This window comes from Oryctolagus cuniculus, chromosome 21, assembly GCF_964237555.1.
Source record: "Oryctolagus cuniculus chromosome 21, mOryCun1.1, whole genome shotgun sequence".
Lineage (NCBI taxonomy): Eukaryota > Metazoa > Chordata > Mammalia > Lagomorpha > Leporidae > Oryctolagus > Oryctolagus cuniculus.
In genome coordinates, this window is record NC_091452.1 from 26,380,663 (window position 1) to 26,669,020 (window position 288,358).

General features: G+C 41.7%; 1 protein-coding gene and 3 pseudogenes across 3 annotated transcripts; 1 reads left to right on the forward strand and 3 right to left on the reverse strand.

Moving 5' to 3' along the window:
• The first annotated feature begins 11,781 nt into the window (after window positions 1–11,781).
• LOC100350369 (zinc finger protein 300-like) lies at window positions 11,782–134,676 on the forward strand. Of its 3 annotated transcripts, XM_070065871.1 has the most exons (5): window positions 11,782–12,025; window positions 66,295–66,357; window positions 115,540–115,694; window positions 118,005–119,081; window positions 133,692–134,676. In XM_070065871.1, exons 4-5 carry the CDS (start codon window positions 118,076–118,078, stop codon window positions 133,724–133,726), a joined length of 1,041 nt encoding a protein of 346 aa, XP_069921972.1. In that variant the 5' UTR covers window positions 11,782–12,025; window positions 66,295–66,357; window positions 115,540–115,694; window positions 118,005–118,075; the 3' UTR covers window positions 133,727–134,676. The 3 variants fall into 3 exon arrangements, 2 of the variants coding, with proteins under 2 accessions (XP_069921972.1, XP_069921971.1); XM_070065870.1 differs by lacking the exon at window positions 133,692–134,676 and having other exon boundaries at window positions 118,005–126,398; XR_011385166.1 differs by lacking the exons at window positions 115,540–115,694; window positions 118,005–119,081; window positions 133,692–134,676 and adding an exon at window positions 72,423–81,427.
• On the reverse strand, window positions 45,126–67,198 carry LOC127488344 (embryonic polyadenylate-binding protein 2-like; annotated as a pseudogene).
• A 25,256-nt stretch (window positions 134,677–159,932) lies between the features above and the next one.
• LOC138847473 (RNA-binding protein MEX3D pseudogene) lies at window positions 159,933–161,576 on the reverse strand (annotated as a pseudogene).
• A 71,249-nt stretch (window positions 161,577–232,825) lies between these two features.
• Window positions 232,826–237,363, reverse strand: LOC127488356 (zinc finger protein 84-like; annotated as a pseudogene).
• Window positions 237,364–288,358: the final 50,995 nt, after the last annotated feature.

Genomic DNA, 288,358 nt, shown 5'->3' on the forward strand with positions numbered 1-288,358 from the left:
TAAGCCTTTTTATTCTAAAGTTTAAAATATGTTATCTCAAAAACTAAAAAAACGGGGGGAAGGAAGGAGGTGGAAGGAAGGGTGAGAGGGAGGAAGGGAGGGAGAAAGGAAGAGAATATCTTTTTGTTGTTAGAATTGTGTATATGAATCATTGAATGTGTTAAAAAACTAAGTAAAAATTAAAATTAAACCATTAAAAAGAAGATGAAACAGGGGATGATGTTGTGGCACTGCAGGTTAAGCCATGGCCTGTGACACCAGCATCCCATATGAGCACCAGTTCAAGTCCCAACTGCTCTACTTTCCATCCAGCTCCATGCTATTTTGCCTTGGAAAGCAGCAACATATTGTCCAAGTGCCTGGGCTCCTGCCACCCACGTGGGAGAGCTTGTTGGATGTCAGGCTCTGGCTTCAGCCTGACTAGGGGGGGCATCTAGGGAATGAACCAGAAGATGGAAGATTTCTCTCTTTCTCTCTCTTTTAACTCTGCCTTTCATATAAATAAATGTTTTTAAAAAGAAAAGTATACATTTGAAGGAATTGCATGCAAATTTTATAATGAACTTGTAAAATTCAATAAAAGAAGGAAATTCCCCAATTTAAATACTGATAGAATACAGACACCTTAAACATATATATGTTTATATGTATACACGTATTAAAATAAGCACATAAAGCATTCTGAACATTAAGAGAATTATTAGGGGAGGAGGCAAGATGGTGGAATAGGAAGGGAGCACACTGATAGTCCGGGGAGAGACAGTTTAATAAAAGTGGAGATACTGCAGGTTCAAGGAAGAGTAGGGGAGGAAACAGCAGAAGAAACTCTTCTGGAACGCATGATCCACAGTGGACCTGCATGGAGAGCGTGGGAACCCACAGTTCAGGACACCAGTGGCAGACTCAACACACCAGTGCTGGAACACGAGGTGAGCCGAACCTCAATAGCCCGAGACACCAGCAGGCAAGTGGAGAGAGGAGACTAGAGGGAACGACCCCTGGGGGGGAGGGAAAGTTCACCAGGCTAACTGGAAGAGAGAGAGAGAGAAAAAAAAGGTGACTGGTACGGACACGGGTTTCTCTCTCTCCGCTCACCTCTCAAGGGCGAGCAAGACAAAGAGCAGGCGCCATCTTGGACATACGTCATAAGCAGAGCGACCTCAGGTCTGCACCGGCCCTGAGCCTAGCAGAAAAACCTGACTCTGGGCGGGGCGAATTAACAGGAGATTAGGACATAGTAAATTTGTGGTGTACTGAACTGAGACTGTGAAAACAGAGACGGTGGGGGAGAGAACTCACAGAATTCACGTGAGTACTCTCCAGAGACGCTACAATTCCGTAACTTTGGCAACCCAGTGGGAGACTGAAGGAGAATCTGAGCCCACCCTGAGGGCAGAACAGATTCCCTGTGTGGTCCTTGGGAAAGAGCTTCTGATCTCTGGCTCCTGTGGGTATATCATTTGCGTGCTAACTACCTCCAACTTCGTTCAGCTGTGCAGAATTACTTCCCTTTTGAATCAAAAAAAGAAAGAAAGAGAGAGAGAGAGATCTATCACACCTAACCTGGGAGTGTCACCTTTGGCACACCAAACAGAGCTCTCAGGCCACACCCATCTCAAGCCTCTAAGGCTCCATCAAAAACAGACAGTCCACTTAATCTAGAGTCATAGTATAACAAGAGAAAGCACCACAGTGAAAAAACCAAATATCTCCAATATGCCAAATAACAAACGCAAAAACCGAGATAATAGAAACAAGGAAATCACCATGACGCCCCCAAATGAAAAAGACACCCCAATTCAAGATTATGAAGATGATGAGTTAGAAGAAATGCAAGAAGCAGATCTCAAAAAATTGATAAGAACATTAAGAAGTTCTCAAAAACAAATTCTTGAACTACAGAAATCCTTAATGGACAAGGTAGAAAATCTCTCTCTCGTGAAAATGAAATATTAAGGAGGAATCAAAATGAAACGAAACAACTAGTACAACAGGAAACTGTGATAGTGATGAGAAATCATAATGAAGTGAAGAATTTAATAGATCAAATGAAAAACACAATAGAGAGACTTAAAAACAGAATGGGTGAAGCAGAAGAGAGAATATTGGACTTAGAAGACAGAGAACAGGAAAACATACAGTCAGACCAAAGAAAAGAAGAGGAAATTAGAAATCTAAAACATATTGTCAGGAATCTTCAGGATACTATTAAAAAAACCAACATTCGAGTTCTAGGAGTTCCTGAAGGCATGGAGAGGGAGAAAGGATTAGAAGGCCTTTTTAGTGAGATATTAGCAGAAAATTTCCCAGGTTTGGAGAAGGACAGAGAAATCCTAGTACAGGAAGCTCACAGAACCCCTAATAAACACGACCAAAAGAGATCCTCACCACGACACGTGGTAATTAAACTCTCCACAGTGAAACATAAAGAAAAGATCCTAAAATGGGCAAGAGAGAAACATCAAATTACTCTCAGAGGATCTCCAATCAGACTCACAGCTGACTTCTCATCAGAAACCCTACAAGCTAGGAGGGAATGGCGAGATATAGCCCAGGTACTAAGAGAGAACAACTGCCAGCCCAGAATATTATATCCTGCAAAGCTATCATTTGTGAATGAAGGTGAAATAAAGACTTTTCATAGCAAACAGAAATTGAAAGAATTTGTTGTCACTCATACAGCCCAGCAAAAGATGCTTAAAGATGTGTTACACACAGAAACACAGAAACACGGTCATCAATATGAAAGAAGGTAAAGGAAGGAAACCTCACAGCAAAAGATCACAGGGAATTCAAAGCATATATTAGAACTTATCTTTGGCAAATGGCAGGGAAAAGTTACCACTTATCATTAGTCACATTGAACGTTAATGGCCTGAGCTGTCCAGTTAAAAGACACACATTGGCTGATTGGGTTAAGGAACAAAACCCATCTATTTGCTGCTTACAAGAAACACATCTTTCCAACAAAGATCCATACAGACTGAAAGTGAAAGGCTGGAAAAAGATATACCATGCCAACAGAAATGAAAAAAGAGCGGGCATAGCCATCTTAATATCGGACAACATAAACTTTACCACAAAAACTGTTAAGAGTGACAAAGAGGGACACTATATAATGATTAAGGGATCAATACAACAAGAAGATATAACAATTATCAATGTATATGCACCTAACTACAGGGCACCGGTTTATCTAAAAGATTTGTTAACAGACTTAAAGGGAGACTTAGACCCCAATACAATAGTACTGGGGGACTTCAATACTCCACTCTCAGAAACAGACAGATCAACAGGACAGAAGATCAACAAGGATACAGTAGATTTAAATGACACTATAGCCCAAATGGATCTAACACATATTTAGAGAACTTTCAATCCTACAGTAAAGATTTTACATTCTTCTCAGCAGCACATGGAACCTTCTCTAGGATTGACCACATACTAGGCCATAAAGCAAGTCTCAGCAAATTCAAAAGAATTAGAATCATACCATGCAGCTTCTCAGACCATAAAGGAATGAAGTTGGAAATTAGCAACTCAGGAATCCCTAGAGCATACGCAAACACATGGAGATTGAACAACATGCTCCTGAATAAACAATGGGTCATTCAAGAAATCAAAAGAGAAATCAAAAACTTTCTGGAAGTAAATGAGGATAACAGCACAACATACCAAAACTTATGGGACGCAGCAAAAGCAGTGTTAAGAGGGAAGTTTATATCAATAGGTGCCTACATCAAGAAATTGGAAAGGCACCAAATAGATGAGCTTTCAATTCACCTCAAGGATCTAGAAAACCTACAGCAAACCAGACCCAAATCTAGTAGGAGAAGAGAAATAATTAAAATCAGAGAAGAAATCAACAGGATTGAATCAAAAAAAAATACAAAAAATCAGCCAAATGAGGAGCTGGTTTTTTGAAAAAATAAACAAAATTGACACCCCATTGGCCCAACTAACTAAAAAAAGAAAAGACCCAAATAACAAAATCAGAGATTAAAAGGAAACGTACCAACAGACACCACAGAAATAAAAAGAATCATCAGAAATTACTACAAGGACTTGTATGCCAGCAAACAGGGAAACCTATCAGAAATGGATAGATTCCTGGACACATGCAACCTACCTAAATTGAACCAGGAAGACATTGAAAACCTAAACAGACCCATAACTGAGACAGAAATTGAAACAGTAATAAAGGCCCTCCCAACAAAGAAAAGCCCAGGGCCAGATGGATTCACTGCTGAATTCTACCAGACATTTAAAGAAGAACTGACTCCAATTCTTCTCAAACTATTCAGAACAATCGAAGAAGAGGGAATCCTCCCAAATTCTTTTCTATGAAGCCAGGCAAGAAAAAGAAATTAAAGAGATACAAATTGGGAAGGAAGAACTCAAACTATCCCTCTTTGCAGATGATATGATTCTTTATTTAGGGGACCCAAAGAACTCTGCTAAGAGACTATTGGAACTCATAGAAGAGTTTGGCAAAGTGGCAGGATATAAAATCAATGCACCAAAATCAACAGCCTTTGTATACACAGACAATGCCATGGCTGAGGAAGAACTTCTAAGATCAATCCCATTCACAATAGCTACAAAAACAATCAAATACCTTGGAATAAACTTAACCAAGGATGTTAAAGATGTCTATGATGAAAATTACAAAACCTTAAAGAAAGAAATAGAAGAGGATACCAAGAAATGGAAAAATCTTCCATGCTCATGGATTGGAAGAATCAATATCATCAAAATGTCCATTCTCCCAAAAGCAATTTATAGATTCAATGCAATACCAATCAAGATACCAAAGACCTTCTTCTCAGATCTGGAAAAAATGGTGCTGAAATTTATATGGAGGCACAAGAGACCTCGAATAGCTAAAGCAATCTTGTACAACAAAAACAAAGCCGGAGGCATCATAATACCAGATTTCAGGACATACTACAGGGCAGTTGTAATCAAAACAGCATAGTACTGGTACAGAAACAGATGGATAGACCAATGGAACAGAATTGAAACACCAGAAATCAACCCAAACATCTACAGCCAACTTATATTTGATCAAGGATCTAAAACCAATTCCTGGAGCAAGGACAGTCTATTCAATAAATGGTGCTGGGAAAACTGGATTTCCACGTGCAGAAGCCTGAAGCAAGACCCCTACCTTACGCCTTACACAAAAATCCACTCAACGTGGATTAAAGTCCTAAGTCTACGACCTGACACCATCAAGTTATTAGAGAACATTGGAGAAACCCTTCAAGATATTGGCACAGGCAAAGAGTTTCTGGAAAAGACCCGGGAGGCACAGGCAGTCAAAGCCAAAATCAACTATTGGGATTGCATCAAATTGAGAAGTTTCTGTACTGCAAAAGAAACAGTCAGGAGAGTGAAGAGACAACCGACAGAATGGGAAAAAATATTTGCAAACTATGCAACAGATAAAGGGTTAATAGCCAGAATCTACAAAGAGATCAAGAAACTCCACAAAAACAAAACCAACAACCCACTTAAGAGATGGGACAAGGACCTCAATAGACATTTTTCAAAAGAGGAAATCCAAATGGCCAACAGGCACTTGAAAAAATGTTCAAGGTCACTAGCAATCAGGGAAATGCAAATCAAAACCACAATGAGGTTTCACCTCACCCCGGTTAGAATGGCTCACATGCAGAAATCTACCAACAACAGATGCTGGCGAGGATGTGGGGAAAAAGGGACACTAACCCACTGTTGGTGGGAATACAAACTGGTCAAGCCACTATGGAAGTCACTCTGGAGATTCCTCAGAAACCTGAATATAACCCTACCATTCGACCCAGCCATCCCACTCCTTGGAATTTACCCGAAGGAATTTAAATTGGCAAACAAAAAAGCGGTCTGCACCCTAATGTTTATTGCAGCACAATTCACAATAGCCAAGACCTGGAACCAACCTAAATGCCCATCAACGGTAGACTGGATAAAGAAATTATGGGATATGTACTCTTTAGAATACTATACCGCTGTAAGAAACAATGAAATCCAGTCATTTGCAACAAAATGGAGGAATCTGGAATACATCATGCTGAGTGAAATAAGCCAGTCCCAAAGGGACAAATACCATATGTTCTCCCTGATCGGTGACAACTGACTGAACACCAAAAAGGAAACCTGTTGAAGTGAAATGGACACTATGGGAAACGGTGACTTGATCAGCATAGCCCTGACTGTTAATGAACAACTTAATACATTATCCCTCTTAGTAGTTTTTTTTGTCTGTTCTACTTAATATGACTGGTTTAATTCTGTAATTAATACACAGTTATTCTTAAGTGTTGAAATTTAACTGAAATGTGATCCCTGTTAAACTTAAGAGTGGGGATAAGAGAGGGAAGAGATGTACAATTTGGGACATGCTCAAGCTGACTTGCCCCAAATGGTAGAGTTAGAAACATACCAGGGGACTCCAATTTAATCCCATCAAGGTGGCATGTACCAATGCCATCTCACTAGTCCAAGTGATCAATTTCAGTTCACAATTGATCATAATGAAAGGACTAAGAGTCAAAGGGAGCACATAAACAAGTCTAGTACCTGCTAACACTAACCGATAGAATAAATAAAGGGGAGAGTGATCCAACATGGGAAGTGAGATATTCAGCAGACTCATAGAATGGTGGATGTGAGTGAGATCCCAGTGGAAAGAACAGGTCTTCAAAGAAGGAGGTACCTTTCGCTGAAGGGAGGAGAGAACCTCCACTTTGACTATGACCTTGTCTAAACAAGATAAGAGTCGGAGAACTCAAGGGGCTTCCATAGCCTTGGAAACTCATGACTGGTGCATAGGGAGATTACTGATGCCATAAACAGGAGTGTCAATTTGTAAAGTCAACAACAGGAGTCACTGTGCACTTACTCCTCATGTAGGATCTCTGTCCTTAATGTGCTGTACATTGAGGCTTAATGCTATAACGAGTACTCAAACAGTTTATTTCACTTTGTGTTTCTATGGGGGTGCAAACCATTGAAATCTTTACTTAATGCATACTAAACTGATCTTCTGTTAAAAAAAAAAAAAGAAAAAATTAGCAATTCCCAACTTGACTCTTGCTGGGATTAAACATGACAATAGGTCTGATCTGATTTCATCATCATTTAAAAATCATCTATTATTTTTCACTTTATGTTTCTGTGTGGGAGCAACCTGTTGAAATCTTTACTTAATGTATGCTAAACTGATCTTCTGTATATAAAGAGAATTGAAAATGAATCCTCATGTGAATGGACGGGGAGAGGGAATGTGAAAGGGGAGGGTTGTGGGTGGGAGGGACGTTATGGGGGGGGAGCCATTGTAATCCATAAGTCGTACTTTGGAAATTTATATTCATTAAATAAAAGTTAAAAAAAGAGAATTATTAGGAAGTTAAATGCATTGTACATTAAGGACAAGCATATTTGAACAGCAATAAGATGGACACATCATGTATTAGGATGGTTTTATTTAAAAAGTCAACACAACAACAATATTTTTGCAAGAATACAGAATAGCAGTATATCTCATTCATTACTGGTGAGAATATATAGTGGGACAGCCATTTTATCAGACATCTTGATGTGATATTAGAAATCCAACCATAGTATCACCATATCATACAGCATACAGGTTCCAATATACTTAAAATGAGTAGATAAAAACCGATGTGAGGGGCCAGTGTTGCAACACAGTAGGTTAAAGCCCTGGCCTGAAGTACCAGCATCCCATATGGATGCCAGTTCTAGTCCCAGCTGCTCCTCTTTGATCCAGCTCTCTGCTATGGCCTGGGAAAGCAGTAGAAGGTGGCCCAAGTCCTTGGGCCTCTGCACCCATGTGGAAGACCCAGAAAAATTTTCTGGCTCCTGACTTTGGATCAGCTCAGCTCCACTCTTTGCAGCCATCTGGGGAGTGAGCCAGTGGGTGGAATACCTCTTTTCTTTACCTCTACCTCTCTCTGTAACTGTCTTTCAAATAAATAAAATAAATCTTTAAAAACAATAAAAACTGATGTGAAATATATATAGCAACTTTTTTCACAATGGCTAAAACTCATTTAGAATCAATTTCTTCTTCAGTAGTTAACCAGAAACCAAATATTCAAAGTGGGTAGAGACCCTGGGAGAAAAACAGGAGATACAGACACATGGGATGCTTAAGTTATGGGTATTGGGCATGGGGACATAGAGGAAAAACCTGGCTGCAGTCAGAGGCATTCTAGAAACCTAAGTATGACAGGGATTCAAGCAAAGAGCAGAGAGGTACATAAAGGTTACAATGAGCTGGAAGCACAGGCAGTGAAGTTACTCCAGGGTAGTAGAAAGATTGCTCTGGAGAAGGAAAGCAAACAATTGCGGGAAGATCTTGGCATCATGTAAGAGGGGCTGGAGGACATGATGATTTACATGGTACAGGGAGACACTCAAGGAAATATGTGCTGGAGATGCAGGGAATGGAGACTCATGCAGGTGGCATATGCTGCAGGCACGAGAACTAGGGAATGTTGAAAGCTGACATCAAAGTCAGAGATTTTATAAATGACAACACACCAAGGGTGAATAGGGGTCACAGTTAAATGAGAGATAGACACTGGAGAACATACATGGGTTTCAGACATAGGAATGGAGACACATGGAGCCCAATATGGCTGCAGGCAGAATGGGGATGGCGATACTGGGGCAGATAGGACCCGCACATACAGGGTTTGGAAATGTGAGAAAATTAAGGGGTTGCAGAAAAATCAGTGCTGAGAGAAAATCTGCATCCTTAAGTGAATGTATTAGGACACACAAATCATCCCAGCTTCCTTCTTAAGAATTAAAAAAGAAAAATATTTGAAGAATATTTAAATAAAGTCAGGAAAAAGGTAATAGCAAACATCAATAAAATGCTGGTTTCACAAAAATACTACAGAAACATATAAGCAAGGAAAAACATTTTTAAAATATTAAGAAATTAATAAGCCAACAACCAATTTTAAGAGGTTAAAACATGGAGGCTGGTGCTGTGGCACAGTGAGTTAAAGCCATGGCCTGTAGCACCAGCATCCCATATGGGCGCTGGTTCAAGTCCCAGCTGCTCTGCTTCTGATCCAGCACTCTGCTATGTCCTGGGAAAGAGGCCAAGTGCTTGGGCCCCTTCTCCAAAATGGGAGACCCAGAAAACACTCCTGGCCCCTTGCTTTGGATCAGCTCAGCTCTGGCCATTGCAGTCATTTGGGGAGTGAATCAGTGGATGGAAGACCTCTCTCATTCTCTGGCTCTACCTCTCTCTGTAACTCTGTCTTTCAAATAAGTAAAATAAATCTTTAAAAACAAAGAAAAAAAATTAAAACAATGCTGTTCTTTACAGAGCTTATAGAAATCACCAAGATATTAAGATTTTGTTAAATTCTTATGAGTAAAAATTTGACTCCAAAGAGACAGAATGGGAGAATATATTTCCAAACTATGTAACTCATAAAGAAACTCAACAACAACAACAAAGCAAACAATCCAGTTAAGAAATGGTTCAAAGGACTTGAACAGATATTTTTTTCAAATAGCCAACAGGCACATGAAAAAATTATTAAGATCACTAGCCATCAGGGAACTGAAAATAAAAACCACAATGAGGTTTTACCTCACCCCAGTTCAAACAGCTTCATATAGTAACCAAAGAAACAATAAATTCTGGTAGGGATGTGGGGGAAAATACACTCTTCTTGGAATGTAAATTAAGACAGCTGTTGTGGAAAACAGTATGGAGATTCCTCATAAATCTGAAAATAGATCTACTATATGACCCTGCCATCCTATTCCTGGGAATTTACCCAAATGAAATAAAATCAGCATGTGAAAGTTATCTGTACCTCCATGTTTATTGCAGCTCAATTTGCAATAACTAAGATATGGAATCAGCCTAGTTGTACACCAACTATTGACTGGATAAAGAAAATGTGTTATATATACACTATGAACTACTACTCAGCTATAAAAAATAATGAAATTCTGCCCTTTGCAATAAAATGATGCAACTGAAAGTCATTATACTTAATGAAATAAGCCAGTCCCTAAAATACAAATATCTTATGTTTTCCCTTATTTGTGATAATTAAGAGAACAAAAAATGTAATATATGAATGAAATTGATGTTTTGATATCTGATTATTGTCTACAACCCTTATCTCTACTGTTGAGGAATTGGCTTTTTTTTCTTACTATTTGTTGAATTCTTTACTTAGTGTTAGGGTAAGTTTATGAATATAAAATAAACTGAAAATGTGTCACTGTAAAAATTAAATGAAAGAATATGACAGGAAGCAGGAGGGAGGATGGCAGCATGAATGGGAGGGAGGGTAGGGTAGGAATTAGCACTATGCTCCTAAATCTATACATATGAAATATATGAAATTTATTCACCTTATATAAGTAGAAAATTATTTAAAAATTGACTTCAGAGTTCAAAATCTGCTATATTTTTAAATCCAATTTCCAAAAGCACAAATATAAGATGAAATAGGAAAATTCCTATATAATTTAAAAAGTTGAACCAATATTTGAAAATCCATACCAGCCAATCAAAAACAAAAATGTTCCACAAGCAAAAATCTGGGTCCAGACTTATGGAACATTATACACTTCTAAGAGAAAAAACACTGAATTTTCCTGACTTGTTCCAAGTGTGGACATACACAAAATGTTTTTCAATCTGTTTTGGGAAGCAATGTGCAAATGAGACCAGGATATGCAATGAAAATGAAATAAAAAAGCATGTCTTTCCTAAACTGGGGTACATATATTCTAAGCAAAATATGATTATATGAATTCAATCACATAGGAAGGCATACCAGATAAATAACAAGTGAGCTACACTAAAAAGTGAAGATTTTTAGCATTCTCAAACAAACCCTATATATCATCCAGATAGGTGAAAAATATGAGGAAATTACATGACCATTTAGATTAAATATTAAAAAACATTTAATAAAATTCAATATCCAACCAGAAAATAAATCAACTTATCGCAGATTAGGAAAACACAGTGACTTCCTTTATGTGATCAAGATAGTATAAAATGGACCACAGTGCACTACTTAATACAGGGCAGTGAAAGCCTTCTTCCTGGAAACAGACCCGGACATGACTAGCTTCTCTCCCCATCCCTCTTCAACACTATACTGGAGGAGTGGTCAGGGAAATCAACAAAAAAGAAACATAAAGTTTAAATATCAACTTTTAAGCAATAAAACTCAATATATGTGGATGACACCATTATATGGAGAGATAATCCCATCTAACCCCAAGCCAAATACAACCAGTAAAGCTACCATAGCAAGAAACAAACAGACAATATTAAAGGACAAAAGGCAAACTAGCACACACATATCTACAAGAGAAATTTAAATTATGTAATATGTTTAAACATTATTCAAACACATATTAAACACACAGGCACACACACAAATGACACAACAGAGAAATAACACCAGAACATGGAGAGAAGCAAAGACCCAGAAGTCAATAAAATACCAGTAGGTCAGGAAATTGTATCTCACCTGAATGGGGTTTTATATCACAAGAGCTGTGCAGGAACATGGAGGTGATGGCGTCCACCTCTGGGGAGCCCAGCAGCAGAGGAGGCGGCTTCAGACCCAAGGTGCAGCTCCTCACTCCCCTCACCTGGCAACAGTTCCCCACGCCCACTATGCCAGGGAGCATACTGATTGGCTACGGCTTTATGACCTCATCCATGCCCACTCCCCCCCTTTGCAAACTGTCCAACCAGGCACACCTCAGGGGAGGGGAACCCATATAACCTCGCGAGATCGTCACATCACAGTCCCTTCCAGGCTGCACTGGGCAAAGCGTCCGTGTGGTGGCGCATCTTTCTCCCCCTGCAAAGAGGAAGCCAGACACTTGAGAATCAGGAAAGCCGGAGTGCTTAGGGCCAGGTGTCTGAGAAGGGGGAGGTGGAACGGCTGGATCCTGATGGAACTGATCATCGAGTGACTCAGACTTCCCCATGGTGAGTTCTTGAGTCTGCGGACTCCAGAGGTGAGGGCTGGGCTGGCCCTGGAATATGGGTGACATGCCTTGTCCATGCACACAGCGACTTGGGCTCAGCACCAGAGCCTTCCCTTCAGAGTGGCTGCACTCCCAACTCTTCTCAGGTTGTGCAGTGAGGACAGGAGGGTGGTCAGGGAGAATCTGGACTTGGAGTACAGGATTCATGCATGAAGGAGCTGTGATCTGTTGGATGGCGCCTGTCTCTCCTTTCTCCCAAGCAGCATACTATACCACAAACTCTGTAAATCAGAGAACCAGCTTGGACTCAGCTTTTGGGTGCAGGGATTGGGAAGGGCATCTGATGATGAACTTGTTGGCTGAGTTCTGAGGCAGCTGCTATATGTATCCAATTTCGTTTCCTTCTGTGATTTTTACTCTTCACCCTCACATAGTCTCAATGTTTGTCATGATCAATATTTTTTATTGTGCTGTGATGCCAAAAATTGGAAAAAAATTTATGAGGCCACTTTTCCCAACGACCATCAGGATGACAGCTGTTGTCTAAAGAAGAGTAAATATTTTGAGTAATAAATATGACTGCAGACCATAAGTGATTGTGTAGTGTATCACTCAGAGACTACTCAAAAGAGCTTCTTAATGGATTTGCCCATTTCACATGTAATGATTATTGCTCAAGGATGCTTCTCGGTATTGGCTATATTGAGGAAGTTCATTCTGCCCTTGGTAATCCTAATAGTTCAAATAAGAATGCAGAGAGAATGCAGTAGAGCTAAAGCTGATTTATATGGAGGACCAGTCAGTTATGGTAGTGACAAGAGGGACTTAATGGGCATTTTCATGTGTCCCTTTCCCATTTATTTGTTTACTTGAAAATCAACTGCAGGCAGAGAAAGGAAGAGAGAGGAAGGGGAGGGGAGAGAGAGAGAGAGAGCTCCCATTCAATGTTTCACTCCCCAGATGGCCTCAGTGGCCATTGTTATGCCAAGCTAAAGCCAAGAAACAGGAGCCAGGAGGTTCTTCCAGGTCTCTCACATGGGCGGCAGGGCCCAAGCACTTGAGCCATCTTCCACTACTTATCCCTTGCCATTAACAGGGAAATGGATCAAAGAGTTACATAGAAATAAAAAGAGGGAGAGAGAACTACACCATTTTTGAGATATATTTACACAATGCCCTTCTTTGTCTTGATTTAACAAAGTGACTGAGAAGTGTTGCCTTTGGTTGAGTGTGTGACATACTCACACATGACATACTCATACATTTTTTTTGACAGGCAGAGTTAGACAGTGAGAGAGACAGAGAGAAAGGTCTTCCTTCCATTGGTTCACCCCCCAAATGGCTGCTACAGCCAGCGTGCTGCACCAATCTGAAGCCAGAAGCCAGGTGCTTCCTCTTGGTCTCCCATGCAGGTGCAGGGCCCAAGCAGTTGGGACATCCTCCTAATATATTTCTTTAACAGCGTAAGTCTAGGCCTTTTACTGAGGTGAGGCCAGCTCCAGTCTTCAGGGCTTGTTTTGCCTTTCTTACTCATTAGCTCAATATGGAAAGAGTTCCTGTATTGTATTGTGTTCTGTTTTCCATTATGTACTCCAGTTAAAATAAACACTCATATTCTTTAGAAAATTATGTAACATTTTATTAAAAATTACCTTTATAATTCACATGAAGCCAAAACATTGGTGTAAATTTCCAGAATGCAAATCCAGCAAAAAAAGAAACATGATCATGATTGCAGTCAGGTCTTTGTGGTTTAGGAGATACGTTCTTGATACTAATTTATCAGCATTCCCTCATATTCCAAAATTGTAGACTGAAGTTGTATTGGACTGAGCACAAATAATGCAAGCATTAATCCTATATATATATATATATATAAATCTTGTACAGATTTTAAGGATAGTGTTTCTTCTCCCCCATTCCCACCCTCCCACCCGCACTCCCATCCCACCTTCCACTCCCTCTCCCATTCCATTTTCCATTAAGATTCATTTTAATTGAGTTTATATACAGAAGATCAACTCTTTACTAAGGAGAGATTTCAACTATTTGCACCCGCACAAACTTAAAAAGTATAAAACAGAGTTTTAAGACAAGTTTCACCATTAATTCTCATAGAACAACTCATTAAGGTCAGAGGTCCTGCATGGGGAGCAAGTGCACAGTGACACCTACTGCTGATTTAACAACTGACACTCTTGTTTATGCTGTCAGTGATTGCATGAGGCTCTTAATATGAGCTTCCAAGGCTATGGAAGATGTTCACAAACTACATCGGTTTTTAGACAGGACCATATTTAAAGTGGAAGTTCTCTCCTCTCTTCAGAGAAAAGTACATCCTTCTTTGATGACCCCATCTTTCCACCAGGGTCTCATCCACAGAGATCCTTCATGCAGAACCATTTTTGCCACTATGTCTTGGCTTTCCATGCCTGAAATGCTCTTATGGTGTTTTCAGTCAGGACTTAGGGGCTAATTTTGAGGTCAGATTGCTGTTTAGGGTGTTTGTCATTCTATGAGTCTACTGTGTGGACTGCTTCCCATGTCAGAACTTTCTCTTCTTTGTAATTCTATCTATTGTTATTACCAGGCACTTGGTCTTATTTATGTGATTCCTTTGACTGATGGTCCTATGTATATGATCAATTCCATACTTAATATGATCACTTTATCACATAAGATGGGATTAGTGCCACCCAGTTAAATGGAATTTGGAGTCCCATGGCAAGTTTTTAGCTTCACCCTTAGGGGTAGGTCTGTGGGAATGTGTGCTGTTCTGTACAGCTCCTCCCTCTCTCATTCCCACTCTTATTTTTAACCTGGACCTATTTTCAATTGACTTAATACATCTATGATTAATTCTATGTTAAGTAAGGAGTTCAGCCAATGATATTAATAGAAAAGAAAAAAAGAATATAAAATAGATAAAATGAAATAATAAAATGTTCCTTAACAGTCAAGACAAGAGCTATTCAAGTAATTGCTTCTCATAGTGTCTGTTTCAGTTCTACAGTTTTCCCTTTGGGTGCTCTTTTGTCACAAATCAGGGAGAATATATGGTATTTGTGCCTTTGAGACTGACTTATTTCACTAAGTATGAAATTTTCCAGATTCATCCATTTAGCTATAAATGTCCAGAATTTGTTATTTTTTAACTGCTGTGTCGCATTCTATAGAGTACATATTCCATAGTTTCTTTATCCAGTCTTCCATTGATGGGCATTTAGGTTGACTCCATGTCTTGGCTATTGTGAATTGAGCTGCAATAAACATACAGGTGCAGATGTCCCTTTTGTTTGCTGATATCATTTCCTTTGGGTAAATACCAAGGAGTGGGATGACTGGGTCATGTGGTAGGGCTATCTTCAGATTTCTGAGGTATCTCCATACAGTCTTCCATAGCGGCTTTACCCATTTATATTCCCACCAACAGTGGATTAGGGTACATTTTTTCCCCACATCCTCACCAGCATTTGTTGTTTGTTGATTTCTGTAGGAAAGCCATTCTAACTGGAATGAGGTGAAACCTCATTGTGGTTTTGATTTGCTTCTCCCTGAATGCTTGTGATCCTGAGCATTTTTTCATGTGCCTTTAGGCCATTTGGATTTCCTTTTTTGAGAAATGTCTATTTAAGTCCTTTGCCCATTTTTTGACTGGTTGTTTGCTTTGCTATTTTTGATGTTTTTGATTGCTTTGTATATTCTGATTATTAACTCTTTATCAGTTGCATGTTTTGCAAATAATTTCTCACATTCTGTTGGTTGCCTCCTTACTTTTCTGTTTCTTTTGCTGTACAAATGCTTCTCAATTTGATATAATCCTACTTGTTAATCTTGGTTTTTATTGCCTGTGTGTCTTTGTGCCTAGGCTGATGTCTTGCAGGGTTTCCCCAATGCTCTCTAATAATTCAATGATATTGGTTGTAGATTTAGGTCTTTATTCTATTTTGAATGGATTTTTGTGTAAGGTGTAAGGTAGGGGGTCTTGCTTCATATTTCTGCATGTAGAAATCCAGTTTTCCCAGCACCATTTGTTGAAGAGACTCTCCTTGCTCCAGGGAATTGTTTTAGTTCCTTGATCAAATATAAGTTGATTGTAGATGGTTGGATTGATTTCTGGTGTTTCTATTCTGTTCCATTGGCCTATCCATCTGTTTTTGTACCAATATTAGGCTGGTTTGATTATAACTGCCTTGCATGTCTTAAAATCTGGTATTGTTATGCCTCTGACATTATTTTTGTCATATGAGATTGCTTTAGCTATCCTAGGCCTCGTATGTTTCCAAATAAATTTCACATCATTTTTTCTAGATCTGAGAAGAATGTGTTTGATATTTTGATTGGTATTTCATTGAATTTGTAAATTATTTTCATAAGAACCAACATTTTGATGATGTTGATTCTTCTGATTCATGAACATAGAAGTATTTTCCATTTTTTAATGTCTTCTTCTATTTCTTCCATTAGAGTTTTGTAATTCTCATTGAAGAGGTCTTTGACCTCCTTGGTTAAATTTATTCCAAGTTATTTAATTTTTTGTAGCTATTGTGAATGGGATTGACCTTAGAAGTTCTTTCTCAGCCATGGCATTGTCTGTGTATAAAAAGGCAGTTGTTTTTTTTGTGTGTTGATTTTATATCACACTATTTTACCAAACTCTCATGAGTTACAGTAGTGTAATGCTTTCTTAGTAGTTTCCCCAGACCTTTTATTTTTTGCAAACATCTTGGGCCCTGAAAACCTTGTGTGTTATAGACTCTCAAGTTAGAAGTTCTGTTATCTTTGGGCTGTTTGTGAAATTTCAATTTTCTCATAATGAGACTCCCTTTACCAGGGCCGTAACAACAGATGAGGAACAGAATGTAAGAGCTAAGACAAGTGAATTTTGAACATAGGACACTCTTTTTTGTGAATACTTTGTTAATATTTTTAGATTCTTGGACTTTGATTAATGACTGAATAACTTCCTGCAAGGCACATTGCAGGGAAAATTGGATCTCCCAAAGGAAGAGATGGCACCACATTGCTGATTACAGTCTTCACCTGAGAGAGCCATTTGTCGTGGAAAGGAGTAATGAACAATTCTGATAATGGCAGACTAAATGCTCTCTAGAAAACAATCAGATATTTTCTAATTGGACTCAGATTCCTGTCCCATGGCTTGGACTGAGGAGATTGGAGAGAGAAACACACTTCATATGCAACACCAAGCACTGGGCTCTCACTCCTTTGCTAAAGAAGCTGTGATTCCCAAGCTTCCTACAAATACAGACACCATTTTTCTTCTTCCCCTCTCTCTCACTTCCCTCCTTTCTCATTCTAGCAAACCCAGATGATATTTTTATTGGAAACATCTATCTTTAAACTTTTCATGATAAAAAAATCAATGAATTGACTGCAAACTCATCCAATCAAATCTTTATTCATGTTTATCTTGGATTAATGTGTAACTATGGTTACAACAACAATACTGAATTATAAGTCTACCATGTTTCATGGATCTGGCCTTTTATGAAAAGCTATTTATAGATTTCTAAGCCGTATGGTCAAAACATTAGCTGCCTTCTCACTCCAAGGAAAATGAGTACATGTAGCCTAAGTTGTTTCTTGGCTTTTTGTTCTTTTGTCTGAGCATCCTTTTGGTGTATTGGAACCTCAACTACTTGTCAAGACATGTTCTTTTAATCACTAGACAAAAGAACAAGGATGAAAAACATTTTCTCATGTAGTGACATTTAGAGATCACATTCCAGATGATAACGTATAAGAGTGCTGTGACTTACAGGCTTGTGACAGAAAAGTCAAGTTTATAAAGGAATGTTTAGTTTATAAAGGAATGCATGAGGCAAAAGTTAAATGCAGCTCTGAAACACAAGGAAACAAGGCTGCTACACAGAGAGGTTTAAGGAATTGCCCAAGGTCAGACAGCTGATAAGTGGTCAAGGAGGAATTTAAGCTCTACTCCTTGTGACCATGATAATCTAGTTGCTTAACCACAAGGATAGTAATTGCAAAGATTCACTGAGTACATGATATGAGCCAGTCTACAGTGACTTGGAAACCACATCCTTTACTTCACACTGAAATTACCAGACTCTATGTGTCTATGCAGTGTGTTAGCTCAAAAACAGTGTAAATGCACCTTTGATGGGACTAAAAGACAGGATGAGATTTTGACAGAAGTAAGATGGGGGTTGGCATCTGGGTGGTGGGGAGAAGACCTGCCCTGTAGAAATTTCAATGAGAACACCTGCTCTGTGTGGCTACTGCCTCTGTTCCACATCATAGCGATCATCCTCTGCAGGGGCAGTAGAAGCCAGATCCTTCCTTCCCCTTTTCAATAACAGATTCCTTGATTTCTCAGTCGAGCACACCTGTTGTCACAGTGTCTGAGTCCCAGGAAATGTTCTTTTAAAGTACTTATTTATTTGAGAGGCAGAGAAAGGGAGAGAAGTAGACATAGAGAAATCTCTCATCTGTTGATTCACTCTTCAAATGTCCACAGTGGTCAGGACTGGGCTGGGTCTAAGTCAGGAGCCAGGGACCCAATCTCCCAGGAGGTCTCCCAGGAGGGTGGCAGGAACCCAATTACTTGGTTCATCCCTGCTGCCTTCCTGTGTAAACATTAGGCAGAAGTTGAAATTGGGAGTTGAAGCCAAGAGTCAAAGCTGAGCACTCTGATATGGGACAAGACATCTTAACTGCTAGGCCAAATGCTGAACTCAAGGAAGTGTTCTTAAAGAGTAGCAACATACACTTCTTTCTTTTTTTAAAGATTTATTTATTTAATTTGAAAGATAAACACACAGAGAGAAGGAGAGGCAGAGAAAGAGAGAAAGAGAAGTCTTCCATTTTCTGGTTCACTCCCCAATTGGCCGCACCAAAGCCAGGAGCCAAGAGCTTCTTCTGGGCCCAAGGACTTGGGCAATCTTCTACTGCTTTCCCAGGCCATGGTAGAGAGCTGGATTGGAAGTGGAGCTTCCAGGTCTTGAACCAGCACCCATATAAGATGCCAGCACTGCAGGCAGTGGCTTTACCCTCTACACCACAGCGCCGGCCCAGGAACATGCACTTATTATTTGCTGTTGTCCTCCTGGGTGGGATGGAAAGTGGGCGACTGGAGCTGTGGGGCCCAGTTTGTACCATGAGGGAACCTTTGTTTGAAAATGACTTATTATTTATTTGAAAGGCAGCATTTCAAAGAGAGAAGGACAGTAATACAGAGAGAGAGGAAGAGCATCTGCTGGTTCACTGCTCAAATAGCTACAACTGCCAGGCCTGACCAGGCTAAAGCCGTGAGCTAGGAGCTTCATCTGGGTTCCCAAGCACTTGGGCCATCCTCCACTGCATTCCCAGTTGTATTAGCAGGGAGCTAGCTCAGAACTAGAGCAGCCAGTAATGGAACTGGCACCATTATGGGATGCCAAAGTCTTAGAATGTGGTTTAACCCACTACACTACAATGTCAGCCCCTAAGTTACACTTTTAAAAATTTATTTTTGCTTGCTATTCATAGCTGAAATAAACTCAAATAAACACTATGTTGACCAGAACCTTCTAAGGCAAGCACTGTGATTAGCTCCATGGGCAGGTGAAAAAATGAGGCCCCAAGAACCTGAATATCTTTCTCAGGACCACACAGCCAAGTGGTAAAGGTGTGTTTCTTCTGCCCCTTTTTATGCACTATACTACATTCACCAAATATAAGACTAATCAAATAGAAGAAATCCCAGTGGTCTTGTGTCCTTAGGTAGAACACCTACCTAATGCTGCCTTTCAAATAAATAATAAGTCATTTTTGTAGTAACACAAAATTGTGAATACAACTCTAGTGGCTTATTAGCTGTCCATGGGTAGTTTAGTTCAAAATCCTTCCACAAACACCATGCAGATAATACATGGTATTTTGCTAAAGATGGTTTTGACTTCAAGTCGCTAAAAGCCCAACTCAAACTGGGTTGAAGAATGAGAAAATTCAGACACAGAGTGGACCTGGGGTTGATGAATTCCATAGCTGAGTGATGTTATTGAGAACATGGGTTCTTTTCACCTCTGCCCTGTGACACACAGCATAGCATTATCTGAAAGTTGGTTCTTTTTGTGGCAACAGGAAGGATGGCTTGGAGCAAGCAATTGATATTATCTACTCTTCTATTTATAGCAAGCAAAAAGAGAAATGGGTTTTCTTCTCTTTCTTTAAAACTAAGGTGGGGGTGGGTGTTTGGAACAGTGCTTAAGATACCTCAGGACACTTGCAACCCAAACTAAAGTGCCTGGGTTCAACCACTCAGCACTTCCAATTCCAACTTCCTGCTAGTGTGTCCTGCCAGTGTGCATCCTGGGAGGCAAAAGGTGATGTCTCATGTAGTTGGATCCCTGCCACCCATGAGGGAAACTAGACTGAGCTGTCCACTTCCAACCTCATCCTGTCCCAGGCATAATCATGGAAGTGGATGGAAGATCCCTGTCTTTCAAGTAAATAAATAAATATTTAAGTACATGAATAAATCAATTGATAAAACAAAGGTAAAAGGTGTCATGGTGCAGTGAGTGGGTTAAGCTGTCACTTGGGATGGCCACAACCCATATTAAAGTACCTGCAATCAATTCTCACTTCTGCTTCTGACTGAGCTTCCTCTTAATGCCCCAGGGAGGCAATAGGTGATGGCCCAAGTATGTGGGTTCCTGCCACTCATGTGGGAGACCAGCATGGAGTTCCTACCCTCAACCTGGCCCATCCCTGGCTTTGCAGACATTTGGGGAATGAACCAGTAAATATAAGATCTGTGTTCTCTGTCACTCTGCCTTTCAAATAAACAAATCTTAAAAAAAATCTAGGAAGAATTTTCCCACCAACTATCTCTTGTCCAATAGCAATGGTTGGAAGTATATTTTGAAGTAAGACATTAACAGACAAATGCTCATCATGGCCAAAGAAGTGGACACATTGCAAGGCTGCTTGTGGCAGACAGATCTATAATGTTTTAAGAGGAATGCTCCCTCTGGACTAAATACTCAGTGATCTTCTTTTCACCCTTCCTTCCCTGCCCTCGCAGTGGCCTTCAGTAATGGCTAAATGTCCCTGCCCCAGGATACTGCTTTCAAAACTGTCTATGGCCACAGAGAAGAGGTGGCCTGAGGAGTGGTCACTGAGAACAGAGGAAAGCCTGGGAACCTCAGGGACTCCTTTTCCTGGCCTGGAGTCCCTGCTCCTATGTCACAGGTCTGCAGCAGAGCATGCCTGTCACCTCCCTCAGCCTGTGACACCTCTATTAACATTGCCCATGACTACATTAGACTTGGGAATCACAATGGACTGTCCACTATCTCAAGTCAAACTTCTAGATTTGCCACTAAGTCAAATCCTCAGTGTGTCCCTCCCAAGCAGTGAGGTTGGGAATCAAGTTCTCAGCTGGTCAGAGGCTTCTGACCTGACCAGCATTTGGTGGAGTGTGGCCTGTCCCCACCTGTGAGTGGGACCTATTCCCTCAGCTGCAGATGTACAGAGGCTGCTGTGTTTAGCTCCTGGTCCAATCTTTGGTGTCTGGAAGGATTCACCAATTAAGCATCTGCAGTGTGTGTGGGAGGTGGGGGGGAGGGAGAGTGGTTAGGCTGTTGCTGTCCCCATTAAAATGTAGTAGTAGAAATACTGTCCCCAGGCACTACTGGATGAGCTCTGCACTCGCTCTGCCCTCTTCTCCAAGGAATCATCCAGGAGGTACCACTTCTCCTTGGGCCCCTCTGACTTTTTCTTTTTTAAAAGATTTTATTCATTTATTTGAGAGGTAGAGTCACAGAGAGAGTGAGAGACAAGGAAGGAGATCCTCCATCCACTGGTTTACTCCCTAAATGCCTACAATGGTAAGAGCTGTGCCCATCCGAAGCCAGGAGCCAGGAGCTTCATCCAGGCCTCCCACATGGGTGCACTTGGGCCATATTCCATTGTTTTCCCAGGCCATAGCAGAGATGCATAGAAAGAAGAGCAGCTGGGACTTGGACCAGCACCCATATGGAATGCTGGTGCCACAGGTGGAGACTTAGCCTACTAAACCACAGTGCCAGTCCCCTAAATTTTTCTTTATCGGGGATGAGGGTATGGGTAGCATAATGCTTCAGGCTCCATCTGTGTGCTAAGGGGAAGTAACCATGGGGGGCAAAAGGGGCTGTACCATAGAATCTCAAGGTTCTGTGCCTGTTCCTATCTCTGTGCTTCTTCTCAGGTAGTTTTCTTCTCTTTCTGGTTGTGAAACGTGTCTGTCACCTAAAGACTGTGAGTCCTGCACCAGCTGCACAAACACTTTTGTCAGGGCTGACTGGTTCAGGTGTTTTGCATTCTTCTTCTGCAGTCTCCATGCTGCCTCAGGCAGTGCTGGCCTATGGTCATTCAAACTTATTACAACTGGGGTCTCACCCACAGTATTTAGATAAATACATGTCTAAAGCCATTTAAAATAATTTCTGTGTTTAGAAATGAAGACGTTGCCATTACTTATTTGACTACATGCCTGTTAAATGACTAGCTCTGGAGCTGGTGCTGTGCCATAGTGGGTTAAAACCCCAGCCTGCAGTGCTGGCATCCCATATGGGTGCCAATTCCAGTCATGGCTGCTCTTCTTCTGATCCAGCTCTCTGCTATGGCCTGGGAAAGCTGTAGAAGATGGCCCAATTCCTTGGGCCCCTGCACCTGTGTGAGAGACCTGGAAGAAGCTACTGGCTCCTGACTTCAGATGAGCTCAGCTTTGGCTGTTGCAGTCATTTCAGGAGTAGACCAGCAGAATGGAAGACCAACCTCTCTCTCTCTCCCTCTCTGTAACTGTCTTCCAAATAAGTGAAATGAATACCTAAAAAATTACTAACTCCACCTTGACTTAAGTACTGATCTTCCAGTTGGAAGTTAATGCATAACTTTCAAATTAATACAAAAATTTTCAAAAATAACACTTTCTCTTCAATGCTAAAACACTGGTGCCTGGCTTCTGCATAAAAATCTCTTGAGTGACTTGCCCAATTCTCTAATAATTTACCAAGGCATCCCTGATACCAGCACTTCTGGCACCTGCATTAGCATTTCTGTTTAGCAAGTAACTATGCACTTAGATTGCAACAGGTCTTTTAAATGTTCAAGAATTTTACACCATTTATTAAGTGTAATAGTTTATTATAAAAATTCTTATTAGTACAGAATATTTAGAAAGATTTTATTTAATAAATATAAATTTCATAGGTGCAAATTTTGTGTTTTTTTTTTATTTGACAGATAGAGCCAGACAGTGAGAGATAGAGAGAAAGGTCTTCCTTCCATTGGTTCACCCCCCGATGGCCACTATGGCCAGAGCTATGCCCATCCAAACCCAGGAGCCAGGTGCCTCCTCCTGGTCTATCATGTGGGGGCAGGGGCCCAAGCACTTGGGCCATCCTCCACTGCCTTCCTGGCCCACAGCAGACAGCTGGACTGGAAGAGGAGCAACTGGGACTAGAACCCAATGCCCATATGGGATGCCTGCACCGCAAGCAGAGGATTAACCAAATGAGCCATGGCACCGGCCCCATCATAGGTACAAATTTTGTAATATAGCAGTTCTTCCCCCCATACCTGCCCTTCCAATCCCAAGCCGTTCTAACTCCTACTCCTTCTCCCATTCCATTCTTCATTAAGATTTATTTTTAATTATCTTTATATACAGAAAATAAACTCTATACTAAGTAAAGATTTCTTTTTTTCTTTTTTTTAACTTTTATTTAATGAATATAAATTTCCAAAGTACAGCTTATGGATTACAATGGCTTCCCCCCCATAACTTCCCTCCCACCCGCAACCCTCCCCTTTCCCACTCCCTCTCCCCTTCCATTCACATCTAGATTCATTTTCGATTCTCTTTATATACAGAAGATCAGTTTAGCATACATTAAGTAAAGATTTCAACAGTTTGATCCCACACAGAAACATAAAGTGAAAAATACTGTTTGAGTACTAGTTATAGCATTAAATCTCAATGTACAGCACACTAAGGACAAAGATCCTCCATGAGGAGTAAGTGCACAGTGACTCCTGTTGTTGACTTAACAAATTGCCACTCTTGTTTATGGCATCAGTAATCACCCTAGGCTCTTGTCATGAGCTGCCAAGGCTATGGAAGTAAAGTACTATATACTAAGTAAAGATTTCAACAGTTTGCATATACACAGACACACAAAGTATAAAGTACTGTTTGAAGACAAGTTTTACCGTTAATTGCAGTAGAATAAGCGTGTGATATTGGCATTCCATATCAGAATACAGTTGGAGTCCCAGTTGCTCCACTTCTAATCCAGCTTGCTGATAGTGTACCTGAGAAGGTTTCAACTGCTAGAGCCACTACCACTCATGTGGGAGACTCAGATGGGATTCTGATCCCCAGCTTCATCCTACCTCAGACCTGGCTACTCTGGTCATTTTGGAAGTGAAACAGTAAATGGAATATCTGTATCCTCTCCCTCCAAACCCCCAATATAATTGCTGTTCAAACAAATAAATAGATTTTTTTAAAATTTTTGAATTCCATGTATCATTTTTACATAATATGCATTTTCCATGAAGTTGTTGAGGAATGTTTACGTATATGGATTTCAAAATTTGTTGCACAAAATAAAGATATTTTAATTCAATTTTCCACTAGTTTTTTTGAAAACCTCTCATATTTTCTGTTATTTCTACTTTTCTATAAATAATATATGTATTTGCATTTTTGCAAAACATTGATTGTATTTCCTTCCTCATTTTGTCCCTACTGATATCACTCTAATTTTTATTTCTTATCTGTGCAATTGTATTCTGTCTTGCAATTTCTTCTCATCTCATTCTGTCCTATTTGAAGTGATCAGATCAAACTTCTTTGAGAGCAGTTTTTAACTTGTTACTCTCTTGTACAAAAATGGTTAAAAAAACAAAAGAAATATTCATATTTCATTAAGAATAAAGTACATAATATTTAGTCAGATGATTATTTATACCATAAATCCAATGGCCTGTTAACTTTTTTTTTTTGAAAAAAAGACATCTATTTGAAAAGTGGAGTGACAGGGAGGGAGATAAAGGGAGGGAGGAAAGGAGGGAAGGAGGGAAGGAAGTGGAGGGGGACAGGGAGAGGGAAGGAAAGGGAGAGAGAGAAAAAGAGAGAGTGCGCATGCAACCTGGGGTGGGGAGAGGTTCATCTGACGATTCACTCACCAAATGCCCACAACAGGTGGGTTGGGTAAGGATGAAGCAAGGAACCAGGAATTCCACCCAAATCTCCCACATGGGTGTTAGAGACCTAAGTACTTGGGCCAACATTTGGTGCCACCCATGCACATTAAAAGGAAGCTGGGTCAGAAGCAGAAGCAGGGTTCAGTCCCAGGCATTCTGATATGAGTTGTAGGCATCCCAAGTGGTAGCTTAACCCACTGCACCATAATGTCATCACTAGTATTTTATTTGACATTTCTTTGATATTTGATATTTCTCTAGCATTTTGAATTATTTTACCTAGTTGGTACTGTGATACTGCAGATTAATATGTTGCCAGTGATGCTGCCATCCCATATGAGCACCATCTTGAGTCTCGAGTGCTACATTTCCCATTCAGCTCCTTGCTAATACATATGGAAAGAAACAGAAGCTGATCCAAGTTATTGAGTCCCTGCCATCCACATGGAAAACCTAGATGGAGTTCCAGCTCCTGGGTTTGGCCTGACCCAGCCCCAGATCATGTGGCCATTTGGGGAGTAAGCCAGCAGATGGGAGATGATTGATCTCTCTCACTCTGCTTTTCAAATAAGTAAGTAAATTTTTTAAAAATAAATTTATTTTCAATTGTTTTCTCTTTAGCTTCTAGAATAGCATTTTCCTTGGTGCTACTGTTATCTGTTGACTTGTCTTTCTCGGTCTCTTAATAGAGCACAGCACACCTCCTAAATGTTGACACCCTGTCACAGATGTTTGGCCACTTCTGTTCTCTAAATTACAGACTCTTGAGCAACCTAAATAACTCTCATGCATAAACTCGCCTATACATACCTGAGGACTCCAAAATCTTGGATTTCAAGTCTGAATTAACTTTCATTTTCAAATGACTGATGAAAAAACATGTCTGAAAGACAGCATTTAACCTTTTGGTTAAGATGCTGGTTACACACACTGGAGTTTCTGGGTGTGATTCCTAGTTCTGGCCTCTGGGAGGCAGCAGTGTGATGGCTCAAATAATTGGGTTCTCTACTCCTGGGCCATCCCTGCACATTGTGGACATTTGAGCAGTGAACCAGAGGGTGAATACCCCTTCTCGGTCTGTCTTTTTTCCTCTCAAATTAAAACACAAAACAAAACAAAAAATCTATCTCTATGTCTTCCAATAAAATGACTGACTTAATGGCTAAAGAGCAGTTTCACTCTTAAATTCAGCAAAAATAATTCTTGGCTGTAAATAATATTTGAATAATGTATAATTATAAATCAAACTTACATGAAAGATATGGAAGAGAGAGCTGTGGCAATAATTTTTACATTTGGCTTTGATACTTTTTTTCATGTAACCTTAAAAAATCCATGTGAATTCATTGTGCCTAAGTTTGATGTCCTTAAAATTATAGGCTCATCTAGTTGAGGCAGGTAGTATAAAGGGAGGTGGCCAGAATCTGACAGCTCATCTTGCTTCTGCCCCAAAACATCTATGAGACACTGGCAAGTCATTTTACCTCTCTAGTTCTTTCTCCCTTGTAACATAAGAAGACCGTCTTTCTATTTAAAGGATTTATTCTACACATTCCTATCTTAAGGTAAGGTTTACATGACTGTGAAACATTCTGTGACTGTCAGATCTTCTTCAATTCTACTGCATTGTTAGCAGTGTAATAATCAAGCTGGCACTGAAGATGAAGTGCTAAACAACATAGGACTATCAGCATAGGTACTACTACAACATAAGGCTTCTGATTCTATTAGGAGCTACAAAGATAGAATCATTTGAGTTCATGGAAATGTTTAAATTTAAAAATAGAATCACTATATTATTTTTCAGAATCAGTATAGTTACTAAAATTTTTATTTATAATAATTGAATATTAGTAGTGTAATTTCTGATAGTATATTCCGAGTATTATATATTGCAATATTGTACAATAGTATATATTGTAGTTCTACAATACTTATAGACTAACTAAAAGTATAGGTAGCAATATTTATTGCTTTTCTTTATTTCATTGAGTTTGATCATAGCATATGTCAATAAATCTTCCTATTTTAAATTAATGACTAAAGAGATTATCCACTGTTCAGCCTCCTGGCTTTGGCCTGTCCCACTCTGCAATACTGTGGATATTTGAGGAGTGAACCAGAGGATGAAAGATCTCTTCCTTTTCATTCCCCCTTTTGCTATAACTCTGCCTTCAAGTAAATATCTAAATTTATAAAACAAAGAGCTTATCCACTGCAAATTAAACACCATCAGAAGGAAAAATTCAAATTGGAAAGTATAACAATTTGGTAAAAGATGAAGTTATTTGTTATACAGTAAAGAGACTATTATGTGATCCAGAATTCTTCAAAATTGTGTGGAGGAAAAGGAGCACTGATCACTGACTCTCACGCTTGGAGGTATACTTGATTTCTCTATCTGTATTTTCTGGTTTTTTTATGCACCAGTATAATTGTCAATCCAAGTCCCTGCCACACACAAAGGAGATCTGGAAAAAGCTCCTGGCTTCAGTCTGGTTCATCCCTGACTGTTGTGGCCATTTAAAGAGTGACCCAAAGGATGGAATATCCTTCCCTCTTTCTGTAACTCTGTTTTTCAAATGAATCTTTATTTTTCAAATAAATCTTTAAAAAAATGCTGAAAGGTAGAGAAATAGGGCAAACAGCTAGAGACAAGGACCCGAGGAATGAGATGGTGGAAATTTCTCTAGCTTGTCCTTTTGCCTAATATATGTCAGATTTTGAGTCCAACAATTGGTATCTCAGAAATGCCAGGAAGAAGGCAAAAAAAGGCACAACAAAAGCTCTATCTCTTAAGCCAAATGATTAGGAAAGAGGCAGCCTCACAAGACAGAGCTATTTAAATAACTGCCCACCTCTACTGAGGCCAGCAAAGGCTGAAAGCAGAGTGTAAACTGCAACTCTGGGCAAGCTGTCAGCCAGGACCATCCATGGAAACCAGCAGAGAGCTGCATCTGCACACCTGTCCAAAAGTAAAAGAATTGTCTCTCCCTGTTGGGTGTCAACATAAGCCAGCAGGGATCCTGGATTTATTTCCCATCTGAGAATAAGGCAGGACCTCTTCTATTCATTGGAAGAGCATAGCCCAAACCATCTATAACAGGTTTGGCTAAATAGGATGTAGGTTCTCATCATAATCACTCGGACTCAGAAAATCACCTGTCATACCAAGAACCAGGCAAATGTCTACTTCAATGAACTCAATCCGTAGATAGCAACAATGAGAAAGCAGAGATGTTAGAATTATCTGACAGGGTTCAGTGAGACAGTTATAAATTTGACTGCCTATATTTGCAAAAGACATGGCTGTCTAAATAAAACAAAACAAATTGAAGAATCTACAAAAATAAAATCTTGAAACCAATAAGTCCAATGAGGGGTCTTAGAATACAAAATAAACATGCAAACTTAGTAGTGTTTGTATAAAGTAGCAATGAATTACGGGCAACAAAATGAAAACTCTAATAGCAAGTATAAACACTCAAATGAAGAAAAGGGGCCAGCATTGTGGCATAGCAGGTTAAGTTGCTGTGTGTGATGCTGACGTCCCATACGGGTACCGATTTGGGTCCCGGCTGCTCCACTTCCAATCAAGCTCCCTGCTTATTGTGCCTTGGGAAGCAGCAGAAGATGGCCCAAGTCCTTGGTTCCCTGCACCCACATGGGAGACCCAAATGAAGCTCTTGTCTCCTGGCTTCCTTCGACCTGGCCCAGCCTTGGCTGATGTGGCCATTTGGGGAGTGAACCAGTGCATGGAAGAACTTTCTGTTTGTGTGTGTGTGTGTGTGTGTGTGTGTGATGTGTGTGATGCCTTTTAAATAAATAAATCTTAAAAGAAAAAAATACCATAGCCTGCAAATCTAACAAAAAATGTGCAGAACATGTAAACTGAAAGCTACAAAACACTGATTAAAGAAAAAAAATTCAGGTAATATTGTGATAAAATAAACAAATAAACTGGACATTGAACAATCTTATTCACAGAGGAAATATCTCTAAAACTAAGTACATAAAATGATGTTTTGAGATATATTATTTCAATAAAAATGTTATAATTGAGGTATGAACAAAATACTGCAAGAGATAAGAAATTATTCACATGCCTAGAATTCATCTGTGAAATTTTGAAGAAGCCAGACTTTATCAAAGAGCTGAATAATGCTAAGATCATCTCAACCAAAGGAGCAAAGGGCATTTTAGGCACAAGAACAATGCATGCAAAGGGCTAAATGAGTGTCACCAACCAAGAAGCTGACACTGACATAAAACAGTGAGATCTCTCCCTTGGTGGTGGGCAAGGTGCTTCAAGGCAGAGCTTGAAAGATAATTCTTGCTGATGTGAACTCTGGGAGACAGCAGGTGATGACTCAAATATGTGGATCCTCACCATCCCTGTGGGAGATCCAGATTGAGTTTCCAACTCCTGGTTTTGGCCTGTTCCAGCCCAGGCCTTGGTGGGCAACTGGGGAATGAACTATTGGATGGGAAGAGCTTTCTTTATCTACCTCCATCTCTCTCTCTCTTTTAATATCTAAAATAAATAAATACAAATGTAAATAATAATCATAAGGATGAAGGTTATCTTGATCATCAGCCTAGTGTATCATCATAACATTGGCACAATAGTTGGATAAGCCTGTTATTCCTGATCATTTCAGAAATACTTCAAGATATTTTTATTTTTTAGCTCATTAAACTTGATGATTTCTTTATTTATTGGAGGATTAAGCTTGTTATTATGAAGTAAATTGAAAGTATGTCATCACAAAACTTAAAAGAAAAATAATTAAGGGGGGGAAGAAGGAAGGGAGAATGAAAAGTATTATGTTAAGGTTGTATATTTGAAATACACCAAATACTTTTATATATATATATAAATTCTAAAAAGTAAATAAACCAATGACTCCAAATTTTAAAATATCACATATTATATTTTGATTAAAAGATTATTTTATAGACAAAATTATTTTGGAACCAAGAGAAAATTATGATCCAGCTAAAATAACTTTTACATTTATCCTATTCAAAGAGGATTTGTTATTAAAAGGCAGAGTCTTTAGTTCAGTTATTCAGTCACTACAAATTCATGGAGCATATAGAATGTGCCTTTCCAAGCATTCAAGTCTCCCCTTTGTCTCACCACTTAGGTTTTCTCTTCTTTTCTCACAAGCATTTGTCATAATCCAGAACTACCTTGTTGCTTTATTGGTAACTTGTTCATTACCTTTGACTCCATTGGACTGTAAGTTCCACAGGAGCAGGAATGTCTTTTATTCCCCTGGGTGTCACTAGGGCCTTGTTTGAGTAGGCATTCAACAAGTATATTTTGAATGTGAGCTTGGGCCAGAGATGTTGTGCCTTAAGAAGTTGAGCTGGGTCTTGAAGAATGTATCAGATATGGGAAGATTAAGGGAAGAGGGAGCAATCCAGACAGAAGGTCATCATGAGTAAAATCATGATGGTTTTGTTTATTCTAATTGGGAAGGCAGCAAATGGGTTGAAGCCATGATTTTATGTTAGATGTTTTTGGAGAAAAAATAAAGTTGTCAGAGTAGGGACAGATTCCAAGGAACTTCCAAAGCCAGGCAGGATTTTGGAGCTGGAAGTGTTTTAGGGATCCAATCAATTCCCTTAGAGATGAAGTAATTGAAGTCCTAAGGGGTGATAGTCACTAGGTTAACAAGAAAGTTAATGCTGTAGGATCAGAATCTTATTCATTAACTTCTAATCCAGTGCTCTTTCCATGGTAATTTGGAACTATTAGAATACAGAACAATATATGATAAAATGGGTGTTTATGATAAGAAATCTGGCCCCATATGTAAGGTGAATTGGTAAAAGGAAACTCTAATTCCAGAGAACACGCAAAAGACTTTGAACTAATATTGGCATGACACATATGAAGCCTTGATGATGGTAGGGAATATGTACAGGGGAAAGAACAGACACTCATTGTAGGGTAAACAAGAAGAACAAAATCAAGTGCTATTCCTGCAATGGGACTGCCTATGAGAAAATAGGTCTTGCCCTGAGAATATCTTTGTTCAATCCCACCTAGAATATTTACATGATGTGTTTTCAGTTACATTTTGAGAATATATTTTGATTGACTTATTTATTTGAGATGTACAGAAGGGAGAGAGAGAGGTCTTCCATCTGCTGATTCGCTTCCAAATGACCATAATGGCTGGGATTGGGCCAAGTCAAAACCAGGAGCCAGGAGCTTCTTCCAGGTCTTCCATGTGGCTTCAGGGGCCTAAGCACTTGAGCCATCCTCTGCTGCTTTCCCAGGCACATTAGCAGGAAGCTGAATTGGAAGTAGAGCAGCTGGGACATGAACTTGTGCCCATATGGGATGCCAGCACTGCAGGTGGTGACTTAAACTGCTACACTACAGTGCTGACCCCTTGCGGGGTTTAAGAGTTTTTTGGGCGCTGTTGCTATGGCATGGCATGGCATATAAAGCCACCACCTGCATTGCCGGCATCCCACATGGGCCCTGGTTTGAGTCCCAGCAGTTCCACTTCCAATACATCTCTCTGCTATGGCTTGGGAAATCAGTAGAAGATGGCCCAAGTCCTTGGGCCCCTGGAACCATGTTGGAGAGCTGGAAGAAATTCCAGGCTCCTGGTTTGAGCCCAGCTCCAGCCATTGCAGCCATTTGGGAAGTGAACCAGCAGATGGAAGCTCGCTCATTCTCTCTCTCTCTCTCTCTCTCTCTCTCTCTCTCTCTCTCTCCATTTCAAATAATTCTGCCTTTCTAATAAATACATTTTAAAAAAAAAGAGTTTGCATCATTCAGCCAATCAATGAATCAATTAGATCATCAATGAGCAATGGGTCCTGAGTATCTTCCAAGATTGGAACTTGACTAATTACTTTAATTATAGAGTATAATAAGTCAGAATGATACAGTTATTGATCATTTACTTGAGAAAGAAAACTTATATACCCTTGAGGATAGTTCATGGAGGTGAATCGATCTGAGCCTTGACAAATGAGTAAAATTCAAGGGAAGAGAATATTTTGTTAAAAAAAAAAACTTCTTTAAAAATATACTTGAAAGGCAGAGAGAGGCAGAGGGAAATTGGATCAATAATAGGAGATAGTTTATCTTGGGTCTCATAAAAAAGCCAGTATCAAATATTGCTGATAGGAGTAGCAAGGCAGAAAACAAACCAAGCTATTAGAAAGACATTGTAGTTTTAGGCAGAAGAGTTTACCATGATTTGAGAGCCAAAAGAGTTCAAGTTTTCTGAGCATAAATGTAAAATGAGAAAAACACTGTTCAAGTAAATTTTCAAGAGCAGGTCAGAAGCAAGACACAGGTACTGAGGCTTCTGATAACTAAGTGAAGGGTGACAACAACATTACCAAGGAAGCATGTGGCTGCAGTAAGAGAAGGGCAGGTGCCTGGGATATTCTGAAGGTAGATCTGATAAAGTCTGTCAAGTTGTGGAGGATGACTTTACCCTTGACGATCTTATCAAAATCTGTTTCCAAAAAATAAGATTCGAGTCTCCATCCTTTCTCTCCCTTTCCTCCCCTATTGACAACCATGTCTTCTACTCTTTTTCAGACCACTGGCCCAGAAAAGCCCATCACAGATATTTGCCGAAATATGGTTCCATAGAACAGATTTCATAGAGACATTCCATCAAAAATGTCTGCCCATAAGAACTTTATAGTACAATGAAGGATGCCATCCTGCTTTTCCCTTTTTTTATTTAGAGGTTTCTCACCCAGAATGCTCACCTTTGTATCTTTGCTAAATGCATCATTCTTTTAAAAAATACCTTGAAATACACTACTTCCCCTTGTTTCTTGATTCATTCCATCTAAAGGTATTTGCACTTATTTATTAGTGACAACCCACCTTACATCTTAATTTTGGTATCAGCTTCTTAGTTGGTACCTCCTGCAAAACACGAAATGTGCCTTGAGGGTCTTAATGTTTATTCCTTGGTAGTTTAGACCAGTGTTCAGCACAGAGTAGGTGATGTGTAACTCACTAGTTACACTGAATTGTTGAGTGGCACAGTTTGGATTCAGGCACATGGAATTTTTTTCTTCTGAGCTGTCATCTCTTAACTCATCTCCCTGCCTCTAATCCTTCCTTCATGATACTGTATGAATTATTGTTGCAAATTTTCATTGAGATCCTATATTTTCCAAATATTGAATGGTCTGGTCATGATGGATTATGAGCCAAAAATCAGACCATTGCTTAATGCCATTTCCTCAGATTAGAGTGCATTTCTTCTTCCAGGCAATTTCTCTTTTTACCTATAAGCCCAAGAAGATCTTTCGAGTTGTTATCATCACCTTGAGTGACTCCAAACTTCACCTTAGCTAAGACATTAAAAATCAGATAAAATTCATGTGGTGAGGCTAGAACTGTGGTGCAGTGGGTTAATCTTCTGCCTGTGGCACCAGCATCCCATATGGGTGCCAGTTCTAGTCCCAGCTGCTTCTCTTCTGATCCAGCTCTCTGCTATGGCCTGGGAGAGCAGTGGAGGATGGCCCAAGTGCTTGGACTCCTGCAAGACCCGGAAGACAATCTTGGCTTCTGGCTTCAGATTGGCTAATCTCTGGCCATTGTGGCCATTTGGAGAGTGAAGCAGTGGATGGAGGACATTTGTCTCTGTCTCTCCCTCTCACTGTCTGTAACTCTACCTCTCAAATAAATGGATAAAATCTTTGAAAAAGAAAGGAAAAATATTTGTGGTTACCATGTAGTAAATTATTTTCTGATGCTGTCAAAAAGCATCTAAGCCAGAATCGAGGAATCTCCGTACATGTCAAAACTTATGGATTCAATGGTGGGGACACTCTAATATCAGGTTAACTCCTTTAGCTGTGATTTTGGGCTGACACAAGAAAACAAAGTTAGAAATATTATGACACCTGGCACAGGTAGGCACCTCCCTGTCTCCACACTGTCCAAATATATAATATGTACTTCCATCTATGATAGCTGGCATGTTCCAGAAATTCACTATTATTTCTCTTCTCTCCAACTCAGTGATATAAACTTGAACCATAAATGGTCAAATATTGTGGTTGAATAACAACACCTCTACAAAAGACACGCTCCAGTGAAAATTTTGCTGATTATTTCAAGTGAGGTCATGACAGATAACATACAATTTCCTATTTGTTTTTTCAGAGTTGCTGTAAATTATTCTATTTTGAAACATCTGTTTCGGAGTGACAAAACATTACCAAAATGAAGGAACTGTGCTTCTTTTGAGCTCTGAGAAACTGGAACATTAAGTGGTGTTTACTTGCACGGTTATGTGATTTCTCATGTTGAATCTATTTCAACTTGTTTCATACTAGAGAACACTGGGAAATATTACCTGAGAAAATGTTCTTTTAGCATCTCTGAAAAGTCAAAAGTCTTGTTTTTGTTGGTATCATCTGACTTCTCCTTCCATTAAAGCCCAGAAATCATAGAGAATGTGACTAGTAGGGGGAGTTTATTTCCTACCAAGGGATGATATCTTGCAGAGATTCTCAGACATTTGAGTCCATGGGGCTTCTAAAATCTTGTCCTTATTTCCCTGTGCATTAGTAGATAATTTTTGCATCACCAAAGTCTATCTGCAAGATCATTGAACACTCATACATTCAACAATGATTTACACCGCTTCCAGTGCAGCAGGTACCATGCTCAGTGTTGTGATGCAGCAGTGGGTAGAAAAAAAGCACAAGGTTCTGTCATGACAGCCACAATGTAGTGGGGACAGACATCAAATTATCAAATAATCATGAAAATTAATGAGAATATGTGACTGTAGAGAACATGGTGCTATGAGAACATCTGAAAGGGGGTCTATCCTCAATAAGATCAAGGATGCTTTCCCCAAGGAAGTGGCCACTACAGTGATTTGTGAGTGGTGGGAGAGAACTAAAACTGCACTGCATGCAGGGGATCCAGCAGATCAAGGGCCCTGAAGGTCAGTAGGCATGAGGTGGATTGCACAAAAAACTGGGAAGAAATGACAGGAAGGGCAGGAGGGGTCTGGCCATGCAGCTGTTGGCTTTATTAAGAGCATTGCCCTCTGCAGCAGGTTAAGCCACTGTCTGTGACTCTGGCATCCCACACAGGGCTGGTTCGAGTTCTTGCTGCTCCACATATGATCCAGTTCTCTGCTCATGCACTGGGAAGACAGCAAAAGTTGGCCCAAACGTAAGGACCCCTGACACCCATGCTGTTGTGGTCATTGAGGAGTGAACTAATGAATGGAAGACTTCTCCATCCTTTTCTCTATAACTCTGCCTTTCAATTAAATAAAATAAATAATTTAAAGAAGGATACTGCCTTTATCCTGATAGTCTGGGAAACTTATCAAGGGTTTACAAGCAACCAGAGACAAGATCAGGTTTGTGTCTTGAAAGGATTTCTAGAGATAAACAGCAGGCAATACAAGAAGTGGGGGTGGGGCATGAGCAGAGGGAAGTAATTTGAGACTATTGTAGTTGTTCAGCATCAAATGAGGCATCTTTGATGATAGTGGTGATGGAAAGTAAGCTGGGGGAGGGGAAATTTGAGGTAAATAGGACTCATCCAAGGGGGCAAATCAGATATATGGCACGATCCCTGGATTCTTCTGTGGGCTAAAATCTTCATAAGTGAAGGGTTTAGACATACTTATCCTTGAATGAGTTGTTTCACTGATCCTTCAGAATTCCTTTATTTAACTGTTATTCATGGAGCACCTATTACAAATTATTTTGCCCACAGGTGGTATCGGATTAGCCAGAGCATCTTTTGAATTTTGTACCTCTTGGTGCCAGAAAGTCTGGGTAAGGTAAAAATCATTTTGATCAAAATGAAAATGGAATTTAATTACCAAAGTTCATGTTTCACTTGGCAAATCAAATAAATGCACTCTTTAATTCTTTATAATTTGTAGAATTCCTAACTACCTCACACAAGGCAAGAAGGTGTAAAATGAGTCAGGGAAGATGCTAGAGACTCCCAAGGCCACAAAAGCATGGGAAGTCATTCTTGGGGGTCAGATCTTCCAAGTCTGAGACAAGGACTACAGAAGCTTGTAAGGCAGCCCTCTGAAGGAGAGGGTTTTCTGTTTTAAACAGTTACTCTGTAATGAAGAGATTCAGACCTTCCTCTTCCCACTAGGAAAAAGCACTTCCGTTGCTTTCCTCATTATCTAGAGTAACAGTGAAGTGAAGACATAGTCCAAAAAGCAGACGGTACAGCCGGTGCCGTGGCTCAATAGGCTAATCCTCCGCCTTGTGGCACCGGCACACCGGGTTCTAGTCCCGGTCAGAGCACCGGATTCTGTTCCGGTTGCCCCTCTTCCAGGCCAGTCTCTGCTGTGGCCAGGGAGTGCAGTGGAGGATGGCCCAAGTGCTTGGGCCCTGCACCCCATGGGAGACCAGGAGAAGCACCTGGCTCCTGGCTTCGGATCAGCGCAGGGCGCCGGCTGCGGTGGCCATTGGAGGGTGAACCAACGGCAAAGGAAGACCTTTCTCTCTGTCTCTCTCACTGTCCACTCTGCCTGTCAAAAAAAATAAATAAATAAAAATAAAAAAGCAGATGGTGGGGCCCGGCACTATGAGTTAATCCATCCAGCCATATTGGCAATGGTTTGAGTCCAGGCTGTTCCACTTTCAATCCAGTTCCCTGCTAATGCACCCGGGAAAGCAGTGGAGGATGGCCCAACTCCTTGGACCCTTACACCCTTGTCGAAGACCCTGAAGAAGCTTCTGACTCCAGCCTTGCCCAGACCCTGGTGGTTGTGCTCATTTAGGGGAGTGAGCCAGAGGATGAAAGACTTCTCTTTTTCTGCCTCTCCCTCTCTGTAACTCCGACTTTCAAATAAACCTAAGAAAAAAATTAAAAATTAAAAAAGTCACAGATGCTATTTCTGTTCTACAAAATGTGTCAGTTTCTTTGTAAGGTTAATTGCAATTTGGAGACATTTTGCACTTGATGGAAATCATTGGGGCATGCATAGGAGTGATGACTGGCCCGCAGCCTCCCATCCTCTGACCCACAGTGCTCCTTTGAGGAAGACACCGCAGAACAATGATTGGTTCCACAGTCATGACTGTGTGAGAACGGCTTTATCATGAAAAAGTGAGAAAGGACTCAAAACAAGGTTTTCAGCCAGAAAAAGCACTTTCCCTGATATGGGCAGGCAGAAAGGGTTAAATCAATCAGATTCATGAGCTAGGAAACCACGCCCCCACCCCTTAAGTAGCCCACCTGTCTTCTCCCACCTGCCAATCAGATTACCAACCAAGCCCAATTTGGGGCGTGCTCTCCCAAGCCTCCAGAAACCTCTTTTGGCTGCCCCTCATTGCCCACACTATGTGGTTTTGGGGTCATTCCTGCCTGCACGGTTTTTCCTCTCCATGTGGCTCTGGCCTGTAATGGCCTGCACATGGCCCTTGTTCACCCCACGCCTCTTGGTGTGGGCAGCCTTCTGGCTGCCTCTGGAGCCTGCTGGCTTGCCTTGCCGCTGTTCTGCCCACATGCTCTCTCTCCCTTGCAGCCTCTGGTCTACTCCCTGGAAAAGCCTGGTATTCAACAGCTGGTTTCAATTTCTGACTCCCTTTCTCATAATAAAACCCTCACCTTCCTGTGTATTTCACACTCTAAATGCTAAACAGTACCATGTTGTCTGTTTCATTTACAGAAACTCAATACTTAGAATTCTTATGTAAATAGACAAGAACCCTCAAGATATCAATCTTAATAATTTTAAAATAAAGGTAAATGATTCCCCCCTCACCCCCCACACCAGCAGCAGCACATGATGATCAAGGGCACAGTGCAGCCAGAGTCACTTGGGACACCATGGTTCTCAGCTGCCCTCTGAGATGCACACAGAAGGCCACTCCACAAGGTCCCAGCATGCCTTGACCCACCTCCTACCAAGCTCTCCCCGACTGTCAACACTCACAAGGCGAGCACAGCCCTTGAAGATATAATTTCCCGGAGTAAATTAGCATTGTGCACTTGATTTTTCTGCAGAAACTCAGGCTAAAGTGTTCCCCAAAGTGCCACGTGTGCAGCAAGCCAGCAGGAGAGAGTGGAGCCACACTCACAAGGATGGCTTTTTCTTCTCTCGCTTTTCCATGCTCTTGGTGCCACTGCCTATGCTCTCATCCATACCTCCACAGTTGGGTTAAACCTCCATAAAAACAATTCTCGGCACTCACTCGTCCTGTCCTGGCACACAGAGATTAGTGGCCTGCAGCTTGCCACAGCTTTTATAGCGAGCTGGGGTGGGGGGGTCTCTGGGAGCTGCAGACATCTGAGACTATAGCTTAGAGCACTGTCTGGCAAAATACTGTGAGCCACAGGGGCTCTCAGGGCAACGGACTTTTCCAGACCACAGTCCTGTGGAGCAGTCTGGCTTGGGCCCTCCTTTCCTCCAGCCTGCCAAACGCCTGCCCGCAAGCTGAGTGGGATTCCAGAAAGAACAGGCTGTGCCTCTGCTTCCCTCACTGGTGGGGGGGGGGGTGGATGAACCAGGAACTCTGCAACACCAGGCCAGGCAGTCTTTGGGGAGGGAGCAGGAGAAAGTGACTTTGTCTGAAGGCGACACCTGAACTGGGCCTGCTTTTTTGGGTCGGCTCTGGAGCCCAGCATCTGGTGGCCAGGGAGGGAGAGCAAGGCACAGTGAGCTTGGCACTGGTATGCACCAGGGTATTTGGGTTCCAGCAATGCAAGGAGTCTGGCTTAGAATTTACCAGAACCTTGAATTAGCAAAAACAATGCATATAGGGGTGTGGTGGGGGTGAGAGCAGCTTGCTTGAATGAGCTGCATCTGTGAACTCTTCAGAAACCACCCCTCCCTACTCCTGCAGACTTACAATGATTGGTAAGGACAGAGTTCCTCAACCATGAAGTGAGTAAATTTTGGATACTATGTGCAGAATTTGACAGTGCATCTTCCAGTGGTTCTGTCTCAGGCCTGTAAGTGGACAGTTAGGTTAACAGCAAAGCACTGATTACTGTAGACAGTCTCCTTTCTTTGCATTAGACCTATCAGAAGAAAACATGAAAATTGGATCCAGTCAGCATGTTCTTAGGGTGAGCTAGCAGTACTGGGAACTCCAGGTTTGACTTGGAAAGCAAAATCTGCATTGATACTAGGGAGAACAGTTAGGTGCAAAGGAAATTTACTCAGACATCAGGAAGACACTTAAAAAAAGTTTTGTGGGGCTGGCACTGTGGCGTAGAAAAGATTCTGTCTACAGTGTCAGCAGCCCATATGGGAACCGGTTTCAGTCCAGGTTGCTCCACTTACAATCCAGCTCCCTACCAAACTAATGAACCTGGGAAATCAGCCCAAGGTGGCCCAAGCACTTTGGTCCCTGCACCCACATGGGAGACCCAGAGGAAACTCCTGTCTTTGGCTTGGGCTTGGTCCAGACCTGGCTGTTCTGGCCATCTGGGGAGTGAACCAGCAATGGAACACTTCTCTGTCTCTCCTTCTCTCTCTCTCTAACTCTGCCTTTCAAAAAAAAAAAGCTTTGTGTATTTATTTTCAGTTATTTGAAATGCAGAGAGAGGTCTTACATTCATTATTCATTCTCCAAATGCCTGCAGCAACCAGGGCTGTGTCAGGCTGAAGCCAAGAACTCAATCTAGGTTTTCCATGTAGGTTGCAGGGACTCAAATACTTGAACCATCACCTGCTACCTCCCAGGGTTCTATTAACAGGAAGCTAGAATCAGAAGCATAACTGAGACTTGAACTCAAGCATTCTGAATGGGATGTGGAAGGCTTAATCATTGTGCCAAACAAGTACTCCAGTAACACATTTTAAAACATGTTTGCAAACTGTTAGGCTATAATTTTTAAACATGTTCTTCATCTCAAAATAGTCTTTGCATGGTATTCTTATATCTAATTTTACTTTCATGTGATTCAGTACTTATTTTAACTGTATGTATCACATATTTTATTTATTTTATTTTCTATTTTATTTATTTTTTAATTTTTTTGACAGGCAGCATTAGACAGTGAGAGAGAGATAGAGAGAAAGATCTTCCTTTTTCCATTGGTTCACCTCCTAAGTGGCCACTACGGCCAGTGCATTATGGCCAGTGCGCTGCACCAAACCAAAGCCAGGATCCAGATGCCTCCTCCTAGTCTCCCATGTGGGTGCAGGGCCCAAGCACCTGGGCCATCCTCTACTTCCTTCCTGGGCCACAGCAGAGAGCTGGACTGGAAGAGAAGCAAGCAGGACAGAATCCGGCACCCTGACTGGGACTAGAACCAGGGGTGCTGGTGCTGCAGGCAGAGGATTAGCCTAGTAAGCCACAGCGCTGGCCTAAAAGTATGTATTATATAGACACATGCTTCATCTCATCAATACAAACCTCAATAAATTTTTGACTGAGAACCTTGGCTATTAGAATTCACTCATAGGCTGAAATTCACTCATAGGCTGGGAATTCTGACACAGAGACCATAAGGAGAAAAATCTAGATGTGTGTTTGCCTGAGACCTAATTAGAGTTTGGACATGATCAATAGCATCTAACTGTTGGAACAGTCTCTTCATATCTCTTTCTCATCTGTAATGAGAAAACCAAGTTCTTTTTGCCAGTTTCACATGTTCAAGTAAGTTCAAGTCGTAGAAGCTAAGTTTTTACATGTTATGCAAGTCTTACACAAAAGGCCTTTTATAAATTCTAAAGTAGCATACTAAAGTTGATTTTGCATTTGCATGTGTGTGTAAAAAGCACAATGGGAAAGGCATAGCTATTCAAGAGAGGGAAGTTATGAGAATTATCTCAGGTTATAAAAGTGTAAGTACCTTAAATATCAAGATACTTGATACAGATTTGTAGAGTATGAAGCTCGTGATATTTAATAAATGCACTCTGGATGATAAGCAAATAAAAGGAAAGCAAATAGTCCAGCATTTAAACTCTTCAGAGAGCTCCATGCCAGGGAAATACATTGATCTTCACAGGTTAGCAAAAGTCAATCTGCGTATGTACATGCAAGAAACTGGTTTAAATGAGGGGTACCATAGAGTTTTATTTTAAATAAATAAAGGTATTTAATAGAGTTAATTGCTTTTATTTATGAACTCTTTTAGACTGATAGCTGATGCTGAATGGCAATTTTTTTCTGAAGATTATGTGGTTGAGAAATCTATCCTTCAGTTTATATTTTTGTGTCAATAAATACTGTTAAGACAATAACTGCTACAGTCAGAAACCTTATCCTCAAAAACTTGCCATGTCTATATCTCTTTAAAGACAAACTGAGGTATTTACAGTGAAACTTTTTATTTGATGACTTCTCTTTGGGCTTTTTGCTGCCCCGGCTTTTGGCTAAATAGGATGGCTTCATACTAATGTGGAGGAAGAAGAAACAAGGCAGTGGGTTGTTAAAGGTGGGCAGTGAAGCCACTGAGATAGGTAGATAAATTCACTTTGCATTTTCCACTTTGCATCTACCTCACCCTCTGCTGTAGAGATATCTGATACATGCATTGGTGGTGGAGGTTCTCAGAGTTGTTCTTGAAAATTTTCATAATTTCTTAAAAGTATAAATTATATAAAAAGGCAAATAAAAACTTACAAGCTTCTGATAATATCAAGGAGAGATTATAGATAATAAAAAGTATACCCCACCAAACTTCCTCTGCTCTATTAATTAATAGAAGTTAAAAATATTTATATATAATAATGCTCATGATTATACTTCAGAAATTTAGGAAACAACATATATGCCTCAAGAAACACCACAAAGTATCATTCTCTGCATTGCTATGTACTTTTCTTTTTCAGTCAGTAAAATATCTTGGGTCCTAAATGTATAAGTGCTGTAAGTCTCTTGCTTACCTTATAAAAGTTTAAGTGGTTAATTTTTTTTCTTTTTTAAAAATTTTGAAGAATTTTATTTATTTGAAAGCCTGAATGATAGGTGTGGGTGGAGAGATAGAGATAGATAAATAGGAGACAGATAGATAGAAATCTTCTATCTGCAAGTTCACTCCCCAGGTGGCTACAATGGCGAGAGCTAGGCCAGACTAAAGCCAGGAGCCAGGCACTTAATTGGGTCTGTCATGTGAGTGGCAGTGTCCCAAACACTTAGGTCATCTTCTGCTGCTTTACCCAAGCCATTATCAGGGAGCTGGATCAGAAGTGGAGCAGCTGGGATGCAAACTGGTGCCCATATGGGTTGCCAGCATTGTAGCTGGCAGCCTAACCTGCTATACCACAACACTGGATACCAGTGGTTAGTTTTTTAAAAGGAAAAAGAAAAGTAAAACCTAGAAAATTAAATGCATGTGGCAAAGGATGCAATGAGTAATTGGAAAAATTGAAAACTTTAGTACCTCTTTGTTGGTCATATGAAAGAAGTGTAATATCTGTCTTTATTATTACTTTTAGTCCATTTAATTTTTTACTTAATTAGGAGGCAGAGAGAGAGAGAGGGAGAGAGAGAGGGAGGGAGAGAGAGAGAATGAGAATGCGCTTGATTTGCTGGTTTACTCCCCAAATGCCAACAGTTGGGACTGGGTCAGGCTGAAGCCAGGAGTGGAAGCTCAGTCTAAATATCCCATGTGGTTTTCAGGAACCCAACTACATGAGCCATCACTATTGCTTTCCAGGATTGATATTAGCAGGAAGCTGGAGTCAGGAACCAGAGCTAAGCATTGAATGCAACTACTCTGATGTAGGACTTGGGCAACTTACCTGCAGGGTAAATGACTGTCCCTAATTTAACTTTTTGTTGGAGAAATCTTCATTAATAGAATGAGCCTATGACCCCACAAGATTCTTTACCTACTCATAACAGGATCTGAAGTATAAAAATCATGATTAATTTCTTAGAATGTAATTTGCATACCTAGAAGCTAAGAGAGAAAATTAGCTTTTTTGTCAGGAATGAATCAGAGTTAAAAATTAACCGTTGATTTATGTTATAGAGAAGTTAATGATTTTACCAATCCTTGTGTTAGAATTTCCACTTCATGTACTTCAAAGTTATACCTGAGATTTATCTGTGGTATGGAATATGTTATATCAAAACCAACATGACCTCCTTAAATTTAATAGGTACATCTTTTTAAAAAGATTTTTATTTATTTATTTGACATAGTTACAGACAGAGAGAGAGACAGAGAGAAAGGTCTTCCTTCCATTGGTTCACTCTCCAAATAGCCGCAATGGCTGGAGCTGTGCCGATCCGAAGCCAGGAGCCAGGTGCTTCCTCCTGGTCTCCCATGAGGATGTAGGGGCCCAAGCACTTGGGCCATCCTCCACTGCTTTCCCAGGCCACAGTAGAGAGCTGGACTGGAAGAGGAGCAACCAGGACCAGAATCAGCGCCCATATGGGATGCCAGCACTGCAGGCGAAGGACCAAGCCAGTGCACAATGGTGCCAGCCCCTTTAATAGGTACATTTTTAATAAGACATCTGGGGTTGGTAGTTTGGTACAGTGGTTAAGATGTCACTTGGGATTTCTTCATTCCATGTTGGAGTGCCTGGGTTCAAGTCCTGACTCTGCTGCTTCTGATTCCAGATTATGTTAATGTGCACCCTAGAGGCAGCAGGTGATGGCTCAAGTGTATGAGTTCCTGCCACCCATGTGGTGTGGCAAAGTGGGCAAACTAGGTGACCCCTATACTTACCTATTGAAGACATATTATTATCTCCATTTTGCAAGTAAGGAATGGAGGTGGCTCACAGATAGGTGAAAGGATAAAGTTACAATGCATGACTGGCAGAAATTCCAGCTCATTTGCCCCCATCTAACTCCCTGCCTGGTTTCCCCACAATGTTTTGTGTTTTTTGTTTGTCTGTTTGTTTGTTTGTTTGTTTTTGACAGGCAGAGTGGACAGTGAGAGAGAGAGACAGGGAGAAAGGTCTTCCTTTGCCGTTGATTCACCCTCCAATGGCCGCCATGGCCGGCGCGCTGCAGCCAGCGCACTGTGGTGATCTGAAGGCAGGAGCCAGGTGCTTCTCCCGGTCTCCCATGGGGTGCAGGGCCCAAGGACTTGGGCCATCCTCTACTGCACTCCCAGGCCACAGCAGAGACTGGCCTGGAAGAGGGGCAACCAGGATAGAATCCGGCGCCCCGACCGGGACTAGAACCCGGTGCCAGCGCCGCAGGTGGAGGATTAGCCTATTGAACCACAGTGCTGGCCCCCATAGTGTTTTGATCAGTAAAATGAAATTTAGAAAAAAAAATGAAAATCAAACAATATTTGACCAAATTTATATAACAATTTATTTTTATTTATTTTTAAGATATATTTATCTATTTGTTTGAAAAACAGAGTTACAGAGAGAGGGAGAAAGGGGGGAAAGAGAGAGAGGGAGAATATTCCATCCTTTGGTTCACTCACCAAATGGCTGGAAAAAGAGGGAAAGAATTGAGGTTGTAACTCCAAAGGAGGTGTGATGAAGAAAACATCTTTTTCTCTTCCCTCCCTTCTTCCCTCCCTTCTACTTCCCTCCCTTTTTTCCTTCTTTCCTTCCTTCCTTTCTGTATAAATACTTAATTGAAAGCCAAATTTTTTTCAGAAGTAGTTGGGAATGTGATTCGAAACCCAAGTGAGAAGCCTATAGGAGCAGGAACATATCATCTGTTGAAAGAGGAGGAAGAAAGATAGAATTTATATATGGGAAAGGTGTCTTGGATGATAGGAATATGAGAGAGTTCTCATCTCATTCATTATACTTGCTCAATGAAGTATGATCCAGGTCATCAGTGGACAGTAAGGGAAAGCCAGGGGTGTTACAAATCGAGGAGGAAAGGGGTGTGAAAAAGTAACATGGATAGTGGGGAAACCAATAGCCCAGAGCTGCCATCAAGCGGTCTCCCAAGAACAGCCTCACTCTCAAAATCAGTTTCCTTCAGTATGGTTCAAACCACAATGCCGCTCTCCACCAGCCCTGGCTCTGCCCGCAGGGTCTGAAGCAGGGCCTGCCATGGAGGCTGCATGGGAGAAGGGTGTAGCCCTGGAGCTGGGGTACAGCTGGATGTCCCTACGGTCAGTGGAGCTGATCCCAGGGAAGTTGGTCCTTTTGGGAAGCACCTGATGATCCAGCCTCAGAAGACCCTTTCATCTAGCTCCATGGCAACCTAGGCCCAGCTCTTAGTGGCAAACTCTATGTAGGCATAGCCTTGGGGCATCTGGAGAAGTCACACAGGATGGTCACGCAGTAGATCTCCCCACAGTGGTTGAAGTAGGCCCCCTAACTCCTCGGCCGTGCCACCGTAGTCCACGTTGCCTACATAGATGGACCTGTGGTCAGCCTCTACCTTCTCCTTGGAGGCACCGGGGAAGGGGCAGCCTGAGGTCTTGGGGCCTGGTGGCTACCCGGCCAGCACAGCCCCAGGGGCCCTCCTCCTCCTGGCCTTGCCCTGTGCTCTGGGCAGCTCTGGGGCACCCTCCTCCCACTCCATGGCCCACAGCTTCAGCTTGATGGCCTCCAGCTCCTGGTCAGGTACTGGGCACTAAGCCAGGTGCTCTGGCTCCAACAGAGAACACAGGAAGCCTGCATCTTCCCCAGTGTTGTCCACCGCATCCCCTTCCTTCCCTCCCCCTACCACTGACCTGGCCCCACTGGAGTCTTCTCAGTGCTGCCCCAGGCCCCCCAGCCCTGAGCCTTGGGGTCTGAGGAGACCATCTGGAGCCAGGCCTCGGTGGGTGGGGGAAGACCGTACAGCTCAGGAAAGGCCACATGGGCACACAGAGGGCATGGGCAAGGTGCAGCCCGGTTTATTCTCCTCCATGACTCAGGATTGTTCTTTAAACATCACAAGGTGAGACTAGTAAATAGAGTTTGCATATATAAATACACAATAGGAGACTTTCTCACCTTAACATGTGATCCAGAAACAAGAATTGTAAAAAACTGGTGATGAACATTTTATATTTTCTCTATAAGCTGCAAGATAAACAATCCATTCCACATGGCCCTTTTTTCTTTTTTCCTGCAGTTGGTAAATTCATTATTGTTTTTAATTGTGTTGGGCTATGATTTATTGTGGAATACTTCAGATGTAGAAACATTTATAAAGAAGAGCAAGGATACACACATCACTACCACTAAGATCCGGAACTAGAATCTTACACAAAGGGTTGCTGCTCTGTAGGCTCCTCTGACCCTATTTTACCTCCTTTCCCCAAGAAGTAACTATGCCCCCTGATTATGCCATTTAGCAGGTACCCATTTCATGTAGCATCTGCAAAAACCCCAGTCTATACTTGAGTATGTAGAGAATGTTGACAATGAGTATGAAAAATCAAGTGATGTGAAACTTATTTTGTTCCTGTAGCCCTCCTGGAAGGAGGGTTTCAGGGAGCCTCCCAAGCTGCCCAGGCTGCATGTGGGTGCAATGACCCAAGCACTTGGGCTATCTTCTACTGCTTTCCTGGGTGCATCAGAGAGTTGGATTGGAAGTGGAGTGCTCACATGTGATGATGGTACTGCAGCCAGTTGCTTTACCTACTATGTCACAGCACTAGCCCCAGGGAAAGAGAATGCTTGACATCCTTCCTTTCTGCCAAGTTTCAAGAACGGTGTAAATATTCATAGGGTTAAAAAAAAATATATTCATAGGGTTGTTCTCCAGGATAAATGGGCCTTGGTCAGTTTAGGTCTCTTCCTGACCTTTGCTAATTCTCCACCCAGAGGTGATCAAGTCCTGATTCTTTTGGATGTTCTTTGCAGCTTATTGTCAGTTTCTGCTTTTTTTGAATTGTGCAATTTGTTAGCCTATTGATACTATACTAACGCTTCTTGCCTCAGACTTTTGCACATGCAGCATGCTGCTGTTTGAGCCTGTGGTTCACCAAATTCCCTCACTGCTCTTGTTGTTTGTGGTATTTGGCTTGTTTTAAGTTTATTTTTGATGTTAATGACAGTGTTATTCTTTTTTATTATTTAATTCCCCAAGAGCTAATGCATGGTAAATTTTTGTACATAATGAGAAAATTTTGTTGTTTTGTACATTGTGAACAAGTTCAAATTTAGTAGAAAGTGTTGATAGATTAATATATAACTTTTCATGTGTGTATTCATTTGTTTTACAATTTTCCAAAACTTAGGGTGACCTTAATTATTGATTTTCCCATCTTCTATTAACTGTCCTTCCTTTATAATTATACTACATAGTAATAACTTGCTTATTATGTTTACTGTTGTGTTTATACACTTAACAATGGTGTATCAATATTTTCCCTTGCAATTCTGTAAGTTTTTGCCTTAGTTTGATGCTCTGTTACATGTATAGATATGAAGCACTTTAATGTCTTTTTAGACAATTGCCTGCTGTATCTTTATGTAACCTTTGCAAATTTTTTCTGACCTAAGTCCTGATTTGTCTGAATATAGATATTCCAGGTTTGTTTGGACTGGTGTTACAGTGGTCTATATTTCTGTATGCATTTAAATTTATATCTTTATGCTTATATCTTTTTTTAAAGATTTATTTACATGAATGAGAGAGAGAGAGAGAGAGAGAGAGAGAGAGAGATTCATCTTCCATATGCTTGTTCACTCCCTAGATGGCTGCAATGCCTGGGAATGGGTCAGGCCTAAGGAGCTCCTTTGAGGTCTCCTATGTGAGCGGCATGGCCTAAACACTTGCACCACCTCCCCTACTTTTTTAGGCTGTTATCAGAGAGTTGGATTGGAAGTGCAGTAGCTGGGACAGGAACTGGCACCCATATCAGATCCTGGTGTTGCAGGTGGTGGCTTTACCCCCTATCCCACCATGCCAGCCCTTATGCTTACCTTTTAAAATACATATTTTAATATATCTGAGTTGACAAACATTAGTTTACCATATAAAATGAAGTTTGGAAATATTTATACACTGTAAAACAGATAAGTCAAGCTAATTATAATATGTAGTTTATCACATATCTGTTTTTGAAGGTTTAATGTTTATTTGAAAGGCAAAGTTACAGAAAGAGGATGAAAGAGAAGGCAGAGAGAGAGAGAGAGAGAGAGAGAGAGAGAGAGAGAATCTTTCTTCTGTTGGTTCACTCCACAAAGGCCAGGGCTGGGATAGGCCAAAGCTAGGAGACTGGAACTCCACCTGGGTCTTCCACATGAGTATCAGGGATTCAGAGACTTGGATCATCTTCCCTGCTTTCCTAGGTGAATTAGCAAAAAACTAGATCAGAAGTAGAGCAACAGGGACCTGAACCAGTCATCATGGAATGTCAGTATGGCAGGTGGTGGCTTAACCCATTGTGCCACAATGCCAGCCTCCACATACCTATATTTCTTGTGGTGAAAATACTTAAATTCTAATCTCTTAGTTAATTTCCATAGTAGAGTACATTGTTATTATTTTCACTGTATTGTACATCAGACCTCTGGAACTCATTCCTCTTATGCAAATAAAATTTATTCTCCTTTGACCAACATGGTCTCAAATTCTCTCTATATTTAATTTTTGGTAGACAACACAAAATTATATACTTTTAATTTTCCTGTTACTCTTTTCTTAAAGATTTATTTATTTATTTGAAAGGTGGAGTTTACAGAAGGAGGCAGAGACAGAGAGAAAGAGGTCTTCATCTGCTGGTTCACTCCTCAAATGGCCATAATGGCCAGGGCTGGGCCAGGATGAAACCAGGAGCCAGGAGCTTCTTTTTGTTCTCCCATTGTGAGTACAGGGACCCAAGTACTGGTCCATCTTTTGCTTTCCCAGGAACATTAATAGGGAGCTGGATTGGAAGTGGAGCAGCTGAGACTCAAACCACTGCCCAAATGGGATGTCCGGGTTGCAGGCATCAGCTTTAACTGCTGTGCCACAGAACTGGCCCCTGTTATTCTATTTTTTATATATTAAGATAATATACATGTAAGGATATTGATGTAGTTGGATTAATATTTACCATGATTGTTTTCTGTTCTAGTTCTTATTTTCCTAAAGTCTTATTTTTTGTTTATATGAAAGACAGAGAAAGATCTTCCATCTGCTAGTTCAGCCCCATATTCCTCCAACAGTCATGGCTGGGCCAGGGAAGTGGGGAGCCAGGAACTCCATCTGGGTTTCCTACCTGTGTGGAAGAACCCAAGTATTTGAGCCATCACCTGCTGCTTTCTAGGGTGTGCATTAACAGGAAGTTGAATTAGAAACCATGTAACCAGACTCAATCCAGGAACTTCAATATGGGATGTGATTATCACATTGCTAGGACACAGCAACAGCCCCAATCTTTGGGTTTTAGATACACTTAGTTTTAGAACCCTAAATGATCATTTCACTCTAAGCCTTGGGAATTATTTTATACTATATGACACTGAATTAAATAAATGAATCATGCATCTTAGTAGAACTTTACTATGTAGAAGTAATACAGGCCAGCGCCGCTGGCTCACTAGGCTAATCCTCCGCCTTGCGGCGCCAGCACACCGGGTTCTAGTCCCGGTCGGGGCACCAGATTCTGTCCCGGTTGCCTCTCTTCCAGGCCAGCTCTCTGCTGTGGCCAGGGAGTGCAGTGGAGGATGTCCCAAGTCCTTGGGCCCTGCACCCCATGGGAGACCAGGATAAGTACCTGGCTCCTGCCATCGGATCAGCGCGGTATGCCGGCCGCAGTGCTCTGGCTGCGGCGGCCATTGGATGGTGAACCAACAGCAAAGGAAGACCTTTCTCTCTGTCTCTCTCTCTCTCACTGTCCACTCTGCCTGTCAAAAAAAAAAAAAGAAAAGTAATACAGTTAACCCTTTCTCTCTGTCTCCCTCTCTGACTAACTCTGCCTGTCTAATAAAAAAGGGGGGAGCGCCAGTGCCATGGCTCACTTGGTTAATCCTCTGCCTGTGGCACCAGCATCCCATCTGGGCACTGGTTCTAGTCTCAGTTGCTCCTCTTCCAGTCCAGCTCTCTGCTGTGGCCCAGGAAGGCAGTGGGGGATGGCCCGAGTGCTTGGGCCCCTGCACCCGCATGGGACCAGGAGGTGGTGCCTGGCTCCTGGCTTCAGATCGGTGCAGAGTGCCAGCCATAGTGGCCATTTGGGGGGATGAACCAATGGAAGGAAGACCTTTCTCTATATCTCCCTCTCTCACTGTCTAACTCTGCCTGTCTAATAAAAAAAAAGTTATGCAGTTAACATATAATTAATTACATTACTAATTATAGATTGATAATTGTAAATTTTTTAAAAGTTCTATGGCTATATATGGAGATAAATAAGTCAAATCTTAGTATATTTGTGGGCATCTAGCCAATAGTTAAGAAGCCAGTTAGAATGGCTACCTCCTGAATAAGAAAACCTAGACTTATTCTTGAAAGGGGCTCTTGATTGCGAATTCTTGTTATTGTGCTCTTTGGGAGGGAGAAGGTGATTGATGAAGTGGTTGATTCCATGCTGCGTATATGGAAGACCAAGACTGGTCTACTGGCTCTTAGGTGTATCATGGGACAGTATGGCCGATGAAGTCATTTTGAGAAAGAATTGTTAGATGGGACATCTTTCTGCCTCTACCTCACCAATCTAAAACAATCTTTTAAAAAAGGGAAGATAAGAAAATAAGTATATTTTATGTCTTAACATCAATAAAAATTGTTTGAAAATGTAAGCAGCAATGGACAGTTCCTCAGAATTCCCAGGAGATTATCTTGCTCTTCTCCAAATCCTAATGCAGATATCATGTCTATAAAATGTAGTTAATCGTTCATGACAAAATGTATACTGTTAATGTTAAATAATACACATTCATGTACTAAATACATGCAATTCATGAATATTCAACAACTAAAAGCAATAGCAAGAAAGAATTCCAGATGCTTGAAGCAGTTAAAGAATAAATTGCAGATGGATAGACCAATGGAACAGAATAGAAACACCAGAAATCAATCCAAACATCTACAGCCAACTTATATTTGATCAAGGATCCAAAACCAGTCCCTGGAGTAAGGACAGTCTATTCAATAAATGGTGCTGGGAAAATTGGATTTCCACGTGCAGAATCATGAAGCAAGACCCCTACCTTTCACCTTACACAAAAATTCACTCAACATGGATTAAAGACTTAAATCTACAACCCGACACCATCAAATTATTAGAGAGCATTGGAGAAACCCTGCAAGATATAGGAACTGGTAAAGACTTCTTGGAAAATACCCCAGAAGCACAGGCAGTCAAAGCCAAAATTAACATTTGGGATTGCATCAAATTGAGAAGTTTCTGTACTGCAAAAGAAACAGGAGAGTGAAGAGGCAACCAACAGAATGGGAAAAAATATTTGCAAACTATGCAACAGGTAAAGGGTTGATAAGCAGAATCTACAAAGAAATCAAGAAACTCCCCAACATCAAAACAAACAACCCACTTAAGAGATGGGCCAAGGATCTCAACAGACATTTTTCTTTTTTTTTAACTTTTATTTAATGAATATAAATTTCCAAAGTACGGCTTATGGATTACAATGGCTTCCCCCCCATAATGTCCCTCCCACCCACAACCCTCCCCTTTCCCATTCCCTCTCCCCTTCCATTCACATCAACATTCATTTTCAATTCTCTTTATATACAGAAGATCAGTTTAGCATACATTAAGTAAAGATTTCAACAGTTTGCTCCCACACAGAAACATAAAGTGAAAAATAATAGATGATTTTTTAAATGATGATGAAATCAGATCAGACCTATTGTCATGTTTAATCCCAGTGAGAGTCAAGTTGGGAATTGATAATTTCGTCTTTTTTTTTTTACAGAAGATCAGTTTAGGATACATTAAGTAAAGATTTCAACAGTTTGCACCCCCATAGAAACACAAAGTGAAATATACTGTTTGAGTACTCGTTATAGCATTAAATCTCAATGTACAGCACATTAAGGACAGAGATCCTACATGAGGAGTAAGTGCACAGTGACTCCTGTTGTTGACTTAACAAATTGACACTCTTGTTTATGGCATCAGTAATCACCCTAGGCTCTTGTCATGAGTTGCCAAGGCTATGGAAGCCCCTTGAGTTCTCCGACTCTTATCTTGTTTAGACAAGGTCATAGTCAAAGTGGAGGTTCTCTCCTCCCTTCAGAGAAAGGTACCTTCTTCTTTGAAGACCCGTTCTTTCCACTGGGATCTCACTCACAGAGATCTTTCATTTAGGTTTTTTTTTTTTTTTTGGCCAGAGTGTCTTGGCTTTCCATGCCTGAAATACTCTCATGTGCTTTTCAGCCAGATCCGAATGGCTTTAGGCCTGATTCTGAGGCCAGAGTGCTGTTTAGGACATCTGCCATTCTAGGAGTCTGCTGAGTATCTCGCTTCCCATGTTGGATCACTCTCCCCTTTATTTATTCTATCGGTTAGTGTTAGCAGGTACTAGACTTGTTTATGTGCTCCCTTTGACTCTTAGTCCTTTCATTATGATCAATTGTGAACTGAAATTGATCACTTGGAATAGTGAGATGGCATTGGTACATGCCACCTTGATGGGATTGAATTGGAGTCCCCTGGTATGTTTCTAATTCTACCGTTTGGGACAAGTCAGCTTGAGCATGTCCCAAATTGTACATCTCTTCCCTCTCTTATTCCCACTCTTATGTTTAACAGGGATCACATTTCAGTTTAATTTCAACACTTAAGAATAACTGTGTATTAATTACAGAATTAAACCAGAACAGACATTTTTCAAAAGAGGAAATCCAAATGGCCAACAGACACATGAAAAAATGTTCAAGATCACTAGCAATCAGGGAAATGCAAATCAAAATCACAATGAAGTTTCACCTCACCCCGGTTAGAATGGCTCACATTCAGAAATCTACCAACAATAGATGCTGGCGAGGATGTGGGGAAAAGGGACACTAACCCACTGTTGGTGGGAATGCAATCTGGTCAAGCCACTATGGAAGTCAGTCTGGAGATTCCTCAGAAACCTGAAAATAACCCTACCATTCAACCCAGCCATCCCACTCCTTGGAATTTACGCAAAGGAAATTAAATTGACAAACAAAAAAGCTGTCTGCACATTAATGTTTATTGCAGATCAATTCACAATAGCTAAGACCAGGATCAACCCAAATGCCCATCAACAGTAGACTGGATAAAGAAATTATGGGACATAATTTTGACAGCAGTCAAAAACAATGAAATCTGGTCATTTGCAACAAGATGGAGGAATTTGGAAAACATCATGCTGAGTGAACTAAGCCAGTCCCAGTCTAATTTCCTCTTCTTTTCTTTGGTTTGATTGTATATTTTCCTGTACTCTGTCTTCTGATATTCTCTCTTCTGCTTCACCCATTCTGTTTTTAAGGCTTTCTAATGTGTTTGTCATTTGATCTATTGAATTCTTCACTTCATTATGATTTCTCGTCACTATCACAGTTTCCTGTTGTACTAGTTGTTTCATTTCATTTTGATTCCTCCTTAATATTTCATTTTCATGAGAGAGATTTTCTATCTTGTCCATTAAGGATTTCTGTAGTTCGAGAATTTGTTTCTGAGAACTTCTTAATGTTCTTATCAATTTTTTGAGACCCGCTTCTTGCATTTCTTCTATCTCATCATCTTCATAATCTTGAATTGGGGTGTCTATTTCATTTGGGGGCATCATAGCATCTTCCTTGTTCTTGTTACCTCGGCTTTTGCATTTGTTTGTCATATTGGAGATATTCTTTGTTTTTTTCTTGTTATACTGTGACTCTAGATTAAGAGGACTGTCTGCTTTTGATGGATCCTTAGAGGCTGTGATGGGTGTGGCCAGAGAGCTCTGGTTACAGGGTTAGGGGTGTGCCAAAGGTGATTCACCCTGATTGTTCTCTTGCTCTCTCTCTCTCTCTCTCTTTTTTTTGACTCAGTTGGGAAGTAATTCCACATAGCTGAGTGGAATTGAGAGTAGTTGATGTATGAAATTTGGTCCCGGGCGGAGCCAAGATGGCGGAATAGTGAGGGCGCGCACCGATAGTCCGGGAAAATTTAGTTTAATAAAAGGGGAGTTACGGTAGCTGCAGAAAATAGAACCAAAAAAAAATTGCAGGGGAAACCCTTCTAGATGGAGCAGCCGTGAATCGGAGGACCTACTGGGAGAACAAGGTCGCCCACCGCACGGAAGCCAAGTCGCGGGACCGAGCCGCAGAAGCCCCAGGGTCTGCACGCCAGTGCTCCAAGGGGATTGCATGCCACACAGACAACAGCGGGGAGACTTGGGACGCTCAGGGCTCCGAGTCCACACATCGGCGCTGGAAGGGGAGGTGAGCTCAATAACCCGAGACATTGGTGGGGAAACGGGGGTCAGAATCTAGAGGGGGGCCGGAAAGTGCAGCAAACTCACTACCGGAAAGAAGGAAAAAAAAAAAAGCTTCGGGGTTTCTCTTCCCCCTAACCTTGCAAAGGTTACAAGGCTGCAAGGCTTGAAGAATTCCCAAGAGACAAAAAGCAGGCCTCCTCTCTGGATTTACATATCAATGGGGGAGAGCTAAGGAACTGAGTCACTACAATTCAGTAGCCTAGGCAACCCAGTGGGAGTCCAGAGGAGAAACGGAGCCTACACAGACTCTTTGGGTAGAAGCCAGAGACTGGAAGCTAAATACCATCAATTCTGCACAGCCGTGCCTTGCGGTATTACTTACCCACTGAATAAGTAAAATAAATAAATAAATAAATAAATACATAAATAAAAAGAGAGAGATTTACCACGCATAACCTGAGGGTGTCACCTTTGCAGGAAACTCATGACTGGAGCATAGGGAGATTACTGATGCCATTGACAGGAAGAGTCAAAATGAAACTCAGAAACTAGTAGAACAGGAAAGTGTGATAGTGAAGAGAAATCAAAATGAAATGAAGAGCTCAATAGATCAAATGACAAACACATTAGAAAGCCTTAAAAACAGAATGGGTGAAGCAGAAGAGAGAATATCGGACTTAGAAGATAGAGCACAGGAAAACATACAGTCAAACCAAAGAAAAGAAGAGGAAATTAGAAACCTAAAAAATATTGTTGGGAATCTACAGGATACTATTAAAAAACCCAACATTCAGGTTCTAGGAGTTCCTGAAGACATGGAGAGGGAGAAAGGATTAGAAGGCCTTTTTAGTGAGATATTAGCAGAAAATTTCCCAGGTTTGGAGAAGGACAGAGACATCCTAGTACAGGAAGCTCACAGAACCCCTAATAAACATGACCAAAAGAGATCCTCACCGCGACACATGGTAATTAAACTCACCACAGTGAAACATAAAGAAAAGATCCTAAAATGTGCAAGAGAGAAACGCCAGATTACTCTCAGAGGATCTCCAATCAGACTCACAGCTGACTTCTCATCACAAACACTACAAGCTAGGAGGGAATGGCGAGATATAGCCCAGGTACTAAGAGAGAAAAACTGCCAGCCCAGAATATTATATCCTGCAAAGCTCTCATTTGTGAATGAAGGTGAAATAAAGACCTTTCACAGCAAAGAGAAATTGAAAGAATTTGTTGCCACTCGTCCAGCCCTGCAAAAGATGCTTAAAGATGTGTTACACACAGAAACACAGAAACAGGGTCATCAATATGAAAGAAGGTAAATTAAGGAAATCTCACACCAAAAGATCACAGGAAGTTCAAAACATATATCAGAAAATATCTTTGGCAAATGGCAGGGCAAAGCTACTACTTATCAATAGTCACATTGAACATTAATGTCCTGAACTCTCCAGTTAAAAGACACCAATTGGCTGATTGGCTTAAGGAACAAAACCCAACTATTTGCTACCTACAAGAAACACATCTTTCCAATAAAGATCCATACAGACTAAAAGTGAAAGGCTGGAAAAAGATATACCATGCCAACAGAAATGAAAAAAGAGCGGGCGTAGCCATCTTAATACTGGACAACATAAACTTTACCACAAAAACTGTTAGGAGACACAAAGAGGGGCACTATATAATGATTCAGGGATCAATTCAACAGGAAGATATAGCGATTATCAATGTATATGCACCTAATTACAGGGCACCGGTTTATTTAAAAGATTTGTTAAGGGACTTAAAGGGAGACTTAGACCCCAATACAATAGTACTGGGGGAATTCAATACTCCACTCTCAGAAATAGACAGATCAACAGTACAGAAGATCAACAAGGAGACAGTAGATTTAAACGACACTATAGCCCAAATGGATCTAACAGATATATACAGAACTTTTCATCCTACACAGAAAGCATTCACATTCTTCTGAGCAGTACATGGAACCTTCTCTAGGATTGACCACATACTAGGCCATAAAGCAAGTCTTAGCAAATTCAAAAGAATTAGAATCATACCATGCAGCTTCTCAGACCATAAAGGAATGAAGTTGGAAATTAGCAACTCAGGAATCCCTAGAGCATATGCAACCACATGGAGATTGAACAACATGCTCCTGAATGAACAATGGGTCATAGAAGAAATTGAAAGAGAAATCAAAAATTTTCTGGAAGTAAATGAGGATAACAGGACAACATACCAAAACTCCACAAAAAAAAAAAAAAAACCACTTAAGAGATGGGCCAAGGACCTCAAGAGACATTTTTCAAAAGAGGAAATCCAAATGGCCAACAGACACATGAAAAAATGTTCAAGATCACTAGCAATTAGAGAAATGCAAATCAAAACCACAATGAGGTTTCACCTCACCCCGGTTAGAATGGCTCACATTCAGAAATCTACCAACAATAGATGCTGGCGAGGATGTGGGGAAAAAGGGACACTAACCCACTAACCCACCAACAGTGGGTTGGTGGGAATCCAAACTGGTTATGCCACTATGGAAGTCAGTCTGGAGATTCCTCAGAAACCTGAATATAACCCTACCATTCAACCCAGCCATCCCACTCCTTGGAATTTACCCAAAGGAAATGAAATTGGCAAACAAACAAGCTGTCTGCACCTTAATGTTTATTGCAGATCAATTCACAATAGCTAAGACCTGGAACCAACCCAAATGCCCATCAACAGTAGACTGGATAAAGAAATTATGGGACATGTACTCTATAGAATACTACACAGCAGTCAAAAACAATGAAATCCGGTCATTTGCAACAAGATGGAGGAATTGGGAAAACATCATGCTGAGAGAATTAAGCCAGTCCCAAAGGGACAAGTATCATATGTTCTCCCTGATCGACAACAGCTAACTGAGCACCAAAGGGGAAACCTGTTGAAGTGAAATGGACACTATGAGAAACAGTGACTTGATCAGCTCTTGTCCTGACTGTTGATGTACAATGTAATACTTTATCCATTTTAGTATTTTTTTTCTTGTTCTAGTACTATTGGTTGAACTCTGTAATTAACACACAATTATTCTTACGTGTTTAAATTTTAACTGAAAAGTGATCCCTGTTAGGAATCTGGAAAGCATTATGCTGAGTGAAATAAGCCAGTCCCAAAGGGACAAATACCATATGTTCTCCCTGATCAGTGACAACTGACTCAACACCAAAAAGGAAACCTCCTGAAGTGAAATGGACACTCTGAGAAATGGTGACTTGATCAGCCCTTGCCCTGACTGTTGATGAGCAACTTAATACGTTATCCCTCTTAGTATTTTTTTTGTTTATTTGTTCTACTTAATACTTTTGGTTGAATACTGTAATCAATACTCAGTTATTCTCAAGTGTTGAAACTTAACTGAAAAGTGATCGTTGTTAAATATAAGAGTGGGAATAAGAGAGGGAAGAGATGTGCAATTCGGGACATGCTCAAGCTGACTTACCTCAAGCAGTAGAGTTAGAAACATACCAGGGCATTCCAATTCAATCCCATCAAGGTGGCATGTACCAATGCCATCTCACTAGTCCCGGTGATCAATTTCTGTTCACAATTTATCATAATGATAGGACTAAGAGCCAAAGGGAGCACATAAACAAGACTAGTGTCTGCAAATACTAGCTGATAGAATAAAAAAGGGAGAGAACAATCCAACATGAGAAGTGAGATACACAGCAGACCCATAGAATGGAAGATGTCCTAAACAGCACTCTGGCCTCAGAATCAGCCCTTAAGGCACGCGGATCTGGCTGAAAAGCCCATGAGAGTATTACAGGCATGGAAAGCCAAAACACTCTGGCAAAAAAAAAAAACCCTACATGAAAGATCTCTGCGAGTGAGATCCCAGTGAAAAGAACAGGTCATCAAAGAAGGAGGTACCTTTTTCTGAAGGGAGAACTTCCACTTTGACTATGACCTTGTCTAAATATGATCAGAGTCAGTGAACTCAAAAGGCTTCCATAGCCTTGGCAACTCATGACAAGAGCCTAGGGTGATTACTGATGCCATAAACAAGACTGTCAATTTGTTAAGTCAACAACAGGAGTCATTGTGCACTTACTCCTCATGTAGGATCTCTGTCCTTAATGTGCTGTACATTGTGATTTAATGCTGTAACTAGTACTCAAACAGTATTTTTCACTTTGTGTTTCTATGTGGGTGCAAACTGTTGAAATCTTTACTTAATATTTTCTAAAATGATCTTCTGTATATAAAGAGAATTGAAAATGAATCTTGATGTGAATGGAAGGGGGGAGGGAGAGGGAAAGGGGAGGGTTTCAGGTGGGAGGGAAGTTATGGGAGGGGGAAGCCATTGTATTCCATAAGCTGTACTTTGGAAATTAATATTCATTAAATAAAAGTTAAAAAATAAGTGAATGAGGATATCAGGACTGAGCAAACAAAATCCTTGACCTTCGAGAGCTTACTATCTATGATTGTGGAAATTTTCTAGATCAAATCTGGATTGGTCTCTGAGAGTTGAAGAAGAATAATGAGGCTAAATGCGGTGGTGAGAAGTGGAACAAAGCTTTATTAAATAATAATAAAGCTCCCATCAATGGCAGAAGCTGGTGGAAAAGGACCAAGCTGAGGTAGACACAGTCCAGTGGTATTTATGATTCTCATATTGATTGGTTTCTAAAAGAAGATGGGACTGAAGCTGACTGGAACCTGCTATGATGGCTGTTGTTGTTGGGCGGAGGAGCTATGGTCAGGGTTGCAGAAGGAACTTTCCTAATTTATTCAACAGAACATTGGTGGTTAAACCAGTTGAGCTGGACTGGGCCCCTCAAGGTCAAGCACAATATCTTGCTTTTACAGCCTGTGTGTGAACATGTAGGCAAGAAGTAGGGAGATAGTAGGGGTCTGATCTGGTCTTAAGATGGAATTTTGTCTCTTGTTCCTGAGGTGTTGGGGTCCTTCTCACTAGTAGATGACACGAGGAAAAAGTTATAAGTCTATTTGATGGCTGCCACAATTAGGTGAATAAACAAGATTTATTTTCTAAGACAAGTTTGACAATTAAAAGGGGCATACTAATAATTACAAAGGGATGAAATGTGTGAACAAGAACCATCAGAAACAATGCAAGTTGAATGGTTACTCTAGATATGTCATTTATTAAACAAGAATTTATTGAACAGTCTTTTTTGTGGTGTGTTACAAGAACTACCAGCCACTTGATTTCCCTAGAAATTGAAGTAAGAGATACTAAGCAGCAGAATTTAGGATCTGGATATGAAGTGGAACATCTGGGACACGAACCAGCACCCACATAAGATGCTGGCATCTCAGGCACTACCTGCTATGCTACAATGCTAATCTTCTCTGTGTGTTCACATTCTAATTTCTGAATAAAATTTACTGTATTTCAGCAATAAGAATTCTTCTCTTTATGCATGACAATGATCTGGAATAAAAAATACATATATGCACTACCCCACAGAACTAACACCAAATTCACAGTGGCCAACTGCTAATCTTGTTTGTGTTTCCTGTGGAGGGGCAAAGAGGTCATACTATCTGCTATCTCCTTGTTCAGTTTCTATGCTGGCAAACCTCTTTTCATTTTCTCTCTTAGTCCCACATAAGAAGTCAACTTCCTTAACCAATTCATTCATCTGTCTAGCAAAATCATTGCCACACTTCCCTTGCCAGAACCTTGCTCAGATCATGCATCCAGGGTAAACACACTGGCCAGCAACAGAAGCTGCACAAAGTGTTCATGCCATGAGTCATATCCTGCATGTATTAACCAGAGGCCAGACTGAGGGAGCTGCTTGCCATCACCCACCCCAGAGTGTTGCCCCTAACTCAAGTTTATCTAAGTTCAGAGGAACATAAGAGGAAAGGCATGGGGCCAGGAGACCATCCCTCCTTTCCAAGGCAGTCCACAACCCCATCAGCTGTAGAAAAGGATGTCTCCATGGTGACATTCCAACCTCAGGGCCAGTGCATCAGAGTTCTTTCAGGTGCAGGCCTTGAAAGTCCTCAGTCTCAAGTTCTCTTAGTGATGGTGCGACAGGGCTAGTTCTGTTCACTCTCCACCACCCATTCCTGGACATCTTAACACCTTCAGTTAGCGTCATGTGCTCAAAAACATGACTAAATTTGCACACTCTGACCTCAATTAATGTGGTGGACAGGCAAGTGATGTAGCCACCTTCTGAACCTGCCATTTACCCCATTGACCAACAGGTCTTAGTGGCCCAGGCCTTCTCCCCAAATACTCTCTAAAGTATCTCAAGATCATTCCTCCCTTTGGCTGGCCTTATGAGTTTGTAGTTTTCCAGTTGTACCTCCTCACAAGGCAGGGGGCGCTTTTGAGCTGTGAAACAGAAGTTCTTATGTTGTTAAAGGAAGACATTTTAAGGCTTACCATGAACCAAGTCTTCCACCTCCATTTTCTCACCTTCCAGTATACCTACAAGTATTAGGCTCATAAAATGATGTGTTCTATTTAGATAATATCTCATTATTCTGTTTACTCAACAGGTAGTTATCATCTGCTTTCTAATGTAAGCCCATGGGAGATCTGATCACAGGAGAGGTTTAGGCTAAGTAGAAAATGCTTAGATTTCCCAAGGATTAGGGAACTTCAGAGTTAAAAAGATTCTGACCTCAATAATGGGAGTTTCCACAATGCCTCCAGTCAGCGAAGAACTCTGGCTACAACCAGAGATGCATCTCTCCCTCTTATTAGGACTCTCTGCAAAGGCATCAGGTTATACTGGGAGACCTTGGCCTTGGCCAAGCTAGTGATGGCCCTGGTAGCTTCTCAATCAGTCAGGACTCATCTTCTTGGCTCAGGTTCAGTTATCAAGCCTTCTGTCTAGCCTCTGCATTTCACTCAACACAGTGATGTTGGTGTATTACAGCATAGCAGGTTAAGCTAACTCCTGCAATGCCAGCATGTCATAAGTGCACAGGTGCATGTCCTTGCTGCTACTTCTCATCCAGTTCTGTGCTAATTCATTTAGGAAGACAGGCAGTGGATAATGGCCCAAGTGCTTGGGCTCCTGAAGTCCATGTGGGAGACCTGAAAGGAATTTCAGGCTCCTGACCTTGGCCTGGCCCCACCTCTTGCAGTTATGGACATTTGGGAAATGTAACTCTGCCTTTCAAATAAATAAAATAAATATTTTGAAAAAGGACAATCATATCAGTTCTCGGCTCTACCAGCTCTGAGACTTGACCTTAACCCAGTGGTTCCAACCTGACCTCGGCATGGCTAGAAATCACCGTATCAGGAAATGGTGCCTTAATCCCACCTACAAATGAAGCAGGTGATTCTACAGAGCACCTTCAGCATTTCTCACGTTGTTCTGTAATTGTCTAAAACTTTTCATCTCTCCCCCAAGACTGGAGGCACCTTTAGGGTAGGCATTATTGCCATATGATTCATGTAGCATCAATTATACACAGCACCAAGCATAAATCAGGCATGTGTCCTTCTCTATATTCCTCCTTGTCAACTCTGTCACTCCTGAAGTGCAAGAGGCTCTTGCTCTTCTCCTCCACTAGTCCCCATGGGCAGCTGCTACCGTGAGAACCCTATGCACTGCACATCCTACCCCCTCTGCACATCCGCACCCTCCATCCCAGAAGAGAATAAGATGGCCAGTGATCCCGGAATTGTCAAAACTGCAAAGGCCTCTCCCCTTACCATCACTGGCCTTCTGCTTTCTTTCCCCAAATCTGCCTCTTCTCCCTCCATCAACTGAGGCCCTACGGGAAAAGATAATTGGTAAGTCCAGGATTAGGAATGACTTCCTCTAACTCCCTGGACTCCCTCTGCCCCACACTACATGTCACACCACCCATGTGAGTGAAGAAGACCCAGGTAGTCCATCAAAAAGAGAGGCCTGGTGCCGTTCAGCTTGATGCCAAGTGGAGGGGGGAGCCTGGTCCATTCTGGCTGGTTTATGAGACCCTAACATGGCCACCTCAATGGCACATGATGAGCCATTGGATGATAAGCCCATGGAAGGTTCCAGTACTCAACTGAAATATCTGCAGGAAGAACCCATGGAGGGCTTCTAAATCATTCTGATTGATGAGTTTGTCCCCTGCAACTTGGAGATCACCACCTTCTGACCCCCCACTTCCTTCGGGAAGGCTGCCACTTCAAGGCACATATTACATTTCCTAATAACTACCCATATTTATAACTTACCTTCAGATTCTTAACCAACATATGGCACCCCAACATTTCTGAGAATGGTTAGAGATGCATTGCAACTCTTCATCCACCTATTGATGACACACAGAGTAAAGAACTGTTCTCTGAAAGGTGGATGCTATTCCAAATGTGAGGACTACACTGTTAAATGCAATCATATTGCATAATTGGCCCAATACCTTCTCCCCAGCCAATATAGTTGCTTTGGTTGTGTTCAGGAAATGGAAGGATATTAAAGAAAACAGATAAAGAGGATACTGGGTCCAGCACTGTGGTGTAATGGATTAAAACAGCCTGCAATGCCGGCACCCCATATGGGCAACAGTTTGAGTCCCAGCTGCCCCTCTTCCAATCCAGCTCTGCTGTTGCCTGAGAAAGCAGTAGAAGATGGCCCAAGTCCTTGGGCCCCTGTAACCATGTGGGAGAAACAAAAGAAGTTCCTGGCTCCTGGTTTTGGATCGGCTCAGCTCTGGTCATTTTGGTCATTTGGGGAGTGAACCAGCAGATGGAAGACCTTTACTCACTCTGGCTCTACCTCTCTCTCTAACTCTATCTTTCAAATAAATAAAAATAAATCTTTTTTAAAAAAAGAAAATACTGAAGTCACTAGGAAGCAGAATTGCTTCTTGGCTTTTTGGCTAAGATCAAGTTTAGTGTCGTTAGGAAGCAGGTTTCAGCTACTAAGGCTAAGACAGAAAAGGATGATGTGAAGGTCCCCACAAACCTGGCAGAATACTGCACGTAATTTAAAGGGCCATTCAATGACAATAGTTCAGATTTGCTTTATGCCGACTTATAAAATGATGGCATGGGTGATTATGAGGAGGAAGATGCTAACTGTTCTTTCAATTCTGGGAATGAGGAGCCCCAGTGAACTCGCTCAGCTTCTCATACTTCCCTGCCTCTTCAGGCCGAAGGGAAGGAAGCAAGTGGGGACTTAGCAGTGACCCATCAGCAAAACACTTTCACTGCAGGTGAGAAAAGCAAAAAACAAGCACAGCTCCTGCCTACTCCCCTTGTGGATCTCAGTTTTCTTTTTATGGACTTTCAGGGGAGAGCAAATACCACTCCATGAAAGAAGTTTTGCATTCTTCACTCTTCCATCACTTCATTCATTCTTTTTATCTTAAATGGCAGCAACCAATTCCTACCTGATGTCTTCCCTACAGAATGTTCTCAGCAATACATATTCATGTTCCTGAATAGTTATTCTTTCTGGATGTTTAATGTGTTTGAAGCTGAGAACTCATAAATGCTGTGTGTACTGAGTAGCAAAGGAAAATGGAAGTGAAAACACACAAAAAATTTAAAAAGCAAATTTTCCAAGGGGTACTTCATTTACATTAGTGTTTATTCATCCATTCTGCCCCATGGTGGTGAATTTTGCTTCTTTCAGCTCACCAGGCTGGAATATAGTGTGCACTGAGGACTTTATGCTTAGGTTAAGCCTTATGAAATATGGTCCTTTAGCCTCTATGAAAGCATCCTAACAAATGAGTCAGCTGCTTTGAAGAGAGGATCAGATTTTGTTTTATGAAATAAATTGGGACATAAAGCATGAAATAAATATTTATACATTAAAACAGGCATGCCAAAAATATTTGTGAGCAAGTGAGGGAATGAAGAGCAGTGAGGACAGATGGCACTTCCCTTAGTGCCAGGGGAGTGGAAATGTGTCTCCCTAGTTTCCCATTCTTGCAGTTGGGACAAGATCATCTTCCTCTGATTGTCACCTAGACATTACCTACACTTGCTCAATCAGCCAACAAAGATGCAGAGTACCACCGGTAAGAGATTCAGCAGTAAATATGACAATGCAACCTCTATCCTTAAAGAGTTTCTATACTGAACATGTGGTGGAAAAGGAAGAATAGGAAAATAAATAAGCAAGAATAAATAAAATAATAAATATAAGAGGCTATAAGATACCCTTTTCTGTCTCTGACTTTGTTATATCCCTAGTTCTGGAAAAAGAATAGTGTACAGTCAGGGCCAACACTGTGGTGCCATGGGTTAAAGCCCTGGCCTGAAGTGCCAGCATCCCATATGGGTGCTGGTTCTAGTCCCGGCTACTCCACTTCTGAATCAGCTCTCTGCTATGTCCTGGGAAAGTAATAGAAGACGGCCCAAGTCCTTGGGCACCTGCACCCATGTGGGAGACCAGAAGGAAACTCCTGTCTCCTGGCTTTGGATTAGCACAGCTCCGACCATTGCAGCCAATTGGCAAATGAACCAGTGGATGGAAGAGCTCTCTTGCTCTCTCTCTCTCTCTCTCTCTCTCTCTCTCCTCTCTCTGTGTAACTCTGACTTTAAAATAAATACATAAATAAATCTTTAAAAAAAAGAAAGAATAGGGTACAGTCAACCTTATCTGTTAAGAATAAAAAAACACACCTTCTATCTATATAAGAGGGCTTCTTTATGCCCCACCTTAAGCCTTTCATGGTCACCTTGACTTCTCCCAGAATGTGATTTTTTTCTTCTTCTTTTTTTATTTTAGTGCTGTAGAAATCAATTTTAAGAATTCCAAAACCTCATCAATCTATAACCTGTTTTGGACAAAGATAAGGCAAAATGCACTCAAATAATGGGACAGTATAAAAGTTCAGTATATACTTGTTGCTCTGCACTACAGTTTAACGTAACACTTGGCTCTCTTAAGTTTTTGCTCTGCTTCACTAGAAAACAGAACCTAAGGTGAAGCTTATTTGTTTAAACTTAATTGGAAAATACAAGCCTAGGACACCAAGAAGTAAAAGGAGAGGGGCAGGCACTGTGGCATAGTGGGTAAAGCTGTCTGAAGTGCTGGAATCCCATATGGGTGCCAGTTCAAGTCCCAGCTGTTCCACTTCTGATCCAGCTCTCTGCTATGGCCTTGGAAAAGCAGTAGAAAATGGTCCAAGTCTTTGGGCTCCTGCACACACATGGGAGACCCAGAGGAACCTCCTGGCTTCTGGCTTCAGATCAGTGCAACCCGGGCTGTTGTGGTCGATAGGGAGTGAACCAATGGATGGAAGATGTCTTTTTCTCTCTCTGCCTCTCCTCTCTCTCTCTGTAACTCTGACTTTCAAATAAATAAATAGATCTTTAAAAAAAGAAAGAAAGAAAGAAAGAAAGAAAGAAAGAAAGAAAGAAAGAAAGAGAGAGAGAGAGAGAGAGACTGGCGCCGCAGCTCAATAGGCTAATCCTCCACCTGTGGCGCCAGCACACCGGGTTCTAGTCCCAGTCGGGGCGCCAGATTCTGTCCCGGTTGTCCCTCTTCCAGTCCAGCTCTCTGCTGTGGCCCGGAAGTGCAGTGGAGGATGGCTCAAGTCCTTGGGCCCTGCACCTGCATGGGAGACCAGGAGAAGCACCTGGCTCCTGGCCTCGGAGCAGCGCGGTGTGCAGGTCACAGCGTGCCAGCCACAGTGGCCATTGTGGGGTGAACCAACAGCAAAGGAAAACCTTTCTCTCTGTCTCTCTCTCTCTCTCTCTCTCACTGTCCACTCTGCCTGTCAAAAAAAAGAAAAGAAAAGAAAAGAAAAGAAAAGAAAAGAAAAGAAAAGAAAGGAGAATGAGGAAAATAAAATAAAAGGGACTATTTACCAAATTTCTCAGAGCTTGAAATAAATGCTAACTAGTTTTTCTGTCTCACAGGATATACTTCTGGGTAGGATAGACTGTATGTGACAATTTCATCTCAGATGGAGGAACGGAAAGGTAATGTTAATCCATCACTCTGGTGACCATGCAGATTCCACATGATACATCATTTTGGTTCATCTAAGACTTGAAATAGTGAGCATAGTCAAAGCCCCTTGTTTGGTTGATCTAGATCTGCTGCAGTACCAACACTGGTATCAAAACCTGACTATCCAGGGGAGGTAGAGATAAGATGTGTTGGTAAAAGAGGTGACAGAAGTGGCAGATGGTCCAATAAGCAATTGGCCAAAGGCTGGGGTCAAAGATTAAGATGAGGAAGTGAATTTAAGGAGTCAAATAAACTGAGACAAGTAAACAGATCCAAGACCAACCTAAACAGTATCCTAGTTTCTGGGTTAAGTGATTGAACTTAAAGCAACACTGAGAACAGGAACCAAAGATAGGACAAAAAAAATTCTCCCACTACATTCACAAAACTTCAGTAATAAAGCAAGGTAGCCATCAAACCTAGATTTTATCCAGCAACTGAAAACTAAAACCACAGGACACAAGGACAGTACATGGCAGTCCCAAAACTTGAAACATTTGAGAGAATGAAAACAGTATCAAAGACCATCTTCTGTGGAAATTTCAAGTCTTTATTACTTTCATATTCTCCAAGAGCTACACAGGAGCAAAATGTAGATACAAGGACTGTGAGCTCAGAAAGCCTGCTCTGATTTGAGTTCTCTTCTGTCTTCTTAGGTGAGACACTCTGCAACATTCCTATTCTCCATTTCTAGTATCTACTTGCAATAAGGACTAAATTCATGAGCGCATAACACTGTACCTCCAAGTTGTGACTGTTATTGAAGTTATTCTCACCATTCTGTAACTCTCCAACTCCTCTTTGCACCATGATGATCACCAGCCCATCTTCTCACTGCTGTCCCTACTCTTGCAGGCTGTCATTGAAATGGTAGTGTGGGCTGGGTTTCTTCTCCCTGCTCTCTCCAGGTATATTCCCCACAAGCCTGAGGCATCCATCTCACTGGGGCTCTGAAGCTGAACTAAGAGATGGATGTAGGGAGCTGTGACCATAGTGGTAATGTGCCCCCTTTTCCCCATGACACTCACTTAGGCAAAGTTAATTTTCTTAGATTTTAATAGATAATTGTTGAAATTTTCAATTATGAATACCAACTGAAGCAGCACATTGGTATTCTTTATAGGCCTGCAAGTGCTTGTAAAGTTGCCATGCTCAGGAATGAATGGCCTCTATGGGAGGTCAGTCATGGCTACAGGAAGTCCCCAGGGACACACATACTGAAGTTTTATTTATTGATTTATTTATTTTAAAATGACCTTTTTCTTCTCAGCTATTTAAGCCTTTGGTAAATCAGACATCAAATGAAGCTACCTCCCCAGTGAAGCTCTCTGTGTCAGTTGCTCCATACTTTGTCCACCACCAGTCCCCTCTCCAGTCCTCACCTCACCTTTGATCCTCAGACCTTATTCACACAACCTAGCCCACTGACTCAGAATTATAATGCACATGCCCCACAGTTGTGGATCACAAACTCATGAAGCCCACAGTCCAGGGTCTGCTTAAGCTTTCCAGAGTCTAGCCAGAGACAAAGCTTCACTTAAAAAGTTGGGACCCCAAGATGTTCGAGATGTGCTGCTCACAGGGAAAAGAAAACAATGTTAGAGAGTGAAAATGTTACTTTCTAGAATGCAATCATTCTTGTCAGAATGTATAGAGCTCAACAGAAGCAAGTGGTAGGGAAGCTCTTCTCCCAACCCAAGAATCACCATGTTTCATCCTCAAATACCTCCTGCTACTTCCTTTATGCCCTCTCTTCTCAAACCTATCTTTTAAACAATATTTTATTTATTTATTTGAGATTTAGAGTTACAGAGAAAGACAGATAGAAAGTGCTTCCATCCACTGGTTCACTCCTCAAATGGCCTCAATAGCCAGAGCTGGAACCAAGAACTAGAAGCTTCTTCTGGGTATCACACTCAGGCACAGGGGCCCAAGCACTTGGGCTATCTTCCATTGCTTTCCCTGGCCATAGCGCACAGCTGGAGCAGAAGAGGAGCAGCCAGGACACAAACTAGCACTGCAGGCAGAGGCTTAACCTACTACACCATAGTGCCATCCCCTCAACCCTATCTTGAGAACACTCTACTCTTTGTCCTCAATCTGTTTCACTAATCACCAGGCTAGTTTCCTGCCTCCCGTGACCCAGTGGCCACCAAACCTGGCCCCCTTTGGGAAGAAACCAGCACAAAACCACCAGGAAGCCTTCTTTGGTGCTGCACCCTGGGGGCAGAGGAGGAGCAATCCTGGGCCATGGGCTGGGTCACAAAAGACTTTCTCCTGGCCCTGGCCCCCTAGAAGATCTGCCCCAGGAACTGAGCCCCTCCCATCACCCATACAGTAGCTTTCAAACATGTACTGGTTCACTCCCCAGGGAAAAGGCAGCACACCCATCATTTAACATACCCCAAATGCCTTCTCATCACTAATCCCCAAAACCCAGCAAACAAAGCCACCTGTCAAAATACACTCCAGCCCCAGCAAACATCAGCCACTAAGGAGATTACTGCCAAGGTCAAGGGAGTAGGGAGGGCAGAGCTGAGATATTGCTGGGCTCTCCTGGGGCAGGGGATTCACTTTGTTCAGGTGCCACAACCATCCATTCACTGGTACGAGCTGCAGGCAAGTAAACTGCCCATGAGCCAGAACACTTTCTTATGTGTCCTTCATGTTAGCAATTCCAGATGCTGTTTTCTCACATCTGTGTCACATCCCTTTTTCACTTACTTAGCCACAGACCCTCAGGGAGGCATGTACATGACCAGGAAAGTATCCCCCCCCCCACCCCACCCCAGCACAGCACCTTACAGAGAAACCTTGCACAGGAGCCCCAGCTGCATGGAGTCAAAGGCTCTTGGAACACAGAAAGATGCCTGACCTCTTCACAAAAGGCCCAACTGCTGTGCACCACCCCCTTCCCTCTCCCCCACCCCACACATGCCAGACCCTCACTGCATTTATTTGACCAGACTCAGGAAAAGCCTGACACAGCACAGCCTTTCCCTAAAAGCCTCAGTTTCCTGACAACTTAACAGCACCCAGAAAACACCCATTTTCATGGTTCTCAGAACCCACTGCAGAAGTAATTTTCTGGCAGAAATAATGATCAAACAGGACTGCAGGAAAGAGAATTCGGCATCCTGCTTCCTCACTGAACCCTGCTGACTCAGAGATGGATCCCTAGCCCTGGCCCTTCCCAGCCACTCCTTCCATCTGATCTACTCCACTCAGGTCTGTGCAGGTCCCAAAGCCCATCTGTCTCTGCAGTATCCAGCCCACAGGTATTCCAATCCCAGCCTCTAGAGACCAACCATGAAGTAGGGCAGTTTGACATGGGCAAGACAGCCAGCCCTGCACATAGACACAAACCAGAAGGCGGCCTGAGGAAGATAGGACCACAGGTCTCTCTGCTTGGTGAAGGTTCCAAGCAGAGCCCAAGGACTTGGTTCCCAAAGATGAGTGGGAAAAAAAGGGAGAAAAGGGAGAAGCAGGGCCAGTATGATCCAGCCTATAGGCAATCACTGACAGCTTTGAGAGGGACAAGCCAGTTACACCAAGAGACAGGAGTCCCAGGTTCCTCTACAGGCTGCCTGCTCACATACCCAACCTTCCCCTGGCTGACCTTGGGAAGTTATTCAAGCTCCACTCTGCCTAAGAAATGAAAATCCAGCCCACAGTGGACACTCAAGGCCAGGAATAGCATATCAGATAGCATGGTCTGCATAACACACTTAGAGAACCTCCATCTAGGGGCACACATCCTCCCTGACACATATGCGGCTTGACATTCACAGCTGCTCTGCTTAGTGTCCCCACCCCTCACATGCACCTACCTACCCCCAAATCACATCCTTGAACTCAAAATATCCCAGAACCTGTCATGTATAAATTTATCCCAAATATGGCAAACAGGGTGGGTGTTTGGCACAGTGGCTTCAGCTGCATCCCACAGCAGGGTGCCTGGTTTGAATCCCAGGCAGCAGAGGATGGCTCAAGAACTTAAGACACTGTCACTAGGGAGGTCTCCACAGGGGACCTGGATGGAGTGATGGACTCCTGGCTTCAGTTTGGCTCAGCTCTGGCTGTGATATGTATTTGGGGAGTGAACCAGCAGATGGAAGATCTCCAACTATGCCTCTGCCTTTCACATAATACATAATTTTCAAAAATTCAAAATATGGAAAAGCTACATGTATAAAGATGACAAAGCATGGGATAGCATTGTTACAAAGGTTATGCAACCACCTGCCATGCAGGTATCCCATACAAGCAAGCATGAGTGCTGGTTCAAGTCCCAGCTACTACACTTCTGATCCAGTTCTCTGCTAATGCACCTGGGAAAACAGCAGATGATGGCTAAAGTACTTGGGTCCCTGTCACCCACAGGTGAAGCCTGGATGAAGTTTTAAGCTCCTGGCTTCATCCTGTCCCAGGCCTGGTTGTTGAAGCCATTTTGAGAGTGAACCAGCAGATGGAAGCTCTCTCCCTGTCTCTTCACCTCTCTCTGTTAACACTGCCTTTCAAATAAATAAATAAATAGTGTCTGATGCTGTGGCATAGCCGGTATATCAGCAGCCTGCAGTCCCAGCATCCCATTTGGCCACTGGTTCAAGTCCTGGCTGCTCCATTTCTGATTTAGAACTCTGCTATGGCCTGGGAAAGCAGTAGAAGATGGTCCAAGTGCTTGGGTCCCTGCCCCGACATGGGAAACCCAGAAAAAGCTCCTAGCTCCTGGCTTCAGATTGGCTCAGCTCCCACCATTGCAGCCATTTGGGGAGTGAACCAGCAGACCACCTCTGCCTCTCCATAACTCTGCTTTTTAAATAAACAAATCTTTTAAAAATAGATAAATAAGCCAGCGCTGTGGCTCAATAGGCTAATCCTCTGCCTTGCGGCGCCGGCACACCGGGTTCTAGTCCCGGTCAGGGCACCGGATTCTGTCCGAGTTGCCCCTCTTCCAGGCCAGCTCTCTGCTGTGGCCCGGGAGTTCAGTGGAAGATGGCCCAAGTCCTTGGGCCCTGCACCCGCATGGGAAACCAGGAGAAGCACCTGGCTCCTGCCTTCGGATCAGGGCGGCCGCGGCAGCCATTGGAGGGTGAACCAACGGCAAAAAGGAAGACCTTTCTCTCTGTCTCTCTCTCACTGTCCACTCTGCCTATCCAAAATAAATAAATTAAATAAATAAATAAATAAAGTATGCCAAGGCCCCAGGCCTAACAGGCATTTGATACAAACTGCTATTTGACTAGTGAATGAACATCAAAGAATCATTATATTTGTAATGAGTGGGTAGAAACTTTGTATCTGACAACAGTGACTAAATACATAACAATGTAAGCAGGAAGGAGGCACCTGCAGTACCAGCACTGTTAGAGGGGAGGGAGAAGACAAAAACTCCCACTGCCCACTACAGCCCCCACTTTGGGGTAGACAGTTGAGCTCAGGCTGGAGTCTGACCAACTCCAGAAGGGGGCTCTATGTCTAACCTCAAAACCAAGCCCAGACTTTACTCCCAGGGCCCCTGGGAGCCACTGTGGGGTGCCTGTCACATCTGTTTGGGAAGCTCACTTAACCAGAAGATTGGCAAAAATCAAAGGTTAATATTCAGTGTCAATGAGGGTGTAGAAACCAGTGACTCTCATTCATGCCAAGTGAGAGCACAACAGGTGTACTTCTCAGAGGACAATTACTCAGCAGTAACCCTAGTAGCAATTCCACTCCCAGGAATCCACCTCACAGTGGTAAACAAGGCACCCAAGGGTGTATGATGTCCACACTTCCAGCCCCAGCACTTGTAACACACTGCTCAGGAGCAACCTGGGCATTAGCCGGGTGGTGGACAACCACAGCGTGAGGTACCTGAAAAGTAAAGAAACCACACAGTAATCAAAAAGAATGGGGGGGGGGGCGGGTGAGCATTTGGCATAGCGGTTAAGACACCAGCTGAGATACCAGCATCTATATCAGGGAGCTTGGGTTTGATGTCTGTTTCCAACTCCTGACTCCAACTCCTGACTCCAGTTTCCTGCTCATGCAGACCTTAGAAGGCAGCAGATGAGGCTCCAGCTCCTGGCTTCAATCTGGCTCAGCCCAGCTACTGCAGGCACTTGGAGACTGAAGCAGCACATTGAAGACAGTCCTCTGTATCCCTCCTTCCTTCACATAAAAACAAAACAAATATGATGCCCATTTATTTTACTTCATTATTTAAGCCACATATATTTATATTTTAAGGTTTCAGACAGAAAACTTGAAAAGTCATCCAGGGTTTAAAATTCAGCCTGCTGCACCCAAAGGCAGTAACAGCAGAAACACCACAAGGAAAAGCTACCCAGACAGAGTCTACACTAGTGCCAAGAATGGATTCAAACCACTCTGGGATGGTAGGGCTATCTACGGAGGCATGTCTACTTGCAGGTGACCTCCAGCAAGTGGCAGACCCTGCCCAGAAGGCAGGACTTGGCAGAGCTCCTAGACTTCAGTGTGCAGAAAACAGCCCAGGGCCTGGGTCAGGAGGACACAGCAAGCTTACCGCCCCTGTCGCTCCCCCTCTTCAAGGAGGAACGACACAGGACCCTGCGCTGTTCTTCTGTCTGCTCGGCCCTCCCCGGGTTTGCTGCTGGTTCTTCCCGGGTTGGCTACTATCCCTTCCACCTCCGTGGAAGGGCGGTTCCCCCTGGCCACATTCCCCACTTCCGCAGGGGAGTGGCACACCGCCGGCCGGCTCTCTCGGGGGCTGCACAGATGTTCCCCTTAGATGTTCCTGGTGCATGCCGTCTCTCTCCTCCTTTATAGTCCTCCTCTGCCAATCCCAACTCGGCTGCCCACACGCCGAGTACGCTGCTCTCCTCCAATCAGGAGCAGGATCAGCTCCTACAGTTTATTGGTTGAACTGGAGGCAGCTGGGTAGAAGCTGTTTACTCCTCTCCCAGCGCCATATTGTGGGAGAGCAGATGCATAGAATAAGTCTTAATTCCAGTAACTCAGTCCAGTCCGGGCTGCTCCCCACAGCCCCTTCTCAGTCTGAAGCTGCCCAACAGCTAGGGCAGCCTCCAGAGAAAGCAGGCATGGAGTACCTACATAGAACCACCCTGATATACACCCTTTTCTCTGCAGAGGGTCCCTCAGAAGAACGCACGCAGGCACCAATCTTGGCACCCCTGAAGGGCAAGCCACCACTGCAATGGTTGACATGGAGAGTACAGTGGTGTGGGTCCTCCATGCTCAGCCACTAACAGCTGGGAGGGCTCCTGAACAAGAAAACCCCTCCAAGGGCAAGGGTGTGGTGAAACTGGGACCCCAAGACCGGGAGCCTCCCTGCCATGGCACTTACCAGTCTATTCAGGGACCAGGCAGCAGGGCAGTGATTCCTGGCAGTGTTTCTGGCCTTTACTGACTGTGTGGCCTTGCACAAGTTACTTGCATTCTCATCTTCTCATCTACAAAACGTGGCTAACAGTGCCTTCCTGAGGGAGGTGATGCAAGCAGTAAGGGAAACAGCGAGAACACTTAGGAGGCCTGGCACAGGGCAAGTGCTCGAACATTGGTAGTGGGGACCACAGCCCATTACATTGGAAGCTCTTTGCATGCACCTGCAGATCAACATCCTCCTCCGTGCCCCGGAGCTAAGCCTTACAGATCACTGGCAATGAGCTATTGATTGGGTGCAACCAACAGGAGGCACTTGCAGAAGATGGAAGTTTGGAGAAGAATAAAGTCTGAAGATCCATTGCCAGGCTCCCTTCCTGCAGGGCCTCAGGTACTAGTTCCCTCCACCTGTGGCCACAGCTCCTATCAGAGAGCCCCCTGTCCCTGTTCCATCTCCCTCTCAGTTTCTATAACTGCCCTCCCTCTCTCCCAAGGCCACACTCCTAGTTGGATACCACACACCCCGTCCACATTTTTACAAATGCTTGAACTCTGTTGGATGATCACATGAAAGTATAACCCTGATTCCTGCGAAGGCTCTGAGCACCAATACCACAGCAATCAGTCATGGCTGTCTCCATCATCACCACCACCCCAGGGTTCCCTGGGGGAGACAGAGTTATGGAAAAGCCTTTGGCACTGCTCTTTCTCCAACATCATTCTAGTGCGTTGGCCAGTCTGCAGAAGGGGCATCAGACCAGCCAGGGGTTAGAGCAGAAGGAAAGGCAACTTCCCCAGCAGGAGCCAAGGCCGGCTCACCCTCACAGACACACACAGCCACACCTTCTCACAGGGAGGGGACCGTCCAGGGGAACAGTCCCTGGTTCCATCCCCAGGATGCTGGTAAAGACCACGGCCCTGTGCTCTGGCAGCAGGTCTGTGTTTGCAAAACAGCTCTCCTCCCCTCCTCCTTCCTGCAACAGTCTCTTAGGGGCAGCCCAGCTTTCCAGGGTTGCTTCTATTTTAAACCACCCTGACAGATGGGCCAACACTAGCACAGCATTTTGTGAGACTCAGGAGAATGCAGCCGACTGGGGGCAGCCCATCTGCCCACCAGCCCACCTGCCCACCCACCCATGGAGGGGAGAAAGCCCAGCCTGTGGCCAACACCCCATAGTCTGAGTCCTGCCTGACCTCTGGCACTTCACATTCATATAGCCATACTGCCTGGCTTGACTCAGCCTCAGGGTTGGAATTGATCCAAGTTCTTATCCTACATCACTTTCTAGGTGTGTGACCTTGGGCAAGTCAGAGCCTCTCCACCTGTCATTTTTCTACAGCTCCAATATGGGGAATGCATACCCTGCCTGGCATCATGGTGAGGACTGAGGATGCTGGTACCACAGTCCATGATTTTATTAGCTATGCCAAGCACTGGCCCCCTAAATAAAATTTTAAGATATAAACAACACACATATATCTAAGATTTAATAGTATTTAGACAGTACCTTGAATTTAAACATAATAAAAAATGACCACATATAATAAACCAAGGATGAGATTTTGAGTCTCATTCCTTTTTGAAATAATTTTAATCCTACATGGTTATGTATAGTGTGGGTTATCATTTCAGCCAGTCTTCCTTTCTCTCACCATTTTTCCCCAGCTGAGAAATCTCAAAGTTTAGAAATTGAGCCAAAAGACATACGAATTGTTTCTTAAATCACTATTAGATTTTGCTTAGCCTCTCTTCTATCCTTTCTAACCTTATTCCAGTGGACAAACTATGAAAAACCATTTTCACTTCATTTTTCTCTTTGTAAACTTGTGATAATAGTGCCTCAGAATTAATCTAAGGGTTGAATGAGATGGTATTTAGCATTTACTCACTTAATCTGGCTTCTAGAAGATACTGAGTAATGTTCTCTATTCAGTTCCCCTGAAGATGGTGTAAAATAATTTGAAAAAAAAAATCCAGGAACAAAAGTATGATTTTTCCAGAAGAAGGCATAGTTTATGAAGAGACCAGGATTTGGCTGTCATTTAGCAGCAGTGGTGTCACTCTTAAAGACTTTGGTTCAAATCAGGAAAAAGAGCACCAACCAATCCAATCAGATTTTTGTCGATGAAGGGGAGGGAAGGATGGGTGTAAGAACAACAAAATCCTTTCTAGTTTCCATTCTGTCTCCACCTGCTGGAGGATTTGAAACTCTTAGGGAAGGCCCACAGGTCAGGTCTCTAGGAAATGCTCACAGACTCCATTTCCCAGAGTTATTAGGTGCCCTAACACATTCCAAGCTCAGAGAGAGAAAGAGAATATGTGTGTGTGTATGTCTATGTGTGTGAATGTGGGAGGACATATGTGCTTACTTGTGGCTCTGAGTTCCCGGGACAGTGGAAGTTCAATAACTGATGGCAGCCAGCCTTCAGAGGCAGCGCTGCTCCTAATTCCAAATTTGCAAGCCCACACCCTGGCTGGCCCCACCGCTTCCATGTCCTCTGCTACTGCCTCTGTAGCTTCTGCCAGCTCCAGGCACCAGGGGCTTTTCATCACCTACCTTGCTCCCAGCCTGTCCTGAAGAGAGCAGCCGGCTCCCTGGGTATTTCCACCACAAGTAAGAATACCAGGAAAGAACGCGGTTTGCAGGTGATTGGGAGACAAGACGTGTGGGTGCGAGGGAGAGAGGTACACCTTGTGCGCTAAGACGCTCAAGCTTCCCTTAATGTGTTTTATTTGTGGAGGCTCAAGGTGAAGTAGGTTGAACTCTGTAATTAATACATAATTATTCTTAAGTGTTGAAACTTAACTGAGGCTTCCGGTTGAAGATGGAGGAATAGGGAGGGAGCACACCAATGGTCCGGGAAGGGAGGGTTCAAAGAGGGGTGAGAATTTGTAGTTTCAGGGAAAGGAAAGCTCTTCCGAAACTGGGGAGACAGGGTGGACTTGCGAGGAGGACATAGATGCCTGAAACGCAGGACACCAGCAGGAGTGTGTACACACCAGCGCTGGAAGCCAAGGTGAGACAGGGCGCTCACCCAGCACCAATGCAACAGCAGCCACCGCCCCTCCCCCAACCCACCCTGGGACGGACACTGAGACACACACGACTGATTGGGGGTAGGAAATAGAAAACGGAACAGAGTGAGTAGCGCTTGTGGAAAGAGTGTGCGATTCAGGGGGACGAATTGAGGGACTAAACAAGCTAGGAACCCTTGCTGCCTCTACCCTCCGCCAAATCAGAGCTGCAGTGGGCGGGAAGCAGCCATCTTGTTTGTTTACATTCGGGCTTAAAGGAGAACTGCCTCTGCCTCCGAATTAACCTTCGGAGGCGGAGCCCAAAGGTGGAGTGGAGCGACACGACACTCCTCGCGCAGGGGTGGGCAGCGAGGGAGGGCTGCCAAAAAATGGAATGCCAAAAAAAAAAAACAAAACAAAAACCCACAATAAGAATATGGAAGAACATATAAACTTGCCAATGGAGCAGGCTAAACCAACCGTAACAGAGGCTGAAGAAGAATTTGAAACCATGCCAGAAAAAGAATTCCGAAAATTAATAATCAGATTACTTAGAAATAATGAGAAACAGTGTCAAGAGCTGAACAAAAAACAAGCCCAAGGATTAGAGATCCTAAAGAGAAGCCAGAATGAAATACTGGAAATGAAAAACTCATTTAGGCCGGCGCCGCGGCTCACTAGGCTAATCCTCCGCCTTGCGGCGCCGGCACACCAAGTTCTAGTCCCAGTCGGGGCACCGGATTCTGTCCCAGTTGCCCCTCTTCCAGGCCAGCTCTCTGCTGTGGCCAGGGAGTGCAGTGGAGGATGGCCCAAGTGCTTGGGCCCTGCACCCCATGGGAGACCAGGAGAAGCACCTGGCTCCTGGCTTTGGATCAGTGTGGTGCGCCGGCCGCAGTGCACCAGCCGTGTTGGCCATTGGAAGGTGAACCAACGGCAAAGGAAGACCTTTCTCTCTGTCTCTCTCTCTCACTGTCCACTCTGCCTGTAAAAAAAAAAAAAAAAAAAAAAGGAAAGAAAAAGAAAAAGAAAAACTCATTTGACCATATAAAAAACACCGTGGAATCCCTCGGAAATCAAACAGATGAAATAGAAGACCGAATATCAGAATTCAAAGACAAATTTCCAGAAATAATACAGTCAGTTCAAACACAGGTAGAAGAAATTAAAAAATTAAAAAATATGGTCAGAGACCTACAAGATTCAATCAAACGGTGTAATGTTCAGATAATAGGAGTCCCTGAGGGGGTGGAAAGAGAGATTGGATTGGAAGGTGTTTTCAATGAAATAATATCAGAAAACTTCAAACAAAGGCAGCTGGATAACAACAGGCAAATTCAACAGATAGCCAGGACTCTGAACAGAGTAGACCAGAAGAGAAATTCACTGCGACACATTGTGGCAACACTCAGCTCAGTGACACACAAAGAACAAATCCTAAAATGTGCCAGAGAAAAACGACAAATCACATTCAGGGGTAAATTAATCAGACTCACCCCAGACTTCTCATCGCAAACACTATAGGCAAGGAGACAATGGCATGATATATTTCAAGTTTTAAAAGACAAACAATGCCAACCTAGAATACTATACCCTACAAAGCTATCATTTATGAATGAAGGGGAAATAAAGATCTTCCAAGACAAACAGAAACTGAAAGAATTTGTATCCACATGTCCAACCCTACAACACTTGCTCAAAGATGTGCTGCACACAGAAATACAAAATCAAGAACTTCCCTACAAAAAAAAGCGACTGTAGAGTAACCCACAAACAAAATTCAAAATACATAAACAGCTCGTTTCAGGAAACATGAATGGGAAAAGACAGTACTTAACAATAATCACACTGAATGTGAATGGTCTTAACTCCACTACCAAGAGACATAGACTAGCTGATTGGATCAAGAAAGAGAATCCATCTATATGCTGCCTTCAGGAAATACACCTTATCAGCAAAGATGCATGCAGAATGAAAGTGAAAGGATGGAAAAAGATACTCCAAGCTAACAGAAATCAAAAAAGAGCTGGTGTGGCCATCCTAATATCAGATTAAATAGACTTTAACATAAAAACTATTAAAAGAGACAGAGAAGGGCACTATATAATGATTAAAGGATCTATCCAACAGAAAGACATTACTATTATAAATGTATATGCACCTAATTACAGGGCGCCTGGCTACCTGAAAGAATTACTAAAGGATTTAAAGGGAGATATAGATTCAAATACAATAGTAACAGGGGATTTCAACACCCCACTCTCACCAATGGACAGATCAACCAGACAGAAATTCAACAAGGGAACAACAGAGCTAATTGATGCTATAGACCAAATAGACCTAATAGATATCTTCAGAACCTTCCACCCCACAGCCACAGAGTACACGTATTTCTCCCCAGTACATGGAACATTCTCTAGGATTGACCATATGCTAGACCATAAAGGGAGCCTCAAGAAATTAAAAAAAAAATTGAAACTATACCATGCAGCTTCTCAGACCATAGAGCAGTGAAACTCAAAATCAACAACCCAAGAATCTCTGCACCATATGCAAACATGGAGAATGGACAACATGATCTTAAATGAACAGTGGGTCATTGAAGAAATTAAAAGAGAAATCAAAAGATTTCTAGAAACAAAGGAAAATGATAACACAACCTATCAAAACCTGTGGGACACAGCAAAAGCAGTGCTAAGAGGAAAATTTATAGCAATTGGTGCCTACATCAAGAAGCTGGAAAGGAACCAAACAAATGAACTCTCCATGCACCTCAAGGATTTAGAAAAACAGCAGCAAATCAAGCCCAAATCCAGAAGGATGAAAGAAATACTAAAGATCAGAGAAGAAATAAACAGAATTGAAAAAAAAAAAACAATACAAAAGATCAACAAAACCAGGAGCTTGTTCTTTGAAAAAATAAACAAAATCGACACACCATTGGCCCAACTAACCAAAAAAAGGAGAGAGAAGACCCAAATCTATAAAATCAAAGATAGTAATGGAAATGTAACAACAGACACAACAGAAATAAAAAAAAATCATCAGAAACCACTACAAAGAGATGTATGCTAACAAATTGGGGAACCTGGAAGAAATGGATAGATTCTTGGACACATACAACCTTCCTAAACTGAGCCGTGAAGATATAGAAAATCTAAACAGACCCATAACCATGGGAGAAATTGAATCAGTAATAAATGCACTACTGAAAAAGAAGAGCCCAGGACCGGATGGCTTCACCACCAAATTTTACCAGACATTTAGAGAACAACTAACCCCAGTTCTTCTCAAATTATTCAAAACGATTTAAAGGGAGGGAATCCTCCCAAATTCTTTCTACGAAGCCAATATCACCTTCATTCCTAAGCCCGGAAAAGACACAACAGAGAAAGAAAACTACAGACCTATCTCCCTGATGAACATAGATGCAAAAATACTCAACAAAATTCTGGCAAACCAAATCCAACTGCACATCAGAAAGATCATTCACCCGGACCAAGTGGGATTTATCCCTGGTATGCAGGGATGGTTCAATATTCAAAAGTCAATCAATGTAATACATCACATTAATAAATTCAGAAACAAAAATCATGATTATCTCAATAGATGCAGAGAAAGCATTTGACAAAATACAACACCCTTTCATGATGAAAACCCTAAGCAAATTGGGGTTAGAAGGAACATTCCTCAACACAATTAAGGCAGTCTATGATAAACCAATGGCCAGCATCATATTGAATGGGGAAAAGTTGGAGGCATTTCCATTGAAAACTGGCACCAGACAGGGATGCCCACTCTCACCATTGCTATTCAATATAGTCCTAGAAGTGTTAGCCAGGGCCATCAGGCAAGAAAAAGAAATTAAAGGGATACAAATGGGAAAGGAGGAAGTGAAACTATCCCTATTTGCAGATGACATGATTACATATGTATGGGACCCGATAAACTCCTATAAGAGACTATTGGAACTCATAGAAGAGTTTGGCAAAGAAGCAGGATACAAAGTTAACACTCAGAAATCAACAGCCTTTGTATACACAGATAATGCCAGGGCCGAGGAAGAACTTCTAAGATCAATTCCATTCATGATAGCCACAAAAACAATAAAGTACCTTGGAATAAATTTAACCAAGGATGTCAAAGACCTCTATGATGAAAATTACAAAACACTAAAGAAAGGAACAGAAGATGAAACAAAAAAATGGAAAAACCTGCCATGCTCATGGATTGGAAGAATCAATGTCATCAAAATGTCCATTCTCCCAAAAGCAATTTACAAGTTCAATGCAATACCAATCAAAATACCAAAGTCATTCTTCAAAGACCTAGAAAAAACGATGCTGAAATTCATATGGAGAAACAGGAGACCGAGAATAGCTAAAGCAATCCTTTACAATAAAAACAAGGCCGGAGCCATCACAATTCCAGACTTCAAGACATACTACAGGGCAGTTATAATCAAAACAGCCTGATATTGGTACAAAAACAGATGGATAGACCAATGAAACAGAATAGAAACACTGGAGATCAATCCAAATATCTATAACCAACTCATATTCGACAAAGGACCTAAAACCAACCCCTGGAACAAGGACAGCCTCTTCAGCAAATGGTGCTGGGAAAACTGGATGTCCACATGTCGAAGTATGAAGCAAGACCCCTACCTTACACCTTTTTTTTTTTTTTTTTTGACAGGCAGAGTGGACAGTGAGAGAGAGAGACAGAGAGAAAGGTCTTCCTTTGCCGTTGGTTCACCCTCCAATGGCCGCCGCGGCCGGCGCGCTGCGGCCAGCGCACCGCGCTGATCCGATGGCAGGAGCCAGGAGCCAGGTGCTTTTCCTGGTCTCCCATGGGGTGCAGGGCCCAAGCACCTGGGCCATCCTCCACTGCACTCCCTGGCCACAGCAGAGGGCTGGCCTGGAAGAGGGGCAACCGGGACAGAATCCGGCGCCCCAACCGGGACTAGAACCCGGTGTGCCGGCGCCGCTAGGCGGAGGATTAGCCTAGTGAGCCGCGGCGCCGGCTCCTACCTTACACCTTATACAAAAATCCACTCAACATGGATCAAAGAACTAGAGATGCACCACACACCATGAAACTAATTGAGAGCATAGGGGAAACCCTTCAAGATATTGAAACAGGCGAAGAATTCCTGGAGAATACCCCAGAGGCACGGGTAATCAAAGATAAAATAAACAAATGGGATTACCTCAAATTGAAGAGTTTCCTTACAGCAAAGGAAACAGTCAGGAAAGTGAAGAGGCAACCAACAGAATGGGAGATGTTATTCGCAAACTACACAACAGATAAAGGATTAACAACTAGAATCTATAAAATGATCAAAAAACACCACAGAATCAAAACAAACAGCCCAATAAAAAAATGGGCCAAGGACCTTAACAGACATTTTTCAAAAGAGGAAATCCAAATGGCCAACAGACACATGAAAAAATGGTCAGGATCCCTAGCCATCAGTGAAATGCAGATCAAAACTACAATGAGGTTTCACCTAACTTCAGTTAGATTGGCTTACATACAGAAATCAACCAACAACAGATGCTGGCAAGGATGCAGGGAAAAAGGGACACTAATCCACTGTTGGTGGGAATGCAAACTGGTCAAGCCACTATGGAAGACAGTTTGGAGAGTCCTCAGAAACCTGAATATAGCACTACCACAGGACCCAGCCATCCCACTCCTTGGAATATACCCAAATGGAATTAAAGGGGAGAAAAAAAGAGCCATTTGCACCTCAATATTTGTTGCAGCTCAATTCACAATAGCTAACACATGGAATCAACCTAAATGTCCATCAACGGATGACTGGATAAAGAAACTATGGGATATGTACTCTATGGAACACTATACAGCAGTAAAAAAAAAAAAAAAAAAAAAAAAAAAAAAAAAAAAAAACAATGAAATCTGGGCATTTACAACAAAATGGAAGAAGCTGGAAAATATCATGCTGAGTGAAATAAGCCCGTCCAAAAGGGACAAATATCATATGTCCTCCCTGTTCGATGGCAACTAAACGAGCATCTAAAATGATACCTATTGAAGTGAAATGGACACTATGAGAGACAATGACATGATCAGCCCTTGTCTAGACTGTTGAGGAACAACTTACTATTTTATTCCTTTTAGTATTTTTGTTGTTGTTGTTGTTGTTGTTGCTCTGTTTGTTTTACATAAGACCACTAGTTGAACTCAGTAATCAATGCACAATCATTCTTAGGTGTTTAAAATTAACAGAAAACTGATCTCTGTTAAACATAGGAGTGGGGCCGGCGCTGTGGCTCAATAGGCTAATCCTCTGCCTTGCAGCACTGGGACACCAGGTTCTAGTCCCGGTCAGGGCGCCAGATTCTGTCCCGGTTGCCCCTCTTCCAGGCCAGCTCTCTGCTGTGGCCTGGAAGTTCAGTGGAGGATGGCCCAAGTGCTTGGGCCCTGCACCCCATGGGAGACCAGGAGAAGCACCTGGCTCCTGGATTCGGATCAGCACGGTGCGCTGGCCACAGCACGCCGGCGTGGCAGCCATTGGATGGTGAACCAACGGCAAAAGGAAGACCTTTCTCTCTGTCTCTCTCTCTCACTTTCCACTCTGCCTGTCAAAAAAAAAAATAGGCATGGGAATAAGAGAGGGAGGAGATATATAGGTCGGCGCATGCTCTCTCAGACTTACCTCCAATGTTGGAACTAGAAATGTGCCAGGGGATTTCAGCTCAATCTTACCTAGGAGGCAGATACCAATGCCAGCGCACTTGGTAAAGAGATAAGTATAAATACACAACCAATCAAAAAGATAGGGTAAGTGTCAAAGAGATTTCACAAATAAGACCAGTGTAAGCAAATAATGAAGGACAGAATTAAAAGGGAGAGAATTATCCTGTGGGGGAAGCAGGACACACAGCAGACTCATAGAATGGCAAATGCCCAAAACAGCACCCCTGCCACAGAATCAACCCTTGGGACATTCGGATCTGACTAAAAGGTCCATGAGAGTCTCACAGGCATGGGAAGCCATGACACAGTGGCAAAAAGCAATCTAAATGAAAGATCCTGGTGAACAAGACCCCAGCAGAAAGAACAGGCCATCAAGGAGGGAGGTGCCTTTCTCTGAAGGGAGGAAGGAACCTCCACTGTGATATGGCCTTGACTAAACAAGTTCAGAGTTGGTGAACTGAAGGGGCTTCCATATCCTGGACAGCTCATGGCAGGAGTCTCAGGTGATTGCTGATGTCATAAATAAGAGTGCCAATTGTTAAATCAACAACGGGAGTCACTGGGTACAAGCTCCCCATGTAGGATCTCTGTCCTTAATGTGTTTTACTATGAAACTTAAAAACAACACTACTAGTCGAACAATGCCCTATACCTTGTGCAGTTGTGTGAGTGCAGCCTGTTGAAATCCTTGCTTAGTGTATACTAAGTTGATCTTCTAAAATGAAGATAAATAAAGATAAATGAAGGTAATTGAAAATGAAACTTGATGAAGGGCGGGATGGAAGAGGGAGTGGGAGAGGGGAGGACCGCGGGAGGGAGGGAGGTTGGGGGGGAGCCACAACAATACAAAATTTCACTTTGTAAATTCACATTTATTAAATAAAAAAAATAAAAGAAAAAAAAGAAAGAATCTTGTGGGGGATCAAGTCACACACACAAAAACAATGGATGTTTTTTAATTATACAAAATGGAATATTTATGTAGTGGTTAAATATATATATTGAAATAAGCATTTGACATGGAAAGACGTACACAACATAATTGATGAAACTGTGTTACAAAATAGTTTTTGAAGTGTGATTTGGTGTAAGTGCATGTGTGTGTGTGTGTGCATGCAAGCATGTGTGTGCAAAATAAAAATATAGGATAAAATAAAAAAAAGAAACAACTGAAAAGTGATCCTTGTTAAATATAAGAGTGGGAATAAGAGAGGGAAGAGATGTACAATTTGGGACATGCGCAATCAGACTTTCCCCAAATGGTAGTTAGAAACGTGCCAGGGGATTCCAATTCAATCCCATCAAGGTGGCAAGTACCAATGCCATCTCACTAGTCTAAGTGATCAATTTCTGTTCACAATTGATCATAATGATAGGACTAAGAGTCAAAGGGATCACATAAACAAGACTAGTGTCTTCTAATACTAACTGATAGAATTAAAAAGGGAGAGAACAATCCAACATGGGAAGTGGGATACACAGCAGACTCATGGAATGGCAGATGTCCTAAACAGCACTCAGGCCTCAGAATCAGCCCTTAAGGCATTTGGATCTGGCTGCAAAGCCCATAAGAGTATTTCAGGCATGGAAAGCCAAGACACTCTGGCAAAAAATAAAATAAAATAAAATAAAATCTCTGTGAGTGAGATCCCAGTGGAAAGAACGGGCCATCAAAGAAGGAGGTACCTTTCTCTGAAGGGAGAACTTCCACTTTGACTATGACCTTGTCTAAATATGATCAAGTCGGTGAACTCAAAAGGCCTCCATAGCCTTGGCAACTCATGACAGGAGCCTAGGGTGATTACTGATGCCATAAACAAGAGTGTCAATTTTTTTTATTTTTTTTTTTGACAGGCAGAGTGGACAGTGAGAGAGAGAGACAGAGAGAAATGTCTTCCTTTGCCGTTGGTTCACCCTCCAATGGCCACCACAGCTGGTGCGCTGCAGCCAGCGCATCACGCTGATCTGAAACCAGGAGCCAGGTGCTTCTCCTGGTCTCCCATGTGGGTGCATGGGTTGGTCGGTAGCTAACCCGGGAAGAACCAGCAGCAAACCCGGGGAGGGCCGAGCAGACAAAAGAATAGCGCAGGGTCCTGTGTCGTTCCTCCGCAAAGAGGGGGAGCGACAGGCAGGCATACAGGTTAAAATTGATTAGGTTCGTGAGCTGGAAGACCACTCCTTCGCCACAGCCCCTGTGTGACCTCACGCCCTACCTGATACCTTCACCACACCCCTGTGTGACCTTATTCCCTACCTGGCTACACCCGGGTGCCCACCACCAATCAGGTTAATTAACCACTCCCCTTTGGAAGTGGGTTAAAAGCCTGGGACACGGTATGTCCCGGGCCTTCTCTTTCTCTGGCCTCTTGCCAGGAGGAGGCTTGCTGCACCCTGTGCCTCCATGTTCTCGTGGAGGACACATGTTCTCCCCCAACGGCCACGTGCCCTAGGCTTCCTGGCCCAGATACTCCTCCACGTGGCTGGTTCCTGGTGCTCAGTATGAACCTATATTTACCTCTCTTAAATAAAGCGCTCTGCCTCTGCTTTGCTGCCGGTGATAAGCAGTGGATAGCAATTCAAAGTGCCTGCTGCACGCGGCTTTTGGCCTACTCTCTGAGTGGTACGGATGCTAAAAAGACGGCAGAGCTGGACCAGGCCTCTCAGCAGAGGACCTCTCCAACTTCTCACCTGTTGCCCGCCTGGAACCTTGAGCCTACTGCCCAGAGAGATAACCTTCCCACAGCTTCCTGCCTGTAAGTGACTGGTCCAAGTTCTGTCCCTGCTGGGACACTGAACTCTGGACACTGGTCATTCCCCACAGGAGAAACACATTCGTGATAGTGATGCGAGCCTAGATACGTAGCAAACCAATGTTATATATTGAATCTTTTGCTGTACTTGTATTGTTCATTGTGATAATACTTAAGATTACTTTAATAGTGTTTGTTGTGACTTGTGGTATAATAATATTGATTGCCTGCTGCTCCCCCGCTCGCAGAGGAACAACGCTGCCACCCCGGGGTTTGCTGCCCCCCCCCGCCTCCGTGGAGGGGTGGCACCCCCGCTGCTTTCCTGCTTCCGCGGAGGAATGGCACAACACCAGCCGGCTCCCTCAGGGGTTGCTCAGATGTTCCTCAGATATTCCTGGTGCATTTTGTCTCTCTCCTCCTTTATAGTCCTCTTCCACCAATCCCAACTCTGCTGCCCACACGCCGAGCACACTGCTCTCCTCCGATCAAGAGCAGGATCAGCTCCTGCAGCTTGTTAGTTGAATTGGTGAGGCAGCTGCGTGGAAGTTGTTTGCTCTCTCTCAGCACCATATTGTGGGAGATCAGATGCACAGAATTAGTCCTAGCAGTTCCAGTAATTTAGTCTAGTCTCGGTTGCTCCCCACAATTGCCTGGTTGTTAAGTGATATTGTTAAGATTGGGTAGATGTATTAAGTAGTTAACTAGTTAAGTGGTTAAGTCAAGTAGTTAAGTGGTTAAGTAGTTGAGTAGTTAAATAGTTAAGTCACATTAAATAATAGTGTTAAGTTTAGTGATAAATGTATTAAATAGGATAGATTGATGAGTACATTGATACTGATAAGTGTATTGACCCCAGTGAGTATGTTGATGAGTAGCATGATATAAAACCCCTGGTGTGTCCCCAGTGTGTGAATAATAAAATTGGAAAAGACAGCCTTGTGTCTGTGTGTTCCTTTCTTCCCCATGACTGACAAGTCATACGTTGCACTTGCTACTGTTGAGCTACATGACAGTAGGCACTTGCAACAATTTTTTTATTCTATTTTTTGAAGATCTATTCATTTGAAAGAAAGAGTTAACAGAGAGACAGAGACTCATACACACACATAAACACACACACACACATATGGTGGGGGGGGGAAGGTCTTCCACCCACTGGCTTACTCTCCAAATTGCTGCAATGGCCAGAACAGGGCTAGGGCAATCTGATACCAGGAGCCTGGAGCTTCTTCCAGGTCTCCCATGTGGGTGCAGGGGCCCAAGAATTTGGACCGTCTTCCACTGCTTTCCTAGGCCATAGAAGAGAGCTGGATCAGAAGAGGAGCAGCCAGGACTCAAATAAGCACCCATATGGAATGCTGGCACTGCAGGTGGCAGCTTTACCTGCCACCACAGCACCAGCCCCAGAAGTAACCTATTATTACTGATAAATATTAATGTACTGAAAACATCTTGTCCTTTAAATAATAAACTACAAATTAAACTTTACACGTGAATTTCATTCTGACTTCATATACCATGGTTAAGTGTTGAAATCCTGTTCATTCTGCCTTTTAGATCTCACTGTAATGCTTTACCTCTTCTTCGTTCCCACTGTCACAGTACCTATTAAATTTCCTGTTATAGACCCGTTATTTGACCTCCATGCCTTTTGTCTTCCTTACCTTTGTGTCCAAAGCCTTTTGTGATTCATTCCACTCTCCCTGCCTATATTTGGTTGCTCAGTGTCTCTTACTACAATTTCTGGGGAAATCAAATGGCTGCTAGTTCTTTCCACACATCACACAAAAGATTGCTCAATAAATGATTAATAAATAAATGAATCAAATGCCTTACATAGCCAGGGTGAACATTTAATCTGATTGGCCCTGGATAGTTCCTGTTTATGCACTTCAACCCTGTGTAGTTATTATTACATTCCTTTTATGATCAAACTTGTCTCAAAACAACAAATTATATATTCACCCAATTGTGACAGTCATTAAATAGATTTCTATTTCCTTGTCTCCTCTACTTGGAAGTTCTTGGGGGTCAAAATCTTTTTTATTTTTTATATCCTCACTTATGTATTCAACTAAGGGACTGACTCTGTCAAGATGCTGAGTTTTAATGTCCAAGCAAACATGCTTCTTGCCTCATGAAGTTTTCAAGCTGTCAAGAAACAACAATCTACACAAATCTATACTAACTGATTTAGGAAATACTAGTGCAAAGTCAACGGGTAGAGTTAAGCATTCTGGGGGCTGATGCTGTAGCATAGTGGGTAAAGCCACTGCCTCCAGTCCTGGCATCTCATATGGCTCTGGTTCAAGTCTCAGCTGCTCCACTTCCAATCCAGCTCTCTGCTATGGCCTGAGAAGGTGGTAGAAGATGGCCCAAGTGTTTGGGCCCCTGCATCCATGTGGGAGACCCAGAGGAAGCCCCTGGATCCTGGTTTTGGATCAGCACAGCTCTGGTTGTTGCGACCTACTGAGTAATAAACCAGTGGATCTCTCTCTCTCTCTCTCTCTCTCTCTCTCCCCCCCCGCCTCTTCTCTCTCTGTATAACTCTGACTTTCAAAAAAAAATAAACCACACACATATATCTAAGAATGCATAATATTTATATGTTATCTTGATATTAAGCATAAGAAAAAATGCCCATGGAATAATAACAACTTTTCATATCCTATCTTTTTTAGATAAGTTATAATTCTATGTGATTCTCTACAGTGTAGATTATTGTTGCAGGTACTATTCCTCTCTCTCACTGTTTTTTTCTGAATGAGAAATCTATGATTTAAAAACAGAACCTCAAGGAAAAGGAAGATTTCTTAAACCAGTATTAGGTTTCAGTTGGACTTTAACCTCGACTTTTTTTGTTAAAGCTTTTATTTAATTAATACAATTTTAATAGGTACAACTTTGGGAATATAGTGATTTTCCCCCATACCCACCCTCCCTCCCTCACTCCTATCCCACCTCCTACTCCCCCATCCCATTCTTCTTTAAGATTCATTTTTAATTAACTTTATATATAGAAGACTAACCCTATACTAAGTAAAGATTTCAACAGTTGGCCACATACCTGCCAGCAATGTAAAAAAATACTGTTTGAGAACAAGTTTTGCAGTTAATTCTCAGAGTACAACTCATTGAGGACAGAGGTCCTGCATGGGGAGTAAGTGCACAGTGACTTCTGTTAACATAGACTTTTAACGATATTGCCATGGGCAAATACTAAAATTTTTCTACCTCAGTTTTGTCTTTGTGAACTCCTGATAATACTGTCTCCAGGATTAATCTAAGGTATAAATAATACAATGTAAGGAATTTAGTCCCTTAACTGGAATCCCAGAAGGGACTCAGTAATGTTAGTTCTGTATCCAATTCCCCTGTTTGTTTCTTTATTTGGTGACTTAAGAATTGTGTGGAATGATTTGCAAGGAACTATAAGCATCAATAAAACACAAATTAGAATTATTTTCTCAAAGCTGGATGTTAAACTATGCCCTCTACACCTCTGCTAAAAGTTAAACTGTACTCATAGTCATCTATTATTTAAGAGTCACTTCCAGGAACAAAGCAGCAGTAAGATTTTTCTGGAAGGAGACAGATTTTCTGAAGGAGCACGGATTTGGGTGTTAGCAGCAGTGGGTGTCATTGCTTAAGATTTTGGTTCAGGAAAGACGGAGCTCCAACCGATCTTTGAGATTTTTGGGATGGGAAGGAAGGGAAGGAGGGATGTAAGCAAACGCAAATGCCCTGTTCTCCTGTCTGTCTCCATCTGCTGCAGACAGAAGTCCTTGGGGAGGCCCATCTGGTCTCTGGGAAAGCCCGCCCTGGACTCCATTTCCCAGAGTGCCAGGTGAGCTGAGGAACTACGTGCTCCGAATGCGCATGCTCCAAGTTTGGGCCAGAGGAAGTTCATTCAGCGACCAGAGTCAGCCCTAAGAGGTCGCGGTGCTAGTTCTCCTGCCTTCACTGTGTCTCTCCCGGCACTAACCGGCCCGGCAGTTTGAGCGCACGAAGCCCCAGCCTGCCACCCGCTGCGTCCGTGCTGCAGCTTCTGCCGCCTGCGGGCCACGTGCCGGGGACTTTTACTGCCCCGCACACTGCGCTCCACTCCACGTGTGTCCTGAAGAAAGGAGACCTGCTCCCGGGACTGTGCACAGCAAGTATGGAGGGATGTGTTCGCGGGGGAGGGGTTTGCTGTGAGGTGGCTGGCGGCTGCCAGATGGGGCTCCCTTGTTTCTTTTTTTTTTTTTTTTAAACTTTTATTTAATGCATATAAATTTCCAAAGTACGACTTATGGATTACAATGGCTTCCCCCCCATACCGTCCCTCCCACCCACAACCCTCCCCTTTCCCACTCCCTCTCCCCTTCCATTCACATCAAGATTCATTTTCGATTATCTTAATATACAGAAGATCAGCTTAGTATACATCAAGTATGGATTTTAACAGTTTGCTCCCACACAGAAACATAAAGTGAAAAATAATAGATAATTTTTTTTAAATGATGATGAAATCAGAGCAGACCTATTGTCATGTTTAATCCCAGTGAGAGTCAAGTTGGGAATTGATAATTTCTTTTTTTTTTTTACAGAGGATCGGTTTAGTATGCATTAAGTAAGGATTTCAACAGTTTGCACCCCCATAGAAACACAAAGTGACAAGTCTAGTACCTGCTAACGCTAACCGATGGAGTAAATAAAGGGGAGAGTGATCCAACATGGGAAGTGAGATACTCAGCAGACTCATAGAATGGCAGATGTCCTAAATAGCACTCTGGCCTCAGAATCAGCCCTAAAGGCATTCGGAGCTGGCTGAAAAGCTCATGAGAGTATTTCAGGCATGGAAAGCCAAGACACTCTGGCAAAAGATCTGTGCGAGTGAGATCCCAGTGGAAAGAACAGGTCTTCAAAGAAGGAGGTACCTTTCTCTGAAGGGAGGAGAGAACCTCCACTTTGACTATGACCTTGTCTAAACAAGATAGAAGTCGGAAAACTCAGAGGGCTTCCATAGCCTTGGAAACTCATGACTGGAGCATAGGGAGATTACTGATGCCATAGACAGGAGTGTCAATTGGTAAAGTCAACAACAGGAGTCACTGTGCACTTACTCCTCATGTAGGATCTCTATCCTTAATGTGCTGTACATTGAGATTTAATGCTATAACGAGTACTCAAACAATATATTTCACTTTGTGTTTCCCTTGTTTCTTAGCAATCCTGGCAGCTTTTCCTGGCAAGGCTCGGGCTGGGACCCTGCTGCCCTGTCTCCCACTGCCGCTTCCCAGCCCCCAGCGCCCAGCCAGTCCGGCGGGCTACTTTGCTCCAATTTTCCTGAATGTGCTTTATTTAGTGCTGCAAGAGAAGGCGCTGGTGGGGGGAAGTGCACTAGTAGGGCAGGGGAAGGAAGGCAGAGATTCCAGTTCTCTACATTAAAAAAGCTCAGTTCCCACTTTGGGTGGGTCGCTGAATGCCTTCAGGCTGAGCCTCTGGCTGTGTCCCCGGGGTGCTTCTGGCGGGGCGGGGCTTGGAAGCCTAAAGTGTGAGGCCTGAGGCAGCAGGGGGCTGGGGAAGGAGGATCAGGATAGGATCTGCTCCAGGGACCCCATCCTGCTTCTTGTTGGCCCTGTGGGGTCCCTGGCGAATGCATCTGGCAGCTGTGGTCCTATGTGTTTGTTTTTTTCCTGATGGGAGCAACGTGAAGGGTGTGCAGTAGCTTTGTGGATTGACCCCTCTTTGTTAAGTTAACAGACTTTTTTCAGTCTGGAGTTTGAAGTCATGGAATCATAGTTGATGATTTATTTGGCTGCTTTATGATTTCTGTCTTCAGGCTTTCTTTGTTCTCCTGTTAGCAAGGATGTCAACTGTTATCTGCCACTGATCCCTTTGCAAAATGAGAAGTGAACTGAAGTTAATGCAGATCTGTGTGTGTCAATAATGTGGAGTTAGTTTAATCTGGACTCCCATGTGGGTGGCAGGGACCCAAGTTTTGGGCTGTCTTCTGCTGCCTTTCCCAGGCATACTAGTAGGGAACTCGATTGGAAGTGGAGCAGCTGAGACTTGAACTGGTGCTCATATGGGATGTTGGCATTGTGGGAGGTAGCTTAACACATTGTGCTACAATACTAGCCCATCAATGGACATTTTGGGTGGGATCAGTGGCTATGAAAATGCACAACCTAAAGTTACAAGGAAGTGGAAAGCAGTTTCTTCTAACTGCAGTTGGTTCCAGGGGCCTTTATTGCACATCAGCTCTGACCGGGCCAGTAAGTGAAGAGTAAGAAGTCAGAACCTCAGTTAGTATTTTACTCTGAATCAGGGATGGGGACAGCCAGCCTGTGGGCCATCTGGGGTCCATGAAATCATTTGTTCTGCACCTGCCAAAGCAACTGCATGTTGGATTGGATAATCAATCTACAGCATGCTAATTTTTAATTCAGTAATTTTGTATAGTCCATGAATGATGTTATAAATCTCCAAATGGCCTTGGCAGAAAAAACATTGCCACACCTGCAAAATGTTAATGGCAAATCCAGGGCAACTTAAAATATGTTTGAGTGAATGGGCCGGCGCTGTGGCTCATTAGGCTAATTCCTCCACCTTGTGGCGCATGCACACTGGGTTCTAGTCCCAGTCGGGGCACCGGATTCTGTCCCGGTTGCCCCTCTTCCAGGCCAGCTCTCTCCTATGGCCCGGGAGTGCAGTGGAGGATGGCCCAAGTCCTTGGGCCCTGCACCCGCAAGGGAGACCAGGAGAAGCACCTGGCTCCTGGCTTCGGATCAGCATGATGCGCCTGCCGCAGCGCTCCAGCCGCGGCGGCCATTGGAGGGTGAACCAACCGCAAAATGAAGACCTTTCTCTCTGTCTCTCTCACTGTCCACTCTGCCTGTCAAAAAAAAAAAAGTGAATGAATAACTACAATTACCAAGCCTGTGAAAGACAGACACTTCTAGACAACACATTCCAGACATCGATTGTGTTTCTACATACTGCCAGAGATGCCAGGCATGTTGTTGAAATGGCTTTATTCCTTCTTAGAAAACAGAAATGGGAATCCTGTGTGATGAGATAGGCATGTGTCATTAGCTCAAATAGAATCTGTTTCTGTAGACAGTCTTAGGTTGCATACGGAGATGCATGCTTGTGCATGCAGTGTGCATGAGGTATCCATGTATACAATTTATACCAACTCTTTCTGAGCCATTTTGAAATAAGTAACATTTCTCACATGATTGAATGGCAGTCTACAGGACTGCTCCAAAGGGAGCAGGCTTCATGGGCACGAGGGGCAGTGATGCAGAAAGGAGGTGAGGGGAAGGCCAGAAGGGAGATCGGGAAGTATTCAAAAGCACAGATAAGACATAGGTCATTTGTGCAGGTTGCCAAAATTAAACTTCTATCTTTTAGGGTTTTTAAATTTGTTTAAATTTAGAGTTAATTTCTAAAGTAGTTTCATATAATTGACTCACTTTTCACTATTCTTACATTGCTATTTCTATAAGCAGTAGAGAACTGGTGTAATGAAATGTGAAAAGACAATCCTAAATAAACAGCATGCAACAGAGTTTTGTAGGGAAAGGGCTGAATGTGGCTGTGTGTGTGTCCTTTGCTAGGAGCAGAAGTTCTATGATTGCATCTGAGGTCACTGAAATCAGTTTTAATGGAAACACTGACCACTTTCACTGCTGCAGTTACTCCTGACTCACACTCCACATTCCTGTGTAAATAGTCCACCTGTGAGCACAGTCAAAGGGGGTGCAGACCTGGAATAATGCACATGTGCCCTTTGCTTAAACTAGGGGACTGACAGACTGGAGCTCTTTATTTCAGGTTTCATTTTATGTGTGTGTGTGTAGAGTGAAATACAGCAATTTGGGTTAAGTGTCGTGTCTCCTAGTAGATGACTTCAGTTGGCTTGCTTGTGCATCCATCTGGCATCACAGGTGATCCCCAAGATAGGTGTTGGGCTCTATATAAACAAAAATCTCTCTGGGGTGAATTATTTCCCCTTGCAAAATAATAATAATAATAATTATAATCATAAAATAATTAAAATGATGAGCTATTGATTCAAAGACATTAATCTGATCTATTATGAAATAAAAAAAGATTCCATTGTTTTTAAATGGAAAATAATACAAGTTGCTTGTAAAAAGGGGTTCCTGTAGGATGCATAATTCTCTATGAATGGGACTGAAGTAATCCCCTTTGATTATCCCTCCCTGAGGTAGTTCCTGATGGTCATTGCTCAGAGAAATAATGATATTTATATTCCAATTATGAATAGTTCATGTGTGTTTTATACATGAAGTGGCTACAGGTATGTTTCCCAAGCCTTTAAAATAAAGGAAGGGAACTTTACAACATAAGAGAAGGTTGGCATTGTCTGCTATCTTGGGCTAGAATCTGTGCCTTTATTACCCCCTTAGCACTCTGGCTAACTCCTGTTTTGTGCATCTCTTTGTGATGGTTCTTTTTAGGCCACTGCTGTGTCCAGATTCCTGAATGGGTGAGACAATCTTTGGCCAGGCTGCTGGTCTGTTCCCTCAGCCTAAATGTGAGTTGGCAAGTTTGTGTACCCACTCCAGGGTCAAGGGGGCCCAGAACTGCCCATGACTGGTGCTGTCTTCTTGCTCACTCCAGAGATGGACTCTGCACAAGTCCCAAGTGGCTTTTCTTGGGCCTCTTTCCTTGGTCTCCCTGGTGACCAGGCTGATTTTTTAGGTAGGCAGGAAACCTGTTGATTCACAAGCCTTCTTTTTATAACACATACTACATAAATGTTTTTGAAGCCTTCTTGTACGCATGGATTTCAAAATTTATTACAGCAAAAAAGACTTAATCATTTAAGTCCATTTTTATGACACTTAAAGTGCCCTTGTTTATATGTATATAGATGTCTCAGAAGATAATATAGGAGACTCTTAAGAGTAATGTGTTCTGGGGGGCCGGTGCTGTGGCTCAGTGGGTTAAAGCCCTGGTCTGAAGTGCCAGCATCCCATATGGGCGCCAGTTGTAGCCCTGGCTGCTCCTCATATGATTCAACTCTCTGGTGTGTCCTGGGAAAGCAGTGGAGGATGGCCCAAGTCCTTTGGCTCCTGCAACCACATGGGAGATCCCAAAGAGGCTCCTTGCACCTGGCTTCAGATCAGCACTGCTCCAGTTGTTGTGGTCAATTGAGGAGTGAACCAATGGATGGAAAACCTCTCTCTCTCTGTCTCTCTGTCTCTCCTTGTTTGTCTGTGTAACTCTGATGTTCAGGTAAATAAATAAATCTTTAAAAAAAGAGTAATGTGTTCTGTGTAATATAACTAGTATAGAAAGAAATAATGTTTTTATTTTGTGTTCTTTTGCAGTATTTAGTAGCTAGTCTGTACATTATTGCTAAATGTGTATTTTTAAGGTAGAGACAGGGAGAGAGAAACCTCCCATTACTGATTCATTCCCCAAGTGGTTGCAATATCTAGGGTAGCCCAGGATGAAGCCAGGGACAAGAAACCCCATCCGGGTCTCCGACGTAGGTGGAGGGGATCCAAGCACTTGGGCCATCTTCTGCTGCCTTCTCAGGTGCATCATCAGGAAGCTGGATTACCAGGAAGCTGGAACAGAAGAGTAGCCAGGACTGATATCAGGCTTTCTGTTATGGGATGCTGGCATTGCAAGCAACAGCTTAACCTGCAGAATCACCATTCTGCCCTCATACATTATTTTTATAATGTCTCCCTTTAGATCCCTTAACATCTCTTTTAAATAGTCAGGTGTCCAGTAATTGGGTGTATGTATATTTATTATAGTTACATCTTCCTGTTGAATTGACCCCTTAATCTTAGTGCCCTTGTTTTTCCCTTTTAATGGTTTTTGTGATAAAGTCTATTTTGTCTGAAATTAAGATGGCTACACCTACTCATTTTTGGTTTTCATAAGCATGTATACCTTTTTCTATCCTTTAACTTTTCCAACTGTGGATTTCTTGGTTCCTTGTAGGCAGCAAATAGATGGGTCTTGTTTTTTAAATCCATTTGGCCAGTCTGCCTCTTTTGGAGAGTTGAGACCATTTACATTCAATAATACAATTGATAAGTGATGAATGGGCCATGCCATTTTTCCATAAATATTCCCATTGTTTACTTGGGATTTCCCTTGTACTTTTACTGGGAGATTTCTGCCTTCACATTCTTTAACAGTGGTAACCATGTTTCTGTGTGTAGCACATCTTGGGCTTTTTTTTTTGGCTGCATGTGTGGTGACATATTGTTTCAATTACTGTTTGTTATGAAGGTCTTTTTCACCTTCATTCAGAAATGAAAGCATTTAAGACAGAGTATTCTGCATTGGCACTTGTTTTGTTTTGATTTGGACTATATCTCACCATTCTTTTCTACCTTGTAGGGATTCAGATGAGAATTCTGCCGATAGTCTAATTGGAAGCACTTTTGAAAGTCATCTGGAGTTTCTCTTGTACACATTTTGGAATCTTTTCTTTATGTTTTACTGTGTAAAATTTGACTACAAAGTGTTGTGGTGAACATCTTTTCTGGTCATGTCTATTAGGAGTTCTGTTTTTCCTATACTTGGACAGTTTTTCTCCAAATTTGGGAAATTTTCATAATTATTTTCTAAAATGTCATCCATTTTATCTTCCCACACCTTCAGGGACTCTAAGACCCATATGTTTGCTCATTTGTTATTATCCCATAAATCTCAATCCCTGTTTTTTTATTTCTCTAATTTCTTTCTCTCTCTCTCTCTCTCTCTTTCTCTCTATCTATCTCTCTTTCTCTTTGTCTCTCTCTGTCCTTCTCTCTCTCTCTTTTTTTTTTTTTGTTTGAATGCCCAGGCAGCCTAAGCCCCAGAGCCTGTGATGTCCTTGGAGCCTTGGGGCACCTCACAGTCTTACATGTGTGCACAATCCCCTGTCAGTCCTCCCAGCCAGACTCAGGTGCCTCCTCTCAGCTAGTTGCTGGATTTGTGGACACAAGCTGTTGCAGTTTTCTCTTAACTCTTCCCTGAGATTGCACTCTGTCTACTTTTCTTAAACTTTCTTCCCCTAGACTAGAGCAGTAACTTCCTACCTATTCTGCCTCTCAGCTGGTTGCTGGGTTTGTGGACACAAGCTATTGCAGTTTTCTTGGAATCTCATGGTCTTATATTTAGATTTTTTTCACTTAACATGCATTGACTTTTCTGTAATGTAGGAGGTGTGGGGATATATTTTCAGCCTTCAGTATATGGATAATCAGTTTCTTTACTCCTTGCTAAAGAAATTCTTCTCTTTTTCCAGGGCATTTTGGTTCCTTTGTTAAAGGTGAGTTGCCTGTGGAAATGTGGGTTTATTTCTGGGCTGTCTATTCTGTTACACTGAGCTATGTGTGTGTTTTTAAGCCAGTGCTTTCATGCTTCTGTAATATGTCTTGAAATCAGATATTGTAATTCCTTCAGATTTATTATGTTTTTGAAGATTGCTTTGACCATTTGAGGGTTTTCTGGTTTCAAATGAATTTTTAGTTTGTTTTTTTTCTACTTCTGTGAATAATTTCTTTATAAAAAGATTTATTTATTTCAAAGACAGAGTTACAGAGAGAGAGAGAGAGAGAGATAGTAACAGAGTTCTTGAATCTGCTAGTTCACTTCCCAAATAGCAACCATTGCTGGGGATAAGCCAAGTCAAATCCAGCATCTGGAGCTCCACCTAGGTTTCCCACATTGTTGGCAGGGACCCAGGAAGTTGGGTCATCTTTTGCTGCTTTTCCAAGCATGTTAACAGGGTGCTGGATCAAAAGTATAGCTGTCAGGACTTGAGAACTTTTTGTTTCTTTTTAGATTTATTTTATTTATTTGAAAGACCTCTCTGTCAAGAGACAGAGAGGTCTTCCATCCACTGGTTCACTTCCCAGATGGCCACAGTGGCCAGAGCTGTGCCAATGCAAAGCCAGGAGCCAGGAGTTTCCTCTGGGTCTACCACATGGGTGCAGGGGCCCCCAACATGGGTGCAAGGGCCTAAGGATTTGGGCCATCTTCCACTGTTATCCCAGGCCACAGCAGAGAGCTGGATCAGAAGAGGAGCAGCTGGGACTAGAACACGTGCCCCTATGGGATTACAGCACTTCAGGTCAGGGCTTTAACCCACTGTGTCACAGCACCGGCCTCGAGCGCTTGTTCTGATATAGGATACTGGCATTGCAAGTGGCAGCTTAACACATTGTACCTAAGTGTTAAGCCCTCTATGAAGGATTCCGTTGATGCTTTGATTATTATTTTTTTAACTTTTATTTAATGAATATAAATTTCCAAAGTACGACTTATGGATTACAATGGCTTCCCCCCCATACCATCCCTCCCACCTGCAACCATCCCCTTTCCCATTCCCTCTCCCCTTCCATTCACATCAAGATTCATTTTCGATTCTCTTAACATACAGAAGATCAGCTTAGTATACATTAAGTAAGGATTTCAACGGTTTGCTCCCACACAGAAACATAAAGTGAAAAATAATAGATGATTTTTTTAAATGATGATGAAATCAGAGCAGACCTATTGTCATGTTTAATCCCAGTGAGAGTCAAGTTGGGAATTGATAATTTCTTTCTTTCTTTTTTTTTTTTTTACAGAAGATCAGTTTAGTATGCATTAAGTAAAGATTTCAACAGTTTGCACCCCCATAGAAACACAACGTGAAATATACTGTTTGAGTACTCGTTATAGCATTAAATCTCAATGTACAGCACATTAAAGACAGAGATCCTACATGAGGAGTAAGTGCACAGTGACTCCTGTTGTTGACTTTACCAATTGACACTCTTGTTTATGGCATCAGTAATCTCCCTATGCACCAGCTATGAGTTTCCAAGGCTATGGAAGCCCTCTGAGTTTTCCGACTCTTATCTTGTTTAGACAAGGTCATAGTCAAAGTGGAGGTTCTCTCCTCCCTTCAGAGAAAGGTACCTCCTTCTTTGAAGACCTGTTCTTTCCACTGGGATCTAACTCACAGAGATCTTTTTGCCAGAGTGTCTTGGCTTTCCATGCCTGAAATACTCTCATGGGCTTTTCAGCCAGATCCAAATGCCTTTAGGGCTGACTCTGAGGCCAGAGTGCTATTTAGGACATCTGCCATTCTATGAGTCTGCTGAGTATCTCACTTCCCATGTTGGATCACTCTCCCCTTTATTTATTCTATCGGTTAGTGTTAGCAGGTACTAGACTTGTTTATGTGCTCCCTTTGACTCTTAGTCCTTTCATTATGATCAATTGTGAACAGAAATTGATCACTTGGACTAGTGAGATGGCATTGGTACATGCCACCTTGATGGGATTGAATTGGAATCCCCTGGTATGTTTCTAACTCTACCATTTGGGGCAAGTCAGCTTGAGCATGTCCCGAATTATACATATCTTCCCTCTCTTATTCCCACTCTTATGTTTAACAGGGATCACATTTCAGTTAATTTTCAACACTTAAGAATAACTGTGTGATAATTACAGAATTAAACCAGTCATATTAAATAGAACAGACAATAAAACTACTAAGAGGGATAATGTATTAAGTTGTTCATTAACAGTCAGAGCTATGCTGATCAAGTCACCATTTCTCAGAGTGTCCATTTCACTTCAGGAGGTTTCCTTTTTGGTGTTCAGTCAGTTGTCACCGATCAGGGAGAACATATGGTATTTGTCCCTTTGGGACTGGCTTACTTCACTCAGCATGATGTGTTCCAGATTCCTCCATTTTGTTGCAAATGACTGGATTTCGTTGTTTCTTACTGCAGTATAGTATTCTAAAGAATACATATCCCATAATTTCTTTATCCAGTCTACCGTTGTTGGGCATTTAGGTTGGTTCCAGGTCTTGGCTATTGTGAATTGTGCTGCGATAAACAGGGTGCAGACCGCTTTTTTGTTTGCCAATTTAAACTCCTTTGGGTAAATTCCAAGGAGTGGGATGGCTGGGTCGAATGGTAGGGTTATATTGAGGTTTCTGAGGAATCTCCAGACTGACTTCCATAGTGGCTTGACCAGTTTGCATTCCCACCAACAGTGGGTTAGTGTCCCTTTTTCCCCACATCCTCACCAGCATCTGTTGTTGGTAGATTTCTGTATGTGAGCCATTCTAACCGGGGTGAGGTGAAACCTCATTGTGGTTTTGATTTGCATTTCCCTGATTGCTAATGACCTTGAACATTTTTTCATGTACCTGTTGGCCATTTGGATTTCCTCTTTTGAAAAATGTCTATTAAGGTCCTTGGCCCATCTCTTAAGTGGGTTGTTGGTTTTGTTTTTGTGGAGTTTCTTGATCTCTTTGTAGATTCTGGTTATTAACCCTTTATCTGTTGCATAGTTTGCAAATATTTTTTCCCATTCTGTGGGTTGTCTCTTCACTCTCCTGACTGTTTCTTTTGCAGTACAGAAACTTCTCAATTTGATGCAATCCCAATAGTTGATTTTGGCTTTGACTGCCTGTGCCTCCCGGGTCTTTTCCAGAAACTCTTTGCCTGTGCCAATATCTTGAAGGGTTTCTCCAATGTTCTCTAATAACTTGATGGTGTCAGGTCATAGATTTAGGTCTTTAATCCATGTTGAGTGGATTTTTGTGTAAGGTGTAAGGTAGGGGTCTTGCTTCATGCTTCTGCACATGGAAATCCAGTTTTCCCAGGACCATTTATTGAATAGACTGTCCTTGCTCCAGGAATTGGTTTTAGATCCTTGATCAAATATAAGTTGGCTGTAGATGTTTGGGTTGATTTCTGGTGTTTCAATTGTTCCATTGGTCTATCCATCTGTTTCTGTACCAGTACCATGCTGTTTTCATTACAACTGCCCTGTAGTATGTCCTGAAATCTGGTATTGAGATGCCTCCAGTTTTGTTTTTATTGTATAAGATTACTTTAGCTATTCGAGGTCGCTTTTGCTTCCATATGAATTTCAGCATCATTTTTTTCTAGATCTGAGAAGAATGTCTTTGGTATCCTGATTGGAATTGCATTGAATCTATAAATTGCTTTTGGGAGAATGGACATTTTGATGATGTTGATTCTTCCAATCCATGAGCATGGAAGATTTTTCCATTTCTTGGTATCCTCTTCTATTTCTTTCTTTAAGATTTTGTAATTCTCATTGTAGAGATCTTTAACGTCCTTGGTTAAGTTAATTCCAAGGTATTTGATTGTTTTTGTAGCTATTGTGAATGGGATTGATCTTAGCAGTTCTTTCTCGGCCGCAGCATTGCTTGTGTATACAAAGGCTGTTGATTTTTGTGCATTGATTTTATATCCTGCCACTTTGCCAAACTCCTCTATGAGTTCCAATAGTCTCTTAGTAGAGTTCTTTGGATCCTCTAAGTAAAGAATTATATCGTCTGCCTAGAGGGATAGTTTGAGTTCTTCCTTCTCAATTTGTATTCCTTTGATTTCTTTTTCTTGTCTGATGGCTCTGGCTAAAACTTCCAGAACTATGTTAAATAGCAGTGGTGAGAGTGGGCATCCCTGCCTGGTGCCAGATCTCAGTGGAAATGCTTCCAACTTTTCCCCATTCAATAGGATGCTAGCCATGGGTTTTTTATAAATTGCTTTGATTATATTGAGGAATGTTCCTTCTATACCCAATTTGCTTAGAGTTTTCATCATGCAAGGGTGTTGAATCTTATCGAATGCTTTCTCTGCATCAATTGAGATAATCATATGGTTTTTCTTTTGCAGTCTGTTAATGTGGTGAATCACATTGATTGATTTGCGAATGTTGAACCATCCCTGCATACCAGGGATGAATCCCACTTGGTCTGGGTGGATGATTTTCCTGATGTGTTGTTGTACTCTACTGGCCAGAATTTTATTGAGGATTTTTGCGTCTATGTTCATCAGGGATATTGGTCTGTAATTTTCTTTTAGTGCTGCATCTTTCTCTGGCTTAGGGATTAAGGTGATGCTGGCTTCATAGAAAGAATTTGGGAGGATTCCCTCTTTTTCGATTGTTCTGAATAGTTTGAGAAGAAATGGGATTAGTTCTTCTTTAAATGTCTGGTAGAATTCAGCAGTGAATCCATCTGGTCCTGGGCTTTTCTTTGTTGGGAGGGCCTTTATTACTGTTTCAATTTCTGTTTCAGTTATGGGTCTATTTAGGTTTTCGATGTCTTCATGGTTCAATTTTGGTAGATGCATGTGTCCAGGAATCTATCCATTTCTGACAGATTTTCCTGTTTGCTGGCATACAGGTCCTTGTAGTAATTTCTGATGATTCTTTTTATTTCTGTGGTGTCTGTTGTTACGTTTCCTTTTTCATCTCTGATTTTATTGATTCGGGTCTTTTCTCTTCTTTTTTTAGTTAGTTGGGCCAATGGGGTGTCAATTTTGTTTATTTTTTCAACAAACCAGCTTCTCGCTTGGCTGATTTTTTTGTAGTTTTTTTTGGATTCAATCGTGTTAATTTCTTCTCTGGTTTTAATTATTTCTCTTCTCCTACTAGATTTGGGTTTGGTTTGCTGCAGTTTTTCTAGGTCCTTGAGATGCGCTGAAAGCTCATTTATTTGGTACCTTTCCAATTTCTTGATATAGGCACCTATTGCTATAAATTTGCCTCTCAATACTGCTTTTGCTGTATCCCATAAGTTTTGATATGTTGTGTTGTTGTCTTCATTTACTTCCAGAAAGTTTTTGATTTCTCTTTTGATTTCTTGAATGACCCAGTGTTCATTCAGGAGCATGTTATTCAGTCTCCATGTGTTTGCATACTTTCTGGGGTTTCCTGAGTTGCTAATTTCCAGCTTCATTCCGCTGTGGTCTGAGAAGCTGCATGGTATGATTCTAATTCTTTTAAATTTGCTGAGACTTGCTTTATGGCCTAGTATGTGATCAATCCTAGAGAAGGTTCCATGCACTGCTGAGAAGAATGTAAAATCTTTAGCTGTAGGGTTGAAAGTTCTGTAGATATCTGTTAGATCCATTTGGACAATCTGCTGTTTCCTTGTTGATCTTCTGTCCGGATGATCTGTCTATTTCTGAGAGTGGAGTATTGAAGTCCCCCAGTACTATTGTATTGGAATCTAAATCTCCCTTTAAGTCCCTTAACATATCTTTTAAATAGACCGGTGCCCTGTAATTAGGTGCATATACATTTATAATAGTTACATCTTCCTGTTGAATTGAACCCTTAATCGTTATATAGTGTCTCTCTTTGTCTCTCTTAACAGTTTTTGTATTAAAGTTTATTTTGTCTGATATTAATATGGCTACACCTGCTTTTTTTTGGTTTCTGTTGGCATGGAATATCTTTTTCCAACCTTTCACTTTCAGTCTGCATGCCTCTTTGTTAGAGAGATGTGTTTCTTGTAGGCAACAAATAGTTGGGTTGTGTTCTTTGAGCCAATCAGCCAAATGGTGTCTTTTACGTGAAGAATTCAGACCATTAATGTTTAATGTGACTATTGATACGTAGTGACTTTGCCCTGCCATTTTCTTGGAGATATTTTCTAGTATATGCTTTGAGCTTCCCATGCTCTTTTACTGGTAGGTGTTCTTCCTTTCCCTTCTTTCATATTGATGGCCGTGTTTCTGTGTTTCTGAGTGTAGCACATCTTTAAGTATCTTTTGCAGGGCCGGACGAGTGGCCACAAAATCTTTCAATTTCTGTTTGCTATGAAAGGTCTTTATTTCACCTTCATTCACAAATGAGAGCTTGGCAGGATGTAATATTCTGGGATGGCAATTTTTCTCTCTTAGCACCTGTGCTATGTCTCGCCATTCCCTCCTAGCCTGTAGTGTTTCTGATGAGAAGTCTGCTGTGAGTCTGATTGGAGATCCTCTGAGAGTAATCTGACGTTTCTCTCTTGCACATTTTAGGATCTTTTCTTTATGTTTCACTGTGGTAAGTTTAATTACCACGTGTCATGGTGAGGATCTCCTTTGGTCATGTTTACTGGGGGTTCTATGAGCTTCCTGTACTAGGATGTCTCTGTCCTTCTCCAAACCTGGAAAGTTCTCTGCTAGTATCTCACTAAAAAGGCCTTCTAATCCTTTCTCTCTCTCCATGCCTTCAGGAACTCCTAGAACTCGAATGTTGGTTTTTTTAATAGTATCCTGTAGATTCCCAACAATACTTTTTAGATTTCTAATTTCCTCTTCTTTTCTTTGGTTTGACTGTATGTTTTCCTGTGCTCTATCTTCTATGTCTGATATTCTCTCTTCTGCTTCACCCATTCTGTTTTTAAGGCTTTCTAATGTGTTTGTCATTTGATCTATTGAGCTCTTCATTTCATTTTGATTTCTCTTCACTATCATACTTTCCTGTTCTACTAGTTTCTGCGTTTCATTTTTATTCTTCCTTAAAATTTCATTTTCATGAGAGAGATTTTCAATCCTGTCCAATAAGGATTTCTGTAGTTCAAGGATTTGCTTTTGAAAACTTCTAAATGTTCTTATCATAAATTTTTTGAAATCCGTATCTTGCATTTCTTCTATCTCATCATCTTCATAATCTTGGTTTGGGGTGTTTTGTTTATTTGGAGGCATCATAGTGTCATCGTTGATCTTGTTCCCTCAATTTCTGTGTTTGTTGCTTGGCATAGTTAATTCTTCTTTCGTCACTTTCCTTTTTTTTTAATTTTTTTTTTTTATTTTATACTATGTCCGTGTTAAGTGGACTGCCTGCTGTTGGAGGAGCCTTGGAGGCTTGAGGTGGGTTTGGCCTGAGAGCTCTGCTTGGTTCTTCCTGGTTAAGGGTGTGCAAAGGTGACACCCTCAGGTTATGCGTGGTAAACCTCTATCTTTTTATTTATTTATGTATTTATGTATTTATTTATTTATTTATTTTACTTATTCAGGGGGTAAGTAATACCGCAAGGCACGGCTGTGCAGAATTGATGGTATTTAGCTTCCAGTCTCTGACTTCTACCCAAAGAGTCTGTGTAGGCTCCGTTTCTCCTCTGGACTCCCACTGGGTTGCCTAGGCTACTGAATTGTAGTGACTCAGTTCCTTAGCTCTCCCCTGTTGATATGTAAATCCAGAGAGGGGGCCTGCTCTTTGTCTCTTGCGAATTCTTCAAGCCTTGCAGCCTTGCAACCTTTGCAAGGTTGGCTGAGAGAGAAACCCCCAAGCTTTTTTTTTTTTCCTTCTTTCCGGTAGTGAGTCTGCTGCACTTTCCGGCCCCCCTCTAGATTCTAACCCCCGTTTCCCTGCCAATGTCTCGGGTTACTGAGCTCACCTCCCCTTCCAGCGCCGATGTGTGGACTCGGAGCCCTGGATGTCCCAACACTCCCCGCTGGTGTCTGTGTGACATGCACTCCCCTTCCTGCACTGGCGCGCAGACCCTGCGGCTCCCGCGGCTCCCGCATCTTGGCTTCCTCGCGGTGGGCGACCTTGTTCTCCCAGTAGGTCCTCCGATTCACAGCCACTCAATCCAGAAGAGTTTCCTCTGCAATATTTTCCTGGTTCTTTTTTCTGCGGCTACCGTAACTCCCCTTTTATTAAACTAAATTTTCCCGGACTATTGGTGCGTGCCCTCACTATTCTGCCATCTTGGCTCCACCCCGATGCTTTGATTATAATTGCATAAAATGTGTAAATTATATTGGACAGTATAAAAGTTTCAATGATAAAAGTTTTTTTAATATTGAAACGTGAGACATTTTCCAATTGTTATATATTTAGTTTCTTTCATCATTGCTTTGCAATTTTATGGTAGGGAGCTTTCAAATCCTGAGTTGAATTTATTGTAAGATATTTTATGTGCTTGTCACAACTGTAAATATATTTTTACAATTTTTCCCAGTGAGTTCACTGTTATGTACAGAAGTCCTACTGGTTTTGGTTTTATAATGTATAGCCAATTTCACTGAATTCATTTATCATTTCCAGTTCTCCCTTCTTCTAATATACCCATGTTATCTACAACCAGAAATATAAATTTGATATCTTATTTTCCTATTTGAGTAGATATTGCTCTTCTCTTCGATTTCATTCATTTGAATCATTTCCTATATTTGCTTGTCTAGGTAGAGAATTATTTTTTGTTTTCTTAGAATCAGCTCTTTATTTTTATCAGTTTTAATATTGCTTAAGGTTCTTCCTTATTTACTTCCGCTGTGATAGTTATTATTCACTTTTCTCTACTGCCCTTGGATTTGATTCATTCTTGTTTTTTCTGGGTATTTGAGAAGGATAATAGTTACTTATCTGATTTCTTTCTTGGATTTCTAGATGTTTTGGCCATTTGAAGTCATAGTTTTTAGTTTCTACATTTCTCTGATAATTAGACCTTCTATGTGATTGCAGGAAATGGTGGCAGCAATGAGGATGTATTGATTTACTAGTAAAATACCACAGAGGATATGATTTAAATCATGGAAATTTACTTCTCATGCTGTGGAGGTTGCAAATGTAAGATCAAGAGCATAAGAGGCTTGGGTTTTCCATATGCCATGCTCCCGATGGGCCTCACACATATGCTATCATCTGACTTGCTTTAAAGCGTTTTCTCTTAGAGTCACATTGGTTGTGAGCACTTCAAGGTATGAGTTTTTAGGGAGGCACATTTCAGTCCATGACCATAAAAGGGCCTGTTTTGCGTCATAGACAGCCATTTCTGGAGGGGACAGAGAATTTGAAATGAGTATAAAGATTTCTTACAGTATTACTTTCAATACTATCTCATCAAAGGTTGTACATGCATGCACATATACAAACACAAAAATACTTGTATACATGAACACATACTACAGTGGAAATGCCTGGCTGTGTACAGGTAGCATCAATACAATAATCCATAAGATTGTCTTATTAGCAGCCATTAAGAAGCAAATTAGAAGGAATGACAAACAAAATCTACAGTTCCATAAAATATACATATGTAATTATATTCAGTATTTATACTTGCTAAAGAATAAATAATGATGTGTAAGAAATAAAACCTAAATGTATCTTACATTGTTATACACTAGTCTACATGAAGGATGTCTTCCTAAAACATTTCCTAGGCCAATGCTGTGACCTAAGTTAAGCCTCCACCTGTACCACAGGTGTCACATATGGGCGCCAGTTCATGTCCCTGCCATTGCACTTCTGATCCAGCTCTTTGCTAATGGTCTGGGAAAGAAGTGGAATATGGCCCAAGTGCCTGGGCTCCTGTATCCATGTGGGAGACCCAGAGGAACTTCCTGGCTCTGGCTTCAGATCAGCCCACCTCCAGCTGTTGTGGCCATTTAGGGAGTGAATCAGTGTGTAGAAGACCTCTGTTCTCTGTTTCTTCTTCTCTGTGTCTGTAACTCTGCCTCTCAAATAAATAAATAAATCTTTAAAAACAAAAGACAAAACCTTTCACATTTTATAATTTCTGGTACTAAAAACTTGCACAGGACTACAGTACACATAGGAAAAATACATTCTGAAAATCATAAATCTAGTGCATTGTAACAGAAATTTTAACATAATTTTTATAATTTTTTTTTAATTTTTTGACAGGCAGAGTGGACAGTGAGAGAGAGACAGAGAGAAAGGTCTTCCTTTTACCGCTGGTTCACCTTCCAATGGCCGCTGAAGCCAGCGTGCTATGGCTGGCGCACCACACTGATCCAAAGCCAGGAGCCAGGTGCTTCTCCTGGTCTCCCACGCAGATGCACTCCCGGGCCACAGCAGAGAGCTGAACTGGAAGAGGAGCAACCGGGACAGAATCCGGTGCCCCAACTGGGACTAGAACCCAGTGTGCCAGTGCTGCAGGTGGAGGATTAGCCTATTGAGCCATGGCGCCGCTGGCCATGCTTTTGATTTTCTCAACATTATATACTAAATTAATGACATGGTCATTGTGGGTTTTTCAGCTCTTTGGCAGCCACTTACAGTACTTAACAGCTTTTCTAAATTTATCACTATGTATGTTTTTGCTTTTTCTTTTTTTTTTATTTGACGGGTAGGGTTATAGACAGTGAGAGAGAGACAAAGAGAAAGATCTTCCTTCCATTAGTTCACTCCCCAAATGGCTACTATGGCTGGAGTTGTGCCATTCCAAAGTCAGGAGCAGAAGCCAGGAGCTTTTCTTGGTCTCACATGTGGGTTCAGGGGCCCAAGGACTTGGGCCATCTGTGGAAGATGCTTTCTGGACCACAGCAGAGAGATGGACTGGAAGAGGAGCATCTGGGACTAGAACCAGTGCCCATATGGTATGCCAGTGTTGCAGGTGGATGATTAACCAAGTGAACCACGGCACCAGCCCCACTATGTATGTTTTTGACACATGCATTAGATTTTACCAGTTTTGTGAACATGGAGTTGCCTATTACAGGATTTTTAAAAATTATATTTTAATGGTACATGTAGTCAACATCCTCATAGTTTCCAAAACAACTAAATAATAACATGAATCAGTTCTAAGACTGACATTTGATTGTCATTAGCTAATTTAGCTATTTTGTCATTAGTATGTTTGCAATTACAAACATAATTAATAATTAGCTAAGCATGTAAACATTAAAATTGAATGATTCATAGAATGTAGGCATGCCAGTGAATAGCAGTAAGGACACTTGTTACTAAAATTTATGAGAATTACTTAAAATCTAAACAAGAAGCTAGTAAAGTCCCAAAGATGTATAAGAAGCAAGGAAATACCACAGAAAATTTAAGATTCAATAAGAATAAGAGAATTAGTGCTCTCTGAACACAGGTCTGCTTTCTTTTCCCCTGTCCTGGTACAGTGAAGTGGAAACACCAGGACCCCTCTCCTGTCTGCTGCCAATTGGGGGGGGCAATCCATCCTCATTTGTTCTCTCTCCAGTTACCTGTTGCCAGCAATATGTTCTGGGTGAGTGTGGCTGAGAGGTAAGGTCTTGTCCTGTCTGAAAGATGGAGGCTCTTTGATAAGATAACACATAGATTCCATCTTCTATTACATGTCATGTTCACAATACACATATCTACAGAACAGATCCACATTTGTAGTAATTTTAGGTTGGAACACTTGGGGATAGGGAAGATTCTCCCTCTTTCTCTTTCAAATAAGTAATTTTATTTAGAAAAATAAATATACCCCAGTCTCCAACATGTCTCTAAAGCTCCCACCTACTTGATCCCTTGATTCCCAGATTGTGTTCTTCAGGGTGTGCTTTTGGAAACTGGAATTGAATCAGGAGTGGAGTTGGCACTCAAACCCATGCATTGTGGAATGTGAATGTCCATAGCAGCATCTTAAAAACTTCGCCAAATGCCCACTCTCAAATTTGCTTCAGGATGGACAACAATGTTCTGTTGTTGAGAGTTGTGATATTCACACATAACTAAAATCCATGTAAAATATCACTTCCCTTCTCTAGGATAAATTACATCTTTTTAAGAAGATATGGATATTAATTCATGAGAAATTAATAGCATAGTAGAAGGTGATTCTAAAAGAATGACTCTAGATGGCCTTGTTACGAATGGTGACATAAAATTTATCTGTCTTTTTAAAAGAATATAATTATAAAATAAGTAAATATAAAACTAAGTATGGTCAGACACAAGTGAAGACTAATACTTTTATTAGTGATGAATCAGAAAAATCTAATTTCAGGTCTTTTTTTTCTATTATTAAGTTTATTTTTTTTAAATTGATGTAAGTTAAACATGAACTTAGAAGATTTTCCACTTTTTTATCTCTTCTTTTTATCTCTTATTTATTCAATGTTTTGTAATTTTCACTGTAGAGATCTTTCACCTCCTTGGTTAAATTTATTCCAAGGTATTTGATTTTCTTTGGAGCTATTGTGAATGGTACTGATCTTACAAGTTCTTTCTTATGCATGGCATTGTCTGTGTATTGATTATCTCTGTTAGTTTTATATCTTGCCACTTCACCAAACTCTTATGAGTTCCTAAAACCTTCTTTAAATGTCTGGTAGAATTCAGCAGTGAAGCCCTCTGGCCCTGGGTTTTCCTTTGTTGGGGGGTCTTTATTGCTGATTCAGTCTCCATCTTGGTTATTGGTCCATTTAGATTTTCTGTATCTTCATGACTAATTTTGGTAGATTGTATTTTTCTAGGACTCTACCCATTTCTTCTTAGGTTTCCTAGTTTGTTGGTGTACAGCTCTTTGTAATAATTTCTGATGATTCATTCATTCTGATGTTACATTTCCTTTTCATCTCTGATTTTATTGATTTGGTTCTTTTTGTTTCTGTTAGTTGCACCAATGATGTGTTAATTTTGTTTATTGTTTTAAAAAACCAACTTCTCATTTCACTGATTTTTTTGTGTTCTTCTATTGGTTTCAATTTTGTTTATTCTTTTCTAATTCATGCATGTATTCCAATAGTCTCTTTGTGGAGTCTTGGTTTCCTATATATAAGATCATGTTATCTGCAGATAGGGGTAATTTTAGTTTCTCCTTTCGATTTGTATTTCTTTGATTTCCTTTTCTTTTATTATTGCTCTGGTTGAAACATTGAGAATTATATTGAATAGCAATTATGAGAGTGAGCAACTTCATCTTGTTCCAGTTCCAACTTTTCTTATTTAATAGGATGCTGTTGAAGATTTGCCATGTATTGCCTTGATTTTGTTAAGGAATGTTCTTTCTACGCCAATATGTTTACATCTTTATAATGAAAACATGTTGTGCTTTATCAAATGCTTTTTATGCATCTATTGAAATTATATGGTTTTCATTCAGTTTGTTAATAAGACATATCATTCAGTTTGCTAATAAGACATATCATATTTATTGTTTTGCATTTTTTGAACCATTCCCTCATACCAGTGATAAATCCTTCATTGTCTGTGTGAATGATCTTTCTGATGTGTTGTTGGATTCAATTAGCAAGTACTTTGAAGAGGATTTTTGCATCTATTTTCATCAGTGGTATTGTTCTGTATTTCTCTTTCTGTGTTGTGTATTTTTTTTCTGGTTTTGGAATGGAGGTAATGCTGTTCTTATTGAGGAGTTTGAGAGAATTCCCTAATGTCAGGAGACTTCTTACAGGTCTCTCACATGGGTTCAGTGGCCCAAGCATTTGGGCCATCATATGCTGCCTTTCTAAACACATTAGCAGGGAACTGAATCAGTTTGGAGCATAAATGCTATGATAGTATCCTTGTAGTTCAAGGATGTAGAACCCATCTGGTACAAAGTCCCTTTTATGGGTGGCCCTTGAGAACTAATGGACTTGACTTTACATATGTCCCAGGTAATTAAGAAGGCATGTGAGCCCCTAGAATGAAGAAGACACAGAGAGCACTAAGGATAGCACCTATAGAATTTATTTAGACTGATTTTAGTATACCTTTCATTGGAGAGGGTCCCATAAAAGATGGGCTGATTTGTAGTATTATTGACAATTAATTTTTGAAATGAGGCATTGCACCAGAACCCAAGAAGCACTATAAGGTATTATCTTTGTATGTTCTTCACAAGTGCGTTAAATAGTCTCCTTCAGTAAGGATGTATGCTTATTCTAAAAAATGTTGGGTGTGGTTAAATTCTTTGCAAAAATTGTGTCTGATGCCAAACTCAATGAGGTGCCCATGTACACCTTAGAAGAAATGTCTTTTCAAGGTGAAAGCAAACTGAGAGTGAGGGGCTTTTGGGAAAGCTTTGTCAAAACTCATTTGCCAAGCTTGCAATACTCAAGAAATGTCATTTATCTGTTGAGAGGCATCGGATATGTTAATATTATATATAAGGTATTGTAGACATAATGGATGCCATATAACATTAAGACTTTAGTAATCTACCATGAGGTTTCATTTATTTTTTTTCCAGATTTAACAGGTAAATTAGTTTGCCAAATGGTGAAAGTTGGAATAAAAACCTTTTTATTAGTTAAGTCTAATGTGATAATTTTTCCCCAGAAAACTTTTATTTTAAGGAATACAAATTTGATATATTTCATAAATACTACTTTAGGAACATGTTGATTCTTCCCACTGCACCCACCATCCCACCCACTCTCCCTCTCCTCTTACCAGTCTGATTTTTTTCCTAACATCTATTTTTTAATTAACTTTATACACATAAATATAAAAGCTCAATAAGAATATGGAAAAAATGAACTGTTCCTCAGCAGTCGAGAAAAGGGCTGTTTAAAGTCATTACTTCTCAAAGTGTCAATTTCTCTCCTATTATTACAATTTAGGTGCTTTATTTGTTATCACAGGTCAGGGAGAACATACTGTATTTGTCCTTTTGCGACTGGCTTCTTTCATCCAGTATGTTTTTGAGCTTCATCCATTTTGCTGCAAACGACTCAATTTTTTTTAACACTGCATAGTACTCCATGGTGTCAATATCCCATAACTTCTTTATCCAGTCTTCAGTTGAAAGGCATTTGTGTTGATTCCATATCTTAAGTTATTGTTAATTCAGCTGCAATAAACATGGGAGTACAGGTAACTCTTTTATATGCTGACTTCATTTCCTTTGGGTAAATTCCCAGAAGTAGAATGCCTGTGTCATATGATTGGTCTATATTCAGATTTCTGAGGTATCTCCATACTGTCTTCCATAGTGGCTTTACCAGTTTACATTCCCTCCCACAGTGAATTAGGGTACCTTTTTCCCCACATCCTTGTTAGCATTTGTTTGTTGATTTCTGTATGATAGCCATTGTAATGGGGATGAGATGAGACCTCCTTGTGGTTTTTATTTGTGTTTCCCTGACAGCTCATGATCCTGAGCATTTTTTCATGTGTCTGTTGGCCATTTGGATTTCTAATTTTGAAAAATGCCAGTTTGGGTGCTGGCACTGTGACATAGTGGGTAAGGCTGCTGCCTGCAGTGCTGGCATCCCATATGGGCACCAATTTGTGTCCTGATTGCTACATTTCCAATCCAGTTCTCTCTTATGGCCTGGAAAAATAGTAAAAGATGGCCCAAGTCTGTGGGTCCCTGCACCCATGTGGGAGACCTGGAAGAATCTCCTGGCTTCTGGATTTGGATCTATGAAGCTCTGGCTGTTTTGGCCATCTGGGGAATGAACCAGTGGATGGAAATAGTCTTTCTCTCTCTTCCTCTGCCTCTCTTTAACTCTTTCAAATAAAATTATATAATAAAAAATATTTTTTAAAAAAGAGAAAGGTGCCTGTTTAAGTCCTTTCCCCATTTCTTAACTGGGTTGTTTGTTTTGTTGTTGTTGAGTTTCTTGATCTTTTATATATTCTGCTAATTAATCCTTTATCAGTTTCATAGTTTGCAAATCATTTCTCTCATTCTGTTGGTTGCCTCTTCACCTTGCTGAGTGTTTCTTTTGCGGTACAGAAGCTTCTCAATTTGATGTAATCTCATTTATCAATTTTGTCTTTGAATGCCTGTGCCTCTGGGGTCTTTACCAAGAAGTGTTTTCCATGCCAATGTTTTGCAGGAGTTTCTCAATGTTATCTATCTTATTTATTTATTTATTTTTTGACAGGTAGAATTGCAGAGAGAGGAAAACAGAGAGAAAGGCCTTCCTTCCTTCCTTTGGTTCACCCCCCAAATGGCAGTTACAGTTGGCGCTGTGCCAATTCGAAGCTAGGAGCCAGGTGCTTCTTCCTGGTCTCCCATGTGGGTGCAGGAGCCCAAACACTTGGGCCATCCTCCACTGCCCTCACTGGCCACAGCAGGGAGCTGGACTGGAAGAGGAGCACCCGGGACTAGAACCTGGTGCCCATATGGGATGCCGGTGCCACAGGTGGAGGATTAGCCAAGTGAGCCATGGCAACAGCCCCTCCCCAATGTTATCTAATTATTTGATGTTATACAGTCATAGATTTACATCCATTTTGGGTAGATTTTTAAGATAATAAAATTTAATACATGAAGACATGGAGTTTCCATTTATCAGGCCATATTAGTTAGTTTATTTTGGGAATCTATGAATTCCTATTTTCCCTAGCCAAGTTCTGACTTATGAATTATATTTTATTACTCATTCTTTTAGACTATCTCTTCAAACTGTCAGATTTTTTGACTGCATTTGACTGTTGAAAATTAGGCAGTACTATGTAAACTATTTTTCTTCTGATATATATTTTGGAACTGATCAAAATTTGTATTGAGTACCCCGTTTAAATTCGGTAGGAATCCAGGGTAGACTATTGTTTACACTACTGTTTACACCAGGAAACTTTGTGAATAAGTGCATAGAGAACCTGGGAAAGTTGATGTATATCTCATGCAGTGGTTCATGTCCCAGCTGTATCATTTCCAATCCAGCTCCATGGTAATGTGTCTGGGAAAACAGTGAAATGTGTCCCACATCCTTTAGCTTATGCATCCATGTAAAAGATCCAGAAGAAACCCCTGGCTGCTGGCTTCAGATTGGCCCAGCTCCACATGGCAGCTATTTGGGGGTGAACAAGCAGATGGATGATCTCTATTTCTCTCTCTCTCTGGAACTCTACCTTTCAAATAAGTAACTTTTAAAGATTTATTTGTGTATTTGAAATAAATAGTTAAGAGATCTTCTATCCATAGATTCACTCCTCAAAATGGCTACTATGGCCAGGGGTGGGCCAGACTGAATCTAAGAGCTGCATCTGGGTCTGCCATGTGGGTGGCAGAGGTGCACACACTTGTGCCATCTTTTGCTGCTTTTCCAGGAATAATAGCAGGGAACTGGCTCAGAAGTGGAGCAACTAATACACAAACTGGCACACATGGGTTGCAACCACTATTCATTCCCCTCATAGCTTCAATAAATGTTTCTCGTCTTTTCTCCTGAATACTTCTATATTCTTCTCCTTAACATTGCTCATTTAAGAGTCAATATTGTCCCTCTTTCAGCCTGCTGTGCAATCCTCCGTGACAGATTTCAGGCCGTTTGGCCTGAAACTCCTGTGTCCTCCATTTAGGCATTTTTTACAGCCTTAGAACATAGATTTGACTCCCTGTTGAATGCTTCTGTGTGGCTTCCCAATGCTCAACAAGTCTAAGATGAAACTAGATCCTTGGGGCTGGTGCTGTAGCATAGCAAGTAAAGCTGCCACCTGCAGTGCTGGCATCCCATATGGGCACCAGTTCGAGACCCAGCAGCTCCACTATGATCCATCTCTCTGCTATGGCCTGGGAAATCAGTAGAAGATGGCCCAAGTGCTTGAGCCTCTACACACTTGTGGGAGACCTGGAAGAAGCTCCTGACTCCTGGCTTTGGATTGGTGCAGCTCCAGCCATAGTGGTCATCTGGGGAGTGAACCAGCAGATAGAAGACCTCTCTCTCTCTCTGCCTTTCCTTCTCTCTCTGTATAATTCTGACTTTCAAAAAAAAAAAAAAAGAACTATATCCTTCCTTCCGCCTTCATTACCATATGGAAAATACACACTGTCAGTGTTGTTATGTGACAGAATTAATATGTTGACCAAAAGTGTTCTATCACAGGTGATGACAACATTTGAATACCTCGCTGTGTACTTCACCTGGGAAGAATGGCAGAATATGAACAAAGCTCAGAAAATCCTGTACAAGGATGTGATGCTAGAGACTTACAGCAGCCTGTTCTCCTTGGGAGAGTGACATCCATCACAAGCCGAATGGTAATATTTTCTTGCTATTTGACAAATAAGTGAACACTTCATAAAATTTAATAATGGGCAGGTATAGAATTTAAGTCCATGAATAATCTGAGTACCTGCCATTGAGGAAAGGATTCATATTCAAACATCTGTTGCATAGCTCCTAGACCAAGCTGTTTCCATTAATAGGACAATGCATTAGCAAACCTGACTTGATCGTCAAGTTGGAGCAAGGTACAGAGCCATGGATGATGGAAGAATGTCTAAATCAGAGCCCTCCAGGTCAGTTTGCACATAATGGGCAGGGGGGCCAAGGCAGAAAGAGTGCAACAGGTCTTGACTGGTGCTCTTTCCATGAATTATTACCAAGTCTTACTCCTGGTGACAGCTGGTTTTGTGCACCAGACACTCAGACACAGAGTATCTAGGGCTACCAGTATCTCTACAACTCTTGTTCTTGGGTGAAGATGTTCTTTGATTTAAAAACAAAACAAAAACTCTTCCAATCCTCTTCTGATGTTACTAAAGCATTTTTCTAGTTTAGATACATTCCTCAAATGCTAATTTATCCTTCCATACACTTTCATACCTTTTTCTTCATCAAGTTAATAAGTAAATGCTACAATATGGTCAAGGGTAAGCCTCCATGTTGTGATGTCAGAGATCATGAATCTAAGCATGAAAATCATGGAGCTAAGCATGAAAACAAGTGATTCTAGACTTATTAAGAAAGTCATGGCACACTAGCTTAATCCTCTGCCTGCAGCACCGGCATCCCATATGGGTGCCGGTTCTAGTCCCAGTTGGTTCTCGTTACATCCAGCTCTCTGCTGTGGTCTGGGAAAGCAGTGGAAGATGGCCCAAGTGCTTGGGCCCCTGCACCCACATGGGAGACCAGGAACAAGCACCTATCTCCTGGCTTTAGATTGGGGCAGCTCAGATCTTTGCAGCCATTTGGGGAGTAAACCAAAGAAGGAGGACCTTTCTGTCTCTTTCTCTCTCACTGTCTGTAACTCTACCTGTCAAATAAATAAATAAAATCTTTTAAAAAAAGAAAGTCATGGGATTCTGAGTCCCAAGCTCAAGTAACCTCATGGTTTCATATTTGTTAAAGAGTAGAGCTTAAAGTATGAATTTTCTAATTTTTCAGTATCATTGAAAAACAAACAAAAATGATGTGAAGGCATAGGAAATGAAGCTTTCCATGAAAATAGTAGAAAAGTGATCAAGAGCCTTAGAAACACAAATTACCACAGAGGAGTGTTTATAGAAAGAATTGATTGGATATAACCAGGGATGGTAATTTCAGAATGAACTAGAAAACACTTTTAAAAAAGTAAACATACCTATTCCATAAACTAGCAAGGAGTATATACCGAAGGTGGTACATTGAGACTTTTCTGTACCTGTTGTAGTTCTGAGAAGCTGAAGATGTCAGGTTTCCTTAGGAATATGAAGCTGTTGTTAGACTACAGATAAAATAGTTTTTCATTTGAAAAATCCCACAAATGCCATTTCCCTGTGAAGAATGAACATGAGACAACCATAGATTCAAATCTTGTCCCTTAAATGTGCTCCTGCTTAGAGTACAGATACATTTCATTCTTCTCCACTGGCAAGTAAATGATCCAGTAAAACTTTCCCATATTTATGCTTGCAAATCAGAGAAACACAAAACACAGTTTTTATAAAAATAATCTGGAAAAAAAAGGACAGGGAAAACTTGGTTGCTAGACAGTGGATAAATATTTTTACTAAATATTTGTCCACTCTTTAAAATCACATATACTTGTATCATCTTTGTGTTCACCAAAAAGTCAGTGAGAGGAGAGATTTTCTACTAGCTCAATCCTCAGATGCCTATAACAATTAAGTGTGACAAGTCTGAAGCCAAAAGCCTGGGATTCCTCTAATTCTCTCTGATGTATTACAGGGGATCAAGTACATGAACCATCATTTGCTGCCTTCCAGTTCACATAAGCAGATGTATTGGAAGCAGAGTAGCCGGGGCTGAAACTTGCACTGGTTTTGGATGCAGGCATCCCAAGCAGTGACTTAACACATGTTGCCACAAAACCCATTCTGCCATACTTGAAAAAAAAAAAATCAGTAAACAAGGTTATGATGAACTTTGGGATGTGTATTGGTACAAATTAATATATCCATGTATTAGGGAGAAAAAACAATATAATGGTCATAAATTAGTATATTGTACAGATTTTGTTAAAATCTTATTCCACTTGGATAACAAGTAACTTCATTCCCTTTACATGAATATGCTAGAAGAAAGTTATATGTGATTCAGTGACATGGTTATTTTTTTCTTTTCAGTTTCCATAAAAGGGGATGACCTGACTAGGATCAACCAGGAAAGTCAGGACAAAAATCTGAATCAGAATGTAATGAAAAATAAGAAGATATCAATTCCCAAGAGAGTTGAATTAAGAAAAACACTTAATTTAATTTCAATCGAAATTCCAAAACTGGTTATCAAAAAGAGAAATAGTGAGCATGGAAAAGCTACTTTCCAGAAATCATACCTCATCATACATCAGAAAATTCAGACAGAGGTTAAACTTCGTAAATGTAATGACTGTGAAAAAGCCTATGACCAGAAGACAAACCTCATAACACAACAGAGAATTAACACAGGGGAGAAATCTCATGAATGTAGTGACTGTGGAAAATCCTTTGCCAGTAAGTCACAAGTCATCAGACATCAGAGAATTCACACAGGGGAGAAACCTTATGAATGTAATGACTGTGGAAAAGCCTTTGGCCAGAAATCAGACCTCATCAAACATCAGAGAATTCACACAGGGGAGAAACCTTATGAATGTAATCACTGTAGAAAAGCCTTTGCTACTAAGACACAACTCTTCATACATCAGAGAATTCACACAGGGGAGAAACCTTATGAATGTAATGACTGTGGAAAAGCCTTTGGCCAGAAAGCAAGACTCACTACTCATCAGAGAATTCACACAGGGGAGAAACTTTATGAATGTAATGACTGTGGAAAAGCCTTTGGCCAGAAAGCAAGACTCACTACTCATCAGAGAATTCACACAGGGGAGAAACCTTATGAATGTAATGACTGTGGAAAAGCCTATGACCAGAAGTCAGACCTCATCAAACATCAGAGAATTCACACAGGAGAGAAACCTTATGAATGTAATGACTGTGGAAAAGCCTTTGGCTATAAGTCAAGCCTGATAATGCATCAGAGAATTCACACAGGGGAGAAACCTTATGAATGTAATCACTGTGGAAAAGCCTTTGCTACTAAGACACAACTCTTCATACATCAGAGAATTCACACAGGGCAGAAACCTTATGAATGTAATCACTGTGGAAAAGCCTTTGGCCAGAAGTCAGACCTCATCAAACATCAGAGAATTCACACAGGTGAGAAACCTTATGAATGCAATGATTGTGAAAACCCTTTTGCCAGAAATCAGATCTCATAATGCATCTGAGAATTCAGATAGGGTAGCATTCTTCTGTCTGTAATGACTGCAAAATCCCTTGGCTGTAAGTCAGAACTCTTCATCAGATAATCCACACAAGAGAGAAACCTCATGAATGTAATGATTGTGGGAAAGTATTCTGCTATCAATTTTAACTACTAAGACGTCGGAGAATTCACACAGGATTTTCCTCACAGTCACAAAAGAGAGAACCTTATGAATGTAACAAGTATAGAAAACCCTTTTGAGGTAAATCACACCTCTTCAAACATAAGAGATGTCACATGAGGTGAAATTTATGGATGTAATTACTCAGAAAGCCATAATTCAACCCTCATTGCACATCATGAAATTCATATAAATTGTAGGTTGCCTGACGGTAATGGCTTTGGAAAGCTGTGGCTGCTGGTAGCAGGGTATCTGTTATTGGTACTATACCCAGGGATGCTGCCGTTCTTGCTTTTGCTGCTGCCCCTGAGGGTGTTGAGGAGGGAGGGCTGTGCCTGGGTGGTAGCTGCAACTGCCATGATATTGACAGTTTCTAGGGATCCAAGTTGTAACAGCCTCAATTTTGGGGGTTCTTGTTACACTGGCTATTGTTAACCCTGCATGTCTGGTTGTATTCATTACCTGCACTGAAGTGGAGAACTCCTTGGTAGTCATCTCCTGCACCACTGTCTCCACCTTGGTTCTGAAAGCCTCCTTGGTTACCTCTAGCAAGACCTCCATCATGATAGTGCTGGAAGCCATCACCACCTGGAAACCGTCATCACCTCAGTAAACAAAGCAGTTTTCAGGGTTGGCCCAGCCTTGTGGCTGCTTCATTGTATTTCCTCACCAGCTTGTAGGCTTCTCCTCCTGCAGTCCAATGGACAGAATCTCATCCAGGAAGTCCCTGATGTCTGGCAATGTGAATGCAGCTTTCATTTCTAAGACCACATGGTATAGGTCATCCTTCCCATCCTTGTCGATTTGGTTTTTTTATTTTGTCTTTTAGGTCCTTCACAGTGGTTCAATGTCATAAGTAATCTTGTTTTATTTATGAGTTTCCTTTGTGTTCAGTTGAATGTTAGTTGATTTTTTTCAAGTTAGGAGAAATTGTTAGATCTTTAGGACAAACATTATACAAATAACTTATAGCTTCTAATGTGTTACAAACAACAGTTCACAAGCAGATGTTAAATCTATGTTTTCACTGAACTAGTTTTTTGGTTCAGATTTTAGGTGCCGGGGTTAGTTCTAAAATGGTATTTGAACAAAGATGTGCTGTTTTATCAATCTTTCAACTAGATTTTTATTCCTTTAAATCAACCCCACATTCATTCATTGTTCCTTTTCTCTGTTTTCTATTATATATCTATGAGGGTGAAAATCTTTGGAGAGAATTTCTGTTTTAACATTATTCTTTTAGGGCTGGGATGTAGCAGTGAAGCCGCTGCATGAAGTGCCAGCGTCACAAATGGGCACCGATTCAAATCCTGGCTGTTGCACTTCCAATCCAGTTCTCTGCTATGGCTTCGGAAAGCAGAAGTTGGCCCAAATATTTGGGACCCTGCACCTGTGAAAAGTCATATTGTCAGCAAATAGGGATAGTTTGACTTCTTCCTTCCCAATTTGTATCCCTTTGATTTATTTTAGTTGCCCAATGGCTCTGGCTAACACTTCCACTACTATATAGAATAGCAATTGTGAGAATGGGTATCCCTGTCTGCTACCGGGTCTCAGTGGGAATGCATCCAACTTTTCCCCATTCAATAGGATGCTGGCCGTGGGTTTGTCATAACTTACCTTGATTGTGTTGAGGAATGTTCCTTCTATACCCAGTCTGCTTAGCGTTTTCATCATGAAAAGGTGTTGTATTCTATCAAATACTTTCTATGCATCTATTTAGATAATCATGATCTTTCTTCTGCAGTTTTTTGATGTGGTGTATCACATTGATTGATTTGTGAATAGTGAACCATCCCTGCATACCAGGGATAAATTGCACTTTGGTGGATGACCTTTCTAATGTATTGTTGGATTCTGTTGGCTAGAATTTTATTGAGGATTTTTGCATCTGTGTTCATCAGGGAAATTTGTGATTCTCTTTCTCTGCTGCATCTTTTTCAGATTTAGGAATTAAGGTGATGCTGGCTTCATAGAAAGAATTTGGAAGGATTCCCTCTTTTTGGATTGTTCTGAATAATTTGAGAAGAATTGGAGTTAGTTCTTTAAATGTCTGGTAGAATTCAGCCATGAATCCATCCAGTCCTAGGCTTTTCTTTGTATGGAGGGCCTTTATTACTGATGCAATTTCTGTCTTGTTATGGGTCTATTTAGGTTTTCTATGTCTTCATGGTTCAATTTAGGTAGGTTGTATGTGTGTTTGGGAATCTATTGCATTTCTGCTAGATTTCCCTGTTTGCTGGCGTACAACTCTTTGAAGTAGTTTCCAATGACTTTTTTATTTCTGTGGTGTCTGTTGTTACATTCCCTTTTTCATCTCTAATTATATTTTATTGGGTCTTCTTTTTTTGGTTGATTGGTGTGTCAATTTTGTTTATTTTTTCAAAAAAACAGCTCTTCATTTTGCTGATCTTTTGTAATGTGTTTTTTTATTCAGTCCTGTTGATTTCTTCTCTAATTTTAATTATTTCTCTTCTCCTACTAGCTTTGGGTTTGGTTTGCTGTAATCTTTCTAGATCCTTGAGATGCATTGATAGCTCATTTATTTGGTGCCTTTCCAATATCTTGATGTAGGCACCTTTTGCTATAAACTTTCCTCTTAACACTGCTTTTGCCGTATCCCATAAGTTTTGATATATTGTGTTGTTATCTTCATTTGCTTCCAGAAAGTTTTTGATTTCTTCTGTGACCCGCTGTTGATTCAGGAGCATGTTGTTCAGTCTCCATGTGTTTGCATATGTTATAGAGATTCCTGAGTTACTGATTTCCAGCTTCACTCCTTTGTGGTCTGAGAAGTTTCATGGTATGATTTTGATTGTTTTGAATTTGCTGAGACTTGCTTTATGGCCTAGTATGTGGTCAGTCCTAGAGAAGGTTCCATGCACTGCTGAGAAGAATGTGTATTCTGCAACTGTAGGATGAAATGCTCTGTAGATATCTGTTCGTTCCATTTGGTCCCTAGTGCTGCTTAAATATGCTGTTTCTTTTTTGATTTTTCTGTCTGATTGATCCGCCTATTGCTGAAAGTGGAGTATTGAAGTCCCCTAATACCATTGCATTGGAGTCTAAGTCTCCTTTTAAATCCCTTAACATATCTTTTAAATAGCCCAGTGCCCTCTAATTAGGTGCAAATACACTGATAGTAGTTACATCTTTCTGTTGACTTGATCCCTTAATATATAGCACCCTTCTTTGTCTCTATAACAGTTTTTGTGTTAAAGTCTATTTTTTCTGATACTAACATGGCTACATCAGCTCTTTTTTGGTTTCTGTTGGCATGAAATATCTCTTTTTTAATATTTATTTATTTATTTGAAAGTCAGTTACACAGAGAGAGGAGATGCAGAGAGGGAGAGAGATATCTTCCCTCCAATGGTTCACTCCCTAATTGGTCTCAACAGCCAGAGGCACGCTGTTTTGAAGCCAGGAACCTGGAGCCTCTCTGGGTCTCCCACACAGGTGCAGCGGCCCAAAGAGTTTGGCCATCCCCCACTGTTTTCCCAGGCCATTGCTGAGAGCTTGATTGGAATTGGAGCAGCCAGGTCTCAAACTAGTGCCAATATGTGATGACAGCACTGAAGGCCATGGTGTTAACCCACTGTGCCACAGCACCAGCCCCATGCATGGAATATCATTTTCCAACTTTACTCTTTCAATCTGCATGCACCATTGTTGGAAAGACGTGTTTCTTTTAATTAGCAAATAGATTTTTTTTTTAACCATTTAGCCAGTCTTTGCCTTTTAACTGGGGATTTGTGGCCACTTGCATTCAATGTGACTCTTCATAAGTAATGACTTTCTCCTGCCATTTTTTCTGAAGACATTCATAATTTATACTTCGAACTTTTGATCTTTTATTGAGAGACTTTCTTCCTTTACCTTTTTTTTTAAGATTTTTGTTTATTTATTTGAGAGAGCTGCAGACAGTGAGAGGGAGAGACTGAGAGAAAGATCTTCTGCCCACTCTTTCACTCTCCAAAAAGCCGCAATGGCCTGAGCTGCACCGATCCTAAGCCAGGAGCCAGGAGCTTCTTCTGGGTCTCCCATGTGGGAGTAAACCCAAGGACTTGGGCCATCTTCTACTGCTTTCCCAGGCTATAGCAGAGAGCTGGATGTGAAGAAGAGCAGCCAGGACTAGAACTGGTGCACATATGGGATGCTGGCACCGCAGGCAGAAGATTAACTTACTGTGCCACATCTCTGGCCCCCTTTACCATCTTCATATTGATGACCATGTTTCTGTGTTTCTGTGTGTAACACATCTTTAAGCATCTTTTGCACGGCTGATTGAGTGGTGACAAATTCTTTCCATTTCTCTTCCTTACGAAAGGTCTTTATTTCACCTTCATTCACAAATGAGAGTTTTGCAGGGTATAATATTTTGGAATACAGTTTTTTTCTCTTAGGACTTGGGCTATATCTCACCGCTCTCTCCTAGCCTGCAGGGTTTCTGATGAGAAGTCTGCTTGAGTCTAATTGGAGATCCTCTGAAAGTAACCTGGCATTTCTCTTTTGCACATTTTAGAATTTTCTTTTTATGTTTCACTGTGGTGAATTTGATTACAATGTGTCATGGCAGGGATCTTTTCTGGTATGTCTATTGGGAGTTCTGTGTGCTTCCTGTACTTGGACGTCTCTTTTCTACTTTACTAGTTTACTAATTTTCTGCTAGTATTTCACTAAAAAGGCCTTCTAATCCTTTCTCTCTTTCCATGCCTTCAGGAACTCCTAGATCCTGATTTGGTTTTGTTTGTTTGTTTGTTTGTTTGTTTAGTATCCTGTAGATTCCCAACCGTGTTTTACAAATTTCTCATTTCCTCTTCTTGTCTTCATTTTGACTGTATACTTTCCTGTGCTCTGTCTTCTAAGTCTGATATTCTTTTCTTTGCCTCACTGATTCTGTTTTTAAGGCTCTGAACTGCATTTTTTATTTGTTCTATTGAATTTTTCCTTTCACTTTGATTTCTCTTCAATATCTCAATTTCATATTCTATTGAATTCTTCATTTCATTTTGATTTCTCCTTAAGATTTCATTTTTATTAGAGAGATTTTCTTTCATGTCCTGCGTGGATTTCAGTAGTTTATGTGTTTTCTACTTTTTTTTTTTTTTTGACAGGCAGAGTTAGACAGTGAGAGAGAGAGAGAAAGGTCTTCCTTTTTCCATTGGTTCACCTCCTAAGTGGCTGCTATGGCCAGCGTGTTGCAGCTGCTGCACTGCGCTGATCCGAAGCCAGGAGCCAGGTGCTTCCTCCTGCTCTCCCATGCAGGTGCAGGGTCCAAGGACCTGGGCCATCCTCCACTGCACTCCCAGGCCACAGCAGAGAGCTGGACTGGAAGAGGAGCAACCGGGACAGAATCCAGCATCCCAACCAGGACTAGAACCCAGGGTGCTGGCACCGCAGGTGGAGGATTAGCCTAGTGAGCCACAGCACTGGCCTTTGGTTTCTTCTATGTAATCTTATGATCAATTTTTTGAGTTCCATTTTTTTTTCATTTCTTTTACCTCATTGTCTTCACAATCTTGTATTAAAGTGTCATGTTCTTTTGGGAGTGTCATGTTGTCTTCCTTATTCAAAGAGAGAGAAAAGTGTCTGTACTATCCATTTTTTTCTCTCATCTAGTTAGGCTGGTGTACTTGCCTCCATGGGGCTTCAAGTCTCATTCCCTCTAGGCTCCTCCTGCCACTTTTTTGCCAGTGTCTCAGGCTATATGTAGTCTCATCTCACATCACTTTTCAGTGCTGGTGCATTGGCTCTAATTGCTGGAGTCCTGAGCCGTGGGAACACACACCCTCAATGTAGATCCACCAAGTCCCTCTAATTTTGGTTGAATTTCCTCTGCCATTTTTTCCCTCAGTCTTCCCTGAGACTACACTATCTGCACTTTTTAAAAACTAACTTCTCCTGGGCTACAGCAGTAAGTTCCCTCCCTACTCTGCCATCTTGGAATCCCACCAATCCTGCTCTATTGGTAGTTGCTCTTTTATGTCCTGATGATATGTGTACAGGTATTCCCATATGTGTGGCCCTGACCTCTCTGGTCTTCTGTTGAGGGTGATGACAGTGGATCCCTCAGTGGTGCCTACTATGTACTCAGCCTGCGTAAATTACTCTTATTACTCCTTAATATGACCCTGTGGCAAGAGTAGGAAAGTGCATTTAGTGAGTCTGTGTTGGGTCATGGGCCTTCAGGAAACAGTGCTGACCTCATTTGTGGGCAGTGAGACTTGGAATGAACTCACCAGACAGATGAATCCCTTGAACTTTGACAATGTAACTGGAGGATACCCAATGCCAATTGGGTAAGAAGTCACCTCTGTCGCTCCCCCTCTTCGTGGAGGAACGACACTAAACCCTGCCTAGGCTTCCTATCCGAGTCACGGCACCATTATGTCGCTCCCCTTCTTCGTGGAGGAACGACACAGGACCCTGCGCTGTTCTTTGGTCTGCTCGGCCCTCCCCGGGTTTGCTGCTGGTTCTTCCCGGGTTAGCTACCGACCCTTCCACCTCCGTGGAAGGGCGGTTCCCCCTAGCCACTTTCCCCACTTCCGCGGGGGAGCGGCACACCGCCGGCCGGCTCTCTCGGGGGCTGCACAGGTGTTCCTTCAGATAGATGTTCCCCTTAGATGTTCCTCGTGCATGTTGTCTCTCTCCTCCTTTATAGTCCTCTTCCGCCAATCCCAACTCAGCTGCCCACACGCCGAATACGCTGCTCTCCTCCAATCAGGAGCAGGATCAGCTCCTGGAGGTCATCACTCAAGTTGGCAAGAGGCAGCTGCGTAGAAGCTGTTTCCTCCTCTCCCAGTGCCATATTGTGGGAGAGCAGATGCATAGAATAAGTCTTAATTCCAGTAACAGTCTAGTCTGAATTGCTCCCCACAACCTCTTTGTGGACCAGGGAGTTGAGGCATGGTTTCTTCCTGTCTAGTTCTCCCTCTGACCCTCCTGCTTGGGTCTCTTGGAACAAGTTGTTATCCAACTGCCTCTAAGGCTGCCTGCCCCTCTGACCAGATGGTTGGGAGCTCTGTGAAGAAGTTGATTATGGTTCTCTGGAGCTGTGTCATACTGAGAATTTTGTCTGCCTACTTCAAAGAAGCTTGGGCTCTGACACCTGGTGGCCAAGGAATAATTATAACCAAATTGAGCATAGACTGGACCAGATGTTGCATGGAGAAAACAAGTCGCACATCATGTGCCATGTCCTTGGTCACAGGGTGCTGGGCTCTGTCAAGAAAACACAATGGAGGCGATGCCCTGTTTCACTCAGGATTAGGTGAAGGGCCAGAATCCAGGATCATATTAGGTGCATCCCTCCTAAGCTTATATAGAGGTAGCATGAACAGCCAGAATTGACAAGAACTAAAGTCTCTCATGTTGAGAAAATGGAGTCAAAATTCTCCATAAGAACTTTAATGAAGAAGTACAAATTATCCTAGAAAGTCTGAAAAACTCACCTTTGCCGAGTTCCTGAACAAGAGTGAGTAATCCCTACTTGGGAATAAGGAGGATCGCTTCAGATCTAAAAAATAGACATTAAAGATAAATGAATGTACTGGTTTGAATAGCATTAGTTCAGAATACTAGATGCCATTATTTTTTGAAGAAACATAGTAGAGATGGACATTTGGCACATCACTTAACATGCTGCTTGGGATGTCTACATCTCATATTTCAATCAATTCTTCCCTGGGGCTTCTGGTGCCTCCTTACCTATCCTGCCTTCCTTTCACTGGATCTTTCTTGTCTTTTCCCTCAGCATCTCCCAAATGCAGCTGGACCCTGTTCAATCATGCTTCCTACCTGGGAATGTTTTCCTCTTTGTTGTAGGGTGTGCTGTGCAGCAAGACCCAGTGAGCACCAGTGTACAAATTGGGCCCAAGAAAGGACAGAGGCCTACTGCCTTGAGATCAGAGTCAAATGTGGGAGAGGCAGTTAACAAGACCTGATGTGAGCTGATCAATGTATACTTGGCATTGTCCTTATTTGTCCTTGTCACATAAAACTTGTCCACATTTGGCCTGTGCACACAAGCCTAATCTTGCCCAATAAGCCTGTGTCCTGTCACATCTGGGATTGCCTGAACCTGGTCTTCCCACATGTGGCTTAACCCTCACCTGGGCACCCTGACCCATGTCTAAGCTTCAGTTTTCAGTTGTTCTTGGAGACATGGGGGCTCAGCCCATGAGACACCAGATGGGAGGCAGAAGCTCCTGTTTCTCACCCTCCATGACTGGTGTCCAGGGGAAAATGCCACACTGGAGCCAACCTCCCTGCCCTTCTGTGTGCCTATGAGAAGGGAGGGAGTCCATCTGAAAGTCAGTCTTGGAAAGGAACATTCAAGAATGAAGCTCGAGCACTATGCAGGCACCTCAGTTTTCCAGGTAGAAACAGGCATGTCTAAAGCCGTAATGATGAGAGCTGATTAGGCTTTTTTTTTTTTGGCCTGATGTCATTGTGGGGCCTCAACTGTCAAAGTGGGTGATGTGGAGGCCTGACTGGGGGACTCTGATGTGATTTGACTTTCTGAAGGGTGCAGTGAGCAGGTGTAGGTGTGCCTGGGGAGGGGGCACTCAAGGAGTCCCCAGACCTGACTAGTATCATGGGTGGTCCTCTGTGGGCCCTGTCTGTGGCTCCTGGGATCAGGGGGATGAAGGCACCACAGTAGGCTGGACATGGGTAGTCCTCCCTGGATGTGAAAAAAAGACAGTGAGGTTCCTCTGAGGAAAACTTCCCTTTAGCCAAAAGTGTTGACATCGATGTGATGTCATCGATGCAACAAGCAGTGTTTTCCTGTCCTGAGGCTAATACACCCTCCTAGGTCCTGCTTTTTACCACGTGCAGGCACAGATCAAGGCATTCTCAAAGAAAGTTCAACATATCTGTTTAGCTGTCAGAACACTACAGGATCATATGTTCTCAGGTCACTTTGGCATCCAGGAGACCTCTACTTTAGACATGGTCACAGGGGTGTGTAGTACCTTGGGTCTGGTGCCCTAGGTAGGTTGTGGGGTCATAGCAGGGATTGGGTGTCTGGAAGTCAGAAATTTGGCATTTCTCCAAGTCCTGGAATTAGTGAGCACTTCATCCTCTGCATCTACCTGGGTATGAAGTATTGGGCAGGAGCATGTGGAGCATTTAGAGCCAGAATATCAGTCTGGAATCATGCTCCTCTATTCTGTATTCTCTGAATCTCTTGATAATTTTTGCTGGAAAAGGAGAGAAGATGATATCAGCCAAGCTGCTGGCCATCCTAGATTGGCCCTTGTATTCAGTGCAAGAGTTATGAGGTGATTGAACAGGAAAGATCCAGAAAAGTGTAGACACTGGGTCTTCAAATCTACTAGATGGGTGACCATAAATGACTTAGTTTTGCCACCAGAGGTCACCCAGTCTTCAGGTTAGAGATGTGTAAACCTTGTGTTGTGTTACAGCTACAGGTTGGGTCCTGGTGAGCACTAGACAGGGAGCATTGCAGATCTGTTCTGGGACAAGTGGGTTTTGTCACTTATAGAATCCCACAGAAGCTGCTGTCCCTTGAGGACAATGTGGTACTCAGAAACTATAACACAAACCCACAGGACACTCAGGTCAGCCTCTCAGAGGACCTGCCCATGTTAAAGTACAGGTCTCACCCTTGTCCACTGCAGCTTAGTCCTGCTAAGCCACTCTGTCGAGGATGAGCAGGGCGGTGGTGCCTTTTCCCTCCATAAAGACATGGGGGGCAGGCTTCAGTGAGCATGTCTGCATTTATTCACAGGCTTATATGTTATAAAGGGCAGATAAAAGGTGTGTAACCAACTCTGGGGAATGCTAACCATTGGACAGAATGAACACTGGTGACATTATGCCTATCCAATCAACTTGAAGGTCACATAGCTTCCCAGGTGGGCTTAATGAGCCTAGGTCATACCTGAGAGTAGTTTACCTGATTGGCAGGAGGCATGGGAGGGGAGAAATGTGCCTGGGCTGAGCTAAGAGTTGAGATTGTCCACAGCTTCCCCTTCTGTTTTAGGATGAGCGTGACTTTGCTTAGCATGGCACAGCAACAAGTTGCAACCCTACAATAAGCATTGGGTAACACTGAAGGGTGCCTAGCATGAGGATCAAGGGCAGGGAAGATAGCCAAGAATGGGCAAGGGGAAAAAGGCCAGGCCCACCATGTTTCAAGCCTTTCTAATTGGCAGGTGGGTGAACAGGTGTGGTCAAGAAGGGGCATAAGCTCACACAGGGGACATGGTGAGGGTGTGGTCATCCAGCTCACAATCTTGATCCTATATACCTGCCTAGATCATTTTCCTTTCAGAGACTCCATTCCCTTAATCCTAGGGGTTGTTGAGGGTCACAAAATCATCCCATCTTCGTAGCTGCTTCCTGCTTATGCACAGGCCCTGACTGTCTTGGGTCTGGAAGTCTCTTCCTATCTCATCTAACAAATTTGCCTTGTGAGCTGGGGTAGTCTTGGTCACCTCCAAAGTCTGCATCCTCTGCATGGCCATGTGCTCCTAAATGTTGAGTTCTAAAATATATGTCTGTTAATTAGTATGAGCAAAACTGAAGCAAGACCAACTGTAAATGAAGACTCTCAGATAGTGAGCAGTGATAGACTATAAACCCATTTAGTTTGAGTAGAGAGAATTATAGTAGAAGAACACATTAGGAATTTATTGTCAATAACAGTTCCCAGAGAGAATCAAAAGAGGTAGGCATAGCATGACTGCCTCAGGGTGTAGCAGTTTTGATGTGACAAAGGCAAGGACTTTTTGTATCTTTTTGTATAAGATCTCTGGCTTACAAGAATAATCAGGCATGTCTTTAAAGTTCACCTGTGAAGACTTAAGAGCTAGAAGTTGAACCCTAATTCCACTGAGGTGGTCCTGTTAAGTAGCACCTGGTAAGGTCCTGCCCATGTAAGCTGCAACAGATCTGAAGAGGATCTTTCTATGAATGGCTTGTTCAAGGAAAGACACTGAAGTTGGCTTGTCAGAGGGTTGGCTTTGGAGATTGGGGTCTAGGGTTTGACATAACAGTCCAGTGTCTACACAGGCTACAGAATGATCTGTGAAAAGACACAATCAAAACCTCTCCCTATCATTATGAGGGGATCAGGCTCCTCCCAATGGTGGGTAGTCGGGTCCCTTCATCAAACCAGAGGCAATTGGGCTGCACTTGTGAGAGGTCTCCACTGTCTCACCGCTGATGGCTCTCCAGGGGGTGAGGCTTGTAAGAAATTTATTTTTATTTCATTTTTTAAAGATTTTAATTATTTATTTAAAAGTCAGAGTAACACAGAAAGAGGAGAGGCAGAGACAGAGAGAGGTCTTCCACCTGGTAGTTCACTCCCCATTTGGCCGCAACAACTGGATCTGTGTTGATCTGAAGCCAGGAGCTTCTTTCAGGTCTCCCACACAGGTGCAGGGGCCCAAGGACTTGGGCCATCTTCTACAGCTTTCCCAGGCCATAGCAGAGAGTTGGATCAGAAGTGGAGTAGCTGGTTCTTGAACCAGCACTGGTTCTTCAGGCCAGGGCATTAACCCACTGTGCCATGGAACTGTCCCCTCTTATAGGAAATTCAAATTGCAAGCAGCAATTTGCCTTCTTTTATAATAGGACAATAAAGGCTTCCCATGATTTCTTTGGACCAAGGGAACAGCCACAAGGATCCTTTCTGTGCACTATGAAGGCTTCTTTGCCAAGACCATTCAAAATGTAACTCTTCTGTACTAAAGATTATCTTTAAGGTGAAAGGGGCAAAGTGAACATGCTCATAGATGGGTGCCATACTTGTGTCTTTTCTGTTTTTTAAGGATAGTATTAAGGTCCTGCATGGGAAGTTAATACACAGTGGCTGCTATTGTTAATTTAACAATTAACGCTCTCATGTGTGATATCAGTGATCACCTGAGGCTTTTGACATGAGCTTCCTAAGCTGTAGAAGCCTTCTGAATCCACAGACTCTGTCAGTATTCAGACAAGGCCATAAGCAAAGTGAAAGTCCTCTCCTCCCCTTTGGAGAAAAGTACATCTTTCTTTGATGACCATTTTTTTTTCCAGTTTTACTTTTTTATTCATTTCTTAGAAAAGGAAATGACAGACTATATACTAAAACCATACCTGAGCAACTGTGAGAGGCCCATGCTGAGGAAGCACTGCCACAGTATACATAACTAATGTTGTTAGTTTTCAAAACATTACCTCCAGAAGTGCAGTTCAAATCCTTCACATTTTTCTTTGCATTTTTTTTTACATTTTTTTTAACTTTTATTTAATGAATATAAATTTCCAAAGTACGACCTATGGATTACAATGGCTTCCCCCACAACCGTCCCTCCACCCACAACCCTCCCCCCTCCCACTCCCTAATCCCCTTCCATTCACATCAAGATTCATTTTCGATTATCTTAATATACAAAGATCAGCTTAGTATACATTAAGTAAAGATTTCAACAGTTTGCTCCCACACAGAAACATAAAGTGAAAAATAATAGATGATTTTTTTTAATGATGATGAAATCAGATCAGACCTATTGTCATGTTTAATGCCAGTGAGAGTCTAGTTGGGAATTCATAATTGCTTTTTTCTTTTTTTTTTTTTTACAGAAGATCAGTTTAGTATGCATTAAGTAAAGATTTCAACAGTTTGCACCCCCATAGAAACACAAAGTGAAATATACTGTTTGAGTACTCGTTATAGCATTAAATCTCAATGTACAGCACATTAAGGACAGAGATCCTACATGAGGAGTAAGTGCACAGTGACTCCTGTTGTTGACTTTACCAATTGACACTCCTGTCTATGGCATCAGTAATCTCCCTATGCTCCAGTCATGAGTTTCCAAGGCTATGGAAGCCCTCTGAGTTTTCCGACTCTTATCTTGTTTAGACAAGGTCATAGTCAAAGTGGAGGTTCTCTCCTCCCTTCAGAGAAAGGTACCTCCTTCTTTGAAGACCTGTTCTTTCCACTGGGATCTCACTCACAGAGATCTTTTTGCCAGAGTGTCTTGGCTTTCCATGCCTGAAATACTCTCATGGGCTTTTCAGCCAGATCCAAATGCCTTTAGGGCTGATTCTGAGGCCAGAGTGCTGTTTAGGACATCCACCATTCTATGAGTCTGCTGAGTATCTTGCTTCCCATGTTGGATCACTCTCCCCTTTATTCTATCAGTTAGTAGTAGCAGGTACTAGACTTGTTTATGTGCTCCCTTTGACTCTCAGTCCTTTCATTATGATCAATTGTGAACTGAAATTGATCACTTGGACTGGTGAGATGGCATTGGTACATGCCACCTTGATGGGATTAAATTGGAGTCCCCTGGTATGTTTCTAACTCTACCATTTGGGGCAAGTCAGCTTGAGCATGTCCCAAATTGTACATCTCTTCCCTCTCTTATTCCTACTCTTATGTTTAACAGGGATCACATTTCAGTTAAATTTCAACACTTAAGAATAACTGTGTATTAATTACAGAATTAAACCAGTCATATTAAGTAGAACAGACAAAAAAAACTACTAAGAGGGATAATGTATTAAGTTGTTCATTAACAGGGCTATGCTGATCAAGTCACCATTTCTCATAGTGTCCATTTCACTTCAACAGTTTTCCTTTTTGGTGTTCAGTCAGTTGTCACCAATCAGGGAGAACATATGGTGTTTGTCCCTTTGGGACTGGCTTATTTCACTCAGCATGATGTGTTCCAGATTCCTCCATTTTGTTGCAAATGACTGGATTTCATTGTTTCTTACTGCGGAATAGTATTCTAAAGAGTACATATCCCATAATTTCTTTATCCAGTCTACCGTTGTTGGGCATTTAGGTTGGTTCCAGGTCTTAGCTATTGTGAATTGAGCTGCAATAAACATTAGGGTTCAGACTGCTTTTTTGTTTGCCAATTTAAATTCCTTTGGGTAAATTCCAAGGAGTGGGATGGCTGGGTCGAACGGTAGGGTTATCTTCAGGTTTCTGAGGAATCTCCAGACTGACTTCCATAGTGGCTTGACCAGTTTGCATTCCCACCAACAGTGGGTTAGTGTCCCTTTTTCCCCACATCCTCGCCAGCATCTGTTGTTGGTAGCTTTCTGCATGTGAGCCATTCTAACCGGGGTGAGGTGAAACCTCATTGTGGTTTTGATTTGCATTTCCCTGATTGCTAATGACCTAGAACATTTTTCATGTGCCTGTTGGCCATTTGGATTTCCTCTTTTGAAAAATGTCTATTGAAGTCCTTGGCCCATCTCTTAAGTGGGTTGTTGGTTTTGTTTTTGTGGAGTTTCTTGATCTCTTTGTAGATTCTGGTTATTAACCCTTAGTCTGTTGCATAGTTTGCAAATATTTTTTCCCATTCTGTCGGTTGTCTCTTCACTCTCCTGACTGTTTCTTTTGCAGTACAGAAACTTCTCAATTTGATGCAATCCCAATAGTTGATTTTGGCTTTGACTGCTTGTGCATGGTACTGGTACAGAAACAGATGGATAGACCAATGGAACAGAATTGAAACACCAGAAATCAACCCAAACATCTATAGCCAACTTATATTTGATCAAGGATCTAAAACCAATTCCTGGAGCAAGGACAGTCTATTCAATAAATGGTGCTGGGAAAACTGGATTTCCACGTGCGGAAGCATGAAGCAAGACCCCTACCTTGCACCTTACACAAAAATCCACTCAACATGGATTAAAGTCCTAAATCTACGACCTGACACCATCAAGGTACTAGAGAACATTGGAGAAACCCTTCAAGATATTGGAACAGGCAAAGAATTTCTGGAAAAGATGACCATTTTTTTCCACTGGGATTTCACCCAGGGAGATTCTCCATGCAGGAACACATTTCCCACATGTGTCCTGGATTTCCACACCTGAAATATTCTTGTGAGCCTTTTGCCAGACCAGAATGCCTTTAGGGCTAATTCTGAGGTCACTGAGTGCTAATTAAAGTGATTGCCACTCTGTGAGTCTGCTGTGAGAACTCCTTCCCGTGTCGGAGCATTCACTCCTCTATAATTGCATTAATTTTATTATATGATCACTATAACCATTAATCCTATCTATATGACCACTTTCAAAAAATCCAATCTAACATGGTAATTTGTAAACTTAATCTAATCTGCATAATCACATTAAAGCTTAAGACCCCACTTTCACCATCTAGCGCAAAGGGATTTGAGATCCATGGTGAAGCAAATTTGGTTGTAAAGTTACAATTTAAGCTCTCATTTTGCTCTTCCATTATGTAACATTGTTAGCCCCTCCTTTCATAAGATCTGGAAATCATACTGTATATCCTGGAGAATCCCTCAGCACAGAGTCAGTTTCCCAACTTAAAGAGAATAGAGAAATGAGGAAATAGCAGTTTCAGCCATTAAATAACAACTTACGAAAATATTTACTAGAAGGTCCAATGTATTTTATAAATTTTAAGAATACATGTTTGTTGCTTAACTAGCAAATTTAAGCACACACATATGAAGCATTTTTAGTTTCATCTTACCAATAGATTTATTTTAATTTAATTTAATTTTTTTGACAGGCAGAGTGGACAGTGAGAGAGAGAGACAGAGAGAAAGGTCTTCCTTTGCCGTTGGTTCACCCTCCAATGGCCGCTGCGGCCGGCGCACTGCGGCCAGCACACCGCGCTGATCCGATGGCAGGAGCCAGGAGCCAGGTGCTTTTCCTGGTCTCCCATGGGGTGCAGGGCCCAAGCACCTGGGCCATCCTCCACTGCACTCCCTGGCCTCAGCAGAGAGCTGGCCTGGAAGAGGGGCAACCGGGACAGAATCCGGTGCCCTGAACCGGACTAGAACCCGGTGTGCCGGCGCCGCTAGGCGGAGGATTAGCCTAGTGAGCCGCGGCGCCGGCCCGAGCTTATTTACTTCTAAGTGTTATTAAACTATTTTACATTTAGCACTTAACCTAAATGACTTAAGATTCTGATATTATATCTCTATCTGAACTTACTCAAAGTTAAAATTGTATTTATCTATAATTAACATTGATTACTCATTGGTGTTTTCACTTAGCACTGATCAATAACCTGTTGCTATAGCATCAGAAACCTGCTAAAATATAGATTGCAAAGTAAATTCAGTGAGTTACAAAGCAATATTTTTGAAGCCAGCAATTCTGGATTAAAAGAGAAAAATTTCTTGGTATTCAGTTACAATGTGGGGACATCCTGTGATGGTAATTATAGGGTTAAATTGAAAAGTCTTTCTCATTTGTGTCTGAATTTAATTGCAGCAGGTTGGCATAGTAGCCTACAGAGCCATGGGAGCCCAGGTTGGGCTTGCTGGAGTGGGCACTGCCCTCATCCCTCATGGTGGCCTGGGGCCGGTGCACATGACTGAGCTGCCAGAATGTAGGTTACCATGGTGCCTGTGGATGCCACAGTAGTCATGAGTGAGGTTCCCTCCCCCTTCAGAGTTTGCCCACTGGTAGGAAGCCAATACAAGTCTGGGACAGGTCTGTGAGAGCACCCTCTACATCACAAGTGCACCCAAGCCCTGTTTTCCCCCATCCCCACCCATGGTCTGGGCAGGGGATGCAGGGTTGAATGAGTGCAGGAGGAAAAGCTGAGCTTAAAGATGTGGGTGGCTATTTTTCACCATGTTGCTGAGTCACTTTCCCACATGAGAAGCTGGGGGGCAGACTTCTGTGAACATGCCTGCTTTTAATCACAGGCATGTATATTATAAAGGGCAGGTAAAAGGGGTGTAACCAACTCTGTGGAACACTAACCATTGGACAGAATGGACACTGGTGCCAATATGCCTATCGAATCAGCTTGAAGGTCAATTGGCTTCCCAGATGGCTTAATGGGCCTGGGCCACACCCAGTAGTTTACCTGATTGGCAGAAGGCAGGGGTGGGGAGAAATGTGCCTGGGCTCAGCTAACTGCTGAGATTGCCCACAGTCCACAGAACCTTGTCATGTGGCAGCTTCATCTAACTGGAAGGCAAGGCAGAAAGAGGTATGTGCCATCCACCTCCCATGGAGGGTCACAGAAGTAGCAGCATTGTTCCCATCAGGCCCCACGATTCACCCAGCAGACTGAGGAGGAGAGGGACAAGGTGGCCCTTAAGGATCATCTAGTATGGGCAGGAACACAGAGAGCACAAGGCTAGGCAAGGTTCCTTGGTGTCCATGTGGGATACTGGCTTTGACATCAGGTTGTCCTTTCCAGGCAGAATACATTATTGTTGCTGGGAACTGAGAGAGGCTTATCATGAGAATGGATGGGCTGCCCATGGTTGGGTGGGCTGTTTACTCACAGTAACAATCCACAGGGACTGATTGATGTGCAGGTCTGACCCAGGAATTTGTTACTGTTGGGATCATGCACCTTGGTGCCATCAAGAGTGGCATTGCCACACCCTAAGAAGGCATCCACTTGTCCATCTGTCTCTTCTGTTCACTGACTGCATGCAACACCTGTTTCCCCATCTTACTCCTGTCAGGCCCAGAGCAGGTGATGGTTATCCTAGTCACACTGACTCCTCCTTTTCCTGTGTGTGGTCAGCCCATAAATCCTGAGCCCAAGCTCACTGCCTTGTTCATAACACTTACTTCATCCTTGTTTCAAGTTGTTTTGCTAAGATACATTCAGAAAATTTCCCAAACCACTGTCATATCTGGTGCTCTATGGCCTCCTTCCCAGTTGCTGCCTTTTCCTCCTGTCTAGGTCAAACTGTGAGAACAGACTAAAGTTCTTGTTACTGCTTACCAGGGTCTAATTCTCCATTATGGATCTAGGGCTGGTCACAGTTGATTGCAAAGTTCAGACTGAATGAGCATTTGGTAGCTTCTTAGGTCCTGAGCTCACATCCCTGGCTGATACATAAGACCTTTTTCAAGAGGTCTTTAAACTGGTCCTGAGAATTAGTGACCTGCTGGGCACTTGTAACACTAAACCTGTGGTCACTCTCTGTGGAACGCTGCTGACCAAAGCAGACAACACCAGGAAAGTTGCAGGGACCTCAGACTGCACCCTCCCCAAATGCAGAAACAAAGCCCTCAGTTCTGAGTGTACAAGTGCCTGCCCCATATCTACTACTGCCCCTGTCAGTACTGAGCTGATTTTTGGGTTATGTGATTCTGGCTGATACTGACCAGGGTCAATATTGTACTTGCATCCAGGGACAAGGTCCCAACTCTGTGAATCAGTGCTTTCTCAAGGGAGATGTTTCTGAAAACGGCTCAATCCATGAGATGAGATGTGGGATGTATCACTACAGTATCCACAGTTTGGATCATATTCTCTTCCTCAGGCTTTATTGCAGCCCTCCTGGTAAGTCTATAACCAGGAGGGGAATCTGGATGATTAGTGAGGGACATTAAGAATAGGGTGTCTTATAGAATGTATATAAATGCATTCTATAAGAATTCTAGTAAATATTACAGTGTGAAAGATTAGATGTACACTGTTGATTGCTATGATTTCTTGAAAATACATAAATACAATCTCTGCCATCCTTCTCTCACATGAAAAATGCTAACAAAAGACAGATATATTTTTTTCATAATCAGACAAAAATTTTAAGTGTTAAAACTATCACACTTTTTGAATTATATTTATTTGATTGAAGGTTCTTTTTCTACTGCAGTAGAAAGGTAGGAAATGTACTTTATTTTTTTCAATTGTCACACCATATATAATATACTAGGTTGTTTATTAGTCAAAGTTCCTTGTACATATTATTATTCTGTACTTTGTTTTAGGAAACAAATATATACATCTAAATATTATCCACAATTTTAAACAACAAGGAAGACAAAAATTCTTGGGAAAATAATACTTTAGATATTTATCCTACAAAAGTGTTTTAATTCACAGCAAAGACATATAAACAAATTGATCACCACCTCATTGTTTTTTAATAGACAAGAATGATAGATCTTGTTCTATAAAAGTGCTTGAGAATAGTGTACTATGGGTCCATGTATAGATATCATTTTATAACTCAAGATTTTACTTAAACTCGCGAAATATGACTATTTACTAACACTTGAGGTACTTAACCTTTTAACTGATTTTAGAAATGTATTTCTTGAGGAGGGAAGAGAGACACAGAAAAAGAGAGAAAGTTTCCATGTGTTGGTTCACTCCATTGGCCAGTCACAATGAGTGAATGCACAGCACTCATAATGTCTGAAACAGCATTGCTGTGTAAACAGTGTCTACCAGGTCGCCGATTTTTTTTGTTTTATACCATTGATGGGGTAAATTTTTCATAATTTTACTCAGGAAAATTAGTTTATCCATTAGAAAGTAATGACAAAATGATATCAGAAACATTAAGTAAAACATATAGGGGTGGCATAGCATAACAATATATTTGGCCCAAGCAAAATGCAAACTATTATTCAATAATTAATAGTTTGCTTAGTCAAGATTATCCAATTATCATGAAATATTTGTGCATCCAACCTTATCAATGAGCCATAGCTACACTCTGGTGTAATATATGACCTACACAAATCTAGCAAGTGCAGGTGGTTATTCTTAACATGGTTATGTGTGGAGTCACTAAGCCTTCAGAAACTCAGAAGTAAGTACTATTTAAGCTTTCTATTAAAGTCAGGCCAGCATATCAAAAGGGCATCTAAAAAGCAGTCTATAGGAGTGGAATTGATACTTTGAGGTTGATGATTTTGAACAGCCTGTGTCTCATGTGTTGAGACCCAGTGTTTTTTGTTTTGTTTTGTTTTTCTTCATATGATTTGTTAAACACCTAGTGTAGGGTTAGTCTTATGAATATAAATTAAATGAAAATAAATCTTTGCTAAAAATAAGAATGTGAATTGGAGAGGGAGTAGGAAGAAGTGTGGGAATATGGGCAGTGGTGAGGATAGGTTGTGAAGAATCACTATGTTCCTAAGTTTGTATATATGAAATGCATAAAATTTGTATTCTTTAAGCAAAATTAAAAATAAAAAAATAGAAAAAAAAAGATATGCAAAGAATTTATTAAGAAAAAAACAAATACCACTTTAGTAATATTAGGAATGTGTGCCCTACTGAAATTACCATAAAAATAATGAAAATGCAGTTCTGAAAGACAAGATACTTATATTATGTTTACTAATGAGATTAATATCCATAATATAAAGAACTGCTAATACTGCAAGAAAAAGATAGCCATAGAAGAATGGACAAAAGACATGAATAAACATTTTATAGACTAAGAAACTAGAATAATCATCAACCATAGAAAAGCATTCTGAGGACCTCCATTGTGGTGTGGGTAATGATGCCACTTAGAAATCCAGCATTCCATATGGATGCCAGTTTATGTCTCAGCTGCCCTACTTTTTTTTAAACTTTTATTTAATAAATATAAATCTCCAGAGTACAGATTTTGGATTATAGTGGCTTTTCCCCCCTATAACCTCCCTCCCACCTGCAACCCTCCCATCTCCCGCTCCCTCTCCCCTTCCATTCATATTGATTCATTTTCAATTATCTTTATATATGGAAGATCAGTTTAGTATATATTAAGTAAAGATTTCAACAGTTTGCACCTACACAGAAACACAAAGTGTAAACTACTGTTTGAGTACTAGTTATAGCATTAATTCATATTGTACAAAACATTAAGGACAGAGATCCTACATGGGGAGTAAGTGCACAGTGACTTGATTTAACAATTGACACTATTGTTTATGGCTTCAGTAATCTCCCTAGGCTCTTGTCATGAGTTGCCAAGGCTATGGAAGCCTCTTGAGTTCGCCAACTTCGATCTTATTTAGACAAGAACACAGTCAAAATGGAAGTTCTCTCCTCCCTTCAGAGAAAGGAACCTCCTTCTTTGATGGTCCATTCTTTCTGCTGGGATCTCACTCACAGAGATCTTTCATTTAGGTTTTTTTTTTTTTTTTTTTTTTTTTTTTTGCTAGAGTGTCTTGGCTTTCCATGCCTGAAATACTCTCATGGACTCTTTAGCCAGATCTGAATGCCTTAAGGGCTGATTCTGAGCCAGAGTGCTGTTTAGGACATCTGCCATTCTATGAGTCTACTGTGTATCCCACTTCCCATGTTGGATTGTTCTCTCCCTTTTTTATTCTATCAGTTAGTATTTGCAGACACTAGTCTTGTTTAAGTGATCCCTTTGACTCTTAGTCCTTTCATTATGATCAATTGTGAACAGAAATGGATCACTTGGACTAGTGAGATGGCATTGGTACATGCCACCTTGATGGGATTGAATTGGAATCCCCTGGCATGTTTTTAACTCTACCATTTGGGGCAAGTCCAATTGAACATGTCCCAAATTGTACATCTCTTCCCTCTCTTATTCCCACTCTTATATTTAACAGGGATCACTTTTTAGTTAAGTTTCAATACTTAAGAATAATTGTGTATTAATTAGAGTTCAACCAATAGTAGTAAGTAGAACAAAAAAACCTACTAAAAGGGATAAAGTATTAACTTGTTCATCAACAGGCAGAGCAAGGGCTGATCAAGTCGCCATTTCTCATAGTGTCCATTTCACTTCAACAGATTTCCTTTCTGGTGCTTGGTTAGTTGTCACCAATCAGGGAGAACATATGATATTTCTCCCATTGGGACTGGCAAATAAAATAAATCTTTAAAAAAGATTAAGAGGAGAAAAATAATAAAGTAATCAGAAGGAAAGGTCAGAGAATGGGCAGGAAAGAGGAAGTGTGGAAAATATCTTTATTTTTTTAAAACTACATATATGAAATAAATTATTTGTTCAACTTATATAAATAAAAAATTAAAAATAAATGATATGTAGTATGTACACTCTGCAGAAAGAATAAAAACCAGTAACCAATAGTCTTATTTTCTGCTTACACTTGATGCTTATGATATGCACTGGTGAAAGTAATGAAATCAAAGAAAAATAAAATGCCATTTGTATCACTGTATAAATTATGATTACTTTGTACAGAACTGAGTAGCTTAGTAGTAGTAATTACTAAGTGCTGAGTAAATTCAATGGAATTGATGAAAATTCTTTTCTTTTTTGTTTATTATGTTCAGTTTTTCAGTTTTAACAGATTCAATATATTACATATTACAGGAATTAAATCAAGAAAAATGTCACTTTACAGAAAAATCCTAATGGGAAGGTTCTCTCACTTGAATGAAATTGTTAAATTTTCAATGCTAGTAATAGATTTCGAGTTTGCCAAAACTCCTAAATTTAAAAAAATGTGATTCTCAAACCATGACACAGAATATTGGTGTTTGATTGTTCAGAGATGCTGTGTATGAGAAAGATTAAAAAAAAATTTAGAAGCTTTTTAAGTAGCTGTTAATCTTACAAGGAAAAAGCCAATCAAGATGTATGGTAGACTCTTGATGCTAGGAACAAGATATACTAAGAAACTGAAATTATATAAAAATGATAGCCTTGAATTCAAAGGTAAAAGAAAAAGAGATATAAATATAATGATAAATATAATGCTGTATGTTTTCTAGAAAATGGGTGAGTTCAAGGAAAATATAATATATAATGAGTAACTTTCCATTAATATTACATGTAAAAAATCACATAAAATTTGCAGGAACTGGGGCCTCATACTAGAGTATAAATTATAAGTGATTATTATTAGAAGAACTGTTATTGGCTTGCACCATGGCTCACTGGGCTAATCCTCTGCCTGTGGCACCGGCACTCCAGGTTCTATACCTGGTTGGGGTGCCAGTTCTGTCCCGGTTGCTCCTCTTCCATTCTGGCTCCCTGCTGTGGCCCAGGAGTGCAGTGGAGGATGGTCCAAGTCTTGGGCCCCTGCACCCACATGGGAGACCAGGAGGAAGCACCTGGCTCCTGGCTTCAGATCGCTGCAATGTGTGCCAGCCATGGCGGCCATTTGCGGGGTAAACCAATGGAAGAAAGACCTTTAGAAAAAAAAATTAGAAAAAGAACTGTTATTTTGTAGTAGAGAATATAAAGTGATAAGGAAATATAATCTGCTAAAGTACATTTCACATGGGAAATAAGGATAAATGAATGAAAATAAAACAAACATCTTGGAAATTATCATGCATATCTCAAAGGAAAGATATTTCTATTACAGATACTATTAGGAAGTTCAAATATTTCTAGTCCTCTGAAATACCGGAAAATTCCCTTCTAAATTGAGTATGGTTGGTCAAGAAGGCTTTGAGAATATGGAAACATGAAATAGATGCAAAAGAATTTAGATAATTTCTATCTTGTTGATGTCACAAAAAAAGCCAGCAAAGATGGCGTAAATATAGTAGTAGATCTGGCTTGTAATAGGATGTTGATGATATAAAGAGGTCATAATAATCAATGAAAAGAAAAGAATAACTAAGACAATGCACATTTTAGAAATGCACATGTTTTTATATAACCTATATTCTTGTTACTAGAAGTACCAGTGATCAATAATGCAGCAGCAATAATACATCATGACAACATATACAAGAGAATTGGGTGAGCCAACCTCTATTAAATGTGCCCTTTACTTGAAAAACTGAAAAAAAAAAAGGAATGAGAATTGATGAAAACATTATACAATTTATATTTTTAAAAAACCTTAAATGAGAGATATTGACGGCCAGCACTGTGGCTCACTAGGCTAACCCTCCGCCTTGCGGCGCTGGCACACCGGGTTCTAGTCCCGGTCAGGGCGCCAGATTCTTTCCCGGTTGCCCCTCTTCCAGGCCAGCCCTCTGCTGTGGCCCAGGAGTGCAGTAGAGGATGGCCCAAGTGCTTGGGCCCTACACCCCATGGGAGACCAGGAGAAGCACCTGGCTCCTGCCATCAGATCAGCGCAGTGTGCCGGCCGCAGCGCGCTGGCCGCAGCGGTCATTGGAGGGTGAACCAACGGCAAAAGGAAGACCTTTCTATCTCTCTCTCTCACTGTCTACTCTGCCTGTCAAAAAAATAAAAAGAAAGATATTGACACTTAGAGCTACACTGTAAATATATCAACAAACAATGGCTTATTACATTCCCATAAACCATCAAAAAATTAAAAATATATCACCTGGAAAGTCAGAATAATAATATGGGCTTGAAGTGCTGTTGATGAAACATAAAAATAAAAGAGGCCAAGAAAATTAACAAAGTTTTGAGTATGTTGATGACCTTTCAATGTTAAAAGCCAAGGAACACATTGATAGGTTTAGTCCTTTTTTCTTTTTTTTTTTTTTTTTTTGACAGGCAGATTGGACAGTGAGAGAGAGAGCGAGACAGACAGAAAGGTCTTCCTTTGCCATTGGTTCACCCTCCAATGGCCACCGCCCCCAGCACACTGCGGCCGGCGCACGGCGCTGATCCAATGGCAGGAGCCAGGTACTTACCCTGGTCTCCCATGGGGTGCAGGGCCCAAGGACTTGGGCCATCCTCCACTGCACTCCCTGGCCACAGCAGAGAGCTGGCCTGGAAGAGGGGCAACTGGGACAGAATCCAGCGCCCCGACCGGGACTAGAACCTGGTGTGTCGGCGCCACAAGGTGATTAGCCTAGTGAGCCGCAGCGCTGGCCAGGTTTAGTCCTAAGATAGGCTTTCATTGGGTTACTTATCATATACAAAGCTGAAAAGAATAAATTCAAAGACAAAATATGCAAAAGAGGTACTTGATGATAACAATAAAATGCGACAAGCACATATAAGGGATTTTTGTAAATAATAGTCCATTACGTATAAATTAAACATAGAAAATAAGAAAAAATAATGTATACAAATAAAACCAAATTAAGCCAATAACCAGGAAAGCATAAAAGCAAAGACGTTTATAACTAGAGCTACACATTCAAAATTTGTGTAACTGACTTATCATCAGAACAATATAGTTCAGAGTCCCATAATAATGCAATTCATTGTCATTACAGGATTGTAAATGAAACATCATATTGTAGCTCGCACTCTGCTTGTCTTCACCTCTCTATCAATCTCTTAAAGTAAATAAACAATCAATTAAATTTTAGAATTAAAAACCAGGTCAATATATTTGCCCTTACATAATCGTCAAGTTATCATAACATGTACCAATATCTAGATTCATAGAAGAAAATATGAATCATCAAAAAACTGAATAATTGGCCAGTGCCATGGCTCAATAGGCTAATCCTCCACCTGTGGCACCAGCACACCAGGTTCTAGTCCTGGTCAGGGCGCCGGATTCTGTCCCAGTTGCCCCTCTTCCACTCCAGCTCTCTGCTGTGGCCTAGGAATGCAGTGGAGGATGGCCCAAGTCCTTTGTCCCTGCACCCGCATGAGAGACCAGGAGAAAGCACCTGGCTCCTGGCTTCGGATCAGTGCGGTGCACTGGCCACAGCACACCAGCTGCAGCGGCCATTGTGGGGTGAGACAACGGAAAAGGAAGACCTTTCTCTCTGTCTCTCTCTCTCACTGTCCACTCTGCCTGTAAAAAAAAATGAATAATCATTGATTCAGAGTAATATAAAATTTAGAAATACATGCAATGGTTTTACATACATTATTTTTATAAATATATGTGCATGTATGTATTACCTTGAGGAGAGAGAATTATAACCCTCGTTAAGATGACTCTGAGAAACTGTGTACCTGAAAGTTTCCAGGACACCTATAGAATGTTGGCAGTGATGATCTCACAATGATAATTTAAATCATCATGGCCACAGGTTCACATGGCTGAGATTGGCCTATAGTTAAGCTTATGATTTTAAAATCAGCTCAAAGTATGTCATTGTAAAAAAAAAATCAAATCCATAAGAAAAGCAAGTGACATTAATTCAAAGATCAAACAAAAATTAACCTAAATTTCCAAAGTAAAAGTTAATTTCAAATTCCATGACATTAAAGTACATAAAGTCTAAGAACTATCCCGAGAATGTGTTTTGATACTATGAACATAAAATTTGCTTGGACATATCTGGAATTTACACAGATGATATCTTTTTTATTTTTTTATTTAATAAATGTGAATTTACAAGCTGCAACTTTTGCATTGTTGTGGCTTCCCTCCCCCCAACCTCCCTCCCACCCACAGCCATCCCATTTCCCACTCCCTCTCCCATCCCACCCTTCATCAAATTTCATTTTCAATTATCTTTATATACAGACTTACTTAGTATATACTAAGACTTGCTTAGTATATACTAAGCAAAGATTTCAACAGACTGCAACCACACAACCACACAAGATATAGAGTACTGTTTGACTAGTAGTGTTATCGTTAACTCTCATAGTAAAACACCTTAAGGACAGAGATCCTAGGTGGGGAGCATGTGCACAGTGACTCCTGTTGTTGATTTAACAATTGACACTCTTATTTATGATGTCAGTAATCACCCAAGTTTCTTGCCATGAGCTGTCGAGGCTATGGAAGCCCCTTGAGTTCACCAACTCTGAACTTATTTAGTCAAGGCTGTATCAACAGTGGAGGTTCCTCCCTCCCTTCAGAGAAAGGTGCCTCCTTCTTTGATGGCCCGTTCTTTCTGCTGTGATCTTGTTCACCAAGATCTTTCATTCAGGTTGTTTTTGCCACATTGTCTTGGCTTTCCATGCTTGTGAGACTCTCATGGGCCTTTTAGCCAGATCCGAATGCCCCAAGGGTTGATTCTGAGGCCAGTGTGCTGTTTAGGGTGTTTGCTATTCTATGAGTCTGCTGTGTGTCCTGCTTTCCCCGCAGGATCATTCTCTCCTTTTTAATTCTATCCTTCATTATTTGCAGACACTAGTCTTATTTGTGAAATCTCTTTGACACTTACCCTATCTTTTTGATCAATTATGTACTTAAACTTATCACTTTAACAAGTGAGATGGCATTGGTACATGCCTCCTTGATAAGATTGAATTGGAATCCCCTGGCACATTTCTAGCTCTACCATTGGAGGTAAGTCCAAGTGAGCATGTGCCAACCTGTATATCTCCTCCCTCTCTTATTCCCACTCTTATATTTAACAGAGATCACTTTTCTGTTAATTTGAAATGCCTAAGAATAATTTACAATAGTCAGGCAAGAGAAGGTAGCCTGAAGTTTCCTGTACTAGAATTGGCATGAATTAGATTATTGACTATGTACTCAGGTGGTAGTAGTAAACTCAAATATAACATGAAAAACAGAGAAATGTGTATATTTCCATATGCATTGTGTTTTGACTGGTCTACTAATGGGAAATTTAATAGAAGCAGAAAAAGGGTCACAAGCATATATAATGGACATAGATAAAAGTCATAAAATTACATTTAAAAATACAAAAAAAAAAATTGCAGGTGCTTAAATCCAGAAAATCTAATCAAGTTTAAATAAATAATCTTGAAGCTAAGGTAAGATTGCCTCAGTTTAAAGTCAATGACTTTCACTTTAAAGTTAATGACAAATTTTGAATATCTGAAAATTAAGCAATCTTTGAAGCAAATATGTGTCCTCAAAAGTATAAAGAGGGGCCGGCGCCGTGGCTCAATAGGCTAATCCTCCACCTTGCGGCGCTGGCACACCGGGTTCTAGTCCCGGTCGGGGTGCCGGATTCTGTCCCAGTTGCCCCTCTTCCAGGCCAGCTCTCTGCTGTGGCCAGGGAGTGCAGTGGAGGATGGCCCAGGTGCTTGGGCCCTGCACCCCATGGGAGACCAGGAAAAGCACCTGGATCCTGGCTCCTGCCATCGGATCAGCGCGGTGCGCCAGCTGCAGCGGCGGCCATTGGAGGGTGAACCAACGGCAAAGGAAGACCTTTCTCTCTCTGTCTCTCTCTCACTGTCCACTCTGCCTGTCAAAAAAAAAAAAGTGTAAAGAGGGGCTGGCACTGTGGCATAGCCAGTAAAGCTGCTGCCTGCAGCGCCAGCATCCCATATAGGTGCTGGTTTGAGTCCTGGCTGCTCCACTTCCAATCCAGCTCTCCACTATGGCCTGAGAAAGCAGTAGAAGATGGTGCAAGTCCTTGGACCCCTGCACCCACATGGGAGACATGGAAGAATTTCCTGGCTCCTGGCTTTGGATCAGTGCAACTCCGGATGTTGTGGCCATCTGGGAAGTAAACCAGCAGATGGAAGAACTTGAACATCTCCAAATCTCCTTTGTTGTTAAACAATTTTCCAAAGAAACAATCATGGAAGGCATTAAACAACTGAAAGAAATGTGGGCAATTTCCTAACTTCAAGATGAGTATGCTGACTAGGAAAACAAGTGTTTTTAGGACTATATACCCATTTTGATATTGGATAGAAGTGAATACTTTTGTAGCAAGAGCATAAGTGACAAAGTATACATGAATTTTTTGGTAAAGGAAAATAGAGTTGGCAGATCTCAAATCATATTTTAAGTACATTAACAGAATATATTTAAAATATAACACAAATAAAAACTTGTAAAATAATTTCCAAAATCAAAGGTCAATATAGACATCGAAGAGTCCACAGTCATAACATAATATATGACTTGCAAAGGAGAAAGATGACACTGATGCTAGAGAAATGTTGATCTTGAACATTGTAATATGAGTGGCAGAATTTAGAGAAAGTTGATGACACTAGAAAGATAAAGTACACCAACTTGGCCACAGGTAACTTGTCCTAAAGTTGGCATAAGCCATTGTGTTAATAAATATAAAAATGATGGTGATTGTAATAAATTCAAAAATAAAAAAAAGTCATAATAATGTGTTGATTTATAATATACAACATATTATGATTCCTGGATATAGAAATGAACAGTATTGTAGTTACAAAAATTTAATCTAAGCCTATTTAGAGAACATAGAAAAATAGCTACAAATTTACATTTTAAAAAATACAGAAAATTTTTAAGACCCTGAATCAGGAAAGCATCATACAAATCTAAAATAATACTCCTGAATCTAGAAGCGTCTGAATTTACTGTTTAGAAAATTCCAAAAGTTAGTGGTTAAGCCTTCAAAGAGGGGCTGGCACCATGGTGCTCTAGGTTGATCCTCTGCTTGTGGCACCGGCATCCCATATGGTCACCAGTTCTAGCCCTGGTTGCTCCTCTTCCAGTCCAGCTCTCTGCTGTGGCCTGAGATAGCAATGGAAGATGGCCCAAGTGCTTGGGCCCCTGCATCCGCATGGGAGACCAGGAAGAAGCACCTGGCTCCTGGCTTTGGATCAGCACAGCTCTGGCCATTACAGCCATTTGGAGAGTGAACCAACAAAAGGAAGACCTTTGTCTCTGTCTCTCTGTCCCACTGTCTGTAACTCTACCTGTCAAATAAGTAAATAAAATCTTTAGAAAAAATTCGCCAGCACCACGGCTCAACAGGCTAATCCTCCGCCTTGCGGCGCCGGCACACCGGGTTCTAGTCCCAGACAGGGTGCCAGATTCTGTCCCAGTTGCCCCTCTTCCAGGCCAGCTCTCTGCTGTGGCCCAGGAGTGCAGTGGAGGATGGCCCAAGTCCTTGGGCCCTGCACCCCATGGGAGACCAGGAGAAGTACCTGGCTCCTGCCATCGGATCAGCGTGGTGCGCTGGCCTCAGTGCACCAGCCACAGTGGCCATTGGAGGGTGAACCAACAGCAAAAAGGAAGACCTTTCTCTCTGTCTTGCTCTCTCTCTCACTGTCCACTCTGCCTGTCAAAAAAAATTTTTTTAAATCTTTAGCAAAAATTCAAAGAAAAAAATAAGAAATTAGAAATATAACATGAAAGGCTGACGCCGCAGCTCACTAGGCTAATCTCTGCCTGCAGCACCAGCACATTGGGTTCTAGTCCTGGTTGGGGTGCCAGATTCTGTCCCGGTTGCCCCTCTTCCAGGCCAGCTCTCTGCTGTGGCCAGGGAGTGCAGTGGAGGATGGCCCAAGTGCTTGGGCTCTGCACCCGCATGGGAGACCAGGAGAAGCATCTGGCTCCTGCCTTCGGATCAGCGCAGTGCACTGGCCACGGCAGCCATTGGAGGGTGAACAACGGCAAAGGGAGACCTTTCTCTCTGTCTCTCTCTCTCACTGTCCACTCTGCCTATCAAAAAAAAAAAAAAAGAAATATAACATGAGACTGCTCCAGAACTGTTCTGAGAAACAACGTACATGGAAGTTGATAGTGTATCTTATGGAAATTGAGCAATTTCATGATATCACAATGAAAATGATAGAATAATGTGTTTGCAGGGCTAGGATAAATATGTAATACATACATAATATGTAACAAACAATAAATAATATATAGCATGTAAATGTGGTATATATATAATCTGGCAGCCTACATTATGACAGTAGGACCTAGTGACTTCTGAAAAGTATGAGTGGGAAGATAATATGCATGGCTCCCATAAGAAATATATCATTGATAACCTCATATTCAATCATAGATGAAAATCAGCCCAAGTCTCCTCTGCCTGAATTGGTATGAAACAGATTATTTATCGTATACATGGACATTAACTCAAACACAAACTATAAATGATTCAGGTATATTTAATATTATATTTTATTGCTATACAAAACAATGCCTACAGATATGTCAACAAATTCAAAGCAGATAAGGGGAATTTTTTTAAAAAATCCATAAAATCTTATTTACAAAGTACAGAAAACTGTAGGAACATAAATTAAGATACATTTTGGCAACTTGATGAAGTAATTTAAATATATCAGTTTCTCAATTTAATGTATTGAAAAATTCAATACCAATTTCAATTTGATGTCTCTACAAATCAAAAAATGAAATAAAAAGAACATGTATCATTAAAAATATGAATGAATTAAAAATATGAAACCAGTATCCAACTTTCAGAAAATATGCAATTAAAACTTCATTAGTTGATTTACAGATTTTATTGACATGATTAACAAGAATGAAATTGTCAACAAACCTAACATGTTTTGCAAAAGCTTAATTTGTATTTTACAGGGACATTTATTTACAGTGGATTGCAACAAAATAGGCTAATTAGAAATAAAAACTGCATGCACATAGCAATATAAAATGATCGTGATGTTTCTGTGACTACCACTGGGTAAAAACGGTAACAGCAATAACACTGTGAAACAATTATATGGGAAATGGTTAAAATTATTGATTAAATTGACACATACAAAGAATATAAGCAAAATCACCCTTTCATATAGAAACTGTCATCACTCCTGGTAATTATTAGACTTAAAGACACTTTTATAGAGAATTGCATGTTGGGGGATTTTAAAAAAGTTAGCTACATCAAAATTCCTCAAAACTAAACAAAGATCACCTGAAAAATAGCATGAAAACAGATTCTAAGTGCATATGAAAGTTTATGGACAGAAAATTTAAACCAATAAAAAAGGAAAGAGGAGGAAGGGGGGGAGCATGGGGAGATGGTGGGAAGGGTGAGAAGTATTGCTATGTTTCTAAATCTGTAATACGAAATCCATGAAATTTGTTTACTATTTTAAAAAAGAAGTCCATAGAAAAAGATAAAATGATGAAATAGACCAGGCTTACGTTGTGGCATAGTGGACTAACCTGTCATTTATATTGCCAATAGCCCATTTCAGAGTGCAAGCTCTAGTTCTGTCTGACGTGTTTCCAATCAAGCTCCTTGCTAATGGGGGACAAAAGAAGGTGACCCAAATACTTGGACCACTAACAACCACACAGAAGGCCCAGATGGATTTCCAGGCTCCTGGAATTGGTCTGGCTCAGTCATTGCATCCAGTTGTGTGCTGAACCACTTAATGAAATCTCTCTCTCTCTCTCTCTCTCTCTCTCTCCCTTTCTCTCTCTCTCTCTCTCTGTGTGTGTGTGTGTACCCCTTTATGTCACTGCATTTCAAATAATTTTGGAAAAAAAAGATGGGCCTTGTGCTAGAGATGGCATAAAATGAGTTAATGTTGATATACATAGGTAAAAATTCAAAGACAAATTGAAAATTAAAAAATCATTCACATATAAACTTATATATAATATTACAATTTTTTGAATAGAAATTTGTAACTGCATAGAATTTATCCTACTTTCAAGCCAAGGATGTGTTTTGCAAAATAGTTCTAAAAAGAGTTCTAAAATAATTCTTAAAGTTCTAAAATGAAATTTGTCAATTTAATTTACAAATAAATACATATAAATGGTAAGAACATAAATCCAAAATAATTCATCCTACTTAATTTTAAAGCAAAGATGTAATAGTATCAATATAAACTACTGAAAATTTTAAAACAAATTTACAGTTTTGTTCCTCTTCAAATATACATCTTCCACAGGATGAAAGAGTTCATTAACCAAGGTCTTGAGAAAATGTGTATGTGAATGTTATTGTAGGGCTAAGGGATAGATAGGGCATCCCAGTGGCAGGCTTCCTCTTTCTTCCATGGGTGGTGAACACCCCTTCTTTCTCCTGATTTCAAATCCCTAGCCTGTTTGCATGCATATCTTAATGTGTCCAATTAGATTTTGTACTGTGTTCAGGAAGCACTCATGGATACCTTAACTACTACCACAACCCTCTTCAGTATCTGTGGTCTCAGACCAATCCTCTCAAGCCACAAAGTCCATGCTCATAACATCATCCTAAAGTAATGAATCAAAAGGAAACTTGGCTGGCACCACGGCTCACTAGGCTAATCCTCTGCCTTGCAGTGCCGGCACACCAGGTTCTAGTCCCAGTTGGGGTGCTGGATTCTGTCCCGGTTGCCCCTCTTCCAGGCCAGCTCTCTGCTGTGGCCAGGGAGTGCAATGGAGAATGGCCCATGTCCTTGGGCCCTGCACCCCATGGGAGACCAGGAGAAGCACCTGGCTCCTGCCTTCGGATCAGCGCGGTGCGCTGGCCGCAGCGCGCCGGCCGCGGCGGCCATTGGAGGGTGAACCAACAGCAAAAAGGAAGACCTTTCTCTCTGTCTCTCTCTCTCTCACTGTCCACTCTGCCTGTCAAAAAAATAAAAGGAAATTTAAAACCCCACTTAATATCCAGGGCTCCACTTTCTCAACAAATACCCAGCTTTGGGGCCTCTCTCTGTACTGTTTGTCTCCAGTGAGTCAGAGCTTTGTTCCTCTTTGTCTCTCACTCAGAAATATTTGACATTGAACCTTTAACTCTTTCTTTATACTTTCTTTTATACTGAAAGAAATCAAAAACCATGTAATTCTTTCCTGACACAACATTTTGTCGCTGAAACCAAGGAAACTTTCTTCCTGTCCCCCATCTGGAGTCAGTCTCAGATCCATGCTCTTAGCCATAAATGGCACTGAGAGAACAAAGGACCACTGATAGGTTTCCTCCAATCTCTTGGGGTCAGGACCTCCCCTCCACAAGGCTATCTGTGATAGAATGCTTATCAGTGAGGTGGGGGAAGTAGAATTGGGTAGAAGTAGAGAGCAATGATGATTCCTTATACTTACATGGGCATTGTACAACTAAGTCTCCAAAACAGGTGGGGATCATCTCAAAGTAGGGGTTAGAGCCATACATTCTTCCTCTTTTCAATAGATCTGGGAGCATTTAGCCAGACCAAGAAAAAGGATGAGTGATTAGGGATGCCCAGTGTCACGCATTCACATGTTCTCTCTTCACAGATGGGAACCACTCAATCCAAGTCTCCCTGCAGCTCTCCATTGGAGTCCCTTCTTCAAGCACCCCCACTACAGTCAAGGCTGTATGCTTTGACTCATGGATCTACAATTCACTTACTAATCCATGAACAGCCACAGTGGATTCTCAGACCAATACCAACAATAGTGCCATATTTCCAGAATCCACAATGGAGCATCCCCAGACACTTGAACAAACAGAGGACCTCAGACACCTCTTCAAATAATTTCCAAGTAAGTAGATGCCATCTACTAATCCTAATAGAAAAATTTCTTCCATCCTTGGGCTAATTTTCTTTACAGGATGGCTGCTGTTACTGGTTCTGGTATTAACTTGCTTCTAACAGTTTCCTTTAAGATGTCACTTCTAATCTCCCTATCCCTGTTCCTTTCAGCTAAAATCAATACAGGCCTCCAACATGTTATTCCTTTGCTACAAAGGGTGAGCACCATAGGAAATCATTCTAAGTTAACTATTGATTATGCCCACACAACAAAGTAGATTACCTTGCTGATTCCCAATTCAGGGCTCTGGCCATAATGACTAGTGAAGACAGCCAGTGGAGTATATGACAAAGCACCGATTCGTGCCAACTAAAAGTGATAAACCCTCCTCAGGACGGCATCTGGTTATACAATCCACCAGCAGAGATTCACATCCCTCTGGGCAATTAACTACTTTCATGCTTACACTGACTTCTGATTCTCTCATTTCCACAGCATGGGCCCCTGGTTGGGAATCCTTAATCTGACTTACTGTAATCAATCACTTGAGTTCCAGTGGATCCCAGGTATTACAACCCAGGACCCCAAATGATTCCAAAGGACAATGAAACAACCTAAGAGGACACAACCAACTTCTCCTTTATCAGGGGAAATGAGGCATACAATATCACCAAAAAATCTCATGTCCTCCACCTAAATGAGTTTTCTGATCCATCCAATGTCACCACCTGGGGTTAACTTTCCCAATGGATGAGTCTGGTCATTAATACCACCAACAGTCCCATTTATGTTTCCCCAAGTTTGCCTTTTTACTTTGATGATCTGAAACTGGCTTGTGAAGCTCCTCACACTCAGGGAAACTCCCCTGATTTGCCTTGAAGATTTTTTTTCTCAAATAAACACCTACTCATCCTATCTCACTTCTGAATCTAGTCATAGCTGCGAAGTATTACACCAAATATTTCCATATCTCAATATACAGGCATCACCTTACTGAGTACCATGCCCTATTTTCTCTGTGGAACCTGCTTATATCTCACCCTGCCATCCTTGTGGAAGGGACAATGTGAGGTGGCCTCTGCTACTCCAGAGGTCCTTTTCTTTTATAAATCAAACTGCCCAACTTTTGGGCCATTTTCCAACTTGGAGTGTTTCCTCATTTTCTCACTAACCAGAGGTTTAAAAGGTCTGTGAAAATCCCCTCTTATGTGCACCTGTCATCTGGTGGATTTGGAGTTTTGGTGATGGACAACCCAGCCTTGGAATGAGTGGGGCTCAAATGGGAGATGCTTCAAGGATATTTCGGCTGATATTTTTCCCTAGAATTCCAGGCATCCTAGGAGGTTATGGTCAAGGAAATCAAGGCACCACAAAAAAGTCTCAACTCACATGTAAAGGTAGTTTTGTAAAATTGATGTGCCCTCAACACCATAAGCTAAGGCAGGTGGGGTACCTTTGCCTTGTTAAATCAAACTTGTTGCTTTTGGATAAATGACTCTCAAAAGCTTAAAGCCGAAAAATGCTTAAAGCTCATTCAGATGTATAATTATTTGAAAAAAAAAATCTCAATCAATACACTTGGTTGAGGACTCTGAGCCTGTAAAAGGTTAATTTGGAATCTCATGGGACCTTTTATCCCTTTTAAGATTCTCACTCTCCTGGTTCAGGTATCCTTAAAGAACTCATTGTCTTTATCTCCCACAAAATCAATGACATCAAGCTAAACATGGTTTTGCAAATACAACATTCCATGAATCTCTCCAAGTTCTCTTGAGGCCCAATTAATGGATGCTATGAATCTGGGCCCACAGTCTATTGTCATTACTGAACTTAAGCAGGAAATAGGGCAATCATTGCCCCAAAATTTCCAGCATGAATTGGCTGATGGTCTCAGAGAGGGTAATGTAGGGCTAGGGAACCCATAAAGTAAGGATTGATGTTGGGGGGCCCAAGTGGCCAACTTCCTGCTTATTCCAAATATCGAAAACTTCTCCTCTTTCTTATATTGAAGATCTGGCTTGTTTGAATGCATGCCCTAGATTAACAGAATGGTGTAATATAATCTGTCCAAGCATTCCAATCAGTAATAGGGATAGAGTTAGTACATAATACAAAAACAGAATGGGTAATATTGAATTCAGTGATGGAAGAATTACATTGTTTTACTGCAGTTCGGACACTTTGTCACCACAATTCTTCATTTCACATAGTAATATTAACTTTACAACAGGTAACATTTACTTCAAATGAAACATTCAAATGCAGGGTGGGGGGTGTCCAGTGTACACTGATCTATATTTTCCACTCCCAGTGTTCTTCATCCACAACACCCTCTTCTCTGAGCCTCTTTTGTTTCTTCTTGTAGAAAAGTTACAGCACCCTGAAGTAGTGTTTTATCCTTTTGCTGTGCCATTGTCTCCTTAGTAAGAGACCATAGAGAAAATGTAGTTACCGGCAGAGATTCTGGCCTGCTTTTTCTAAATGTGCATTTAAATCTTTCCAAGCAAATCCCAGTGTTGTTCATCCACGACTCCTTCTTCTGCGAACCAAGGACTGACTTTTCCTATAGCATCAATGAACTGTTCTATGGCTCGCTTTTTAAACCCTATTCCTTGCGTCTGTAATAGAGTCTTTACAGCCTTTATCATGGCTTGCTTACCTTATGCTTGTCCCATAATTGCCCCTTTCACAACTTATCTGGAGGCAAGCAGTATTGGGTACTTACCGTCTTCCTCTCATTATTCAGTTATCACCGCAGCCTTTATGGTGGGGTTCCTCACTTTATCCCTTGTATTCAGGTCCCTGTTCAGGCGCCACTTGTGTGGGCCTGCTGCACCAGTCAAACAGAACCTGAAGGAGGGAGCAGGAAAGAGGGACAAGAGGCACAGAAAATGGAGCCAAGACAACAAGGGTGATCAAGGCTCATTTATTCTAAAGTCTCAGCGGTATTTATAAATATCCAGCTGCAGAACAAAGAAGCACAAAAGATAACAACATATGTAAGCAACTTACCGGGGCCTCCGGTAGCACAGATAATTTTAACAGAGCGTTCTTGATTATCATCCTCCTTCAGGATGGGAGTATGTGAGTTTCTTATCCTAGGAATTCCACAAGCCAAGATTGCCCTTGATTTGTCCAAAGGCTGCCTACACCTATGAACTTGGGACATCTTCTGCTTCTTTCACAGGCACATTATTAGGGACTTGAATTGCAAAAGGCACATCCAGGACACAAACCAGCACTCACATAGGATGCTGGCATTGCAGGCTGTATCCCAACCTGCTGTACTAAAACACCAGACCAGCAACTTAATTTAATGCAACAGAGAGGAGCTAGCTGAAAGCTTAGTGCAAGGATCCCAAACCTGAATTGCAATACTCCTATGACCAATACTGTAATAATTGTTAATTGTTTTTAAATAATTTTAAAATCATTCATGGACTAAGGAGGACTATACTCATCAAAATAACATTATAGGAAACATTCTGTAAATTTACTTGAGTTTCTCAAATTAACAAAAGGATCATGGACCATATCATATTCACAGGGAGCTAGATCATCAGCATGCTGCAGCTGTAACTCAAATTAACACTCTGATATGGGATGCTAACCTCAGAAGTAACAGGGTAACTTGCTACACTGCAATGTCAACACCTAAAATATCATTTAATGAAATTTTATAAACATCTGAATTTGACAATCAATACCCTGTTCTCTTTGCATGGATTCAAGGTTTGTAATAATACTGCATACTTAAACTTCATAGCACAGAGTGCTTTGATGTAATATAGTGAAGTATGTTGATATCAGAATTTCTAATCAGTCCTGTTAATCAGCACTCTGAGTTCTACTACATTGTTATTTGTTTCCAGGCAGTATAATTCTTCAGATTTCATTTTACTATTTGGCTATGGTCTACAGGTGGCTATGCCTTTAATGTCAGGTTGAAACTCAATACCCAATGTGACAATATTTAAAAGGCTGTGTCTTTATGGGGTGATTAGGTCCAACCTCTGATGTTATGAAAGCTGTGCTGGAAAATTCTGGCTCTTCCCACCATAGGAGGACACATAAAGACTTCTTGTAGGCTGAAAATGAGCTAACACATGACAGAATGGGCTGGTGCCTTAATCCTGGATTTGACAAGCTCTAGAATTGAGTTACAGCTTTCTGTTTGAATTGCCCACTCTAAGGCATCTTCATCCTGAAGCTATTATCTATAAAACATAGTTCATAAATGTCTATAAGGAGATAAAGTACGCTAATATTTGTGAATCCATAAAGAACATCACAATTTCTCTTGATGTATTCTAAGGAAATTTACATTTTCAAGTATCAAATATCATTTCCTTAAATTCAGCTTCACTTACAAATTGATTGTTTTCCATTTTTTTGTTTGCTTTTTGGGGTTTTTCTATATTGGTTTTTGAATCATACTGTCAATATACACATACGTGAAATCCTGGGTAGTTTCAACTGAAGTTTTGGATACATAAATTAGTTCACTTGGAGCAAAATTAGCATTTTAGCAATATTGAGCTTTCTCATACATAAATTGGTATCTGCAACTCATTGTACCTTCTTTGCTGTATTTTGCCAGTGTTTTCAGCATATATAGAGGAAATTTTTTGCTACTGGTAATTGCACTGGATTGGCTTTAAAATCAATTCAATGATAGTAAATAAAATATAATTGCATTTATTGCATTTGAATATTAATCTTGTAACTAGCTATGTTTTTTTAAATAAATTTATTTGTTTTACTTGTAAGGGTAGAGTCATAAAGAAAAGACACAGAAAGAAAGAGATCTTCCATCTGCTGTTTTAGTTCTCGTATGGCCCACTATCAGGGCCTGGCCAGGCTGAGGCAAGGGGCCTGGAACTCCTGTTGATCTCCTACACAGGTGACAAGAGCCCAAATACTTAGGCCAACTTCCACACTTCCACTGTTTTCTCAGGCACACAGCAGGGAACTGTGTGCAATGAATCATCTGGGATTCCAACCAGTGCTCCAGTGACAGTGTTTTAGGCGGTGGTTTAAAGCCCTGCTCACTGATGCCAAACCTTGGCCATTTTAAAGTGTTCATTTTTTCTGTGTCATCTTTTTGTATATTCTTAGGGTTTTCTATAAAAACAATTTGTGAGTATACATTATTTCCGCAAATATTTCTTATTCCCTTTTGTCTTCTCTTTCTGCCTTTTAAATTATATGTATTTTTTTAGCATTTAATTTTGTATCTAGTTTCTGCTACGCTGTTTTTGTTCATTTTTTTCTCAGAAATTACTTTTTGTCATTCAGGTTATGTAACTTCAGTCTAACCTAATACTTTCAGGTTCAAGTCTACTGATCAGTCTGTGAAGGGCATTTTTCATCTAGCTTTTCTGTTTAATTCTATGTGTCTGCTGAAACGACCCAGCAGATTATGCATATTATTCATGTTTTGTGAAGCAGATTTTCAGTATATCAATTACAATTATTTTAAATGTTATGTCTCATGCTGTTTCCTAGGCTGTTCCTGTCCTTGGTTGCTGTCTTGACTGTTTTTGTTTATGTTTTTGCATGTCTTATAATTTTAGTGTGGAAAGCAAATCAGTAGAGATTGAGATAAAGCATTCTGCTACTAGAATTGGTATTCTCCAAAGTAAAGTTAGTTTTTTAATTTAATTTTCCTATGGCTACCTTCAAAACCTAAAACTTTTGAATTCTTATATCATTACTTTGTGGTAAGAAGTGTGAACTGTTTTCCAGAGAAGCTATCTTCTGATGTCCATTCAACCTTGGATATGTCTTCTCTTTTGAACTCTGCCTTAGCATGCTTCTCTACATTCACTTTCCTCTACTGGGAATATACTGGTGGTGTTTTTTAGTTTATTATGGTTTACCTGGTGGTTTGGTTTAGGGGATAAAGTTTTTTACTGTTGTTCTGAGTAACTTTGTCTTAAGCTGACAGTGAGTCCAGGGTCATGTGCCTGAAGCCTGCTCAGTGATCCCTACTCTGTACCTGTATAAGGCTCAGAAGCCGAATTCTGCCTGTTCCTCTCCACCTCTCCACTTGCAATGTTGTTTTGTTTTCTATGATGTTTTCCAAGAAATAATTGGATTTTGCCATTTTGCTCAAAAATTTAGGTTCTGTTTTTCTTCCCCAAGTGTTTTTTTTTTTCTCACCGAATACAAAGACCTTATTAAGAAGGCTTTGAAGGCCAGCGCCCAGCTCACTAATCCTCCGCCAGCAGCGCCGGCACACCGGGTTCTAGTCCCAGTCGGGGCACCGGATTCTGTCCCGGTTGCCCCTCTTCCAGGCCAGCTCTCTACTGTGGCCAGGGAGTGCAGTGGAGGATGGCCCAAGTCCTTGGGCCCTGCACCCCATGGGAGACCAGGATAAGTACCTGGCTCCTGCCTTCGGATCAGCGCAGTGGGCTGGCTGCACCGCACAGCGGCCATTGGAGGGTGAACCAACGGCAAAAGGAAGACCTTTCTCTCTGTCTCTCTCTCTCTCACTGTCCACTCTGCCTGTCAAAAAAAAAAAAAAAGGCTTTGAAGTCAAAAAATAAAACTCTGAATACAATTTTAACCCTTAAATCCGCTCAGCAAATGTATAATCAGTAATTTAGCTGTGTAAGATTAAACGACCACTGTTTAAAATAAATATATTTTATTTCCCTATAAATTTCCTACATATACACAAGAGGTATAAAGAAAAAAAACAAAAACATTTCAATTTTTTTAAAAAAATGACAACAGAAACCACAGCGGGAAAGGGAGCGTTAATTAAAAAAAAAGTCAGAAACCCCGGGTGGGTGGGGCGCCCTCGCCCCCGCCTGGCAGCTGCGCGCCCCACAGCGCCCCCGGCGGTGGGGGGCGGAATAAAAAGTGCACGCGGGGGGTTTCCTGCAGTTTACTGTCATGGGCTCTCAGCTCTGCTGCTCCGAGCTCCCGCTAGGTCTCCGCGCCGCGTCCACGCCTGGGTCTGTTAAAGCTCCACCATGGTGCTCGGCCCTGGCCCCTGCTCGCCCGGTCCCGCTAGGAAGATATGGATGGCCTGTGTGGCCGGCGTGCGGCACGCGGGGCACCCGGGCGCGCTGGTGCCGCAGATGCGCACGTCACTGTCCATGCAGAAGAGGTTGTGGCCGCAGGGCACCAGCGCCGCCATGGCCTCGCCCTCGGCGCACACCACGCACTCGCGCGCCGGGGCGGCGGGAGCCGCGGCCCCTGAGAACGCGGATGCGGGCGCGGGCGTGGGTGCAGCCGGCGCCGGCGCGGAGTCCAGGGAAGGCGCCCACGGGTCGGGTGCGGGGGGCCGCGCCAGGGGCAGCTCCAGGCCCAGGCCGGGCTCGGGCAGCGTGGGCGAGTGGCGCGGGATGCCCGGGCCGCTGCTGCGGCGCGCGCCCCCGGCCAGCGTCGGCGGCGGCGGAGCGGGCGCCCCGTTGACCGCCGAGCAGCTGCCGAAGGCGGGCAGGGGCGCGGCGGGCACGGTCAAGTCCAGCGCCAAGAAGTCGAAGCCCAAGTCGGCGTCATCCGTCCCCGCGGGGGCCCCGGGGCCGTCGCCGCCGAACGTGAAGCCCCCGTTGCTCGAGCCGCCGCCGCCGCCGTAGGGGCTGGCGGGGCCTGGGTCCAGCCCGGGCGCACCCCCGCGGCTGCTCTTGTGGAACGGCTCAGGGGCGCCATCCCCGCGGAGGCCGGCAGGTCCAGGCACACGTCCGTGCAGTTGGCGTGGAAGCCGCGTCCGGGAGCGCCCGCGTGTGCAGCGTGATGTGCGCCTCGATCTCCTTGCGCGCGCGGTCCACGCTCTCGGGCATGCCCGTGACGGGGAACACGGGCTCCTTGTCGGGGCTCGGCGTCACTATGTACGTGTGCATCTGCTGCTGGATGCGCTCGGTGGTGGCGCCCTTGGCCCCACCACCAGCCCCACGACGCGGTGGGGCACGCGCACTTGGATGGTGGTCTGTCCCGGCAGGTGGGGCGGGCCCGGGGCGGCGCCGGGCAGCCCGCCCGCCTTGCTTCGCGTGGCGCGGATGAGCGAGAAGTGCTCGGCGGCCGACTGGATCTCGCGCTTGGCCATGTCCATGTCCTCCTTGCGGCCGGTCACGATGAACACGGGCTCCTCGCCGCGCACCGGCGTCTTGATGTGCATGTTGGTCTTGGCGCGCAGGGCCTTGATCTTGCACCCCTGGCGCCCCAAGATCTCCGCGACGTGCTTCAAGCTGGGCACCAGCACGCACTCGGTCATGTTCACGGTCTTCTTGCGGCTGCCGATCACGCACATCTGCTCCGCCAGCAGGGTCTGCGGGCCCAGCGCCGCGGGGTGGGGCGCGAAGCCGGCGAACACGTCGGGGGCCGGAGGGACGCCCGCCTCGGGCCCGTCGTGGGACGCGGGCGCCGCCGCCGCCGCCCGCCGTGCCGTCCTCCGCCAGTGCGAGCTAGGCCGCCGGCATCCAGCGGTGGAGGAGGCGGGCGGCGGCGGCGCGGGGCTGCTCTGGGCCGGGCCGGGCCGAGCGGGGACGGTGACTCTGGCTGCTGCTCGCGCGGCTGCGGCGGCTCCTCTTAATACTCTATTTTGTATAAGAAATAGGGAACAGAGGTTGAGGCAATACTTCATATTACCCACAGTTGCCATAGTCCTTTACCCTTAGGTGGTGATTCTTTTCAGGATTCTCATCTCATCGCTAATGCTATTTGTGAATACCAGAAGAAGCTAATTAAGATAATCCTTGTGTATTTTACTTATTTTTAAAGGCAGAGTTACAGAGAAGGAGAGATAAAGATCTATCTTCTACCCGCTGGCTCTTTCCACAAATGGCCACAATGGCCATGGGGGGGCCAGGCTAAAGTCATGAGCCAGAAGCTTCATCGTGGACCCTACATGGGCACAGCGTCCAAGACTTTGGCTAAGTTCCACTGTTTTTCCAGGAGCTGCACCGGAAGTCGACCAACTGGACCTCAAACCAATACCCATATTCAATGCTGGTGTCACAAGTGGTGGCTTTACCCACTATACCACAATACTGACCCCCAGAATACAATTTTATGTGGAGGAATTACTTCTGTTTGTTTCTGTGCGGCATTTATTTGTGACTTTAGAGTCTCTTAGTTGGTAACACTGTACTTTATAATTTATTAGTTTTTGTAGCTGAAGCATTTACACCATGTAAGAAAATGCTCACCTCTCATCTCTACCTAGAGGGGACTATCTTTCATTGGACTTAAAATTGGTTTGTTTCTCTGCTACTTCAGCCCCTAATGGAGTCAAGAGAATTTGCAGATAGCTTGACTTAACTATTTCACAATTATTGCATACATCAAACTTCTCAGTGTATTTCACAAATATATAAAATTTTATTTGCCAGTTGCAATTTAATGAATATTTAGTATTTTAAAAGTTGAGAATATGACTTCTACAAAAGCCTTGACCTTTAGTAGGGTTTACCTCTCACATTCTCCACTGTACTTTAATGAGGCTTGCGATGTATTTGTCAGGTCTTGTTCATTTGAGGTAACTTGAGAGGGTGGCAGAAATGTAGTGGAATGATATATTCTTTAGAATATCGAGAAATCAAGGCCTAAGTCTGCTCATGAGATACAGGAGAATAACTAGCTCAATGCCTGCTGAGAAAAAGGAATAAGGACTGGTTCCTGAAAAAAGGTAGTTACAAATACTATTGCTAATTGAGCAGTCCAAGAAAGGACAGTTGCATTTTTATGACTTTCTTCAGTATATTGTTATGAATATGTTTATGTGTATATTTGTGCGTGCAAGCTGCTTTCCAGAAAGGCGCTTCCATGATGTCCATTCAACCCTAGATGTAAGTCTTTTCTTTTGAACTCTGCCTTAGCACACCCTCTCCTTTCAAGTTCTTCTTCTGGTTAGATATTGGTCTTGTTTATTGTTTTATTTTTGTTGACCTGGTGGTTTCGTTGTTCTGATTGTTTTCTATGATGTCTTCCAGGAAGCAATTGGAGTTTACCTTCTTCCTCAAAGCTTTAGGTTATATTTCACTTCCCCAAATGTTTTAGGATTCTTTTTTGTATAAAAATAGGGAACAAAGAGGGAAGCAGGACTGTATGTTTTCTACCTTAGCCATAGTCCTTTCTTTGAGGATGGGGATTTTTTCAGGATTTTCACCTCATCGCTAATCCTATTTATGAGTACCTGAGGAAGCATAGAAGAAAATTTTTTGCTTATTTTACTTACTTTAAAGGAAGAGCTACAGAGAGGGAGAGACAGAGATCTATTTTCCACGCACTGGCTCACGATGGCCAGGGCTGGGCCAATCCAATATCATGAGCCAGGGGCTTCATCCTAGTCTCCCACATGGGCACAGGGCCCAAAGGCTTGGGCCATCTTCCACTGATTTTCCAGGAATCGTAGCAAAGAGCTGGATCAGAAGTGGAGTAGCTGAGCCTCGAACCAGTACCCATATTGGATGCTGGTTTCACAAAGTGGTGACTGTACGCACTATGCCACATTACTGGTCACAAGAAGAATATCTTCTTTTTTTTCACTATTCATAATTTATTAGATTCTTTTTTTTCTTTCCATAAATATTTAACTTTTATTTAATGAATATAAATTTCCAAAGTACGATTTATGTATTACAATGGCGTCCCCCCCATACCGTCCCTCCCACCCACAACCCTCCCCTTTCCCACTCCCTCTCCCCTTCCATTCACATCAAGATTCATTTTCGATTATCTTAATATACAGAAGATCAGCTTAATATACATTAAGTAAGGATTTCAACAGTTTGCTCCCACACAGAAACATAAAGTGAAAAATAATAGATGATTTTTTTAAATGATGATGAAATCAGAGCAGACCTATTGTCATGTTTAATCCCAGTGAGAGTCAAGTTGGGAGTTGATAATTTCTTTTTTTTTTTTACAGAGGATCAGTTTAGTATGCATTAAGTAAAGATTTCAACCGTTTGCACTCCCATAGAAACACAAAGTGAAATATATTGTTTGAGTACTCGTTATAGCATTAAATCTCAATGCACAGCACATTAAGGACAGAGATCCTACATGAGGAGTAAGTGCACAGTGACTCCTGTTGTTGACTTTACAAATTGACACTCCTGTCTATGGCATCAGTAATCTCCCTATGCTCCAGTCATGAGTTTCCAAGGCTATGGAAGCCCTCTGAGTTCTCCGACTCTTATCTTGTTTAGACAAGGTCATAGTCAAAGTGGAGGTTCTCTCCTCCCTTCAGAGAAAGGTACCTCCTTCTTTGAAGACCTGTTCTTTCCACTGGGATCTCACTCACAGAGATCTTTTGCCAGAGTGTCTTGGCTTTCCATGCCTGAAATACTCTCATGGGCTTTTCAGCCAGATCCAAATGCCTTTAGGGCTGATTCTGAGGCCAGAGTGCTATTTAGGACATCTGCCATTCTATGAGTCTGCTGAGTATCTCACTTCCCATGTTGGATCACTCTCCCCTTTATTTATTCTATTGGTTAGTGTTAGCAGGTACTAGACTTGTTTATGTGCTCCCTTTGACTCTTGGTCCTTTCATTATGATCAATTGTGAACTGAAATTGATCACTTGGACTGGTGAGATGGCATTGGTACATGCCACCTTGATGGGATTGAATTGGAATCCCCTGGTATGTTTCTAACTCTACCATTTGGGGCAAGTCAGCTTGAGCATGTCCCAAATTATACATCTCTTCCCTCTCTTATTCCCACTCTTATGTTTAACAGGGATTACATTTCAGTTAAATTTCAACACTTAAGAATAACTGTGTATTAATTACAGAATTAAACCAGTCATATTAAGTAGAACAGACAAAAAAACTACTAAGAGGGATAATGTATTAAGTTGTTCATTAACAGTCAGGGCTATGCTGATCAAGTCACCGTTTCCCATAGTGTCCATTTCACTTCAACAGGTTTCCTTTTTGGTGTTCAGTCAGTTGTCACCGATCAGGGAGAACATATGGTATTTGTCCCAGTCCCAAAGAAGAATATCTTATATGGGGAATAACTTATTTTTTACTGAAGGGAATTTATTAATTTATAGGCTCTTGCTAGGTAACACTGTACTTTGCAATTTATTAAGCTTTGTATTTAAAGTCCTATTTGGCTCTGGCAGCATATACACAATGTAAGGAAATTTTCACTATCCACCTCTGACTAGAATGGACTTTCAATAAACTGGGTTGGTTTGTTTCCTTGCTACTTCAGCTGCTAATACACAAGAGATGTTGTAATTAGCTTGATTTAATGATCTCACAATTATTGCATACATTGAAAATTCACAGTATACTTCACAAATATATGCAATTTTTACTTGCCAGTTGCAATTTAATTAATTAATGCTTAGTGTTTTAAAAGTTGAGAATCTGGCCGGTGCCGCAGCTCACTAGGCTAATCCTCCGCCTTGTGGCGCCGGCACACCGGGTTCTAGTCTCGGTCGGGGTGCTGGATTCTGTCCCAGTTGCCCCTCTTCCAGGCCAGATCTCTGCTGTGGCCAGCAGTGCAGTGGAATATGGCCCAAGTCCTTGGGCCCTGCACCCAATGGGAGACCAGGATAAGTACCTGGCTCCTGCCATCAGATCAGCGTGGTGCGCCGGCCGCAGCACACCAGCCGCAGTGGCCATTGAAGGGTGAACCAACGGCAAAGGAAGACCTTTCTCTCTGTTTCTCTCTCTCACTGTCCACTCTGCCTGTCAAAAAAAAAAAAAGTTGAGAATCTGACTGATACAAAAGCCTTCTCACATTTCCCATTGCATTTTAATCAGGCTTGCAATGTATTGGTCAGGTCTTGTTCATCTGATGTAACTGGCAGGGTGGCAGAAATTGAGTGGGATGTGTTCTTTTTTTTTCTTTTTTTTTTTCTTTTCTTTTTTTTTTTTTTTTTTTTTGACAGGCAGAGTGGACAGTGAGAGAGAGAGACAGAGAGAAAGGTCTTCCTTTGCCGTTGGTTCATCCTCCAATGGCCGCCACGGCTGGCACGCTGCGGCTGGTGCACCACGCTGATGCAAAGGAAGGAGCCAGGTGCTTCTCCTGGTCTCCCATGGGGTGCAGGGCCCAAGCACCTGGGCCATCCTCCACTGCACTCCCTGGCCACAGCAGAGAGCTGGCCTGGAAGAGGGGCAACCGGGACAGAATCCAGCGCCCCGACCGGGACTAGAACCCGGTGTGCCGGCGCCGCTAGGCGGAGGATTAGCCTAGTGAGCCGCAGCACCGGCCAAGGATTCAGTGTTGATACAGGGTCTGTAGTAATTTTTACCTCCAGCTATCCACTTAGCGAGGCTTTCTGTTGAGTATTTTGGAAGACACTGCTGTTGATGTTGTTGTGTAGATATTTTGTGGATGTGATTAACATCTATTATGAACTAAGTAAAGGAGATTATACTCGCCCATGCAAATTCTTCTGGAGAATACAGACTGATACATCAGCAAATACAATTTTGTTTATCTTTTAATTTTGAAACTGTGTATATAGTTCTGGATAATGGCAACCTAAGTTTTAAAAATATATGATATTGATCTTCTTTTAGATGATTATTTTTATTTATAAAAGGTGGACAATTGCCTTGTATTAAGAGCACAGTGATACTTCCCACCTTACCCCTCCCTCCTGCCCATGTTCTCACCTTCCTTCCTCCTTCATTTCCTATTCTTTATTTTAATTTTACAATGACATATTTCTAGTTTATTTTATACTAGTTATGTTAATGTTCCACTAAGTAAAGAATTCAACAGATATTAATGACATAAAAACACTGTTCCACAACAGTAGAGACAAAAGCTGTAAACAAGAATAACTCTGAAAATATCAATTTTACTCATATACATTATGTTTTTGTACTCTCTTAATATATACATGTTGGAATATTACTCAGCCATAAAAATAATGACATCTTGTCTTTTGCAACACAATGAATGCAACCAGAAACCTTCATACTTATTGAAATAAGCCAGTACCCAAAAGACAAAACTGAATGGTTTCTCTGATCTGTCATCACTAATAAAATACATAAAAAAAGAATTTTAAGGGCAGACTGTAAAAAGGAGAGATTAAAACAGAGAGAGAGAAGTATTCTATCCCTTGTTTGCCCACCTAATTTCTATAAGTACTGGTATTGAGACAGCCCAAAGCCAATAACCAGAACTACACTTGGGCCTCCATATGGATGGCAGGAAACTAAGTACTTAGTGGCTCCAAGGTATATGAGCAAGAAGATGGATCATTTGCTAAATAGATGGAACTAAAGCCAGGCACTTCAGTATGGGCTGAGGGAATCCCAATCAGTGAGTAAATCCAGTGCACCACAGTACCTGCCATCTGGCATCTTTAACTTTGTGATAGGTGGCATAATCTCTAATTGCTAAAATTATAGAAATATTTTAAATTCATTTGTAATATAATTGTAATTGTCTGGTTTTCAGCCAATTTGCCTGTATCGACACTTTTCATTATTTCTCCCTCCCAGTTATTAACCTAACAATAGTTTTTCACAACTGCATGTCCTATTAAATCCTTACTTTGTTGATTATATCTGTTACCAATGAATGTATTCAATACCTTCATCTAAGCCAACCCAGCACTGTGAAACTGAGGGTTGCTTGGCTAGCATTTTGATTGTGAAGTCCTCTACTAAAAATCCTGTAGGTTTCCTGGTGACTGCCATTTGCAAAGCTTCATGGAGGTACTAGTCTACTGTGTTCATTCACTCTATCCAGGTGAATGTTTCTGAATGTTTATGGAACTCTAAGTTTGTCTTTGATTTTAAAGCTTCTATAATATAACTCTAGACGTTTGAATTTTTTCTTTGACATATTGTAAAATCTGGTGCAGTCTTTGTTTTGTTTATGTTTCTGAGATGTTTTCATATTTGCCAATATTAATGTACCTACTTATCAGAAAATTCCCTATCTCTGCTTTTAATATCACCATTTTTCTGTTCAAAAAATACTTCTTGGTTCTTGCAGTATTTACAGTGCATTTAATTTCATAACATGCGCATACGTTTTAATTATTGTTTTGTTTTTGAGTCTATTCCTATAACCTGTGTATATCACTAACATCCTAGTGAAATAATAGTGATACTTTGAACCTGTGAAAGTCTTGGTTTGCATTTTCATCTTGACATCATCGCCCACTCACATTTCTGTAAATTTTTTTATCTGTCTAAGATAAGTTTAGTTTTTAAACACTCTGCTTTAGCCTTCCTTGATTTTTATGACTCCAAAGTTATCAATGAAATTTTCCATTGTGTATCTCTGGATACACTTTATCATAAAATTATTATAGTAGGTATAATGGTGCATTTTATACATTCATTGCTTTTTACTTTTACATTCATTTCAATATAGTTGCAATTAACATTTTCACCAAATTCCATCATATATACTTTTTAATATAATTTATAGAATTTAAATTAACCTTTAGTTTTAGAAATTTTCTGAAATGTAGATTTTAGGGATTGCCTCAAATTGAGAAGTTTCTGTACTGCAAAAGAAACAGTCAGGAGAGTGAAGAGACAACCGACAGAATGGGAAAAAATATTTGCAAACTATGCAACAGATAAAGGGTTAATAACCAGAATCTACAAAGAGATCAAGAAACTCCACAAAAACAAAACCAACAACCCAATTAAGAGATGGGCCAAGGACCTCAATAGACATTTTTCAAAAGAGGAAATCCAAATGGCCAACAGGCACATGAAAAAATGTTCAAGGTCATTAGCAATCAGGGAAATGCAAATCAAAACCACAATGAGGTTTCACCTCACCCCGGTTAGAATGGCTCACATTCAGAAATCTACCAACAACAGATGCTGGCGAGGATGTGGGGAAAAAGGGACACTAACCCACTGTTGGTGGGAATGCAATCTGGTCAAGCCACTATGAAAGTCAGTCTGGAGATTCCTCAGAAACCTGAAGATAACCCTACCGTTCGACCCAGCCATCCCACTCCTTGGAATTTACCCAAAGGAATTTAAATTGGCAAACACAAAAGCGGTCTGCACCCTAATGTTTATTGCAGCTCAATTCACAATAGCTAAGACCTGGAACCAACCTAAATGCCCATCAACGGTAGACTGGATAAAGAAATTATGGGATATGTACTCTTTAGAATACTATACCGCAGTAAGAAACAATGAAATCCAGTCATTTGCAACAAAATGGAGGAATCTGGAACACATCATGCTGAGTGAAATAAGCCAGTCCCAAAGGGACAAATACCATATGTTCTCCCTGATCGGTGACAACTGACTGAACACCAAAAAGGAAACCTCCTGAAGTGAAATGGACACTATGGGAAACGGTGACTTGATCAGCATAGCCCTGTTAATGAACAACTTAATACATTAATAAAAAAATAAAAAATAAAAAAAATTAAATGTAGATTTTAGAAAATTATAGATTGGAAAATATAGATTTTATAGATTCTAGGATGATTCCTTTAAACTTATTTTCTAGAGTGACTCGATCATTCCTTCATTCAAGGTATGGCAAACATTTTCTTTTTAAAATACCTAATTCATAAGAATTCATTTTTTAATTTTGAAAAATTTCCCCTTGTAAAAAATGCTACGTGTAGATAGCATTCATTCGGTGTGGCCTTTAAATGGAAACTTTATTGGGGCCATAGGGCCATCGGACTTGGGTAGGAGAATGACCTGTGGGGCCATAGCCATATTTGAGCTTCCTGGGGCAGAGGTTGAGTATGGCTGCATTTCTTCTTGGCACAATTGATAGCATCGGGGTGTGGAAGAGTGTAACACATGGACCAGCTGGCATAGGGAGAGCTCAATGATGCCACCTTGCACGATGGAATATTTCTGGATGTTGGAATCTGACAGTGTGGAAGTCCTCAAGCTGTTTGCCTGCAAATATGAGATGCATTGATCAGGTGGGATGTCCTCTTTCTTGGATTTTGGCTTTGACATTTACAGAAGTGTCACTGGGCTCAATCTCAAAGGGGGATGGTCTGGCATGACAGGCAGGGCCTTCAGAAATATTTGCATCTCTGCATCAGTGGATCTACTTGACTGTCCCATTGATGAGAAAGGGCCCATTCAGTACTTGAAAACTGTTTCCTCCCCAGTGTCATAAAATTGACATCCATACCATCAATATACCTATTATTCTTCTGTTTAATCCTCTGTGAATAGGTACCTTTTTTTCCTCCAGTGTTTTTCAGATTTTAAGTTTGTTTCTGAGTTTATGCAATTTAGTTGATCTGCCTTGGCATAGTGTTTTTTGTTTGTTTGTTTGCTTTTTCTCATCCTGTTCTTGGAGTACAAAGAGCAGTCTGGAACTATGAATTTATATTTTTTTGTCAAATTTGAAAAATTTGGCCAAAATTCCCCCAAACAACCACCTGACCATTTCAGAGATTCTATTTAAACATATAAGTGGACTAATGCTTTCCACATCCTTTTTAGTCTTCCCTTCAAACTTTGCTTTGATGGTTTATATATCTATATTTTCATATTCACTCAACTTTTCTTCTGAAATGTCTAATATGCACAATTTCCACTGGAGAAATTACTCATTTCAGACATTACAGCTTTTCCATCTAGATGTTGGTCTTGGGTCCTTCTGTGTAATTGCTCTGCGTATATTTCTATATAAAATTGTAGTGCATGTCTAAGAACTGTTGCAAACTCTTCATTAGTACTACTGCCTGCATTGTTTATACATAAAAGGTATTTGTACCTGTTGCTGATATTCTCTACTCTTGGCAAATTTTCTGAGCAATATTAATGTCTGTCAGTCATGAGAATCTTGTGATTCACCTGATTTGGTGCTAAAACATTAGATAACTCCCACTCCAAATATGTGAGTCAGCTCACTGGAAAGACGATTCAGCTGGGCAGGTTGCTTCTTGCAGTGGCTTCTGCTCCACATTTAGGTCCTTTGTCCAACCACAAGGTTTAAAATAAATGTGTAGTTCATGACCTATTAATGCCATGGATCTGCAACATGTGTCTGTGTAGCAGTCTGCATCTATATTCAACTTGCACAAGTTAATATATGTCTTTAACTCTGATCCTTCAACCCACACATCTTTCTGGTAGCTCCCCTTGCTTAATTATAGAGTATCACTACAATGGTAACAGTTCTGTCTCATTCCACTTAGTTATTCCACCTTGGAACACATTGTCATCCATGTCAAAATTATGAAGCTACTCCTTTGCTGGTAAATTTTTCCAGACATGAAGCATGGTGCTGTTGTCTGAGATTGACAGACTCTGAAAGTCAGAGAGAGATGGAGAAAGTACAGAGATACAGAGAGAGAGAGAACAAGAGAGAGAATATTCCATTTGTTAGTTCACTGCCCAGATGATTGCAATGGCCAAGATTGGGCCAGGGTGATGCCAAGAACCAGGAAATTCATCCCAGTCTCTCGAGTGGATGGCAGTTTACAAACAATTCTTTCATCTTCCACTGCTTTTTCCCAGTTCATTAACAGGGAGCTTGATCAGAAGGGAAACAGCTGGAATAAGGACCAGTGCCCAAATGGGATCCTAGTATTGCAGGTGGTGGCTTTATCTGCTATGCCACAACATGGGCCATTCTACTCACTTTCCTTTTTACCTAAGTTAGCACCATTCACATCTCCTTAAGTGAAGTTTTAAAATTTATAACATAGTTTATGTTCCTCCATCACATTCTTCATATAGTTTCTGAATTACCTGACATTCTACATTATTTTTCTTTAATTTATAGACTTCAAAAGTCCTGTTCATTTAGATAAACACATGCAGCAATGTATCCACATTATATTATCCTACAGTATATCAACCCTCTAATAATCAACTGTGAGTAACATATATACATCTTTATCCTATACCTCATAGACAAATTTTTTTTCTTATACCTTTCCCATCTCTTTAGTTTCAGCTCTTCAACTAGAAGCACACATTTAACAGTCCCATCAGAATGTGACGTGATAGCCATTCCCTTTATTGCTGAGCAGACTTATGTTGTCTGGGTATCCCAGAGCTTATTTTTATATGCACTTATGGAAACATATTGATGACTTCCAATTCTTGGTAGACATAGAGTGGTAATGAGGGGTTGCATTGCCAGTTTTCAAAAATCTGAGTAAATCCCTAGGTACATATTTTCATGATCCTCATTAAGGACTCCAAAATCTATCTAGGAAACTGCTAACCTGTGGGATAGGCATTTGGAAAATTAGTGAAGACATTACTTCGCACACTCTCATACTCATCAGAGTTCTGTTGCTAAAATCCTGTCTCCACTTCTGATTCCTCTCTCATTTTAGTGCACTGGTAGGCAGCAGGTGATGCATCATGTAGTTGCGTCCTTGCCATCAATATGAGAGATCTCAATTGAGTTTCCTGCCCCTGACTTTGGTCTAGCCCAGCCTTAGATATTGTAGGCACTGGATTTGAACTAGTAGTTGGGGAATCTCACTATATCTCTATGTGTCAGTGTCTCCTTGCACTTCAAATAAATATTCTAAATGAAATAAAACTTGAAGTATTAGAAATTGCCTAACTGAAGTCTTTAGTTGCTTCACCACATTGCATTTCAACCAGCAGTGAATACGATTCTTGTTTCTCACCAACTGTTTTTCAATGATTACATTTTTCATATATGTTTTGTGTTTGTAGTGACACCAGTGTGGTTTTCTTAACAATTTTATGATGAGATATGATGGTAAGCATCTTTCCATATGTTTATAGTCATTTATAGATGTAGTATAGTATGCCTTCTTGGATATTTGTTCATTTTCAATTGGGGTATTTTTATAGTTTCATTTTAATGATTATATCAATAATGACATACCTGTTTTTCTGTTTGTAATGTATCTTCTAATTAACAATGTCTTTCAAAAACATAATATATGTAATTTTAACAGTTCTTACTTTTTTGTTTAAATATTGTGCTATTAGTGTTACATTGAAATCTAATTATCAAATCTAAACTCCTCATTTTCTTTCCATGTAGACGTTTTATTCTTTTGTATTTTTTATTTAAGGCTATGATTCATTTTGAGTTACATTGTGTAAAGTCTGTAGCTGTGATCATTTTGTGTGTGCTGTTATCCAAATGTTTAAGGTAGATATTTTTATATTCTTCAGATTTGTTCTGGAAATCACTGAAGTCCCTTAAACTGAGCTGCATCCTATCAAGTGTTAGTTTTATTCCTCTTTAGGTGGCTCCAGATCACCATTATGTTATGCATTATTTTTACCTTTATAAGGAAATTATTTTCTTAAAGTTGTCTATGCCACAGATTGAAGGATTCTAATCTGGATGGAAAGAACATGCTCTTTGTCCATGGCTAAACTCTGATTTGTTCCCTGTGATTCCTTGGATGGTTCTGTCCCAGTCATCAGATTGTGTCCTTCTGTGCATGTTCTGATCAGCTGAAATACTCCAGGGTAACCTTGCTGATCTGAAGCTCTCTCAATCTATCTATATCTATATCATCTATATCTATATATCTATATTATATCATCTACATCTACATCTACATCTATATCTCTATATATCATATCTATAGCTATACCTATCTTTAATTTTGGGGTGACTCTTCTAAGTCTACTTTTTTATTTTCTTATTTAGTTTAAAATTTTCTTGTACATTTTGGATAATACATATATTCCTTTATCACATAAGTATTTTGTGAATAGTGTCTCCAAGTTTTGGACCTCCTTCCTTTTCCCTTGATGATGTCTGTCAAAGAAATATTTTTCACTTTAAATGAAGTCCAGTTAACAATCATTTATTTCAGGTAGTGCCTTCAGTGGTGTATCAAAAGCTAAGCAGCATATATTCTCTTACATTATTTTCTGGTACATTAATAATTCTGCCTATTTAAGTTAATTTTTATTAAATGTGTGATTTGTATTACATCATGTTAGATGTCCAATTTTTGTAGCACTGTTTGTTGAAAGGTTATCTTTGCTCCATCATATTGTCTTTACTCATTTGTCAGTGATCTGCTATCCATACACAGACTATATCTGACTCTGTGCATTTACCTGTCTACCTGTTATTTCACCAATACTACACTTACTTGGTTAACTTTCTAGTAAGTATTGTAGTTGTACAGTGCTGATCCTCATAGCATGTTCTTCTCTTTCGCTGTCGAGCTGGTTATTCTGGGACTTTCAATTTTCCACATTAAATTTAGAGGCAGCTTTTTGTTAAACTCACAAAATAAGTTGAAATTATTTTGATTGAGATTGTGTCCAATCTCAATGTCTACTGGGGAAGGACTGATTATCTTAATGATTCTAGGTCTTCTTACCTATTATCATGAAATGCATCTCCAACTACTTAATTCTTTTTGGTACCTTTCTACAGAAGTGTATAATGTTCCACATATAAATGTTTTACATATTGCATTATACTCCACTGCAATTAATGTAATCTGTGGAATTGTATCAGTATGTATCTTTAGGGGGATGTATGAAGGGTAATGTGCTTTTATTTAAAGCTGAGCCACTTGTGCTGGCACGTCGGAAAGCAATTGACCACAAGCATGTGTAATCTTGGTATGATTGATCATTGGTTCAAAGAGTAATTTTGTTGGTCCTTTTGTATTTGCCAATATGAGTAATTATGTCCTCTCTGTACTCATACCATTTTTCTCCTCAAGCTATATACCTTTTGTTTTAATTTATTATCTTATGGCATTAGCCAAGACTTTTAGTAGGGTGTTAAAAAGCAATAGTGAGAAGGGACATGCTTGCCCTGCTCCTGTTCTCAGTGGTAAAATTTAGAGCTTCCTACCATTATCTGATTTCAGATGAAATCTTGATGTCGATTCCTTTTAGCAAATGAGGAAAAAAAAAACCCATTCTAGTTGCTGCAATTTTCATTTATATATGAATCTATTTCATAATCAGTGGTGTGTTCCATTTTTTCAAATCTTTTTTTTTTCTGTTGACCTATTGGCTTTATTTACTGATCTATTGAATTGCCCAAATTGTGTTTCTCTTTTGGTCTGTTGATGAATTGATGGATCAAATTACAAACTTTATTTTTTGACATCTTGAGTTTCCTACCTTTTGGGTTCAATTGAGAAGATTATGTCGAGTATATCTGCATATATGTTCTTGAGAGATATTGGCTTATAATTCCTTTTGCTGTACTCTTGCTGTGAGGTTTCATGGCAGTGGAATGCTAGCCTCAGACCATGTATTCTGACTATTTTCTGGAAAAACACTAAAAAGTTGGTACAGATTTTCCCTAACTACTTTATAGAATTTTCCAACAACCCATCAAGAGCCTGATGCTTTCTATTTGGGAGGATTATATAATTCTGGTACAATTTAGTTTTTTTAAAAAAAACTAGTTATTTTATTTAAAAGACAAAAGTCACATCCTGTTGCTCCCCAAATGATGACAGTAGCTGAAACTGGGCCAAGATAAAGCCATCCATCATAAATACTCAATCAAAGCATCCTTTGTTGGCAGCAGGGACCCAATGATTTGAGCCTTTGATTGCTGCCTACTAAAGTACACATTTGCAAGAAGCCAGAACTTGGAGTGGAACCAAGAATTCAAACCCAGGCCCCCCAATATAGGATGCAGCCATCGTAAGTAGCATCCTAATCTGTTCAGAAAACAACAATACTTGACTCAATTCCCTCAGTAGATACAGGCCTATTGAGAATGTTTATTTCTTATGGTGTGAATTGAGGCACACTGTGTCTAGGAATTTGTTCATTTTTGCTTCCAGGTTACAAATCCAATATGTTTAAAGGTCAATTTAAAAGCCATTATTCAGCATTTTATATGCTTTCACTGGGGAGACTGTTCAGTGCTACTGCATTAACAAATGAAGCAGTCAGTTTTCTTTGACTTCTATGTGTACATTTATTCTAATAGATAATCCAGATCTTGGGTTGTCACCAGGAACTTGTTTAGACTTGTTTCAGTTTCTCTATAAAAGATATCTATAAATGTCAAGTTGTCACTAAGCATTGGTAATTTTGAAGATCTCTCTCTCTTTCTCTCCCTCCGTCCCTCCCTCTCTCTCTCTCTCTTTCTGTCGTCCTTTCTTTACTTCCATAACTCTGCATTTCAAATAAATAGAATCTTTAAAAAGCACTGCAGGGATGGAGAAGGGCAATGTAATTTCTACCCAAAGCCTTCACATGAGGGTGACTCTGGAGGAAGTCTGGAGACTAGACTTTGTGGCAGCTAACACCAGGATAGTCCAGGACGTCATGTTGGGTGTATTTGGTGAGCAGAGTGCTTTGATGAAAATATAGGACATATTTCAAGAGTTAGGCTGGGAATGTTTTGGAATGGAGGCAAAGAGGCTGAATTTGGCTTGTGGGCCCTAGACTGGCCAGAGCTTTTCAGGTTTTCCAGATCATGCTCCTGAATAGCAAACTTTGTGAGCCTTCGTGCCTACATGTTAATATGTACATCTTCTATTTACTTACTCCATCTGCATATATTGAAATATAAGTTATTCCTTTCATAAAATTAAAAAATTGAAGATCTGCTGTGTTTTTTCTTCATTTCAATGGGAGCCTTGTGTACCCTCTGGGAGACCACTCATCTTGGCCACCTTGGACTGAGGAGAAGAGGATCATGGAATCTACTTTCAAGAAAATACTGATGAGAGATGGAAATAGGGGAAGTAATTCAGGGGGCTGATGGCTGAGAAAGAGGAACAGCAGGACTGAATGGTTCCACCCAAGGAGAGATCAGAACTGAGGCCAAGGAAGACTACAGGGTCATACTTAAATCCACAAAGAGACACAGACTGATTTGATGTGGACAGAGCATGTGTTCTCATCTATGCACAATGCAAATGAAGTGGCCTTGTGAAAGCTCTTGGCTGCAGATGGCCTGATGTTGGGCAGAGGCAGGACTTTTCCTGTGCAGCTGCCCCTACTCCAGGGTAGTCTGAGGGGTCACAGAGGTCTCACGTGACTTTCCAAGGAGCAGCTGCAGGTGTTCAACCTGGATAAGAATACAAGGACTGGGCTTTCAGCTTGCAGATACCGATGACTGGTCTAGGAAGCCATCTTGTGTGTCTCCAAAGGCAGATCTATAGTGCGCAGGGTCACAGGAGAGAGTTTGAAGGAAGGGTTTCCAAGAGGATACAGAATCCATCATTGGAGGTATATGCACAGAGCCCATCTCTCTCTGGCATCCAAAATGATTTCCCCAAAGCATCCTGAGCACACAGTGGGTACTTGGATACCCTTGCCTACACAGAATGGGTCTGCCAGCATAGAGATTGCCTCGGGGGGACCTAGGCACGTCCTTGGTTTCTGAGCTTCTCAGCCCTCAGGCCTTGTCTCTACCCTTACCCCCTCTTCTTCACTAAAGACCTTAATAAGGAGGAACAGACAGAGCCAGAGAAACAAGCTGGAGGCCCTACAGGAAAAGGAAGTGGAAGTTTCAGAGATGTTAGCAGATCATTAACCCTAATAGTGGGCCAGTGGGCAAGGAAAGGGGAGTTCAGAGGTAGGGGTTGAGGCATTTTTGTCTCTGGCATCCCCGGCACCCAAACTGGTAGTCCCTAAGTGCCAGACACAAAAGAAAGTGGGCCTAGCAGATAAGTTGTTCCACCCAGAGCTCTGTTTCCAAGTCAGCCCAGGGCTACAGGTCATTAGGAGCCAGTGTATGTGGCACAGACAAGGTCCAAAGCCAGGAGCCAGGAGCTTCCTCCAGGTGTCCCACGTGGGTGCAGGGGCCTGAGGACTTGGGCCATCTTATGCTGCTTTCCCAGGCCAGCAGAGAGCTGAATCAGAATTGGAGCAGCTGAGACTCAAAGCGGCACCCATATGGGATGCTGGCACTGCAGGCGGCAGCTTAAAGCACTACACCACAGCGTCATCCCCTGCTTGTTTTTAATTTGAAATAATAAAACATGAAAAGCCCAATTTCCATCACTCTGATGGAGTGAATGTTATTCTTCATGGTTCAGCTGGGGGATTGGTAGAGTCAGAGAAAGCAGAAGTCCAGGAGAAGACTGGCAGAAGGATGGTCACAACACTGCAGCCTAAATGCAACTTTAGTTTTCACAGTGTGCTTGCGGTGGATGCCCACACAGTGCATGGTTTAATGAGAGGATTGGCCACTTCTGATCTTGGATCACACCATCAAGGAAAAGGCAAATTGTAACCTGGGGTGTGGGTTGGATTTCTGCAGAAGAGAACAGGGAACACCTATATCAGGTGGTGGCTGGGAGATCTCTATCCTACAAAGTATGATTTATGAGGACTGGAAAAATTGAGGGTACATTGGACTTGGAGTCAGGAACAAAATGAAACCCCAAAGCTGTGTATGGAATGAACTATGGGAGAAAAGAATTAAGTTTTAATTTGAAATTTAATAACTGATGATAAGAATGTGGGGTAGAAAATTGTCAGGGCTGAGGGTAGGGGTCATAATGAAATACCAGATCCCCCTGTAGTTGAAGGAAAAGTAACATAAGTTTGTTGGAAAGAGATCCTGAAACATGCTATAGATTCATACAGTGCAGCATGGGAAACACTGCTGGGTTGCCCTTATTGAGAGCCTCAGCTCAGACCTTCACTGCTACCTCAGTCCAACTAAAGAACAGGAAAGAGGGTCACAAAGGAGGGTGTCTGGGCTAAATGCCAAATGGCCATGGTACAACTGTTAGAGGGGAAAGAGAATTCAGCTCTTACTTTTTAAAATCTAAACCATATTCTTAAAGTAAGGATCCTGGTAAACAAAGCAAGCAGGCCATGCTTCCTATTCTTGTTAAAACACACTGGTATTTATGTAAAGTGCATGAACAATTTGGAAAATGGAAGTGAATCTCCATTGTAAATGCTATAATTGTGAGCTACTCTCGTTAGGGCAACATATCTTCCTGTTTCTCCTCATGAATTCGTTAGGTGCTCTTATATAAGTTTCTTGTTGCCTTTTAAAATATACTTCTGATTGGGAACAAACACTGATACATGTCTCTACTCCAGTGCAAATTATTTAGCCATTAGATAATTACTTTCCTCAGGACCGCAATTGGAGGAGCCAGCCAGTGTTCTATAGCACCTTGATAAATGGAGAAGATTTTTTAAAGTGCTTATTTCTAATTGTGAGATGTTTTAAATAGCAATAAAAGGTTTTAGATTAAAGAAATATTATACAATTGGCCCTTGATATACATGGAGTGGGTTCCAGAAACCTCCTAGATATGCAAATCTACTAATGCCCCAGTTCTTCATATAAAAAGGCATATCATTTGAATTTGGCCTATATACATCTTCTCTATTCTTTAATTCACCTCTAGATGATTTGTAACATTGACTACAATGTAAATCCTATGGAAATAGTTGTTCTATTTTGTTGTTTAGGTGTTAGTGACAAGAAGAACTATACATATCAGTATAAGCATTCTTTGTTTTGTATTTTATATCCTAAGTTGGTTGAATATACAGATATGGATCTGCAGAAATAAGGTGTTGACCATACAAACCATGTGTAAACTTATGGGACACCCAGATATAAAAAATGCTAACATGTTTTCTTCAATTTTAGATTATTTCTCTATTTGAAAAGTGGAGTTAAAGAGAGAGATCACCATCTACCGGTTCAATCCCAAGTGACCAGAGATTTGCCAATCCGAAGCCACAAGCCAGGAGGTTCTTCCAAGTCTCCCATGTGAATGTATGTGCCCAGGTACTTATGCCACATTCCTCTGCTTTTCCATGCCAATTAGCATAGAGCTTGATCAGAAGTGGAGCAGCTAGGACTTGAACTGGAGCCCATATGTTACACTGGTGCCACAAGTGGCAGCTTTACCCACTATACCACAGTGCAGCCCCAACATATTTTTTTTTTCATTCTGTAAAAAAAAATGTCTCAGGGGCCAGTATTGTGGTGTAGCAGAAAAATGTTTCCACCTGCTATGCCAGCAACCCATAAAGGTGCTGTTTGTGTCCCAGCTGCTCCACTTTCAATTCAGCTCCCTGCTAATGGCCTGGGAAAAGCAGAGGAAGAAAGCCCAAATGTTTGGGTACCTGTCACCCATGTGAGAAACCTGCATGAAATTCCCAGTTCCTGCCTTCAGCCTGGCTCAGCCATGGCTGTGGCAGCCATCTGGAAAGTGAACCAGCAGATAGAAGATTCTCAATCTCTCTCTCTCTCTTTCTCGCTCTCTCGCTCTCTCTGTGTGTTTGTATGTGTGTGTGAGTGTAACTCTCTCTGTAACTTATTTAAAAGATTATTTATTTGAGTGGCAGAGACACAGAGAAAGGGAGAGACATGGTGGGGGGAGAGGGAGAGAGAGAGAGGGAGAGTTCTTCCCTCCACTAGTTTGCTACCCAAATGGCTTCAACAGCTGGAGCTGGGCCTATCTGAATCCAGGATCCAGGAGCTTCTTCAGGTCTCCCACCTGGGTGCAGGAACCCAAGCACTTGGGCCATCTTCCACTGCCTTCCCAGGCCGTTATCAGAGAGCAGGATCAGAAGAAGGGCAACTGGGATTTGAACTAGCACTCGTGCTAGTGCTGCACCCAGAGACTTAATATACCACACCACTGCATAGGCCCCTCTCTGTATCTCTTTCTCATAATTAAATCAATCTTCAAAAAAAGAAAAATGAAACTTTCTCATGTAAATAAAAAAACAACTAATGTATTACCCTGGGCTGGCAGTGTGGCACAACATGTTAAGCTTCTGCCTTTTTTTTTTTTTTTTTTTGACAGGCAGAGTGGACAGTGAGAGAGAGACACAGAGAGAAAGGTCTTCCTTTTGCCGTTGGTTCACCCTCCAATGGCTGCTGTGGCCGGCGCAATGCGGCCAGCGCATCGCGCTGATCCGAAGGCAGGAGCCAGGTGCTTCTCCTGGTCTCCCATGGGGTGCAGGGCCCAAGCACTTGGGCCATCCTCCACTGCACTCCCTGGCCACAGCAGAGAGCTGGACTGGAAGAGGGGTAACCAGGACAGAATCCGGCGCCCCGACTGGGACTGGAACCCGGCGTGCCGGCGCCGCAGGCAGAGGATTAGCCTATTGAGCCACGGCGCCGGCCAAGCTTCTGCTTTCAATACAGCATCTTTATAAAATCTCAGCTGCTCTGCTTTTGATCCAGTTTCCTGCTGCTGTAACTTGGAAAGTAGTAGAATATGGTTTGTGTATTTTGGTAATTGCCATCTATGTGAAAGACTGTGTTCAGGCTGGCCCAGCCCTAGCTATTGCTGTCATTTGTGGAGTGAATCACTGTGTGGAAGTGCTCTCTCTCTCTCTCTCTTTCTCTCTCTTTGTGTGTGTGTGTGCCTCGTTTTCAAGTAATAATTATCTGAAAAGAAACAAAAGACTACCCAACTGCTTCCCCCGAGTTACACTTCATCCTGAGATAGGTATATGTTCTCATAATTACTGTGCATGTTTTGTTTTACTAAATAGGTATAACTAACTTGTGTTAGTTATTTATTGATGTGTTACAGTCTTCCCCAAAACATAGCAGATGTTTGCCACCCTGCACTTTTCCTGAGAATCAGAGGTGGATGAGGGGCTGAGATGGCTGGCTCTGGCACTGGGTCTACAGAGATCATTTCTATTTCTAACATTTTGGCTGGCAGAAACACTCCATTCCTCATCGCATGGTCATCAGCACAACTGCTTGAATAGCTTCAAGACAGGGCACTTAGTCATCCCGGGCAAGTCATCTGAGAGAGAGTGCAACTGAGCACCCAAAACAGAAACTACCATTTTATTATAATCAAATCTCGGAAGTGACAGCCACCACTGTTGGCTGTGCTGGGCAATATTTTTGCATGTGGGAAGGGACTAGGAATCCTAAACACCAGCAAGGAGGGTTCTTTGGGAGTCACTGTGTAGCTGTTGCTTTTGTTATTAGAATTAGATTTTCTACACATATGCTGCTATGAATACAAGAGCATCTGTTCTCACTGCTTTTGTGTCATATCCCACTTTATCAATAGCCCTAGATTAGGTATTCAGTCTGTATTGATTGATTTGAGGGTGGTTTCTAATATTTACAGTTATAAATAGTATTGCAATGAACAGATTTGTGTTGTCAAAGAAATCTTCTAGAATTGAAAATTTACATGATTTAGTATACCAGTTTTCAGCATTACTACAACTGTCAAATAATACTTCAGAATATCGAGATCACCAGAATTATATAGGAATTTCGGTTCCTTCAAACTATTACCATACTTGATGTTTTTCTTATGCTTTATCAATCTTTGTGTGATAGAGTGTCCTGTTTCAGGTGGTATTTTCAAGATCACATATCTTGGGATGCATTTATGGGATGCAGAGCTTATTCTCTAAAGATACGGGTTTTTGTTAGTCTCATGAATGTTTTTCTACATTTTTACTGGTATGTATGGGTTCCTTGAAATATTATTCTTTCCAGGTTTTTCTTCTAATTTCTCTGATTTTTCTGTTTATCTTTTTTGGTGTTTTTAACTTACATCTTTTTAAATTTAGCATAACAAATCCCATCTTTCTTTCATGACTTGTATTGTGTGCCTTAAGGAATTCTGTCTGAATCTGAGAAAATAGATGTGTTTCTTCTATGAATACCATATGCTTTTCTTATTTTCTCCTAAAAAGTGAAATAGGATTATAATTTTATAAGAACCCTTGATTTTCTCAGAAATAGTTGTTGAGTTATAATGTTTCCCCAGATTTTTCCAATATTTTATTATGAAAATTTAGTATATAGAAACCAAATATTATACAGTGACATTCTGCATATCAGCCATCTAGATTTAGTAATGTCTAACATTTTGCTGTGCATCAGATGGTGTGCAGGTGCTTTCCTTTGCTGAAACATTTGCAAATAAGTTTCAGGTATCATAACATGTCACTCCTCAGTATATCATTATGTATATGGAAAATATGGACAGTCTCTTAAATAAGCACAATATTATTATTACACCTGAAACACTAGCAGTAATTTCCAAATAGATTTTCCCAGTTGTCACAAAAATGCTGTTTTAGCTGTTTTTTTAAAGACCCAAAATTGATATCTTTGTAGAATGTATTATATTCAGTTTTGTCTTAGTATTTCCTAATAGTATTGGTTAACAACAGGTTAAACTCCTAGCTCCTGAAAATTTGAAGTTATATCTAGAGGCTTAGTTTCAAGTACAATATATTTTGGCACAGTCCCCACTGACATTCTGATAGCCTCTTTGTCATGTACCGAGTCCCTTTATGTACCCAGGCTGTTTCTGAACATCTTATTCTGTCTCAAGAAAGAGTTCTGTAACCCTGCACTACCCTACGTGGCCTGAATTTTTGTAGTGATAATAAAACAGGGTCTGTAAGACCTTGATCTTCTCCTTATACTTGTTGTCCTGCTTAGTTTTCCACTTTTATTGAGCTTGTCAACATCTTTGGGAGATCCTTGTAGGATTTTGATTAGAATTATATTAAATTTATTAAGTACAGACTAATTAATTGCTATAATATGTCTTTTCCTCATGAATATTCTAAATTTCTTCATTTGTTTCCATCTTCTTTTCTGTCTTGCTGAAATGGTTTGTAATATGATTTTTTTTTTTTTTTGGACAGGCAGAGTGGACAGTGAGAGAGAGACAGAAAGAAAGGTCTTCCTTTTGCCATTGGTTCACCCTCCAATGGCCGCCACAGCTGGTGCACTGTGGCCGGCCCACCGCACTGATCCGAAGGCAGGAGCCAGGTGCTTCTCCTGGTCTCCCATGGGGTGCAGGGCCCAAGCACTTGGGCCATCCTCCACTGCACTCCCTGGCCACAGCAGAGAGCTGGCCTGGAAGAGGGGCAACCGGGACAGAATCCGGCGCCCCGACCGAGACTAGAACCTGGTGTGCCGGCGCCGCAAGGCGGAGGATTAGCCTGTTGAGCTGCGGCGCCAGCCACATTTTTCAAAAAAAAAAGACTTTCTCATAGATTTCTTACGAGGTACCTCATAGTTCTTACTGTTACTATAAGTGGATTATTTTAAATTGCATTTTCTAGTTGATTGATTGTTGTATGGGCATATAAATGTTTTGTATATTAACCTTATTTGCATATTAATCTGGAAATAATATACTTTTTAAACTTTTATTTAATAAATATAAATTTCCAAATTACAGCTTATGGGTTACCATGGCTTCCCCCCCGCCATAACTTGCTCCCACCCACAACCCTCCCATCTCCTGCTCCCTCTCCAATTCCATTCACATCAAGATTCAAGATTCATTTACTTTCTTTTTTTTTTTTTTTTTTGGACAGGCAGAGTGGATAGTGAGAGAGAGAGACAGAGAGAAAGGTCTTCGTTTGCTGTTGGTTCACCCTCCAATGGCCGCCACAGCCGGCGCACCGCGCTGATCTGAAGGCAGGAGCCAGGTGCTTCTCCTGGTCTCCCAAGGGGTGCAGGGCCCAAGCACTTGGGCCATCCTCCACTGCACTCCCTGGCCACAGCAGAGAGCTGGCCTGGAAGAGGGCAACCGGGAAAGAATCTGGCGCCCCGACCGGGACTAGAACCCGGTGTGCTGGCGCCGCTAGGTGGAGGATTAACCGGCCCAAGATTCATTTTCAATTATCCGTATATACGGAAGATCAATTTAGTATATATTAAGTAATGATTTCAACAGCTTGCACCCACACAGAAACATAAAGTGTAAAATACTGTTTGAAGGCCGGCGCCGTGGCTCAATAGGCTAATCCTCCGCGTGTGGTGCCAGCACACCGGGTTCTAGTCCCTGTCAGGGCGCCGGATTCGGTCCCAGTTGTTCCTCTTCCAGTTCAGCTCTAAGCTGTGGCCCAGGAAGGCAGTGGAAGATGGCCCAAGTTGCTTGGGCCCTGCACCCGCATGGGAGACCAGGAGGAAGCACCTGGCTCCAGGCTTCAGATCGGTGCAGCACGCTGGCCATAGCGGACATGTGGAGGGTGAACCAACAGAAAAAGGAAGACCACTGTGGTGGAGCAGGTAAAGCCACCACTTGCAGTGCCGGCATCATATATGGGCACTGTTTATAGGCCCAGCTGCTCCACTTCTGATCCAGCTCTCTACTGTGGCCTGGAAAAGCAGAAAATGGCTCAAGTTCTTGGGCCTTTGCACCTGCATGGGAGACCCAGCTGAATCTCCTGGCTCCTGGCTTCAGATAGATGCAGCTCCGTCCAAAGCAGCCACCTGGGGAGTGAACCAGTGGATGGAAGACCTCTCTCTCTCTCTCTCTCTCTCTCTCTCTCTCGGCCTCGGCCTCGGCCTCTCTGTAACTCTGTCTTTTAAAAAAGTAAATAAATTTTAAAAAAAAGAATAGGAAGCATGGCTTACCTGTTTAATTGCCAAGATCCCTACATTAAAAATATGATTTAAGTACTAAAAAGTAACAACTCTGATCTCTTTCCCCTTGAACTGCTGTACCATGGCCATTTGGCATTTGCTCACAAACCCTCCTCTGGTATCCTTTTTCCTGTTACTCAGTTGGCTTGAGATTGGAAGGAAGGTCTGAGCTGAGGCTCTCAAGCATTTAGCCAAGTGCTGTTTCTTGCTCTACAAATCTATAGCACCTGATACAGATGTTCTCTCCACTCTTCTCCAGAAATCCAATCCTACACCCCAGGCTACAATTTTCCTCTTCCTTGCTGGTGTGGCCCAAGATCAGAAGTGCCCAATCCTCCCATTAAACCATCTACGGTGTGGCCATCTACTGAGTGGCCATCTACTGCAAGCACACTGTGAAATCTGAAGACTCCTCCAGACTGCAGGGTTGTGACCATCCTCCTGCCAGTCTTCCTATGGACTTGTGCTTTCTCTGAAGCTCTACCCATCCCCCAGCTAGACCTTGAAGAATAACATCCTGCAACACACTCACATCACGCCTTCAGAGGAAAACTACAAGGAAAATGAGCTCCTCCTGTTTAATTATTTAGGATTAAAAACATAAGAAAAGATTATGCATTTATTTATTTCATAATGAGGGTGGTTGTGAGAGAAAATATATAGGCTTATAAATGAGTTTTCTTTTTAACTTTGCGTTAACTGTTGGAAAACAGTAATTTAACAAAACCCCATATTCATGGTAAGACAGGTGAGGTTTAATTTAATATGAGAAATGATTGTAGAGGTGAATATTTGTTAAGCCATGTATTTACTGTTCCATAACAAACACTGAACTAAAAGTTTCACATGGGATTATTATTTAATCTGCTTAGTAACCACAGGATCCATTTTATTGATAGTGTTTGTTTAATGATGAGAGGCATGAGGGAAAGAATTCAACATCAACTGATCGGTTACCAAGAACAAGATGGAGAATTAACCAAGATGTCTCTCATCAGATAAATGTTTGAGGAAAATGTGGTTATATACATGCAACAGAAGATTGATTTGTCAGCCATAAGAATGGAATCCCTTTATTTGCAGCAAAATATATCAATTTGTAGGACATCACATTAAATGAGCCATGTTAGACATAGAAAGACAAAAAGCACATGTTCTCAAGTGAAAAACCACAGAACGGTGAGACCATGAGACTCACTAGAGGCTATAGATTAAGGAGTGGAGGGAAAGATTGTGGGAGTTTGAATAATGGAATACAGATCAGAATTAGAAAGGTTGAGTCCCTAATGTCACATAGCACAGCAGGGTAACTATAACCTAGTAGATATTTTGTGAACAAATACAAGAAAGGAGCTCCAAGGCTCCAATCACAAAAATGCCAAAGAAGGGGAAGTGTAAATAACCCTGGTTTGATCAGTGCACATTGTATACATGTATTAAAGTGTCACACTATACCTCATACATACACACAATTTTTTGATAATTTAAAATTGAGGATCACTCCCAAGCTAGTGCATTCACATCAGGTTCTCTTATTAGGGCTCAATGCAGGAGTCACTCCCGTGTGCAGAGACTTGCCCCAAAACCCAACCTCTTTCAAGCTCCCTTAAGATGATATGGATGGCCTCCGTCACTGTACCACCTACCACCAATATGTCCGAAGAAAGGGAAATGCCAAATAGCTAACATTCATAAATCAGGCAAGCCCCCATCATGGGCTGAATGGAGAGCTGTTGGTTGGAGAGATATCTTGAATCAGGCAATATTACACAATGACTGAGATCAGAGTATGCTCGTGACTCTAAAAGAGAACAGGAGGACCTAGGAAAAGAATGAGGATGATATTATCTCCAATGTTAAGTAGGTAAGAAAAGCACAGGGATCAACAACTTTGAAAGGGACAGAACCATACATGGATCACCAGTAGTTATACATGTGTACACACAGAGATGCCATTCGTTCATCTCTTCATCTATCAGCTCATTCATTGGTTCATCCATCTATTTGTGTGTCCATCCATCCATCCACCCACCCATCCATCCATCCATCCTCCAAGCAGTTATTTGTCAAGTATTTAGTGCAATGCAGATGCTTCCCTCAGTACCAGCAGTAGTGGTGAACATCACAGGCTTCCTGCTCCCTTGAAGCTCCCCATCTCTGGGGGAACCAGGTATGTAAATCTAGAGTGATCAGTGCTAATGGGAACCAGCTGTACCCACTCCTTCCTCCTTGCTCACGGGCTGTTTATTCTCAGACATCCTTACCACTGTGAGCCTTGGGGATTGCACACACACACACACACACACACACACACCTCACTCCCTTGAGTGAACTAATTGCATAAGAAAATACAATTATCAAATATGATGCAATTGATTATATGAGTCCAACCAGAACTAAACACAAGGGCACTTTGATTTTGTATCTTTTGTTCTGTCCTTTCTGAGTGCACCCTGAGAATGTTGAAATTATAATTTCAGACTTGATACTTTGTAACATGTTGGGGAATTTTTAGTCTTACTGATCTCAGAGTCAATTATCTCCTTTAAACTGAAATAGCGTAGATAGACAAACCAGTAGTACTTTGACTCAATGTATATACATTTGTAAAGGATTTATTTATGTGAAGAGTCCAGTTACAGGGAGAGGAAGAGAGAGAGAGAGAGAGAGAGAGAGAGAGAAAGGACTTCCATCCACTGGTTCACTCTCCCAAATGGCTTCAATGGCCAGGGCTGGGCCAGACTGAAATCCAAAGCCAGGAGTTTCTTCTGGATCTCCCACATAAGTGAAGGGGACCAAGCGCTTGGGCCATGCTTTGTGCTTTCCCAGGCACATTAGCAGGGAGCTGGATCAGAAGCAGAACAACCCTCCTTTGAACCAATGTCCATAGGGAATGCCAGTGTTGCAAGTGATTGCTTTACTCACTAAACCACAATACCAGCCTCAAATACACATTTTTAAGATTACATAGGGAGATATAAGAATTTCTGTGTGGGCAGGGGCTGGGTGCTACTTTCTAACATGTCCAAAGGCATCTGGTGTGTTTTGGGGGAATACTGTAAGTCACTGAGTTGACTCTTTGTTTTACTAACAGTCAACGCTCATTCTTATCTGCTTATACCCAGAGTCACAAACAGGGGCTCTTCCAGAAGTTTCACTGCCTAGGAGCGAATGACTGACCACGATGTTAGCAAGAGGCTGACAGGAAATGACACCCTAGAACATCCCTGATAGAATGCACATGGAAGCTGTCAATCCAGGCATCTCCCCCAACTCCCTCTTCCCAACCTCTCCCAGCAAAAACATGTAAAGAAAACGGAATGTTGAGGCTACATAGAAAACCAGGAAACAGTAGTGAAAAGGAAAAAATCATAAAAATTGAAATGTTAACATAGTAGTCAACCAAAAACACCCATGCTATCCTAAGTGAGGTATCTCACGTGGGTGGTAGAAGCCCATGTACTTGGGCCATCTTTACACTGCTTTCCCACTAGCAATACCATGGAACTGGATTGGAAGTGGACCAATCTGAACTCACAACCATGCTCATTGCAGAGCCAGTCCCACAGGTAATGGCTTAACCTACTGTGCCACAATGCTGGACCCGTAATAGCACTTTCAGATTTTGGAAATTTTGGTTCAGGACAACGAAAGTTCTTTCTTGCTTCCCATGTTTCTGCTATGAGCTGTCATAAAGTAGTCTCTGGGCATTTTCCTATCAGTCTTCTTTTTTTTTTTATTTGACAGATATAGTTAGACAGTGAGAGAGAGAGACAGAGAGAAAGGTGTTCCCTCCATTGGTTCATTCCCCCAGATGGCAGCTACGGCTGGCGCACTGCGCCGATCCAAAGCCAGGAGCCAGGTGCTTTTCCTGGTCTCCCACGTGGGTGCAGGAACCCAAGCACTTGGGCCATCCTACACTGCACTCCCGGGCCACAGCAGAGAGCTGGATTGGAAGAGGAGCAACTGGGACTAGAACCCGGTGACCATATGGGATGCCAGCACCACAGGTGGAGGATTAACCAAGTGAGCCATGGCGCCAGCACTATCAGGCTTCTTTTTAATTCTGCCATCCCCAGGGAAAAACTTTCTCTTGTTAATTATGTTTAGGCAGTGGGGCTCTGAGTGGAGAGGTGTTAGGGAAACATCCAAGAAGTTATATGGGTGATGGTTTGTGCCCCAGTTGCTCCCCTTCCAAATCCAACTCTCTACCTATGGCCTGGGAAACTAGTAGAAGATGGCCCAAGTGCTTGGACCTCTGCACTTGCATAGAAGACCTGGAAAAAAGCTCCTGGATCCTGGCTTCATATCTGTTCAGCTACACCCATTGTGGCCATTTGGGGATTGAACCAATGGCTATAAGACCTCTCTGTGTGTCTCTCTGTTTGTAATTCTACCTCTCAAATGAATAAACAAAATCTTTTCAAAAATAAAAGAATCATTGTTATCACAAATTTACCATTGTGATGTCATAATAGGCTGTGAGGTTATGAAAATAATTGTATCCCAAATATCATCTTATTCATAATCAATTGTGATGTCCTAAACTGCAATTGTCATGTCATAAACATTCAATTCTGATGTCATAAACCTACATTGTTGTGTCCTAGAAAACATGATGCCATAACATAATGAAGTGGGACTGATAATTCTAAGGTTGTGACATCATAATCAGTGATGTCATAAACCAATGTTCTGGTATCATAATCCATTGTGATATCATTAACCATTGTGATGTGATTTACCAATCATGTGATATCATAAACCTACCATTGTGATATCTTAAGGCAACTATTGTGCTGTCACAATCAAGTGTGACTTCATAAAAACCAGTGTAACATCACAAACCATCACATCATCACAATTAATTGTGTTATAAACCACCACCATTATGATGCCATAATCAAGTGTGATGTCATAAATCATCATTATGATAATGAGATTGATTGTGATATCATTAAAACCATTTAGTGTCATACCGAATGGCATGTCATGAATCAAACATTGCAATATCATAAACCATGGCACTATCATAATTAATGAGAAGATATAAAATATGACATCATAAGCCTACCATTTCAATATCAAAATTAATTGCGATATAAAACATCGTTATAATATCATTTAATTTTGCTGTCACAAATATAGCTATGCCATAAAACTATATTGGTGGTGTCATAAAGAGACCATATTTTGTTATAATAATTTGTGATGTCAAAAACCTACTTTTGTTGGTCCAATTTGTGCCACAGTGGGTTAAACTACTGCCTGTGTCATCAATATCCCATGTGGATGGCAGTCCAAGTATCAGCTGCTCCTCTTCTGTTCCTGCTCACTGCTAACGAAGCTGGAAAAGCAGTAAAGATGGCCCAAGTAATCAAGACCCTGTGATCATATGGGAGACCCAGTTGAATCTCATGGCTCCTGGTCCAAACCTACAACTGTGATGACATAATCAATTCTGTCATAAACCTGTTATTGTTCCAAAATGATGAATTGTGATATCAACTGTGATGTCATATCATAAACCACCATTGTCATGCCATAAACCTACCATTGTGATGTTATAAATCAATTATTATTTTGTCATAAATCATGACTGTGATGTGACAAGCCAAAATTATGATGCCATAATAAATCATGATGTCCTAAAAACCATTGTGAAGTCATAATTTGCCATAATTAAAGCCAATGTGATATCATAAACAGTTGTTATGCTATATAGTATTGTGATGTCATTAAGACATTGTGATGTCAACATCAATTATAATGTCCTTAAAAGCCATTTTAATATAATAAATCTGTATTGTGACATCATAATCAATTGTGAAGTCATAAAATCCACTTTGATGTCTTAAACCTACCATTATCACTTCATAATGAATTGTGATAACATAAACTAGAATTAAATCATAATCAGTTGTGCTGTCATGATAACCATTGATATCAAAAGCAATATTATCATGCCATAAACCAAATATTGTGGTGTTTTAAAACACTGTATTGTCTAAATCAATTATGGTGTCATAAAACATCACTGTGATGTTGTAAATATATTATTGTACAATAAATTGTGATGTCATAAAAACATTGTAAGTCATCCAGAGCCAGGTTGTGCATTCATATTTAGAAGTGTTGCTGTGCTACTATCGTCCCAAACTTAGAGTTTAGAACATGCACAGCTTTCCTGTTTTCACTTTGTGAGGATACCTTTTGGCACACCTACAACACTAGCACTGGGGTCAGGAGGCAGCAAAAAGCCAGTGAAGAAGTGCACATGTTTTAGGTGCTGGAAAAGCATGATTTCTTTAGAAATTCCCCACGTAACAGGGACACTAAAGAAGAATGACATCTGGGGGAGGAGGCAAGATGGTGGAATAGGAAGGGAGCACACTGATAGTCCTGGAAGAGATAGTTTAATAAAAGTGGAGATACTGCAGGTTCAAGGAAGAGTAGGGGAGGAAACAGCAGAAGAAACTCTTCCGGAACGTGTGATTCACAGTGGACCTGCATGGAGAGCGTGGAGCCCACAGTTTGGGACACCAGCGGCAGACTCAACACACCAGCGCTGGAACGCGAGGTGAGCCGAACCTCAATAGCCCGAGACACCGGCAGGCAAGCAGAGAGAGGAGACTAGAGGGAACGACCCCCCCGGGGGGGGGAGTTCACCAGGCTAACTGGAAGAGAGAGAGAGAGAAAAAAAAAGGTGACTGGTACGGATACGGGTTTCTCTCTCTCCGCTCACCTCTCAAGGGTGAGCAAGACAAAGAGCAGGCGCCATCTTGGACATACGTCATAAGCAGAGCGACCTCAGGTCTGCACCGGCCCTGAGCCTAGCAGAAAAACCTGACTCTGGGCGGGGTGAATTAACAGGAGATTAGAACCTAGTAAATTTGTGGTGCTACTGAACTGAGACTGTGAAAAAAGAGATGGTGGGGGAGAGAACTCACGGAATTCACGTGAGCACTCTCCAGAGACGCTACAATTCCGTAACTTTGGCAACCCAGTGGGAGACTGAAGGAGAATTTGAGCCCACTCTGAGGGCCGAACAGATTCCCTGTGTGGTCCTTGGGAAAGAGCTTCCGATCTCTGGCTCCTGTGGGTATATCATTTGCCTGCTAACTACCTCCAACTTCGTTCAGCTGTGCAGAATTACTTCCCTTTTGAATCAAAAAAAGAAAGAGAGAGAGAGAGATTTACCACGCCTAACCTGGGAGTGTCACCTTTGGCACACCAAACAGAGCTCTCAGGCCACACCCATCTCAAGCCCTAAGGCTCCATCAAAAACAGATAGTCCACTTAATCTAGAGTCATAGTATAACAAGAAAAAGCACCACAGTGAAGAAACCAAATATCTCCAATATTCCAAATAACAAACGCAAAAACCGAGGTAATAAAAACAAGGAAGTCACCATGATGCCCTCAAATGAAAAAGACACCCCAATTCAAGATTATGAAGATGATGACATAGAAGAAATGCAAGCAGCAGATCTCAAAAAATTGATAAGAACATTAAGAAGTTCTCAAAAACAAATTCTTGAACTACAGAAATCCTTAATGGACAAGGTAGAAAATCTCTCTCGTGAAAATGAAATATTAAGGAGGAATCAAAATGAAATGAAACAACTAGTACAACAGGAAACTGTGATAGTGACTGAAGTGAAGAATTCAATAGATCAAATGAAAAACACAATAGAGAGCCTTACAAACAGAATGGGTGAAGCAGAAGAGAGAATATCGGACTTAGAAGACAGAGAACAGGAAAGGATACAGTCAGACCAAAGAAAAGAAGAGGAAATTAGAAATCTAAAACATATTGTCAGGAATCTTCAGGATACTATTAAAAAAACCAACATTCGGGTTCTAGGAGTTCCTGAAGGCATGGAGAGGGAGAAAGGATTAGAAGGCCTTTTTAGTGAGATATTAGCAGAAAATTTCCCAGGTTTGGAGAAGGACAGAGAAATCCTAGTACAGGAAGCTCACAGAACCCCTAATAAACACGACCAAAAGAGATCCTCACCACAACACGTTGTAATTAAACTCTCCACAGTGAAACATAAAGAAAAGATCCTAAAATGTGCAAGAGAGAAACGTCAGATTACTCTCAGAGGATCTCCAATCAGACTCACAGCTGACTTCTCATCAGAAACTCTACAAGCTAGGAGGGAATGGCGAGATATAGCCCAGGTACTAAGAGAGAACAAGTACCAGCCCAGAATATTATATCCTGCAAAGCTATCATTTGTGAATGAACGTGAAATAAAGACCTTTCACAGCAAAGAGAAATTGAAAGAATTTGTCGCCACTCGTCCAGCCTTGCAACAGATGCTTAAAGATGTGTTACACACAGAAACACAGAAACACGGTCATCAATATGAAAGAAGATAAAGGAAGGAAACCTCACAGCAAAAGATCACAGGGAATTCAAAGCATATATTAGAACTTATCTTTGGCAAAGGGCAGGGCAAAGTTACCACTTTTCATTAGTCACATTGAACGTGAATGGCCTGAACTCTCCAGTTAAAAGACACCAATTGGCTGATTGGCTTACGGAACAAAACCCAATTATTTGCTGCTTACAAGAAACACATCTTTCCAACAAAGATCCATACAGACTGAAAGTGAAAGGCTGGAAAAAGATATACCATGCCAACAGAAATGAAAAAAGAGCAGGCGTAGCCATCTTAATATCGGACAACATAAACTTTACCACAAAAACTGTTAAGAGAGACAAAGAGGGGCACTATATAATGATTAAGGGATCAATACAACAAGAAGATATAACAATTATCAATGTATATGCACCTAACTACAGGGCACCAGTTTATCTAAAAGATTTATTAACAGACTTAAAGGGAGACTTAGACCCCAATACAATAGTACTGGGGGAATTCAATACTCCACTCTCAGAAATAGACAGATCAATAGGACAGAAGATCAACAAGGATACAGTAGATTTAAATGACACTATAGCCCAAATGGATCTAACAGATATATACAGAACTTTCAATCCTACAGCTAAAGATTTTACATTCTTCTCAGCAGTACATGGAACCTTCTCTAGGATTGACCACATACTAGGCCATAAAGCAAGTCTCAGCAAATTCAAAAGAATTAGAATCATACCATGCAGCTTCTCAGACCATAAAGGAATGAAGTTGGAAATTAGCAACTCAGGAATCCCTAGAGCATACGCAAACACATGGAGATTGAACAACATGCTCCTGAATGAACAATGGGTCATAGAAGAAATTAAAAGAGAAATCAAAAATTTTCTGGAAGTAAATGAGGATAACAGCACAACATATCAAAACTTATGGGATGCAGCAAAAGCAGTGTTAAGAGGAAAGTTTATATCAATAGGTGCCTACATCAAGAAATTGGAAAGGCACCAAATAGATGAGCTTTCAATTCACCTCAAGGATCTAGAAAACCTACAGCAAACCAGACCCAAATCTAGTAGGAGAAGAGAAATAATTAAAATCAGAGAAGAAATCAACAGGATTGAATCAAGAAAAACATTACAAAAAATCAGCCAAACGAGGAGCTGGTTTTTTGAAAAAATAAACAAAATTGACACCCCATTGGCCCAACTAACTAAAAAAAGAAGAGAAAAGACCCAAAGCAATAAAATCAGAGATGAAAAAGGAAATGTAACAACAGACACCACAGAAATAAAAAGAATCATCAGAAATTACTACAAGGACTTGTATGCCAGCAAACAGGGAAACCTATCAGAAATGGATAGATTCCTGGACACATGCAACCTACCTAAATTGAACCAGGAAGACATAGAAAACCTAAACAGACCCATAACTGAAACAGAAATTGAAACAGTAATAAAGGCCCTCCCAACAAAGAAAAGCCCAGGACCAGATAGATTCACTGCTGAATTCTACCAGACATTTAAAGAAGAACTAACTCCAATTCTTCTCAAACTATTCAGAACAATCGAAGAAGAGGGAATCCTCCCAAATTCTTTCTATGAAGCCAGTATCACCTTAATTCCTAAGCCGGGAAAAGACAAACAACACACTTAAGAGATGGGCCAAGGACCTCAATAGACATTTTTCAAAAGAGGAAATCCAAATGGCCAACAGGCACATGAAAAAATGTTCAAGGTCATTAGCAATCAGGGAAATGCAAATCAAAACCACAATGAGGTTTCACCTCACCCCAGTTAGAATGGCTCACATTCAGAAATCTACCAACAACAGATGCTGGTGAGGATGTGGGGAAAAAGGGACACCAACCCACTGTTGGTGGGAATGCAAACTGGTCAAGCCACTATGGAAGTCAGTCTGGAGATTCCTCAGAAACCTGCATATAACCCTACCGTTTGACCCAGCCATCCCACTCCTTGTAATTTACCCAAAGGAATTTAAATTGGCAAACAAAAAAGCGGTCTGCACCTTAATGTTTATTGCAGCTCAATTCACAATAGCTAAGACCTGGAACCAACCTAAATGCCCATCAACGGTAGACTGGATAAAGAAATTATGGGATATGTACTCTTTAGAATACTATACTGCAGTAAGAAACAACGAAATCCAGTCATTTGCAACAACATGGAGGAACCTGGAACACATCATGCTGAGTGAAATAAGCCAGTCCCAAAGGGACACATACCATATGTTCTCCCTGATCGGTGACAACTGACTGAACACCAAAACGGAAACCTGTTGAAGTGAAATGGACACTATGAGAAATGGTGACTTGATCAGCATAGCCCTGACTGTTAATGAACAACTTAATACATTATCCCTCTTAGTAGTTTTTTTGTCTGTTCTACTTAATATGACTGGTTTAATTCTGTAATTAATACACAGTTATTCTTAAGTGTTGAAATTTAACTGAAATGTGATCCCTGTTAAACATAAGAGTGGGAATAAGAGAGGGAAGAGATGTATAATTTGGGACATGCTCAAGCTGACTTGCCCCAAATGGTAGAGTTAGAAACATACCAGGGGATTCCAATTCAATCCCATCAAGGTGGCATGTACCAATGCCATCTCACCAGTCCAAGTGATCAATTTCAGTTCACAATTGATCATAATGAAAGGACCAAGAGTCAAAGGGAGCACATAAACAAGTCTAGTACCTGCTAACACTAACCGATAGAATAAATAAAGGGGAGAGTGATCCAACATGGGAAGTGAGATACTCAGCAGACTCATAGAATGGCAGATGTCCTAAATAGCACTCTGGCCTCAGAATCAGCCCTCAAGCCATTCGGATCTGGCTGAAAAGCCCATGAGAGTATTTCAGGCATGGAAAGCCAAGACACTCTGGCAAAAGATCTCTGTGAGTGAGATCCCAGTGGAAAGAACAGGTCTTCAAAGAAGGAGGTACCTTTCTCTGAAGGGAGGAGAGAACCTCCACTTTGACTATGACCTTGTCTAAACAAGATAAGAGTCGGGGAATTCAGAGGGCTTCCATAGCCTTGGAAACTCATCACTGGAGCATAGGGAGATTACTGATGCCATAGACAGGAGTGTCAATTGGTAAAGTCAACAACAGGAGTCACTGTGCACTTACTCCTCATGTAGGATCTCTGTCCTTAATGTGCTGTGCATTGAGATTTAATGGTATAATGAGTACTCAATCAATATATTTCACTTTGTGTTTCTATGGGGGTGCAAACGGTTGAAATCTTTACTTAATGCATACTAAACTGATCTTCTGTAAAAAAAAAAAGAAATTATCAATTCCCAACTTGACTCTCACTGGGATTAAACATGACAATAGGTCTGATCTGATTTCATCATCATTAAAAAAAATCATCTATTATTTTTCACTTTATGTTTCTGTGTGGGAGCAAACTGTTGAAATCCTTACTTAATGTATACTAAGCTGATCTTCTGTATATTAAGATAATTGAAAATGAATCTCGATGTGAATGGAAGGGGATTAGGGAGTGGGAGGGGGGAGGGTTGTGGGTGGGAGGGACGGTATGGGGGTGAAGCCATTGTAATCCATAAGTCGTACTTTGGAAATTTACATTCATTAAATAAAAGTTAAAAAAAAGAATGACATCTAAGGAATATTTCAAAATGGCAGCATAGGGAATGAGGTACTGTACTAGGCTAGGGAAAAAAAAGTTAAAAAAAATAGGAATTGCACTCTCAAGGAAGAATTGGAGACAAAACCACACCAGAAATTCTATAAGGGGAAAGGGGAAAGCTGTATACCTATGTATAAATTGCAAATGTGCAGCACAAACACAGACACAACACATGACTGCAGCAGCTGAGATCAGGAGCCTGCAGAGGTAGGAGACAGAGGTGAGACTAGACTACAGTAACTCGTGGTGATATGGCCAGAAGGAGAGCATTGCATGAGTTAGACTGGAACCCTAGAAGCAAGTGATTACTAGTAGCAGATCCAGTGGAAGCCAAAGGGCCACATTTATCTCACCCTATTTTGCCCACAATAGCACCTGCTTCCTGCTGAGAAAGTGAGGATGCCATTCTGGGCTTTGGTGGCAGCTGCACAGCCTTTGTGTGTGCAGAGCCACTGGCTGAGATAAGATGCCATCTTCTCAGTGGTACTGCTGTCAGTGGCAGGGAGAGGGCAACATTTGGTGAGTGCCTCTCGTATATGAATGTGACCCAGAAATTCTAGCAGAGGGAAAAATCCACAGTCTCCATAGACTTTGAGCCTGGCTGGGAGGATTGACAGGTGGAGGGGAACACACTATGTGCCCCCAGCCTTCCAACATACCATAGGCTCCTGGGCTCAAGCCACCTAGACAGAGGTGGCTCAGGAAACATCTGCCTCTCTTTTGACTAGGGAGGCTGGCAGGGAAGAGCCAAACCTCTGCACCCAACGATTGTGGGAGCCTTGTGAGCTGAGACTGTGGGGAATTGGCGTCTACATGAGAAGGTACAGGGTATAGCTGTGTCTCTGGGCATCACTGGGAGTGGCTCCAAATGATCAGTACTCCGCATAATCAGTGGTTGCCTGGAGTGGGTCATGGCTGTGGGAACCACACTCAGGGTGAGGTCTGTGCAGATAATTATTGTAGTTCATACAGCAGTGCAGATAAGTGTTGAACACACTGGTAACTAACAACTGGGCATTGCTCAGTTTGGAGGAGAAGAGGTGAAGGGCTGATCACATCAACAGAGGTGAAAAAATCCATCTTTTTTTAAAAAGAATGGATCTACTAAGTCCAACTTGGGTGTTGCCCTAGATAATTGACCCAGCCTATAGTACTGACCAGAACTCCTGAGCTATGCCCAGCACACACCTCTAGGTATTCCCTGAAAGTGCAGACATTCTACTAAGCCACGAGGAATAGCTCAGAGATAAAAGATATCAGAGGAAAACAACCAAGACTCTACAAATGCCTAAAATATATATGCATCAATTAAAGAAACAAGAGAAAGGAAGACACCTTGATCTCCAGAAAGGAACATAACAATATATCAATGTTAGAATGTGAAGATGAAGAGATTAATGAAATACAGGAAATGAGTTCCAAAGATTAAACCTAGGATTAATCAAAAGCAATCTGAAGCAAATCCACGAATGAAAGAAAACCATACATGAAATAATCAATTTTCCCATGAAACTGAGATTTAAATATAAATCAAAATAAAATATTAAATGAACTCAATAGATTAAATATAAAATTATCAAATATAAATATATAAATAAATAAAGATATAAAATGCAGTGGAAAGCCTTAACAACAGATTCTGTGAGGCAGTGGTATTGTATGAACTAGAAGACAAGTCTTTTGAAATCTTTCAGTCAGATAAAAGAAAACACCAAGAAGAAAATAGAAAACTTAAACAGTGTTGGAGATTTATGATACTATCAAGCAATTAACATACAGTTCTTAGGAGTTCCAAAAGCCCTGGATATAGAGAATGGACTAGAAGGCCTATTTAGTGAAATAACTGTAAAAAACAATCCAAATTTAGAGAACCAAAGGGACATCTAATACAGGAAACACAGACAACTCCTAATAGACATGACCAGACATGACTTCACCATGACACACTGTAGTCAAACTTTCAAAAGAAAAATAAAAAAGGATCTAAAATGTGCAGAAGAGAAATGCCAGACTACTATCAGAGGATCTAAAATTAGAATCACAGCTAACTTCTCAACAGAAACCATATAGGTTAGAAGAGAATGGCAAGATATAGCCCAAGTCGTGAGAAGAAAACTTCAACCCAGAATATTGTACCTTGCAAAGCTCTCATTTATGAATTAAAGTATACTAAACACATTCCATAACAAAAAGAAATTAAAATAATATGTCAGCATTCAACCAGCTTTACAAAACATGTTTAAGGATGTTACACCCAGAAGCCCAGAAAGATAGCCATGATTATGGAAGAATGTGAAGGCAGAAAATCACTCAATAAAAGTACAAAAGTAATCCAAAGTAAACAATATGAATATTTATGGGAAAAAATAGTAGGGCCAAATAATTAATCAGCAGCAGTCACATTGAATGTAAATGGCCTCAACTCTCCAGATAAAAGATACATACTGGCTGATTGTATTAAAAAAATTAGCTATTATTTGTGGAAATGTAAGCTGGTAAAGCCACTATGGAAGACAGTATGGAGACACCTCAGAAATTTGAGTATAGACCTACCATACAACCCAGCCATTCCACTCCTGGAAATTTATCCAAGGGAAATGAAATCAGCAAATGAAAAAGTGATCTATACCCCATGTTTATTACAGCTCAATTCACAATAGGTAAGATATGGAATCAATCCAAATGCCCATTAACTGAAGACTGAATAAAGAAATTATGGGGTATACACAATGAAATACTACATAGCAGTAATAAAAAACTAAATTCAGTCATTTGCAACAGTATGGATGAAACTGGAAAACATCATATTTAGTGAAATAAACCAGTGACAAAATAAAAATATCATACATTCTCTCTGACCTATGACAACTACTAGAGCACCTAAAAGGTAATCTAAAGAAGTGAAATTGACTCTTTGAGAAGCAATGACTTTCAACACCCCTTGTCTTGACTGCTGAGGAATAATTTTTTTTCCAATCAATTTGTTGAACTCTACTTATCAGAGAGTTAATCATATGTGTATAAAGTTAATTGAAAATAGATCTTGGTAAATAACAAGAATAGAAATAGGAGAGGGAGGAGGAAGAGGGGCGGGAGATTTTATGATGGGAAGAATCACTGTGTTCCTAAAGTTGTAATCACGAAATATATGTGTGTTCTTTAAATAAAAGGTGTCTGGGGGAGAAAAGGATCTTTAAGGGCTAATGAATGGAATGGCAGATTATCCTGCAACCTGCAGTGAGGGCATCCCATGAAACTCACAGTACAATTGCAACCATTCTCCATGCAGTCAACCATTCTTTTTAGTTGAACACATGCTACAATTTTGAATCAATTTTTGTTACTATATTCCATAGAGTGCTAAGATTAAAAATCACTTCAAGAATCTGTTTTCTTTTATAGTTATCAATTTGAATATACAACACTTTCTTTTACTATTTTTAAAAGTGTATGGAATAATAGAAAAACTAATATTAATGAAGCTTTGCACATAATATAACTAGAAGTCATTTTGAATATTAAGTTGCCTACTAATTTTTATATAAAATATTGCTATATGTATATATCTTATGAGCATATAAAGGAAAAATGATAAGAAAAACTCTGTATACACATGTGTATCAGCAATTAGTCTTCATCATGCTACCACTCATTTAATTTTGTACTGTTTCTTTAAAGCTTTGTCTGAAGTATGCATCTGTGCATATGTAAACTCTTACTGTCCATACAACTTGGAACCATAAGATTTTATTATTTAATTTTTAATAATAATTATTTTCATGTTGGAAGATACTTCTTATGTCCAGAGGAACATTTCTATTTATCATATATCTCAATAAAGAGAACATTCAGAGCACTTATGAATTATTATATACTTACATTTTATGTTTACTACATTTGTGTTTATTTTTAGGCAACTTTGTACAAACGTGTCATCCAGAATAGATTTGTCCACACTTTTTTTTTAATCCAGCATTAAATATATAAGCTTCATAAATGTAGTTATTTGTGGGGAGCAACTGAGACTAGACTAAATTACTGGAACTGCTAAGACTAATTCTATGCATCTGCTCTCCCACCATATGGCGCTGAGAAACAGTAAACAACTTCCACACAGCTGCGTCGCCAATTTGACTGATAAGCTGCAGGAGCTGATCCTGCACCTGATCGGAGGAGAGCAGCGTGCTCGGCGTGTGGGCAGCAGAGCATGGATTGGTGGAAGAGGACTATAAAGGAGGAGAGAGACAACATACACCAGGAACACCTGAGGAACATCTGAGCAGCCCCTGAGAGAGCCGGCCGGCGGTGTGCCGCTCCTCCGCGGAAGCAGGGAAAGCGGCAGGGGTGCCGCCCCTCCGCGAAGGCAGGGGGGCTGGCAGCTAACCCAGGACGGCATCATTCCTCCACAAGTGAGGGAACGGCAGCTAACTCGGGAAGGGCCGGGCAAAAAGAACAGTGCAGGGTCCAGTGTCGTTCCTCCACGAATGGGGGAGCGACAGTTATTGTAGTTCATTAATTATCAGTTCTGTATAGTATACAAGAATATGCATAAGCCATATTAAATTTAACCATTTCCTATTAATGAACATTCACATAGTTTACCTTTGTTCTTATTAATGATATTACTGTATAAACATCTCTATTCACTTCTCTAGATGTACATAAGCAATATAGTTTCTGTGATATCATGTCCTAGAATTAAATGCTGATTGTGGGGTATGAACTTCATTTTCCAAGATAACGCAAACTGTTTTGGAAAAGCTTTACTAATTACCCCTCAATCAGTATAAGTCACTGTTGCTCTGTAATTTGTCAATGCTGGTATTGTCAGATAAAAATAATTTGAATTCTGATGAAAAATACTATTTATTTTGATTACAATTTAAACTTCTCTCTATAAGAAAATTTTTAAAAATATTTATCTGAAAGAAAGAGTTGCAAAGAAAGAAAGAGAGACAGCAAGAGAGATCTATCACTGGTTCACACCCCAGATGCAGCAATAACCAAAGCTGGGCCAGGAGGAAACCAGGAGCCAGGAGGTCTCCCACATAGGTAGCAGGTCTCTCATATGGGTAGCAGGGCACAAATACCTGGGCCATCTTCCACTATTTTTTCCAAGCCATCATCAGGGAGCTTGACCAGCAGGGCAGCTGGATAGTACAGAAACAGATGGATAGACCAATGGACCAGAATAGAAACACCAGAAATCAACCCAACCATCTACAGCCAACTTATATTTGATCAAGGATACAAAACCAATTCCTGGAGCAAGGACAGTCTAGTCAATAAATGGTGCTGGGAAAACTGGATTTCTACATGCAGAAGCATGAAGCAAGACCCCTACCTTACACCTTACACAAAAATCCACTTAATATGGATTAAAGATCTAAATGTATGACGCAACACCATCAAATTATTAGAGAACATAGGAGAAACCCTACAAGATATAGGCACAGGAAAAGATTCTTAAAAAAAGACTCCGGAGACACAAAAGTCAAAGCCAAAATTAACAATTGGGATTACATCAAATTGAGAAGTTTCTGTACTGCAAAAGAAACAGCCAGGAAAGTGAAGAGGCAACCAACAAAATGGGAAAAAATATTTGCAAACTATACAACAGATAAAGGTTAATAACCAGAATCTACAAAGAGATCAAGAAACTCCACAACAACAAATCAAACAACCCACTTAAGAGATGGGCCAAGGACCTCAATAGACATTTTTCAAAAGAGGAAATCCAAATGGCCAACAGGCACATGAAAAAAAAGATCACTAGCCATCAGGGAAATGCAAATCAAAAACACAATGAGGTTTCACCTCACCCCAGTTAGAATGGCCCACATACAGATATCTACCAAAAACAGATGCTGGCAAGGATGTGGGGGAAAAGGGACACTAACCCACTGTTGGTGGGAATACAAACTGGTAAAGCCACTATGGAAGTCAGTCTGGAGATTCCTCATAAACTTGAATATAACCCTACCATACAACCCAGCCATCCCACTCCTTGGAATTTACCCAAAGGAATTTAAATTGGCAAACAAAAAAGCGGTCTGCACCCTAATGTTTATTGCAGCTCAAGTCACAATAACTAAGACCTGGAATCAACCTAAATGCCCATCAACAGTAGACTGGATAAAGAAATTATGGGACGTGTACGCTATAGAATACTATACAGCAGTAAAAAAAAAAAGGAAATCCAGTCATTTGCAACAGAATGCAGGAATCTGGAAAACATCATGCTGAGTAAAATAAGCCAGTCCCAAAAAGATAAATATCATATGTTCTCCCTGATCGGTGACAACTAACCAAGCACCAAAAAGGAAACCTGTTGAAGTAAAATGGACACAGTGAGAAACAGTGATTTGATCCGCCCTTGTCCTGACTGTCGAGGAAGAACTTAATACTTTATCACTTTTAGTATTTTTTTTCTACTTAACACTAATGGTTGAACTCTTTAATTAGCACACAATTACTCTTAGGTGTTTAAATTTAACTGAAAAGTGATCCCTGTTAAATATAAGAGTGGGAATAAGAGAGGGAGGAGATGTACAGTTCAGCACATGCTCATTCGGACTTACCCCAAATGGCAGAGTTAGAAATCTGCCAGGGGATTCCAATTCAATCCCATCAAGGTGGCATGTGCCAATGCCATCTCATTAGTCAAAGTGATCAGTTTCAGTTCATAATTGATCATAATGACAGGACTAAGAGTCAAAGGGATCACATAAACAAGACTAGTGTCTGCTAATACTAACTGACAGAATTAAAAAGGAGAGAATTAAAAAGGAAAGAAGTGGGATACGCTACAGACTCATAGAATGGCAGATGTCCTAAACAGCACTCTGGCCTCAGAATCAGCCCTTAAGGCATTCAGATCTGGCTGAAGAGTCCATGAGAGTATTTTAGGCATGGAAAGCCAAGACACTCTGGCGAAAAAAAAAAAAAGAGCTAAATGAAAGATCTCTCTCTGCAAGTGAGATCCCAGTGGAAAGAACAGGTCATCAGAGAAGGAGGTACCTTTCTCTGAAGGGAGGAGAGAACTTCCATTTTGACTGTGTTCTTGTCTAAATAAGATCGAAGTTGGCGAACTCAAGAGGCCTCCATAGCCTTGGCAACTCATGACAAGAGCCTCGGGTGATTACTGACGCCATAAACAATAGTGTCAATTGTTAAATCAACAACAGGAGTCACTGTGCACTTACTCCCCATGTAGGATCTCTGTCCTTAATGTTTTGTACAATATGAATTAATGCTATAACTAGTACTCAAACAGTAGTTTACACTTTGTGTTTCTGTGTAGGTGCAAACTGTTGAAATCTTTACTTAATATATACTAAACTGATCTTCCATATATAAAGATAATTGAAAATGAATCAATATGAATGGAAGGGGAGAGGGAGCGGGAGATGGGAGGGTTGCAGGTGGGAGGAAGGTTATAGGGGGGAAAGGCCACTATAATCCAAAATCTGTACTCTGGAGATTTATATTTATTAAATAAAAGTTTTAAAAAAAGTAGGGCAGCTGAGACATAAACTGGCATCCATATGGAATGCTGGATTTCTAAGTGGCATCATTACCCACACCACAATGTAGGTCCTCAGAATGCTTTTCTATGGTTGATGATTATTCTAGTTTCTTAGTCTATAAAATGTTTATTCATGTCTTTTGTCCATTCTTCTATGGCTATCTTTTTCTTGCAGTATTAGCAGTTCTTTATATTATGGATATTAATCTCATTAGTAAACATAATATAAGTATCTTGTCTTTCAGAACTGCATTTTCATTATTTTTATGGTAATTTCAGTAGGGCACACATTCCTAATATTACTAAAGTGGTATTTGTTTTTTTCTTAATAAATTCTTTGCATATCTTTTTTTCTATTTTTTATTCTTATTTTTAATTTTGTTTAAATAATACAAATTTTATGCATTTCATATATACAAACTTAGGAACATAGTGATTCTTCACAACCTATCCTCACCACTGCCCATATTCCCACACTTCTTCCTACTCCCTCTCCAATTCACATTCTTATTTTTAGCAAAGATTTATTTTCATTCAATTTATATTGATAAGACTAACCCTACACTAGGTGTTTAACAAATAATATGAAGAAAAACAAAACAAAACAAAAAACACTGGGTCTCAACACATGAGACACAGGCTGTTCAAAATCATCACATCTCAAAGTATCAATTCCACTCCTATAGACTGCTTTTTAGATGCCCTTTTGATATGCTGGCCTGACTTTAATAGAAAGCATAAATAGTACTTACTTCTGAGTTTCTGAAGGCTTAGTGACTCCACACATAACCATGTTAAGAATAACCACCTGCACTTGCTAGATTTGTGTAGGTCATATATTACACCAGAGTGTAGCTATGGCTCATTGATAAGGTTGGATGCACAAATATTTCATGATAATTGGATAATCTTGACTAAGCAAACTATTAATTATTGAATAAGTTTGCATTTTGCTTGGGACAAATATATTGTTATGCCATGCCACCCCTGTATGTTTTACTTAATGTTTCTGATATCATTTTGTCATTATTTTCTAATGGATAAACTAATTTTCCTGAGTAAAATTATGAAAAAGTTACCCCATCAATGGTATAAAAACAAAAAAATCGGCGACCTGGTAGACACTGTTTACACAGCAATGCTGTTTCGGACATTATGAGTGCTGTGCATTCACTCATTGTGACTGGCCAATGGAGTGAACCAACACAAGGAAACTTTCTCTCTTTTTCTGTGTCTCTCTTCCCTCCTCAAGAAATACATCTCTAAAAATCAGTTAAAAGGTTAAGTACCTCAAGTGTTAGTAAATAGTCATATTTAGTGAGTTTAAGTAAAATCTTGAGTTATAAAATGATATCTATACATGGACCCATAGTACACTATTCTCAAGCACTTTTATAGAACAAGATCTATCATTCTTGTCTATTAAAAAACAATGAGGTGGTGATCATTTTGTTTATATGTCTTTGCTGTGAATTAAAACACTTTTGTAGGATAAATATCTAAAGTATTATTTTCCCAAGAATTTTTGTCTTCCTTGTTGTTTAAAATTGTGGATAATATTTAGATGTATATATTTGTTTCCTAAAACAAAGTACAGAATAATAATATGTACAAGGAGCTTTGACTAATAAACAACCTAGTATATTATATATGGTGTGACAATTGAAAAAAATAAAGTACATTTCCTACCTTTCTACTGCAGTAGAAAAAGAACCTTCAATCAAATAAATATAATTCAAAAAGTGTGATAGTTTTAACACTTAAAATTTTTTTCTGATTATGAAAAAAATATATCTGTCTTTTGTTAGCATTTTTCATGTGAGAGAAGGATGGCAGAGATTGTATTTATGTATTTTCAAGAAATCATAGCAATCAACAGTGTACATCTAATCTTTCACACTGTAATATTTACTAGAATTCTTATAGAATGCATTTATATACATTCTATAAGACACCCTATTCTTAATGTCCCTCACTAATCATCCAGATTCCCCTCCTGGTTATAGACTTACCAGGAGGGCTGCAATAAAGCCTGAGGAAGAGAATATGATCCAAACTGTGGATACTGTAGTGATACATCCCACATCTCATCTCATGGATTGAGCCGTTTTCAGAAACATCTCCCTTGAGAAAGCACTGATTCACAGAGTTGGGACCTTGTCTCCAGATGCAAGTACAATATTGACTCTGGTCAGTATGAGCCAGAATCACATGACCCAAAAATCAGCTCAGTACTGACAGGAACAGTAGTAGATATGGGGCAGGCACTTGTACACTCAGAACTGAGGGCTCTTTCTGCCTTGCCTTCCAGTTAGATGAAGCTGCCACATGACAAGGTTCTGTGGACTGTGGGCAAATCAGCAGTTAGCTGAGCCCAGGCACATTTCTCCCCACCCCTGCCTTCTGCCAATCAGGTAAACTACTGGGTTTGGCCCAGGCCCATTAAGCCCACCTGGGATGCCAATTGACCTTCAAGCTGATTTGATAGGCATATTGGCACCAGTGTCCATTCTGTCCAATGGTTAGTGTTCCACAGAGTTGGTTACACCCCTTTTACCTGTCCTTTATAATGTATGTGCCTGTGATTAAAAGCAGGCATGTTCGCAGAAGTCTGCCCCCCAGCTTCTCGTGTGGGAAAGCAACTCAGCAACATGGTGAAAAATAGCCACCCACATCTTTAAGCTCAGCTTCTCCTCCTGCACTCATTTAACCCTGCATCCCCTGCCCAGACCATGGGTGGGGATGGGGGAAAACAGGGCTTGGGTGCACTTGTGATATAGAGAGTGCTCTCACAGACCTGTCCCAGACTTGTATTGGCTTCCCACCAGTGGGCAAACTCTGTGCGGGGAGGGAACCTCGCTCATGACTACTGTGGCATCCACAGGCACCATGGTAACCTGCATTCTGGCAGCTGTCATGTGCACCGGCCCCAGACCACCATGAGGGATGAGGGCAGTGCCCACTCCAGCAAGCCCAACCTGGGCTCCCATGGCTCTGCAGGCTACTATGCCAACCTGCTGCAACTAAATTCAGACGCAAAAGAGAAAGACTTTTCAATTTAACCCTATAATTACCATCACAGGATGTCCCCACATTGTAACTGAATACCAAGAAGAAATTTTTCTCTTTGAATCCAGAATCGCTGCCTTCAAAAATATTGCTTTGTAACTCACTGAATTTACTTTGCAATCTATATTTTAGCAGGTTTCTGATGCTATAGCAATAGGTTATTGATCAGTGCTCAGTGAAAATAGCAATGCATAATCAATGCTAATTATAGATAAATACAATTTTAACTTTGAGTAAGTTCAGATAGAGATATAATATCAGAATCTTAAGTCATTTAGGTTAAGTGCTAAATGTAAAATAGTTCAATAGCACTTAGAAGTAAATAAGCTCAAAATTTGATGTGTTATCTTATTTTTAAAAACGTTGTCTTAATTTGGAGATTTCTAAAGGGTGATTTCAAAATGTAAATCAAGGAAAGGTAGATGAAAAACAAGCTATTAGTCTATTTGATGTAGAACTAAAATCTGTTAAAACAACGTGGTTTTCACAATACAGATGTTAGTAAATATCCAAAGTAGTGTCAAAAATCTATGCAAAATCCCACAGCAACTCCTTTTGATAGCTTTGTTTTAATTGGTGACTCTGCTTAGTTTTCTAGCCAGCTCCAGCAAGATATTCTCTCTTCCCTAGTTCTGACTGTGTTAAAACTTCCAAATTAGGGGATTTCATTCAGTACACCAGCTCTTAAATTCAAGGTTTTATTTATAATTTTTGGCACAACTAAAAACCGCAGTTTTTGTATCATGTTAAAGTAACCTATTATGTTCTCTTAATATCTAAAATAGCTGAGGTTTTATTTGAGCTATGATTTGTTTAAATATATACTTATTCTAAAACATGTGAGTAAGCACCTGATAACCACGATCAGATGTGGCCTATAAGACATCATGATGTAAAAGAATTCTATTTCAACCAGATATTTTGGATTTTGAGCCCTCTTAGCATCCTTGACAGGCATTCAAAAAATTAAAATTCCAAAAAATTTGGGCTTTGAAATTTCCAGATAGGCCCATGGAATTGACAAAGACACATGTCTGTCATCTTGCGGAGACACCAACTGATCAGGCTATTTGAATTATATTAGAAGTACTGTCAAGATATGAAACAGTGCTAAATTTTATGTTTTGATAATATAAAGTGCTACTGATACAAATGTCTAAAGGTTAAAAAGTCTAATGATCTTGTATTACTAGATGTGATGGTTATCTTAATGAGAAAAGGCCAGAGGAATGGAAGGGTTAATTCTCATACAAGATCCTACAGGTGCTTTAAAAAATACTATATGGAGTAAGCAAGTGCCTCTTATTGGTTAATGAGTTTATAATTTTAAACATGGCTATTTGAATTCTTGTCATCCAGTTTTGTGCACCAGACTCCACTTCAGATCCAAATCTCTGCTAGGCCTGGGAAAGCTGTAGAAGATGGCCCAAGTTCTTGGGCCCTTGCACCTGTGTGGGAGACCTGGCAGAAGCTCCTGGCTTCAGATCAACACAGATCCAGTTTTTGCGGCCAAATGGGGAGTGAACTACCAGATGGAAGACTTCTCTCTGTCTCTGCCTCTCCTCTTTCTGTGTAACTCTGACTTTCAAATAAATAATTAAAAATCTTTAAAAAATAAAATAAAAATAAATTTCTTACAAGCCTCACCCCCTGGAGAGCCATCAGCACTGAGACAGTGGAGACCTCTCACAAGTGCAGCCCAATTGCCTCTGGTTTGATGAAGGGACCCGACTACCCACCATTGGGAGGAGCCTGATCCCCTCATAATGATAGGGAGAGGTTTTGATTGTGTCTTTTCAGAGATCATTCTGCAGCCTGTGTAGATACCAGACTGATATGTCAAACCCTAGACCCCAATCTCCAAAGCCAACCCTCTGACAAGCCAACTTCAGTGTCTTTCCTTGAACAAGCCATTCATAGAAAGATCCTCTTCAGATCTGTTGCAGCTTACATGGGCAGGACCTTACCAGGTGCTACTAAACAGGACCACCTCAGTGGAATTAGGGTTCAACTTCTAGCTCTTAAGTCTTCACAGGTGAACTTTAAAGACATGCCTGATTATTCTTGTAAGCCAGAGATCTTAAACAAAAAGATACAAAAAGTCCTTGCCTTTGTCACATCAAAACTGCTACACCCTGAGGCAGTCATGCTATGCCTACCTCTTTTGATTCTCTCTGGGAACTGTTATTGACAATAAATTCCTAATGTGTTCTTCTATTATAATTCTCTCTACTCAAACTAAAAGGGTTTATAGTCTATCATTGCTCACTATCTGAGAGTCTTCATTTACAGCTGGTCTTGCTTCAGTTTTGCTCATACTAATTAACAGACATATATTTTAGAACTCAACATTTAGGAGCACATGGCCATGCAGAGGATGCAGACTTTGGAGGTGACCAAGACTACCCCAGCTCACAAGGCAAATTTGTTAGATGAGATAGGAAGAGACTTCCAGACCCATGACAGTCAGGGCCTGTGCATAAGCAGGAAGCAGCTACGAAGATGGGATGATTTTGTGACCCTCAACAACCCCTAGGATTAAGGGAGTGGAGTCTCTGAAAGGAAAATGATCTAGGCAGGTATATAGGATCAAGATTGTGAGCTGGAAGACCACACCCTCACCATGTCCCCTGTGTGAGCTCATGCCCATTCTTGACCACACCTGTTCACCCACCTGCCAATCAGAAAGGCTTAAAACATGGTGGGCCTGGCCTTTTTCCCCTTGCCCATCCTTGGCTATCTTCCCTGCCCTTGATCCTCATGCTAGGTGTCCTTCAGTGTTACCCAATGCTTATTGTAGGGTTGCAACTTGTTGCCGTGCCATGCTAAGCAAAGTCACGCTCACCCTAAAACAGAAGGGGAAGCTGTGGACAATCTCAACTCTTAGCTCAGCCCAGGCACATTTCTCCCCACCCATGCCTCCTGCCAATCAGGTAAACTACTCTCAGGTATGACCCAGGCCCATTAAGCCCACCTGGGAAGCTATGTGACCTTCAAGTTGATTGGATAGGCATATTGTCACCAGTGTTCATTCTGTCCAATGGTTAGCATTCCCCAGAGTTGGTTACACACCTTTTATCTGCCCTTTATAACATATGAGCCTGTGAATAAATGCAGACATGCTCGCTGAAGCCTGCCCCCATGTCTTTATGAGGGAAAAGGCACCACCGCCCTGCTCATCCTCAACAGTGTGGCTTAGCAGGACTAAGCTGCAGTGGAAAAAGGTGAGACCTGTACTTTAACATGGGCAGGTCCTCTAAGAGGCTGACCTGAGTGTCCTGTGGGTTTCTGAGTACCACATTGTCCCCAAGGGACAGCAGGTTCTGTGGGATTCTATAAGTGTTTGACAAAACCCACTTGTCCCAGAACAGATCTGCAATGCTCCCTGTCTAGTGCTCACCAGGACCCAACCTGTAGCTGTAACAACACAAGGTTTACACATCTCTAACCTGAAGACTGGGTGACCTCTGGTGGCAAAACTAAGTCATTTATGGTCCCCATCTAGTAGATTTGAAGACCCAGTGTCTACACTTTTCTGGATCTTTCCTGTTCAATCACCTCATAACTCTTGCACTGAATACAAGGGCCAATCTAGGATGGCCAGCAGTTTGGCTGATATCATCTTCTCTCCTTTTCCAGCAAAAATTGTCAAGAGATTCAGAGAATACAAAATAGAGGAGCATGATTCCAGACTGATATTCAGGCTCTAAATGCTCCACATGCTCCTGCCCAATACTTCATACCCAGGTAGATGCAGAGGATGAAGTGCTCACTAATTCCAGGACTTGGAGAAATGCCAAATTTCTGACTCCCAGACACCCAATCCCTGCTATGACCCCACAACCTACCTAGGGCACCAGACCCAAGGTACTACACACCTCTGTGACCATGTCTAAAATAGAGGTCTCCTGGATGCCAAAGTGACCTGAGAACATATGATCCTGTAGTATTCTGAATGCTAAACAGATAGGCTGAACTTTCTTTGAGAATGCCTTGATCTGTGCCTGCACGTGGTAAAAAGCAGGACCTAGGAGGGTGTATTAGCCTCAGGACAGGAAAACACTGCTTCATGCACAACCAGTCTCACATCGATGTCAACACTTTTGGCTAAAGGGAAGTTTTCCTCAGAGGAACCTCACTGTCTTTTTTTCACATCCAGGGAGGAGTACCCATGTCCAGCCTACTGTGGTGCCTTCATCCCCCTGATCCCAGGAGCCACAGACAGGGCCCACAGAGGACCACCCATGATACTAGTCAGGTCTGGGGACTCCTTGAGTGCCCCCTCCCAGGCACACCTACACCTGCTCACTGCACCCTTCAGAAAGTCAAATCATATCAGAGTCCCCCAGTCAGGCCTCCACATCACCCACTTTGACAGTTGAGGCCCCACAATGACATCAGGCCAAAAAAAAAAAAGCCTAATCAGCTCTCATCATTACGGCTTTAGACATGCCTGTTTCTACCTGGAAAACTGAGGTGCCTGCATGGTGCTTGAGCTTCATTCTTGAATGTTCCTTTCCAAGACTGACTTTCAGATGGACTCCCTCCCTTCTCATAGGCACACAGAAGGGCAGGGAGGTTGGCTCCAGTGTGGCATTTTCCCCTGGACACCAGTCATGGAGGGTGAGAAACAGGAGCTTCTGCCTCCCATCTGGTGTCTCATGGGCTGAGCCCCCATGTCTCCAAGAACAACTGAAAACTGAAGCTTAGACATGGGTCAGGGTGCCCAGGTGAGGGTTAAGCCACATGTGGGAAGACCAGGTTCAGGCAATCCCAGATGTGACAGGACACAGGCTTAGTGGGCAAGATTAGGCTTGTGTGGACAGGCCAAATGTGGACAAGTTTTATGTGACAAGGACAAATAAGGACAATGCCAAGTGTATATTGATCAGCTCACATCAGGTCTTGTTAACTGCCTCTCCCACATTTGACTGTGATCTCAAGGCAGTAGGCCTCTGTCCTTTCTTGGGCCCAATTTGTACACTGGTGCTGACTGGGTCATGCTGCACAGCACACCCTACAACAAAGAGGAAAACATTCCCAGGTAGGAAGCATGATTAAACAGGGTCCAGCTGCATTTGGGAGATGCTGAGGGAAAAGACAAGAAAGATCCAGTGAAAGGAAGGCAGGATAGGTAAGGAGGCACCAGAAGCCCCAGGGAAGAATTGATTGAAATATGAGATGTAGACATCCCAAGCAGCATGTTAAGTGATGTGCCAAATGTCCATCTCTACTATGTTTCTTCAAAAAATAATGGCATCTAGTATTCTGAACTAATGCTATTCAAACCAGTACATTCATTTATCTTTAATGTCTGTTTTTTAGATCTGAAGTGATCCTCCTTATTCCCAAGTAGGGATTACTCACTCTTGGTCAGGAACTCGGCAAAGGTGAGTTTTTCAGACTTTCTAGGATAATTTGTACTTCTTCATTAAAGTTCTTACGGAGAATTTTGACTCCATTTTCTCAACACCAGAGACTTTGGTTCTTGTCAATTCTGGCTGTTCATGCTACCTCTATATAAGCTTAGGAGGGATGCACCTAATATGATCCTGGATTCTGGCCCTTCACCTAGTCCTGAGGGAAACAGGGCATCCCCTCCATTGTGTTTTCTTGACAGAGCCAAGCACCCTGTGATCAAGAACATGGCACATGATGTGCGACTTGTTTTCTCCATGCAACATCTGGTCCAGTCTATGCTCAATTTGGTTATAATTATTCCTTGGCCACCAGGTGTCAGAGCCCAAGCTTCTTTGAAGTAGGCAGGCAAAATTCTCAGTATGACACAGCTCCAGAGAACCATAATAAACTTCTTCACAGAGCTCCCAACCATCTGGTCAGAGGGGCAGGCAGCCTTAGAGGCAGTTGGATAACAACTTGTTCCAAGAGACCCAGGCAGGAGGGTCAGAGGGAGAACTAGACAGGAAGAAACCATGCCTCAACTCCCTGGTCCACAAAGAGGTGACTTCTTACCCAATTGGCATTGGGTATCCTCCAGTTACATTGTCAAAGTTCAAGGGATTCATCTGTCTGGTGAGTTCATTCTAAGCCTCACTGCCCACAAATGAGGTCAGCACTGTTTCCTGAAGGCCCATGACCCAACACAGACTCACTAAGTGCACATTCCCACTCTTGCCACAGGGTCATATTAAGGAATAGATGTGAGTAATTTACACAGGCTGAGTACACAGTAGGTACCACTGAGGGATCCACTGTCATCACCCTCAACAGAAGACCAGAGAGGTCAGGGCCACACATATGGGAATACCTGTACACATATCATCAGGACATAAAAGAGCAACTACTGGGCCAGCGCCGCGGCTCACTAGGCTAATCCTCCACCTGTGGTGCCAGCAAACCGGGTTCTAGTCCCAGTTGGGGAACCAGATTCTGTCCCGGTTGCTCCTCTTCCAGTCCAGCTCCCTGCTGTGGCCAGGGAGGATAGTGGAGGACTGCCCAAGTGCTTGAGCCCTGCACCCACGTAGGAGACCAGGAGGAAGCACCTGGCTCCTGGCTTCAGATTGGTGTGGTGCACCAGCCATGGCAGCCATTTAGGGGGTGAACCAATGGAAGGAAGATCTTTCTCTCTGTCTCTCTCTCACTCTCTAACTCTGCCTATCAAAAAAAAAGAGCAGCTACTGATAGAAAAGGATTGGTGGGGTTCCAAGATAGCAGAGTATGGAGGGAACTTACATTGAGGACTGTACAAATCCTTTGTGTAGTCCTTGAGACAGAGCAGATGGATATTCATGGGGGATAGTGCACAGGCACTGGTCTCCATTGAGGAAAATAGCTCAGCTGAGCAGAATTACTTCCTTTCTGATTAAAAAAGAGAGGGAAGATTCACCACACCAAATTTAGATGTGTCGTGTTAGGCACACACTTAACCCTGGAGAACTGAACAGAGCTCTCTGGCCACACAAACTACAAGCCTCTAGAGATTCACTGAAAGCAGACAATCCACTTATCTACAGAGTCATACTACAACCAAAAAAACCCCACCACAATGGGGAGGTGGGGGGGAGAAGAAACTAACAAATATCACCACAAACGCCAAACAAATGCAACAATCCAAAAAAAAAAAAAAAAAAAGAATGAGGAAGACAAAAGACAATATGACTCTCCCAAAAGAACATGACACTTCAATACAAGATTATGAAGATGATGAGATAAAAAAAATGCGAGAAATTAAACTCAAAAAATTGATTATAAGATTACGTAGTAGTAATCAAAAGCAAATGCATGAACAATTGCATTGAACAATTGCATGAACAATTTCTGGCAATTGTGGCCAGTCAGGAAGTGGACCAGTGGATGGAAGACCTCTCTCTCTCTCTGCATCTCCTTCTCTCTCTGTGGAACTCTGACTTTCAAGTAAATAAATAAATCTTTAAAAAAATTGTGATTTCATAAGTCACCATTGTGATATACTCAATTATTATGTCATAAAATCTGTGATTTCATAAACTGATATTGTGACACCATAAATCAACCATTGTGATACCATAATACTACTGCTATGATGTCATAATCAAATACAAAATCATTAATCCAATGTGACAACATAAATCCACAATTGTGACATCATAATAAATTGTGATGCATAAAATACCACTGTGATGTCATAATCAGTTGTCATGTCACAAATCACCATTATGACCTTATAACCAATTTTGATATCATGAATACAATCATGACATCATATACAAGTATTGTGGTGCAATTAATTGTGTTATCATAAACCAATAATTGCCATAAAACTATAATTATGATTTTATGATTGTGATGTTGAAAACCTCTGTTCTTCAAAAATATATTTTGGGGGCTGGTGCTATGGCATAGTGGGTAAAGCCACTGCCTGCAGAACTGGCAACCCATATGGGTGCCAGTACAAGTCTTGGTTGCTCCACTTCCAATCCAGCTCTCTGCTGTGGCCTGCGAATGTAGTAAAAGATGGCCCAAGGGCTTAGGGCCCTGCACCCACGTAGAAGATTCAGAGGAGGGTCCAGGCTCCTGGCTTTAGATCAGTGCAGCTCCAGCCATCAGGGGAGTGAACCAGTGGATGAAAGACCTGTCTCTCTCTCTGCCTCTAATTCTCTCCCTGTAGAACTCTTTCAAATGAAAATATATTGTGATGCCATAAAACATTATGATGTCATGAGCTATCATTGTTATGTGTTAATCCATTGTCATGCAAAAATCCTTCTGATAACATATTCAATTGAGATGTAATAAACCATGATTGTGTTATAAATCCACCATTGTGATTTCATAATCACTGTGAGGTCATCAAAAGCATTATGACATCATAAACACACTATTGAGTCCTCAAAATTTTTATATCATATACTATAATTATGATGTTATAATAAATTGTGCTGTCTTGTGATGATATCAAAAGCCACTGTGGGGTCAGCGCCGTGGCTCACTAGGCTAATCCTCCACCTAGCGGTGCCGGCACACCGGGTTCTAGTCCCGGTCGGGGCACCGGATTCTGTCCCGGTTGCCCCTCTTCCAGGCCAGCTCTCTGCTGTGGCCAGGGAGTGCAGTGGAGGATGGCCCAAGTGCTTGGGCCCTGCACCCCATGGGAGACCAGGAGAAGTACCTGGCTCCTGCCATCGGATCAGCGCGGTGCGCTGGCCGCAGGGCGCTGGCCGCGGCAGCTATTAGAGGTTGAACCAACGGCAAAGGAATACCTTTCTCTCTGTCTCTCTCTCACTGTCCACTCTGCCTGTCAAAAAAAAAGCCACTGTGCTGTTATCAAGTTACATTGTCAAGCAATGAATTGTGATATCATGAATTTCCTTGTGATGTAACAGTCACCTTGACATCATAAACTACCATTGTTATATCATAAACCTACAACTGTGAAATCATAACCAGTTGTGAATTCATAAAACCACTTTTTTATGAATCTTTCATTGGACATAATTTCATTGGACATTTTTCATTGGACATAATAATCAATTATGTCATAAACCACCATTTTTATTTCATAAACAACCATTGTATGTCTTAATCATTTGTGAATGCATAAACAAGCACTGTGATATAATAATAAATTGTGATGTCACAAAGCCATTGTGATGCCATACAAATTTTCTGATGCCATAAATTCAAATAATGATGTCATAAAGTCACCATTGTGCTGTCTTAATGACTTACAAAGTTGTGAAACTATTTTGAAACCATAAACCAACAGTCAATTGTTGTGGCATATCCAATTGTGATGTCATAGACTTTCAATGTGATGTTGTAACGCTGACATTATGATGTTATAATGAACTGCGATATCATGAAACCATTGAGAGTTCAAAGTCAATTCTGATAAAAAACATGGTGACATCATAAGCTAACATTACTATATCATAATTATGATATAGGAAAAAACCTTTTGTGATGTCATAATCAATTCAGTTGTGATAAACCACCATTGTGGTATCATAAAGTTACAATTGCCCAGCTGAGCCATGATGGCGGAATAGTGAGGGCGCGCACCGATAGTCCAGGAAAATTTAGTTTAATAAAAGTGGAGTTACGGTAACCTCAGAAAAAGGACCAGGAAAAAATTGCAGAGGAAACTCTTCTGGACCTAGTGGCTGTGAACTGGAGGACCTACTGGGAGAACAAGGTCGCCCACCGCGCGGAAGCCCAGCCGCGGGAGCCGCAGGGTCTGCGCGCCAGTGCAGGAAGGGGAGTGCATGGCACACAGACACCAGCGGGGAGAGTTGGGACACCCAGGGCTCCAAGTCCACACATCGGCGCTGGAAGGGGAGTTAAAAGACACCGATTGGCTGATCGGCTCAAAGAACACAACCCAACTATTTGTTGCCTACAAGAAACACATCTCTCTAACAAAGATGCATGCAGACTGAAAGTGAAAGGTTGGAAAAAGATATTCCATGCCAACAGAAACCAAAAAAAAGCAGGTGTAGCCATATTAATATCAGACAAAATAAACTTTAATACAAAAACTATTAAGAGAGACAAAGAGGGACACTATATAATGATTAAGGGTTCAATTCAACAGGAAGATGTAACTATTATAAATGTATATGCACCTAATTACAGGGCACCGGTCTATTTAAAAATATGTTAAGGGACTTAAAGGGAGATTTAGATTCCAATACAATAGTACTGGAGACTTCAGTACTCCACTCTCAGAAATAGACAGATCATCCGGACAGAAGATCAACAAGGAAACAGCAGATTTAATTGACACTATTGCCCAAATGGATCTAACAGATATCTACAGATATGAAAGAAGGTAAACACGGGGCTAGCACTGTAGGTTAATCCACCATCTGCAGAGCCAGCATACCATATGTGCACCAGTTCTAGGCCCAGCTGCTTCTCTTCACATCCAGCTCTCTGCTATGGCCTAGGAAAGCAGTAGAAGATGGCCCAAGTCCTTGGGCTCCAGCTCCCATGTGGGAGATTGGGAAGATGCTCCTGGCTCCTGCCTTTGGATCAGTGCAGCTCCAGCCATTGCAGCCATTTGGTAGTGAACCAGCAGATGAAAGGCCTTTCTCTCTGTCTCTCCCTCTCACTGTCTGTAGCTCTAACTCTCAAATAAATAAAAATTGTGTAAAAAAAGGTAAAGAAAGAAATTCAGTAAAAGATCAAAAGAGTTCAAAGTATATGTTAGAAATGCTTTTAAAAAATGGCAGGGCAAAGTCATTACTTATGAATAGTCACATTGAATGTAAATGGCGAGTGCAGGAAGGGGAGTCTATGTGACAAAGACACCAGCAGGGAGAGGAAGGACGCCCAGGGCTCCGAGTCCACACATCAGCGCTGGAAGCGGAGGTGAGCTCAGTAACCGGAGACATTGGCGGGGAAACGGCGGACAGAATTTTAGAGGGACGCGGGTTTTGAAGTGGGAAAGTCCAACAGACTGACTACAGGAGAGAAGGAAAAATAAATAAATAAATAAATAGGTGGGGGCATACTGGTACAGGCAAGTTCCACTCTCCACTAACCTTGCAAAGGCGAGCAAGAGACAAAGAGCTGGGATATACATAATAAAAGGGGAGAGTTAAGGCTACAACTCAGTAGCCTAGGCAACCCAGTGGAAGTCAAAATGAAATGAAGGCCGGCGCCGTGGCTCACTAGGCTAATCCTCCGCCTAGCGGCGCTGGCACACCGGGTTCTAGTCCCGGTCGGGGCGCCAGATTCTGTCCCGGTTGCCCCTCTTCCAGGCCAGCTCTCTGCTGTGGCCAGGGAGTGCAGTGGAGGATGGTCCAGGTGCTTGGGCCCTGCACCCCATGGGAGAACAGGAAAAGCACCTGGCTCCTGGCTCCTGCCATCGGATAAGTGCGGTACGCTGGCCGCAGCGCACTGGCCGCAGCGGCCATTGCAGGGTGAAGCAACGGCAAAGGAAGACCTCTCTCTCTGTCTCTCTCTCTCACTGTCCACTCTGCCTCTCAAAAAATAAAAAAAATAATAAAAAATAAATGAAGAGCTCAATAGATCAAATGACAAACACATTAGAGAGCCTTAAAAACAGAATGGGGCAAGCAGAAGAGAGAATATCGGACTTAGAAGACAGAGAACAGGAAAGATACAGTCAAACCAAAGAAAAGAAGAGGAAATTAGAAATCTAAAAAATATTGTTGGGAATCTACAGGATACTATTAAAAAAAAACCAACATTCAGGTTCTTGGAGTTCCTGAAGGCATGGAGAGAGAGTAAGGATTAGAAGGCCTTTTTAGTGAGATACTAGCAGAGAACTTTCCAGGTTTGGAGAAGGACAGAGACATCCTAGTACAGGAAGCTCATAGAATCCCCAGTAAACATGACCAAAAGAGATCCTCACCACGACACATGGTAATTAAACTTACCACAGTGAAACATAAAGAAAAGTTCCTAAAATGTGCAAGAGAGAAACGTCAGATTACTCTCAGAGGATCTCCAATCAGACTCACAGCAGACTTCTCATCAGAAACACTACAGGCTAGGAGGGAATGGCGAGACATAGCACAGGTGCTAAGAGAGAAAAATTGCCAGCCCAGAATATTATATCCTGCCAAGCTCTCATTTCTGAATCAAGGTGAAATAAAGACCTTTCATAGCAAACAGAAATTGAAAGACTTTGTGGCCACTCGTCTGGCCCTGCAAAAGATACTTAAAGATGTGCTACACTCAGAAACACAGAAACACGGCCATCAATATGAAAGAAGGGAAAGGAAGAACACCTACCAGTAAAAGAGCATGGGAAGCTCAAAGCATATACTAGAAAATATCTCTGGGAAAATGGCAGGGCAAAGTCACTATGTATCAATAGTCACATTAAACGTGAATGGCCTAAACTGTCCAGTTAAAAGACACAGACTGGCTGACTGGCTTAAGGAACAACACCCAACTATTTGTTGCCTACAAGAAACATATCTCTAACAAAGATGCATGCAGACTGAAAGGAAAAGGTTGGAAAAAGATATTCCATGCCAACAAAAAACAAAAAAAGCAGGTATATCCGTATTAATATCAGACAAAATAAACTTTAATACAAAAACTGTTAAGAGATGTGGGGAGCAACTCGGACTAGACTAAGTTACTCGAATTAAGACTTATTCTATGCATCTGCTCTCCCACAATATGGCGCTGAGAAGGGAGTAAACAGCTTCTACACAGCTGCCTCTCACAAATTTGATTAACTGAGCTGCAGGAGCTGATCTTGCTCCTGATTGGAGGAGAGCAGCGCACTCAGCGTGTGGGTAGCAGAATTGGGATTGGTGGAAGAGGACTATAAAGGAGGAGAGAGACAACATGCACCAGGAACACCTGAGGAACATCTGAGCAGCCCCCGAGAGAGCCGGCCAGCAGTGTGCCACTCCCCCGCGGAAGTGGGGAAAGTGGCAGGGGGCACCGCCCTTCCACGGAGGTGGAAGGGACGGCAGCCAACCCGGGAAGAACCAGCAGCAAACCCGGGGAGGGCCGAGCAGACAAAAGTCAGCACAGGGTCCTGTGTCATTCCTCCACGAAGAGGGGGAGCAACAAAGAGAGACAAAGAGAGGCACTATATAATGATTAAGGGTTCAATTCAACAGGAAGATGTAACTATTATAAATGTATATGCACCTAATTACAGGGCACGGTCTATTTAAAAGCTATGTTAAGGGACTTAAAGGGAGACTTAGATTCCAATACAATAGTACTGGGGGACTTCAATACTCCACTCTCAGAAATAGATAGATCATTCAGACAGAAGATCAACAAGGAAACAGCAGATTTAATCAACACTATTGCCCAAATGGATCTAACAGATATCTACAGAACTTTCAATCCTACATCTAAAGACTTTACATTCTTCTCAGCAGTGCATGGAACCTTCTCTAGGATTGATCACATACTAGGTCATAAAGCAAGTCTCAGCAAATTTAAAAGAATTAGAATCATACCATGCAGCTTCTCAGACCACAGCGGAATGAAGCTGGAAATTAGCAACTCAGGAAACCCCAGAAAGTATGCAAACACATGGAGGCTGAACAACATGCTCCTGAATGAACACTGAGTCCTTCAAAAAATCAAAAGAGAAATCAGAAACTTTCTGGAAGTAAATGAGGATAACAACACAACATATCAAAACTTATGGGATACGGTAAAAGCAGTATTGAGAGGCAAGTTTATAGCAATAGGTGCCTATATCAAGAAATTGGAAAGGCACCAAATAAATGAGCTTTCAGCGCATCCAAGGACCTAGAAAATTTGCAGTAAACAGACCCAAATCTAGTAGGAGAAGAGAAATAATTAAAATCAGAGAAGAAATTAACAGGATTGAATCCAAAAAAAAACTACAAAAAATCAGCCAAGTGAGAAGCTGGTTTTTTGAAAAAACAAACAAAATTGACACCCAATTGGCCCAACTAACTAAAAAAAGAAAAGACCCAAATCAATAACATCAGAGATGCAAAAGGAAACATAACAACAGACACCACAGAAATAAAAAGAATCATCAGAAATTACTACAAGGACTTGTATGCCAGAAAACAAGAAAATCTATCAGAAATGGATAGATTCCTGGACACATGCAAACTACCTAAATTGAACCAGGAAGGCATAGAAAACCTAAGCAGACCCATAACTGAGACAGAAATTGAATCAGTAATAAAGGCCCTCCCAACAAAGAAAAGCCCAGGGCCAAATGGATTCACTGCTGAATTCTACCAGACATTTAAAGAAGAACTGATTCCATTCCTTCTCAAACTATTCAGAACAATTGAAAAAGAGGGAATCCTACCAAATTCTTTCTATGAAGCCAGCATCACCTTAATCCCTAAGCCAGAGAAAGATGCAGCACTGAAAGAAAATTATAGAACAATATCCCTGATGAACATAGACGCAAAAATCCTCAATAAAATTCTCGCCAATAGAATACAACAACACATCAGAAAAATCATCCACCCAGACCAAGTGGGATTTATCCTTGGTATGCAGGGATGGTTCAACATTCGCAAATCAATCAATGTGATTCACCACATTAACAGACTGCAGAAGAAAAACCATATGATTATCTCAATAGATGCAGAGAAAGCATTTAATAAGATTCAACACCCTTTCATGATGAAAACTCTAAGCAAATTGGGTATAGAAGGAACATTCCTCAATATAGTCAAAGCAATTTATGAAAAGCCCACAGCCACCATCCTATTGAATGGGGAAAAGTTGGAAGCATTTCCACTGAGATCTGGCACCAGGCAGGGATGCCCACTCTCACCACTGCTATTTAACATAGTTCTGGAAGTTTTAGCCAGAGCCATCAGACAAGAAAAAGAAATTAAAGGAATACAAATTGAGAAGGAAGAAGTCAAACTATCCCTCTTTGCAGATGATATGATTCTTTACTTAGGGGATCCAAAGAACTCTACTAAGAGACAGTTGGAACTCATAGAGGAGTTTGGCAAAGTAGCAGGGTATAAAATCAATGCACAAAAATCAACAGCCTTTGTATACACAAGCGATGCCATGGCTGAGAAAGAACTGCTAAAATCAATCCCATTCACAATAGCTACAAAAACAATCAAATACCTTGGAATAAACTTAACCAAGGACGTTAAAGATCTCTACGATGAGAATTACAAAATCTTAAAGAAAGAAATAGAAGAGGATACCAAAAAATGGAAAAATCTTCCATGCTCATGGATTGGAAGAATCAACATCATCAAAATGTCCATTCTCCCAAAAGCAATTTATATTCAATGCAATCCCAATGAAGATACCAAAGACATTCTTCTCAGATCTAGAAAAAATGATGCTGAAATTCATATGGAGGCACAAGAGACCTCGAATAGCTAAAGCAATCTTGTACAACAAAAACAAAGCCAGAGGCATCACAATACCAGATTACAGGACATACTACAGGGCAGTTGTAATCAAAACAGCATGGTACTGGTACAGAAACAGATGGATAGACCAATGGAACAGAATTGAAACACCAGAAATCAACCCAAACATCTACAGCCAACTTATATTTGACCAAGGATCTAAAACCAATTCCTGGAGCAAGGACAGTCTATTCAATAAATGGTCCTGGGAAAACTGGATTTCCATGTGCAGAAGCATGAAGCAAGACCCCTACCTTACACCTTACACAAAAATCCACTCAACATGGATTAAAGATCAAAATGTATGATGCAACACCATCAAGTTATTAGAGAACATTGGAGAAACCCTTCAAGATATTGGCACAGGCAAAGAATTTCTGGAAAAGACCCGGGAGGCACAGGCAGTCAAAGCCAAAATCAACTATTGGGATTACATCAAATTAAGAAGTTTCTGTACTGCAAAAGAAACAGTCAGGAGAGTGAAGAGACAACTGACAGAATGGGAAATAATATTTGCAAACTATGCAACAGATAAAGGCTTAATAACCAGAATCTACAAAGAGATCAAGAAACTCCACAAAAACAAAACAAACAACCCACTTAAGAGATGGGCCAAGGACCTCAATAGACATTTTTCAAAAGAGGACATCCAAATGGCCAACAGGCACATGAAAAAATGTTCAAGGTCACTAGCAATCAGGGAAACGCAAATCAAAACCAAATGAGGTTTCACCTCACCCCAGTTAGAATGGCTCACATACAGAAATCTACCAATAACAGATGCTGGCGAGGATGTGGGGAAAAAGGGACACTAGCCCACTGTTGGTGGGAATGCAAACTGGTCAAGTCACTATGGAAGTCAGTCTGGAGATTCCTCAGAAACCTGAATATAACCCTACCGTTTGTCCCAGCCATCCCACTCCTTGGAATTTACCCAAAGGAATTTAAATTGGCAAACACAAAAGCAGTCTGCACCCTAATGTTTATTGCAGCACAATTCACAATAGCCAAGACCTGGAACCAACCTAAATGCCCATCAAAGGTAGACTGGATAAAGAAATTATGGGATACGTACTCTTTAGAATACTATACCGCAGTAAGAAACAATGAAATCCAGTCATTTGCAACAAAATGGAGGAATCTGGAACACATCATGCTGAGTGAAATAAGCCAGTCCCAAAGGGACAAACACCATATGTTCTCCCTGATTGGTGACAACTGAATGAACACCAAAAAGGAAACCTGTTGAAGTGAAATGGACACTATGGGAAACGGTGACTTGATCAGCATAGCCCTGACTTAATGAACAACTTAATACATTATCCCTCTTAGTATTTTTTTTGTCTGTTTTACTTAATATGACTGGTTTAATTCTGTAATTAATACAGTTATTCTTAAGTGTTGAAATTTAACTGAAATGTGATCCCTGTTAAACATAAGAGTGGGAATAAGAGAGGGAAGAGATGTACAATTTGGGACATGCTCAGGCTGACTTGCCCCAAATGGTAGAGTTAGAAACATACCAGGGGATTCCAATTCAATCCCATCAAGGTGGCATGTACCAATACCATCTCACTAGTCCAAGTGATCAATTTCAGTTCACAATTGATCATAATGAAAGGACTAAGAGTCAAAGGGAGCACATAAACAAGTCTAGTACCTGCTAATACTAACCGATAGAATAAATAAAGGGGAGAGTGATCCAACATGGGAAGCGAGATACTCAGCAGACTCATAGAATGGCGGATGTCCTAAACAGCACTCTGGCCTCAGATTCAGCCCTAAAGGCATTCTGATCTGGCTGAAAAGCCCATGAGAGTATTTCAGGCATGGAAAACCAAGACACTCTGGCAAAAAAAAAAAAAAAAAAAAAAAACTAAATGAAAGATATCTGTGAGTGAGATCCCAGTGGAAAGAACAGGTCATCAAAGAAGGAGGTACCTTTCTCTGAAGGGAGGAGAGAACCTCCACTTTGACTAGGACCTTGTCTAAACAAGATAAGAGTCGGAGAACTCAAGGGGCTTCCATAGCCTTGGAAACTCATAACTGGAGCATAGGGAGATTACTGAGGCCATAAACAAGAGTGTCAGTTTGTAAAGTCAACAACAGGAGTCACTGAGCACTTACTCCTCATGTAGGATCTCTGTCCTTAGCGTGCTGTACATTGAGACTTAATGCTACAACGAGTACTCAAACAGTATATTTCACTTTGTGTTTCTATGGGGGTGCAAACTGTTGAAAGCTTTACTTAATGTATACTAAACTGATCTTCTGTTAAAAAAAAAAGAAGAAATTATCAATTCCCAACTTGACTCTCACTGGGATTAAACATGACAATAGGTCTGATCTGATTTCATCATCATTTAAAAAAATCATCTATTATTTTTCACTTTATGTTTCTGTGTGGGAGCAAACTGTTGAAATCTTTACTTAATGTATGCTAAACTGATCTTCTGTATATAAAGAGAATTGAAAATGAATCTTGATGTGAGTGGAAGGGGAAAGGGAGTGGGAGAGGGGAGGGTTGCGTGTGGGAGGGACGTTATGTGGGGGAAGCCATTGTAATCCATAAGCTGTATTTTGGAAATTTATATTCATTAAATAAAAGTTTAAAAAAAAAAACTTATGGGATACAGCAAAGGCAGTGTTAAGAGGAAAGTTTATAGCAAAAGGTGCCTTATCAAGAAATTGAAAATGCAACAAATAAATGAGCTATCAATGCATCTCAAGGATCTAGATAAACTATAGCAAATCAAATCCAAAACTAGTAGAAGAGAAATAATTAAAATTAGAAAAGAAATCAGCAAAATTGAATCCAAAAAACATTACAAAAGATCAGCAAAATGAAGCTAGTTTTTCGAAAAAATAAAAAAAATTGACACACCATTGGCACAACACCAAAAAAAAAGAGGAAAAAAACCCAAATAAATAAAATCAGAAGCCAGCACCGTGGGTCAATAGGCTAATCCTCCACCTGCGGTGCCGGCACACCGGGTTCTAGTCCTGATCAGGGTGCCGGATTCTGTCCTGGTTGCCCCTCTTCCAGTCCAGCTCTCTGCTGTGGCCCAGGAGTGCAGTGGAGGATGGCCCAAGTCCTTGGGCCCTGCATCCGCATGGGAGACTAGGAGAAGCACCTGGCTCCTGGCTTTGGATCAGTGCAGTGTGCCAGCCACAATGCGCAAGCCGCAGGGGCCATTGGATGGTGAACCAATGGTAAAGGATGACCTTTCTCTCTGTCTCTCTCTTTCACTGTCCACTCTGCCTTTCAAAAAAAAATAAATAAAATCAGAGATGAAAAAGGGAATGTAACAATAGACACCACAGAAATAAAAAGAGTCATCAGAAATTACTACAAAGAGTCCTATGGCAACAAACTGGGAAATCTAGCAAAAATGGCATAGATTCCTGGACACATATACAACCTATATAAATTGAACCATGAAGACATAGAAAATATAAACAGACCCACAATCAAGACAGAAATTGAATCAGTAATAAAGGCCCTCCCAACAAAGAAAAGCCCAGGACTGGGTAGATTCACTGCTGAATTCTACTAGACATTTAAAGTAGAACTAACTCCTTTTCTTCTCACACTATTCAGAACAATTGAAAGAGAGGGAGTCCTCCCAAATTCTTTCAATGAAGCCAGCATCATCTTAATTCCTAAGCCTGAAAATGATGCAGCAGAAGAGAATTACAGACCAATTTCTGTGATGAACATAGATGCAAAACTCCTCAATAAAATTCTAGCCAATAGATTTCACATCAGAAAGATCATCCACCCAGATGAAGTGGGATTTATCCCTGGTATGCAGAGATGGTTCAACATTCACAAATCTATCAATGTGATACGGCACATCAACAAACTGCAGAAGAAAAATCACATGATTGTCTCAATAAATGCAGAGAAAGCATTTGATAAAATACAACACCCTTTCATTACAAAAACTCTAAGCGCATTGGGAATAGAAGGAACATTCCTCAACACAATCAAGGTAATTTATGACAAACCCATGGCCAGCATCATATTGAATGGGGAAAAATTGGATTCATTCCCACTGAGATACAATACCAGACAGGGACGCCCACTCTCACAACTGCTATTCAATATAGTACTGAAACTTTTGGCCAGAGCCATTAGGCAAGCAAAATAAATTAAAGGGATACAAATTGGGAAGGAAGAAATCAAACTATCCCCATTTGCCGACAATATGACATTTCATTTAGGAGATTCAAAGATCTCAAATAAGAGACTATTATTGGAACTATAGAAGAGTTTGGTAAAGTAGCAATATACAAAATCAATACACAAAAATAACAGCCTTTGTATGTGCAGACAATGCCACAACTGAGAAAGAAGAACTGAGATCAATCCCATTCGCTATAGCTACAAAAAAAATCAAATACCTTGGAATAAACTTAACCAAGGATGTCAAAGATCTCTACAGTGAGAATTACAAAATTTTAAAGAAAGAAATAGAAGATACAAAAAAGTGGAAAAATCTTTCATGTTCATGGAATGGAAGAATCATTATCTTCAAAATGTCCATTATTCCAAAAACAATTTACAGATTCAATATGATACCATTCAAAATATCAAAGATATGCTTTTCAGATTTGGAAGAAATGATGCTCAAATTCATATGAGGCACAGGAGACCCTGAATAGCTAAAGCAATCTTATACAACAACAGAGCCAGGGCCATCACAATATCACAATTCAAGACATACTACAGGGTAGTTAAAATCAAAATATCAGGAAAGTGAAGAAGCAACCTACAGAATGGGAGAAAATATTTGCAAATTATTCAACTGATAAAGGAATAATAACCAGAATCTACAATGAGATCAAGAAACTCCACCACAACAAAACAAACAACCCACTTAAGAGATGGGCTAAGGACATAACAGACATTTTTCAAAAGAAGAAATCCAAATGTTAAACAGACACATGAAAAAATGTTGAGGATCTCTACCCATCAGGGAAATGCAAATCAAAACCACAATGAGGTTTCACCTCACCTCGGTTATAATTGTTTACATACAGAAATCAACTAACAACAGATGTTGGTGAGGATGTGGGGAAAAAGGCACACTAATTCACTGTTGGTGGGAATGCAAACTGTTAAAGCCACTATGGAAGATAGTTTGGAGGTATCTTAGGAATCTGAATATAGCTCTACCACATGACTCATCCATCCCACACCTCAAAATTTACCCAAGAGAAATAAATTGGCAAATAAAAGAGCTGTCTGCAACTCAATGTTCATTGCAGCTCCACTCACAATAGTAAAGACATGGAATCAACCTAAATGTCCATCAACAGAAGACTGGATTAAGAAAATAGGGCATATGTACACTATGGAATACTACACAGTGGTTAAAAAAAATGAAATCCAGACATTTGCTACAAAATGGGAGAATCTGGAAAACATGCTGAGTGAAATAAGCCAGTCTCAAAGGGACAAATATCATGTTCACCATGATCTGTGACAAGTAACTAAACACCTAAAAGGAAACCTGTAGAAGTGAAACTGACAATATGAGAAGGAATGACTTGATCAGCCCTTGTCCTGTTTTTCGAGGAAGAGCTTACCATTTTATTCTTTTTAGTATTTTCTTTTTCTACTTAATACCATTGGTTGAATGCTGTAATTAAAACTGAATTATGCTTAAATATTTAAATCTGGGGCCAGCTCAGGGGCTCACTTTGTAAATCCTCTGCCTGCAGTGCCGGCATCCCATATGGGCTCCGGGTTCTAGTCCCGGTTGCTCCTTTTCCAGTCCAGCTCTCTGCTGTGGCCCAAGAGGGCAGTGGAGGATGGCCCAAGTGCTTGCGCTCCTGCACCCACATGGGAGACCAGGAAGAAGCACCTGGCTCCTGGCTTTGGAATGGCACAATGCTGGCCATAGCTACCATTTAGGGGGTGAACCATCGGAAGGAAGACCTTTCTCTCTCTCTCTCTCTCACTATCTATATCTCTACTTGTCAAATAAATTTTAAAAAAAATTTAAATCCAACTGAAAATTGATCTCTGTTAAAAATGAGAGGGAGGAGATGTACAATTTGGCACACACTCCCTCAGACTTACCCTTAAGGGTAAAGCTAAAACCTTGCCATGGGACTCCAAATCCCATTAGGTTGCCTGGTACCAATGCTACCTTACTAGTTAAAATGATCATTTTAAATTCATAACTGATCATAAAGATAGGATTAAGTGTCAAAGAAGACCAAGTGTGTGCTAATAATAATAGAATTTAAACGTAGAGAAACATTGAACATGGAAAGTAGGACACACAGAAGACTCTTAGAATGACAGATGCCCAAAACAGCACTCTGGCCTCAGAATCAGCCTTTAAGGCATTTGGATCTCGCTAAAAAGCCCATGAGAGTATTTCAGGCATGGAAAACCAAGACACTGTGGCAAAAAATGACCTAAATTAAAGATCTCTGTGAATGAGATCCTGGTGGAAATGAGGGGCCATAAAAGAAGGAGGTACCTTTCTCTGAAGGGAGAATTTCCACTTTGATTATGGCCTTTTCTAAATAATATCAAAGTTTTTGAACTCAAGAGGCTTCTATAGCCTTGGCAGCTCATGACAAGAGCCTCAGGTGATCACTGACACCATAAATTAGAGTGTCAATTGTTAAATCAATAGGAATCACTGTGCACTGGCTGCTCAAGTAGGACCTCAGACCTTAATGTGTTGTACAATGAGAATTAACAATAAAACTAGTCTGCAAACAGTACTTTATACTTTGTATGTCTGTGTGTGCAAACTGTTAAAATTTTTACTTTAAGAGATGATCTTCTGTATATAATTAAAATGAATCCTAATAAAGAATGGGATGGGATAGGAAGTAGGAGGTGGGATGGTTTGGGGATGGGAGGGTAGGGGAGGAGAAAAGCTATAATCCAAAAGTTGAACTTATGATATTTATATTTATTCAATAAAAGCTATCTATTAAAAAAAAGAGCAACTACCACATACCTGTTTCCAGAGTCCACCCACTCTTAAGTGGTGCCTTCTTTCTAGAGAACAAACACCAGCTCATTCAGTCCTTGGACACACTGGTGCCCTCTAACTGCCAGAGAACACTGAGAGGGTGATGTGCAATAGGAACATCATGGAGCTCTTCCAGCCCTGCCCCAGTGGTGTGCCCAGGTCAAGATGGTACAGGATCAGCCTCTTCAAGCCCTCACTCCCCCTAAATAATCAAAACTTTCTAGCAATATTGTGGTTTTTCCAGGGCATGGGTGTGGAAGACATGTCTGTACAGGTGTGCTGGTACAAATGATCCAGATGAGCCACTGTTGTCACCTGCTGGACAAGGTGCAAAGTTCCTGTAAGCCTCCACCTCCAACAAGTGATCTTCCTCCAGCACTATTTTCTAACAATGTTTAAGTCTGTTCATATGCTAAAGTTAATATAATAAATCCTCACTCAAGTCTCATGTAGCTTCCCAAGTACATAACACTCTGTCAAACACTGCAGTGACCAGAACTTGAGAATACCAGACATAGCAAACCTCAGTGCTAATGATACAGACTGGGCTCCTGCTCTGCTCCTGGCCTTATCCTCTCTAAGGCCATGGGTGCAGGTCCCAGAGTACTGATACTTAGGGAGAGGTGTGGCAGGCTAAGTGCCATGTACCTGAGATCATCATACGCAGGATCCAGTCTTCAGGAGGAACAACCCTTTACTGTATTTTACTGTACACAGGCAAGAAGTTAAGGGATGAAACATTGTGGCTTCCCCTGAACAGTGCTAAAATTTATGCTGATCACACTGAAATTGATGCTTATAATAATGGTATAGCCATTGTGTATAAGGGAGGGGTGGATCTACAATCTCTGGAGCTCCAGGACCTTCTAAGCTATGGAATCTCCACAACTAGGAGATACCACCAGTGTCACCAATGCTCTTAGGTTGGTCATGGTCACCTCTGAGTGCTACAGGAGCAGTGAGAGCCTGGGGGGATTTGTGCAGCTTCCTGGCTCCAGCATCCCTGGTACTTAATGCCTTTTCTCTGCTAGGAAAACTTGAGCTGTGTTCCCCTGTGGGGTCCACATGTAAACCTTTTGTTAATGTGTTTAAATCACACATGTGCATGTTCTATTGCTGAAAGTGGACATGTGTACTCCATTTACAAGGCACATAATTTCTTAGCACTTCAACCCACAGTGGTAGCCTGAGATGCAAGTGGCAGTGGATGATGCCCAGTTTCAACACCCCACTCTGGTCCTTCCTTGGGGTGAGAATGCTGGCAGAGGACCCAGCTCTAAAAATAGATGGAATCAAGTGTTGCATCAGGTGCTAGATGTGCCATAAAAATCAGGAATCTACACATCTGCAAAATTTCATGTCCTTGTGAGAGCTACTCCTGAGGAGAATGCTGAGTTAGATGAAGACCTCAAGCTAGTAGGGGTCAGAGACTCCAAGAAGAAAGCACTGACACCACTCACAGGATATTCAGCTGTCACATCCTAATGGCAAGGTCTTGTGTTCAGTAACTGCAAGAAAGGATGAGTAGGACCCACCACAGGGACATTCTTAGGCCCCGTGGGATGTCAGGTGAAGCCTCTCCATTCTGTCAATTCCTCTGCATCTGCTGTGCTTACTGAGATGCATCAACAGGTTATCAGGTTGAACTTATGTGCTACTTTATTCCTTTTCCTGAGACCTCAAAATGACTCTTCTTTTAACCCTTATCTGTGCTGTATTAACCCCAAAACCACTGTTGGCCTAGATGAAGTCACATAGTCCTTAAGGGTTACAGGTAGAAACTTCATGTGGAGAGAAATTCAGGGTTTCCAGTTCCGGCTCCTAGTAGAAATGTGGTTCAAGCCTTCCAATCCAGCTGTTAGTACTAAGTCCCATCCAGCTCAAGCCTGCCACCCTTGTGCCTGTGGTTTCTCTTGTGACTTCAAACTTTGCCACAGCACATGACCTGTATTGAGGAACCTGATGGAAAACAATTAGCATTAAACTCTGCTTCCTCATGCAAGTTACTGGAGAAACTCCACCCTGAAAGGGAGAGAAGCCTCCTGGCACCCTCAAAAACTGCAGTCATTTTTAGCAGACACAAAAAATCCAACCATTTGGGACGTCCCTGAATCATCAGCTTCAACTGGGGGGTGCTGAAAGGAAAGTTTTATTTATTGGTGATAAGTAAAGGAGAAAATGGCAAGGTGTAGTTCCCTAAAGAAACTACTTCCCTGAGAAGCAGTTTTCCAGGACTCTGATAGCAAGGTTCAGGGAGTTTCAGTGTACAGAAAAGGGGTGAGATCTTTGTGATTGTAACCTACATTCAGGATGGAGGAAGAGAGAAGCAGTAGGGCCCCTCTTATTCAAGCCAAACATAGCTTCATACACTGTGTTGGAAGCTTTGGCTCAGAACTATAGCACCTTTCCTTTGGTTGACTGATGCTCTGTTCCCTTTGACTACCGTGGTAGCAAGACCAGCCTCCACGGAATAATCTATGAAAAGTGAACTCTAAGGAGTAAACACTTTCAGAATATCTGTCCCTTTTCCTACATTCCATACCAATGTCTATATTACACATTCTAGGGTACAATGAATGTACTGTGTAATTTAAAAAATGAGTACAGATAACTTAAATTTCATTTTTCTTTATTATTTATTTGTTAGGCAGAGTTACAAAGAGAGACAAAGGGAGTGGGGAGAAGGAAAGGGGATACACACACACACACACATAGTGGACTGAGAAGGCCATGCCAAGATGGCCCTGGTGAGAGCTTTAGTTATTCAGGAAATGGTGGTGGAACCCACCTAGCAAAGGATCTGGCCTAGCAACAGGCAGTAATTGGTTATGGCATAAACCGACCCTTGCTTGGATTGGCTGCCTTGGCTATATAAGCTGCTGCACTAACTGAAATAAACGATTCTGTGAGCTGCTCACCTCTAACCCACTTTCACCCAACTCCCAGTGTCTGTGTCATGATTCCATGCCTCTAGCCCCCACCACACCTCTCCTCTCAGAATGAATCCACAGCAACATAGATACATAGATATAGAAAGATAATCTTCTATCCACAAGTTTACAACCCAAGTGGTCACAAAGGTCAGATGTGAGCCAACCCAATGCTAGGATAAAGAAACTTCTTCCATGTCTCCCATGTAGTAGCAAGAACCCAAGGATTTGGGACATCTTTTGCAGCTATCCCAGGCACATTAGCAGGAAGCTGGAGGGGAAGTAGAATAGCCAGGATTTTAACTAATGCCAATATGGGATACTGGTGCTACAGATGTCTGCTTGCCACAACACAGACCCCTAAATCTTTTTGAGGACTCACACACTTCAGCTCATTTGTGAAAGCAAGAACTCTGTAAGGGCTATTAGAAAAATTTGCAAATTCATCTGGAAATATTACACAGCACATCTTTGCAAAGTTGTGGAACAAAACAGAGTAATCTCACTTCTCAAAATTATGGCAGAATTACTATAGACCTAGAAAACAGACATTAAGCATAAGTCTACTAGGGATGGACATTTGGTACATCATGTAACATGTTGTTTGGATTTACCACATCCCATATTGCAGTGGCTATGGTTGGATTCTAGTTTAGCAATCAAACTCACCATCCTGATACTATGGGATTCATCAAATGATAGCTCAAGTGACTAGATGCCAGCTACATATGTGGGAGGACTAGACTGAGTTCCTGGCTTCAGGCTTTGATCTGTTTCAGCCCTGGGTGCTGTATGAATTGTAAATCAGTGGATGGGAGATCACACACTTTCTCAATCTGTCTCTGCTCCTCAACCAAGTGAAAAAGAACTAATTGGACAATAAATTATTTTAGCCTCAAGAAATATATTCAAAAACAGATGAAGAGGGTAAAAAGCTTAATAGTATCTCTTAAGGAATATTCAATAGAAATTCATAGGAAAGAGTAATTTTTTAAAGTTTTTTTTTATTTGAAAGTCAGAGTTACACAGAGAGAGGAGAGGCAGAGAGAAAGCTCTTCCATCCACTGGATCACTCTCCAGTTGGCCACAACAGCCAGAGCTGTGCTGATCCAAAGCCATGAGCCAGGAGCTTCCTCCAGGTCTTCCCACATGGGTGCAGGGGCCCAAGGACTTGGGCCAACTTCTGCTTTCCAAGGCCATAGCAGAGAGCTGGATCAGAAGTGGAGCAGACAAGACTTGAACCGCGCCCATATGTGATGCTGTACTTCAGGCAGCAGCTTCACTGCAACAGGACCGGCCCAAAAAGAGTAATGTTTAAACAGGAATTCTCTGCAAAGATTTTCATCCTCATAGATATACATAATAGAAAATAGAGAAAGGAAACAATGAATGTGGAGTTCTGATTTAAAGGAATAAGAATCTAGTTGAAAGATTGATGAAACAGCACATTTTTGTTCAAATACCATTTTAGAAATAATTAACCCCTGCACCTAAAATCTGAACCAAATCACTTCAGTGAAAACATGGATTTAACATCTGCATGTGAACTGTTGTTTCTAACACATATAAGAAGCTATAAGTTCTTTGTATAATGTTTGTCACAAAGATCTAACAATTTCTCCTAACCTGAAAAAAATTAACTAATATTCATCTGAAAAAGGAAAGGAAACTCATAAATAAAACAAGATTACTTATGACATCAAACCACTATGAAGGACCTAAAAGACAAAATAAAAAAACCAAATCGACAAGATTGGAAAGATAACCTATACCATGTGGTCTTAGAAATGAAAGCTGCATTCACATTGCCAGACATCAGGGACTTCCTGGATGAGATTCTGTCCATTGGACTGCAGGAGGAGAAGCCTACAAGCTGGTGAGGAAATACAATGAAGCAGCCACAAGGCTGGGCCAACCCTGAAAACTGCTATGTTTACTGAGGTGATGGCAGTTTCTAGGTGGTGATGGCTTCCAGCACTATCATGATGGAGGTCTTGCTAGAGGTAACCAAGGAGGCTTTCAGAACCAAGGTGGAGACAGTGGTGCAGGAGATGACTACCAAGGAGTTCTCCACCTCAGTGCAGGTAATGAATACAACAAGACATGCAGGGTTAACAACAGCCAGTGTAACAAGAAATCCAAAAATTGAGGCTGTTACAACTTGGATCCCTAGAAACTGTCAATATCATGGCAGCTGCAGCTACCACACAGACATAGTCCTATTCAGACACCATCAGGGGCAGCAGTAACAGCAGGAACAACAGCATCCTTGGCTGTAGTGCCAATACCAACTACCCTGTCACCAGCCACAGCCTTCCAAAACCATTACAGCCAGGTAAACTACAATCAATATGAATTTCATGATGTGCAATGAGGGTTGAATTATGGCTTTTTGAGTAATTACATGCATAAAATTTCTCCTCATGTGAATTCTCCTATGTTTGAAGAGGTGTGATTTACATGAAAAACGTTTTCTACATTTGTTATAATCATAAGGTTCTCCCTTTTGTGACTGGGAGGAAAATTCCATGAATTATCTGATGTCTTAGGAGTTAAAACTGATAACAAAATGCTTTCCACAATCATTACATTCATGAGGTTTCTCCCTTGTGTGAATTATCTGATGAAGAATTCTGACTTACAGCCAAAGGATTTTGCATAGTCATTACATATAGGATACTCCCCTATCTGAGTTTGGACTTCTGGACAAAGGCTTTTACAACGGTGATTACATTTATAAGGTTTCTCCCCTGTGTGAATTCTCTGACATGTTCTGAGGTCTGACTTCTGGCCAAGGCTTTTCCAGTCATTACATTCATAAGGTTTCTGAACGTGTAAATTCTCTGACATATGATGTATTGTGATTTACTGGCAAAGGATTTTCCACAGTCATTGCATTCATAAATTTCTTGCTTGTGTGAATTCTTCGATATTTGAAGAGTTGTGACTTACTAGCAAAGGCTTTTCCAGTCATTACATTCATAATGATACTCTCCTGTGTGAATTCCATGATGCCTTATAAGTCTTGCTTTCTGGCCAAAGGCTTTTCCACAGTAACTACATTCATAAGGTTTCTCCCCTGTGTGAACTCTCTGATGTCTGAAGAGTTGTGTCTTAGTAGCAAAGGCTTTTCCACAGTCACTACATTCATGAGGTTTCTCACCAGTGTGAATTCTCTGATGTCTTAAGAGTGGTGACTTACTAGCAAAGGCTTTTCCACAGTCATTACATTCATAAGGTTTCTCCCCTGTGTGAGTTCTCTGATGATCATTGAGTAGTGATTTACGGCCAAAGGCTTTTCCACAGTGATTACATTCTTAAGGTTTCTCCCCTGTGTGAATTCTCTGATGCATTATCAGGCTTGACTAATAGCCAAAGGCTTTTCCACAGTCATTACGTTCATAAGGTTTCTCCCTTGTGTGAATTCTCTGATGTTTGATGAGCTCTACTTTTGGCCAAAGTTTTTCCACAGTCACTACCTTCATAATGATACTCCTTTTTGTGAATTCTCTGATGCGTTATGAGGTTTGATTTCTGGCCAAAGGCTTTTCCACAGTCATTACATTCATAAGGTTTCTCCCCTGTGTGAATTCTCTGATGCATATTGAGGTTTGATTTCTGGCCAAAGGCTTTTCCACAGTCACTACATTCATAAGGTTTCTGCCCTGTGTGAATTCTCTGATGCATATTGAGGTTTGATTTCTGGCCAAAGGCTTTTCCACAGTCACTGCATTCATAAGGTTTCTCCCCTGTGTGAGTTCTCTGATGTGTGATGAGTTGTGACTTAACAGCAAAGGCTTTTCCACAGTCATTGCATTCATAAGGTTTCTCACCCGTGTGAATTCTCCGGTGTGTTATGAGGCTTGACTTATGGCGAAAGGCTTTTCCACAGTCACTACATTCATGAGATTTCTCCCCTTTGTGGATTCTATGATGTGTTATGAGGTTTGTCTTCTGGTCAAAGGCTTTTCCACAGTCATTACATTTATGAGGTTTCACCTCTGTGTGAATTTTCTGATGTATGGTGAGGTCTGATTTCTGGAAAGAAGCTTCTCCATGCTCACTATTTCTCTTTTTGATAATCAGTTTTGGACTACAGCTTGAACTTAAATTAAGTGTTTTTCTTAATTCAGCTCTCTTGGGAATTGATATCTTCTTATTTTTCATTACATTCTGATTCAGATTTTTGTCCTGACTTTCCTGGTTGATCCTAGTCAGGTCATCCCCTTTTATGGAAACTGAAAAGAAAAAAATAACCATGTCACTGAATCACATATAACTTTCTTCTAGCATATTCATGTAAAGGGAATGAAGTTACTTGTTATCCAAGTGGAATAAGATTTTAACAAAATCTGTACAATATACTAATTTATGACCATTATATTGTTTTTTTCTCCCTAATACATGGATATATTAATTTGTACCAATACACATCCCAAAGTTCATCATAACCTTGTTTACTGATTTTTTTTTTTTTCAAGTATGGCAGAATGGGTTTTGTGGCAACATGTGTTAAGTCACTGCTTGGGATGCCTGCATCCAAAACCAGTGCAAGTTTCAGCCCCGGCTACTCTGCTTCCAATACATCTGCTTATGTGAACTGGAAGGCAGCAAAAGATGGTTCATGTACTTGATCCCCTGTAATACATCAGAGAGAACTAGAGGAATGCCAGGCTTTTGGCTTCAGACTTGTCACACTTAATTGTTGTAGGCATCTGACGATTGAGCTAATAGAAAATCTCTCCTCTCACTGACTTTTTGGTGAACACAAAGATGATACAAGTATATGTGATTTTAAAGAGTGGACAAATATTTAGTAAAAATATTTATCCACTGTCTAGCAACCAAGTTTTCCCTGTCCTTTTTTTTCCAGATTATTTTTATAAAAACTGTGTTTTGTGTTTCTCTGATTTGCAAGTATAAATATGGGAAATTTTTACTAGATCATTTACTTGAAGGTGGAAAAGAGTGAAATACATCTGTACTCTAAGCAGGAGCACATTTAAGGGACAAGATTTGAATCTATGGCCATCTCATGTTCATTCTTTACAGGAAAATGGTTTTTGTGGGATTTTTCAAATGAAAAACTTTCATCTGCACTCTGTAACAGCAGCCTCCTATTCCTAAGGAAACCCGACATCTTCAGCTTCTCAGAACTACAACAGGTGCAGAAAAGTCCCAATGTACCATCTTGGGTATATACTTCTTACCAGTTTATGGAATTGTCTCTGCAACCCAGGTGTGTTTACTTTTTTAAAAAAGTGTTTTCTAGTTCATTCTGAAATTACCATTCCTAGTTATCTCCGCTCAATTCTTTCTATAAACACTCCTCTGTGGTAATTTGTGTTTCTAAGGCTTTTGAACAGTTTTCTCATATTTTCATAGAAGACTTTACTTCCTATGCCTTTCATATCTGTTTGTTTTTCAATGGTACTGAAAAATTAGAAAATTCATACATTAAGCTCTACTCTTTAACAAATATGAAACCATGAGGTTACTTGACCTTGGGACTCAGAGACACAGAGAGAAAGGTCTTCCTTTGCCATTGGTTCACCCTCCAATGGCCACCGCGGCCGGCGCACCGCACTGATCCGATGGCAGGAGCCAGGTGCTTCTCCTGGTCTCCCATGGGGTGCAGGGCCCAAGCACTTGGGCCATCCTCCACTGCACTCCCTGGCCACAGCAGAGAGCTGGCCTGGAAGAGGGGCAACTGGGACAGAATCCGGCGCCCCAACTGGGACTAGAACCTGGTGTGCCGGCGCCGCAAGGCAGAGGATTAGCCTAGTGAGCCGCGGCACCAGCTCCCATGACATTCTTAATGAGTCTAGAATCACTTATTTGTATGCTTAGCTCCATGATTTTCATGCTTAGTTCCATGATTTCTGATGTCAGCATAGAGGCTTACTCATGACCACCTTGTAACATTTACTTACTTAAGAATCAGAGAGTCAGAGAATGAGACAAAGAGAGAATGAAACAGGGGGTTGTCAGCCACAGGCTCACTTTTAAAATGACAACCTACCATTTTCTACCAACAACCTACCATTTTCTTATTTATCTGATAGTCACAGAGAAAAAAAATAAAAATAAAAGAAGGGACAAAGAAGGAGACAGCATTTAGTGGTTCAGTCCTGAGATGCTAGAATAGTAAGTTTTCTGCCTGGGCAAAACCATGATTGGAAACTCAATCTGAGAGATAAGTAACAAATGTCTATAAGTTACCCAGTTAATGAGCACCAAAGGAATTAATAACTTGATGAAGAAAAAGGTATGTAAGTGTATAGGAGGACAAATTAGCATTTGTGGAATGTATCTAAACTAGAAAAATACCTTAGTAACATCAGAAGAGGAAGGGTTTTTGTTTTGTTTTGTTTTGTTTGAAATCAAAGAACATCTTCACCCAAGAACAAAAGAGTTGTAGAGATACTGGTAGCCCTAGATACTCTGTGTCTGAGTGTCTGGTGCACAAAACCAGCTGTCATCAGGAGCAAGACTTGGTAATAATTCATGGAAAGAACACCAGTCAAGACCTGTTGCACTCTTTCTGCCTTGCATTCTTTCTTGCCCCTTTATGTGCAAACTAACCTGGTAGGCTCTGATTTAGACATTCTTCCATTATCCATGGCTCTGCACCTTGCTCCAACTTGACGATCAAGTCAGGTTTGCTAATGCATTGTCCTATTAATGGAAACAATATAAGACTTTGTGAAATCTATCTTGGGTTAAGGTTAGTCTAGGAGCTATGCAGCAGATATTCCAATATGAATCCTTTCCTCAATGGCAGGTATTCAGGTTATTCATGGACTTAAATTCTGAATCTGCCCATTATTCAATTTTATGAAGTGTTCACTTATTTGTCAAATAGCAAGAAAATATTACCATTCGGCTTGTGATGGATGTCACTCACCCAAGGAGAACAGACTGCTGTAAGTCTCTAGCATCACATCCTTGTACAGGATTTTCTGAGCTTTGTTCATATTCTGCCATTCTTCCCAGGTGAAGTACACAGCGAGGTCTTCAAATGTTGTCATCACCTGTGATAGAACACTTTTGGTCAACATATCAATTCTGTCACATAACAACACTGACAGTTCTGTATTTTACATATGGGTATGAGGGAGGAAAGAAGGATATGGTTTCTTTTTAAAAAAAAAAAGTCAAGAGTTATACAGAGAGAAAAGAGGCAGAGAAAAAGGAAGAGGTCTTCCATCCACTGGTTCACTCCCCAGATGACTGCAATGGCACCAATCAGAACCCGGAAGCCAGGAGATTCTTCCAAGTATCCCAAGAGGGTGCAGGGGCCCAAGCACTTGGGCCATCTTCTACTGCTTTCCCATGCCATAGCAGAGATCTGGATCAGAAGTGGAGCCACTGGGTCTCAAACCAGCACCCATTTGGGATGCCAGCACTACAGGTGGTAGGTAGCTTTACCTGCTATGCCACAGCAATGGCCCCAAGGATCTGGTTTCATTTTAGACTTACTGAGCACTGGGCAACCACACAGAAGCATTCAAAAGGGAGTCAAATCTATGTTCTAAAGGCTATAAAAAATACCCCAACTAGAGGGAAACAGGAGTTTCAGGTCACAAATGGCCAGAGTCTACCAAGGGGGATTGCACAGCAGGCTAAAAGAGGGACAATATTGACTCATAAATGAACAATGTTAAGGAGAAGAATCTAGAAGTGTTCGGGGGAAAGACTAGAAACCTTCTGTGATGCTATGATGGGAAAGAACAATGCTGACATCCCATGTGTGCCATTTTGTGTATTAGTGGCTCCACTTCTGAGCCAGCTCCCTGCTACTGCTCCTGGGAAAGCAGCAAAAGATGGCACAAGTGTGTGCACCTCTACCACCCCCCTGGCAGACCCAGATGCAGCTCTTAGATTCAGTCTGGCCCACCCCTGGCCATAGTAGCCATTTTGGCGAGTGAATCAATGCTTGGATGATCTCAAAACTATTTATTCCAAATACATAAATAAATCTTTTTTAAAAGCTACTTATCTGAATGGCAGAGTTCCAGAGAGAGAGAGAAATAGAGATCATTCATCTGCTTGTTCAACCCTCAAATAGCTGCCATGTGGAGCTGGGCTAATCTGAAGCCAGCAGCCAGGGGTTTCTTCTGGATCTCCTACATGGGTGTATAAGCTAAAAGACTTGGGACCTATTTTCCCAGACACATTACCATGGAGCTGGATTGGAAATGATGCAGCTGGAACATGAACCACTGCCCATATGGGATGCTGCCACCACAGGTGGAGGCTTTAACTGCTACACCACAGCACTGGCCCCAATAAATCTTTTTAAGAATCTAGATAAAGCAGAAAAATGAAAAAGGTATAAACTACACTTGTATATATGTATATATTTCTAAAAAGTGCATAATTTGATCCATTTGGAAATTAAAATTTATTTTAAATGGTATAATTAAAAAAGATACTGATTCTTATTCTCAACAGCATGAGATATACATCAACTTTCTCTGGTTTTGTATGTATTATTCACAGTTTCCTGATGTAATCAGTAGTGTAAACAATAGTCTTACCCTGGATTCCTACTAAATTTAAACAGGGTACTCAATACAAATTTTTGATCAGTTCCAAAATATGTATCAGGAGAAAAATAGTTTACTTGGTATATTTCACTTTAACTACAGTATTGCCTAATTTTCAATAGTCAAGTGTAGTCAAAAAATCCGACAGCTGGAAGAGACAGTCTGAAAGGGTGAGTAATAAAATATAGTTCTTAAGTCAGAACTTGTCTAGAGAAAATAGGAATTCATAGATTCCCAAAATAAATTAGCTAAGATGGGCTGATAAATGGAAACTCAATGTCTTCATCTATTAAATTTTATTATATTAAAGACCTACCCAAAATGGAGGTAAATCTATGACTGGATACCATTAAATAATTAGATAATATTGGGGAAACCCTACAAAACATTGGCAGGGGAAACACTTCTACTCAGCAAAGTGAAGAGGCAACCAACAGAATGAGAGAAATTATTTGCAAACTATGAAACTGATAAAAGATTAACTACCAGAATATATAAAGAGATAGAGAAACTCAACAACAAAAAAACAACCCATTTAAGAAATGAGCAAAGGACTTAAACAGGCATCTTTACTTTTTTAAAAAAAAAAGATTTTTATTATATCATTTATTATATTATTTTATTTGAAAGAGTTATGGAGAGGCAGAGGCAGAGAGAGAGACAGAGAGAGCTCTAGCCAAAACAGCCAGAGCTTCACAGATCCAGATCCAGAAGGCAGGAGATTATTCCAGGTCTCCTACATGGCTGCAGGGACCCACAGACTTGGGCCATCTTCTACTATTTTTTCAGGTCATAGCAGAGAGCTGAATTGGAAGTGTAGCATCAGGACTCGAATTGGTGTCCATATGGGATGCCAGCACTGCAAGCAGCAGCCTTACCCATTATGCCACTGTGCCAGCACCCAAACTGGCATTTTTCAAAAGAGGAAATCCAAATGGCCACTAGACACATGAAAAAATGCTCAGAATCACGAGCTGTCAGAGAAATGAAAATTAAAACCACAGGAAGGTTTCATATCCCCATTACAATGATTCTCATACAGAAATCAACAAACAAATGCTGGCAAAAATGTGGGAAAAGAATTATCTGTACTCACATGTTTATTGCAGCTGAATTAATAATAATTAAGATATGGAATTAACACAAATGCCTTTCAACTGAAGACAGGATAAAGAAGTTATAGGATAATGACACCATAGAGTACCACGCAGGGTTAAAAAAAAAAAAAAAAACTGAGTCACTTGAAGCAAAATGGATGAAGCTGGAAAACATACTGTGAAATAAGCCAGTCCCAAAAGGACAAATGTAGTATGTTCTTCCTGACCTGTAACAACAAATGGAGCAAAAAATTGTAATCTATAGGAGAGAAATTGTAATCTATAGAAGAGAAACTGACATGCTGAGAAGTAATGACTTTGAACAGCCCTTTTCTCAACTGCTGAGGAACAGTTCATTTTTTCCCATACTATTTGTTGAGCTCTTATCTTGTCTATAAAGTTAATTAAAAACAAGATGTGGCCGGCGCCGTGGCTCACTAGGCTAATCCTCTGCCTTGCGGTGCCTGCACACCGGGTTCTAGTCCTGGTCGGGGCGCCAGAGTCTGTCCCGGTTGCCCCTCTTCCAGGCCAGCTCTCTGCTGTGGCCAGGGAGTGCAGTGGAGGATGGCCCAAGTGCTTGGGCCCTGCACCCCATGGGAGACCAGGAGAAGTACCTGGCTCCTGCCATCGGATCAGCGCGGTGCGCCGGCCGCGGTAGCCATTGGAGGGTGAACCAACGGCAGAGGAAGACCTTTCTCTCTGTCTCTCTCTCTCTCACTGTCCACTTTGCCTGTCAAAAAAATAAATAAATAAATAAATAAAACAAGATGTTAGTAAAAAATCAGATTGGGAAGAGGAGTGGGAGAGTGGAATGGTGGGTACAGTGGGAAGAATCAACATGTTCCTAAAGTTCTAATTACGAAATATATCAAAATTGTATTCCTTAAATAAAAGTTTTCTGGGGAAAAATTATTACATTATACTTAATTAATAAAAGGTTTTAATTCCAACTTTCACCATTTGGCAAACTAATTTACCTGTTAAATCTGGAAAAAAATAAATGGCACCTCATGGTAGATTACTAAAATCTTAATGTTATATGGCATCCATTATATCTACAATCCCTTATATCCAATATTAACATATCTGATGCCTCTCAACAGATAAATGACTTTTCTTGGCTATTACAAGCAAGAAAAATGTGTTTTGCTCAAAGCTTTTTGAAAAGCCCCTCAGGCTCAGTTTGTTTTCACCTTGAAAAGACATTTCTTCTAGGGTATACATGGGCACCTCATTGAGACTGGCATCAGACACAATTTTTACAAAGAATTTAACTGCACCCAACATTTTTTAGGATAATAAGCACACATCCTTACTGAAGGAGACTATCTGACACACTTGTGAAGAACATACAAGGCTAATACCTTACAGTGCTTCTTGGGTTATGGTGCAATGCATGCCTCATTTCAAAAATTAATTGTCACTAATACTACAGATCAGCCCATCTTTTATGGGACCCTCTCCAATGAAAGGTATACTAAAATCAGTCTAAATAAATTCTATAGGTGCTATCCTTAGTGTTCTCTGTGTCTTCTTCATTCTAGGAGCTCACATGCCTTCTTAATTACCTGGGACATATGTAAAGTCAAGTCCATTAGTTCTCAAGGGCCACCCATAAAAGGGACTTTGTACCAGATGGGTTCTATATCCTTGAACTACAAGGATACTATCATAGCATTTATGCTCCAAACTGATTCAGTTCCCTGCTAATGTGTTTAGAAAGGCAGCATACGATGGCCCAAATGCTTGGGCCACTGAACCCATGTGAGAGACCTCTAAGAAGCTCTGGTCTCCTGATATTAGGGAATTCTCTCAAACTCCTCAATAAGAACAGCATTACCTCCATTCCAAAACCAGAAAAAAAATACACAACACAGAAAGAGAAATACAGAACAATACCACTGATGAAAATAGATGCAAAAATCCTCTTCAAAGTACTTGCTAATTGAATCCAACAACACATCAGAAAGATCACTCACACAGACCAAGAAGGATTTATCACTGGTATGAGGGAATTGTTCAATATATGCAAAACAATAAATGTGATACATCACATTAACAAACTGAATGAAAACCATATAATGATTTCAATAGAGGCATAAAAAGCATTTGATAAAACACAAAATACTTTCATTATAAAAACTATAAACATATTGGGTATAGAAAGAACATTCCTTAACAAAATCAAGGTGATATATAGCAAATCTTCAACAACATATTGAATAAGAAAAGTTGGAAGCATTTCCCCTAAGAACTAGACGCTGATAAAGTTGCTCACTCTCACCAGACATTCAATATAGTTCTGAAAGTTTTAACCAGAGCAATAATAAAAGAAAAGGAAATAAAAGAAATACAAATTATAAAGGAGAAACTAACAGTATCCCTATTTGCAGATGACATGATCTTATATATAGGGAAACCAAGACTCCACAAAGACTATTGAAATACATGCATGAATTATAAAAGAATAAACAAAATTGAAACCAATAAAAGAACAGAAAAAAAATCAATGAAATGAGAAGTTGGTTTTTTAAAACAATAAACAAAACTGATACATCACTGGTGCAACTAACCAAAAAAAAAGAACCAAATCAATAAAATCAGAGATGAAAAAGGAAATGTTAACAACAGTTATAAAAAGAATCATCAGAAATTATTACAAAGAGTTGTATGCCAACAAACTAGGAAACCAAGAAGAAATGGGTAGAGTCCTAGGAAAATAGCAATCTACCAAAATTAGTGATGAAGATACAGAAAATCTAAACAGATCAATAATCAAGATGGAAACTGAATCAGCAAATTCAAAAGAATTAGAATCATACCATGCAGTTTCTCAGACCATAAAGGAATGAAGTTGGAAATTAGCAACTCAGGAATCCCTAGAGCATACACAAACACAAGGAGATTGAACAACATGCTCCTGAATGAACAATGGGTCACAGAAGAAATTAAAATAGAGGGCCGGCGCCGCAGCTCACTAGGTTAATCCTCCACCTTGTGGCGCCGGCACACCAGGTTCTAGTCCCAGTTGGGGCGCCGGATTCTGTCCCAGTTGCCCCTCTTCCAGGCCAGCTCTCTGCTGTGGCCAGGGAGTGCAGTGGAGGATGGCCTAAGTACTTGGGCCCTGCACCCCATGGGAGACCAGGATAAGTGCCTGGCTCCTACCATCGGATCAGTGCAGTGTGCTGTCCGCAACGCGCTGGCCGCGGCGGCCATTGAAGGGTGAACCAATGGCAAAAGGAAGACCTTTCTCTCTGTCTCTCTCTCACTGTCCACTCTGCCTGTCAAAAAATAAAATTAAAAAAAAAAGAGAAATTAAAAGAGAAATCAAAAATTTTCTGGAAGTAAATGAGGATAACAGCACAACATACCAAACCTTATGGGACGCAGCAAAAGCAGTGTTAAGAGGAAAGTTAATATCAACAGGTGCCTACATCAAGAAATTGGAAAGGCACCAAATAGATGAGCTTTCAATGCATCTCATGGATCTAGAAAATCTGCAGCAAACCAGGCCCAAATCTAGTAGGAGAAGAGAAATAATTAAAATCAGAGAAGAAATCAACAGGATTGAATCCAAAAAAAAATTACAAAAAATCAGCAAACGAGGAGCTGGTTTTTTGAAAAAATAAACAAAATTCACACCGCATTGGCCCAACTAACTGAAAAAATACAAAAGACCCAAATCAATAAAATCAGAGATGAAAAAGGAAACATAACAACAGACACCACAGAAATAAAAAGAATCATCAAAAATTACTACAAGGACCTGTATGCCAGCAAACAGGGAAACCTATCAGAAATGGATAGATTCCTGGACACATGCAACCTAACTAAATTGAACCAGGAAGACACAGAAAACCTAAACAGACCCATAACTGAGACAGAAATTGAATCAGTAATAAAGGCCCTCCCAACAAAGAAAAGCCCAGGACCAGACGGATTCACTGCTGAATTTAAAGAAGAACTGACTCCATTTCTTCTCAAACTATTCAGAACAATCGAAAAAGAGGGAATCCTCCCAAATACTTTCTATGAAGCTCCAGCATCACCTTAATTCCAAAACCAGAAAAAGATGCAGCATTGAAGCAGAATCCAAAACCAATCCCTGGAGTAAGGGCAGTCTGTTCAATAAATGGTGCTGGGAAAATTGGATTTCCACATGCAGAAGCATGAAACACCTTACCTTACACAAAAAGCACCTTTCACCTTACACAAAAATTCACTCAACATGGATTAAAGACTTAAATCTATGACCCGACACCATCAAATTATTAGAGAGCATTGGAGAAACTCTGCAAGATATAGGTACTGGCAAAGACTTCTTGGAAAATACCCCAGAAGCACAGGCAGGCAAAGCCAAAATTAACATTTGGGATCGCATCAAATTGAGAAGTTTCTGTACTGCAAAAGAAACAGGAAAGTGAAGAGGCAACTGACAGAATGGGAAAAAATATTCGCAAACTATGCAACAGATAAAGGGTTGATAACCAGAATCTACAAAGAAATCAAGAAACTCCACAACATCAAAACAAACAACCCACTTAAGAGATGGGCCAAGGACCTCAATAGACATTTTTCAAAAGAGGAAATCCAAATGGCCTACAGGCACATGAAAAAATGTTCAAGATCACTAGCCATCAGGGAAATGCAAATCAAAACCACAATGAGGTTTCACCTCACCCCGGTTAGAATGGCTCACATACAGAAATCTACCAACAACAGATGCTGGCGAGGATGTGGGGAAAAAGGGACACTAACCCACTGTTGGTGGGAATGCAAACTGGTCAAGCCACTATGGAAGTCAGTCTGGAGATTCCTCAGAAACCTGAATATAACCCTACCATTCAACCCAGCCATACCACTCCTTGGAATTTACCCAAAGGAATTTAAATTGGCAAACAAAAAAGCTGTCTGCACATTAATGTTTATTGCAGCTCAATTCACAATAGCTAAGACCTGGAACCAACCCAAATGCCCATCAACAGTAGACTGGATAAAGAAATTATGGGACATGTACTCTATGGAATACTATACAGCAGTCAAAAACAACAAAATCCAGTCATTTGCAACAAGATTGAGGAATCTGGAACATATCATGCTGAGTGAATTAAGCCAGTCCCAAAGGGACAAATATCATATGTCTTCCCTGATCGGTGACAACTAACTGAGCACCAAAGGGGAAAGCTTTTGAAGTGAAATGGACACTATGAGAAACAGTGACTTGATCAGCTCTTGTCCTGACTGTTGATGTACAATGTAATACTTTATCCATTTTAGTATTTTCTCTTTGTTTTGTTCTAGTACTATTAGTGATTAACACAAAATTATTCTTAGGTGTTTAAATTTTAACTGAAAAATGATCCCTGTTAAATATAAGAGTGGGAATAAGAGAGGGAGGAGATGTACAATTTGGGACATGCTCAATCAGACTTGCCCCAAATGGTGGAGTTAGAATCATGCCAGGGGATCCCAATACAATCCCATCAAGGTGGCATGTACCAATGCCATCTCACTAGTCCAAGTGATCAATTTCAGTTCACAATTGATCACACTGATAGGTCTAAGAGTCAAAGGGATCACATAAACTAAAGTCTAGTGTCTGCTAATACTAGCTGATAGAACCAAAAAGGGAGAGAACGATCCATCATGGGAAGCGGGATACACAGTAGACTCATAGAATGGCAGATGTCCTAAATAGCACTCTGGCCTCAGAATCAGCCCTCAAGGCATTCGGAAATGGCTGAAGAGCCCATGAGAGTATTTTAGGCATGGAAATCCAAGACACCCTGGAAAAAAAAAAAAAAAAAGAAGACCTAAATGGAAGATATCTGCAAGTGAGATCCCAGTGGAAAGAATGGGGCCATCAAAGAAGGAGGTACCTTTCTCTGAAGGGAGGAGAGAACTTCCACTTTGACTATGACCCTGTCAGAATAAGATCGAAGTCAGCAAACCCAAAAGGCTTCCATAGCCTTGGCAACTCATGACTAGAGCCTAGGGAGATTTCTGACGCCATAAACAAGAGTGTCAAATTGTTAAGTCAACAACAGGGGTCACTGTGTACTTACTTCTCATGTGAGATCTGTCCTTAGAGTGTTGTCCAATGTGAAGTAATGCTATAACTAGTACTGAAACAGTATTTTACACTTTGTGTTTCTGTGTGGGTGCAAACTGATGAAATCTTAATATATACTGAATTGATCTTCTGTATATAAAGATAATTGAAAATGAATCTTGATGTGAATGGAATGGGAGAGGGAGCGGGAGAGGGGAGGGGTGTCAGTGGGAGGGAAATTATGGGGGGGAAAGCCATTGTAATCCATTAACTGTACTTTGAAAATTTATATTTACTAAATAAAAATAAAAAAAAGAATTGTATCCATGAAAAATATGGAATCTGTTCTCTTTATATTAATAAAAATAAAACTGTTTAAAAATTAAAAGTTTTTTTGTCTTTTACTGTGTCACTACTGCCTCATCCCAGCACTCAAAAAACAGAATCCCAAGGCACACATTAGTTGCAGGTTGGGGCACAGTGGAAGGGCCAGCGACAGCCCTATTTCTCAAACAGCAACCTCTGCATCCCAACTCAGATCCAGCCAAGGTCTAGCAACTACCCAGAATCAACTTCATAAAATAAACCTGTGATGGGGAACATTTGGAGAAAAATCAATGACCTCACTGTCTCCTTGCCAATGTAGCATCTTAGGAATTAGCATGCTGCTAAAGAAAGTGAGATTATGGCCAAGCTTTGTATAAAGAACACAAGAATAAAAAGTTGGGAGGCATTTTTGTAGTTTATGAGCACTCGCATTGAACTACAGATGATGGAAGGAGATGGATCCCAGAATGGGAGCTAAAGTAGCCAGCCCAGACAGCAGTGGTCAACCAGCCTTTAAGTTGAGATTTATTAATATTTGCAAACTGTAAATGAGGTCTACATACAGTAACAGTAATTTTTCCCTCTTAGGACACAAGAACAACATTTTTCCCCCAATTTTTATGCACTTATTTTTTCATTTCATTTGATAGGCAGGGAGAGAAGGAGAGGGAGAAGGAGAGAGATTTCCATTTGCTGGTACATCCCAAATGCGCACAACAGCCGGGAACGTACCAGCCTGAAGCCAGGATTCTGGAACTCCAACCAGGCCTGGGTGAGTTCAGCTGATCCTGAAGACACACAGTCCTCAGTGATACCTACTTTTATATAGATACATCTCAGTATAAAATAACACCCCTTCTTGAATGGTTGTGAGATCTCATCACAGATTAGAATAAGACATTGTTCCAAAGGCTGATGTGAATCAACAGGTTTCCTACCTACCTAAGAATCAGCCTGGTCACCAGGGAGACCAAGGAAAGAGGCCCAAGCAAAGCCACTTGGGACTTGTGCAGAGTCCATCTCTGGAGTGAGCAAGAAGACAGCACCAGTCATGGGCAGTTCTGGGCCTCCTTGACCCTGGAGTGGGTACACAAACTTGCCAACTCACATTTAGGCTGAGGGAACAGATCAGCAGCCTAGCCAAAGATTGTCTCACCCATTCAGGAATCTGGACACAGGAAGTGACCTAAAAAGAACCATCACAAAGAGATGCACAAAACAGGAGTTAGCCAGAGTGCTAAGGGGGTAATAAAGGCACAGATTCTAGCCCAAGATAGCAGACAATGCCAACCTTCTCTTTTGTTGTAAATTTCCCACCGTTTATTTTAAAGGCCTTGGGAAACATATCTGTTAACACTTTGTGTGTAAAACACACATGGATTACTCATAATTGGACTATAAATACCATTATTTCTCTGAGCAATGACCATCAGGAACTACCTCAAGGAGGGACAATCAAAGGGGATTACTTCAGTCCCATTCATAGAGAATTATGCATCCCCAAGGAACCTCTTTTTACAAGCAACTTCTCTTATTTTCCATTTAAGAACAATAGAATCTCTTTTATTTCATAATAGATAATATTACCGTCTTTGAATCAATAGCTTATTATTATTATTATTATTATTTTGCAAGGAGAAATAATTCATTCCAGAACAGATTCTTTTTTTTTTTTCTCTTTTTTGACAGGCAGAGTTAGTGAGAGAGAGAGACAGAGAGAAAGGTCTACCTTTCGTTGGTTCACCCCCCAAATGGGTGCTACGGCCCTCGTGCTGCACCGATCCGAAGCCAGGAACTAGGTGTTTCCTCCTGGTCTCCCATATGGGTGCAGGGCCCAAGCACTTGGGCCATCCACCACTGCCTTCCCGGGCCACAGCAGAGAGCTGCACTGGAAGAGGAACAACCGGTACTAGAACCCAGAGCGCCAGTGCCACAGGCGGAGGGTTAGCCTAGTGAGCCGTGGCACTGGCCCTTTTTTTTATATAGAGCCCAACACCTGCCTTGGGGATCACCTGTGATGCCAGATGGATGCACAAGCAAGCCTACTGAAGTCATCTACTAGGAGACACGACACTTAACCCAAATTGCTGTATTTCACTCTACACACACACAAACAAAATGAAACCTGAAATAAAGAGCTCCAGTCTGTCAGTCCCCTAGTTCAAGCGAAGGGCACATGTGCATTATTCCAGGTCTGCACCCCCTTTGACTGTGCTCACAGGTGGACTATCTGCACAGGAATGTGGAGTGTGAGTCAGGAGTAACTGCAGCAGTGAAAGTGGTCAGTGTTTCCATTAAAACTGATTTCAGTGACCTCAGATGCAATCACAAAACTTCTGCTCCTAGCAAAGGACACACGCACAGCCATATTCAGCCCTTTCCCTACAAAACTCTGTTGCATGCTGTTTATTTAGGATTGTCTTTTCACATTTAATTGCACCAGTTCTTTACTGCTTATAGAAATAGCAATGTAAGAATACTGAAAAGTGAGTCAACTATATCAAACTACTTTAGAAATTAACTCTAAATTTAAACAAATTTAAAAACCCTAAAAGATAGAAGTTTAATTTTGGCAACCTGCACAAATGACCTATGTCTTATCTGTGCTTTTGAATATTCCCGATCTCCCTTCTGGCCTTCCCCTCACCTCCTTTCTGCATCACTGCCCCTCGTGCCCCTGAAGCCTGTTCCCTTTGGAGCAGTCCTGTAGACTGCCATTCAATCATGTGAGAAATGTTACTTATTTCAAAATGGCTCAGAAAGACAGGGCTGAACGCCATCTAATGGCAATACGCAGGCCTTCTAATATCCCTTAAAAATGTTGCCAGCATATGTGGAGCCAGCACTGTGGAATCTTAGGTGAAGCCACTGCCTGTGACACTGGATTCCACATGGGCTGTGGTTCATGTCCTAGCTACCCTACTTCTAATCCAGCTCCCTAGTCATGTGCCTGGAAAAGCATGACAGAGTAGCCCAAGTACTTGTGTCCCTGCTCCTTCATGGGAAACTTGAATGAATCTCCAGCCCTGACTGTTGTGGCCACTGAAGAAGTGAACCAGTGGATGGAAGAAGATCTCTCTCTGAGTGTGTGTGTGTGTGTGTGTGTGGTGTGTATGGAGGAGGGTGTCTTTCCCTCTCTCCAATTCTGCCAATCAAATAAACTTCTTCTAAAAATAAAACTTTCAAGAAGAGGTCAACACTGTGGCACAACCAGTTAAAACCATGGCCTGCATCTCCAGCAGCCCATATAGGCACTTGCTCACTTCCTGATGCCTCAGCTTCCCATCCAGCTCCCTGAAATTGGCCTTGAAAAACAGCAGAGGATGGCTCAGGTCCTTGGGGCTCTCCATCCACATCCAAGAACTGTTTCCTGACTCCTGGCTCCTGGCCTCATTCTAGCCCAGCCCAGGCTATTGTGGTCATTTGGGGAGTGAACCAGCAGAAGGAAGATGTCTCTCTTAGAATAAAACTGATACAAAAAACTCCTCCTCTGACATCCTCCCTTTAGTTTAAAAAAAATAATTTAAAAAATTTCAAAAAATTAAAAAAAATAACTGAACATAAAGATTCTGACTCACGTTAACATATGATGGAGCCAAGAAAGCTACTCCTAACTTGGTCTAGTGCCTCCTCCATCTTTTTCTACAGAAAAACCATTTCTCTTGCTTTCCAAGCACTCAAAACCAAAAGAACCAATGCTACTCAGTATAACTCTGTTTAAGGCTGCACCAGCATTGAAGGAAAGAAAAGGAGCAGGGGCACAAATCCAGGGTGATTTCAAGGTGACAGTCTCCTCCTCACTTTGAACCTTGGCTTCTAGTGAGAGATGGTCACAAAGGCAATTTCATATATTTCGGTACGCACAAACACCTTCAACCACAGACACTTCCATAGCTCCCTGTGTGTACAGCAGAGGGAGAACACAGAGCACTCCCCAAGGGTGAAACACATTAAACACAATTTCCCCACCCTGCTGAGCACAATCTCAAGAACATCACCGTCACAACTCCAGTCCACTTTGAGAAACAGACTACATCAATGTTTCTCCACCAAGAGAAAGGCTCCATCTCCACGCAGGATGGCACCACCACACAGTGCAAACCAGGCAAATGGCAGAGCTGTGGCTTTGATGCCCTGAAGGGAATGAATAATGTGTATGAATTGTGACTTGACTAAAAAGCTTAACCTTGCTCTAGGAGTGATACAGGTTTGGTTAAAAAGATAAAACAGAGACCAGCTGACACTGTTTGGTGAGAACGGAATATTGGTCTCCAGCAGATACTTTGTAGCATATTATCTTTGAGAGGATTGCACTTTCTATTTATATTTAAAGAAATAAAAAGTTTGAATAAGTTCCACCCTAACACATGGCAGCTTTAGACACTGTTCACATTACAGCTAATCTTGATCACTTATGCCCCATTCAACAAATGACAACCAAACTGAAATAGAATAGTCCAACACAATGCTGACACCTGTTCAACAGGCATCTCCCAGATCTTGACACACAAGCCAACAGAAGGGGAATCATGGGACTGGTATTTTTCCATGAGGAGTTAAGCCACTACCACCTCAAATGCTGGCAACCCATGTGAGTGCCAGTTTGAGACTTATTTATTTATTTATTTATTTAAAAAATGGAGTTATACCGAGAGGAGGAGAGACAAAGAAGGGACAGATTTGTGGTGTAGCAGGTAAAGCCATCATCTAAAATGTTGGCATCCCATATAGGCACCAGTTCATGTCCTACTGCTCTACTTCTGATCCAGCTCTCCACAAATGGCCTTGGAATAGAAGCAGATGGCCCAAGTACTTGGGCCCCTGCCATCCACGTGGAATACATGGATGAAACTCCTGGATCCTGGTGTGGCCCTGACTAGGGCCTGGCCCAGCACTGGCAAGTGCAACCATCTGTGGAGTGAATCAGATGATGGAAGATCTTTCTCTCTCTTTCTCTCTGTAACTCTGACTTTCAAATAAATAAATACATCCTGAAAGAGAGAGAGAGAGAAATCTTCAACCTGTTAGTTTAGTCCTTAGCTGGCCACAATAGCCAGGGCTGAGTCAGGTGGAAGTCAGGAGCTAGGTGCCTCATCCAGGTCTCCAACACTGGTAGAAGGGATTCATACTCTTGGGCCATCCTCTGCTGCTTTTCCCAGACCATTAGTAGGAAGGTGGATCATAAGTGGAGCAACTGGGACATGAACCATCACCCACTTGGGATGCCAGAATTACAGGCAGTGGATTTAACCTATAGTGTAAAATGCTGGCTGCCTGAGTGCCAGTTTGAGCCACAGCTGCTCCACGTCTGATCTGCCTTCCTGTTAATGCACCTGGGGAAGCAGCAGAAGAGAGTCCAAGTACTAGGGCCATCCATGGATCATGCATCACATAAAAGACATGGATGGAGTCCTAGACTCCAGGCTACCAACGTGCCCAGCCCTGTTCACTGTGGCCATTTGAGGAGTGAAGCAGCAGATGCAAGATCCTCAGCCTTCCGTCTTTCTCTGTAAATCTGCCTTTAAAGTAAAAATTTTAAAACTTACTAAAAAAGGGGGAGGAGAGGGTAAAAAGGAGCCACATCCAAATAGCAGAGCCAGCTACAGTTGTGCTGTCCCTCAGCAGCCTTCTGCTCCAAGTGGGAAGTCTCCAGCTTACAGACTCTGACATAAAAGACACACTCACAGCATATTTCAAAATAACAGAGGAGAGGTTTTCAAGGCAGGTTGGTTTTAGGATGCCTTCTAGTGAAAACTTATGCTGAGTGTAAACAGAAGCTTTTTGGTGCAGCCAAGTTATGCCAGTGCCTAATTCGAGGAGTCAGCCTGTGCTGACAGGGGAGAGAGCTGAATCGTCCCCATTGCTCTTCTCGGCATCATAAAGAGAAGGAGAAAAGTGTGCTCGTGTCTGTGGTTATAAAGAAGATGGAAGCACAAGAATTTCAGAAAGGGGAGAGCAAAGCTCAGATATAGTTTTCTTAAGAAAATAAAATGAAGTAAGTCTCAGAATATAATGTGGGTTGGAAAACACCATCAGTTCATCAGCTCTCACCAGGATCCAGGAAAGCAGCCTTGTCTACCCTCAGACCAAATATTTTAAAACACATTTTCTGATTAAATGTGTGCAGAAGATCGCTACACTCAGCAATCTGAGTCTCCAAGTGCCAAAAAAAGTCCTTAAGTTTCCACTATGGGCAGGGGTAGCCCAACCAGGCACTGAGAACATGAGAAAAGCTCTTCCACAACAAAGAACGTGAAATATGAAGCAGTCACACAGGAAAACAGTTTCTAGTGCTAAATGTGAGCCCCAGGATAAGCACACAGCAAACCAGTTAGGTCCCAAGAGAAGTCAGCTTGTTAGCCCTGCAGTCACAAGGAAAACACAACTACTTAAAATGCTTTATGGTGACTGAAAACACTTTTGTCCTTCTCTGAAGAATAGCCTGATGTGGACAAGGGCTGAGAGTTAGGAAAATAGAACCACATGCAGTCTACTGGATGTGAATCAATGGAAAAACCTGAAAATGATCCTAACACTAGAGAAGTATAATGAGAAAAGCAATGAAATGAGGGATGGATGAGTGTCTTCTGCCCTTTTCCTCCATCAAATTCCTTAGAAACCTACATTTGCTAATGTAGTGTCATTCACTCCACTGCCAAAGTGTTGGAAGGCAGGACAAGTTGTCCACCTTGAAGGTGACCAATCAGTCTCTTTCAATGCCCACTGTCACACAATAGTCTTCCTAAGAAGGCAGGCCAAGTAGCATTTTAGATCAAGGCAGTGACTACTGCTGGGGAATCATCCCCTTTGCAGACCAGCAGAAACAGCAAAGAGAAAGAGGGGGAAGAAAGTCCAGAGAAAAATATGGAAACTCCACGTGGTACAGACTCCATCTTTCTGACTTACAGATTCTCAGCCAAGAGCCACCACAGGCCTTAAGAACCACTGGACAAAGCAACACTCCATGGTCACTCAGAAAAATCAGACAGCTTCTTGCTGTCTGTACATAGCTGACTTGGGTCTGTACACATTCTGGGTGAAATGCACCCAAGTTAAGCAAAGAAAAAGACTTATAAACCCCTTCAAATATAATATTTCATGGGAAATGAACTTTGCAAAGCCAAGTCACCCAATAGAGTAGGTGGAGGAATCTATATTTTAAAGAAGCACCACTCAGGGCAGGCCTCATATACATACAAAGAACAGTTTTGAGCTACGCAATTTCTTCACAAATGCATTGTCTCTTCTCTCTATATAATGTGCATTTAGAAAAGAATGTCTGTACATACGAGTTGGTACAAATTGTATACATGGATACCTCATGCACACTGCATGCACAAACATGCATCTCCCTATGCAACCTAAGACTGTTTCCAGAAACAGATTCTATGTGAGCTAACGGCACATGCCTATCTCATCACACAGGATTCCCATTTCTGTCTTCTAAGAAGGAATAAAGCCATTTCAACAACATGCCTGGCATCTCTGGCAGTATGTAGAAACACAATCGATGTCTGGAATGTGTTGTCTAGAAGTGTCTGTCTTTCACAGGATTGGTAATTGTAGTTATTCATTCACTCTTAAACATATTTGTAAGTTGCCCTGGATTTGCCATTAACATTTTGCAGGGGTGGGAATGTTTTTTCTGCCAAGGCCATTTGGAGATTTATAACATCATTCATGGACTATACAAAATTACTGAATTAAAAATTAGCATGCTGTAGATTGATTATCCAATCCAACATGCAGTTGCTTTGGCAGGTGCAGAACAAATGATTTCATGGACCCTAAATAGCCCACAGGCTGGATGTCCCCATCCCTGATTCAGAGTAAAATACTAACTGAGGTTCTGACTTCTTACTCTTCACTTACTGGCCCGGTCAGAGCTGATGTGCAATAAAGGCCCCTGGAACCAACTGCAGTTAGAAGAAACTGCTTTCCACTTCCTTGTAACTTTAGGTTGTGCATTTTCATAGCCACTGGTCCCACCCAAAATGTCTATTGATGGGCTAGTATTGTAGCACAATGTGTTAAGCTACCTCCCACAATGCCAACATCTCATATGAGCACCAGTTCAAGTCTCAGCTGCTCCACTTCCAATCGAGTTCCCTACTAGTATGCCTGGGAAAGGCAGCAGAAGACAGCCCAAAACTTGGGTCCCTGCCACCCACATGGGAGTCCAGATTAAACTAACTCCACGTTATTGACACACACAGAGCTGCATTAACTTCAGTTCACTTCTCATTTTGCAAAGGGATCAGTGGCAGATAACAGTTGACATCCTTGCTAACAGGAGAACAAAGAAAGCCTGAAGACAGAAGTCGAAAAGCAGCCAAATAAATCATCAACTATGATTCCATGACCTCAAACTCCAGACTGAAAAAAGTCTGTTAACTTAACAAAGAGGGGTCAATCCACAAAGCTACTGCACACCCTTCACGCTGCTCCCACCAGGAAAAAAACAAACACATAGGACCACAGCTGCCAGATGCATTCGCCAGGGACCCCACAGGGCCAACAAGAAGCAGGATGGGGTCCCTGGAGCAGATCCTAGCCTGATCCTCCTTCCCCAGCCCCCTGCTGCCTCAGGCCTCACACTTTAGGCTTCCAACCCCCGCCCCACCAGAAGCACCCCGGGGACACAGCCAGAGGCTCAGCCTGAAGGCATTCAGCGACCCACCCAAAGTGGGAACTGAGCTTTTTTAATGTAGAGAACTGGAATCTCTGCCTTCCTTCCCGGTCCTCTCGCCTGCCCTGCTAGTGCACTTCCCCCCACCAGCGCCTTCTCTTGTACCACTAAATAAAGCACATTCAGGAAAATTGGAGCAAAGTAGCCCGCAGGACTGGCTGGGCGCTGGGGGCTGGGAAGCGGCAGTGGGAGACAGGGCAGCAGGGTCCCAGCCCGAGCCTTGCCAGGAAAAGCTGCAAGGATCGCTAAGAAACAAGGGAGCCCCGTCTGGGAGCCGCCAGCCACCTCACACCAAACCCCTCCCCCGCGAACACATCCCTCCATACTTGCCGTGCACAGTCCCGGGAGCAGGTCTCCTTTCTTCAGGACACACGTGGAGTGGAGCGCAGTGTGCGGGGCAGTAAAGTCCCCGGCACGTGGCCCGCAGGCGGCAGAAGCTGCAGCACAGACGCAGCGCGTGGCAGGCTGGGGCTTCGTGCGCTCAAACTGCCGGGTCGGTTAGTGCCGGGAGAGACACAGTGAACGCGGAGAACCAGCACCGCGACCTCTTAGGGCTGACTCTGGTCACTGATTGAACTTCCTCTAGCCCAAACTAGGAGCATGCGCATTCGGAGCACGTAGTTCCTCAGCTCACCTGGCACTCTGGGAAATGGAGTCCAGGGCGGTCTTTCCCAGAGACCAGGTGGGCCTCCCCAAGGACTTCTGTCTGCAGCAGATGGAGACAGACAGGAGAACAGGGCATTTGCGTTTGCTTACATCCCTCCTTCCCATTCCAAAAATCTCAAGGATCAGTTGGTGCTCTGTCTCCTGAACCAAAATCTTAAGCAATGACACCCACTGCTGCTAACACCCAAATCCTTGCTCCTTCATAAACTCTGTCTCCTTCCAGAAAAATCTTACTTGCTACTTTGTTCCTGGAAGTGACTCTTAAATAATAGATGACTATGAGTACAGTTTAACTTTTAGCAGAGGTGTAGAGGGCATAGTTTAACATTCAGATTTGAGAAAATAATTTTAATTTGCGTTTTATTGATGCTTATAGTTCCTTGCAAATCATTTCACACCATTCTTAAGTCACCAAATACAAAAACAAATAGGGAATTGGGTACAAAACTAACATTACTGAGTATCTTCTAGGATCCAGGTTAAGGGACTAAATGCCTTACATTGTAACCTTTATACCTTAGATTAATCCTGGACACAGTATTATCAGGAGTTCACAAAGAGGAAACTGAGGTGGAAAAAGTTTATTATTTGCTCATGGCAATATCATTAAAAGTCTATGTTAACAGAAGTCACTTAGTCCTCATGTAGGACCTCTGTCCTTAGTGAGTTATACTATGAGAATTAACTGCAAAACTTGTTCTCAAACAATACATGTTGGGAAACTGGCGCAGTTTTAGCCAGGTGGCCGAATGGCCCAGCTACCTGAGCCAGGCTCCACCCCCAGCCTAATGGGATTCGCTGCTCCTGCTTCCCTGCCTGCCCTCAGGCAAAGTTTTAAAAGGGCCTTTTCCTGAACAGGTGCTCTCTTGGCTCTGCTCTCTTAGCTCTCCTCTCCTGCTCTCTGGTCTCCTCCTCTCGTCTCTCCCTCCTCTCTGTCTCTCTCTCTCATAGTCTCCTTTTCTCTCTTTCCTTCGCCGCCCCTTCACTCCAGTCTGTTGGGTGTTCCCCAATAAACCCTTTCCCTTACTCCGGTGTTTGGTGTGTGTTTGTGATGGCTAACATTAATATATAACAATACATATTACATCATGTGTGGGTATATGTGCAAACTGTTGAAATCTTAGCATAGAGTTAGCCTTCTGAATATAAAGTTAATTAAAAATGAATATTAAAGAGGAATGAGATGAGAGAGGGAATAGGAGGTGGGAGGGAATGGGGGAGGGAGGGTGGGCACAGGGAGAAAAGCCACTATATTCCCATTCCAAAGTTGTACCTATGAAAATTGTATTTATTAAATAAAAGTGACGAGGCAAAGGCAACTTCAGCTGGCTGACAAGGTCACAGCAGAAAGTCTGTCTCAGCAAGGCATGAGAAGGACAGCTGCGGTCCTCTTGGTGGTTTTAGGTTTGATGGGAATTACAAGCTGGAGCCTCCTGGTGGTCCTGCTATTGATTGCTGTATTCCTAATTTTACGGAAGAGCACTTAGTCTCATAACCTCCAAAATGTCCATTGCCTTGTAGAATTTTAATCAAGCAGAATGTTAGTGTATAAGAAAGGGTTAATGCCTTATGCAAGGTTGAGCTGTTTGTAGAAAAGAATTAAAAGGCAACAGGCTCTCTGGTATATACTTCCCACTAGAATAAAGATAGATGCTAATAAAGCTTTAATTCACTATATGCTACAACTACTACAATGGTTAGGATGTCAAAACTGTAGAATAGATCTAAGTAAACCTTTTAATAAGTGCAATAAAGAAATTAAAGAATTACAGAAAAAAATTGCAAAGAGGGGATACATTTTAAAAAGGGTCTGCTTTGAACTTGGGGCTTCTAGTAAAGAGTAGATTAGGAAGGTACTATTCTAGCCTATGTAGCCAATTTCTGCATAGTTTGGCAGCATTAGAGGCCTTGGCTTGTGTGGGCAGCCTGTTATCTTGCACCTGTCTTTGATTGTAACCCATGCTCTGAGTATGCCCTTGAAAATCAAAAAAAAAAAAAAAGTAATTAGAAAAAATGGATGGCCAATGCCGCAGCTCAATAGGCTAATCCTCCACCTAGCAGCGCCAGCACACCAGGTTCTAGTCCCAGTCAGGGCGCCGGATTCTGTCTTGGTTGCCCCTCTTTCAGGCTAGCTCTCTGCTGTGGCCAGGGAGTGCAGTGGAGGATGGCCCAAGTGCTTGGGCCCTGCACCCCATGGGAGACCAGGAGAAGTACCTGGCTCCTGCCTTCGGATCAGCGCGGTGTGCCGGCCGCAGCGCGCCAGCCATGGTGGCCATTGGAGGGTGAACCAGCGGCAAAAGGAAGACCTTTCTCTCTGTCTCTCTCTCTCACTGTCCACTCTGCCTGTCAAAAATAAAAATTAAAAAAATGGACAACAGGATTTTCATTGTAAGAAGAAAAAATCATTATGTGGCTTATAATATAAAAATAAAGCCTGGTGCTCAAAAGCCAGAGCCATGCCATCAGCCTTGCTGTGAGTGTCTCTCATTTCTTCCAGCACCCACACCTCTCACACCTTGGGGCCCCTGAACTGGCTGGAGCTGGTCTCCGGCTTAAAAGCTTTAGGGACTGGCACTGTGGCACAATGGGTTAAAGCCCTGACCTGAAGTGCTCTCTTCTATGGGAGACCTGGATGAAGCTCCAGGCTGGCCGGCTGCAGCACGCCAGCTGCGGCAGCCTTTGGAGGGTGAACCAACAGCAAAAAGGAAGACCTTTCTCTCTGTCTCTCTCTCTCTCTCTCTCACTGTCCACTCTGCCTGTCAAAAAAAAAAGAAAAAAAAAAAGATGCTCCAGGCTCCTGATTTCAGATTGCCCTAGCTCTGATCTGGCCATTGCAGCTATTTGGAGAGTGAGCGAGCCAGTGGGTGGAAGACTCGCTCTTGCTCTCGTTCTCGCTCTTGCTCTTGCTCTCACTCTTGTTCTCACTCTCTCTCTCTTGCTCTGTCTCACTCTGTGTGTGTGTGTGTGTCTGTCTGTCTGTCTGTCTCTCTGTAACTCTTTCAAATAACAAACAAATCTTCACAAAATAGAATAAAAAATAAAAAGCTACTTCCAGTAAACTCATAAAATCCCCATAAATCCAGGACACAATCTCATGGGTAGATGCTATCTATAAGCCCTGTGCCAATCATCCAGTCAAGCATTTTTCACTGTGACCAAATAAAATAGTCCTCATTATGGCAAAGTGGCTTAGAAATTAGAAGACACAATCAGAGGCTATAAGAACAATTTAAGGAAAAAGTTAAATTAAAAAAACCCATAACTCAAAGCTGAATTTGTAATACTTCATTAATTCACGGTACATGTGTCCACCAAACTCAAGTACTCAAAGCACAATGAAGAAGAAAATAAGTAAAAATTTCCCAGAATACCCAAATACACATTATTAAGTCCAAGTGAGGTATCCTGACACTGGCTCAGCATCATGGCTCTAAAATAAACTCACTCTGTGTTGGCTGCTCTGATGCGAGTGGATCCACTCAAAGAGAAGAAAGTAGTAGGTGTGAACAGTGAATAACTGGAAAGACCAGCAAGAATGCTACAGAGCTCTGTGGCCCCTAACTGAATGTAATATGCAGGCAGGCATATTTTTTTTTTACAGGCAGTAAGACTGTGAGAGAGACAGAGAGAAAGGTCTTCTTCCATTGGTTCACCCCCCCAAAATGGCTGCCATGGCCAGCACACTGTGCCTATAGCCAGGCGTATTCTTGACTTCTGGTAGACTGCCATGCTCTCAGTTGTCATGGGACCATAAGTACTGAGCACAGTCAGAGCATTCAAAGACAGCACACAAATTTTACTTAGTGATAGTGGAGCACAGAAGCTTGGATTCATGGATGCTGTTAAGCCTCACTCATTTGCTACATCATCCTGTTTGGAGCCACTGGAACTGCAGAGCACATGAGCTCAGGGCAGGTAGAGGAGCATGGTGTGTAGGGTCTCATGCTGGTTGTAGCTGTGCAGGTGCGTGGGTGGAGGAGGAGGAGGAGAAGAGCAAGAGCCCTAGCACTGTAGGGGTGAGGAACAGATGATGGAGGTAGTTAAGGGTGACTTGTCTGCATTATGCCTGGTACTCCCTTGGATATAACTGATACAACATGAATGAGGTGAATATAAAGCTTACCCTAAAGGCACTTATAGTCCTGGGAGACAGATGACAAGGACATACACAATTACAAAACTATGTGACAAAAACTGTAGGTGCACAATAGAATCACCTACATCATTTGTGGATGTCATGCCCATGTCAGGCAGGAATCATCAAGTAAGGTCAGATCTCAGAGGTGGAAGAACTCAGGGCTGGCACCGTGGCTCAGTAGGCTAATCCTCCATCTTGCAGCACCGGCACACCGGGTTCTAGTCCCAGTCGGGGCACCGGATTCTGTCCCAGTTGCCCCTCTTCCAGGCCAGCTCTCTGCTGTGGCCAGGGAAGGCAGTGGAGGATGGCCCAAGTGCTTGGGCCCTGCACCCCATGGGAGACCAGGAGAAGCACCTGGCTTCTGCCATCGGATCAGTGTGGTGTGCTGGCAGTCGCGGCGGCCATTGGAGGGTGAACCAACGGCAAAGGAAGACCTTTCTCTCTGTCTCTCTCTCTCACTATCCACTCTGCCTGTCAAAAAAAAAAAAAAAACTCAGAAATGACACCACTGTCTGAAATGAAAATAGGCTGATGGTAGGCAGAAGCCTGGTGACTAAAGCTGGAACTGGAACATGGATCCTGTGAGAGGCTGTCAAACTCATCATTAACCTGGATAAGGCTGAACTCTCCCAGCTTCTGTCCTGGTACCCATGTCTTTGCAGAGTCATAACTAAGAAAAAGAAACTCATATCTGGCTTTAGCTGACTGGAAGGACTGTGGGAGCTCCCCACATTTGAGGCCAGAATCTCTTGATGTGATGTTGAGAAGCCACCAGAGGACATTCTGGTTAATGTACACAGGTTATGGGTCATAGTGTCAACAGTATACGCAGTGTTGGGTGCTGGCTCATGTGCTCACCCACACAGCTACTCTGAGGTTCTGACAGAGGGAGGGTGGGACATGGGATTTGCAAGACAGACTGGAGAGCTAGTGAAGCAGACTTCTTACCTGGGACTACAAGAGAAGGGGAAGAGAAGCTTGCAGGCTAGAAATGGAGCAAAGAGATAGCAGACAGTACATCTCCTTTGCCCCTTCCTTGAGAAGCACACCAAAGGTTATCAGTTGACCTCTTCTTAAACCTGAGTTGGTGATAATGATGTTGGAAGTTGTGAAGGAAGTGCCTAATGTGGTTAACTTTCTGCTTGTCTTTCCACCAAAAGGTCCAGCAAATGATATTTCCTTAAGACAAAAATAGGAATACACATAGCTTGAGGCTTGACTGAGAGTTCCTGCAAAATATAAGTAGTCCTTGCTGACGTGAAAGATGCTAGCTATGTGGCCCCTCGTTGGGGATTTGGAGTTCCGTCATTAGGGCTGGCTTTTGCCACTGTTGGTGCACATCATTGTCTCTATCAGAGTCTCTGGCCACTCCCAGGGCATTTACCTTTATTAGACATTTTCTCAGGTTCCCAGCTGAAAGGCACAAAATATGAATCAATCCTCCTAGCTAAAGAGTTAAATCTATCTGAACTGCAATAGATTCTGATTGCCCAAATTTTCATTATAGGGTTTCTACCAGAAATTACCTTCATCAAAGTCTGCTTTATTCTAATATTATCATACACAGTGATGGAGCAAGGACAAAAAGCCTTAGATCCATGTTGACCCCTCACCTACATAACAACAAGCAAACTCCTATTTCTCTGCCATGCTAATATAGCCCCACCCTACCTTTCCAAGCCCTGCCCTGTCTCTACTATTGGACACAGCACTATCCAAAGACCTCTGCTGCTCAGCCTCAGAGTACAGCCTCAGCCTGAAGGGCTCTCAGCTCACAATGTTATGTTAAATCCCAGACTCTCCCTCTGTCTCAGCAACCCAGCTTTAGTTCAGACCTCCAAGCCCTTTCCAGCCACTTTTTACTGTATAAATAAAACAGGTTATTCATGTGAAAACATCACACTGAAAATAAGGCAGTCATATTTTTCAAGGCCACATTTCTTTTCAATTTTTAAAGATTTATTATTTGCTTGAAAGTCAAAGTTACACAGGGAGAGGAGAGAGAGAGGTCTTTCATCTGCTGGTTCACTCCCTAGTTGGCTGCAACTGCTGGAGCTGTGCTGATCCAAAGCCGGGAGCCAGGAGCTTCTTCCAGGTCTCCCACATGGGTGCAGGTGAAGTAGGCAGGCATATAGGTTAAATTTGATTAGGTTTGTGAGCTGGAAGATCACACCTTTGTCACACTCCTGTGTGACCTCACACCCTACCTGATACCTTCGCCACGCTCCTGTGTGACATCATGTCCCTACCTGGTCACACCTGGGTGCCCACCAGCCAATCAGGTTAATTAACCTCTCCCTTTTGGAAGTGGGCTAAAAGCCTGGGACACGATATGTCCTGTCCCTTTTCTTTCGCCTGGCCTCTTGCCAGGAGGGGTTTTGCTGTAGCCCTGTGACTCCAGGGCACACGGCCTTCGGGCTTCCTGGCCTAGATACTCCTCCATGTGGCAAGTTGCTGGTGCTCGGTATGAACCCATATTTACCTCTCTTAAATAAAGCTCTCACTCTCCTATGCATCTTTCTCACTGAATAAAGGCTTAAAATGTACCATGCTGCCTCGTTGATCTGTGCTGCCATTTAGTATTCTTCTCTAAATATTAGGCAAGAACCCTCTCAGGCTTATTAACATTGGGGATTTATTAATATGCATATAGTGAAATCGTATGGCACCCCAAATTCCGGTAGCACATGTGGCACCCCAGATAGCATTTCTGGGGAACTTTTAGGGGCTACATTTCAGTATAGATTTTAGGGGAGCATGTCTGATTTCATATGGTGACCACGAAGGGACATAAAATTTCAAAATTTTTATGAAGTGATTTATAATTTTTAATAAGGGACTGGTTGTTAAGAAATTTTAAAACTAGGCAGCATGGTAAGAGTGGACTTTCTGTGGCTTCTGACCCTATCTCTCTGCCTGCACCCTCTCTCTCCTCCATCTGGGTTGGTGCTTTCCTTTCGTACCCAGCCATGGGAACTCAGGGCTCCAAAGTGCCCACCCTGTGGGGCTGTACTCATGGACTTTTCCTTCGGCCCTGGTGCTGGCTGCAAGGCAGGGATAGGATGGCCAGACTTGAAGTACGAAGTGGCCCCAGATCTGGGTGCCGCGGGTGCCCTGGATCTGGCCTCCCAGTTTCAGGTCCACCGGAGGGCCACCCACAGGGAGCTGCACTTCCACCCACGTCTCAAGCTAGCCCCGCCCCCCCACTGGAGTGTAAAGGCAGCAGCCATAACACGCTCAAAGCAAGCTGAGAGGAGAGGAGCCTAGTGAAGTAGTCAACCATGTGGCCAGAGCCACCCCACCCTAAGGGAGAAGAGCAGCTTGCTCACTCAAAAGGCAAGCAAGATTTTTTTTCTTTCTCTTTTTCTTTGGTTTTGCTGGTAATTTTCAAAAAGGAAGGCATGGGTTGGCTTTTTTATTTTTCACAGTTTCTGGCTTTAAGGACTTTGGTGGTATTGCTAGTCCAACGTAATACAAGAGGTAAAACCCTCTCAGTCTCAATCAGCTCATCTTTAAGATTGAGGGAGTGGTTTTGATAGATCATGGAAGTCTAATGTTCCTAATGTTCTGCTAATATAGACTGCAAGAAAGTCTCACCAACTTTCAAGATCAACACAGAAATAAAAGAAGAAAGAGAAGAAAGTCAATGAAGGGGGCTGGCGCTGCAGCTCAATAGGCTAATCCTTTGCCTGCGGTGCCGGCACCCCAGGTTCTAGTCCCGGTTGGGGCACTGGTTCTGTCCCGGTTGCTCTTCTTCCAGTCCAGCTCTCTGCTGTGGCCTGGGAGTGCAGTGGAGGATGGCCCAAGTCCTTACATGGGAGACCAGGAGGAAGCACCTGGCTCCTGGCTTCAGATCAACGCAACACGCTGGCCTCAATGCACCGGCCATGGCGGCCACTTGGGGGGTGAACCAATGGGAAAAGGAAGTCCTTTCTCTCTGTCTCTCTCTCTCTCACTCACTGTCTGACTCTGCCTGTCAAAAAAGAAAAAAAGAAAAAAAAAAGAAAGTCAATGAAGGGAAACCTAGGTAGAGTTCAAAGTCATTTCACTTGCTTCAGTATTTTCATCTAAAGTCTGTTCTTCAAATATGGGAACACCAATCACGTCCCACTTGTGGCTGTAAATTGCTCCAAATCATCTTTCATTCACCCGACTCTGCCCTTGCCTCATGAGGATGACATTGATTTCATGGCAAAAATGATACAGCTTATGTATTTAACCAGCTAGAAAAACCTCATCTTTAATGGTGATTTCATCAAATGATGTCCTGAGAATAATATTTTTTAAATTAAAAAGTTTACTTGCCTCAGATAAGTTACTATCTCATTAATCATGGCACATGAGACAGAGGAATTTTTAAGTTGTAAAAATTAAGGATATAAATAAGAATAGTCTAGAAACAGACTGTGTGCATGATTCCAGGAACCCCAAACACATTCTGCCTTTAATGGTCTCATTATTTGACAAGGATCCTGTATTTTCCTCGCAGGGTGACTAGATCTATACCAAGTCTAATAGATTTCCATAAGCCATTACTTCAGCTGTAAGAGGTGAGAGGGACTGAGAGGTATCACCTTTTTTTCTTCTTCTGAAATCTCCCTGGATCTGTTTGTCAGTGTCATCCTCTATCAGACAGTTGAAAGGATTCATTCCCATGCTTATCTTTCTTGCTCTTTCCTGGACCCTTCCAGGAACCTCAAAGTGTTCTATTCATCTTGGAGCATCCACAAGACAGAGTCAAGTCCCAGGCACATCAGGGGCGTTGAAGGGATTATGTATGAATTACTATGCTCCTCAAATCTCTATGGCGCTGGCATGTGTGCTGCAAACTTGGAAGAGATGGGTTACAACTTAACACTAATTACCATTCAGTGACGTGGTCCTGAGCAACATTTTAAAGTACTTCAGCTTGATCTAAAAACCCAAGGCTTCTTTTTCAAGTTAGTGGGAGATGAAAAATGAAGTATTTCCATGAGAGCAGGGAAAAGGAAGAAATTTTAAAAATATTTGGAGAAGTGTTGAGTAACCATGAGGGAGGCTTTGTGTGCATGCTGAGCCTAACACAGCACCTTCACAAGGAAATCTGTGAATAACAATCTGCTTGCAACTCAGCTTAGGAGGCCACTCCCTAGTACATCACCTTCTTGAGCAAATGCTGGACCTATTTCATTTCATCTCCTTTGAATCTTGAGTTTTTAAGTGAAGCCATTCAATGTGGAAATCCACCTATTTTCTGTGATGCATCGAACTACTTCATTACATGGATTTAACATGGTTCTAATGGTTCTCTAATAGAGATGTTTTACAAATGTAGAACTTCTTTTCAGTGGTTTCTACTACAGAAATAAACTCTTATCTCTAGTTACTATAATCATAGAAAAAGCAATAACTTTTTTGATTGAGGAAAAATCAGAAGCATTAATACAAAGTAAAAAACAACTGGCATTAAGAACACTGATTACCACATCCACACACATATGCACTGATGGCCACCAATAATATATGACAAAGTTTCAATATAAGAGTAAACTCAACTTAAAATGACTAAAATGTTTTCCCACCCTTTTTTTCTACACTGCCAATAAAACTTTACTGCAAATTATATTTGGTATAATAGATATTTTTTCTGTTCCAAAGTCCCTAACAAAAAACAAGAGTTGCCTAGACACGTATTTGTTTGGATCAGTGCTGTACTATATATACATATTTCTTTCCTGGGTTCCTAATATATCCTGAATCTAATCATTAACATTTTTCTACATTTCCATCCTTTTAATGCACATTCTCAACCCTTAAATTCTAACATAATTGCACCCAGGGATATCTGTTAATGTTCAATAGTAATAATGCCTTTTCCACCACACAAGACTTACAGAGCAATCCTCAATTAATTCTCAATTAATCTCTATTTAAAAAAAAAAGAATTCACCAGTGAATAGTCCTCCTGCTTCCCACATCCTTATGCCCTGCGTTGGGGCAGCTTCATTGCACAATGTATGGCTGAAAACCCAGCAGGCCCAATGTTTCATGGGACAGACGCTGTACTCCTCACACTTCTCTACATTGACTTTCCGCAAATCCAAGATGAATGCTTTATCCCCACCTGCTAAAAGTGCTTCAAATCTCCTTTAGGAACTCCTTCTGCTTGTCAGCTACCAAACTAGCAATTCTAGAATTCAGTCTAGGGATTCAAAAACACTGAATCTTGGGTGAGACTTTAAAAGTTAATGATTCTATGTTGGTAGTTGCCACTGTCTGATTCTATTAAGTTTTCATACTTTTCCCCTGGAAAAATCCAGCCTAGTTCCTTGCATGCTCCCCACCCTTCCTACTCTTATATTGAACATGTTCTCCTCCATGTTCCTCTGGGGGCCTGGAACTCTCCCTAGTTGACCTTACATTTTTAAATATGTTTTATTGTTTGCCTTCCCGCTTCAAAAATTCCATTTTCTGACACTCAAATCCATTGTTACGGTGCATTTGACTGCGTTTTAATTGCGTATCTACAACTTACTGATATAACATCTCAGTACCTCTGAGTCCATTTGTCTCTTGATGACTGCCCAAAGTTGATGCTTATACATTGTCCTCAATGAAGAATGACTTTAGGATGCATATTTGTCCTCAAATCCATGCTTGCATTTTCTTCTACCAAAGAGCTGGTTGATGCAAGCGTTTATTTTTTAAAAGTTCTTTTGTAAAATCATGCTCTCTATATTTCACTTTTAAAGATGCTTCCTTTTTTATCATATTTAGCTTCTCTCCGTGTTGGAGTTCTCATAATCTCTTGCTCTGTTGAGAAAGTCCTTCTTTCAGCAGCTGAAGATTAAAAAGGTTGGTCCTTACATCTAGACCAACTGAACACTTCAGTGGAAGAAAGGGTCCTGGCCGGCACCGTGGCTCAACAGGCTAATCCTCCACCTTGCGGCGCCGGCACACCGGGTTCTAGTCCCGGTCGGGGCACCGGATTCTGTCCCGGTTGCCCCTCTTCCAGGCCAGCTCTCTGCTGTGGCCAGGGAGTGCAGTGGAGGATGGCCCAGGTGCTTGGGCCCTGCACCCCATGGGAGACCAGGAAAAGCTCCTGGCTCCTGCCATCGGATCAGTGCGGTGCGCCGGCCGCAGCGCGCCGGCCACGGTGGCCATTGGAGGGTGAACCAACGGCAAAGGAAGACCTTTCTCTCTGTCTCTCTCTCTCACTGTCCACTCTGCCTGTCAAAAAAAAAAGGGTCCTGTATTTGCATTATCCCATACATTAGCCAATAGCCACACACAGCTATGGTGTGCATGGAATGTGCTTCATTGAATCAAGGGATTGCATTTTTAAGTCTACCTAATTAAAATTTAAAAAGCCATAAATGGCTAGTGGTTCCCTTACCACACAGCATGAAAGAGTATTATAATGGGACAGGCTATGTCCCATGTGGATTGCATGCCTGTTTTGGAGTCCTGGCTTCACTTCCAATTCCAGCTTCCTGCTAATGTACACCTTGGGAGGCAGCAGGTAATGGTTGAAAAACTTAAGTCAGGGCCACCCACACAGGAGACCTGGATGGAGTTCCAGGCTCCTGGCTTTGCCCTGGCCCAACCCCAGTGTGGCAGCAATTTGCAGAATGAATCAGCAAATAAGAGACCACTTTCTGCCTGTGTCTGTCTCTCTGTTCCTCTCCCTTTCAAATAAATAAAATTAAACAAATATTTTTATAAAAGGGAATATTACAATTATTGCTGATAAACACAGAGACAAGCCATGCATTGTAGTAAATCTGTAATGCTTTGTTGGGCAGTCATGTTGAAAGAATAACATCCAAAGGACAAGTGCTTATGTCTTAGGACTTCTCATTGAGAAACAGGACTCCTCTTGTCTTGGAATTCTTGACTCTGATGGTGTGTAAGAATCACCTGGGGACTTTTCGTAGGCTGGATGTGTCCTGATGAAATGATGAGACACTTGGGACTTGCACTAAAATACAGGGAAAAATGGGAACAGAGACAGGATGGCAGAAATGAGCTGGCATTTGTCACATGCTGAGAAACACTAAACAGGACTTGCACACGTCCTATACTCCATTCTCCCATTTCATGCTATGATTTCCATGTATTGTCAAATTTAACAAAAGGCAGCTGCACTCTAGATGAACTTAATTGTAATCTAAGAGGCTTCTGTATCTTTGGAAAGGGCTTGTATTACTCCAGTGCTTAAAATTTTGAGAATCACTGGTTTATGAAGAAGTCTTGATGCACAGAGAATATGAGCTATCTTTCCTTAAGATCCAAAGAGATCAGGAAAAAGGAATCAATAGCAAAGTCATAGAAAACAATATTTATTTAAAAAAACACTCATCAAGGAGCAGGCTTTGTGACATGGCTGTTTAAGCCACTGCTGGTGACATTGGCATCCCATATCAGAGTGCAGGTTTGAGTCTCAACTGCTCTGCTTCTATCCAGCTTCCTGTTAATGCACCTGATGGTCCAAGTACCTGGGCTCCTGCTACCCATGTGGCAGACTAGAAAGGAATTCCTGGCTCCTGGTGCTGGCTTCTGCATGGCCCAGTCCAAGTACCTGGCTCCTGCTACCCATGTGGCAGACTAGAAAGGAATTCCTGGCTCCTGGTGCTGGCTTCTGCATGGCCCAGCCCTGGCTGCTTTGGATACTTGGGAAGTGATCCAGCACATGGAAAACCTCTCTCTGTCTTTCTTTTCCCTATCACTCTGCCTTTCAAATTAGTAGATAAATAATCATTTTATAAAAAGAAATAAATAAAAAGACTGACCAAAATGCATTGCCATGTGCATTATCTTCACTCTCTTACAGAAAATAATGCTAACAGTGTTGCACAAGTAGATTTACCACCAACTTTCCTTTCCAGGTGGTCTATGGAACCTATCTCAGAAGACCTCATGGGAAGAGTACTGTTGGTCTGCCCACCCTCCCTTTCCTTGTACTTTATTCACTGGCCAGGCCACCCAGGTGGTCCTCAGTCAGTGTCTCAGATCCATGTTCCCTAATCCTATAGCACTGTTAGACAATGGTTAACTATGATCCTCTACAAAGTGGGTCATACATACTCAGACATCCTGGACTGAAGCAGCATCATTGTATCAAAATCCTCATAAAAGAGATTTTTAATCTATTTTTAAAGCCAGTGAATTTAAAAAATTTGAAAGCAGTCTGTTTTTCTTTAATTCACCAATGTGTGTACCACTATCAAGTAGTACAATGCAGCTTGCTTAATAGACATGCTTCCCAAATGTCCAATAAGTTCAAGTTTTATTTAGTACTTGACATTTTAAAAAATGATGAATTGACTACATATAATGTTCAACAATGCATAAATGTATAAAATGCATAAAGCTAAACAATGCATAACTCTGAAGAGATCACTATAGAATCTCATGTCTCATCTAAAAGTAATGTCACAAGATATTCATACATATTGGTTAATAGGAAATTGGATTTCATAGTTACCAGATTATTAAAAGTATAGACACTTTATATTTCAAAATACACATTTTTAGCTTGGTTATGGTAAACTTTTTAATAAGTTTGCACTTATTTTTGTCCAGACTTAATAAAAAATGGTAAACATATAATATATAACCAAAGGTATTTGATGTTAGAAAGCATCCATTGATATCAACCACACACAAACTCGAACAGTGAGACTTTAGAGTCTTTACTGCCAGTGGAGAATGTAATGATTAATCATGGAGGAATGCATCTGACAAGGTGTCATGCAGATTTTAATAAAAACAATGCATGCAGATTGGCAAAAAGATGCTGCAGTCTGTGGGTTAAAAATAAATGAATATGATAGGCAACTAAAGCTACACACACACACACAGAGCATGTAAAACTAGTGAAATCTGGGTAATGTTGGAGGATTGTATCAAAATGAATTTTCTGGTTGTGCTATTATATTGCAATTATTCAAGCTACTGCTGTTGAGGGTAGCTAGGTAAAGGATTTATAGGATACCTCTGCATCGTTTCTTTAAATACTGCACGTGAATTTACACTTGCTCAAAATAGTTTTTGTAGTGAAGTGCTAAGCAGAAGCAAATCTATTGGAAAAAGATGTGTTAAAACCAAACAAAATCAATTATCAGTGCAAATGTAATCAACTATTCAATAAAGGCTTTAATGATTGGATTAAGAAATTCTAGATGAAAGCCTATGAATATACACTCCAAAATTCTTATCAAAGGAAATCAGATAGTGAATATGGTACTGCATGTCGCTAGGGGTTCTTAGCTAAATGATGGATGCAGAAAACCTTCTGAAAATTTCCTGAATGAATCTTTCACAAGGAGTTCTAGGTGCTCACATCATGAAGTAACAGAACACTGTCTTGAATGCTAATGATGTACAATCATGCTCCAAAGATTAATTTTTCCAGAAAAACACTGCACTCAATAAAACAAGATTACACTCAAGAGACAGTCCAAGCAAAGTTGCATAGTATCTCAGCAATGCATATCAGGCACTTTGTGTGTCATATGCATCAAACTTTATGAGTAAGCATTTGTATTGTAAGTGTGGAATAGCTTCAGGTTAATGCAGAATTCTAAGAAGAAAAATGATTAAGTTAACATATTAGTGTGTGTTATAGTAAATAAATCCTACAAGATCCCACTAGGGAACAATGAAAACAGATAAAAATGCTCAGAGGACAGTTAACTTAGGAGTTCTGTGGGGAGGGGAATACATTAAATTCCAGAGACACAAAGTGGCAATAGGAATAAAATAAAGGATGATGTCAAATAGAATGCATTTGTTCCATGCTGAGTAGAATAAAGCCATGGCACTGAGGACTGAATGTAAGTGAAGATGAGAAGTCACCAGTGGAAATCATTAATGTGAAGACATTTGGAAAGCAAATTAAAATTAGTTATGTAAAGCAGGGATTTTTATGCATGTGTTTGGGATCAGAGTCATGATTGACAAAAAAAAATGTGGAATAATCAACCCTATTTTCCATACTTGATTTTGTTTTGAGAGTCTTGAAAAAACAAGGATCTGGAATAACCATGAGAGGTCAGAGTTAGAGTCTTTGCAGGGTTCAGTGATTTATTGGGGGAGGAAGGAACAGATGGGCCTGGTGTGCACAGGTGATGGGAAGATGATGTGGACCAGAGAGGGGGAGAAAGAAGGAAAGCATGTCTGCTTAGTGCAAACAAAATGGCCAATCACAAATGTGCTTGAGCAGCTGCTGGACAAGATGACTGTTCAATTTAAGAAATCAGCAGTTATCTAAGAATGCAGAGAGAAAGTTAAGTACTTGAGACAAGGATGGGTTCCTTGGTATAATTGGAGTTATTTTATGTATTACTTTATCTGGACACAAAGACAAATAAAACCATAGGTAAAATTCAACTTCACAAAATTGCCTTAAAATAAAAAAATTTTGAAGACGAAAAGAGATTCTTCAATTCATCAATGGTTATCCAAAATATTATTCTATTTATGGAAAGTATCTCTAATTTATAATAGATCCCGTGTGTATATAGATAGGACACATTAGAAGGCTATGAGGTGTCAAAAATATTCAGGCACTTTGTTAGCAGGAGCTACATCACTGGAATGTTCAAGATCTGAAGCCAAGAAAATGTATCAGTGTTTGTATTCATGAAACGAGGATCAAAAATGACTCTGGTAATCATAAAATCTGATCAGACAATGGTCTTTTACACCAAAGTTAAGTGTTTTGTCAGATTTCAATGTGTTCACTCAATGGCAGTAGCCAACATTTTAAATGATGCTGAGATTTATTTTTATTGGGAAGGCTAAAAACTTAAGGTTTCAATATGGGCGCCGGTTCGAGTCCCGGCTGCTCCACTTCCCATCCAGCTCTCTGCTATGGCCTGGGAAAGCAGTAGAGGATGCCCCAAGTCCTTGAGCCCCTGCATCCACGGGGGAGACCTTGAGGAGGTCCTGGCTTCAGATGTGACTTTCTGGCGTTGTGACAAAGGCCAATGTTTTCAAGCACGGAGAGGAGAGGGGTAATGAACAACACCTGTGGGGTTTTTTTTTTTTTTCAGTTTAAGAGTAGAAATCAGATTACAGGGTGTCAACATAATGCCCTCCATTCTTAGTTACTATTAAATAAAGATTAAATGTTAAATATTTAGCATCAAATTTCTAATCTGAGTGAAAGCTTATACATTGTTATATCTTGCACTTAAGGGTTATCCTTTTCAAATATTTTAGAGACTAACACAGAACTGAAAAATATTCTCATTTTTATTTACATTCTTCCTTTCATTCATTGATGACTTTCAACAATAAAGCATCTTCAGTTCGAAGAGTTCTTACCCCAAAATTAATCTACTCCGAGAAAAATAGTGAAAATGGTGCATTCTATAGTTTTGAGATTTTTAAATTGTTCAACATTCTCCTTAATCTCTGAGATACAACAGAGTATTTTTTTCTACTCTGAAGCAAATATTAAAAAGACACAACTCAGTAAGACAGAAATGAATAGTAAAACACAATGATGGGGCCGGCGCCTCGGTTCAACAGGCTAATCCTCCACCTAGCGGCTCCAGCACACAGGGTTCTAGTCCCAGTCGGGGTGCCGGATTCTTTCCCGGTTGCCCCTCTTCCAGGCCAGCTCTCTGCTGTGGCCCAGGAAGGCAGTGGAGGATGGCCCAAGTGCTTGGGCCCTGCACCCCATGGGAGACCAGGAGAAGCACCTGGCTCCTGCCTTCGGATCAGCGTGGTGCACCAGCTACGGCGGCCATTGGAGGGTGAACCAACAGCAAAGGAAGACCTTTCTCCTTTCTCTCTGTCTCTCTCTCACTGTCCACTGTGCCTGTCAAAAAAAATGATGGAATATCTAGGAAAAATTACAATATGATGCATAATTAGTTTGAGTAAGATGTAACTTTGGGTTTAACTTTCAGTTTATTAAGTGCACTGTGCACCTGTCATTCTATAATGCCAAGCATATCGACAAACACTGTTCCACAACAAATGTTTTATGAGTTGGTAGCTATAAATAAAATATTTGCCATTTTACAAAAATCTAATATAATGCAACATCTAATAAAATTCATGTCCCCAAATCATGTCCTGTTTTGGATTAAGTTCCAATTTTTAGGAAATATATACTTATATCCACTAATTTGAAAGAACATACTTACAATACATATTGTATATCCCCCACAAAAAAACTAGCATTATACCGATTAATCAATTTTAGTTATTTTACCTGAAAGTGGGCAGTTTATACCCCGTTCCCACACTGCTTGGCGAACAAGCAAATGTAATTGAAGCCAAGCAATTGACACCATTTATAGACATTGCTCAGAACCACCTGCTTTGCATTGATTGTTTTAAGCACCATTGTATACTTTCGATTTTTAAGCGTCCCTTTGAAGACATAGCAGATGTTGGCTTGCTAATCATGCTGAAAAGCATAGCGGGTTCAAAGTTACAAAAATGTTAACACATATAAAATTATTAAACTTGGTTATTTTCAATTGTCAATAAACTATAATGGAGGCCTAAAGTCCATAAATATTTGTTTCTAAACCCCTAAGCATCCATGATTTGTACATGTGTGCATTCATGTGTGTTTGTGAAAGGGAAATGCATATAAATGCACACTGGGAAATGTTACACACTGTACTTTTAGCTTCATTACTATGGATACAGATGCGAGGTTTATAAATATTTGGGCAGCTTTTCAATATTTTCTAGTGATTCAAATTCTGTTAGAATTTAGCATGGGCCAGTGCCGTGGCTCAATAGGCTAATCCTCCGCCTTGCAGCGCCGGCACACCGGGTTCTAGTCCCGGTCGGGGCGCTGGATTCTGTCCTGGTTGCCCCTCTTCCAGGCCAGCTCTCTGCTGTGGCCCAGGAGTGCAGTGGAGGATGGCCCAAGTACTTGGGCCCTGCACCCCATGGGAGACCAGGAGAAGCACCTGGCTCCTGCCTTCAGATCAGCACAGTGCGCCAGCCACAGTGGCCAATGAAGGGTGAACCAACGGTAAAGGAAGACCTTTTTCTCTGTCTCTGTCTCTCTCTCTCTCTCTCTCTCACTGTCCACTCTGCCTGTCAAAAAAAAAGAGAATTTAGCATGATCATAACACTACATGTACAGTTTGGTGTTAGATTCAGGCATTTGGACTTTACCATAGTTTTATGCATCATGTTCACTCTCCATTATAACTAAACAGTGATTATAAACTTTATGACCAATGCACATGATCTCCCCAATGCATTTCACTTAACACAATTTCAGCTTTCTAGAGTTCAGAAATCATCTTCATTTTAGGTTTTAGAAATATTAGAGGGAGCAGAGCCAGGCTCTGGAGGGCGTGAAGAGAAGCAGGGTCCCGCACTGGAGGGAGGCTAGGGGAGCTGGGTCTGGCTCTGGAGGGCAAGGATGGGAGCGGGACTGGACCCTGGAGGACAAGGAGGGGAGCAGGGCCGGACCATGGAGGGCAGTAAGGGGAGCAGGGCCCGGCCCTGGAGGGCAGTAAGGGGAGCGCAGCCTGACCCTAAAGGGCGAGGAGGGGAGCAGGGTCAGGCCCTGGCGGCTGTGGAGGGAAGCAGGGTCCCACACTGGAGGAAGCCAAGGGAACAGGTTCTGGCCCTGGAGGGCAAGAAGGGGAGCGGGGCCCAGTCCTGGTGGGCAGCAAGGGGAACAGGGTTCAGGCCCTGAGGGCAAGGAGGGGAGAGGGGTCCTGCACTGGAGGGTGAGGAGGGGAGAGGGGTCCTGCACTGGAGGGTGAGGAGGGGAGAGGGGTCCTGCACTGGAGGGTGAGGAGGGGAGCAGGACCTGGCACTGGAGGTCCGCAAGAGGAGCAAGGCCTTCCCTGGAGGGCAAGGAGGGGAACAGGGCCGGGCCCTGGAGGGTGAGTAGGTAGCATGGCCCAGCCCTGGAGGGCAGCAAGGGGAGTGGGGCCCATGCTCTGGTGGGTGCGGAGGTGAGCAGGGCCCAACCCTGGAGGGTGAGAAGGGGAGTGGGGTCAGGCCCTAGAGGGCAAGGAGGGGAGTGGGGTCCAGCCCTGGTGGGTGGCAAGGGGAGCAGAGCCCAGGCCCTGGAGGGTGAGGAGGGGAGCAGGGTCCAGACCCTAGTGAAAGGAAGGGAATAGGGCCTGGCCCTGGGGGCGGAGGGGGAGGGTTCTGCACTGGAGGGTGGCGGGGCAGGGGGTGGGCAGGGCCCGGCCCTGGAGGGCTGCAAGAGGGCCCTTGAGGGCAAAGAGGGGAGCAGGATCTAGGCCCTGCTAGGAGGTCCCCTAGGAGGGACCTGGAGGGCAATGATGGCCGTTTCTGAGGGGAGTGGGGTTTGGCCCTGGAGGGCAGGAAGGGGAACAGGGCCCTGCCCTGGAGGGAACTAAGGGGAGCCCGTCCCAGCCCTTTAGGGCAAGATGGGGAGGGGTCCAGGCCCTAGAGAGGGGGATAGATCAAGGGGGATGGGGGGGCCGTGGAAGCCAAGCCACGGGACTGAGCTGCGCAAGCTGCAGGGTCTGCGCGCAAGTGCTCGAAGGGGAGTGCAACAGCGGGGAGACTTGGGACGTCCAGGGCTCCGAGTCCACACATCGGCGCTGGAAGGGGAGCAGACCTGCGTGGAGAGCGTGGGAGCCCACAGTTCGGGACACCAGCGGCAGACTCAACACACCAGCGCTGGAACGCGAGGTGAGCCGAACCTCAATAACCCGAGACACCGGCAGGCAAGTGGAGAGAGGAGACTAGAGGGAACGACCCCCGGGGGGGGGGACTTCACCAAGCTAACTGGAAGAGAGAGAGAGGGAAAAAAAAAAAGGTGACTGGTACGGACACGGGTTTCTCTCTCTCCGCTCACCTCTCAAGGGCGAGCAAGACAAAGAGCAGGCGCCATCTTGGACATACGTCATAAGCAGAGCCACCTCAGGTCTGCACCGGCCCTGAGCCTAGCAGAAAAACCTGACTCTGGGCGGGGCGAATTAACAGGAGATTAGGACCTAGTAAATTTGTGGTGCTACTGAACTGAGACTGTGAAAAAAGAGACGGTGGGGGAGAGAACTCACGGAATTCACGTGAGCACTCTCCAGAGACGCTACAATTCCGTAACTTTGGCAACCCAGTGGGAGACTGAAGGAGAATTTGAGCCCACTCTGAGGGCAGAACAGATTCCCTGTGTGGTCCTTGGGAAAGAGCTTCCGATCTCTGGCTCCTGTGGGTATATCATTTGCCTGCTAACTACCTCCAACTTCGTTCAGCTGTGCAGAATAACTTCCCTTTTGAATCAAAAAAAAAAAAGAGAGAGAGAGAGAGGTTTACCACGCCTAACCTGGGAGTGTCACCTTTGGCACACCAAACAGAGCTCTCAGGCCACACCCATCTCAAGCCCTAAGGCTCCATCAAAAACAGATAGTCCACTGAATCTAGAGTCATAGTATAACAAGAAAAAGCACCACAGTGAAGAAGCCAAATATCTCCAATATGACAAATAACAAACGCAAAAACCAAGGTAATAAAAACAAGGAAGTCACCATGAAGCCCTCAAATGAAAAAGACACCCCAATTCAAGATTATGAGGATGATGACATAGAAGAAATGCAAGAAGCAGATCTCAAAAAATTGATAAGAACATTAAGAAGTTCTCAAAAACAAATTCTTGAACTACAGAAATCCTTAATGGACAAGATAGAAAATCTCTCTCATGAAAATGAAATATTAAGGAGGAATCAAAATGAAATGAAACAACTAGTACAACAGGAAACTGGGATAGTGACTGAAGTGAAGAATTCAATAGATCAAATGAAAAACACAATAGAGAGCCTTACAAACAGAATGGGAGAAGCAGAAGAGAGAATATCGGACTTAGAAGACAGAGAACAGGAAAGGATACAGTCAGACCAAAGAAAAGACGAGGAAATTAGAAATCTAAAACATATTGTCGGGAATCTTCAGGATACTATTAAAAAACCCAACATTCGGGTTCTAGGAGTTCCTGAAGGCATGGAGAGGGAGAAAGGATTAGAAGGCCTTTTTAGTGAGATATTAGCAGAAAATTTCCCAGGTTTGGAGAAGGACAGAGAAATCCTAGTACAGGAAGCTCACAGAACCCCTAATAAACACGACCAAAAGAGATCCTCACCACGACACGTTGTAATTAAACTCTCCACAGTGAAACATAAAGAAAAGATCCTAAAATGTGCAAGAGAGAAACGTCAGATTACTCTCAGAGGATCTCCAATCAGACTCACAGCTGACTTCTCATCAGAAACTCTACAAGCTAGGAGGGAATGGCGAGATATAGCCCAGGTACTAAGAGAGAACAACTGCCAGCCCAGAATATTATATCCTGCAAAGCTATCATTTGTGAATGAAGGTGAAATAAAGACTTTTGATAATAAACAGAAATTGAAAGAATTTGTCACCACTCGTCCAGCCCTGCAAAAGATGCTTAAAGATGTGTTACACACAGAAACAAAGAAACACGGTCATCAATATGAAAGAAGGTAAAGGAAGGAAACCAAGGAAGGAAAGCTCACAGCAAAAGATCACAGGGAATTCAAAGCATATATTAGAACTTATCTTTGGCAAATGGCAGGGCAACGTTACCACTTATCATTAGTCACATTGAACGTGAATGGCCTGAACTGTCCAGTTAAAAGACACCGTTTGGCTGATTGGGTTAAGGAACAAAACCCATCTATTTGCTGCTTACAAGAAACACATCTTTCCAACAAAGATCCATACAGACTGAAAGTGAAAGGCTGGAAAAAGATATACCATGCCAACAGAAATGAAAAAAGAGCAGGCGTAGCCATCTTAATATCAGACACCATAAACTTTACCACAAAAACCGTTAAGAGAGACAAAGAGGGGCACTATATAATGATTAAGGGATCAATTCAACAGGAAGATATAACAATTATCAATGTATATGCACCTAACTACAGGGCACCGGTTTATCTAAAAGATTTGTTAACGGACTTAAAGGGAGACTTAGACCCCAATACAATACTACTGGGGGACTTCAATACTCCACTCTCAGAAATAGACAGATCAATAGGACAGAAGATCAACAAGGATACAGTAGATTTAAACGACACTATAGCCCAAATGGATCTAACAGATATATACAGAACTTTCAATCCTACAACTAAAGATTTTACATTCTTCTCAGCAGTACATGGAACCTTCTCTAGGATTGACCACATACTAGGCCATAAAGCAAGTCTCAGCAAATTCAAAAGAATTAGAATCATACCATGCAGCTTCTCAGACCATAAAGGAATGAAGTTGGAAATTAGCAACTCAGGAATCCCTAGAGCATACGCAAACACATGGAGATTGAACAACATGCTCCTGAATGAACAATGGGTCATAGAAGAAATTAAAAGAGAAATCAAAAATTTTCTGGAAGTAAATGAGGATAACAGCACAACATACCAAAACTTATGGGACGCAGCAAAAGCAGTGTTAAGAGGAAAGTTTATATCAATAGGTGCCTACATCAAGAAATTGGAAAAGCACCAAATAGATGAGCTTTCTATTCACCTCAAGGATATAGAAAACCTACAGCAAACCAGACCCAAATCTAGTAGGAGAAGAGAAATAATTAAAATCAGAGAAGAAATCAACAGGATTGAATCAAGAAAAACATTACAAAAAATCAGCCAAACGAGGAGCTGGTTTTTTGAAAAAATAAACAAAATTGACACCCCATTGGCCCAACTAACTAAAAAAAGAAGAGAAAAGACCCAAATCAATAAAATCAGAGATGAAAAAGGAAATGTAACAACAGACACCACAGAAATAAAAAGAATCATCAGAAATTACTACAAGGACTTGTATGCCAGCAAACAGGGAAACCTATCAGAAATGGATAGATTCCTGGACACATGCAACCTACCTAAATTGAACCAGGAAGACATCGAAAACCTAAACAGACCCATAACTGAGACAGAAATTGAAACAGTAATAAAGGCCCTCCCAACAAAGAAAAGCCCAGGACCAGATGGATTCACTGCTGAATTCTACCAGACATTTAAAGAAGAACTAACTCCAATTCTTCTCAAACTATTCAGAACAATCGAAGAAGAGGGAATCCTCCCAAATTCGTTCTATGAAGCCAGCATCACCTTAATTCCTAAGCCGGAAAAAGATGCAGCACTGAAAGAGAATTACAGAACAATATCCCTGATGAACATAGATGCAAAAATCTTCAATAAAATTCTCGCCAATAGAATGCAACAACACATCAGAAAGATCATCCACCCAGACCAAGTGGGATTTATCCCTGGTATGCAGGGATGGTTTAATGTGCGCAAGACAATCAATGTGATACACCACATTAACAGACTGCAGAAGAAAAACCATATGATTATCTCAATAAATGCCGAGAAAGCATTTGATAAAATACAACACCCCTTCATGATGAAAACTCTAAGCAAACTGGGTTTGGAAGGAACATTCCTCAATACAATCAAAGCAATCTATGAAAAACCCACAGCCAACATCCTATTGAATGGGGAAAAGTTGGAAGCATTTCCACTGAGATCTGGGACCAGACAGGGATGCCCACTCTCACCACTGCTATTCAATATAGTTCTGGAGGTTCTAGCCAGAGCTATTAGGCAAGAAAAAGAAATTAAAGGGATACAAATTGGGAAGGAAGAACTCAAACTATCCCTCTTTGCAGATGACATGATTCTTTATTTAGGGGACCCAAAGAACTCTACTAAGAGACTATTGGAACTCATAGAAGAGTTTGGCAAAGTAGCAGGGTATAAAATCAATGCACAAAAATCAACAGCCTTTGTATACACAGACAATGCCATGGCTGAGGAAGAACTTCTAAGATCAATCCCATTCACAATAGCTACAAAAACAATCAAATACCTTGGAATAAACTTAACCAAGGACGTTAAAGATCTCTACGATGAAAATTACAAAACCTTAAAGAAAGAAATAGAAGAGGATACCAAGAAATGGAAAAATCTTCCATGCTCATGGATTGGAAGAATCAATATCATCAAAATGTCCATTCTCCCAAAAGCAATTTATAAATTCAATGCAATACCAATCAAGATACCGAAGACCTTCTTCTCAGATCTGGAAAAATTGGTGCTGAAATTTATATGGAGGCACAAGAGACCTCGAATAGTTAAGCAATCTTGTACAACAAAAACAAAGCCGGAGGCATCACAATACCAGATTTCAGGACATACTACAGGGCAGTTGTAATCAAAACAGCATGGTACTGGTACAGAAACAGATGGATAGACCAATGGAACAGAATTGAAATACCAGAAATCAACCCAAACATCTACAGCCAACTTATATTTGATCAAGGATCTAAAACTAATTCCTGGAGCAAGGACAGTCTATTCAATAAATGGTGCTGGGAAAATTGGATTTCCACGTGCAGAATCATGAAGCAAGACCCCTACCTTACACCTTACACAAAAATCCACTCAACATGGATTAAAGACCTAAATCTACGACCTGACACCATCAAGTTACTAGAGAACATTGGAGAAACCCTTCAAGATATTGGCACAGGCAAAGAGTTTCTGGAAAAGACCCGGGAGGCACAGGCACTCAAAGCCAAAATTAACTATTGGGATTGCATCAAATTGAGAAGTTTCTGTACTGCAAAAGAAACAGTCAGGAGAGTGAAGAGACAACCGTCAGAATGGGAAAAAATATTTGCAAACTATGCAACAGATAAAGGGTTAATAACCAGAATCTACAAAGAGATCAAGAAACTCCACAAAAACAAAACCAACAACCCAATTAAGAGATGGGCCAAGGACCTCAATAGACATTTTTCAAAAGAGGAAATCCAAATGGCCAACAGGCACATGAAAAAATGTTCAAGGTCATTAGCAATCAGGGAAATGCAAATCAAAACCACATTGAGGTTCCACCTCACCCCGGTTAGAATGGCTCACATGCAGAAATCTACCAACAACAGATGCTGGCGAGGATGTGGGGAAAAAGGGACACTAACCCACTGTTGGTGGGAATGCAAACTGGTCAAGCCACTATGGAAATCAGTCTGGAGATCCCTCAGAAACCTGAAGATAACCCTACCGTTCGACCCAGCCATCCCACTCCTTGGAATTTACCCAAAGGAATTTAAATTGGCAAACAAAAAAGCGGTCTGCAGCCTAATGTTTATTGCAGCTCAATTCACAATAGCTAAGACCTGGAACCAACCTAAATGCCCATCAACGGTAGACTGGATAAAGAAATTATGGGATATGTACTCTTTAGAATACTATACCGCAGTAAGAAACAACGAAATCCAGTCATTTGCAACAAAATGGAGGAATCTGGAACACATCATGCTGAGTGAAATAAGCCAGTCCCAAAGGGACAAATACCATATGTTCTCCCTGATCGGTGACAACTGACTGAACACCAAAAAGGAAACCTGTTGAAGTGGAATGGACACTATGGGAAACGGTGACTTGATCAGCATAGCCCTGACTGTTAATGAACAACTTAATACATTATCCCTCTTAGTAGTTTTTTTGTCTGTTCTACTTAATATGACTGGTTTAATTCTGTAATTAATACACAGTTATTCCTAAGTGTTGAAATTTAACTGAAATGTGATCCCTGTTAAACATAAGAGTAGGAATAAGAGAGGGAAGAGATATATAATTTGGGACATGCTCAAGCTGACTTGCCCCAAATGGTAGAGTTAGAAACATACCAGGGGACTCCAATTTAATCCCATCAAGGTGGCATGTACCAATGCCATCTCACTAGTCCCAGTGATCAATTTCAGTTCACAATTGATCATAATGAAAGGACTAAGAGTCAAAGGGAGCACATAAGCAAGTCTAGTACCTGCTAACACTAACCGATAGAATAAATAAAGGGGAGAGTGATCCAACATGGGAAGTGAGATACTCAGCAGACTCATAGAATGGCAGATGTCCTAAATAGCACTCTGGCCTCAGAATCAGCCCTAAAGGCATTCCGATCTGGCTGAAAAGCCCATGAGAGTATTTCAGGCATGGAAAGCCAAGACACTCTGGCAAAAGATCTCTGTGAGTGAGATCTCAGTGGAAAGAACAGGTCTTCAAAGAAGGAGGTACCTTTCTCTGAAGGGAGGAGAGAACCTCCACTTTGACTATGACCGTGTCTAAACAAGATAAGAATCGGAGAACTCAGAGGGCTTCCATAGCCTTGGAAACTCATGACTGGAGCATAGGGAGATTACTGATGCCATAGACAGGAGTGTCAATTGGTAAAGTCAACAACAGGAGTCACTGTGCACTTACTCCTCATGTAGGATCTCTGTCCTTAATGTGCTGTGCATTGAGATTTAATGCTATAACGAGTACTCAAACAATATATTTCACTTTGTGTTTCTATGGGGGTGCAAACTGTTGAAATCCTTACTTAATGCATACTAAACTGATCCTCTGTAAAAAAAAAAAAAAAAGAAAAAGAAAAAAAAGAAAAGAAAATAAACTATCAACTCCCAACTTGACTCTCACTGGGATTAAACATGACAATAGGTCTGATCTGATTTCATCATCATTAAAAAAAATCATCTATTATTTTTCACTTTATGTTTCTGTGTGGGAGCAAACTGTTGAAATCCTTACTTAATGTATACTAAGCTGATCTTCTGTATATTAAGATAATCGAAAATGAATCTTGATGTGAATGGAAGGGGAGAGGGAGTGGGAAAGGGGAGGGTTGTGGGTGGGAGGGATGGTATGGGGAGGAAGCCATAGTAATCCATTATTCGTACTTTGGAAACGTATATTCATTAATTAAAAGTTAAAAAAAAGGGGGGGATAGGGGGGCCTAGCCCAGGAAGGTAAGGAGGGGATCAGGGCCCAGCCCTGGAGGGTGAGGATGGAAGCAGGGCCTGGCCAGGGGGGCGAGGAGGGGAGCAAGGCCCAGCCCTGGTGGGCGACAAGGGGAGCAGGGTCTGGCACTGGAGGGCGAGGAGGGAATATGGCCCAGGCCATGGAGGGTGTGGAGGTGAGCAGGGCCAGGTCCTGGAGAGCAAGGAGGGAACGGGGCCCAGGCCATGGAGAGTAAGGAGGGGAGCAGGGCCTGGCTCTGGAGGGCGAGGTGGGGAGCAGGGCCTTGCCCTGGAGGGTGAGGAGGGGAACGAGGCCATGCCCTGGAAGGCAGTGAGGGGAGCAGGGCCCATGCCCTGGAGGGAGAGAAGGTAAGCAAGGCCCATGCCTTGGAGGGCAAGGAGAGTGCAGGGTTTGGCCCTAGAGGGTGGTGAGGGGAGCAGGGCCCTGGCCCTGGTGAGTGAGGAGGGGAGCATGGTCTGGCCATGGAGGGCAAGGAGGGGGGCAGGGCCCAGGCCCTGGAGGGTGGCGAGGGGAGCGGGGTCAGGCCCTGCAGGGCTAGGAGGGGAGCGGGGCCCTTTCCTGGAGGGCCAGGTGTAGAGCGGGGCCCAGGCCCTGGAGGGCTAGGAGGAGAGCAGAGCTGTTGTACCCGAAGTGTCCGATTCCCACCAATTAAGACCACCAGGAGCTGAGGCTGAGGCAAGCACAAGAATTTTATTTCAAACTCGAGTTTGGACCGATGTCCGCACCAGGCACAGCTGGGCTGGATCGGCGGCCCCTACAGTAAGGTCGTTAGGGTCTTTATACAGTTGAACAAACAAATTCAGCTGTATAGCTTCTGTTAGGCTTATGTTTTAAATTTATACTTGTCGTTTTATAATTGGCTAAAGTTTAGGATCCGAGCTGCTATGGTGTACATGCCAAACTGCAGGGTTTCGGGATGTTATCAATCACCTTAGCTGTCTGAAAGACACCTGGAACTTTGCATATTTCTCTACTGTCTGTTAATCGGCTGTTGCTAGGAGAGTCTATCGTAAGGGGAGTTTTATTTTCTTTTTTAGGAGCTTTTGGCTTAGGGTTCAGGGCCCAGTCAGGCCCGAATAACAAGATGGAGGCCTAGTCTAAAATAGCTGCACCTTGATCCAGGCTCAGGTCTCTCACCTCCAGGGCCAGCCCAGCTGACCTTCTTGCCCTCCAGGGCCTGGGCCCCACTCCCCTCCTCACCCTCCAGGGCCTGGGCTCCACTCCACTCACTACCCTCCAGGGCCAAACCCTGTCACTCCACCTCTTCGTGGAGGAACGACACCAAACCCTGCACTGTTCTTTCGTCTGCTCGGCCCTTCCCGGGTTTGCTGCTGGTCCTTCCCGGGTTGGCTGCCGACCCCTCCACCTCCGTGGAGGGGCAGCTCCCCCTGCCACTTTCCCCACTTCCGCGGAGGAATGACACACCACCGGCCGGCTCTCGGGGGCTGCTCAGGTGTTCCTTCAGATGTTCCCGGTGCATGGTGTCTCTCTCCTCCTCTATAGTCCTCTTCCACCAATCCCAACTCTGCTACCTACACGCCAAGCATGCTGCTCTCCTCCAATCAGGAGCAGGATCAGCTCCTGCAGCTTATCAGTCAAATTGGCGAGAGGCAGCTGCGTAGAAGTTTACTCCTCCCCAGCGCCATATTGTGGGAGAGCAGATGCATAGAATAAGTCTTAATTCCAGTAACTTAGTCTAGTCTCAGTTGCTCCCCACAAAACCCCACTCCCTTCCTCGCCCTCCATGGCCTGGGCCCCGCTCCCCTCCCCGCCCTCCAGGGCCAAACCCCGCTCCCCTCCTTGCCCTCAGGGATGGGGGCCCTGTTCCTCTTCTTGCCCTCCAGGAACTGGGCCCCGCTCCCCTCCTCTCCCTCTAGGGCCTGCGCTCTGCTCCCCTCACTGCCCTCCAGGGCCAAACCCTTCACCACTACTCACCCTGCAGGCCCTGGGCCCTGCTCCCCTCCTCGCCCTCCAGGGCCAAACCCTGATCCCATCCTTGCCCTCAGGGACGTGGGCCCTGTTCCTCTTCTTGCCCTCCAGGGACTGGGCCCCACTCCCCTCGCCGCCCTCTGTGGCTGGACCTCGCTCCCCTCCTTGCCTCCAGGTACTGCTCCCAGTTCCCCTCCTTGCCCTCCATGGCCCAGCCCCACGCCACTCCTCGCCCTCAAGGGCCTGGGACCCACTCCCCTAGCTGTCCTCCAGAGCTGTACCATGCGCACCTCCTCCACCTCCAGGGCCCAGCACTGCTCTCTGAAAGTGGAGGCCTCCTCGCCATCCATTCCAGGGCAGCACTCCCCTTGCCGCCCTCCAGGACCAGGACCTGCCCTCCTCTTCACCCCGCCCCCAGGGCCTGGCACTGCTCTCCTAAGGTGCAGGTTTCCAGGACCTCCAGGGCCTGGGCCCTGCTCCGCTTGCCACCCTCCAGGACTGCACCCTGCTCCCCTCACCACCCTCAAGGGCTGGACCACGCTCCCCACCTCACCCTCCAGGGCCTAGGCCCCGCTCCCCTTACCTCCCTCTGGGGCCTAACCCGCTCCCCTCCTCACCTTCCAGGGACTGGGCCTCCCTGCTCCACTCTTCACCCTCCAGGGCCAGAGCCCGCTCCCCTTGCTGCCTCATGGCTGGACCCCGCTCCCCTCCTCACCCTCCAGGGCCTGGGCCCTGTTCCCCTCCTTGCCCTCCAGGGCCAGACCCTGCTCCTGTCACCACACTCCAGGGCCAGTACCTGCCCTCCTCTTCACCCCTCAAGGCTGGGCACTGCTCTCCTAAAGTGCAGGTCCCCAAGACCTCCAGAGCCTGGGCCCCACTCTGCTCATTAAACTCCAGTGCTGGACCCTACTCCCCTCCCTGCCCTCCAGGGCCGGACCCTGCTCCACTCGCTGCCCTAAGGGCCTGGGCCCTGTTCCCCTCCTCGCCCTCCAGGGCCTGGACT

Bases quoted from the DNA above. Each gene is read 5' to 3' on its own strand.
- LOC100350369 (XM_070065870.1), top strand. From the start codon at position 118,076: ATGAAAAATAAGAAGATATCAATTCCCAAGAGAGTTGAATTAAGAAAA.